We start from the raw sequence: 288,358 nt of genomic DNA, 5'->3' as shown, positions 1-288,358 counted from the left end.
TCTAACTTTTCTAGAGAGAAACCTGACTCCCACAGACCCCCAGCATCTGGGGATGCCCTAATTGCCAAGTGCTTGTCTTGAGCATATCTAATTGCTCTCCTGGGATATTGACATTCTATTGATCCTAATATAATGCCTGCAAGGTACCAGGCAGCATTCTAAGCAGTGATCCAAGCAAAATGTCTCTTAAGTCTCACTTTTTTCAAAACGATAAATCGATTCCAATTTTATATTCTACAAAGTTACATGTTGGTTTTTATGTAAAATAATAATAATAATAATGTTTTCCTTACAAATCTTTGAGAAAAAAGTAATGCTTTAAAAGGAGCATTTGCCCATCCATCACATGGCTTCACACATAACCTCACTGAGATGACCAGACACCCTCCAGGTACCAATACCCTGTTTTGAAGTTACAGGTGATAACACCCCAGGAAGAGGTTTCACAGGCAGATGGCTGAGAGGTGGGAGCGTGAATAAATGCCTGGCTAATGCTTTGCTCTTCTCCCACTTTTCTCTACAAAATCCTTGCCTGGATTAAGGCCCCAAAACATTGTTAGCATTCATTTTTTTTCAGGAAGAAATGGTCCTCATAGCACTTGACAGAACAATTAACACTCAAGGAAACAAGTGACAATACTAACTTTTGACTTTACACTTACAAAGAGACAACTTTCTATATTGGACTAGTTCCAATTGTATTCTGATATTTAATGTAATCCCATTTAAAACTGTAATTTAAAAAGCATGCACCTAGTGTCTCAAATGGGACTAAGTTTCCAAGGGCTTTGGATCCAATCACCAAGATACCAGCAGAAAAGCTGCATTGAACTTCTCTGCTCTATCTGTGGATATGTTCAGAAAAAAATGGGAGGAGCATGAACTGAAGGGCTCTTAACCTCCATGCAATATCCTCCAATTCTCTGAAATGTCATTTCAGACAATAAAGATATCTTTATAGTCACTCTTACCATTTAATCAGTGACAGATATGACTTTGGTAGGTTTCCCCCCCCCCCCTTTCTTTATCCCTATCCTTGCCCCATACTTTGTTTCCATTTACAATAACTATACTCTGGGGTAATTCGTTCATCCATCCAATTCTTTCTGGTTGCTTTTTGTAAAACCCTGCCCTGAGACCAGGGGAATTTTTTGTTGTTGTTTTTGGACTGATTGACAAGAGTGACTTGGGTTTTGATGAGACTGCTAACAAACACAAATAACAGAGGAGCTTCGTTCCAGAAAATAATTTCCCCTCAACATCTCCAGAAACAGGCAATGCAGTCATTTCAAAGTTTAAACAATGGATGGACTTTTGAATTGAGGGAGACACCGAAATCCAAAATGGAAAAACAAAAACATATCACTGGGCGGTTGGCGCTTTCTCATTTGTCACCAGATCTCAAAGTTCATCCTGGCACCAACACAGAGAATTAATGATTTCATCAGCAGCCTAAACAGATGGCAGGCACGAAATGGCTCTAACCTTCTCCGATAATGCTGGAGAATAGCCCCATGGAGTTTAATTTAGCAGGATGGTGGCTGCTATTTCCTCTTGGTCGCCTGCTGCACAGCAAGCCTGTCCAGAGCTCAGAGACCTACTTCTTAAGGTCGAGCAGTACAACGACTCAGGTTAACCCTGGCAGACAAGCAAGGCCTTGAGTTACTAGGGGATCCTTTTTTTGCATGGAATTCTGTTCTAATAAACACTACCCAAACTTTTTATCATAAAGCTCATCATGGCTGCCCATGGTGGGGGATCTCTAACATCTCTTTTGTTGTTATTGTTGTTCATCCTCACCAGAAAATATTTTCCATTGCTTTTCCGAGAGTGGAAGGGAAGGATGGAGGAAAGGAGGAAAGGAAGGTGAGAGGGAGAGAAACATCCCTGTGAAAGAGAAAAACATTTTGATGTGAGAGACACCAGTTGCCCCTCACACATGTCCTAATCAGGAAGCAGGGAGTGAACTCACAACTCAGGTGTGTTGACCAGGAATGGAACCTGAGACCCTTAGGTGTGCAGGATGATGCTCTAACCATTTAGGGACACCAGCCAGGTTTGGGGCACATTTTTCTTGGACAGTGAATGACATTTTTCTGAAAGGCTAGAGGCAAAACGTCAGAGAGGTCTTATATTGCACACTCCCACCTCAAGCTAGCTTATTAAGGGTTACCACTCATGGGAGAACAGACATCACTTCTTAAGTTGATCAGAATCACTGCTCATGCCGTCAGGATCATCTAGGAAACTTGTTGCAACCCTGATACAGGGCTGCAACCTAGAATCTCTGGGGGTAGGACCTGAACATCAGTATTTTTTAAAGTTCAACCTGAGATCCACCCAGCAGGTGTCAGTGGGCAGTCAGGTATGCAAGAAATGCTGCATTTTACATTTAAATACTTCATTTTAACTTTCATTAAAAATTGTTTCAATAAGTTAACTTAATTTCTATTTGGAATCCCACTGCACCGGATTTGTCATTCTCAGACCGCTACCTCTCTATCTATAATACTTCAGTCTCACCAAGCCCCGTGCTAAGATTCTGGGGTTTGCAGGATTAACCCAAAACAGTGAGTAGGCCCCGCCCAGACATCAGGAAACACATGCTGACATGGCAGCCCTGAGTCCAGGGAGGTCCTGAGCCAGGACAGCCTGAAAGTAAAAGATGTTTGAGCCTGGATACCCAGTGTCCTGCAGTCACTGTGTGCTGTGGAGCTGCTCTGTGGCTGGAGGAGGTGGTCTCATGCAGGCCAGCTCCACCCTCTGTGTATAAGGTACTGGCTATCTGCTGAAAGGTATGATGGGCCTCTCACTAAGTCAGACGTTATCATCTACAACTACGCAATCTGCTGGTGAGGCTCAGGGGCCACCAAACTACACATTTTTGTGCTGATCTTTCCACTGTGCTGATTTTTGCTGCATCTGTTAAGTAAGCAATAATTGTCTGATTTACCCAAGAGATAACAGCTCCTGGTCTTACCATCAACTGGTGCCTACCATTGCCACCTGTCAATTCAATGCTGGTGCAAACCTTCTGGAAACCCACTGGATCAAGACTGAAAAGATAAATCCTGCCTTTCTCTTGCACGCAGTAGGTGCTCAATAGTGCTGGCAAAACAAATGACTCTACTCCTAAGGCACCCAGGAGTAAAGGCACCCACTTCCTTTCTCACAAAAGGAAGGTATCCATGTGGCTTGGACAAGGCACCCCACAACAAAACACAGAAACCCAAATGCAGCCAAGGAAAAGGGGGACCTATGATAAAGGCAAATCTCACGGCAACAAAGTACGGAAAGCACAACTGTGCCTCAAAGGTCAACAGCAGCTGCGCTCTCTCCCCCTTGGTCCTTGGGAAGCCTGACTTCATGCTGCTATGTCCCTGCTGTGCTTCTTTCTTCTGCAGACCCCAGTCCTTTGCTCCTTTAGCACATGGCCCACTGGAGTCACCCAAGTGACCTGCGCTTATTTCTAGGAGAAACTTTAAAGGCTCACCTTAGGGGAAGGGGACCCTAACTTACAGTTGGTATAACACCCTCATCTGGGGACACTGACCAGAAACAGGGTCATTAGGACAAATGATAAACACAAGCTCTGCTGAGTGTTGTGATACCCCACAAAATGAGAATCCACACATAAATGTGACTTGTAACACCTTTATTTCAGAATGACTGCAGGATTGAATTTCATAGGTAGACAACGAGTTTATAGCTCCAATCACAACCATACTGAATCAAAAACACTTTATTGTCCTTCACAAAATCTTGGCCTGAGAAATGTTCATTTGCATCTTAATCTATTTAAGTTTCACATCATAAAACTGTACATGTAAAAATATTAGCACGATTGGGGGATAGATTAAAAATCAAGAGAAACCACTTGTAGCAATTTCTCACTCATATTGTTGTCACAGGTCTGACATGGTAGCTGAGGATCAGGAAGTGAGTCAGAAGAAGGTAGGGGAGTTGCTAAAATAATGTCACTAAGTCAATACGGCAATGTTCATTCATGTAATGCCAGAAATGCCTCTCAGAGCCTCCTTCAGAGCCTGCCTACCATTACCTGACATGCGGTAAGAGTTTCATGGTTCCCCAACTCCCACACAGCACAGGAGAGGAAAGTTCCTAGAGGCATGCGGAGTATTGGCAGAGAGAAATGATAAATAACAGTGAGAGGAAAGAAAAACTATCACATCTCCAGAACTCAGAGCAAGACCATTAGGGGCTTTAACAAAGCTAAACAGGACCTGCAAGAATTCAGAACACAAATAATGACCCTGAAAAGACTTCATCACCTTAAGCAGATTCTGGTTTGCAAAAGCAAGGAAGAGTATACTAACTTAGGAAATGGTTCCAATAAAGCCCCAAAGCAACTTGAAGGACAACCTTAAGTTGTGTAGACCATGCACCCCACAATGTCTGATAAATGAGACCTTACTACACATATGCTACTTATATAAAACAAAGATAGCACCGTTTTTTTTAAATCCATATATAACCAAAACCATAAAAGCCACCTCTTCATGGTAAAAGCACCTCAGTCATGTAAAGATAGCTTAACTCAGCTTCTCTGCATACGAACTTTATATTGTGTCCTGAGTGACCAAATGTAATGACTACCAGGCCCAACGGTTGCAAAACCTTCTTAAATGATAAAAGATGCAGAAGCCAAAAACACCTCTGCTAAAGCAGTGTTTCTCAACTGTTCTGGGGAATATGTTTTAAAATATAGAACACCCCCTCCCCCCTTTCTCACCCCCCCCCCCACACACACACACACAGCCCTACTAAAATAGCATGAATCAGAATCACAGGGGGAGGCCCCAGATACCAGCACGTTTGCACCCTACACCCCCGCAAGGGTCTAAGGATTTCTGGGACAAATGGAAGTCTAGGACTCACTGGAGTATGAAGGGGAAGACTATCCAGGTCTGTGAATTAACCTTTTCCCACCCATGTTCCTAAGGTGCCCAATAAGGCTGCATTCCTGGTATTGACATTTCTTAGACTAAACTACGGATTTAAAAAAATTAAATTAAATGTGGGCTTCTAAATATTTCATCACAGGAAAAGGATTCTGACATATAATAAAAATGAACTCTAACAAGCCCTAATAAATTCTGTTAAAAGCATAAGATTTCTTAAGCCGTAGATGTGAGGCCTGCAAGGGATGCCCATAGGAGACAAGAGGAGTGAGGGAAAGTGGCTGATACAAGTCCAGCGAGTTCTGGGGAAATGGAGGGAGATATATCTACTAAAAGCAGGCTCAGAGGAGTGACAGAAGGCAGCTTACACCCAGAATAGGGAGATGCAAATATTCAACACTGGCTGGGATGTTTAGGCTGGTCCTTTATATTCTTGAAGCAGAGTCTGGAAACTACTAGCAAGCATATTTTGTTTGGCCAGCACAGCGTTTTAAACAACTCCGAATTTGTCACCAACATGTAAAAATCAGATTTCTTTTTTTTTTTTTTTTTTCCTTAAGTCTCTCTTTTTCTGGAAGATTGAAAATTGGAAGAAGGAGCCAAACCAGCCACGTGGCAGCACTGTGCTGGAGCCGGGCCACCACTGATCACCTTGCTCCAGGCGCATGCTCGCGGCGTTTCCCCAGTGGCCACCGCCTGCTTCACTCATAGCCGCTGTTGGCAAACTGCAGCTCGCGAGCCACATGCAGCTCTTTGGCCCCTAGAGTATGGCTCTTCCACAAAATAACACGGCCTGAGCAAGTCTATTTTGAAGAAGTGGCATTAGGAGAAGTTTAAGTTTTAAAAAATTGGCTCTCAAAAGAAATTTCAATCGTTGTACTGTTGATATTTGGCTCGGTTGACTAATGAGTTTGCCGACCACTGACTCATCAGATCACCTGCCAGACCTGCTTCAGGCATTTGCACTGGCCACCCTAGCTTCAAGGAATTCAGGCAACAATTCAGCTTCTCTGTGCTTCACTGTTTCCATTTCTTACTACAAAGATCCTTTCCTACTTCAGAGGTGGTAAGAAAAAAATCAGATGTCTGCAAATCATAGTATCCACATCGTAGTGTCCTCATCCTTAGCTGCCCATTGGATTCACCTAGAGAGCTTTAAAAAACAGTGATGCTTGCCCAGAGACTCTGATTTATTGATCGGGGTTATAACCAGGGCATCAGAACTGCACAAAGCTTCCCCGGTGAGACTAATGGACAGCCAAGGTTGAGAACTCCTGTCTTCAAAGGATGCAAGATGTTGAGTATAAAGGGTTAACTTTATTTCACTGTCAGTCTTCAAATACAAATTTCTTGCCTCTCACCTCTGTGATAATTCACATCACATCTTATTTTTGGAAGTGGGCAATTATCACAAAGGCCTACAAAATGCCATTTACAAAATGGAAAAGGAGGTCAAAGTGTGTTCTGGTTTCTACCACTCATTTTCCTTCAAGCACAATTAGAGAACAAAACACTAAGGAAACGAGAAGAAATCATCCTGAGACAAAACTTAGGCAGCACAAATAGTTCAAATACAATAAGATGAGGCTCACAGTGGCAGGCTTGTATAAAAAGAAGAATACAATTGCTTTGAAATTCATCAGTGCATTAAGTAGGAGATATTTCAAATATTAAAAAAATAAAACAATTTCCCTATTACTTTCCACTAATGGACCAATTTTTATGTTAAGATGAATTCCAAATTTTGCCTCTTTTCAAGCGTTCAGTTAGTAGTATCCATTTATAGTTTTGCTTCCAATCATAGAAAATGCAAACTACTGTCATCTAATTTTCAAACAGTAATACTACTTTACATTACATTTGAAAAGGACATTTTCTAAATAGTTTCGTATAATAAGAATGGCTTCTATTTAATAGACTTCTCCTATGTGCCAGGAATGCTAGGCACTTCATATATATGTGATCCAAATTGGTCCAACAACTTCACGAAGTTAATTCTATCATCCCATTTTACAAATTTTAAAAAATTGAGCTTCATAAAGGTTTAAAATTGTGTTCTAGTGAGCTAGTGCATGGTATTGCTTGGAATCAAACCGAGGTCTGTCTCTGACTCCAAAACCCGTACTTTTCACACTAAATGCCTTGTTCAATCATCACAACCCACAGGTAGTAAATAGTAAGATCTGTGTCCAATTATCCTCACTTGCCCAGTGAAAACAGAAAGGTTATGGCTGCTCCACATCTCAGAATGAACTAGTAGGAGCCAAGATTATGCACACATAACCTCCCCATTCTCCATCCAAGGTTTTTTCAGCAAACCAAACCACAGCTCACATGTTACATTATAAAAGTGATAATGATGGCAATTGCATAGTACTCATGGGTCTAAAGCCAATGCTCCAATTTCTGAGAATCTTCATCATAACTATAGATGTGCCTTCACTTCAACTCAGGTCTGGTATATTCCTGTCAGTTCCAGGCCACCTGTGAATAGGTATCAGGTTTGATTCCTTTATTTGTCCTAGAATCCTCTCATGAATCCTATGGGCAATGATACAGATCATATAAAAGCACAAACACCAGTGTCCAAGCCTATCCCTGGCTACCCAAACACATCACCAGGCATCTGCAGGACATCCTCAAGAAGGGCAACATCATCTTCTGTGGGTCTTCCTTTTATTTGCAAAATCGTGAAGAGTCTATGCCATAAAAATCCAGCTAGAAGGACTTATCTCCATGAGTGCCACTATTGAGGCTGGCTCCCAGGGAGGCGTATCATTTCAGGTCCTGGCAGGAAAGTCTCCTCTTCTTCAAGCTGCCGATACTGCATCCTTAAACCTGCATTTCCAAAATTGAGTCTTGGATATGTTGTGTCCGAGAAGTGATTCTTGAGCAAAAGTAGACACAACACAGCTCCCCTGCAAGAGAAAGCAAACAGGCTTTAACACCTCATAAACATGTCTCACCAATCAATACTTACTTGCCCTCTTTTCTCAAACAACTCTTACATGAGTCACTTGAGTTCTATTACTACGGGTAATTTTCGAAGAAATTGCATTTCTGCCTCCTAATGATCTTGGAACAGAGCAAGCATCTCGTTTTATTAAGTCCAACCACCTAAAGGAGCTAGTTCAAAGATATAGTTGAAACTGAGATCTTAATCATTCCAATGTGAAAGAATTCTGCTATGTTATTGAACCTCACCATGCCTGGTCTCCCAACTGCCAGAGGCAAGAACAAATATATGTCATGGCTATTTGTTTTATTCAAAAATGACAGGAAATCAAAAATCTATCCAATGGACATGTCAGCAGCAGCACCACAACCATATTGGTTAGTGAGATTTATGAGCCTCCAGTTTGGCTCTTGAGAAAAATCACCTGCTAAGCTTTCTAACTGCCCAACGCCCACTTGAACACATATGCCAAAGAGTGCTGGGGAGTATCTTCAGGGCTAGGTACCACACACAATGTAGTCATATTTCTATATGAATGTAAATTGTGAACAAAATTTTTCACAAAGAAAGACAAATACCATATGATTTTCTTATATCTAGAATCCAAGAACAAAATAAATGAACAAACAAAACAAAAATAGGCTTGTAAGTTGTGCAAATTTGAAATGTGGCATCATAAAGAAATATTAAGTAACTAGAGGCCCAGTGCATAAAATTCATGCACGGGGTGGGGTGGGGTCCCTCAGCCCAGCCTGTACACTCTCCAATCTAGGACTCCTTGGGGGATGGGGCCTAAACTGCCAGTAGGACATCCCTCTCACAATCTGGGACCACTGGCTCCTAACTGCTCACCTGCCTGCCTTCCTGATCACCCCTAACCATTCTGCCTGCCTGCTTGATTGCCCCTAACCACTCTGCCTGCCTGCCTGATGCCCCTAACTGCTCCCCTACTGACCTGATCACCCTTAACTGCTCTCTCCTGAAGCCTGATAGCTCCTAATCACTCTCCCCTACCAGCCTGATTGCCCATAACCACCTCTGCCTTGGCCCCGCCACCCTGGCTTTGTCAGGAAGACTGTCCAGACGACTTCCGTTCTATCTGGTCTAATTAGCATATTACCCTTTTATTAATATAGATATCTCCTTACCATGTAGAAATATAAAAATAATGTCTCTTTATGTATATTTGTGCAAACCCCACAGAATGTTTTTATTAAAATGTAAAAATTGCAAAAGTCCAAAACTGGTAAATGAAGCACACGGCCACAGCACCATGTTACCTGCCACACAGATGCCTGTACGCCTATGCTACTATGCACCTTGGAACTTTATGAGGAATTTTAATGATTGCTGTAGCTGGTATGTTAACTTCACCGTTGTATTCACTTCAATTTTTTTTATGTCCATTGTATTCACTTCAATTTTTTTTATGTCTTAACAACACGGGTGATGTCAGGAGCTAATGTAGAGAACATAGGCTGTCACATGATTAACTTTGGAAAAGAGGAAAGACGTGATCAAATGCTACGTTTTAAAAAAGGCTAAACCACCACCACAAGGTGACCTGATGCAATTCTGAAATCCCCCTGCTATCTGTTAACCCTGCATTATTTGCCCTAAACTAGAAGGGGCATGTGCTCCTGCAAAAGTGCTCTTTCTTCCATCCTGTGTCTGTGACAGACATTGCTAATCAATCAACACACTCTGACCTGGAGCTTGAGAATTATTTCAAGGCCTCGGAGTCCTTCTCCATAGCATTTCAGGCAGCCATCCCCAATTGATAACTGGTAAATAATCTTTATTTCACTGGCCAGTCAAGATGTCCCTTCCGAAACTCTAAATCCCTCCTTTCCTTGTACTCAGAATAAAATTAAAGCTTCTGCTTAAGCTGAGCTTCAGTCTCTACAAATCTATGCCACCTTATGAGTGGTAATTATGTTGGATTGCGCTGAGTGCAGTTATAACCCAGCACGTAGTACAAAAGTGCTCTGAAAATCAAAGAACCAAGTAAATAAAGATACAGAACAGATAATGAAACACCTGTGAGATCATCCCCTGTGCATACAACCGGGAAATGTACAGCATGAATAGCCCAAGGAGGCAGATGCATAACACCAAGCTTATAAGCATGAACACATGGCTTGAGTATCCAATTCTGGTTTGGCTTTTGGTACTCACTGATGGTTCTTTACTCGGCTGAGGGGGCACCACACTGCTCCTTCAGCAGCGTTTCCATTATTCTAATTCCCTGTAGAGAGAAGGAAGAAAATTCAAAATGCCACATTTCACAGACGAGAGCTTTTACATTGAACACAACCCTCTCCTTCAAGGAATCCAAGTCACGGGCCAATATTCATTTCCAAAACATAGGCTCACAGTCGCGCCATGCATTTTTCTAATCTGTTCACCAATTTCACATACATTATCTCCATGTGTGCTCAGAACTACTCAGGGAAGGAGGGGGTTTAGGATGTCCATTTTAAACATAAGAAGACAGTCCAGAGAAGTTAACTTCTTAAAAGTGGCCCATCTACTATGTGGCATTACCAGAGCTGGAATAATAATGGCAATTGTTACTATTAATTGAATACTCACAAAGGTTCTACATTAATTGCTAAGGTTTTATGTGCATTATCCTGGGTAGTGGGTGCTGGGTGCTCTGAGGACATACACTCAGGCATCCTCCCTCCCTACCATCTGACAGCACTGTCAGCTGCTGATGACACACAGCCACCCTCTCAGCCGAAGGGCTGCCTTCCCTGAGATCAAGTCCCCTCTCCAGGAACAGACCACATCCAGTGACTGGTGGATACAGGGGTCTAAAGGCCTGGCCGTCTTCCCTCAATTCGGGACAACTCTGAGGAGCATCTCATCTCCAGCTCCCCATGGGATCAGCTGAGACCTTCACTGCAACTGTGTCACAGTTCAATGTCACCTGCGGCCTAATCCTGCTTTCCTCACAAGTTGTCCCTAAGGTCCTCTTCAATCACCCTCTGCACCCAGATCTCCATCTCTCAGTGTGTCCTGACAGCTGACCTAGGCCACCTTGTTTAATGCACATAAACTCAGAGCAAGTACCATTCTTACCCCATCTTACTGGTGAGGCAACAGAAACTCAAAGAGGTTTAAGTAATTTGCCCAAGTTACACAGCTATTAAGTACTAGAGCAGGAAAGAATGCAGGCATTCTCCTCTGTAAGTAAAGCAGCAAGCTGTAGGACCAAGGGCACTGCCATCAGTCAGGACACCTGGGTCACTGTCTGCCAATTATTCTCCTGGGCTAGTCACCTTTCCCAAGAAGAAACTTAAACCATAGAGCTCAGGGAATAGCAAAGCTGACTAGATAGTACTATCCACACCCAGATGCTCACAGAAATTCCTAAGAACCCACAAATACAAATACTGATGACAAGTCCTATCCAGACAGACTCAGACACAACTTCCAGTGTAGAGGCCTGGAATCTGCAGATTTATAGAACCTCACGTGGTTCTAAAACACAACGAGTCCATTTACCAGCATTTATAAATGGTAGCTTGACATCACTTCCAAGATCCCTTTCAACTCTTGCTGGTCTGAAAATTGATGAAATTCATGTCTGAAGATACAGTATATGCAACAATCTTATACTTGAGAGCTACTCTCCTTTTAAAAACTTAGCAGGGGGAAGGAGAGGGATGGGGCAGGTGGTAAAACAACCCCTGAAATGAAATTTAATCTCAGACCTGAATTGTTCTCCTTCCTTCTCTCATTCATTTAAGAAATCCAGCCAGCAAATATTTATTGTGCACCTACTATGTGCACTGGCAATAAACGGTGAACAAACAAGACAAAGTCCCTGTATCATCTAGTCTAACAGATTTTCCTCCCCATTTTCCTTTGTTGTTGTTGTTGTTTCAACAAACCCCTGGACAATAATTGAATGTCTTCCTTCTATTTTCAAGAAGATGAAAAACAGACACGTTAATTCTGCTTCAAGCTTCTTTTTGCAGAGTGGTCACCTAAATCAAGACATTATGTCTTTAAAGCCAGAAACGCACACTCCTTCCTTAGGAAGCAAGCTCTGTGAACTCTCCCCATCCGTCTAAATTAGGAACCCACCACTTACAGAGAGGAACACTAATTGACAGAAGTGAAGACTTTGAGGTTTGCCTGGGGAATTGAAAGACGTTATTTATTGAATCAATTATATTCACAGTGAGACAGTTGACTTTCCTTCTCCCTTTTCTTCCCTCTCTCATACCACTTTAATCTTTTTAAGCAGAACAGCTTGAAATAGAAGGTGGAAAATGGGGGCAGAGAGAGAGAGACCTATAAAGTGAATTTTTTTAAAAAAAAGAAAAAGTCCTACCAGTGAGGCCAAACCATTATTTAGTATCTCTGTTTGGTAAAGAAAGACCAAATCAAAGCCCAATCAATACAGTCCTTTCAAATTAGTTCCAATGCTTGAACTCAACCCCCAGGAGATGGGGCTTAAAGGGACTAAATCTGCACCACTTATCACACAATGATGCCTGAAATGCAGAACAAACATTAAGTGGATCCACCTTCACAGACTTGGCTTAAAAGCTTTTTGGACTGACAAACCATGAACCAGCTTCATTTTATTATGTGATGAAGAAAAGGCAGAGGGTGGGTCCCATCATTCAAGTTGTATGCTCTAGAAGAACAAAGCCTGGTACATAGAAGGCATGCAGTAAATGTCTACTGAATGAATGAATCTATCAGTCAACCCATCAATCATCAGCTTACAGATCTACTGCATTAGATAATGAAACGCTCAGAGACAGGGAATAGAAGTGACTTACTTATATTTCTATCCTTACTGTCTAGTGCAGAATCTGGCACACAATAGGTACTCAAAGCTGGTAGATAGTAAAACTAATCAATTGACTGCTTTTGAATGCCAGGTTGATACATTTGAATTTGGAAATTACAGTGTATCTGCCCAGTAGTTACCATTCTTGAAAGTGTGGTTGAAAAGGTCAGGATATGCCATAGGGAATAAAAGAACAAAACAAGGAAAGAATAAAGAATGAAAGGTAAAAATAAAGCAATGATGTGAAAACACTAACAATGAGGTGGGACTTAAAATGAGCCCTGAAGAATCCGGGTCAGTCAGGAGGAGCTTAGAAAGGGGGTCATTTCAAATGCTGAAGTTTACATGATAAGACCACTCATCCTTTTATAAAAAGATTTGCAACAAGTTTACTTAAAAACCTCATTTCCCTTTTGATTCTATTTTTTTCTTTATTGTTGAAAGTATTACAGATGTCCCCTTTGTTTATTTTTCAAATTGATCCCCTCCACTCACATCCACCCATTCTAATATTTTTATTAAGTTGGCTCACATAAAATTGTCTTCAAATCTTTTCATTTATATATGAACTAGAGGCTCAGCACATGATTAAAATTCATTGGCACATTCTGGCAAGCACTGTGCTGAGCACTTTACCTATATTGGCTTATTTTAACCTCCTATCTGCCTTAGAGGATTATTATTAATACTTTTCCTTTTTTTTTTTTTTTTTTTTTGATGAGAACAGAGGCTCGGAGAAATTAAGCACTCAAACAAAAACCATGTGATCACTAAGAAGCAAAACTTTTATTCCATCCAAGGCTCTCAGGATGAAAGTCCAAGATCCAGGATCTTCCAACACTGGGGGACAGAGTTCTCAATGGATGTGAAAATGCCTCTCATAATGGCGACTACATAGCAAGAGCTATTCTTCCCTTCCCTATTGACTATGTTCAAAAGACCTGATATATAAATCAGATTTTAGTCCTCCTGCATGATCCTGAATATGTGAATCAATATTTAATCACATCTACAAATTATTTTAAATACAATACTTCTCAAGTAGGAATATCCTGGCAGAATGTATGACTTCAATATCATTTTCTCAAACCGGCTAATAAACTCTTGAGTAAGATTCATTTTAATTTTGATAAGGAACCTAAAATCTTTAGGTGTAACTGCAGAACATAAAACTAATACAATAATTTAGATGTCTTTGCTTCACATTATAAAGCTTCCTCTCTCCTTATGAATATTTAATCTCAATTTGTAATGGGAAAGAATATACTACCAAATAATAAAATCTAAAAATTGGAGATGACATTATATTATTTTAGTGTAGATAGAAAACTCTCAGCAAAGGATCAAAAGTGGCCTACCTGGTTTACAGAGTTCTCCTGGCATCAAATATCAGAATGAAAGATTACAAAGCCATTTCCATATTGCCAATTTTCACATAAACCCTGACCTGACTGACATGAACAGTTTAATGGCAAACTAAAGAACAAGGTTCCTATCAGTTCCCTTTATGCCACTGATACAGCTTTATTCAACACTTTTGAAGTCTGCTCTCTGCTGATTGATGGGGGCTGGGACTGGAGAGGCCATTCAGATGCATGCCCAGTAAGGTCTGAGTGACCTGGGAAGGTGTCCAGTGCTTGCCCTTCAATCACACCTGCCAGAGAGTCAGTGACCAGGATGGGCATAGCCACTGCAAGAGCTCAAAATCTAACTATATAAACTTCCAAAGTAGGGGCTCTCTCCCAGCACCAGGCCCTCTGGGGACTCCGGCTGTAGGGGGCTGCACTCTCCTGTGCCCTGTGGTGCGCTGCCCTGTTGGGCTGCACACCTGGACTAACAGATTTTAATCTGGCCTCAATGCCGAACCACACCCAGTTATAACACTGGCCATGTTTCTGACACTGCTGAACTCCCAGCTGCCCTTTTTCCAGGACTGGGTTGAGGGTAATAGAACATTGGAACCTGAGAAATATAACTCCACGCAAACAAAACCTTTTCCCACATCCCATCCTCCTGTGAGAGTCTTCAAAAATTCATTTTTCTAAAGACCTCCTTTCCATTTGTATCTTGAAAATCTGGCCCAGTAGTTCCTGCAGCATCAATAATTCCCCCTATTCTGAGAGGTAAGATGAATTGTCTTTAACAAAATAAATAAATCCAACTAATATCCAGATTAAATAGATGCCCAGATAATTCTCCTTTTGTCTTTTATCTCTATCTAACCCCTTTACCCCCCAGATTCATTAATTTGGAAGTCAGTGACCCTCTTTACATGGAGGGCCAGTCCACTGTGTCTTCAAATCAGGTGTTTGAACAAAACAAAATATAATTTCCCAAAAACTCTGTTTTAGTCAAAAACCCATCCCACTAAATCTCAACAATATTGAGGTTAATGATCATTTATCACGGGCTTGCTACCTGCCAGGGGCTTAGCCTACATTATCTCATGTAATCCTCTCACAGTCCTTGAGGTAAGACACTCTTACTCTCACCATTTCCAAGTAAGAAACTGGGCCTCACATGTAACTTGCTCAAGGTCATAGAGCTAGTGAGTGGCCAAACTGGAATTTAAACTGGATTTCTCCCACTCTTTCCTCAGGGACTACTTGCCTCACTACATTTGTTTCTGCGCCTGTAAAATGGGTGGAGAGGAGAGAATAAGCCCACATCCTTGGCAGGGTGGCTCTGAGGATTCGATGAGGCAACCTAAAGCTACTGACACATGACAGGTTTTGGTTAACCATGACGTCCTCTTCTCCCAGTAGCCTGTAATGTGGCTACTGATTTCCGTATGGACCTAGATCTGACTAGGGGCCCCTCACAATGGGACTCTCACCATCAGGCACCCCCATTCTGTTGGCGATCGCTGACGTAGAGGAAATGTCAGCCCCAGCTTGTTCATGTCACCTTGTGCTTGTCCATATTTCACAAAACGTACCTGACATGTTCTTTGCATCACCTCTAAGGGCCGCTAATACCTCTGTTTGACAACCCTGGGCCCAGCTGCATAAATAGGCTTTCTCTGTCTGGGTCACAGGGACAGAGACAGGTTTATGATTGCAGGCCCAGGAAATAACTCATTATGCAGGTCTGCGCTGAGCATGCTGTGTGCCTTATCTTGCTTAATCTCACACCCAACCTGCAAGTCAGTGTCATAAGGAAAATGAGCCTCAGGTATGTTAAGAAACATGATCCAAGGCACCCAGCTAGTAAGCGGAGAATCCAGATTCACACCCGGGCTTCTGTGACTCTGAGCCCTCAACACACCACCTCCTTAAAAAGGCATGTATATAGGGTCTTCATCTCAAATGACAAAAAAAAAAAAAAGGCATATTGCTTTAAGCATTGTCCTTCCTGCCATCCCAGTGTTATGTTCATCTACGTGGGGGTGGTTTTGATTTTATCAATCCACGGGAGGCAGGCTGAGACTGCACTGCTTGTACCTCTTGAATAAAAGCACCTCCCACATCTCCAAATGAATTTCGTTTTCTGTTGATCCCAAGTGAAGCTCCCTCGTGCACACTGGAGAGGCTGGGGGGCAAAGGTGCATGAGAAGCATTTATATTCCAACACAGCATCTGCTGATTAGAATTCCGTGGTCGATTGTCAAATGCCAACCTGGAGCCAACCTAGAGAGCCCTTTACTTCAAAAAAAAAAAAAAATCTTTCGATGCTAAACATGATCATCATCTCTTGGGGAAAGAGCCGGAGGAGGTTGCACTTGGGAGCTGGAGTGCTGACATGAACATCAGAACGTAAATACAATGAGGCGCCTTATTATGCCTTTATTATGCCACATCCTTTAGCTGCCGTCGAGTGGTGAACCTTTAAGTACGTGGCAGGTTCAAGAAGTGAGGCTTTGCAAAAAAAATCCTACACATGTAACATCACAAATTATCCAGAGCAACCAGAATAAAAGCTACATGTAAATGATTTAAAAATCAAGTATCTATATGCAAATAGCAGTCTAAAGATAAAACTCCTGCTCTTTTTAAGATTTAGTCATTTGAAAAGGAGGGGGGGGGGGAAACATCGTAGTGCTTATAGACACAAATGGGAGCTTTTTAAATTCCCAGCCCCATAATACACCGAAAATGGAGTAAAATGGAAATACTGTTTTCCACCTGTATAGGGAAAACCCAGCTCTTTTCTACAGCGTGCTTCTTTCTTCCTTATGAGCCTCCTTTACTAGTCACAAAGAACACTACACCCCTGACATTTCTAGTCACCAAATGTGTGTGTGTAGGGGGGAGAAGGGGGGTGGGGGTGGGGGGACAGTAAGCAAGTCTCTGACACCAACGAGTGTCTGACAAGCTAAATCAATTCTGACACTACCTATCCAGAGATAACATCAGAACCCATAGGTTAAGGGTTCAGTCCACAAGATACTAGGACACACACACACACACACACACACACACACACACACTTCAGACACTAGTCATCAGCCGGGATTGTCACTTGTGCTTCTGACCAACTGGCCATAGATTGGAAGTTCAACAGCCCTCTCCTCAGGTTCAATTAACCTGCGGGAGCAGCTCACAGAACTCAGGGAAACAGTTACATTTACCAATTCACCCAAAGATTTGATAGAGGATTCAGATGCACCACCAGGTGAAGAGATACAAAGGGAGGGTCCCAGACACAGAGTAAAGAGTACTTCAGGGATCCCTTTCTAAGGGAATGATACAAAACCTGAAAGTACGTACAAAGATGACGCGTATGGTCTCACTTGTAATGGTAAAACTTGGAAATAACTTCAATGTGCAATACTAAAGGCACAGTCAAATCAATTATTATAAAACTACTTGATAAAATATGCAGTCATTAAAATGCTGGCTTTGAAGTTTGTGTAGTTACTATGCAAGGCATTTGTAATAAAAAAATTACTTGAAAAATGCTGGCCATGAAATTGTACTTATACTGTAATTCTGAGGGTTTAAATTTTGCATATGAAAGTCTAGAAGGAAATATGCCAATTTGAGTCATAATGGAAAGATAATGATCATTTATGGCGTATTCGCTGTGTGCCAAAGGGATTTTAAGCATTTCTTTACACTATTTCTTTTACTTCTCTATTATTCACATTTCACCTACAAAGATATTGAGTTTGTATGTGCCCTAGGAGGGACAGCCCTAAGATTTAAACTAAGGTTGGACTGACTCCACTAAATATGTGTCAATGCCAAAAATAAGTTTTTGCTTATAACTTCCTTGCATTTTTCACTTTAAATAACAACTGATCGCTGACTGTGTGCCAAGTCCTGCCCTAAGTGTTTTATGCATATCATTCATTTACTCCTCACAAGTACTCCCTGTAATAGTTCCAATACTGTCCTCATTCTACAGATGAGAAAAGTGAGACTCAGATGTTACAGGGCTTGACTCACATCACAGAGCTGATCAGTGCAGAGTATTCTGCAGGTTTCAAGGAGAACTAGGGCAAAAGAACACACCTGGCTCTCTGGGAAATATAATTTTCAACATTTATGTCCAAGTGGTACCTAGTTAAAAACATTTAAAATAAATGTTTAACATTATGTTTAAGGACTGAAAGAGTCTTTGGCGAGGGGCGAAGGGGCGTGAGCAGTTTTTTAATTAAGAAATATTTTGAACATATCAAGAAGTGCAGAGAATAGGAAAACCAATATGCTTGAACAAGTTTAATGTCTTTACAAGTAACAAAAGCTACATCCCCACCGAAGACCACTGATTGAGAAAAGCATTAGCCTTTCAATTCTTCTTACACTGGGTGTCAGCATGAAATGAGTTAACTCCCCAAAAGCCACCGTTTTTCTTTACTAAGGAAATTCAGAGAAAAAATAGGAAAACGGTTTAGCTAGAATCTAAGGAAGAATGCTAGGAAAGGAGTAAGGGGTCAAATCCTAGGCAGTAAAAAGGATTTTAAAAAATGAAACTAACAAAGAAATATCACTCCAGCAAACTGGGTTCATGAGACACAGGACTGCTTTCTCCTTAACAGGCAGACATCCCAACCTCCTCCCCAGCACCTTCCTGGTGCCTCAAGTCCCACAAAAAGTGGGCACAACCAATGAGGCCCTTCAGCAAGAGATGAAACTCCCTAGTAGAGTGGGGAAACAGAATCAGAAGCCACAGAAAGAAGCAGGAAGACTGATCCAGGGGAACAGCTGGACACCTCAGAGAGCTGTAGGAGCACTGAATCCGCATGCTGCAGGGCTTACCACACAACTGAACTTTAACTGGTGGGTGCACCTTTAAGAAATGAAATTGCCTTTGCCATTCAAGTTGCTCTTCCCAGAATTCTGCATAAACCCGATTGGAGATGTCTTCATGACATTTTCCTGGCCTTGTTGGTCAAACTAAGAGCCTTAATTTAGCACAAAGAGCCTCGCTCTATCTAAACACAATCCTACAACAGATTTGATCCACAAAACATCTGTGCCTCCAATGTACTTAGTCCATGCAATCTGCGGGCGCAAGCTCTATTTTTCTGGTATTTCAATGCAGCCTGTGCAGAGCTATTTCAGTTTTCAATTCTGAGCCTGCCTGAGGTGTATATGCGGTACGTGTAGATTTATGGTGGCCACAAATTCCTAGTTTCTCATCGTCTTTGAATTTAGCACAACAGAGAGTGAGAACAGGCTCCGAAAAGTAATAGGTTGGTTGGAAATTTTACCCAGAATAGAGGAGAGAACATGGCCCCCAAACCTCCAAAGATACTCTGTTGGTTATAAGAAGAGAAGAGCAATAGGAAAGCAAGTATCACAACTAAGTATTAGGGAGACAAGGTCATTTTCTCTATGTTGTGACACGTGTCTACTTCAAAGTCATATGTACATCTAATGCTTATGGAGACGAGTCATGCATTTGTCTTATCTCCCCACCCAAGCTTTTTGGAAGAAAGGATTATGTCCTCTAGATCAAGGGGACAAAGTGTACAATGGTTAAGTGGGTTGGCTCTGAGGCCAACCACCTGGAATTCTAGCTTTGTCACTTATTGGCAGCCAATAAATAGACACGTGTCACAACATAGAGTAGGATTTTAAATGAAATTGTTACAACCTTACCATATGCTAACCATCCCCTCATACTAACAAGTATTTTATAAAAGTATATTTCTTCTTTTTAAATAGTTTATTGCCACCTCAAGCCTTGACCCTCTCCTTGTTATGTGAATTATCTCTGAAAGTCTTGAATCCATACTTACCTTAAACTCCTGAATTTTTGTGCAGGATTAAAGACTATTTGTTAGACAAATTTTTTAAATTTTGGTATTTATACATTGGGGGGAAAGAGGGCAGGCTGAAAGAAATCATACAATGTTAGAATGAAAATGATCTCCTCGCTTTACAAAAAATGACAGTGAAGTTCAGGGCAACTAGTCCATGCAACATGGCCATTAGCGTGTAGACAAAGTATGGCCAGAGCCCAGAATCCCTGATTCCTGACTCACTCGCTCCTCATTGCACTGTGTGGAGACAGGAAGTCCTGTCACTACCCAGATAGTGACACTGTGCTCAGGAAACCAGTTCTGTCATTTCTAGTAAGAGCTTAACGTCCCAGTTTTCATCTGGTTTCAGAGGAGACAAAGTCCCTGCATTTTACTTGGCTGATTTAAAGGATTCCAAAAAGCTTTATCACTGAGCAGTCCATTATAACACCCATGAATTCAAATGAGCCACTGGGGGATTTCGGATTCCTAAATCTCATAGTCAAGCTAAAGGCATGGATTTAAATTCAGTGAGAGGAACAGAATACTCAGTTTTACCGAGATGTTTTCACTGCAAAGGCTACATTTCTCGGGACTAAAACTCTAGAGGTAACAGCAGGATGAGCTGAGAAGATGGAGGGGAGAGTGGAATATATTTTTTTAAAAGGACAGGTACTATTATTTAACTGATCTACAAATAAATTGTTAAAAATCAGAACTCTTGGTAATATCCTCACAGCATCTAATGAATAAATATCGAGTAAATCAATCTATTGGAGCACTCAAGAGTGGAATTAAAAAGTATTATCCAGAGAGGTAAATAGAGAGCTGGGAAATCCACCCTCAGGACCTGGAGGGACAGAACATATTTCATCCATTTTTTCAAGTAGTTCAGGCAATGGAGAGAGTCTTAGAAGACATATAATCAGGCAGAAAATAAGTCTCCAGTATTTAATTGGCAGAATCCTCCACTTGTGTTCTTATGTCAAATTGTGACTTTTATTTATTCTTTCAAATGACTTTTCTTTACTCTTTTTCTTTATCTTGGACTTTTGAGGTGTTGAAATATCCACTCTTTTTTAGGATTGTGACAACCATGCACATGTATGGACTAGACGTTCAATTCACAGCAAGGACCTGAGCAGCTCAGGACAACTAGCCCAAGGTAACACAATGAAAAGGGTTAATTTGCATATTCACTCCTGATTGGCTGGTGGTCATCACAAAGGTCTTGTCAATTTGCATCTTTCTCTTTTATTATTGTAGATATATATATATTTTAAGTTTGGAGGAAAACTGGGGTCAAATAACTACTTAATGACAGAAGTATTAACTTCTAATGGCATTCGAGTAGAAATCAGCAGACCAAAGCTAACCATTTCATTTTTTTCTTCACAGCTATCCTGTGAGAGTAAAATAGCCCTGATTTCCTGACAACAAATGGAAATTCTAAGAGGTCAAGAACATCATACAGCAAGAAAACTGGTAATACACACAGTAAGCTCACAGTGGAAGCTATAAATTGGCAGAATTCTTTTGGGAAGAAAATTTGGTGATATGTATCAAAGATCTTAAAAATGTGCTTTAATCTAGGAAGCTACCAGAAATATATACAAGCATTTATAGTCACAGATTTATCATATTATTTATAATAGTGAAAAAATAGAAATCAACAATAGGAACTATTATGAAAATGGAATATTGTGAAGGTATCAAATATCAAAAAGTATGTTTTCAAGGAACATGTAATGAACAGGAAAATGTGCACAATATGTACACAAATGACAAAGTTGGGCTAAATGAAAAAAATGGTCCAACTTTGTTATTAAAAAGATGTACATATACATATATATGCAAATATACATAGATACATAGGTTATACCAAAAAGTCAAAATGTGCATATACTGAGCATTATGACTATAGATTTTTAAAATTTTTTAAAAATAATTTTTAAAAGAAACAATGTAAACTTGACTTATGCTGATTCTATCTAAATTGTCCAAATCAGTACTAATAAGACTATTTACTTATAAAAATATACTTTTTTATCAGAGAACTCTAAATGCTAATAATCTCTGGAGTTCTTCTATGTACCAGGCATGTTTCATGTATGTATCCTCACTTAATCCTTAAAATAACTCTGTGAAGTAGGACTATTATCACTCCATTTTACAGATGAGAATATTGAAAGTACTCGATAGGAAATGTGATACCTGGGATATGCAAAAACCAGATCATGGACCAAGAGGCCCAGCTCTAAAATTTCACATTTAATCTCTATGTTAAATATACAGTCAAAATCTAGTTTCATATTAAATAATCTTTCTAAAGGCATAACATGCTAGGCTTTTAGTTCAGGAGTTGGTATGTGAGTATTAGGATGTCTATAATTAGCTTCAAATTATTTCAGCACATTCAGTATAACACTAAGGTTCATGTGTTTACAGCAGTTAGTCAGTTGCCCTAATGCAGGCTACATACTATGTAGCTATGAATGCTCATTGGCTGTGAGCATTTTAATGAAAAACCTCACTCTCCAGAAACTTAACTTTATCCATGACAACACTAGAGATTTTTATAATTAGCACAAGGAATGTTAAAACTGTGAAATTGTACTGGTAAAATGAGAGGCTTGCTAACCAGCATAATGAATGTTAGAAATGGACTCTCAGTAATTTAATTAGTGTGACTTAAGATGTGGAGATTAGCTTTACATTCTAGAGACATACCCATCCTTGCAAAATCAGGCTGTAAGACTCTATCTAGCAAGCCCTTCACCCTCAAACTTTAGGAATGCCACCCACAATGCCACATGTCTAAATGGTCCTGGGGCCAGCCACTGGGTCAGAAGATTCTGGCTGCCTGAGGCTATCTGTAAAACAGCCTCTGAACCTTGCCTTTGGAATACCTTCAGGTCTAGCTTCAGAGAACAGTTCATGTGGTTTGTGGTCAGAGTACCCAAAAAGACAGACTTAATAGTTAATTTACACAACAGATAAACTATTTTATGTCTACTTGGGAAAAAAATGATTAATGAAATGTCTCTGTGTGTTGCAGCTGAACCTCATCAACCTTCAATGATCAATTCCCAATATGGACCAAAAAAGAACTGAACACCTGTGTATGCAACTTAGCGTACCATTGGCTCAGGTCAGACTGTCAGGCAGTTCTGACATAGTTCCCAGTGATCCCCGCCTCCTCGTACTTATGTCCTTGTATACATATATATACAAGTACGTTCAGGCTCAGGGAGTTATCTTCCACTATTAAAATGGATTTTTGTAAGGCTCAAATAAGCACACACTCCAAGGGAGCATGTTCAGATCTCTTTAGCAACAGCATGTCCAGACCAGACCTTTTTCAAAGACGAAGTTCAAATTGTTTGACTTGCCTGCATTGATTGCTTCAACGACAAATATTTCACCTGCTGTTGCATTCAATCTTTCTCTGCTTCATCCTCCCGATCAACACAAAAAGAATAATGACCAAACTAATAATGGGGCTTTGCCAGGAGAGTGGCTGAAATAACAAATTATTTTATCACACATTGAAAATGCATTTCCCAAACTTAGTGGAGGGGAAAGAAGCAAGCCTCTATGCGAGTGCATAATGAGAGCTGTGCATTTTCCAAGGTTTGTAGTCAGCTCTAATTACTCAGACAACTGGGTGAAAGAAGACCCTTGCATGACAAGGTTGACCCCATTATATATCTTTTTTAAAGTTTGTAACATTTTTTTTCAATTACAGTTGATATTCAATATCATTTTGTATTAGCTTCGGGTGTACAGCACAGTGGTCAGACAATCATATACTACAAAGTGTATTGATGATATTTCTAAAAAATATATATTTTATTGATTTTGTACAGAGAGGAAGGGAGAGAGATAGAGAGTTAGAAACATCGATGAGAGAGAGTCATCGATCAGCTGCCTCTTGCACACCCCCCACTGGGGATATGCCCGCAACCAAGGTACATGCCCTTGACCGGAATCGAACCCGGGTCCCTTCAGTCCCCAAGCCGACGCTCTATCCATTGAGCCAAACTGGTTTTGGCTTGATGATATTTCTAGTGCCCACCTGATACCATACATAGCGATTACAATGTTATTGACTACATTGGGGAGACAAAAAAGAGAATGGTGGCTCTAGCCAGTGGCTCAGTTGGTTGGAGTATCATCCATATAACAGAAAGTTGCAGATTCAATTTCAGGTTGAATCCCCACTCAGGGGTGTGTATAGAAAGCAAGTGATTGATGTTTCTCTTTCACATCTTTCTCTCTCTCTCTCTCTCATCCTCTCTCTCTAAAATCAATAAAAAGACACATCCTTGAGTGACAATTAAAAAAAAACACCATAGAATGATGGTTGCCAGGAGCTTGGAAGAGAAAGGAATGGGAATTTATTTGACTAGAGGCCCAGTGCATGAAAATTCATACACTCAGGGGGTGGGGGGGGGGGGTGTTCCTTCAGCCCATCCTATGCCCTCTTACAGACCAGGAGCCCTGGGGGGATGTCCAACTAATGGCTTAGGCCTGCTCCCCAGTGAGCAACCTGCCCCCCCATCACTCCTCTGCCACCGCTCATTGCCACTGCCCCTTCCCCAATCACTGTCCCCTCCCTTTGCCCACTGGCACCTGCCTTGGTACTGCCCGCTCCTCGCCCCAACCCCTGCCAACTGGTCGTTCCACCATTTGGTCCATTTGCATATTGGGCTTTTATTGTATAGGATGGGTCCAGAGTTCTGGTTAGGATAATGACAAAGTTGTAGAGATGGATGGTGGTGATGGCTGCACAACACCACACTGGACTGTAGACTTAGGAATGATTAAGATGGTGAATTTTATGTCATGTATATTTTACCATAATAAAAAAATTAACATACATTTTAATATCTTTCTTAATATAGAGATATTTTCAAAACAAGAAGCACAACAAATCCATAATCCATTAAAAATTTTTAAAAAAGGATATGTCATTATAGTAAAAATGCCAGAAATGCCAGCCAAACACACCCTCAACAGCATTTAGGCACCTGGAGTCTGGGGCTCTGAACAAGAGGTCACTCTGTAGCCAGCCAAGGGCCTTTGCAAGTAACAACATCATGGCCCCTCACTTCTCTGGTCAATTGTAAGTTCTCCCACTGTGACTGAGCTCCTTGCTGCTGTGGGCTCTGCCCCATCCTTAATGGACACCACACATCTCCTCACACATCTTGCCCCACACAAGTGGCTGGATGCAGAGCCCATGGATATGGCAGAGACATTACATCCCACCTCTACCATCACTGAACAGCTATGGTGTAGTCACCAAGAGCACACTCTGGAGTCAGACAAGCTTTTGCCTGCCTCAGCTGACACCCAAAGTGTTTGTGAAACTAAACTTCTGAGTTTAAAATCTAGTGTGTACGCATATGAATTTAAAAAGTAAAAGCAAAGCAAGACAAAAATGTAATCATAAAAATAAAGAATAAAAAAGAAGCGAGTGAGTAGGATTTTGTTTCTAATTTGTAAGAACGAAGAGAATACCTTATGTATATTTTGACCCTGTTCTTCAATACTGAAAGTTTTCAAGAACTATTTTCACACCTCTCAGTGAGAATGAGGTAAAATCCCCACATGTGGACAACTAAACCTAGGATTAGGGGGGTGAAGCAACTTGTGCTGCATTACAAAGACAGTGGGCTTTGCTGGGCTGGAAGTTCAGAACTGCTTCTATTTGTTGACCTGAGTACGAAGGGGTAATCCCCATTCTCCTACCCATGTATTCACATTCCAAGAGCACAGTGGGGACCGAATCACGTACAAAAGTCAACACTACTGTCCAGAAGGCCCCTGATCAATGGGCCACCTGAGGAGGGAGAAGAGAAATGCAACCAAGTCCCCAGAGGCACAGAAACACACGTGACCTCAGCTTAGAGATCTGTGTCCAGGGCTGGCTTTTAATTTACAAACACAGGGACATAAATACTCTGAGTGTCTGGCTTTGCTCTTTCTGGGGGGGAAAAAAGATATCAGATCCCACCTTTACCACCACTCAACGGCCTTAGGGATAAAGTTCTAAAGTGAAAATAAAGTCACCTGAAACACTCGTGGTGACCTCCGCAAAAGCCACTTATGCAGGCTCAGCAGTGAAGGCTTTATCAGGAAATCAGGCTGACACCGGAAAATATCATCACTTGAATAAAAGGTAAAAGACACTTAGGCATGAGTGGCTCCTACACTTGAAAAGTTAATTAAACGAGGCTTCTAAAAAAAAAAGAAAAAAGAAAAGAAAACTTGGAAAAAGCTGGCAGAAAAGAATATAGTCATACTTCTGAGCATAATGAGTGAGATTACAGAGGAATCACTTGGCTTCCTCACTTTAAAATTGGTGTCCCCTGATTATTTCCAGACAGTAGTCATCAGAAACCAACTGGAACACTACTCATTTCTATGGAAATGTACAGAGCACTGTCCATGGTACTACGTGCTGAAGGGAATTAGAACTAAGGTTAATAAAATCCCCTCTCTGCTATCAAGAGCATGAAATAAACGTACTATGAGGCAGAGACCTGGGGGAGGGCAGATATTCCCCACTCCTCAAAAGCTTGCACTATGCCAGGCCACTTCTGATAAAGTGGAAAAGGTAAAACTTATTTATAAAAGATAGGGATTTAAGTCCAGACTCCACCCCCTGCTAGACCTATGATCTTGAGGAGATCCAGTCAGCCCACACATAACACAGTGCCTAGCACAAAGCAGGTGTTCAATATGCACTTGTAAAGGAAGGAAGCGGGCAAGCAGCCATGCACATATTGGGTGCACTTATCTCTTCAAGACATTTCTCATCAATAAAATGGGAATAATAATGCCTACTTTGTGTATCTCACAGGATCAAAATGTACAACCACTGTATGCCTACTTGGATTAATCAAACATTATTTATTTATCCAAAGCAAGGATTAGCAAACTATAGTCTAAGATAGTCCACACACTAAATCCAGCCCATTACCTGTGTTTGTAGGGTTCATAAGATAAGAAGTCTTTACAAATAAACATTTACAACCAATTTGATAGTAGCAAGAATTAATTTTTTTATTCCAGATCAGCTAAATGTTATATCACCCACAAAAATATTAATTCCATTCTTCTAAAATTATGTTCTTAGTAGAGCTATATTACCAAAAAAGTATACTCAATTACTGTTATTATATTTTTAATAAAATGTGTGCAAATTGGTTTCTCTCTTGTTATAAAACACCTATAAAATAGCTCAATTTTGCCTCTTGGCCCACAAAGTCTAACTTCATCTTTTTCTTTTTTTAAAAAATATACTTTGATTTTTCACAGAGGGGAAGAGATAGTTAGCTAGAAACATCGATGAGAGAGAATCATCGACCATCTGCCTCCTGCACACCACCTACCAAGGATGTGCCCACAACCAATGTACATGCCCTTGACCGGAATCAAACCTGGGACCTCTCAGTCCGCAGACCAACACTCTATCCATTGAGCCAGACCGGTTTCGGCTTCATCTGACTCTTTACAAAAAACAAGTTTGCCACTCCTGACCTAAACAACATCCAAGAAATCAACTCAGGCAGGGACATGACACCGAAATTATTTTTCTCATCAGCCTTATTATTTTTAAGAGTGTACTTTTGTGGAACATGGGGCTTTCTTACAAATGCATATTTTGCAATACAGCAGAAAAATCCACAATAATTTCTAAATGAGCAATGGTCAGATCTTTCAGAAACTCAACTACCCTCATCATGCCCAGGCTGAAACAGGCTAGGCCAGTCTGGACAGAAGCTAATCTGGGCCAGGAGAACACCATAATCTCAGCAGTATTTAAGTGTTTGGTACTGAGTTGTCTATGGATACAACTCAGTACCAAACACTCATTCATCCCTCTCAGTCTTCCAGACTAATGCATCGTGGTTCAGGCTCATTCTTGAACCTAGGCTTGCAAACTAAAGACAAAGGTCCATTATCCGTAATATCTTTGGGTGTCATAACAATAGTCCTCAGACCAGCCAGTAAACCTGTCATAATAGTCCTCAGACCAGCCAGTAACATATGCACAAGTTTTGAGTAAATCCTGGGAATAAATGATTATGCTCATAATTACAATTAAAAATAACAAAATAATATCATAAATAACACACTATAAATAAAATAAATATTAAATAATTCAAAACCACTGCAGAACACCTGCAATAGGCATATGAAGATGCATGAGTTAGACTTTGCTCCAGGCAAGAATACAGGACATATGAATCTCATACGATACCATATTGGATTAAAAACCAAATTGCTCTACTTAAAACAGGTACATAGGAACCTTGAATGCCAAGGTGGCCTCTGAATCACCTTCCTGAAGCCTAAGCTCCCCAGTTTTTGGAGTTTGAAAACCACAGTAATGGACAACAGGGAGCTCCGGATTTCTATGTCTTCTTCATCCCTAATATCAGGGCAAAATTATAGCTTTCTCAAAGGTTTGCAAGGAATAAATAAGTAAAAATTCTTTTTTACAGTGAATAGCAGACAGTAAGCACTCAATAAATATCAGTTATTATCTTATTAAGTAGTTGTCATCATACTGTATATACAATAAATATAATTATTCTTTCTGATTCTTTCTCTTAATTAGACTTTCTTTCTCCATATGACCACATACTCTTCACTGGTATATTTTTAATGTAATGGAGCACAGATAATATTTTAGTTTTACTCTGATTTGTATTTAGATAACTAGAGATCTAGTGCATGGATTTGTGCAACTGGTGGGGTCCCTCAGCCTGGCCTGTGGGGATAGAACTGAAAGCAGCTCTCCCACATCCCCTAAGGGATCCCCAGATTGTGAGAGGGGGCAGGGCAGGCCAAGGGACCCCACCAGTGCATGATCAGGGCCAGGAGAGACCGCAGGAGGGCTCCAAGGCTGAATGAATTAATTTAAATTTTTTATAATCAAAAAGAGTCTACAAAGGAAATAAAGCCAATCTTCCCCAGTCCTAATCAGCCGGACCCCAGCAGCAAGCTAACTTACGGGTCAGAGCGTCTGCCCCTGGTGGTCAGTGCATGTCATAGCGACTGGTCGAATGGTCAAATGGTTGGACACTTAGCATATTAGGCTTCTATTATATAAGATTAGTGAGAGTGATTATTTTGGCATATAGTTGTTTATGAACTGTATTTTTTTTCTTCTTATGTATGTATAGGAGCTTTATTCAAGAGTCCAATGGGAATATCCATGGTTTCTTAGAATTATTAATGTTGGTTCCAAATGTAAACAAGCTTACCTTTTGGGCTCCCTGTCTTAAGAATGTGCTGGCAAAAGTTTCCAAAATGCAGTTGAGAAAGCCAGCCCCTGTGATTGAAATCCTGCCTCTTTGAATGAACTCTGTCCTGCAAAAAATAGAAGTATTTTTTTTATGTTATTCTACATTCAGATATTTAATCCACAGGTATTTCCAAAGCCTAATTACCACTTATAATCATCACAAAATTATATCCACAGCAACTCAATAATTGCCTGTTACAATAAAATATTTCATTAAAGACTTACAGATTATATAACAGAAGCCACAGTCTTATTCAAACTAGAGAATACTTGTTTCAAGTTGCTAGGAGAGTAGATTTTAAAATTTCTCACCATCACCAAAACAAAAGGTAACATTTTGCATTATGCACATATATCAAATAATTACATTGTACATCTTAAATTTACACAATGTTATATGTCAACTACATCTCAATAGGATATTTTAAGAATGTAATTTTGTGGAACATGAGGCTTTTTTACAAATGCATATTTTGCAATACAGCAGAAAAAAACACAATAATTTCTGAATGAGTGATGGTCAGACCTTTCAGAAGCTGAACTACTCTCTTCATGCCCAGGCTGAATGAATTAATTTAAATTTTTTATAATCAAAAAGAGTCTACAAAGGAAATAATTTCCCTACTTAGATTTTTATGGAAAGGAGATAGAAACCATGTCCTCTGTGTGTGTGTGTGTGTGTGTGTGTGTGTGTGTGTCTGCATATATAAGCACATTTACTGACACTAAGAAAAATGTTCAGAGAAAACTATGAATCCAAAAAGCTGTGATTTTAGTAACAATAATTACTAACTTAATTAATTTGACTTTTTCTCCAATCCCGATAGTTATCTAACCATTAATTAGACCTTCTCCCCAATCCTTTTTTTTATCAGTAGACTACATTTAGATCATACAGAAAAACAAAGCCTTCAGAACACTGTCTCCTCTCTCTCTCTCTCTCTCTCTCTCTCTCTCTCTCTCTCTCTCTCTCTCTCTCACACACACACACACACACACACACACACACACACACACAGTTATCCTAGCCAAGCCAATATAAATGGTCTAGGCAAATAGTTATAATCTAGGCAAAGCAGCTTCCACCTCTTAGATTTAAGCCTATTTAAAATGATTTGCTCATGTGACACTAATCTTTCCTGTCTTTATTCCTGATTAGTCAGAGTAGAATTTAACAGTGATTTTAATATTTAAAAATAAAACGTTGTGCAGTCTTACTGTCTTGGGATAGGTGCACTCTTCAGTCCTCAAAGCAATTATAGGTGAGGGATTAATAAAAGTCTCTCTTACATCACATTCTAAGTGATACTTCTTTTCACCCATTTTGGGAGAAGTGCGTGCTCAGAAAAGCATGCTCAGAGTTTTCCCACAAATGGGATAATAACAGGACAGTGAAGCGGGGTCCTGCCCTTGCCATCAACAAGATAAGAGTTTATTCCATTATATTTCAAGATTGCCAGTGAGGAAAATGCTGCAGTTTCCCTAAATAAGTCACTGACAAAGCACATCAGATATTTGCTTCTTACTACACAGAGCTAACCTAAATCCCTCATGTTAGAGAAGCCTCCATGTAAGTTCTTGTGCAACAATATACAGTTTAATTTCAGCCCTTTTTGAGGAAGGAGGAGGAGGTGGTGGAAGAGGAGGAAGTGGAAAAGAAGAAAGAGGAGGAGGAGGAGGAGGAGAAGGAGGAGGAGAAGGATGGATGAATAGATGGATGAATGCACAAACAAACAGACAGCTAAAATATTAACAAGAAAATTTATGGGTGAATTATATATGTTACTTATTTACTTTGTTCTTTTTACTAATTTTCTATAATAAATATGTATTACTTGACAATCACCAAAAATATTGATAATAAGACCCTGATGACCACTTTGATATAAGTCAAAATTATTCTTTAAAGGCTCTGTGCTACCAAGAACCATTTTCAACACAGGAGTATGCTAACTTCTGGCTTCTCCTTCACTTAAAGTTTCCTTAATCACCTGATGGCTTCCCTTTTCCGGCCCTATGTAACCTTAGTTCTTTGTGCCTTTGGCCCTAAGGCTTTCTCCCATGCCTAAGCTTGACCTGTTCTGTTTCCCTCAAGAGACATAGGAGATTCAAGTTTTCTTATACCTGTCTTTTATCTGTTAAGCCTAAAGGAAGGACTGCATCTCCTTTATGATGTAATATACGTGGGTCACACCTACTCTTCAAAAAACTGCATAGTAACAATGTATATTTTCTATCAGATGTTATATAATCTTCTGAGGTTGTTCCTCTTAAATTTGCTCTATCTCTTACTGAGAAAACTATGATAAAAAGAAGCTAAAGAACGTGCCCAAGGTCATATTGACCTGATGTCAGGAAGATTCATTTTCTACCGAAATCTCAAAACTCCAGTCCTGCTCTTACCTCAGTTAATGGCATAAGCATCCTCCTACTCTATGCCCTTAGAAGTCTCAGCAGCATGTTATATGGTTTTCTTTCCAATCAATCCATTCAATCAGTTGACAGGTTGTGTTTGTTTTCTTTCTAACATCTCTCAACAGTCAATGTCATTCTCTCCCTTGTGAATGCCAATGGCTGAGTTTCAACAAATGGACAGCTAAAATATTGACAAGAAAATCTATAGGTGAATTATAGGTTGTATTTATTTACTTTGCTCTTTTTACTAATTTTCTATAATAAATATGTATTACTTGCCAATGTAAATAATAAATAATTTAAATAACTAGAGGCCAAAATATAAATAATTAGAGGCCCAGTGCATGAAATTCATGCACGGGTATGGTCCCTAGGCATGGCCTGCAATCAGGGCCAACTTCCCTGGCTGCCCGCCACCAGACCCACCCCCGCCACCACCCACCCCCGGTTCCCCTTTCACCATCGGGTGATCAGTGCCTGATGGCCAGGGGAAGGGACTGAGAGGTCGGCTGTTCCCACCCACTCTCCACCCCCATCCCCACCACAGGTCACCCTCTGTGTGGGAAGGTGACTGGCAGGGCAGGGGCTTAACATGGTGCTGCCAACGTCCCCCGCCATCCACCCCAGGTTCCCCGTTCGCCTTCAGGAGATCAGAGCCTGCAGGCAGGGGAAAGGGACCAAGAGGTGGTCAGTGCGCCTCATAGTGACTGGTTCAGCAGTCGTTCTGATTGTTCCGCTGTTAGGGTCAATTTGCATATTATACTTATATTATATAGGATGAAGCCCTGATGATCATTTTTATATAAATAAAAATTATTCCTTAAAGGCTCTGTGCTACCAAGAACCATTTTCAACCCAGGAGTATGCTAACTTCTGACTTATCCTTCACTTAAAATCTCCTTAATTACGGTACCTGATGGCTTTCTCTCCTCACGACCACCACACTGCCTCCCAATGTGTCCCTGTCTCCAGCAGGGACTCTACCACCCACACTGCCCAGAGTCAGTGTCCTACACACGCACACTGATGTCATCATTGGCTGTTTACTTAGGCAGAGAATAAAGCCCATGACCTCAGCTAAGACTCATCCATATTGTTGCATGTAGCTATTGTTTATTCATTTTCATTGCTTCATAGTGTTCTACTGTTTGAAAGTTCTTCAAATTATATACCCACTCCACTGAAGATGGACATTTAGAATGGACCCAGTTTGGAGCTATTATCAATGGTGCTATAGTGAAAATATGCATAACGCATCCAGGTACATTATGTGCACAAGAGTCTCTAGGCAGTGGTTCTCAACCTTTCTAATGCCTCGACCCTTTAATACTGTTCCTCATGTTGTGGTGACCCCCAACCATAAAATTACTTTCGTTGCTACTTCATAACTGTAATTTTGCTACTGTTAAGAATCATAATGTAAATATCTGTGTTTTCCGATGGTCTTAGTCGACCCTGCCAGCTAGATGCTTGCTCATCCCTGAGCCCACAGAGTGCAGACAGGTGATCAGGGGCTTTCAAACTGAGCTGCTCATCGGATTTACCTGGAAGACTTTTTGTTTGTTTGTTTTATCCTCATTCAAGGATCTATATTATATTATTGATTTCAGAGAGGGAGAGGGAGAGAGAGATAGAAACATCAATGATGAGAGAAAACTTGATTGGCTGCCTCCTTCACAGCCCCTTCTGGGAATTGAGCCTGCAACCTGGGCATGTGCCCTTGACTGGAATTGAACCTGGGACCCTAAGGCCGAAGCTCTATCTACTAAGCCAAACCAGCTAAGGCTGGAGGACTTTTTAAAGACAGTGATTTCCAGGAGCCAGCCCAAGTCCCCAGGACTAGAATTATCTCCAGGCTTTCCCTCCCCCCTGAGGCCTAAATTAACACACAACTCAAAAAAAAAAAAAACCTACACTAAAGGGTAGGAGGATGAAAAATAAATCCAGAGGCATTCGCTAAAATATTTCCAAAGCTCTTACTTGGAAATGGCACAGAATGCTCTCTTGGCTGAACATCATTGTTTCCAGTTCAATCATCACCATCCTTTGCAATAAAGCAGCTTACTCCATTTTTCAAAGTTAGTACTTTAAGGAATCACCCCATTTTGAACACAGCATTTATATTCACCATTAGTTCCAACAACAACTTGCATTTATCTAGTGCCTTATACCCTCCAAGCGAGGAACATCTCCATTTATTATCTTATTAAACCTCACTCTGTGAGGGAGCTCGGCCAGCTTTACCCTTTAGCCCAGAGCCAAACGCCATGGCAGCATCTAAGCAGCTACATCATTAATAGGTCTCCGTATGAATGGTTCCAGATTCCCTCTACATCGAATCTCCTACCAAATCCTATTGGACTTTCCCAATTGCACTTGCCCCTCCTGCTGGTTTCATCCCTTTTCAGGTCCCTCCCTTCGTGCCCACTTCAGCCCATGAAGAGCACTATCTGTAACTCCTAGAGCAGGTGGTCATTCATCATTCATTCAATAAATGGCCACAGAGTCTCCTCTATGAGCCGAGTACCATGCTAGGTACACACTGAAGGTACAGGTACAGCAGAATGGGAAAACAGAGACCTGTTATGTGAGCACAGACATAAAAAGCAAGCGAGTATCTTTTGGAGAACAGTCTTACTGGGCCAAAAAGAAGGCTCCTGCCCAGATGTCATATTTACACGGAGAAGGCCCCGAAATCCAGGTCAACGTGAGCACAGGGAGTCGTGTTTTGGGACAAATACAGTGATATTTATTCAGGCTACTAGATAATTATACCCTTGTGCTCTTTATTATCAGGATTAGAGATTAGAAATAATACCAAGTGAAGTTAACAGAGCCAGAGTATTTTCATATCACAGTGAAAGCAGGTTTGGCAGTCAACTAAAAAGGCCTGTGCTAAACACATGAAACTTAACAAAATGTCCAACTTAACAAAAACAAATAAAAGATTTCAGAGTAAGAAAAAAATAGATAAACAAAGAAAAATGCCCTAATATTACCCCCTTGAAACATGCACATTTTTTTATCTGTGATTCACCTGATAAAAATTCGAAACTTGGGATATTTTAATCCAGGAGTTGAAACACAAAAATTTCTAAATGTTACCTACCTTATTTGTTAGAATGAAGACTATTCATAGGAGTAACTTCAATTATAAGGGAAATTCGTTGATCTAAGAACAGTTGCTCATCCCATTCATTTAATCTGTGTGCAAAGTTGGACTTTGGCTTGTTTCTTTCACTGTATTTCAGGATAAATGTCTTTGATATTTTATAAAAATTGAATCAATGCCAAAACCGGTTTGGCTCAGTGGATAGAGTGTCGGCCTGTGGACTGAAAGGTCCCAGGTTTGATTCCAGTCAAGGGCATGTACCTTGGTTACTGGCACACAGTAGGGGGTGTGCAGGAGGCAGCTGATAGATGTTTCGCTCATCGATGTTTCTAACTCTCTATCCCTGTCCCTTCCTCTCTGTAAAAAAAAATCAATAAAATATATATATTTTTAAAAATAAAAATTGATTCAACATATCAGATGTGATTAATACATATTCTACTAGGCTGAGCACTTTGAAATCTCAGAAATTGCATCTGTAAGCATCAATGGATAAGCAGAAACTCTTAAGACATGGGAAGGTAAAGACATTGGCATTAAAATGCTCAATGCTGAGTATGGAAGAATGGTCCGCTACTCAAAAGTAAACCCCCCAGCTCCCCAGCATCATAAACATAGGAGTCTCCACTGATGAGAAAGTTTAAATCTTGCTTCTAGATAAGAAAAACCTTACTGCTTATCGCAAAAACCCAAACAGCTATGGTGAAAGAGCAACGCCCAAGAAAATGCTTTTATAAGATGATTATCTTTTAGAATTGCATTACTTGGATAAGGTAAAAAGTCCATTACTAAAGACAGATCAAATGCATACCCATTATATTCCCACATAGTCCAATAAAAACTAACAAAAGAATAAGAAACTAACAGATATCTTTTAAAGAAGGGAAGCAAACCCAAAATCATAAGAAATGAATAAGCTTATCTCAGAATGTAGGGTTTCAGAGGGCAGAAACCATGACTTCGCTTTCTGAGAAATTAAAGCAATGTACTCCATTCTCCACTAGCAAAGGCAAAGCCTCTGTCCTGTCCCACTAATTAAATAGAGCGCATTCCTACAAGAGCTGGATGTCAATTTTTTATTTTTTTTCTTTCTTCTCCCCAATTTGGGACGAGTGTCGAAGGGAAAGCCATGCATTGGCCCAACATCTCTGACTCTGAAAACAGGCAGCTCCTCGGAGCTCCAAGCGTGATGCCCCTGGGTCTATGGCAGCCACAGTCATAGCACGGACCAGGAAGAAAACCAGAACACAGGGGATTTGGTCCCTGCCAAACGCTTGCATTAACTCTGGATGCTTTCCCTCCAGTGCTCAAGTCTCACACTGGACCTAACATGGAAGGATTCCTCCCTCCCATGCCTCTCAGATTGAGGAACTCTTATCCCCGAGAGGGTGTGCTGAAGGAACTCAAAGTCACAACACGGAACACCTTCCTGCAGCCTAATGGGAACAATTATAAACGCTGTTTCTTCAGTAACATAATGCATGCTAAAGATGGGAGTCATGTGGATTTTTAAGATTCTGATAATAGCAACAATAAAGGTAGTAATACTAGACATTAACATTTATCAACTACTCTCATTTGACTGTCACGGCAATCCCCTTCATACTAATGAGGAAACTGAGGCTTAGAGATGTGGGGTAAATTGTGCAAAGGCATATATCATAGTTCAGAGGTGGGATTCTACCCAAGATCTAGCCAGTTACTGTGGCATCGGATGAGAAGTCTAGAGGAGCCAGGTGGGCTGGGTGAATAAAGCAGACTGAGACTGTTAGCCAGCTGAGCCAGGTATACAAGACAAAAGACTCTGAGGCTGCCTTAGTTCCTATTCCATGGAAGGCCCGCTCGTGGACAGAGAGATCCCTGAATTCATTTGCATCAGTAGGTTTCTATTACTTCCAAAGCATGACCAAGACAATGGGCACCAAGGTGAAGAGGGAAAGGGTGTGTAGTACCTCCTCCTTGCTAGTATACTCCAATTATTTTTTCCCGATGCCCCTCCCCTCCCATGCAGTCTTTTGTTTCAAGATATCCCTTTCAATGATTTTCAGACAGAGTGGAAGAGAGGGAGAAGTGGGAAGAAAGAGAGAGAGGGGGAGGGAGGGAGGGAGGGAGGGAGGGAGGGAGGGAGGGAGGGAGGGAGGGAGGGAGAGAGAGAGAGAGAGATGAAACATCAATTGATTGCCTCCCACACATGCCCCAACCGGGGCCAGGGAGCAAACTGCAACCGAGGTGCTTGCCCTTGACTGGGAATCAAACCTCATGACCCTTCAGTCCAGAGGTCAACACTCTAACCACTGAGCCAAACCAGCTAGAATAAGAATAAATTTTATTATATGTAAACAATATCTCAATAAACCTGAGAATTAAAATTTCTCCTTTAGAGAAACATTCACATGGCATTTATGAGGATTATAAGCTTTATCAATATTGCAGTACTGTTTATAATTTTAAAAAAAAATGGAAACCACCAGAACATCTGTCAAAAAGGAAAAAGCAAAATAGAATATAGTGCAATCATAAGGTGGAAGATGATGCAACAGCTCAAAGAAATATATATATTTCTTTGGATAAAGTTTAGAAACATTCTATTATGCAAAAAAGATAAGGGCATAATGTGTCACACAGAATGAAAGCATGTATGTAAAAACAGATATATGAAACTATACTATGCAGGCTTTGTGAGTACACAGGTGAGTACCTAGAGGTATCTCTTAAAAGTCTAGAAAAATGCCGGACTGGTTTGGCTCAGTGTATAGAGCATCGGCCTGCGGACTCAAGGGTCCCAGGTTCTATTCTAGTCAAGGGCATGTACCTTGGTTGCGGGCACAACCCCAGTGGGGGGAAGGGGGGTGCAGGAGGCAGTTGATCAATATTTCTCTCTCATCGATGTTTCTAACTCTCTATCCCTCTTCCTTCCTCTCTGTAAAAAGCCAATAATATATATATATATATATTATTTTTTAAAGTCCAGAAAAATACTCAGCTCAGTGATGACACTCATTGCCTTTGGAGAAGGTAAAAGACAGCAGGATTGAACAGGGTGGCCAGAAAGGAGGTGAGCTCTATCGTTTTCCCTCCACAAGGAAATCTACTCATTAATTACCTGTGTGCTTACAAATCAATAATGTGTCATTTATGTGAGAAGTAAACAGAGGTTATAAGTATGAAATCATAGGTGCTTTTTACTAAATGTATTGGAGTAACACTAGTTAATAAGATTATATAGATTGCAAGTACACATTATAGCTTTTTAATACATGTGCTCATCTGTGCATCCCTGCACCCAACCTACACATACACACACACACACACACACACACACACACACAACACACACACAACACACACACAGAGGTGATCTTACCAATTTGGGTTTTCCATGCTTTCCTGGAAGACAGACTCTTCCTTCATGGATGCATACTGTGTCCATGTAAGGCAGTGACTCTGGATAGCCATGCTTCTTTTCTGGGGATTGAGCCAGGATTCCTCTTCTAACTGGATATCAGGTATCTTTAAAATGCTCACCTGTCCAACAGAGGGGGGACAGCTTTCTCAATTTTGGGAGAGCAGGCTACATAAAGACTGCACCCAGAAGTGCTTTCAGTCTTGGACAATTAAGAGGAGAAATGATCCTAATATGTGGCTGTAAGTCCTTGATAATCAAACATTCTATGACCTTACTAAGTGCTGGTGAGGACGTGCAAATGGCCCGGGATTTATGCAGGCCATTCAGTCCTTGGCCTGATTTCCCTAATGGCTAAGCACTAAGCAAATTATCAGCCTTCTTCGCATAGCCTCTAGGGCTGGTTATGGCCTTAAATCAACAGATTCTAACTGGGCCAACTATGGGCTCATGTGCAGGACAATATCAGGTAAAATATTTTCTTCATTTTAAACTCTGACTACACCTAGAAATGTATTCTTTCCTAGGTGAGGAGACATGGAAGACTGCAAAGACAGAACTGTACAAGTCAGAGGTGTCCTTGAATTATTTAAGAATTGAGATACAACACAAAGTTGAATGCCTTTTTAAATAATAGATTCAAAGTATGTATATAGGTCAAAGGCAGGCAGGGCATGCACTTGGCGGAAAAAGCCAGTAAGAATTTTTGCTGCACAAATTGCAACACATTTTACCCCCTGGAAAATAAAAGAAAGCTCGTTTCCACTGTGTTATCACCTTTCTTCCCACTGAAGAATGTGACAGAAGTGATAGAAGCCACCATTTTTCCTACAGATGGCGCAGCAATGTCATTTCCAAGCTCGTGGGTAGGAGCCCAGCGGGGCTCCACGTCACACACAGAATCGCTCCCAGGCTGAAACAAACGTCTGAGAAATCTTTTAACTGTGAATCAGGATGCTCTCCTCGTATTTCCTAATGATGCCAAAAAGGCTCTTGTCACTAATTTCTCTACAGTTGGAGCAATGTGATTTAAAATCTCCACTTACCTTTTTTCCTAAAAATCACCAGTGTGCTGAAGGAAGAAAACAATTTGCTATCATGAAGATTTCATCACCAACACCATCACTTTACAGAAACATACAGAAAAAGGCTTACGGAGAGCACCGAGAGCATTCCACTCCCTGAAATAAGGGTCTTCACTTCTGAGAGTGAAACAGAAATGGAAGCTTTTACCTCCCCTTCTAAAGATCTGGTAAAACATCTACCGTCTGCTCACCTCTGACCATTCTTACTTAAGAGTCACATCTAACCAGGGACAGATCAGGAAAGATGGTCACTTGATGTCAAATGTCCATGGTGTCTTTAAAATAAGTGCAGACCAGCTCTATGTCCACTAAGAGTCATCCACAAAAGAGAGAGACACAGAGCCAGACAGGAAAACAACTATCTCCAGTGGCATCTGCCAGAACTGAGGTTGGCCTGGCTGGTGTGCCTGGGTTGGTTGGGTGCCATCCCTTGCACTGAAAGGTGGCCGGTTAGATTCCAGGTTGGGGCACATGCCCACGCTTCAGTCTCCATCTCCTGTAGGGAGCGTGCAGCAGGCAGCCAATCGATGTTTTGCTCTCAGGTTGATGTTTCTCTCTCCCTCCCTCTCCGTTCCTTTCTCTATGAAGCCAATAAGAAATCTTTAAAAAAATAAAAATTTAAAAAAAAGCATTACTTCTCATGCCTGACCTCAGGCTGGTTTCTAGGGCACTCCAGGCAGCAGGCCTTCAGGGGGTCATGAAAAGAAGGAGGTAAAACCTGAGGCTGGATAATAACAGATATTTTTTTCTCTGAAGGGCTATGAGGCAGGAGAAAGTTCTGCTTTCCATCAGAAAATGCTCTTTTCATGGCTAGAAAATTCCCCAATGTTACACCAAAGCTGCTAACATTTTGAAATGAATTTACCTTCCTTAAAATTTCTGGAATCACATTCCGACAGATTGCAATCCTCTTTCTATAGATGATCCCTGTTGACACATCTAGAAATAGAAAAATTTTACACTCAAAAGGGTATTTACGGAAATGTATGCTTGTCTACAGTCAATAAAACTTTAAATGTCGATCTCCATTTCCTATCTGTAGAATTCCTTAAAAAACCACATTTAACTCAAAACTTAGGATCTCTGACCACTTTTCTGGGCCAAATCATTCCAAATAGACTTATCTATGACCAAGGAACATGTGTAAACAGCTACTCACAAGTGCACATTCTAATAATTTATTTATTTATTTAATTGATTTTTTTTTTTTTACAGAGAGGAAGAGAGAGGAATAGAGAGTTAGAAACATCGATGAGAGAGAATCATCGATCAGCTGCCTCTTGCACACCCCCTACTGGGGATGTGCCCACAACCAAGGTATATGCCCTTGACCGGAATCGAACCCAGGACCTTTCAGTCCGCAGGCTGACGCTCTATCTATCCACTGAGCCAAACCGGTTTCGGCACAAGTGCACATTCTAAAGTTAAAAAGTCACAAATTGTTCACTGCTGTGAATTACCAATGTCAACACTCCAATGACAATGGCCAGTGAGCCTCCTGCTCAACTCCAACAAAGAGAATGTTTTAACAAAACAAAAACAAAAAACAAAAAAATAAATGAAGAATCTGATTCTACCATCTTCTGCACCAAACATGTTTTCAAACCCAGATTTCTGGCTACAAAATTTAAGCTTACAATTAATTATACCAGGCATACCTTTCTCATAGGGGAGCAGACTCCCCAAGACTGGAACTACTATTTGGAAGGAAGTTTCCAGAATAACAACAGTAATGTAAAACAAACAAACAAAACAAAAAAGAAACCACTGAACAAATGTGAGTTCAGAAAAAGTTAGAGAAAAAGATAAAACTCGGAAATTATAATTAATGTCCCTATTCCACTCTGGAATATGCACATTGTTCTCTCATTTGATCTTCACAACAACCTAAAGGCAGGTTTATTATTTTCTCCTTGAACGGATGAAGAGACTGAGCCTCCAGGAAGTTAGGTTATAGTAACAAAATCAGGACTTGCCAAATAACAAGTTCCTCCCACACTGAGTGCAGGTACCTGAGAAAGTGTGTGTGGGTTTTTTAAATATATTTATAAGAGTTGTGGAAGCGCAGAAAATAACGTCACAAGCAAAAGACAGTTTTCTGTTCACCGAGCACAGAGGCCTCAATGTCATGTAATGAAAAGTAGCATCTCATACGTTTACTCTGAAGGCTCCAAAACATGTCAGACCGGGCACTGGGTGTCTCCAAAGGTTAACACATGGATTGTGCCCATCATTATAGTTCCCTGCAGTGCCCAGGTCTCAAGTTCAAATACCGAGAGAGAAAATGCTTCCACGGGAGATATGAGGGACAGAGAAAAGACTCTTACACTCTAGTCCAGGGTCAGTAAACATTTTATGTAAAGGGCTAGGTGGTAAATAGTTTAGGTTTTGTGAACCTTATAGTCTCTATTGCAAAAATTCAACTCTGGAGTTGTCACCAGGAAGCAGCCATAGATAAGATCTAAACAAACAGGCATGGCTGAGTACCAATAAAACTTTATTGACAACACAGGCCACACAAGCATAATTTATCATCCCTTGCTCTGGTCAATACTGAAACATAGTAAGTACAATTATGGCCCCATAATCGAATCACTTTACAGTCACATCTCACCACATGCTATTAACCATATGCCATCTCTAAAATGATATATGAATATGTTAGATGTTATAATCATGCAAACTTGGACAAGTTTTTTTCTCTCTCTACCTTGGTTGCTTCATTCCTTAAATAGAAGTAACCATAATACCTACCCCATACATTGTTTTGAAGATTAAATAAAAGAAAATGTGGCTGGCACATATTAAGTGCCCAAAAATGTTAGCTGTTATTATTGTCGTCAATGAATTATTAACTGAGAAAGTGGCAAGAGCATAGTAGGCAAGCCTTCTCTTGCTATAAGTACTCAGTGTTCTCTTCTCTCAGTAACTTCAAATATAGAACTACACCTGTTTAAAACATAACAGGCTACACATACACCACAGACACACATCTTTACAAGAATGAGGATCACTTAATGCTCATCACTGAAGTGAGGTAAATTCGGAGAACTTACCTCTTTTTTCCTCCACGGTGTTTACCGAGATGACATTTTTGTCCATGGGGTTGGGATACTAAAAGAAAGCACATAGAGGAGAATTAGCATCCATCTTTCACCAACGTGAATTATTCCGTAGTAACCACAGTTATGCGCGGGAACAGTTAAGCATTAGCTAAGGCTCGCTTTCAATCAAGGGCCTTCATTTTACCACTTCAGCCCGGGTAAGTGAGGGGCTAAACACAGCTGGGCCTGAGTGAACTCTAGGAGAAAGCTTTCTTAGACCCAACCTAGCCCCGGATGTGGAGGGGGAGGTTAGGTGAAGCTAATCAATAACTAATACTAGCAATACTGAACCAGCCTTATTTAATGAAGAGAGTTCTTTGTGCCTGCCGCTGTGCTAAAGGCTTTACCCCCACGGTCTTGTTTCAATCCCTTAGCGGCCTCTTCGTTGTGACTTGGTTCTGGGATATCATTACCCCACTTTTCAGAAATGGAAACTGAATAAATATCAAAGAGCTTAGGGTCACCAGCTAGAGTGTGGGGAGCCAGGAAATTCAACCAGGCCTGACACACAGTGAATTCCTTCACTGCTGTCCTATACCATTGCCTGGCAGCTGGGTTAGCATCACAGGAATATAATCCTAGGAGTAGTCTATGCCAGGTCCTCAATAAAGTTTATTGATTGACTACATTCCCCTGAAGGACAATTTGGATATAATAAGGCTGCTAGCAGCTACCACTTTTGTCCTGGGCAGTGTATATATTTTCAGTTTCATTCTCACACCTAACCCATGGCATACATGCTGTTTTTCCCCCTCTCACAAGTGAGAATTAAGACTTGGATAAAGTAAATAATTTTCTCAAAATCAGCCAGCTAATGAGCACCAAGACTGTAATGTACCCACCGATGCTCTGTTGCCTTCCATGTCCACCTAAATCAGCTACTCAAACCCAACCCTTTCCGTTGCTCAGATGCAAAAAGAGAGACTTAGGGAGCAGCAGTGACTTCCTCAAAGCCATGGGACAGGTAGGCTGCTGACTCAGGCCTGCTGAGCATCCCTTGGACTCTCTTCCCAGAGATTTACTGCTCTATCGTGTGTGATCAAATCGGAAAAGAAAAGTACAGAAGTCTTATCAAAGATATCATAGGTGCTAAAGAGGCTGGGGGGCAAAAAAAGAGGGTCCTCCACTTTACACCTGGCAAACTTGAACTCTAAGTCTTCTGAACCTCAGGAAATAAAAGAGGCAAAACCCAGTGAGTGTGGGTCTCCCCCACCATGCACGGACAGCTGGGTGTGTGAGTGCGTGCGTAAGAGGCTGATTGATTGACTGACTTTGGCTTTATATCAAAAAGGGCCTTCACCTTCACACATTCTTTAAGATACCTGTGGCCCCAAAGGACACTGGATTGGAACAGAGCCTGAGAGAGTGGGAACACAGTCTGTCCCGGCCACTCCTGTAACACTTCCACAGTGTGTGGCGCCAGTGGGCACTCGATAAATATTTGCTGAATGAAGGATTGATTTGGCAGATAAATCTCACTGACCTCAGGGATCAATCTGAAAAATAGACCTTCCTTCTTGTTTGGGAACCAATCTGGGAGAAGTCCTCAGCAGCCTCACGCCTCGTCATGCCCCGTGCCAAAAGCTGTCATTCACACTTCCATCCTGGCAACTACAATCCTGATAACTAATCAGAAACACGGCTTTTTAAACAGTTATTCAATCATTCATTCATCTGTTTTTGCTCTGGGAAGAAAATGCTCAAAATTATGATGACTGCTTTTTTAAAGTTCAGCCTTCTGTATTTCCTGAAGATAATGTCCACTACAAATGGTTGGGTTTAGCTGCTCTGTTCCTTAGTCAGGGGCCTCACCTCACCTACACAGCACCCGTGAAGCAAAGGCAGTATTTAAGATACACGGATGCCCTGAATTGTGTGTGTGTGTGTGTGTGTGTGTGTACTAGAACTTTCACACTAATGTACAATGAGAGTACTTCCTTTACTACAGTACTAGTTTGTTCATAGTTTATCATCAGCACATCCTGACCGAATATTGTACATACAGGGTAAATAGTAGGAAGGTTACTAAACTAAATTATGAAAGAGATTACACATGTAATCACTAGAGAAGAGCAGTGATCAAAGTTTTCAGTCCTTATTACTTCCCTTAGTTATCAGGGAAATTCCTAAAGAGAATAATAAACTCAGAAGCGTAACACTTTTACATAATTCTTATATTTGTTTACTAAGTCAAAAGGTATCAGTTTAAATAATAGTGAAAACTCTATTTATTCTTCATTCAACAGTTTTTTGAGTAACTACCATGCCAGACATTGTTCCAGACACTGAGAATATAGTAATAAAATGAACAAAATTGTAGCCACTTAGAGAGTTCACATGTTACTTGGGGGGACAAATCACACACACACACACACACACACACACACACACACACACACACACATATTAAGAAAATAAATCAGACTAAGAAATGAGAGGGGAATAAAAATTGTGGAAATAGGCCACTGTAAAATAAATAAGGGGTCACCCATTAGAAAATGCTTGTGAATAACAAAAGTAAAATGGACATTTTATTAACCAAACACAAGAGATCCTGAACTATTCATTCCAGTAAAATCACCTGTACGATTCGAGTCATTTTCCTAGGCAGAAACTACTTTTGGAGTTGCATAGTCAGGGGCCTTACGTTTCCAGACAAGAATGGGGAAAAGGCACCAGAGGTTTGTTTACAATAGCTAAATTCCATGACATAAAAGGCAAGTGTTTGAGCGTGTTTAAAAGGATTTACTGTGCTGAGGCTCCCCCTGCCTGGCATTACTTGAAATGATCTGACATCATCTTGTGGTGGAAAAGCCCTAGATTACCTTCTGGAATTCTTATTTACCCAAGTTAGCAAGAACACTGTGAGTGGGGAGCTTAGCCAATGAGCGAAGAGAAAAGGTGATTCCTCTGCAGCTCACGTGCAGAGGCGGGACTATTGGCATGCTGTCTCCCAGTGAGGACAGCCCCCCACCCCATGTGTTATGTCTCCCCTCCGGGCCTGTCCCCAGCCCCAGTGGCTGCCGTGCTGCGGGTGGGCCCCCCGTGTGTGGCATCTCCACTCTGGGCCCATCTGTGCACACAGCCTCCTCCTGAGCCAGACGTGACTGTTACGGCATCCTGGCTAATTTGCAATATTTGCATATTGAAATATATATATATATATATATATATATATATATATATATATATATATATATATATATATTTCATAAAGCCTACCCTTAAGACAGTAAGGAGTTAGTAAAATATCAACTTTGCTAAAAGCAAATAAAAATCAATATACTCCTCACCCCACTCCTCCTCCCAAAAAAGTCAATGACCTCAAAAGCAGTCATTGTTTACCAACTTCCAAATGGCATGATCCAAGAGAGCACAGGAAGCAGCTGAGCTTTCTTTTGGCAAAGACAACTAAAAGAAATCTGGTATATGAACATCCCTGTTAAGCACTAAGGAAATCCTTGCTACCTAGGCTGCTGAAAAGAGACTTGATGTATAGCTACACAAAGAAACCAATCTGGGCTAGGCCAAATCCCCTTTACAAGCTACAGGCAATGGTCTACCTTAAAGGAAAAGCAAAGTTAATTTTATACCAATATCAATGGGGTCATTGATTAATCAAAATTTCAATGATAAAAAACTAACAGGTGAAGTGAATAGATATTTTGAATGACTGTTCATTGGCCTTTCAGGCCAGTAGGATGATGAAGTAGAAAGAACAAAGGGCCAGGAGCTAAGACATGCAGACCACGATGCTGCCATCTGAGAAGCCAGGGTGGGAGACCACCAGATGACCCTGAAAGGCTCTCAGGCTAGAAAGTTAACATGCTACACAAAGGCCAACCACCGTCACATCACCCTCATCCATTCAAAAATGTCCTAGTAATTGGGAATGACATAAAGAATGGAATAGTTTATAATTGGGACACAAAGGAAAATCCTCTTAACTCTACATTAAATGCATTTATAAACCCAATGCATTAAAGATACAACCGAGCCAAAACCGGTTTGGCTCAGTGGATAGAGCGTCAGCCTGCAGACTGAAAGGTCCCGGGTTTAATTCCAGTCAAGGGCATGTACCTCGGTTGCGGACACATCCCCAGTGGGGGGTGTGCAAGAGGCAGCTGATCGATGATCCTCTCTCATCAATGTTTCTAACTCTCTATCCCTCTCTCTTCCTTTCTGTAAAAAAATCAATAAAAATATATATTTAAAAAAAAAAAAAATACAGCCGAAGTCTCCAAAATTACTTGGCCAGTACTCTTCACAGGCGCCATGGCTTGAAAGACTAACGAACTCTCCCACGTCCGAGGAGACTAAGACAGGAAAACTAAATGCAATGTGGGATCCTGGATTGGGCCTTATTCTGGAGAAACAATATTAGTGGACGATGGCAAAAGTCTGCATACGGTCCGTAGATTGGTTAACATTGTATCAATGTTATTTCCATGGTTTTAAAAATTATGCATGGTTTGGTGAAGCTGGGTAAAGAGTGTATTGGAATTCTTTGCTGTTTTTGCAACATTTAATAAGTTAAATTATTTCTAAATTTAAAATTAAGAAATAAGAAAACAAAATTAAAGTGAAGTCACAAAGTGTTGAAACAGAATGAGTTTTAGAATCCAATAAACCTCAATTTAAAGCCCATCTGTGGGAGTCTTGGGCAAATTACATTAATCTCAGTCTGCCTTAGTTTCTTTATTTGTAAAATTAGACAAAAATACCTACCTCAAAAGGTAGTTACACGAATTAAAGAAAATAATTTTATATAAAGTTCAGCATCTGGCATCATGCAGGTCCTCAATGAACAGTAGCTCGTTTTGCTACTAAAGAATGAATCAACATTTTTTTTAACATTTAGTTTCAAGGCTTCAGTCTTTTTGTAATTTTTTTATTTTATTGATTTTTTTACAGAGAGGAAGGGAGAGGGATAGAGAGTTAGAAACATCAATAAGAGAGAAATATCGATTAGCTGCCTCCTGCACACTCCCTACTGGGTATGTGCCCGCAACCAAGGTACATGCCCTTGACCTGAATCGAACCCAAGACCCTTGAGTCCAAAGGCCAATATTCTATACATTGAGCCAAACTGGTTAGGGCAAGGCTTCAGTCTTTATCTTACAATTTACTGTGGTGAGGCATTACTAGTATCCACCTGTAATCCAAATATAGTTAAATGATGGTTAAAACTATGGGAAGATATTTCTTCCTTTCCTACACTAGTGAAACCTCACAAGCTATGCTTTAGCAATTCAGAATTTGTATAAGATACAAGTCTTCCCTGACACATCCCTCCCCACTAGAATTAGCAAAAGCACCACATCAGAGAAGAATAGTAGAGAGAAGATTTTTAAAAAGGCATCAAACTCTAAATATTCTAAAAGTTCTCACAGATTTATAATTAAAATACAAACCTTGACTCCCACTGTACGCCTGTGCTATGTCCCTGAGAAAACGCTTATTGCAGAAAATCAATGCATTTCCCTCTGTCCCCCTTCACAGTGAGCTCCTTGAAGCCAGGGCCATGTTTTACTTTCCTTCTCATCTCCCAGGGCATGCACTCGTTATGGATGTCTATTAGTAGACACATAATGAATGTTTAACTACAAGTACTTTGATAGTTAAAGATCTCCTGTCTTTTGTGCACTGATTAAGCTAAAGCCTCCCTGAAATAAGTTACCAAGTGTACTTTAATGTTCTATAAATGACATTTTAAAAATAAGTCGTGATTCAAATATGCAACTTTATTCATGCTCGCTTTATCCTTTATTACTCCAAGTTAGTAACGATGTATTGCAGATTACTTTTCTAGGCTCTTAATTTTTAGATTCATGAAATAGTGTGATAAATTAAGAGTAGTAGCATTAATTTGTCATAATATATAACAAGTTCTCTTAAAGAACCTACTGTGTGCCAACATTAAGCTATGTATGTGTACGTGCATTATCCAATTTATCTCCCCCAATTCCAGATAAGAGCTTTTATTCTTCTGATTATGCAAACTGAGGCACAGAAAATTGAAATGACTTGCCCAAGCTCACACAACTACAAGCACTCTGGACCCCTATCTGATGTCAGAGCCCATGCTCCTCATGTCTGCACCATTCCCCTCCACATCATGCCTAATCTTCTGGTAGAATTGAGGATAAGAAGGTAAAAGGGAACAAACACTATTATAGTGTGAGCCAAAAGAATAACCACCATTATGTTAAATGAGGCCTTATCATTTGTCACATCATTTATTCTGGAAATGTGGATTCACCCCCAAATATTTCAGGAGCTCTGCAGAGGGAGACGTTCCAGACAACCAGGTGTCAGATTTGCAAGGGGGAAGAGATAGGATCAGAAATGGAAACGTTATTAATTACCCAATCAACTTTCTACTCTAAATGGAAATAGCATTCATAAATCCCCTTTATGAGTTTAAGGGAAAACACTCAAACCATTTTGTGTAGCACATCAGACTGCTGGCTAGAATAAATAAAATCCAGGGTCACTGTTGAAGCAAAGAAATTATTTTAATCTGTCCACAAAGGAAAGGCATGTTACTAAATCCCACACTGACTTGGTCTGAAGTTAGATAAGGCTAAATCCCAGAAGAGTATGTTTCACTCATCCATTCAATAAGGATTTGTTGAGTACCTACTATGTCCCAGGATCTCTTTGGTATACTTGGGATACATCAGGAAAAAATTGCAGAATCCTTGCCCATGAAGTTTACCCTCTATTCACTCTTTTGCCTGTAGCATAAAAAGAAAATAAACCTGATCAACTCTATGATAAGAAAAACTGTCACTTCTGTGGCCTCGTTTGGGAACCAATAAGAAAATCCAGTCAGATGACTTTAAATTTCTGGTATACAAAATGTAAGAAGTATTTGAATCCAGCTCAGGAACGGTAAGCCCATTAAACAGGCCCATGTGGGATTCCAGCAATGAGTGACCTTCCAGACTGCTGTGTTCCTCTGTGCAACTTTGTGTTCACTTGTCATGCAAAGACAGAACACAACATGCACTGTCAAGTGCATTGACACTGTCGGTCATGGACAGCACAGCTCAGCAGCGGATGAATAAGCCATTTCGGGTTTCACAGTATTCCTCCAGGAAGAGTTCATTGAGAAACACCACACACATTTCATGAACAAAGAGGGCTGTGCTGTTTGTTTTCAAGGTGCCACTTAGCTTTGAAAACATGTAGCTAATATTTTGCCTGTGGTACCCAACAGGCAGGTGTAAGAGCAAACATTTCTCAGGTTTTAAAAATAGTAGTATAATATAAACTTGGAAGGCAAGTCCTAACATACCAAAAGCCACAGATCAGGAGACTCTATTTAAAATAGAACTTCCTTGGCGCTGAAGAGGCCTCAAACATACCATTGTGCAAAATCAGATTCAAGGCTTCCCGTAGATCCTCATATGACTGTCCCCTCTGCCAAGAGCTTTCCTTTGAAAACACAAGACGACTAAAAGAGAAGTGTATTTTGCCAAAAAATTATATGTACATAAATATCACTCCGACAACTTTTAGGCTTATAAAAAGCTTATGCTTGTCAAAGTGTTACACATTTGGTCTTCCCACCATCCTGGGAGTGCCAGGCAGGGTACCTGGCACTCACAGATGAGAAATTAAGATGGTAGGTTTGCCTTAGATGGCCGCATGCAGCTCCCTGCACAAGGGCTGCCTGCACTGGGGCTGCTGCCGCCTAGAGGAAGGAGCACCTTTTTGTAATTTGCATAAACAGATCCTTTACTTTCCCCTGGCCCTGTTTCCTATGAGTTTGTGGAATAAAACCCCTAGGTGTTGCCTCTTTCTAATACACACAAGGGCACAGCATAGGCTGGTGCAACTGTTTCCTGAGGCCACCTGAACACTGCTTTTAACAGGGACAGCACAATGACTGAGTCCAGGTCTACTGACTTCCAGTTCATGGCTCTGTGGTAGGCAGCTGGACAGACATGAGCAGAGCAAGGATGATGGGCCAGGAATAGAAGGTCATCAGAGCAGAAAACAAGGATCTCGCCCACCCCTTCCTCCCTCTTCCCCCAAAATCTTTCCATCCCAGCATACTGCTGGTCATATGGGTTAGACCCCCTGGCCTTTCCTACCGCTGGTCATGAGGTCCAGACCTTCCCCTGACCTTTCCGCCCCTGACATGTCGCTAGTCATGAGGGTTAGACCCCCTTAGAGGGGGATGAAGAAGGGGGCCAGAGAACAGCCCTTAAGCATTGAGCCCACAGGACAATGAGGTTCTGACCCGCATCAAAGACATCTAGGCTTTAGCTGTGTTTAGGATCAGGGCCCAGAAAAGCAGCAAAACCAGACAAGCGCACCACAGCTGACCTCAGGACCAGCAGCACTGACAAATGACCCCTGCCTAGAACCAACCAATCAGTGGGACCACAACCCTGAAAAGAAACACCTCGAAAGCTGCTATTAAGATCCTTCCCTGAGACCTCCCCTAAAATCTGACCCTTAAAACCCCTTAGGACAGAGGACCTTTCCCCTCTCCATGCTCCTCCTCTGCCCCCAGACCCTCAGCAACATTAGTACCTTTACCCTTCTCTCTCCTAAGATCCAAGAGTGCCCCTACTTTTGCCTCTGTAACTTGTTTCCTGAGCCCATTGCTTCTACCACTCACTTCTTTTACCTCTGTGACTTTCTCAATAAACTTACTTTTATGGTTTGAGTCTTGGCTGTGAATTCTTTCCTAGCCAGAACTCAAGTACCGAGGTTGCTGAACCAAGGTCCAGTCTGACCTCCCGGGTCTAACCTCACTGATCTAAGGTGTCACTCTCACCACTGCCAACAGCTATAAATAATATAAGATGAAGATTCTCACAGCCATTTGGACTTACTGATGTCTCAAAAATAGTCACACAGCCCTTCCCAGGGATCTGTGAGGATTGCTTTTGAATAGAAATAATGGAAGTGTCATGTTGTCCATAGCATTGACACTGTCCCATCACCAGGCCTTTTCTGCAAATGTTCTCCTTCCTTTTCCCTACCCCTACCTTCCAAAATGTCCTCCTCAGTCTTCATTTACTATGTGCCAGGCAGTTTGCTAAGTATTTTATAAGAATTCTTCTAGGTCCTAACCAAATGCAGATATAGGTGACCTAAGCTTACATCACGTGGCACACAAAAACCTCTCAGCTGAGCTCAGTCAACCATAGAATCATGAGAATCCTATCATTTGTTTAAGCCTCTAAATAACAGGGGTGATTTGTTACACTACAGCAGGTTACTGAATCGCTGTATTCTCTCACCCTATCACACAGCAAAGCCATACCTTTATAGCGGGCACCAAAGGCCCACCCAGATGAATAAACCCTCAGAGAAGACTGTGGACAAAAGGAAACTGAGATAGAGAACAAAGCAGAGTTGATTTTACCCCCTCAGTACAATCAGTTCTCTGTATCCAACCAACCATGGATTGAACATAGTTGGGGGTGGGGCGGGGAGAAAGCACAGGACGTTCCAATAAGCAAAACTTGAATTTGCCATGCAATGAGCACTACGTTGAATCCACACAAAGGAAGTTATGTATAGGCACACCCTACTGTAGCCTATATGCAAACACAGGTTATGGGCAAATGCTACACCATTTTATATATGAGACTTGAGTATCCTTGGATTTTTTGGTATCTGAGGGGGTCCTGAAACCAATCCCAAAGGATACTGAGGGGCGACTATAATCATCTGTGTTCTTCCTGGGTGCAAGCAGCACAGGCTGGCGATCAGGGTTGTGGGTTTTGGATTCAGAAATGTTGAAATCCTGGCTCTCCCACCTGCTAGCTCTGGGAACTTGAAAAGGTGTTTAAACTTCTCCAAACCACAATTTTCCCAGACTGTGAAATGGAAGGCAATCATAATGACCTCCTGAGCTGCTGGGAGAAGTAAACATGATAATGCGTGAAAGCACGTCCTCCCCTCTCCCTTCTCGCCTGGAAATTCCTGTTCTTGCTTCAGCCAGTATTTCACAAATGCCACTCTTTCTAGGAAGCATTTCCTAATGGCCACCAGGATTCAGCAGGCCTCCACGAACTTTCCCTGTATAAATATGCGTCATGAACTGACTCTGTGTTTGTTTTGTTAATCATTTATTAACGTCACTCTCACTGATGAGAAGCCATCAGTTCCACAGAGCCTAGCACACAGAATTTCTAAACATTATTCAATGAAGATGGAGAGAGAAAAGAAAAAATTTAGCCCAGAATCTTGACACGCACCAAGTACTTTAAATGAGCCCAGCATTGTGCTATGTGCTTCTGTAAAAGCATGCACTGCTGAAGCTTATCTTATATAATAAAAGCCTAATATGCAAGTTGACCAAATGGCTATAATGCACACTGGCCACCTGGGAGCAGATGCTCAATGCAGGAGCTGCCCCCAGCCTGCAGGCCCCAGGCCAGCCAAGGTGGTGCCAGTGGAGACGGTGGGTGGAGCCGGCGAGCGGGCAGCACCAGGCAGGCCAATGCGGGTGCCAACAGGGGCCCCCACAACTGCCCTGCTGGTCACCCCTCAGATCAGCCCTGATTGCCAGCCAGGCCTAGGGATCCTACCATGTATGAATTTCATGCACTGGGCCTCTAGTGGTCTAATGAGGGTAAAAGTTATGCGCAGAAGTAACTAACTCTGTGGAAGATGGCCAAAGTGCCCCTCCAGTTCGGACAAGACAGAAATCACTTCCTGATGAGGACAATCCAGAAAGGCTTTCCAAAGAGCAGTGGCATTAGAGAATCCGCCCTCCAAAGTGCCGATCCTAACAACAAAAAAGGGGTGTTTGCTACTTCTCTTTTGGACCCAGAAGCCTAGCCTAAGGCAAAGACCACATCAGGTCACTAATTCAGGCTTCACTGATCATTCCTCCGACTTTTTTTACTGAACAACAGGTGCCATGGACAAGCTGGCATCTCCCCCACCTCCCCAATCAGGCCTCCACGGTGACATCATGCTCACCAGCATCCTACTCACTCCTTTGTGACCTGGGCCCCCAACTTCATAATCTCCTCTAATAAAAGTCAAGTCTTATCACTAAAAAAAAAAAAAAAAAAAAATGGCCACCTTCCTCCCCCGGCATCCCCCTAAGCTTTGCTCCCAAGTAGCATATGGAGCGCAGTGCCTGGCGGCTGTTGCTCAATGCACATTGGTGAAACCTTGCTTAAGAATGTGGAAGCTGAAGGGAAACCTGAGAGATCTGCTCAGTGTTTTAGATGCAGATACTGAGGCCTGCAGAGAAGACGACCTTTGACCGAGGTCAAGTGAACTCACCAAAGGTAAAGCCAGACTAGAATCCACGGCCACACCTCCAGCCCTGGGTGCTTTAGATTTTTCAAAGAAATTTCCCATCATCCTGTTTCAAGAAACCTGGGTCCTCCTCGGAGGAGCCCTTGGGATAAAGAGGGCCACAGTACTGAGGCCAGGGTGCTCCCTGACAGCAGCACAAACAGCAGCAACAGTTTAGAGGCATCGGTCCCTGGAATAAGCACTTTGCATGAATTATCTCACCTGATTCCTCACAACCAACCGCGATACTATTGTCCCCATTTCACAGATTACGAAACTCCTATTGTTTTCCCCATTTCACAGATTATGAAACTAAGGAACGGGCAGGGTAAGCCAACTGCCCTGAGTCCCACAGCTGTTTCATAAAGGAAGGTGGGCAGGCGATGGAAAGAATGCGGAGAAAACTGAGATGATGGCTTCGGTAACCCCTACCCCCTGGCTTTTAAGGGGTCCTCGAAAGACAACAAGTCCTACACAACAGAACTTGGGTTTCCTGTAACTCTCCCCGGGGCCTCCCCCTCGGCAGCAGCAGAGGGTACGTGAGGCCGCACACGGCGCCTTCCCTCCGGCCGGAGGGGGGAGCCTTCGAGGAAACCTCCGCCCGCGCCCAGCTCAGCCGGAGGCAGAACGCAGCTGGGGGGGAGACGGAAGGGGGACCAGAGGGGACGAGGGGGGTAAAGAGGACGAGAGGGGAGCAGAGAGGCCTGGGAGATGGGGGCGCGGGGACGGAAGGGGGAGAGGGCAGCGGCAGAAGCGGGCGGCAGGCGCGCAGGCGGAGGAGGCGCGGGAGGAGAGCCGGGCCCGGACCGGAGCCGCCGGGCGGGTACCTTTCGGAGGAAGCTGGCGACCACCTGCTCGAAGGGGTACTTGTACACCTGGTGCACCTCCACGGTGACCCCCATCCCCGCGCCCCCGCGCCCGCCACGCCTCCGCGAGCGCAGGGCCCCCCAGCTCCACCCGGACTGCAGGCCGCCACACGAGGGCGACCCAGGGGGCGTGGGTTTTTTTCCCTCCTCTTTCAAACTCTGAAACTTTATTGTCCGCCCGGAGAAACAGACAAGCGGTTAGGTCCCCGCCCTCTTCCGCCAGCGTCCTCTGCGGGCCCGGCACGCTCCGGTCCCACGGTCTGCACTTTGCAGTTTCCAGGCCCCGAGCTGCGCGCCAGGCCTCGGAGGCGTGGACTTTGGGTCTTGTTTGTGCCTCTGTGTCATCGTTTGGTCTGGAGCCACAGCTGCGAACTGCTGATGGCGCCCCTGAAAAAGGAATAAACATGGTCAACAGCCATCTCCCGGGCCTAGGAGCTGTAACCAAACCCTCCTTGTGAGCGCAGGGAGACAGGGCCCTGGCAGCTGCTTCCCAGGCTGGACCGTGGGTCTCAAGCTTAGTAGCTGGCTCCAAAAATTCCTGTGCGTCTTAAAAGTTAAACACCACAGAGAAAAAACAACGAGACAGAATTTTTCGTGTTCTTCCCTAGGACGGTGCGCATTGGATGAGAAGGAGCAAGTGATCCATTCATTCAATAAGTTCTTCACCATACTAAGTACTGAACACCTACTGTGCACCAAGCACTATGGTAGCACTGGATTCAGCGGTAAATAAAGCACAGTCAGTAGGAATGGTAAGCCCGGTGACTTAACCAATGAGCCAAATGGGAAAATAAACAGGATAATGGATTAAAGTTGCTGGAGTGGTAGGTAGTACATGATGTTAGCTAGAATGCATAGGGAAGGTCTGTGAGGCGATGGCTTTTACATTTATAATTTGATCATCTCACTTGCCCCTGACACAGGGGCACACTGGTGGCAAAAGCCTCACACTCGGATAAAGCTGGCTGTCCAGTCACCCGCTGCTTCATCCAAGCTGCTGAACAAGGGAGATATACAGCCACTGCTATCAGGCCTCTGTTTTGTTTTGTTAATCTTCACCAGGGTATATTGTTTCCATTGCTTTTCAGAGAGAGTGCAAAGGAGGAAAGGGGGTGGGGGCAGAGAGAGGAGAGAAAGAGAAGGATAGAGAGAGAGAGATGTGAGAGAGACACATCAACTAGTTGCCTCCAGCACACCCATACCACCACCACCACCACCAGGGGCGACCAGGGGTCGGGAGGGAACCTTGACAGAAATTGAACAGGAGACCCTGGAGTGTGCAGGCAGATGCTCTAACCACTTACCCACTCCAGCCAGGACAATCGGGTTTCTTTTGAATTCATACCTTCTAACCTGAAGGGGTCTTTAATGATGCCAGATCAAAACTCTACATTTCTGCCAGGACTGGTTTGGCTCAATGGATAGAGCGTCGGCTTGGGGACTGAAGGGTCCCGGGTTCGATTCCGGTCAAGGGCATGTGCCTTGGTTGCGGGCATATCCCCATTGGGGGGTGTGCAGGAGGCAGCTGATTGATGACTCTCTCTCATCTATGTTTCTAGCTCTCTATCTCTCTCCCTTCCTCTCTGTACAAAATCAATAAAATATATTTCATCCATTTAGTGTGCCACATTCCTCCCATTCTACCCTCCACCACTTCCCTCCCAGCCTTATTCTGGGGTGCATACCTGGCTTCCTTTTTCACTTAGGAAATAGGAAACCTCTCTCTTCCGCATCTACCCACCCATGTGTCCAAATGCCCCGCCTTCTGTGCTGTTCTGGATGAACTATGGGCCCTGAACTGAGGGCCAGTCTCCCCACTTGTCCACTGAATCCAGCGATGAGTTGTTAAATAGTTCACAATCAGCTCTCAAGCCCCGGTTTCTAATGCTTATGACGTCTGTGGTGTGAATGCTCCCACTGTGGCTGATTTCAGACCACCCAGTAAAGTCACTAAACGTGGCATTTGGAAAGTGAGCACAGGACTGCACCATTGTGTGCCATTTCCACCATGTACAGACAACAGACAGAACCACAACAACAGAGACGACAGTCAAAGTGGTGACATAATTAGGAAGGGATGGGTTTTGAATACCTATTACCTTTTAAAATAGAGTTGTTACATTATAAATTTATAAAATTTAGTAATAGCTGTTCTTAACCGGCTGACAGGGTTCAGAACACAGTACCCCGAAATATGGCATCTTGGCATATTGAATATTTTAAGCTGAAGGAGTTTGAGAAAACAGCAGCCATGGAAAGTTCTCACTGACCTTCCCTCTCCCCAGAAGTAGGCCCTGAATCCGGCGTGTGAGGAGTGCCCTCTCTCTACCTGGAGGGAAGGAGCATACCTGTCTCCAGGGGCAGGGTTCATGGGAAGAATTCGAACAAATAGGACTTACCCCATGTCCCCCAGTTCACTAATTTTACCTCATCTTCTCTGTGCTATCATATTGCTACATTTCTCATCAAACCTAGCATAAAAACACCATTTTTACACATCTTTATTTCTTTATGAAGGCTCCCTGTCATATAAACCTTATGGTAAGTAAATGAACATGCTTTTCTCCTGTTTCTATGTCTTTGTCAGTTTAATTTTCAAACCCAGCCAGGAATCCTAAGAGGGACCAGAGAAAAAAATTTTTTTCTCCGCTGCATAGCAACACGACATCACTGGAAGCTCCTTGTCCTCTTTCTTATTAAAGGACATCTTTCTAGGAATATCTCCCCCTCTGTCTTGCCTCATCAGTTTTGCCTCTATTGGATCATTCCAAACAGCACACAAGTATAGCATGATTTCTTCCATCTTAAACACATCCACTCTTAACCACCTCTCTTCCCCCAGCTCTATTCCAGTTCTCTGCTCTGTTTTTGCATCTCAGAAAAGTTGCCTATAACCTCTCGAACTCATGAAGTTTGGGCTCCTGCCACTCCACTGAAACTACTGTTGTCAACATCACCAATTGCTAAATTGCTAAATCCAATAAAGTCATACACCACTAGAAGACAGGGTGTATGTTCTCAGAAATTCATCCGTAAGCAGTTTTGTTGTGCAAACATCGTAGAGTTCACGTACACAATCCTAGATGCGATAACCTACTACAGACCTGGACTATATGGCTTTGCCTCTTGTTCCCAGGCTACCACCAGTATAAAACAACATAAGATTAAAATCAAGCACAAGAAAAACAATGCAATCAAGAGACGTGGTAAACGTGAGATACACAAGGCTACTGCCAGAATTACACAGCATACTGTTTTACAGCAAACTTATTTTATGTAACTGGAAAGCATACACTATAACATAAGAATAAAAAATATAGTCAAGACCTAATGGGTTTGGCTCAGTAGATAGAGCATTGGCCTGCAGACTGAAGGGTCCCAGGTTGGATTCCGATCAAAGGCATGTACCTTGGTGGCAGGCACATCCCCAGTAGGGGGTGTGCAGGAGGCAGCTGCTCAATATTTCTCTCTCATTGATGTTTCTAACTCTATCCCTCTCCCTTCCTCTCTGTAAAAAATCAATAAAATATATATATTTTTAAAAGTGGACTGTTATTTAAAAAAACAAGTATAGTCAATACACAAGCCAGTAACAGTCGATTATTATCATTGTCAAATATTATGTGCCATACATAATTGCATGTTATGCTTTTATAGGACTGACAGTGTAATAGATTTGTTTATATTATACTAGCATCACCACAAACACTGAGCAATGTGTTGTTGTGCTAAGACATTATGATGGTGAAGAATCACTGGGCAATAGGAATTTTTCAGCTCCATTATCATCTATGGGACCACCACTGTAAATGCAGTCCATTGTTGACAGAAATGTTGTTAATGGGCACATGGCTGTAATTAATTCTTAAACCCACCTTACTAACCCTATGGGCAATATGTCTTTGAAATACTGAATGAGGAGGGGGTAGAGATTTAGGGGCCAAAGCCATTACATGTTGAATGTCTGTATAAAGAATTTCTATTATATCACCAACCTCTTCTTATGGTGGGGAGAAGGAGGGGAAGGAGGCAGAGGGATGAGTCTTCCTGAGGAGACAGCAAGGAGTTAAACAGGAAAGAGAATTCACTCGCATGAGTTTAAGGGGTCCCATGCCTGACTGCTACTCTCAGTGTTGGACACTGAGTGTGAAACAGAAACCCCCTGCCAAGCTGGGCCATGTGCCCCTACTCTGCTGTCACCACTGATTTCTTCCAGAATGGGAAGCTGCTAGCCAACTCCTAATTAACTGGCCACAAAATGCCAAGGGTGTGTCCTGCAAGATTAAAGGACCTAGCACCTGTTGGCTCTGCTTGGCCGAGCGACTTTTATAAGGACAAATGCCACTTACTTATTCCAAGGACATCAGGGCACTCTGACGGTGAAAATGTGTTGCATTTTGTGCCCACATTTCCCTGTTTTATAAGGACACCGATCATACTGAATTAACACCCACCCAGTTCTAGTCTCTGAATCCCACAAGTTGCCCTACTTCCTGCATTTCCCCTTGAATTTTCTGAGCTCCTCCAGGTCCTTCCATTGTTTCCCCTTTTGTGCTTAACTTGAGTTGAGTTTTTTATTACTTTCTACTGAGACTCCTACCTAATATGATGTGGAAGAAAACTTTAGCTGTTATGAGTTCATGTGCCAGAGGAAAAAGAAAAAAAGAAAAAGAACCATTTTTTTTGCCAGGTGTTTTATCCATTTCCAAACTAACCCAGCTCCTGAGACCTTTGAAATTTGAGATGCCTTTAACATTTATATTTTCGACTCTCTGTTTTTTCTCATTTTGCCTTGATTGCTTAGAAAGAATTTTATTCATTGTGTTAGCTTAGTAAAATTGCATCATCTGAGGCCAATTCAGCTCACAATATTAGTATAAAAGGGAAAATTTTTCTTCGTAATAGCAGTAGCAATTAATGCATGCATTTTAAAATAATCTATTTCAGATATTTCCTATCTGGAAAGACCAATTTTAAAAGACTGATCTCACACCAGACTGAAGACCAGAAATGAGTGAGAGGCAATTGTGGCCATAATACAAAGACTAATGATAATGAAACCAAAGGCACACAGAGAAAAATTCAAATGGCATGTAAGTTAGAAAGGAAATGGGGTATCATATTCAGCCTCAATGTGAATAAATTTGCCAAGTCTTTTCCCATCCCACATTATTTTTCTAGGGGAAGAAAGTGGGAGCAGAAAGATAATGGAGGGTTGGAATGCATCCAGGGGAAGCAAAGAGAAGAGAAGGGACAAGGAAGGAAGCAACCATGAAGGCATGAGGGCAAAGGAAAGGTAAGTTGAAGCACAAATAACAAACAACAGAACTTAACTTTGCCTTGAATTAGTTATTACATTGTTTTTTCCAAAGGACACTCTGATTGATGAGATCGGATGGAAATGAGAACCTTTCAGTCAATGGCATACCACTCAAGAATAATGATAGCCGTCAAATATTAAGTCCATTCCCAACTTTAAAGGGATTGCTCTCCAAAGGGCTTTATATATATTCAATCTTAGTAACAATCTGAAGTATCAGCATTTAGATTGAATTCTTCATTTAGATAAGTAGTTAAGTACAGGAGAACTGGAGATGATTTAGGGAGATATACCCATAAGGAAATGAAGAATGCAGGATTGGGTAAAGAGATCATCTATCTGTCACAAAATTTGGTCCCAGTTGAGTCAGCCACTCCTAGAAAGCTCTGGTGCTGGTTAACTCCCATTAAGGTTAGGGGATTGGGTGAGGGATTTCCCTTGTAGTGGAGGACACTCCCAGTAACTTTTGCTACAGGGAGCACAGGCTCTGAAGAGGGAATCTGGGTGGAGCACTACCACATCCATTACCACGATTATCCACAGTTTACAGACGAAAAACTAAAGCTTCCAAAGACAATAGAATCCAGTCTCTCCAAATTTTTATCTGCAAAGGTATAAACTAACAGTATATAGTCACTGGAAGAAAATTGGAATGATTTGAAGGCAGAACACATAAGAGTGTCCAGACTAAAGGCACCTGTGTGTTTACAGAAAGAATAAGCCCATCAAAAGAGTACTGATGACTTATGAAAGCAGGAGAAAATAAAATTCAAGAGGTAAACACAGATATTGGAGAAATTACCCCATAAGTAATGTAGGACTTTGAATAATTCTTTCCTCCTTGGGAAAAAAAAAATATATTGTTTTCCCAAAATGGTCACATCAAGATTAACCTAAGTCATCAAGCAACTCCCTAATTTCTGTCTTTGCTCACAGAGCAGGATGATCTTAACAGCAAGAGAATTTCTAAGTGACATGGCAAGGTATAAAGAGGTTCCTACTTTTGCTTTAGCTTCCCAATGGCTCAAGTGATAACATTATGCAGTGGTTGTGTGTACTTGGTTACCCCAAGTCTAAGACATCAACCCTCCCTTAGTTAGAGATGAGCTAAAACAGATGCTGAACATGAAAGTCAAAGGGTTAATTCAAGGGATGTAACAAATATACCTATGTCACATGCATCCTAACATTATCCTTACATGAAACGAGCATAACAGACTTGACTTTTGTAATAGTTATTACTATCTTTGTGCTACCTAGTGACCAGGCCAGTCTAGTTTCTACATGGAAAGAAAGCAGTCCAGAGATGTTCTCAGACTCTCCCTGGATTAACCTATTAAACAATTAAAGAATGGGAAGATCATTCTTAGTCCTCGAAAAATGCATATAGTCCATCAACAGCTGCTTCTCTAACCTCAGAGTTGGAATAAAGAGGAAGCTTAAATTCCAATTTCTGTGAGCACAAATCTTAAAAAACGGACTCATCTGCCACAACATATGATTCAACCAGCCAAAAGATGCCCCAAGACCTGGGAATGAGTGGACGAATATCACAGCTTATAATTACTCAGCAATGGGACTCCAGCAGAAAGAGCCAATCCAGATCTTCCCTCTAGCATTCCTGGGATTGGAGGGAGTCCATGGTCATGTTAACAAGAGAAAAAAACATTAAACAAGGAAAAATTGGTTGTGCTAGTTCCTGGGACAAGCATTTCTAGGACTCTGGAAGTTTAATTAAGGTGAATAAATAATTATTTGCTCGGTCTATTTACTATCCATTCTTTCCATTAGTATGTACTAAACATTTTCTCTGCACCTGGCACAGAATGTATTAGAAAAGAAAGAAAAGATGTGTATCCCTTTTCAAAGGGTAGGCTGGGAATTGTTGGCTGTTTACCCCACTCCCAACTTCAGAGGTGGGCCTTATTGGTCTAGGAGTGATCTTCATTGCCAGTGACTGGCAATAGAATGGGCATCTGACTCTAGTCTGGACATGAAGAGAGGTTTCCTGTTAATTAGCTCCTCCTCGCCTGGATCTGAACAAGGAAGTGTCCCTACATCCAGCTAGCGGACATCCTTAGGGTAGGCAGCCTTGGTTTGACACCATCCCTGTAATGACAGGAGCCAACAGGTGGGGAAATCTGGGCCATCTGTAAACACTATGGGGACCCTGACCAACCACCCCCAAATACCACACAATTTTCATTGCCCCGTACATGAGCTAACAAAGCTACTTTGTAGCTCAGATCAGTTTGAGTTGAATTCTGTTCCTTTCAAGCTAGAGAACCCTGACTGGAAAAGAGCTAACAGTAAATTTAGCTTCCCCTGAAAGGCAGTCTCTAAAATCAAGCCACAGGATGAAATCCTCTGCTGGAATGAGATTGCATGTTTCTTAGAGACTGGGTTTAATATTTCTTTGTGTCTCTGGCACCCACAAACACTAAATGCTGAATCTCTCATACATTCAGATAAGATCATGGATAAAGAAGTTCTCTGATGGAGAATATTGCCATTCAGATAAAAGAATAAAGGAAACAAGGCACTAACACAAGCTCTTCATAATAATAGGTAACATTTCTTGGGCACTTAACATGCGCCAGGTGCTGTTCCTTGTGTGAGTATGTTGAATAATTTGCATGTGCTGACTGGTTTAAGACTCACCACAATCACCAACCAGGTCCTGTTATTAATCCATGGTTTACAGGGGTAAAAGCCGAGGCACTATGTGTTCGCTCAGATAGGTATAAATAAGTTTGCTTGTTTACTAGTAAGATGAAAGTTCTCAATTGTTAAATAACAAGTGACAAATGAAACTAAAACCAAGTCTCCATGCTTCAACCAGTAGGACTTAGCTAAGCCAGTTCATAACAGCACTGGACTTCAGCTAGACAGGATGAGGGGGTGAATAATACAGATTGCTTAGGTATTATGTTTGTTTTTTTTTCACTAACACTTTAATATGCTCTGTTGATTTATAGATTCTTGAAAACTTGTTTTTTCCCCATTTTTCTGCAGTGTAAAGGTTATTGTAGAAGCATTTGATAAAGCCTGTATTAATCCAATCTGTTATCTGCACTGTCTTACTATAAAAGGAATCTACTTGTTAACCTAGATATACCAGGCTGTGTATTTTTAAGCCAAAAACCCAAAATTCTGCTCCACATCTTTATCTGAAAATCATTAAATATCCATAGTGCAGTATTTGCTGTAACTTCTTTCAAAAAATTTTTTTTTGGGGGGAGCCCACCACAAGCTAGGCAGTTTCTAGATAGTAAGGCAATATCAATAAACAAAACAGATGTAGTTACTGCCCTCAAGGAACTCACCTCTTGTGAGGGAAATGCTTATTAACCAAAACAGCACACAGATGAATACAAAATTACATATTTTGCCCTGAAAGAAAAGGAGAGAGCCTGCTTAGAGATGATAAAAGAAGTGTCTAATTCAGTTTGTGTATGTGTCAAAGGAAGCCCTCCTAAGGAAGGGACATCAAACATGGGACCTGAAAGAAAATAATGGATATCTTTTTTTTTTTTTTCTTACCCAGCATCAATTACCATTCTTCTATAACTACAGCCCAAGCCTTCTGGAGAGCATCTACACATCCTTCCCAAACTCACTGCAGTGAACTCTGAAGACATTCCTGCCATCCCTCACAGATATTTACATTATGATTCATTAACAGTAGCAAAATTACAGTTATGAAGTAGCAACAAAAGTAATTTTATGGTTGGGGGTCACCACAACATGAGGAACTGTATTAAAGGGTCGAGGCATTAGAAAGGTTGAGAACCACTGATCTAGGGGCTTTGGTTTATGCCCTAAGTGTTGTGAAGCTATGACCTTGAAATTAAAGGAGGGGGATGACCTATAACCGAGAGATAACTATATCTAGGAATGGATCGCCTTGACATCATTGGAGCTCTAATCTAAGCTGCACTGTATCCACCCATGAACTCTTCAGCTAGGAGTCACAGCACGTTCCTTTCTGGTTAAAGCCAGTGCGGGTGGTAGTCATTAGTTTTAGTCTTTTTTTTTTTTTTTTTTTTCCTGGTTCTGCTCCTTCTGGACATACGGTAGGACTACATTTCCTCACTCCTTTTAGTTAGACATGAGACTGATTTGACCAATAAAATGTGAGCAGGCTTAATGCATGTCACTTCCGGGCAAAAGTCTTTAAGAGCTTATACACAACCCACCATGTTTTCTTTTCCTGCCACAGCCCTCAAATACATTCTATTGTAAATAGTAAAATAGAACTGCATCACCTATACCATGAGATCCTTCCATAAGCATCATGCCCATCTCACCTCTTTCCCTTTCTGCATATCCTTTCATAATAATTATTTCTTTGTATTTTCTTTAGTCTTATCACTCTAATGTGCATCCCTAGACACTATCAGTTAGTCTTCTCCCTTAAAAAACAAAACTAAGATATGGCTCTTAAGTGGAAACTACAATTTGAGCATCAAAGTCACTATCAACATCATCCTCACCACTACTATCCTCATCATGGTTTATAGGGTAAGATGAGTCTTGTGAAAGGCCATAAATTAAATATTATTTAAAAAAGAAAACGCAATATGAAGTCCTCCCAAATGCTCATTGTAATAGAAAGCAATGAAATATAATAAACCATGTTTAGATTTTATTGATTTTAATAATTATCAGGGTTTGATATTTCTTCTCTTAATGTTATATGTTATGAAAGCACAATCATATGCCTATTTCTATCTGTTTAAGGAACATAAATATTGGATACTGTAAGCCCAATTGTCTCAACAAAAGTAAAGGCTAAGAACCGGAAAGACCAGTTGAGTGGGCACCCAGGATAACCAACCAGAGCAAGGGTTCCACAGTGTTTGCCAATAAAATATATTAGCCAGATGACCTACAAAGGAACACAGACTCAACATCTCAACTCCTAGGAGACTAAATCTCAATGCTAAGAAGAAAGATGTAAATTTTTAATGCTAAGAAACCAAATCAATATTTGAGTATGACAGGGTAATTGTTTATATGACATTGGCCAACCTATAACTTGATAAAACAATTTCAGAGGTGGATACTAGGTTGCAAAATTAACCCATTGGCATAAGATAGGGTCTGAAATAGTCTCAATAACTCTACAAATATCATTTAACTAGAGAAAAGCTCATTATAAAAAGGTAGTTTTGGTTGGAATCACCTTGGGAGAAATAAGCAATTCTGAGCAAGAATTAATCAGTCAATAAACCAGGTCCTGCAATCTAGGCTGCTCTGATAAGGTAATCTTTTCTTTAGGATCTGCTAAAAATTTTGTGACCCTAGGAGAATATTAAAAATAATAATACCGAAACCCTGAGGATATATATTATTAAAAAACATAGAAAATCAAGAACAGAAATAAGACATTAAATCCAAGATACTGATGCTTTCGAGTAGATTGAAGTGAAACTATAACAATAAATTTTGTAATCTTTACTTTATATGTATATGAATTAAGGTTTTGAAGAGTTTAAAAGGATCAGCCATTCTAAATACATAAATGGCATTTCGTTTAAGGTTGTTTAAATGATACACTTAATAAATTTGTGATCAATGTCTAAAGGCCTCAAGAAAAATTGGTTTTTAGTTTGGGGTATTTCATTCATGAGCTTAATAAATTGAGCATTAAACAAAGAACTAATGGTTGTGAGTACTCTTGTCCATGGAAAAACCCTTTGGATGTAAAAGGATCTAGCAATAAGGACCTGGCCAGAAGGTAGTCTTACCTGTGTTAGTTATCTAATAGTCTCTAAAATTTAAACAACATGTATTATCTCACAGTTTACCAACCCACAATTGACAGATCAGGGAGGGCTTAGAGGGGTGGTTCCAGCACCAGGTGTCTCACAGGCTGCAATTATGATGTCAGCTGTGGCTAAGTCTCAAGCTCAACTAGGAAAGGAATCCCTTCCAACCTCACTCGTGTGGTTGCTGGCGGATTCAGCTCCTCTCAGGTTGCTGGACTGAAAGCTTCAGTTCCTCCCTGGCTGTTGGCCATCAGCCACCTTCTGTTCCTCGCCATGTGGGCCTCTCCATAAGGCACTGATAACATGGCAGCTGGCGTCATTGGTTAAGCAAGCAAGAAAGGCCAGCAAAAGCGTCATAGCCTTTTATAACTTGATCTCAGAGGTGATATCTCATGTTTGCTTATCCTCTTGTTAGAAGCACGTCCCTAAGTCCAGTTCACATGAAGGCGATGGCACAAGGAGCGAATTCCAGGAGGTGAGCGTCACTGAGAACCATTTAGAAGCTGTCTACCTGGGAACTTTCCCCAAGACCCTAGCCCATAAGACAATAATACACTGAGGGCTCTGTGTGTGCCAACAAATGTTACATCTCTGCAAATATCAAATCACCAAATATTTGAGTCAAATATTCCAACACCTACGCACTGGGCACTGTGGTAGATTCTGGGGATACAATCACAGACTAGGCACACTTCCTGCCCTTAAGGAGCTCATAACTGAATGGAGACCAACAATTAATGGAGATTTAACCACTCCCTTCTCCTCTATGGCACCTACCATTTAATTTTATAAATATTCATATAAATCTCTGGTTTCCTGTGAGACTATCATGTCCCTGAGAGAAGGTAGGATGTTTGTTTCATCTTCTGGCTCCTTGTGTCTTGCACGTGGCCTGGCTCACTGGAGGCCTTCAAAAATATAACATTTTGAACTTAAAAAACAAACATGGAGAGTAATCTATAAGCCATTCATAAATGGTGCGAATTTATGACCCCAATCTTCAGAGAAATAATCATTAATAGGGGAAGTACATAGGAGTTAGCTAAAAGTGACACTAAGGCAGTGGTCGGCAAACTCATTAGTCAACAGAGCCAAATATCAACAATACAATGATTGACATTTCTTTTGAGAGCCAAAATTTTTAAACTTAAACTTCTTCTAATGCCACTTCTTCAAAATAGACTCACCTAGGCCGTGGTATTTTGTGGAAGAGTCACACTCAAAGGACCAAAGAGACGCATGTGGCTCAAGAGCCGCAGTTTGCCAACCAAGGCTCTAAGGAGACTGTACAAAGTGGAATCTCATAGTGTTAAAAAAGATAAACAATGACTCTAGTTTTATAAAAGCCTGATTTAACCACCCCATTCCTACCTCCTTCCCCCAGACCCTTACCCCCAAGCAATGAGGAAGTTCTAATGTATTATGGGTCCAGGTCTTTTCTTCCTGGTCTTTTCTTCTCTGGGTTTTACATGTTCTTTAACACAGGCAGTAATTATATTCCTCTCTCACATAATTGCATGGATGTAGAACTCTCTATAATTACTGTGTTTAATTAGAAAATGAGGAGATCCAACTAATGAGGACAGGTGATAAAAACAACTGCGAACATTTCTTTCAAATTTATCATAAAATCCACTCAGAGTAAGCTCTAGTGAACCACAGAAGTTTCTTATAAATGTCACTGGCATGCATCTCCATGAATATATTAACAGAGCAATTCACATCTGTGCAAGACTTAGAGCAAGGGCAACATCGTCTTTCCTCCAAACTTAAGCTTAATTGATAGCTTTGGTCCATTTAACTCGGAAAGGGAAATTATGGGTAATAAAGATAATGCTTGATGTGGATTTCAAAAACTGAATGTGCAGCTCCCTCTTCAAAAGGGATCTTACCTGGAAGCCAAAATAAAAACAGGAAGAAAAAAAAAAGTAGAGTTGTTCTAAGAGCAAAGGTGTATGAACTCTGTCCTCCTTACCCCTAGATAGGCAGGAGAGGAAGATACAGCCATTTCAAACCACAGTGTCTTCCACAAAGGTGGGGTCTAAGAAAGGAAACCTTTAGCCCCACAGATTTTCAGTGTGTAAAGGAGTAGAGAGGCCTTGAGGCTGAGCCCAGGCAGAAGTAGAGTTCCACCAGAGTAAGAACAGAGGGTAAACTGGGATAGAAAGGTAGGAAAGAAAACAGATACCAGCAGCACGGTTCTAAGTGGCCAGCACAGTCAGCAAAAGAATTCTTGCTAAGTTGTCTCATTACTATCATATACAATAATATGAGCCACCTAAGCATCTCCCCCAGGTCCTGCACAGTTTGTTGCTTTCACTAAGGCCTGGGAAGGCCAGATGTTTTCAAGGACCCCAGGAAGGGCCTGCATGTTTACAGTTTGGAGTGTGTGAGGTGGAATGGAACAATGCACCCTTGGGACTGAGAGATGATCAATACACTGAATTAATTCGACTGTTAAGATGATTGAAGGAGTTAGTGTCAAGTGCATAGAACAGTGTCCTGCACACATTGCAGCGGCTACATACTTGTTAAAACAAATAAATAAGCTAATTATACACCAAAACTGGTTTGGCTTAGTGGATAGAGCGTCGGCCTGTGGACTTAAAGGTCCCAGGTTTGATTCCGGTCAAGGGCATGTGCCTTGGTTGCGGGCACATCTCCAGTAAGGGGTGTGCAAGAGGCAGCTGATCGATGATTCTCATTGATGTCTCTAACACTATCCCTCTCTCTTCCTCTCTGTAAAAATCAATAAAATATATATATATATTTTTTAAATAAATAAGCTAATTATGCAATAGAGCCTTGACTGACCGCTGGCCCAGCCCACCTGGCCAAGCAGAGGCACTGCTTGTCACTGGAGTAAGCGGCAGAGGGGAGCAACAGTGACCTCCCTGGGTTGTAAGGTCAAATTCATATTATGCTGACTAGAGGCCCAAGAGTATAGTCTCATTAATGATAACTACTAAGTGTGTTTCCATCTCTGTATCAGAAGACCCTGCACAAATGCCTGGAACATAGTAGACATCCAGAGAAAATTTGCTCAATGAATAAGTGATTAGGTGTCTTTTGAAAACATGTATTCATTTAAAAATACTTTTGAGTTTTCAAAGGATATAGCATTATTTTAAGCACAGCAACACTATGTTATTTAACCTTCATATTTGTTGCTAGCTCTGAAGGAATTCTTAGTCTTACAAGTACCAGTGGGCCAATCTCGCCCTAAATGTATCCCGATCCTGCCCAAACCACTGACAATGTTTTGTTTCTGTTTTTGTTTTTAAATATACTTTATTGATTTTTTACAGAGAGGAAGGGAGAGAGTAGAGAGCTAGAAATGTCAATGAGAGAAACATCGACCAGCTGCCTCTTGCATACCCCCTACCTGAGATGTACCAGCAACCAAGGTACATGCCCTTGACTGGAATCAAACCCGGGACCTTTCAGTCCACAGACCGACACTCTACCACTGAGCCAAATCAGTTTCGGCTACTGACAATGTTTTTAAGATCACAATCAGGAAGTGGATATTTCAGTGCAAACATTATCTCCATTAATATGCAAAGACCTCAGATATGTTTTGCATACAGTAGGTCAGAAGCAATATTTCTGGGTACAAAGGGCAGTAGGCAGACCCTATGGCTCTACCTTGAAAATATATCCACAATCTGACCACTTTTACTACTCCCACTGAAACCACACTGGCCCGGGCCACCCTAAGCCTTCACCAGGATCCTTGCTGGGCTCCCACCTCCACTTTTGTACCATAGTGTCTTCCCTCACCACAGCAGCCAGAAAGGCTTGTTAAAATGTAGATCATATCCTGACCCTCCTCTGCTCAAAGCATTTGTATCAGTTGGCATCCAATCGGGAAACCAATATTTCAAAGAGAGGGAGTATTTATTATAGGGAGTTGATTACAAACATTAGTAACAGCAGGAAGCCACTCCCCCACTTAGGTTGGAGGAACCAAAGGGAAAATACTGACATGAATCTGCAGTCAGAGCCTCTGTGATGACCACTGTTGGAACCAAGCTGCCTGAGCCAACATTCCCAGCTGCTGCTGCCGCTCATGCAGCTGCCACGTGGGCAAGGCTTCCAGCATTCTCATTGGGAGTGTGTGTGTGTGTGTGTGTGTGTGTGTGTGTGGAGGAGGGGGGTGGAATGAAGACTCTTCTGATTCTGCCAGTACCTTTCAGTGGCAGAAACTAACAGGAAGTCAGCAGGCAAGGGAGTCTGGGAAATGCAGTTTGCAAGTCTCCTGCCCCAGCGGTAGAGGAAGGTACAGAAGGGGTGTGGGGTTGACAGAAGACCCCATCCAGAGAAGCACCTCACTTCCAGTAAAACCCAAGTTTACAATGACCTCCCAGGAAAGCACCCCCTCACCCCAACACATATGCACCTTCTTTCTGCCCCCATTTCCTGCCACCGTCATCTGACTGCGCTCCAGCCACCTGGGCTTCTCTGCAGCCCATCACACCTGCCAGGCCCTCCTTCCTCAGGGTCTAGCATTTGCCATCGCCTGTGCCTGGGCTAATCATACCCTAGATACTTTCACGATTCACTCCCTCATCTCCTGTAGGCCTTTATTTTAAGGATACCTTCTAATGACACCTACTTGAAAACTAATTTAAAACTGCACCCCCTCCTAATTCTCAATCACCTTTATTATTTTAGTTTTCATCAGAGCATTTACCCTTTTCTAACACATTATCATATACCGACATACTTTTATTCTGTATTTTGTATTTTTAGTTGTTCCTCTCTCACTATCTAGATAGATAGATGATAGAGTCAAAACTAGTATTTCCCCCACCAAAAGGTAAGCTCCTTGGGGGTGCTTTTTCCTACTGATATAGTCCCAGTGCTCAACAAATACTTATTGACTGAATAAATAAATGCAATCATTTGTAAATGCATTTTTTATGGGATAAAAAATATTAAAAGCCTGTGGGAAGGAAAGGAAATATTGTTACACTCCATTTGGTGTCCCTTCTACATGCTCTATCATTCCTTGAAATTCCCCTAACGCAAGAACTTGTCATACCACATTGTAATAACATGTTTAGGCATCTGTCTCCGCCACCGAAACTGTAAATCCCATGAGATGCCAAAAGGGTGGTGCCTGCCTGGAAAGCACCACACACCCGGCACCTGGCAATGCCGTCCTGCAGTCCCCTGTGCAGGGCTCAGACAGCATCTGTGGGCCAATGTTCCCACCACAAAGAAAAGACTACACTGACAGGTCTCTCGACATCATTCCTGCCTCTGATGCTCTGGAAAGATGGAAGAGTCAACAGCTGTGAGAAAACAGTCAGGACGTAGCTGAGTGCAGAAGCAAAGAAAGTCAATGACAGTTCTATTCCTCTGGCTAAGCGAGGAAAAGCAAAATGACCATGGCTTTGGAGAATATTTTAATCTTTTTATTAGAAGTGTTTCTAGTGCCTGAAAAGTGCTATATTCCACTGGTGAGTTTTAATAGCTGGATATCACAGGCTAACAAACAAATCTTGAAAAAATTTTATGAAAATCCAAATAACTATCATAGAAAAGCAATGCATCTCAATAGATAACAGATTTTACAGTGTTATTTCAAGGGGACTGGGCTACAAAGTCCATTAACAAAAGCATGTTTCTAATTTTATACCAAGTTGAAGAGGAAAGATTGATCCTTTGTGTGTGTATTCACAGACAGCAGAAAGATAATTGCTAAAAATCGGCCTTGGTTGGTTTCTCTTTTCAAGGCTTTCTGTAGATGCCTAGAAAACATGCAGTCTTCTATGAGGAGCTTGTGGCTATCTTACACTGAAAACAGATTTATTTGGGAATAATTCAGGGAAGAAGTGATATCACTCACAGGTACTCAAGCACCAAATTGATCACAGAAAGCTTTCACTTGGCTTCTATCCTCAGTAGTTAGGAGGTACACAGGCATGTCTGGTCTCATCTTATCCTAAGGAGCACTGCTGTCACCTGCCTGGGGCTCACCCACGCCCATCTCACAGGAGGGACTGGGGGCTTTGAAAGAAATGCCTCCTCCGCCAGCCTATCTTCAGCACAAAGCGTGGACCTGCTGGACCTACCATTTTGTTTTCAGCGGCCTGCTAAGTGCACTGGGGCCATTGGGCATCCCTTCCTTCCGATTAATTAAAATTTCAATTTGACCAATGACACTTTGCGATGCATTCTAAGCAACAGGAATTCAGCTCATCAGAAACCTGCCTTTTTCATTCCCTCCTCACTGCATAAGTTTGCAAAATCACTCCCAGCCAGAAAATGACTTCACCCTGCTGCCTGAAAGGGGCCTTCATTGGTTCACTAGTGCAAGGAGAAAATTGAGCTCAGGCAATGGAAATGCACGCACACATTCCTGGAAGGATCATTTTAGAACCAGTTTCAAAGCCCACTGTAATTCGAAAATGCCTCTGCCACTTAGACCCACATGGAGATATGACTAGCCTTGTGAAATGTCGTCAAGTAACGGAGGAGGGTTGTTGTGTTTTGCCAGCGGTGGAAGCGAGCGCAGCCACTGCGGCTTCTGTGCTGGGAGATGGAGGGTGGGGGCAATTTATTAGAAACAGCGTTAGAGAGGGTGCGATAAAAGCCAACATTCAAAGCCGTGGGCTATTGATTGCAAATCTGGCAGGGCTGCAGGCCGTTCTCGTTGCAGGCAGGGCATCGCAGGGCCCGGTAGGACTCCTTAAATCTGTTGGCCAGCATGGAGAACTTGCTGCCGTGGCACAGAGAACAGGTGGCACTGCCCGAGCCTCGGCAGTGAAAGCAGTTGTCATCTGGTAGCTCCCCTTCCTGCAAGAGATGGTCAGGGTTTAGTAACAGCAGCAGTTCGAGTTGATTGATCACATGCAGGTGAAAACACTGCTGGGCTGGGCAGAGGCTGGCACAGAACAAGAGGAAAATGCTTCCCACAGACGGGATGAGGGGACTGGTCAGAGGCACGGAATAATCACAGCAAGTTTATCAGAGAGGGTTCCCCTGGTGGACATCTCTCGGGCAGCATCCCCTGCCACCACGCCTCACGTCCCAAGACTTGACGCTTTTCATCGCCCTCATCACTATTATCTGACATGCAATTTCTGCATGTTCCATGAGAGCAAAGATGCGGGCTTCCTCATTGCCAAATACTAAGAGTGCGCATTTGGAGCATGACTGGTAAGTGCCAGGCGCTGTTCTAAGAGCATCTGTTCATATACCAATCCATCTAATGCCCCAACAATCCCCTGAGACAGTGTAAGGGTTACCATCCCCATGCTACAGGTAGGAAAATGAGACACAGAAATTCAGTTATTCACCGACTGTCATGCATCTTGAAGAAGAAGAAGAGGCTGTTTTTGATCTGAGACAGCTGAGCACCAGAGTTTATGCTCCTATTAACTACTACAGGGCCCCTCATTGTAGTTGTCTGAAGTAGATGCTCAAGACAGAAGGTTTTGTGAGACTAAGCGAATGAATGAAGTGATGGCACAATCCTTGGAAGCTTAGCTCTGATTTCTTGTGATACTTTCTCCTAATTCTCTTTGAGAACTGTCATAAGGCCCAGGATTCAGAGCTCTGCTCTGGAGTCAGAAGCCTGGGACTGAGGCCTGCCTCTAACATCAAGAATGCACTTTGCATAGTTCTCTTAATCTCTAAATCTCCATTTCTTTCCCTGTGGAATGGGAGTGATAATGCTTATCTCTCTGAGTATGGTAGCTAGAATATCACCTGAGAGAGTACAAGAAATATACCATATTATGTGGCATATTAATGGGTTTTCCATGAGAGTTTGTTCACTTCTAAGCCTTGCTAATAAGTCTCCAGTCCTCCACTCCCACCCTACAGAAAAAGGCCCTTTGTCTACCATTGTGTTATTCTCCTAAAACATCTCAAGAAAATTGGCAATCTTTGGACTCTGTGCAAAGATCATACATAGACCATAACCTTCCAAGAAACAAGGGACAATACCAAATCTATACAGGTGGATTTGGCACCAAATCCTGTTCATTTACCTTCAAATCCATTCAATTTTTTCCACCCCACAGTCACAACCCTAGTCCCACCTCTACCAGCTCCAGCAGGAATTCAGTGTGGATGCCTGCCTCCAGTCTGGTGGCCATTCTCCCCACTAATGCCAATTTTACTAAGTTGCCTGCCATTGTGACTGCCACAGAGCACTCAAGAAACCTTTTAATGAACACTTGCCTCCCAGATAAACTTCAGATTAAAACCAAATTCCTCAGAGGATTTAAATGCTTAGTTATGTTTTTCAACACGCTCCTGTCCTTAAGTCTCTCTCCAGCTGGTCTCCAGGAACCTGTGCCCCTACCAAACCCAGCCACTACCCATGTTCTCAGGTGTCAGTAAGTCTTGTCCACCCAACCTCTGGACAGGAGTCCTGCCCCAAGCACGGCAGGTCTCTCACTGTACTGAGAGCTCCTGGGGACTAGACAGGAAGCTCGCTGTGTGGTCCCTTTCACCATCACTTCCTGCACATCTAGTGTGGAGCCAGGAAAATATCAACTGTTCAGATATTTGCCAAATGAACAAGCAAAACAAAGTTGTCTAGAGAATCCTTCCCTTTCTTAATTCTAGGCACTTCCAACACAGCTGGAGTCCAGTGGGTGGCTCCACCCGGCTAACGGCTTTATTTTATAACCTAATAATAAAAATAATCTCTGAAAAGGGAGGCATTAGTTCTGCAAATAGCTCCGTTGTGCTGCACAGTGCCCAAGGAGGTATTATACTTTACTCATTCTAGAGTTAAGAGAATGGGAGTGTTTTCCAACTGAAGAAAACCTAAATCATGTCTGTGCACCCTTTTGTTAATATTTTATTGATTCTTGCCATACTGATATTAACAATGCAGAAATGTGTTTCCTTCCCTTAAAGTATTCAAAATAAATTTATTTGCCAAAATGTTCTTAAAGCAAATTGCCACAGTCCATTTTTCTGCCAAATCCACTCATTTTAATGTTTTAGACTTGATCCCAGAGAGAGTTTAATGGTACAAGTCAATGTTGTCAAAGTACAGTAAAATCCTAACATATTAGAATGCCAGGCCAAATAGTGAAAGATTAACAAAATGGCCTGGTGAGCTCACTGTAGGGAACAAAACCAAACTATCAATCAAATTTTACCTGATTGTATATTGAGTTTCTTTATTAAAAAAAAAAAAAAAAAAAAAAAAAAAAAAAAAAAAATTCAGAGAGGAAGGAGAGGTAGAGAGAGAGAAAAATATTGATGCGAGAGTCATGGATTAGGTGCCTCCTCCATACCCACACTGGGGATTGAGCCTGTAAACTGTGCATGTGCCCAGACAGAGAATTGAACCATGACCTCCAGGTTCATAGGTCAACACTCAACTACTGAACCACACCAGCTGAGCACTGGAGTTTCTATCCTTAACTCGAATTAGCTCCCTTTCCAACTACTCACCTCAACATATTCATTTAATTATTTAATGATTCAATAAATCAAGTCTCTACTCTTGTCTCATTATTTTTTAAAATTCTTCTCAGAAAACAGTAAGAGGACTTAGAACATGGTTGTACAGCATAGTGCAGGTTATGAAACCAACAAACCTCTCAAACCACCTCCCACCAGCTCGATGACCAAGGAAAGGGGCCTGGGCTTTCACTGCAGGCTCAAAGCTTGTTAGCTCTGAAGAGGGTAACCAACGCCAATCCGGAGGCTGCTTAGCTAAGTGGTTATGATCATGAGATTGGCAGTCAGGTGGACCTGGGTTTGACTACTGACTCTGATGACTTCTGGTAAGTTACTTAACTTCTCTGAGCCTAGCTTCCCCAGTTTCAAAAGGTGATCACCAAAAATATCTACCTCACAGAGTCTTCGTGAGCATGACATGGACTCTGGCATGGAAAGCATTGGGCATGGTGCCAGGCTATCATGGGCCCTCAATAAACTGTAGCTATTATTACTATTATTTGTTTCTTATTATTATTATTTCAAAGGCAAGCCCAGATGAAGCATAAAAGAGCCTAGATGATCTGTGGTTTCAAATCCACTGAACTCAGGGCCAGGTTTCCTTCCTTCCATGTTTCACAGTGGCTCAATTCAATTATCCCTCTCCTTACTCTTAGAGTTATTACAGAGGTGCAGCGTGGCCTGGCATTAGCCTTTCCCTGCCCTTTCATCAATGTCCCCACTGCTTCCCTTGGTTGGGAGGGGCTCTTTGGTGTTCTTTGACCCTTTTTTAGAATAATCTTGTCTGGGCATTTACTGCATGAGGGATTGAGCAAACAAATAGCCATTTAAAACACAGTTTTAAGGACAGGCCAAGTGAAGTATAACCTTTCACAGCAGTTTTGTGCTGCATACCTCTGTGCTCGTTTATGGCATTCCAGCTAAGAAACGTGGCTCTCTCCATACTGAATTGAAAGGCAATTGTCATGTCGAGCCTGTTGTTACTTTTGCATTCAGGGCTGCAGTGGGACCTATATGCTAGCTTTTCTGGCTCTCTTCTGAATATATATGCCCCTACAAGTGGAAATATGGTGTGAAAAAGAATAGAATGGGTGTTACAGTAGGGAGGGAATGCGTTGGATGGCAACATGTGGCTGTCTGCCTACTGCTGTGCCAAGTTCTGAGTAGGGTTATCTAGAGAAGGCAGAGGCAGAACACTTGGTTCCAAATGCCAATCTTCTTTCCACAAACAATTACTATTTATTGAGCACTTATAATATGCCAGGCTCTATCATGGGAGGCAATGGAACTATTGTGTTACACCAATATACAAATAGGCCCTGCCCTCATGGAGACTAAATCTTATGTGTGAGAACAAACATTAACCAAATAAGTATTAGACTGCAATTGTGAGGAGTGTGAACTGCCCTGAGGGGTCCCTTCTTGAGAATTTATCCTCATGGATGACAGGGAGGCCGCTCTGAGGAAGGGATGTCTCCACTCAGATCAGGAGCTGAGGAAAAGGTGTCAGGGAATCTGGAGAATATCTAAGGTCCAGCGAAGTTGCCTCTAGTAAGAAAAAGCAAAGAACACATGATAGGCAGTGTTTCTGGGATGGAGAGAATGAGTAGAGATGTGGTAAGAGATGAGGCTGAAGAGGCCAAGAGTGGCCAGGCACACAGTACTTTCTAGAACAAGTGAGGAGCTTGGGTTTTATCCCAAGTGAAGAGAAGCCATTGAAAGTTTGGGGTGGGGGAAGGGGGATGATGAAGGGATGACACAATCAGATTTGTATTTTAAAAATCTCTCACTGAGTGATCAGATTAGAAAGAGACACGAGAGGTTGTGAGCAGAACTTTTAATAAGAGGCTTTTGATAAAGTCTGGTCTGGTCATGACCCTCTTGTTCCTGTCCCCTAAGCCTCCAAGGTGGGGACATCACTCAGGAGCAAGGAAGCCAACAAGTGGAAGGTGAGAGTGTGCCCCAGAGAAAGCTTCAAGTCCCAAGAGATAGGATGTAAAGAGGAAATATATTCACTTCTGCTGCCACTCAAGCTTTTACTCTCTTAGCTTAATTTCATCAAAATTGCTTTTCCCAACTCACCCCACCTTAAGAACTAGTGAATACTGTCAGTCTTCCACCCCCTTCTTAGCATGTCTGAGCAATGGTTTCCAAGGCTGGGAGCTATTTATATTTTTACCTAAAGGTGACAAGAAGTTAGCTTTAATAATATTTTCAAAATAAATTGTTATCCTAATTTTTAATAAACTAGTTGACAGGTGCCCTCACTAAGACTGGCAGTCACTATAAAAATGTACCCAAGGGACCCTGGAATAAACATGATATAAAGGGACCCCACTTTATGTAAAGAGGCAATGGTGTTCCGGCTCATTCATTCACTTTCCACATTTTGCAGTTTACTTGTGCCTGGCCTAGTGGGTTTACAAATTATACTGTTAGTTTTTACTAAACTCATCTCTACAAAATCTAAGGAACTGCAGCTTTATTAAGTTTCTTCAAGGAAACTGTGGGTTGAGGACCCCAATAATAGAAGCACAAGAGAACCCATAAGAAAAGGGCAGAGCTAATTTTTAGAGCAAGATGTTCTAAGCCACATTGCAAAGTAAAAACAACAGATACCTAATCAGATCTCAAAAGAAGCCATCCAAAAAATTAAAATGAGGAGTGTTTGAAATATGGACTTACCACTATTACCGCTAACAATGTACCATTAAAATGCAATAAAATCCATAACATCTTAAGTATTTAGACATCGTATGTAGTCATATTTGAAAGTTTTACTGAAGCAGTGCACAACCAAGACCATTTGGAGACCACTGCAGTAGGGCCCTCCCGGGGGGACAGTGACCTGCTGACGCACCTGGGGGTACTGGTTGTGGGGGAACGTGTTTTCTGTCTCCGCCAAAGGCCCGTTGTTCTGGTCGCTATCTCCATAGATTTCCTCTTTGGTCATCAGAGCCTCTTCTTCAATCTCCTCTTCCTTCTGGAGAATTTTCCTCATGAAATCTCTCTTGTCCATTGGGGTTCGAATGATTTTCAGGTTATTCGTGTAGATGATTATCTTTCCAAAATCTATAATAGGTGGGGACTAGAGAAATGGAGAATGAGCATGGAACCTCCACCAACAGTCACCAAATAAATACAGGGCTGCAGAACCTGCTCGCTGTCCCAGGAAATAGGACAAGAGGAACTTCTGCTCTTCTGCACTTGTGACCCCATCAGACCACAAATCTCCAGTTCATTCCCTAGTTTGTTTGCTTTCTCTGTAAACCATGGCAACCATCTTCCTTCTTCCTGTTGATGGTAGCCAACCAAAGCTACACTAGTCATAAATCTAGAGTGTTGGACTCTGCAGGGTTAGGGTCCAAAGTGCCTATTCCAACCACATACCAGAGCAGCTGATGTAGGGCCAGGCATAATGAGGGCTTTAAAAACACAAAGGAATGCTTTTTTTTTTTTTTTTTAATGTCACTCAAACTTGTTTCTTTGCATAAGTAATAATAGCATATACAATTTATTGAGCATTTACTGTTGTTATTATGATGTCAGACATTGTGCTAAGCATTTTACAGACATTACCTCATTTCTCCCCTGAACATCCCTATGAGGTAGATCTATGGTTTCCACATTCTGCAGATTAAGGGACCAAGCCTCAGGGGGGTTAAGTGTGTCTCAAGGTCACAAAGTTACTCAGGGTCTTGGCTGGAATTCAAATCCAACTCTGTCTCGCTCTAAATCCAAATTCTTAGCACCTACACTACACCATTCACAATCACTTTCCCAAGATCATTATATTTTTATATATTAACATATTATATATATATATATATATATATATATATATATATATTCTCTTGTAACTTGTTTCTGTTCTTTTTCTATGAAAAATCTTTTTATGTCAATAAATATACTTCAACGGCATCATTTTCAATAGCTCCTGCTCCCTTGCTAGATTTCTCGTGTGCCTTAACCATCTGCTAAGGAATCATCTGGGCAGTAGAGAAGCAGGGGAGTAAATGTTTAGGGGTTACTCAGCTAAGAACACACATTTCTTCCCAGATCTAGGACAGCTTGCAGGGAAACACTGGATCTCAATCCCACTGTTCACCAACTGTGAGATAAAGGAGAGTCATTTGGCTTCCCAGCGCCTCGGTGTGCCCATCTGTAAATGGGCTGCCATCTCGTTGGCATGCACTAACCACCAGAGACCAATTCATTATTAAAACACAGACATGCTTCTACACTGGCTGGTAAGCAGGTGCTGTCCTGAGACTCCTAAGCGCTCTCCTGCTACACCAGCCTCTCTCTAGCCAGTCATATAAAAGTTGACTTAGGACCATGCCCTCAACTCTTCACTGGCTTCTGGGTCTATTAAGCAATTAAATATTTGTACACTCTTCCCTGAGGCTAATTATGTCCTCTTCCAGGGATGGCGGTCCTATAAAGAAGATATAAAACAGGGATTGCAAACGCTAAAGATACCATGCAGAGGGTAGGCACTACTACTGCTGTTGTTATTAAGAACTGTTCCTTTGGTCATTAGCGCATGTGCCATCATGCTACACAACCGCATGCTTCGGTGGGAAATGTTCTGTCCTGCCTTTGCAGATCTGCATCACCCAGTCTGTTAGATGCTCCACTGAAGCACTCTCAATCTGGCTTGGGCCGTGGTCCAATATTCAGGTCCCCTTCCTTGAAACATCCATGGGGCTCTCAATAATTATTCATGAAGCCACAAGCTTCCTACCTGGCCTGGTTTCCCTCCCTCTCTTCTAGGGATCGTGTGGCAGCTTCCATTTCCTACCGCTTGGTGCGTGGGGGGTTCCTGTTTCGCACTCTGGACTATCAGCTTCTGAGCATCAGCAGATAAAGATGGTGGCACTTTTGGAAGGTTCCATTTCCACTTCCAGTAATAGCCCCAGAGGCTCGGTTACGAGGGAGCTTTCTTCGCATCTACGGTTGGTTTCTTTTTTTCCAGGCAAAACTCTCAATATACTGAAAAAACTCTGCAGCCCTCTGGTTCGACCCACCGCCTGCCTCTCAGCTAATCAGTATCTGAGACAGCCAGGACAGTCCATTTATGTTTAATGTATTCCAAAGGTGGACGGTCCCAAGTACCCTAAAGGTGTGTTTAAGTTTCAGGCACCCTGACAGCCAAGCTCTTCCTGGTGTCTAAGGAACGGCTCCGGGTGTAACTAAACTTCACATGATCTGGTTGCATCCGATGGCCTGTGAGGAACACCTGCTCGTACATTATAGGAGGCCGGGATGGAGCCAGGAATTTTATGTTTCCTTCCACAGTGCCCAGAATGGTAATCTATGTGATTGAGCCTCATAAATATCCCGATATCAATGGCAGTGTCTGAGGCTGCTATTCAGTCACCATGACACCTCACCGCTGCTCTGAGTTTAAACACATCACCAGGTAGGAAAAGGGCAATGGGCTCTGGGGGCAGGCAGACCTGAGTTTAAATTGTATTCAAATGTTATTAGACAGCTGTGTGAGATGTACCACTTATTGAGCCCCTATGAACTTCTCTTCTTTTTTTTCCCAATTTGTCAAATTCTTCCTCATAGAATTGTGGTAAGGCTGAATTTATGTATTCTGTACAAAGTGGGTGTTCAGGGGATGTTACTTCTCTTCTTTCCCCTTCCATTTTTTATGGACCTTATAAGCTTTGGCCAGTTTTAATTCCTTAAAATATTTTATTGTTTATAACCACTTTCTCTATCTACCACATAAAATTTTTAAAAGTCTCAATGTTTGTTTCATAAGAACCTGGTCATTATAGCAGTGGTAGGTAACATTTACAGAGCATATATAATGTGCCAGGCACAATGCCAAGGGCTTCTTATCTGTTATCTCTCTTTAATCACAACACTCTTTGGAAGCAGGAAGCAAGTACTTTTATTACCCCCATATCATAGATTATGACGTTGAAGCTCAGCTAGTTTAAGTGGCTTTGCCCAAGCTCACACAGGTAAGTGGGTAGAATGGACATTATGCCCAAGTTAACCGAAATCAGAGCCCTTGTTTATTTAAACATGCACACACACACACGTTATTTTTGATGTGGTAAATAAACATAACATAAAATTTACCCATTTTCACCATTTCTAAGTGAACAGTTCAGTGGCTTTAAGTACTTTCACACTGTGGTGTTAATTATCACCATCATCAATCTCCAGAACTTCTCCTTCGTCCCAAACTGAAACTCTGTACCCGTTAAACAATAACTCCTCCTTCTCTCTCTGCCCTCCCCACCCCCCCCCAACCTCTGACAACCACCACTATCCTTTCTATCTCTATAAATCTGACTACTCATATAAGTGGAATCATATGATTGTCCTTTTGTGACTTATTTCACTTAGCATAATGTCTTCCAATTCCGTCCATGTTGTAGCACGTGTCAGAATTTCCTTCCTTTTTAAAGATTTAATAATATTCCATTGTGTGCGTATATACAACATTTTGACTGTCCATTCACCTATTGATGGACATCTGGGTTGTTTTCACCTTTGGGCAGTTGTGGAAAAAGCTGCTATAAACCTGGGTATACAGATATCTGTTCAAGTTCAAAGCCTCTGTTTTTAATTACTGTGTTTAACTACTACCTAATGTTGCCTCACAGCCAGTATTTACTAGGAGTTATTTTACAATTGGGTTCACTATTGAAAATTCATGACTTCCCAGCTCTCGTTTTCCTTACTTTTCATAAACACCACATTGACAACCTGTTCAGTGGGTGCAGGTGCATAAATCCATCCTAATCCCTCTTACATGGAAAGGCTGGCTAGAATGGGATGTGGCATGTGATCAGGCAACATAGAAAACAAGGATAACTAAACCAGACACGAATCTAACCCTGAACATGGCCTCTAGAATCTGGTGTTTAAATCTACCGTGCTGTGTATGGCTTTATAAACCTATGTCTAATCATACATGAATTTATATGAATGAAAAGTTTGGTATTCTGACTTAAGAAGGTCAACAGTTCAGTACTATCTACTATGGCCTTGTATAAGGTACTGAATAAACTACAGATTTGTAAATTCTAAACCTATATATAAGATTTAGGTAAAATGAGGTACTATAAGTACAAGACAGCTATGAACCTAGGACATAACAAGCATTCAGTAAATGGTACCAATATTATTATCATCGACATTATTAGTAGTGATTTTCTTTGCTAAAAAGGGATATTCCATAGGGAAAAGAGTATGGGGAATCAGAAGACCTGGGTTCTTACTCTGACTCTGCACCTGTGACCATATGGGCTGAGTCCCTTAACAATGTGGCACTCGGTGTTCCTCATCTGCAAAATGGGAGTGGTCACACTTGGCCTTCCTCCTCAAGATTGTCATGAAGACCTAATGCAATAGTACGTGATAGTGCTCTGTGATGCAGAAGCCACTCCAGAAACACGAGGGGCTGTTCCTTCCAGCCCCGTTTCAGACCAAAAAGAAACCAGTACTCTCTTTGATAAATGTGGACATGCCCATAATTACACTCTTATCAGTGCTAGCAAGGCCAATACATTTGTCTGCTATAGATGTAGTGTTTGTTCCCTTAGGAAACTAATAAAAATGATTAGAGAGTAATTATCTGAAATTCACACTTTAAAGAGGAGTATAAATCCTACTCATAAACGCTATTCCTTAATAACCTGTATTTGCTCTTTTTTAAGAAACACATTCATAGTCCCAGTGGCAGAGAGCATATCCACATCTCCTGTGAGATTCTGGAAATCAGTGACTACCTTTCCAGGCTCGTCTAACTTAAAAAGAAAACCATGCCTGGGCTTTTAATTATCCATGCTACTGGAGAAGACCACTGACATTCACAAATAAAATACATGTTTCAAATGAACTATTAGCTCACACTTCTTCCCCTGTGTAACATCTCCTCTGGTTGATTTGCTCTTCACCATCTCTTCCCAGGACTCCACCTACCCAGTGTTCATGCTAATGAGCAATGAAAGGGCAACATACATAAACTAACAGACAGACAGACATTGTTTGAAAGCAGGCAGCACGAGGGAGATGGGGATAAAAAAAACAAGTAATGGAGAAACCACATGCTGAATAACTGCCTGGAGTAAAATGAACACCTCCAAACACTTAGCTCTTCCAGGAAACAAGACGACCAGTTGCTGCATCATTTTCTAAAACAGCGGTCGGGCAACCTGAAAACCACAGCACCTCTATGTAATTTCCTTACTGGGGTAACCCAGCCAAAGACCCCGTGCAATTCTTTTTTCTTACCCTGGATGGAATTTGAATACTATCGTGCTTGTTACAATTTCCAATGACTAATCCACAAGCTTGCTATTGTTTTCCCAGAAATATTATCCTAAGAGGGACTTCCCTATAGCCCTGGCTAGTATAATACAAATTTGAAACGTTCAGGTGCTTCTCTAAACTCACTTTAGTCCTTAACGCTTATACCCCACACACAATACCCACCTTATGGTCATTTGCCTTGAAATCGTTGAAGAAAGGCTGGCTGCCCGCCAACGTGTAGGCATTGCCCTCTCTGAACACACTGATCCTTTGAGCAGTCAGCTTAGGGGAGTAGGACCGGGGCTTGGGGGCTTCCCCAGACCCGTAAACACCATCCATGGGTTCCAGGGACTCTTGGAGAAAACTGTGAGGGTATTCCTCCTTTGGCGATTCTAATTCCTGCCCATCTTCGAAGACCTGCTTCAGCACTCGGCCGCTGTAGGAGGAAGAGATTTTGAATCGGACCTTCCGGGGCTTGCCGTCGCTCTTCTGGTTCAGCTTCTTCTCAGAGTCCTCCATCAGCGGACACGTCCCTCTGTGGTTTCCAGGCCTCAGTGCAGCCAGTGGAACTCGGAGCTCTGAGAAAAAGGCACTTTATTTTCTCTCCTCCTGCACATAATTAATTCAAGTCGCTGCTGGGATATACTCAGTTTACAGCAACGGACACCCACACATTAAATATTGATAGACCCCCATGCAAAGGCAGGCGATTGCGGGTTGATGGAGTGAAGGGAGCATAAGACAAGATTGGGTCCCTTCTGAATCCCAAACTCGCCCAGAAATTCACTCCAACCCTGGCTTTTCCTAACCTGAGTAAGTTTATTGAGACTGAACAAGTGCAAGTTCAATAAGGATCAATAACTCAATGAGTTAGCAAATGTCTTGTTATTCTTAACAACAGCCATGACCTAATAAGCATTTAATAAGTGCCAGAGATTTTTACATACATTAGCTTACTTCGCCCTCACAATAACTCTACAGTATATGTATTACTGTCCCTTATTTACAGAGGGGAAAGTGGGGCTCAGAGCAGTTTCCCCATTTATCTGCTGGATGACAGCTAAGCAAGTAAAGGGCAGGGATTTGAACTCAGTTCTAGCTGACTCCAAAACACCAAGTCAAAGGTTTTCCAGTTGTGTCTCATGGAATCTTAGACAAGAGGGAGCCACGGGTTCTGGACTCTGGGCCTCCTGCCTCTGTGTTAACCAGATAAGTTCCACTTTATGTTTATTTTATATAGGCAGTTTATTGCACATTGATTATACTTCAATCAAGTTTTTCTTTTCTTAAGACAAAATAAAATTTTTCTTTGCAAGCATAGCGCTAGGCACCCCTGCCTACTGCAGACAACACCTGGTAAATGCCCAACATTGTGAGACTATCATTGGAATGACTATTAGAGAAGCATGAAACATGGTTTCCTGCAATCTGGTTTAGGAAACAGACCTAACACATATAAAATAGCCTCCTGCTTAGGGAAAGGAGCAAGCAGCTCACTGCTGACTCCCAGCATAGCTATTCTGGGAAGAAAGTGGCCCCTGAGGGGAAAAGGATGGAAGAAGAAGTATTATAAAGGAAAGGGCCCTTGGGTTGGGTCTGAAAGAATGGGTTGAAGAGCTGGGATGGTTTTGCTAATGATATCATTTACTGTAGTGTTCAAACTGACTTCTCAAACTCCTGTGGCCACTCCTAGGAATTCTATCACCACTCCTTTCATGAGTAGCCCAGTACCTTAGGCCTACGTCAAGTCTCCACGGCTTTTGTTTCCAAAGTTGCAGCCTCCTAATGACTTTCCTACACATCTGCAGGTCCACTCTCCACCCTGAGGCAAGAGCAGGTTCCAAAACACAACTCTGTGAATGTCAGTCTCCTGCATAACAAGTCCTAACCCCTCCTTTCAGTGGGCAAGGTTCCTCAAAACCTAAACCCTACCTTCCTTTCCAGCCTGGTCCTCTTCACTCTTCCAAGTGCCTGGAATTGGAGTTCCGGGCACACGGACAAGCTCATCTGTTTCTCAAAACCACCAGTTTCTGTCTTTTATACAGTACTGACTTCTCACTGGTATGTCAAACTTCCCCTTGAAGTCACAACCTAAATGTCACCACTTCTGGGAAGCCTGCCTCCCTGCCTCAGGGAGCTGACTCTACCACCATCCAGTGCTTGTTGTTTTCTTTACCATCCTTTGTGGTTCCCTCCCCCTACCCGCGACCCACTAGGCTGAGAGCTGCGTAGAGTCAGAAGCTGTCTTTACCATTTCTCTATCCCCAGTGTTTATCAAAGCACCTGATACATAGTAGAAATCAGGTAAGAATTGAATGGATGACTTCTAGGCGAGCGAAATAAAATAAAACTTTTGGAAGAGGAGTTACACATAATTTGTGGACAATAGTGAAGAGGTAAGATCAGAAAGTTGTCAGGAAAAAGATCTATATTTCTACTAAATAGGAGGGGTTTCACTATGATAAAACCCCGGTACAATCAATACAAGAAATGGGTTAAATACACACACACACACACACACACACACACACACACAGAAGCAGCATCTCTTAAAAAAACTAAAAACACAAAGATATGCTCTTCATAACATCAGAAGCAAGGCCAGCCCTGATGTACCAAGAATGCTTTACAGGAGACTGGAACCTGTATCCCTCAGCGCTTAGGACAACCAAGTGGGCCCCAAGGCTCCCCGGCAGTCAGTCACCTGTGATTGCATCAGCTTTACGTGATTATTCCAGTGTAGAGAACAAATATCATTATTTTCTATGTATGCCATGCCATGAAAAAGATTGGGAAGCCCTAAAAAAGAGAATATTTTCTTCTATTCATCCCAGGAACTGGTATGAATAAATGACCAATAATCTATCTTCGTCTGGAAGGATCAGTGAGCTGACTTCCATTCACAGCTACCTGTCAAACAGGCATTTTCAATTGCCCAAGAAATGAAAACCATTAACAAAGGTAGCCTTTCAGAAGAGTAGACTTCAACCAGAGCCTGTGCACTGATGCATTCGCACAATCATGCTCCTGCCACCTTGAAAATTGTTATGTTAAAATTAACTTAGAAATATCGACACAATTGAATTAAACGGGTTCCTGACTATAAAAAAAGAATCATCTAATTATCTGAAGAAAGCAAACACTGGAAATGAGATTTCCAAGTAACATTTGTTCTATAGTTGTTTGTTTGTTTTTAAATATATTTTATTGATTTTTTTACAAAGAGGAAGGGAGAGGGAGAGTTAGAAACATCAATGAGAAAAAAACATAGATCAGCTTTCTCCTGCACACGCCCTAATGGGGATGTGTCCGAAACCAAAATACATGCCCTTGACTGGAATCAAACCTGGGATCCTTGAGTCCACAGGCCAACGCTCTATTCACTGAGCCAAAACTATTTCTAAAGTGTTTTTAGGCCTTGTTCTACAGTTTTATGTTCACAACAGACTCTGAGTGAGCCAGACCAAAATCACGAAAGGTTCTGAAAGAATCATACTTCTTGATAGTTTTTAGATGTTAGTGTTTTCAGAATAGTTCCAAAAGGAGGACATAATTGGTAAATTGAAAGCATTTCTGGTAGTACGATGAAAAGCCTTAAAAATGTTTATTCCTTGAACCTGCATAAATCGGAAGAAATAATGTCAAAACATTGACATTGATTAAAACGGGTGAAAGTGTTAGGGGAAGAAAGAGAACATTGGGGACTAGTTACAATTATAAGAAATATCAATCATGCTTTGTTAATAACTGTGATGGGTCTGTTCTCCTTAGAGAAAGCACATTCTAACCTGGCTAGGAGTTGTACGCCCTGGGACATGGAAGCCAATGTCGGAATGCAGCCCAGCCTCCTGACCCGAGAACTGCATAATGTTATAGAGAGATCTACAACCTCGTGGCTGAAACAATCTAGTCCCTAGTCCCGGAGGCACCTTCTCTTTACAACCCCCAGCCTCTATTGCTTGTAATTTGGTCCCAGGGTGCCCAGAAGAGCTGCTCTCTGACCCCTGCCAGCCCACATAACTTGTAACCTGCAATGCTTATCCTGTCCCTGCTTCCCCATGCCTGTAATTCCTACTTTCCCATATAATCTTTGCCCTTCTACCCAATATAAGCAGCTGGCTTAAAGGGAGAAGCAGAGCAGATTATTATGGATGACCTGCTGCTCTCCCACACTGACAGCATTACTGAAATAAACGCTCATATAGGATTCAATCCTTTCTCTCCTTAATTGGCTGAAGTGGTGACAGGCAGCCCGGACCTCTTGGTTGTCCAGTTACAAAAGATACTGAATTTTTTCTTCTCAGTTTATTATATTTTTAATTGTCTAGGATAAGCTTATCTTACTTTGATAATCAAGAAAAGAATAAATGAAAAAAACTTATCTCTTTCAACCCAATAATTTCTCTTAAGGAGATTTTTCTTTTTCCATTTTAAGAGTTTGAACAAAAATAAATTCCAATTGGGCAGCACCAAACCAGAGGTGGTTAGGAGTGCTCTGTCAGCAGGAGCTGAGAGAGAGACTTTTATGGAGAAAAAGTAAGGAAATTACCGATTGGCTGTAATTTAAAGCCTAGTTGGTTGTTTGTGATGGGTTACTCTTAGCATTTTGATTTTCTAACCATGAAATACCTACAGACCTAAATTTGGGTTTGCAAAAATCAAAACTTTAAGATTTTGGTAGATCACCATGCTGTTAGAGCCACATCAGTTTAATGGCCTCTTTGTTTAAGTAATTTAATAACCTTCCCCCCTTTTTTGGTCATCCTCTCCTACATATGAGATGGTCCAAAATTTTGGTATTAGTGCCACTCTCAGCCACCATTAGAGTGAAAGTGTTCTTGTCTCATTGGGAAATGCGTAGGGTATGATGTCAAATCTGTGGAAAAATTGTTCTTGCTGTTCAACTCATTGTTAAAGTTATTTCTGTTACTCCAAATGCAGTGAGACCACCTGATGTACTGCTGATGGTTGCAAAAAATGCACTTGAGACCTCTGAAAGAATACAGCATACTAGGGAGACTACAGTAACTATTAGGGGGAGAATGCCAAGAGACTTAAGGATACTCCTTAGCCAGGGCCCCCCAGGAACCAAACCAAATAAGCAAATAATTAAAAAAATGTAAAAAAAAAAATTAAAGTGCCTGACACAGTGTCAACCCTGTCCATTTATAAACTTTTATATTACTTGCATCCAGTTAATTTCCTTGTTTTTTGTTTGTTTGTTTTATTAATCTTCCCCCAATGATATTTTCCCATTGATTCTTAGAGAGAATGGAAGAGTGAGGGAAAGAGAGAGAGAAGCATTGATGTGAGAGAAACACAACAATTAGTTGCCTCCTGCACAAGCCCCAACCAGGGCCTGGACTGAGGAGGAAGGAGCCTGCAACCTAGGTATGTGCTCTTGACTTGAATAGAACCTGGGAATCTTTTACCCTAAAGCCAATGTTCTATCCGCTGAGCAAAACTGGCTAGAGCTCCTTGTTCTTAACAATTCTGTTTAGATTACTCATGTAAATTTGTGAAACATTAAACAGCTAACCGTTATTTTAAGTTATTTATTTATTTGTTGACAACTTCAATAACAGAGATATCATGAACTTATTTGACTTTTAATAAACCTGAGTAGAATAAAAGCATTACATTTAAAGCTATTAACTCTAACGACATGCCTATTTTAATTAAACCAACAAGCTTAAACTAGCTTTTATTTACCAACTAGATGCCCAGTGCATAAATTCATGCACCAGTGGGGTCCCTTGGCCTGGCCTGTGGAATCGGGCCAAAACTGACTCTCTGATATCCCCTGAAGGGTCCCAGATTGCAAGTGGGTGCAGTTCAGGCCGAGGGATCCCACCAGTGCACAATCGGAGTTGGGAGGGACGTGAGAGGTTGGTGAGCTGGGGAGAGACCAAGGGAGGGCTCCAGGGTGTTTCTCGCTCAGTCCTGATTGGCCTGACCCAGCAACAAGCTAACCTACTGGTTAGAGCATCTTCCTCTGGTGGTCAGTGCATGTCATAGAGAGTGGTGGAATTGCCTTACCATATCATTAGCATATTATGCTTTGATTGGTTGAATGGCTGACTGGACAACCAGACACTTAGCATATTAGGCTTTTATTATATAGGATGACTTATCCTAGATCACATGAACTTGAAAAACAGTTGGGTTAGTTTACATATTTCTAAGAGTATATTTGATTTATGTACATTGCTTGTTTGTCTTGAAGCCAATTAAATAGAGTTCTTTACAAATTAATTTTGGCAATACCACCTGGAGGTAGAAAATATCACACATCTATAAAATACATACACAGACATCCATAAACATACACACAGGAGCAGAGATCTTACAGCTTTTGTTTTTACACTTTAGCCAAGAGACAGGTGTGCTAACACAGAACTCGTTTATAGAACAACAGTTTTATCCCAATTGCATTTCTGGCAGATAGAACAAGTTAAGACAGCTAAAGCTTCTAGCAACGTTTGTAGGGAAATTTTTTAAGGTTTTTCATTCACCTAATTTTCAAATAGCTTCTTATTGTCTTCTTTTTGTGATCAGAACTATATCCCTGAAGTTTGCATTTCAAGAAATGGCTCTGTGTTCCTAGAGAAGACCAGGTAGAACATTTGCATCTCAAAGGCACAGAGAAAGGATATAACCTCTCCAAGAAGGACTCCCCACCACCACCCCGAAATCCAGGTCTACAGTATTTGCTAGCCTTTGAGATGAATAGAGGAGATTTGGAAATTACTAAAAAGAATAGGTGAGCTCTGGATTCTTTCTAGAGTCAAATTTCTGTTTTTATAAAGACTCGATTTGTAAGCCAAGTGTAATTGCTTTTAATTTCTTGAAAAATTGGGTTGCAGACTGAATGACATCAAGAGGCTGACCCAGCCATCCATCTACAATTGTCCTCAGTTTGCTTCTTTATACCAGGGAGATCTTCAACTAACGGAAATCAAAAAAGGGTCAAAGATATGGTGCTGGAGGGAGACTAGACTATGGGTGGTAAGCACACAATGCAATATTTACATGATATGTTATAGAACTATACATTTTAAACTTATTCTGTGTTATTAACCAATGTCAGCCTAATAAATTTAATTTTTTAAAAACATTTCTATGATCTAGATTTACAGCTGCATTTCTTTAGAATGTTTTAATAAAGCCTTCCATAATGGCTTCAGAATGTTTTTCTTTCCCTCTAGGTACCCAGTTTTATTTTAGCTTAAGGAAGGTTTTAAAAAGAAGCTCCTATCAGGCTCTGAATATCAGCATCCAATGTGACCAACATCTGACCAGAGAGCTACTTGAAAAAAATATTTTTTTTTCCAATATCTTGTTAGGTTTCACCGGGACAAACAGTAAACATTCCTTGCAGTATTGAACAACCCCATAAACACAAAAGGCACCTCCAAAGAGGATCCAGAGCCACTTCCAAAGATAAGCACAAGGAAGAAGGAAAGACTTGGACAATTCCTCTGAGAGCTGCAATAGTAGGTAGGACCCAAGCCTAAAATGGAGTGCAACCCACATTTCTGTCTGTCTGTATTTGGGAAACATCCAACCTGATAGCTGCCAGGCAAAGTACTCAGGTCACAAAAGGAGACAGACGAGAAGACAATAGCTATCCCTGGAAGAGAGGATCGATAACTAATGTTTTTCCTGCCAATCGGAATTTGGAAAGGAAGGGACATGAGATTTCCCCTTCCTCTCTCACCCAAGCACCACCGATGGAGATCTCAGCAAGCTGACTTGGGTGAGAATTCTTGACCTTTGCTGGCTTCTGCCAGTTTTCCCAGGAAACCGTCTGCTAACCCTGGAGAGAGCGGGGTGACCCAGCAGGTCTCACAGTAGCCACCAAACACTGAGGTCTCACACTGGACCCATCCAGTTTAAGTTGGAAACAGTCCAACCTGGGACCCAGTTCAGTTTCTAAGTCAGATCCAATCAAATTCTGACAAAAAGGAATGCTCAAAGAAAGTCTAACAGTTCATAACTCAAAAGTTGCAGCGTAAGATCCAAGGTCTGAGGGGCTTACACACAATCGCCAGTAGCAGCAAGAACACTGACTCAGGGCTCAATGGCACCTACCTCTGGTTGCTAATTGCTCCTGGGGCTGTTTGGGGGCCTCCTGCAGTCCCCTCTGCTGACACCAGAACTGCTAAAAAGATAGAAGAAGGAATGTTAAATATTTTAAGAGTTAATTTGACCAAAAATTGATCAAATCGGGCAGTGCCAAACCAGAAGTGGTTAGGAGCACTCCCAAGGAAATAAGTTTAAATGAAGAAAAATATTTATATAGATAAATATGTTCTCCAGAACATTATTCATAATAGGAAAAACATTGGGGGGGAAAATTTCAATTTTCTACAGTAGAAAATTTATAATGTAAAATACTTCATAGTTATTTTTTAAAGATTCACAAAGAATTTGAAATAATATGCAAAAATATTTATATACAGATTAAGTGGGGAAAGGTATAACACAATTTTTTGGTCCTGTGATTTAGAATTCAATATGTAAAATTGTATAGGAGGAAAAGACTCAAATTTAAATACATTAAGATGTTAACAATGATTCTAAGTAGGTGATTAGTGGTGATTTTTTTTCACACTTTTATATATATTTCTAAATGTCTGAAAATGAGCTAATATTGATTTTAATATTAGAAAACACAGTATTTTTAAAGTAAACTGCACCTAACATTTTTAAAGTACAGATGAATTTATGCAATTTGCTGGAGAAAATCAGATCTTCAAATTTCTACCATTTTTCCTCTGGTTGAATTCAAATAATAAGAAATCATACTTTTTATTAAAAATATTTTTTTTCAGTCCATTTCAATACAGAAAGAAGGGACTTTGACTTAAATCAAACCTAAGGTAGAATCACTTATTCAGGAATGTGCCCTATTGCAGAAAATTTTGATGGGTCATTGAAAGTAGAAATTACTTACACAAGCATGTCAAACTCATGGCCCATGGGCCACATGTAGCCCACAATTAATATTTTTGCAGCCCAGCCAATGTAACAGTATGTAAAAAAAAATTTTAATAAAAATTTCATAACTTAATTTTTACAATATCCTGTTATACATATTTATTAATAAGAACTGCAACGTCCACTAATGACTGATTACTATAATCATGTTGCATTCATTTCCCTTTCGCGCCTTACGTGCAGGCGCACCATTTCTCTCCACTAATACTAGCAGCGAATATTTTAGCAGCCGATTGCCACGTCATTAGTCTTGTACTGACTTGTTTGGTGTGCACAACATGAAATATTTCACTTTTGGAGAAGAAAAATAGGTTTATTTGCATTATGCTTATTAATTTGTGCAGTTATTCAGTGTCTGGTAAATTAATGTTCAAAAAATATTAATTTTTATTAAAGTGTTCTATTATTTTATGTTAACAATTACTCATTGATTTCAGCCCTTTGTATTCAACTTGTCTCCATCGAAATAAATCTCTGTTTCTATGAAAATTGAAGCCTATGTTTTTTTTTTTGAAGCCCACATTAACTTAAACCTTGTTTATTTGGCCCATGTTAGCCTTTGAGTTTGACATGCCTGACTTACATAAACAAAATCACTCAATTTATAAGCTCATTTGGGGGCTCATTACTTTTTAAAAATTGTATCTTTATTGTTGCAAGTATTACAGATGTCTCCCCGTCCCCCATTAATCTCCTCTACCCTACTCCCATCCCTCCCCACATACCATTGTCTGTCCATGGCCTATGCATATATACATATAAATTCATTGGTTAATCTTTTCTTATCCTCCCCCCCTTCCCTCTAAGATACATCAGTCTGTTGCATGATTCAATGTCTCTAGATCTTTTTTTTAAAGCTCTCATCTCATGGACATCTAGCCCAGTGATTAGACTTCGTCTCCCTGATGATGGACAAAGTGACATTCTGTGTGATGCTTCATTTATAGAGGAGGTGTCTGATCAAGACATTCTTGATGATGGAAGGCACTGTTTAAAATTAAACTGGGACAATAGGGAATCAGGAATAAACAATATATTATTGGTGGAGTGTTTTGGCCAAAAATGTTTAATATTCATCTAATTAAGACATTAGATCTAACTTTTACTTTACAGAAAGCACAGGGTACTAGAAGAAAGAGCTAAATAACTCTAAGATGAAATAACCAGATAGATGAACAAAGCCACTATGTAGATATCCTACAAGACAACTCGTCTCACCAAAGGTCAACATCCTGGGGGAAAATGCTGAGACGAGAGGAACATTCTAGCTCTAAAGAGATATAGCCAAATGTAATATATGAACCTTGATTGGTTCCTGGAAAAGTTGACTCTAGAGTATTAGATGCAACTAGAGAATTATTGTTAATTTTCTTAGGCAAAATAATGCTATGTGATTATATGAGAGAATGTCCTTTCAATAGGAGCTACACACTGAAATATTTAAGGTGAGGTGTCATGATGCCTGCAATGTATTATGAAAAAATTATGTATGCATATATAAGAAGTAAAAATTGGAAAATGTTAACAATTCTTGATGGCTGTTTATTATATTCTTCCCCTTTTAACATTTGAAATATTTGTAATAAAAAATGGAAGCAAATAATACATTACAAAAATATTCACTGATATCTAAGTTTGCTTCTCTACATTTTGACTTACACCCTAGTGTATTCTGAATCTTCTTAGAAGTAAGATTTGTATTCTATCCCTTCTGAAGTCATTTACTGGACTTTCTTTTTGTGTGTACTTTGGGATTTGGAAGGTTATATTAGATATGTGTCTTGATGGGAAAAAAAGTGCAATTATTGCAAATTGAATATGAACATTATCTTTTAGTGATCTTTCCACATCTATCATTTCTAATCAGAGTACAGCTTATAAATTAAACATATCCTTTTAATCTGCTCATACATTACTATACAGAGAGAGTGCACATGTGCGTGTGTGTGTGTGTGTGTGTGTGTGTGTGTATTTAAACACCAGTCTGGCATTTCCTTTTAAAATATTGTTATGGCAGAAGAATTATTTTAATTATTGATCATTTGTAGAGAGTTGTGAGAGTTCGTGGGACTTTATGAAAAAAAAACGTGAAGAACAAAATCTAAATTTACCATCCCCCCACCTATTCCACCACCACTCAAAATAGAAATTTACAAGCCAATCGTTTAAGAGACTGTCATATCCCATGTCACCATTTTTTCCCCAAGATCACTTAAGCTCCTTCAGGAGTGGGTTTTCATATGGATCTCGGTGATATGGGACAGTCTGGTGGCTTGTCCAACTTATCTACCCCCCAGGTCACATGACAATGTGATGACAAGTCAGCCCATTCAAAGAGTAGGATCAAGGAGCTCTGACTAGAAGGTAGGACATTTTTTCTTGTGCCATCATTTCCCAAAGTATGACCCACAAATCCTAATAAGTTTGGGAAATGTTGAGTTAAGCTAAGGTAAATTGATTTCTTTGTTGAAGACTTCCCAGAATGTTAAGTATGCTAATGTACTTTGTAAATCTTGACTTGGGGATATACTATTTCCAAAAAGGAGTAGAGGTGACTTACAAAAAAAACTGTTTTTATTGTTGGAATTCTAGTTCATAGGATCAGGGTTCTCAGAAACACAGTCTTGGAGATGCTGTCCTAAGATGCTTGCCTGCTTAAAAGTCCTCCCCACCTCCCACTCACACCTGCTTCATAGTGAAAAACAGCTGCTGCTACTGAGCATTTTCTATATATGAGAAAGGTATTTTACAGATAGGAAGACTGGAAACTGAAGCCTCAGAGATGTTATGTTATCTGCCCAGGGTACCGAAGTCAGTTGTTATCCTTGCCCAGGTTTGAGCCCAAAGTTCATGCTTCTCACCATTAATAATGCTTCACTCACATCATCAATTTGGCCACTTGGGAATAATAGCCAATTCCTTAAAAGTGGGACAGAAAATGCTTTTAATCCATCTAGTCATAATCTAGATCCCATAACAGACTTGTGGATATATGAGGCCTCTCCATGGCTGGGTTGTAACTTAGCTACCAGTGAGGTTGGTTCTCTACGCTCTGCCTCAGAGGAGACCCCACAGATGGCTTTGAAATTTAACCACCTGCATTATCTGTAAATCACTGGAATGGAGAGATAAGCCATCTTCCTTGTACTTTGAAATGCCTTTTCCTCATTGCCTCCGAGCTGAGTTGGCACAAGTCTTTGTATCACAGGCCAAATCTCCCACGTCAGAATGTAAAGGGAAGGTTCCCAGAGGACCCAGCAGAGGGTAAGGGTAGTGGAAAAACATCAACCGTGCCAGGTACCACAGGCCAAAATCTGGGACTCCATTAAATAGTAATCACCTGGGATAATTCTACCATCTCAAAGACCCTGTCCCTGCAGCCCCTGGTGTGCCGGCTAGAGAATAAAAATCTAATTTTTCTAACTCCTCTCACTTCTGACAGAAAGAAAGAAGAGGTCCCAGAGGCTATGAAACTTTGGTCCTGAGTTTTCTCTACTTCAGCACTCTCCAAAAGAAAAAAAAATCCACATATATATTTTTAAATTTTCAGAAACATTTAAAAAGCAAAAAGAATCAAGTGAAATTCATTTTAATAGCATTTAATTCAATCTAGCCAAACCTCTATCATTTCAACATGTAACCCAACATAACAATGGTATTCACATGATATTCTGTATTTCTTTTTGCCTACTCAATCTTCAAACTCCTATTTATCTTTTACACTTAGAGCATCTCAGGTCACTAAACTTTCTATTAGAAATATTTTATCTGCATTCAGATTTCATGAAGTTTATCATTGACAAAGTAGATTCACATACCCGAGTTGTTCCAATCATACTTAAAAGTTTTCCAGTAACTGAATTGAGCATCAGTTTAAAATGCATACGTAAATTAAATCAAAAGTTTAGTTCTTCAGTTGCACTAGCCACATTTCAAGGCTCAGTAGCCACAATGACTTGTGACTACCCTATTAGCACAGCTAGTGAAAAAGTTCTTATTGGTTTAGATAGCACCCCCTACAGGTCATTATGGCTATGTGTGGAAAGAATTATTTTTCAGTACTGTTCTCACAATGAATGAACACCACAGACATTAGTGGTGAAACACCAGGGATGTGGACATTCTGCAACATAAAGGACAGTACAGCACAACAAGAAAAGATCCCACACCTCTGATTCTCCCACAGGTAAAACACATGTTTGTAATTATCTGAGCCTATAATCTGTTTGTTGGTTGGTGGTTGGTGGTTGTTTGGTTGTTTTATTGGTGCAACTAAGGCACTTGTCTTTAGTATACTATACATTGAGGGAGACTGAAAATGCATATAAATTAAGGGAATTTATACTTTTATGTATTCGGAACTCTACCAAGAATTGTCTACCATTCTGGACAATTACTTCATGGCTAAAATGCTGCTGCTGCATCAGACAGCATCTGTAGCTGTTGTGTTCACAGAGATCTTAGACATAGGCACAGCATCTGACTGGCTCATGGTATCTTCTAGGGAAATCACACCCAAACATTTGCTGTTAAAATACTTGTTTTATTATCAATGACTTATCCTTTATTTCTCTTTTTATTAGAGCAAGGATGTTGTATGGTTTTTGAAGTTATATTTGTAGGTGAACTATTTAATCTATTATTCCAGAATAAAGATGTATTATGAAATTGCTGTTACTAAAACCATGCATTGTGTGTGATGGGATGAGAACCATTGCTTCAGAAAGCAGCAAGGCTAGTGCAAGCCGTTGAATACTGCCACCTGCAGGGAAGAGAGAGAACCGAGGCTGCGTCCCACAACTAACTACAATAGAAATGGGCTAAAGACTCCAGAGAACAGGAAAGAGCTGCTTGGATTAAACAAATCTGTACTTTGCACCTCCTAATTTCTGAGCACTGAGCTCGAAGGTAGGGTTACAGCTGTGACACAGACAAGTAGGGCTCTGCACACAAGGAGCTCACAGTCTAGTGTGGGAAAGTCTGTGGGTCTGGGGAGGTGCGGATCAGGTCAAGTGGGCAAGAACAATCAGCTGGTCAGAGACTTTAATGGCAGGCTGGTCAAGCCTCTCTACTAGCAGCTTGTCCAGGTTAGTGGGAAAATGCAACAAGAGTGCTAGATTTTCTGAGCATATATTTAATTATTTTTTTCAAAATGTATACCAACTAAAAAAAAACCTATATAAAAACTTATACAAGCAATAGATGAATATAGGCTTGTATTAACTTGTGGGATAAATTTCTGGGCCACTGTTTCCTCATTTCTAAAATCATCAGTTGACCAAACAAACTCTAAAGTCTCTCTCAGAAATGAACAGCCTATAACGCTCTGGGGTAGAGAGGGGAAGGAAGAGAATGATGCACACAGTGAACATGAAGAATCTGGCCTCCTACCTAGATTTATTGATTTGTCAGAGGCCACAATTGACGCTCAACTGTTGCTCAGGCAGGGAAAGCCATTTTTGCCTGAGGAAACAAAACGTTCTGGGAAATTTCACAAAAATTGCTCTTAAATTGCCAAAAGAGCCACAAATTCAGATCAAGCAGAGCATTACATGAAGCCAGAGGTCTCAGGTGTTGTCTGTAAGTACCTCTCACCTACGAAAATTTTATCAAAGTTCAGAGACATGTCCTGGGTTGCCTGGTTTCAACAACCAAAGGCCAAGAGCATGTGTGACTGGAGCTGAGTTCAGCCTGACTGATTCCAAACCCAGGGAGCAAACTGTGTCCAAACATGGGTCTCTGCCCAGAGTCTCAAGTCCAAAGGAAAAGTCTGGACTGAAGCTATCAATCTTCTCCAAGCCCAAAGGAAGATCACAGGGAGCTCCAGCCTCCTTGAAGACAAGGGTGAGGTTGCTCTTGCTGCTGTAAGTGTCTTCTGTCCTGTCCTCTCCCTCCCATGTGTAACTGTAATTGCTTTCAAGGCCGTGAGCTCAGATGTGTTTTTCTCCAGTCTCAGAGTTGACTCTATATTCTAACAACCTTATCCAAGAAAAGGTATTTGTTTGTTTGTTTGTTTGTTTAAGTTTTTCAACTTTAAAGTTCAGATCAAGAAATCCAAGAAGGAAGGAATGTCCATGATCAAAAACACAAACAAAAACTCACTCACTAGCTACTAAGGTTGCAACCTGAGAAGTCTGGAAATTCCTGGAATGGACACAAGGAGGAGCAACACAGGCACCGAGAGCGAGCTGGGCCACAGGTGGCTGAGGAGGTGTCAATTCAGAATTCTGATGGATTTCAAGATGAATACTGAAATGTTCTGACAATTTTTTTCTGCTTAAAATAGGAACAATGAATATGGAGGAAGGTTTTAAATGTTAATAGAAGCAGTATTAAGAAAGAACATTGAACCTATTGTTTTGCACACAGCTGGATCTACTGAAGGAAATTCAGTGTGTATTTCTGAGGGTTCCTTTCAAAATATGCTTACTTATAATAAGCAAAAACTCCAAGGAGTCACAGTGTAGAGAAAAGACCTAAGGATTGGGGATCAGAAGATCTGGCTTCCAACTCCAGCTCTACAGCAAATCATTGAGGTCCAAATGTCACAATCTAAAATACAGAGTCTATGATCACCCACAGTTGGTAGGAAGTGGAAGAAAGACAATGTGCGTGGTAATGGCAGACCCAGAAGCATGGAGAACTGCCACACACTGGGGCTGGGTCAATGCACCTGCCGGGGCACTGTTCTAGGGCTTGTGCCTCTGGAAGATGTGGGGTAAAAATTAGGGCTTTGGAAGAAGAGCATCTGGATTCAAATCCCAACTCTGGGTCACCCTGAGCAACCTACTTGCCCTCTCTACGCTCAGTGATCTTATCTGCAAAATGGGGATTATAATGTTTCTTGCCTAATTTAGAAAGTTATCAAGTAGGTTAAATAAGGTATTATATATGCAGCACTTAGCATGGCACCCCATATGTAATAAGTACTTGATAGTTGTTAGTATGTATTACTATCATGTGTAGTTCTCATAACAAGGCTGTGAGGCATGTGGTCCTTGTTACTGCTGAGTTATAGCTGTCAATTAGAGTGATTGATAACTTGTCCAAGGTCACACTGCTTGTGCATCATGAGCATCGCTGGTAAGTAATAGTAGTAATAATAGTAAATAGTAAATAGTAAATAGTAAATAGTAAATAATAGTAAAGAATGAGGAAATGTTAATTATTTGTATTTCCCTGTTTGGAAGGGAATGAAGGATCTTTGGGTCGTTTCCTAATGTTGAGCTCATTTCAGGAGCAGGGCTTCCCTCTTCTGGTCCTCAGCTTGAGAGGCTATGAACATCCATCTCTGTGCAGCTACCTCCACCCAGATGGCCACTTTTCACTCCCATTTCCAATTTTCAGAGATGTCTTTCCTGACCACCAAACTAAAACAGTCCCCACCACCCACCCTCATCAGAGGAGCTCCCTATAACATTGCCCTGTTCCATCTTCTTTGCAGAAGTAATTAACTTAATCAGTTGGTTACTGTCTTTCTCTTCCCACTAGAATGTAAGTTCCTTGAGGACAAGGACTCTGGCCTCTGCCCCACTCAATCTCCAATGCCTGGAATAGAGCCTAGCATACAGATGCTCCATACATGGAAGGTGAAGGCCTGAGTACTAACAATTCTCTCTGCCTAGCTGAGCCTTCTGACCATGGCCTCACTTTACTCCTATAGATCTTTTTTAATAGTCTTCTGTCTTAGATATATCCGCAAATGACAGAGGAGTTAGGATAAGTATTCTGGCTCCCCCCATCAATTTCTCTCTCCTGTGCATTTACAAGGCTATCAGGACAGGGCGATCAGACATGATCTTCTCCTCTCCCGGAGGCTGGTGCTAAATTGTAAGGATTAACGAGATTCCCATTGCTCTCACTCATAGGAGAGTAGCATGGCTGAACCAATACTGGGACTCATGTTGTACATCAAAGTTCATTTCATTCCTTTGCAGTTGTACCTACAAGCGAGTCTCTGTCAGTTTTGTTTTAATAACATCATTCCAGAGGGAAAATGACAACTGAGTTCATTACTAAAATAAATCGAAATTACACAAGAGGCGCCCAACTTTATCTTCTGAAACTGGGAAGCTGAACATAAATTAACAAGCATTGAAACACATGCCGTCTCTCGCTGGAAGATGAGTCTCTTGCCCAACACCCCCACACCACAGCTTGACCTTTGTGAATCTAAGTCCACGCTAACCAAGCAAAGAGGGCCTTGTTGCTCAGAGGTTTTCTTTTTTCCTCCTTTCCAATAGCTTCCCCACTGTTCATAAAAGTAATGTAAGTATTAATAATGAAGCAATAATATATCAACTCTATACTCTCCACTGTTGCCATGTTGGTAATACATGTTAACAAGTAACTATACTTCCTACCTACAATCTAATGGGGCAGATAACACAAAACACACATAAATCAATTCACTGTGGATTGTGAAAAGTGCTATGAAGGAGACTCATACAGGGCTGAGGCCAAGGGACTTCCTTTAGATAAAGCAGTTAAGATTTAAGCTAAATTTGAATATAAATGTGTGTATACCTATATATACTCAATATATGCATCCACCTGTCCATCAAAAGCCACATCTCCATTCTGTGGATGAGCAAATCAAGGCTCTAGGATAGGGGTGTCGAACTCAATCAGAGAAGGGGCCAAAATCTAAAATCCAGCCTAAATCGTGGGCCGAATGGTTTACTGAACAGTCATAAACTGTCATTGTGATGGAAACGCAGCAGAGTGCAGTGATGACAGCGCGGTGCGGGCCACATTGCAAGGCCTGGCGGGATGGATTTGGCCCGCGGGCCTTGTGTTTGACACATGTGCTCTAGGAGGTTCCTCAAATTTGCCCTACATTTTTCCTTTTTTTTTTTTTTGTGAGAAGAGGGAAATTTTAAATGGCCTTATACTAGACCAGCTCAAAGAGTCTCATTTAGGGACAACTGCCTCAAAAAAAAAATCATTGTGGATTCACAAAATTATGATTACTCAACCAACAAACATTCACTGAGCTCCTTCTATGTAGCAGGCTCTATGCTGTTCCCTCCAGATGTGTTTCCCGTCCTAGCAAAGTCTATTGGACATCAGAAGAGTTGGTTTTAGAAGCATGCCATGGACCAAGGAAAATCAAGGGATTAACTGCAGACCAGACCTGTTCAGAGGTTTATTACTAACCTGTTGGAGCTAGCAACCTGACATTGAACAGCAGTTCAACTGAGCGTAAAGACTAGGAGTGCCACGCAGGAGATCATATCTGAGACAGGATGGGTGGCCACTCCTCTTCTTGCAGGGGGGGTGGTGGTGGAGGTGGGGGAGAGAAGCTTCTATGGGAGGTGGGGCTTCCAGCATAACTTAATCAGAGGAAACTAAGTTTTGGAGCAACTTCAGCTGTGCCGACACCTAAACAAGCAGCACTCCCTATAGCCTGTCTTTAGTGTCGTATCTCTTCCCTCCTTTTTCCTGGTCATTTCAGTTCATCTAAATGAGGATTCAAAGGTTAGAGAATCCCTTGGTAGGAGATCTTAGACATGAAGATAAAAATCTTGATCCTAGGTAAGAAGATTTAAAAATAATAACAAATGTTATTGAGCTCCTACAATAAGCTCATCAGATGAGATGCACAGCTCCTGGTCAGCATCTCCCCAGCAGCTAAGGTAAAGAGCACAGAGCGATGGCAAGTAGGTGATGCTGGGTTCACGGGATTACCGTTATGCACCCAGCCATCTGTGAAAGACTGGCAAGGCCAAGTCAGCCCTGACCAGCTGGTGTTTTTTGCTTCCTTGTCCAATGCTTCAGTCTGAGAAGCAGTGGTAACTTTTCTTTTTATTTATTATGTTTTTCTTGATTTTAGAGAAAGAGGGGAAGTGAGAAAGAGAGGGAGACAGAGACAGACGGAGGGAAGGAGGGAGGGAGAGAGGAGAGAGAGAGGGAGGGAGGGAGGAAGAGAGAGAGAGAGAGAGAGAGAGAGAGAGAGAGAGAGAGAGAGAGAGAGAGAGAGAGAGAGATATCAATGAGCAAGATCCATAGATTGGTTGTCTCCTGCATACCCCCTATTATGGATCCAGCCATCAACCTGGGCATGTACCCTGACCAGGAATTGGACCAGCGACCTCTTGGTGCACTGGACAACAATGCTCAACCAGATGAGCCACACCAGCCAGGGCAAAGCAGTGGTTACTATTAAATAGTGCCTTGGAGACTGCTTACATTTGGATCTCCAAAGGTGCTTGGTAAAAATAAAAACCCCGAGTCCCTCTTCCAGGCCTCTTGAATCGGGATTTCCAGAATTTGTATTCTAGATAAGTTTCCTAAGTAATCCTGGCCTATCTGAAATCTTAAGAACTGCTATCCTAAGGGCTCCCCACCTGACTTGTAAAGGCCATGGTAAGAGGGAATTGTGGGATAGATGCACATGACTGGGAGGAGGTCTTGCAGGAGTGACAGATGGAGGCAAAGGGCCATTTCCCTCGGCCATTCCTGAGCTCTCCTTATAGGTAGAGAATGGTTGCTCGGTGTGGGTCATCTTAAAACTGTGGATGTTTTGTAAATCCGTCTAGTTACTATTGCTTGGCCTAAACTTTCCTGAGGTTATTGTCCACCTTGATTCTGCAGTGTTTCCCAAAGTGTGGTACACGTACCCTCAGGGGTACGGGAAGAGTTTGGTGGGGGTAAATGTTGCAAAGGAGTTTGGTGGGGATATGCACTGCACTGTGCTTAGCTGCGCCTAATTCTATGTTCTCATGAGTACGAGGGGTATTCAGCATTACGAAAATTATAGAAGGGGTACACACATGTCAAAAGTTTGGGAAACACTGCTCTAGGGCCATGGTCAGCAAACTGCAATTTTCAAGCCACATGCAGCTCTTTGGCCCCTTGAGTGTGGCTCTTCTACAAAATACCATGGCCTGGGCGGGTTTATTTTGAAGTGGCATTAGAAGAAGTTTAAGTTTAAAAAATTTGGCTCTCAATTTCAATCGTTGTACTGTTGATATTTGGCTCTATTGACTAATAAGTTTGCCGACCACTGCTCTAGAGTCTTTGGGTCAGAGATTATTCTCAACACTCTCCAATTTTCACACAGAAGTTTCCAGAACAACCTCAAGCCAGTGAGTCCTGGTTAAGAAGACAGGCTCTAGAAACTAGACACTAGAAGGCTATATGCCTTTGGACACCTCCTTATGCCTCAGTTTCTTTATCCATACAATGGGTTTATTACCAGGACCCAACTCACTCAGATGAGGAGAGGAGCTAATGAGATAATCTGTCCAAAACTCTCAGCACATGCTCAGAACACAGTTGATGCATGATAAACGTTAGTTCAGACAGACAACCAGTCAAAAATACCCATCCCGCTACCCCCCACGCGTAAGTGCCTACAGCATGCCCGGCTGACACAAGAGTCACCAAGGAGGGGGTGAGGGGAAGAGGGAGCTTATTCACAGAGGAGCAGATGATGCTCTACAGAGAACACAAAGAGCTGTGCGTGGCTGTGTGGGAGGCGAGGGCAGAGGAAAGGGGGAGGCTGCTCAGAGCCCCTGCTTACGCTGGCATGGGAGTCATGTGTGACAGCACAGGAAAAGAAAAGAAGGAAAATAACACACTCACAGTGCGCGTGTCTGTCATCCTGGATGAGCAACAGAGATCATAAGAATTCTCAAGACAGGGCTGTCGCTGGATGAAGAATTAAAAAGCTTATTATTAGCGGAAATTGATGCTCTGTGAAACCAGAGCTTTTAGAACAAAGGGGATCCGACTGACATCTTGTGAGGCTGGGGAAGCGTGCTTCATTCGTGATCAGTTACAGGCCTTGGGGTCTTTTGTTTTCTGGTCCCATTTCCATGCCCAGGCCCCAGGTTGAACCCTGGGAAGAGTCTAAGAGCCTTTGAAGGGAGGTGTTGCGGGGAGAGGGGGGAGGATTTCTTGTCACGGAGATGCACATGATCTGTATTTTGAAGTGCTTTATTTGAACTGCTTAGAAAATACTTCAGAGGCAGGTCTGTACAATCTCATCATAAACTCTGCCTTTTTCTCCAAGGTGGCAGTTCAGGAATAGAGAAGGGCATGGACATAGCTACCGGACCTGGATTCAAGCACAGTCCAACTTAAGGTGACTGACTATGTTACCTTGAAGAAATCCCTTAAACCCTTCAAGCCTCAGTTTCTTCACCTATAAAATCTGGTCAAGCTTATGGCTGACCTTATACAGTTGTGAGAAATAAGACAAAGTACAGATGGGGTAGTATAGAGCAAATCCTCTGAGAAAGGGCACTGTTTTCATTGATGGCATTCTTGTCACTATTCCTAAGGTTATGGGAGCAACAGTGGAAACCAACATACAACCATGAAGTTCCCTGGCTTAGGATCACAATCACATTCAGAAAAAAACATAGATCACATGTTTTGACCCTAACCACAACAGGAGCCATCACCAGATTGATTTGGTAAGTTCCCTGTCCTTTTAGAAAATGCAATTATTTTCAGGGCTGGAAATATCAAGGGACATCTCCTGTCAGACAGAACGATACAGTTGTGTCAAGATTGACAAATTCTCCACCGAATTTTCCCACTGCCCCCACCCCACCCCATCACCAGCAACCAATTCCCAAGTTTCCTTTCTTGCCGGGTTATGGCTCAGAAAGGTAAGCAATTCTTATTGTCCTTTCTCATGTTTTCTAGACCCAGGAATGTGTGTTTCCCTGTTCGGGTCACCCCAGAGCTGTGGATTACTTTCAGGATATTTACAAAGGAAAGAGGTGTGAGAATGAGAGTAAGTGTGCTGTATACAGACAAGGACCATTATCCCCTCCTCCCTAAAACAGCAAACAAACAACAACAAACCCCACATGACCTCCCACTCACTCTGAATCCTTCCATAAACCCAAACAGAATCCCCACTCTGTGGCAGGCCCTATGCTGGGAAGAGAAGAGAGCACAGTCCTTGAGCTAGAAGCTCAAGGTGTGGGTGGCAGCTGGAGGTAAAGGACCACTTCAGTGGAGAGAAGAGAGGCTCCTATAGCATCCTCAGGATTGGCCCAATGGCACCTTCTAATCAGATTACTGGGCCAGCCTGCGGGCAGGTAGTGGCCTCCCAGGAAAAACCCCAAATACCTCTCCTCCCTTCACCTGTCTCCATGCCTGTCTTTCATTAGTCTTCATTTTGAAATAAGGGACCATCCCTTGGTTGAATGCCAGTAGTCCCAGGAGACCATTTTATTGGTCTCCTTGGCCTCTGAGCTACTGAGTGTCCCACATCACCTGGGGAGAACAGGTCCTTTTGCTTATGGCTCTAACCTCTGCCCCACAGGGGCTGAGAATCACTTCTTGGAATCAAGCAAGGTCAGACTCTTCATACACCTTCCACTATCCCTGTGTCCCCATTTCCTTCCCAGGCCCCATGCAACAGGCTCATTCCTTCTCTTTCAGTCCAAAGTCAAAAAAAAAACAAATGGAGGAAGTGGAGAATCTAGGCCCCACAACCCAACTGATCATTGCTGGGTGCTTCTGGAAAAGTAACCGCTCAGGGAGGCCATATGTAAGAAGGTCCCAACTCTAGAGTCCCCCATGATAACAATAGCTGTCATGTATTGAGTCCTCACATGCTTACCTAATTAAGCCTCACAAGAACCCTTTGGAATAAGTCCTCTTTCTGCCCTCAGGTTAGACAAGAGAATGGGAGTTAGATAAGAGAATGAGAAGATCACTGGCTGAGGTCTCACTCTCCGTGATAGGAAGTGAGGAGATGGGCCCATCTATCTGATCCCAGAACCTAAACTTTTAATCCTAATGTAACACTGAGTTCCACCCCTGGCTGTGCTCAAAGGGTAACATTTCTTGTGACTCAGTTGCTCTAAAAACAATGCCAATGGTGAGTTTAAGTATTGGGTGGGTGGGTGGGAGAAGGAGAAGGTGTTCATTTTCCATCTGCAATTCAGACTGCAAATTAAGTGACAGAGGTGTCACCGTGCCCCTTATCTTTGTCATCCACCTTCTAAAGAGTCAGGGCCTATGATTTCCTCAGAGGGAAGAGCCATCCTTTAAATCCTTAAAACCCCTGGGGACAATGGGACTTTTACGTCACCAAAGGAGCATCTGGCCTAAGGAAGAGTCTCCTGTCATTTCCCCCAATTTCCCCAAAGGATGCTTTCAACATCGGATAGAGTACTGTGTGGTAGGAGAACGTTCCAGAAATTTGTTTTTTAATTCAGGCATGCTTCAAGAGGGCCAGGCTGATACAACTGTATAGGGACTGAATCTGTCTGGGCCCCTCATTCCTGTGTCTGGGTCACACAGATGTCCTGCAGCAGTAATGACTTGTGGATTTGAACCCCCTAGAACACTGAATTCCTTCTGAGCCTGATTGCCTATATTAGTTCTACATAAATTGAAAATTAAGCAATTATTTGACATAGCCAAAGTAAGAGCCCTAAAGTTAGGATGATAGCCAGGTGGTGGTAACTAATATTTTATCTCTGCCCTGAAAGACAAGGGCACTAGTAGCTCACATCCACCTGGTGTTCCCTGTGTGCCAGGCACTGGGACCACTGCATCAGCCACGACTGGAATTGGTTAGAAATGCAAAATCGCGGGCCCCATCCTAGACTGACTGAAGCAGGACCTCTGAGGATGGACTCCAGCAATCTGTCTGAACAAGCTGTCTAGGTGATGCTGGGGCATTCTCATTGAGAACACTGCCTTCCTTCACGGAGTCCTCACAATGCCTGTGGGAGGTACAGGAACTATGAGGCAATGCTGCTCCCATTTTACAGAGAAGAAATGTAAGTCTCACAAATATTGAGTCACCTGTCCAAAGTGAGGAGCAACCCCAGGATTGGAATGCGGGTCATTCTGCTACCCACATTACTGCTTCTCTTAACATGCGTTTCTTCACTGGTGAAAAGGAAGCCTGAGCTTCAGGGAGACAAATGGCTATTCCCCTGGAAACCAATTAAAGGTAGCTTCAGTCCAGGGTCAAGGAAAGAAATTAACATCTTTTGCACATCAGTTCTGTGCAAGTCACTATACATAAATATCTCATCTCCTTTAATCCTCACCAAAGCCCATGCCAAGTAGACATCCTACAATCTGATCCGATAGGGTAAGCAACTTGTCCAGGCTCTTACAGCTAAGCACACGGCAGAGTAAAATCTGAATTCTCTAAATTCCTCACTGCATTTACACATGTCCTTGTGGCAGGGATGAATGGATAGCAGCAGCAAATGAGGTCACCTGCTCCAGGGGTGAAAAACGACCTTGACAGCAATTGTGGGGCTTTCTTATAGCCTCACCAGTCACCCCAGCTGGCTCCTCCCACCCCACCCTTCTTCTTCTCTCAAAAAGCACCAACTTTCCCCTTTCCCTTGATAAACAGGGAAGTCAAGTTCTTACCAAACTGAACAAGTTCAGTCTCTTCCTATTAACTGAGCATTCATCTACTTTTTCGGGGAAACAAGGCCCTTGTGGGTAATGATACCAGGAAGGGGATGAACTGCCAGTTGGAACCGTAGCAATATTCATTGAGGATTACCATAATGTTATGGATGCCTGTAACCAACTCCCCACACAGAACACAAACACACCCTCGAAACTGGCTTGGAATTTACCAGCAACCTTCCAAACCCCTGGCTTAATTAACTTGCCCGCTGTCTATGGCTTGTCATGAAATATCTCTAAAATCAAGTAATGAAGTATAAAATTTAAAATATGTTTTAATAGTAACTAGAGTTACTCAGCCATCATTTTGAAGAGCTTTTTTAAAACAAGTTGCTGCTTCTTTCCACCTAAAAATACAGTAGCTCCCCTCTTTGTTAATAGAATCAATGGATTATAAAATGAAAACTCTGGATGAAAAACATCTGTTTACACAAATATATAAAACAGCCCCAAAACTCCCTAGCTTAAAACCTGTTGTTGCCCTAGCCGGTTTGGCTCAGTGCATAGAGCATTGGCCTATAGACCAAAGTGTCCCAGGTCCATTTCCAGTCAAGGGCACATACTTTGGTTACAGGCTCCTCCCTGGCCCGAGGTCCTGGTTGAGGCTCATGCAGGAGGCAACCAATTGATGTGTTTTTCTCATGTCGATGTTTCTCTGTGTCTTTCCCTCTCTCTTCCACTGTCAGTAAAAATCAATGGAAAAATATCCTCTGATGAGGATTAACAACAAAAACTGTTGTTAACTCTCAGGCTCTTAGAGGATGGAGCCCAGGAGCCCCTGCCTGCTCTACCACGCACTGATCAGCTGGCTGCCTCCACTCCAACCCCAAGCCTGCCCCTCCCTGCCACACGCACTCAGTGTCCAGGCTCTGCAGAGTACAGACAGTTCCCAGAAAGTCCCAGGTCCTCTCCCGCCTTCATACCTTTCTTTGTACCCGTGTGTCTCTCAGCCTGGAATCCCCCCTCCATTTCTTTACCAGGCTAACTCCTCCTGATCATCCCTCAAAACTCAGCCCAATGCCTCAAAACTCACCTCTTCAGGAAGTCTTCCCTGACTTCTAGTGGGGTTTCCCAAGGCACCGTGTGCTGGCCTCATCATACTCCTTTTCACACTACTTTGTGAGTCTGTTTACTTTGAGTCACTGAACGCACTGAAAGTATCTGTGTCATCAGGGTCTAACACAGGACCAGGCACACAGTAAGCACTCCAAACACCATTGCTGCATGAATGAATAAGTGAATGATGATCACTTATTCATTTTCCCACAAGCTCAGGGTACACCATGGAAATGAGATATATGACAGTTCTCTTCCAACACCCTTAAAATGTTGCTTCCAGTCCCGTTATGGTTCAGTTGGTTGGAGCATCCTCCTGGACACGGAAATCTCATGGGTTCGATTCTCAGTCGGGGCATTACCCAGGTTGCACATGTCATGTTTCACTTTCACATCCATGTTTCTCTCTCTCTCCCTCTCTCTTTCTTCCTCTCACTAAAATCAATAAAAGTACGTCCTCAGGAGAGGATTAAAAAATAATAATAAATTATAATACTGCTTCCTTTCCCCAGGGACTCATGCTCAACATGGCCAGAAATATCTCCAGGCTGCAGAAACCCTGCTCCAAAACATCATCTACATGAGCCCCGTGGTGACCACCACACACACACGGTTCTTGCGATGAGTAACAAAACAACGGAGCTGAGCCCAAATCCTGAAGCCAGTTCCAGTCTGAATGGTCTGGAAACTCACTTGGTTCAGACCTTCCTAGCATCAGGCCAGTGTAAGCAGGTTTTGGTATCTTTTAATTATAAAAGCAGTAGTCAGAAAGCTGGGGGAGGGGAGCTGCTGCATGGTTAGTTCCAGAGTCACCTGAACCCGGAAGATGGGTGGCCCAGCACTCTGCATGCTCCATTCCTCCACACGGAGCCCAAAAGCCGCAGAACCTACCGGCCCGGTGTCGTGTCACAGGGGACCCAGAGCAGCTGGGAGGCGCTTCATGCGGGGCCAGAGCTGCAGGCACTTCCGCCTGTGCAGTGATTTTGGCATTTTGCAGGCCCTGGGCCCGGCCAGCGGTGCCCACACAGAAAATAAAACCACGTGCCCACTTGAAGAGGAAGTTCCGGTTCACTCTGAACTGGAAGGAAATGTTGTAGCCCAAGTACGAGGCAAGGACCCCCACGGGGGACACAAGAACTACAAGTTTGTGACCTCAGGGGATGGGGGCTTTCCCGCTCTGGATAACTCTCAGACACCAGTGCCCAGAAACATTCTGGATAAGTTGCTCAGGGACATGGTCTTGGTCCCATTCCCAGATGGGGGCCAACTTACACATCCTGCTCCCGGTGCAAACTAGGAGCCCCCTGAATCCCCACTGAGGTGCTGGGGGGAGTGAGGTTAAGTGCTAACGCAGGTGGGAGATGCAGAGGCTGTGCTCTGGGTCCCTTTACAGTCTCTCATCTCTCCCCCTCCACATAGCTGCTACAGTTGCAGAGAGAGGGAGGCTGAGGTGACTGCCTTTTACTGGAGCCACCAAGTGTTAACCAGGGCATGACAGTGCCTCCTGGGGTGTAAGGTACGGGAGGGGCGGGTGTGGGACTAGCTCCGTGGAGGGAGGGACAGTGGCTCTGAGCCGAGAAGTTGGGACACACCCGCAGAGACTGATTGTGGATGGTCATGGGCTCCATGGTGAGGTCACCAAGGACAAGAAAGGAGTCCAGTTGCCCCCGTGCCCTCAGGGGCAGATCTGATCACCTTGGCCAAAGGAAGGGATAGTTACCATGCTACGAGGTGTGGCCCTAGGACCTGCAGTGGATCAAGTGGCTCTTGACAATCAAGATTGTCCCCATGTGCCTCAGGGCTCTACTGACCTCAGGTTAGGGGTGTCTCCTCACTGGAGAACAGTGTGGATTTGTATATTTCCAACAGTTACCCACTTTCCTTCACCTGGGACCAATAAAAGGCCTACCTCCAGGATCTGGTCCAGAATGTGGTCACTCACCCTCATTCCTCATGGGTGTAGGCCCCTAACCCCTCACCTTACCTCCACCAATAAGCTGGTACATGCCATGGTCAAGAAAACAACAACCTCAAACATAAACCAGTGTACAGTATAGACACTGTAAGACCATACTCTGATATTGGCCATAATATGATTCTTCAGAGATAGCTATTGCTAGGAGTACTGGTATGCAATGAACCTGCAAGACAAGTCCAATTCATAGATAACCAAATAAAATACATTTTTGAAAATATTTTGATTAGTTACCACAAAATAAAGATCAAAAGATTCCTATAACAGAGATTTTCATAGAGCTTTGAAGGTGACACACAAATAAATAGACTATCACAAAGGAGCATGAAAAATATTGTGATTTACAGCTTTTCTTGGAAAATCCAAAGATCTTCCACCCCATTAGCAATGATGAGCTGAAGCTGAGTGATTGATGCTAGTTGCTTTTATATAGGGTGTTCTCTCAAGGTTGTCATAGTCCCTACATGACCCAGTTACAAAACCAGTCTGGTCCCCACATGCATTTGAGTTTGCAATCATTGATGTCTATCCTTACAAAACCCTTTTATGGGTATTATCACCACTGCCTACAATCTTATCTTTTCCATTATGTCCATGTTAATACATACAACTATAGTTATGTATTCCTCTCTATGACTACATTATGGTATATATGAAACCAATCCCTTTCTGGTGGATATTTAGGTTAGCTTCATTTATCTTCAATTATAAACAATATAACAGTAAAAGCCCTTATATATACTTTGTGTGCATTCCTCTCACAGATTAAATGTGAAACTACTGAGTAAAAGTACTTAAAACGTCATTTAAAATTTCAAAAGACAATACTGGTGTTGGTTTAGAGTTAAAGTCATTTTAGCCCTAACTAAGGGGTAGGAGTGGTTGAGATTGGAGAGTGGCATCAAGAAATGAACTGTCCACTATTTGAGCCCTCTTCTTCAACAACCATACTCCTATCCTCCTAGTCCACCCATAGCTGATTACCACAAAGATAATATTGCAAATGGAAGAGCTAGACCTTGCAAGACAAACATACTTAAGAATTCTAGCTGAAAAATTAACTCAGTCATAAATTTGGTACAAAAACAAAATGAGATAATACTTCTGGTTATATTTATGGGATTCTCCATTTGTTGTTAAAAAACAAAGGAATTTTTATCCAAATATATTGACTAGTCTTTATTTAATTTTTTTGACATTTCTTGTTATTTCATATTCCCTCCCTTTCTCTTCCATAATTTTCTTTCTGTTTCTTATAGATTAATATGATGTTACTGTGTGAAGGCTACTTATGTTTCTAAGGTTTGGGTACTACTGAATAGAACTAAAGTTGAAAATCTGGGATCAAAATTGCAGTAAGGCATTGAGTAAAATAGACTTGTGTTTATATAATAAATACAGCAAATGATTAAGAGTTTAGACTGCTTGGGCTTAAGTCCTCATTTCTCCAGGCACTAGCTGGAGCAAAACATAATCTCTCTAAGCTCTATCTCTTCATCTATTAAGATGAGGGTAATAATAAGTTATAGTTCTTTGCACAGAGTAGGACACAAAATAAAGGTAATTGTTGTTACTTTTTCTAACATAATAGCCAACCCTACCCACTCTTAAAGTTCTACAGGGTGCTGCAATGCCCAAGACCACATAAACATCTGGGCAGCTAGTCTGTGAGTTGATAGTTATAAAATGGCTGAATCAGAATGAGTAAGTCCTTCAGGAAAAGAAGCTAAGAATTGGGCTAAGTTTTAAACTGTACTTTAGATGCAATACTATATATATATATATATATATATATATATATATATATATATATATATACACACACACACACACACATAATATATGCCTAAGCGATTGGCCTACTGGTCAACCAACCAACCAGCCGGTAGTTATGACATGCAATGCCACCAGGAGAAAGATGCTCAACACAGGAGCTGCCAAGCAACAGCAACTTTGCAGAGTGCTCTCTCACACTCAGGGATCACTAGGAGGATGTCGGACTGCCAGTTTTGGCCTCGATCCCTACAGGCCAGGCTAAGGAACCCCACCTGCTGGAGGGACCCCACTCACTCCACAGATGACCTTCAAGCCTCGGTGCTGCCCCAGGAACAGCTGGCCAGGAAGGGACTGTGAAAGGTTGGCTCCAGGGCATGTCCAGCCTGTCTCACCCAGGCCTGCCCAACTGGCCACCTTCTAATCAATGTGCACAAATCCATGCACCAGGTCTCTCGTAGGTAATAAGAGGCCTGGTAGAAGCTTCTCGCTAACCTTTACTGAGCACTTACTCTGTGTCACAGTCTTTAAATAATTTTATAAGCAACTTCTCAGTGTGGGCTCACAATAATCCTATGCAGTAAGTGCTATTACTAGTATTATCCTTCCCATTTTACAGATGAACAAGTACAGATGTTTAATTAACTTGATCTAGGTCACATCCTTATTTGTTAAAATGGCACAGGCCTTCTGAACCCAGACCTTATGTTCTAACCACTACAGTAATTTAGAGACAATGGCAGAAAGAGGTCAATCACAGCTAGGACAAAAAGAATTCAGATATGGCCAACCCATATCCTTCGAGCAACTTCTATGCACTAGACACTGTTCTAAGTGCTACCAATATGTATTAGGAATGGTATTCTTTATGGCAAGCCAAGAAGTACATATTACTGGTACTACTTTTATGGATGGGACTTAGAGGTATTGAGCACCCACGGACATAGCGCTGTTAGTGGTAAAGTAAGTTTCCAAAGTATGTCCACAGATTCCAAGTCCCAAGTTTTCTCCCTAGGAATACAGTAAGAATTCCAACACAAATGAGTTATTCTCATCACTCAGCAAATATTTATCAAGAACTTACTTGTGTCAGGCACCAGTGAACAACACAGACATGGCACAGAGATTATGTGGAGAGAGACACAGTGTATAAGGACAAGTGAATGAATTACATAATTAGCATTAATACAGAGCCCCAAAAATGTTCAATTGATTTGACAAGTTCACTTACAGTTAGTTTTAGGAAAATAATTCTAATTCCTAACAAAAAAAAAAAAAGGAGGAAGACATTTGTTTCTCATGTATTTCACATTATTCTAGAAGACCTACCTATGAAGAGAGACTCCTGGGACTAATCAGGGTATTTAAGGAATTACTGAGTTGTGCAACTTCTCCACCTGTGATCAAAAGTACAAGATTGTGGTTAACAAAGAGCCTAGGCAAATTTTCAGCTTTTGCACAGACTTGCCCTGAGTTTAAGTAATAAGAAGAATTAAGGTTGTATCCTGCTCCTGGTTTTGAATCAAAACATTCACTGATTTCATCAGAAAGGACACAGTAAAGAAAGAGGAGGAAAACCGGTTAGGAGAAAAGTGACTGATCACAGCCCTTTTTTTTTGGAAGGCACAGTACCTTTTACGGATTAACATCTACTTACAGCAGCTTCAGAGCTTTGCAACTTAGTTCTTTCTTCTTAATAGATGTATTTTCAACTGTAATGCATAGGCTATTAGTATTACAGGATATAACTCCACCTTTGTAAATGTTTTATTCAACCTATAATAAGCTATTTTTATCTTTGAAAATTTCTTACACCAATCAGATCTTTATTGTAGAAAAATTCCAAATACATATGAGCAAAATGAAAAAAAAAAAAACTAAATCAACTAATAAGTCTAGGGGTCAGAAATAACTTGCTAAAATTTTGGCAAGCATTTTTCTAGTCTCAACATTACGTATCTATGTATCATTCCTAAATAACCTGGGCTCATATGGCTTGTAAGTTTCTATATTCACTTAATTGTGAATGTCCCTCATGTTATTAAATATGCATCTCCACTATAATTTTTTTCCACTATAATTTTTAATAGTGTATTTAAAACACACACAGGGTGGGGCAAAAGTGGGTTTACAGTTGTAAGTACAAAAAACAGTTTATTCTTATGTTATTATTTATTAATGTACTATTTCCCATATGAACAACTGTAAACCTACTTTTGTCCCATCCTGCATATATCTCACCATTTGTTTACCCACTCCCATATTGTTGGACATTAAGAATTTTTTTACACTTTTCACTATTGTAAGTAATCATATGAGGAACATACTGGGTTGTATATCTATTAATTAGTATAAATTTCTAGGAGTGGTGTTTCAGGGTAGGGATATATAAGGCTTTGACTGTACATATATCTTACTGGTTTCTTTTTCTTTTTACTTATTATTTCAAAATAAATACAGACTCACAAGAAGTTGCAAAAAATGGTACAAAGATGTCCCTTGTACCTATGCCCAATCTTTCCTCAATGATATCATTTATAATGCATTATCCTATATAATAAAAGGGCAATATGCAAATAGACTGAATGGTGGAACAACCTGTCACTATGACACACACTGACCACCAGTGGGCAGATGCGCAACACAGGAGCTGCTCCCTGGTGGTCAGTGCACTCTCACAGTGGGCGCACCTCTTAGCCAGAAGCCAGGCTAATGGCTGGTGCAATGGTGACAGCCTCTCTTGCCTCAGCGGCAGCACTAAGAATATACTACTGCTGGCTTTCCGACATCCCCCAAGAGCTCCCAGACTGTGAAAGGCCAAGGGCGAGGGCCAAGGTGAGGAACTCCCATTCCCAGTGTGCGAATGTTGTGCACTGGGCCTCTAGGATAACTATAATACATTATAAGTAGAAAATTGACAATGGTACAATAACCAGACTACAAACTTTACTTGGGTTTGACCAGCTGAATTATTTTTTAATATTAATAGAATGATAAGATGCACTCTTACTTTTCTACTTTCCCCTCTAGTATTCACTTTAGAACTTCTTTCTTATCTTCTACAGAGGAGGGAACACAACTGCATTTACCAGGCTACTGTCTTTTTTGAAAGAGGAAGAAATGCAAGTAAGAACCTCTCACCGAAACCTCTCCACTGTTTCTAGAGCAGAAAATGGGTTGGTTCTTCCCTCCTTTTGATTCTTCACAAACATCCCAGTTCCTTTGTGAACAGCTTTCCAAAGCCAGGGGTACCCCAAGACAAAATGAAGGACACGGAGCTGCACAATGAGAAAGTTCCTCATTTCTCCTCCACCCCTCTGATTCCATCATGGAGAAAGCCCAGCTTAGGGCTAGCCTTTCATGCCCCTCTAACATTGGCTAACCATACCTTTGTAACAGATTGCTCAGGCCTCAAGTTCAGGTCTAGGCAGGCAGTCGCATTTAACTAGAATTCAATGGCATTTTACTATTTTAATTAAGTATCCATTTACTTTTTGCCTTCAAATTGCAGCAAATTAAACTAGAGTTCCATTTACTAATAGATACAATTTTGTAAGAACACAACTTATTCATTTATAAACCGATTCAAAATCATTGATTAAGTAAGCATTAAGTAAGTGCCTGCCAGTCACTGTGGTAACTATGAAGGACAGAGCAGTGACAAGACACATAAGAGGCTTGTTCTCAGAGTTTACAGTCTGTTTGGGGGGAACCAAGCATTAAATAAATTATTATAACCTAATTACTGAATTATAACTGTGACACCTGTTATGAAGGAGAAGGGTAGGATTATAAACTAGTCATGAGAATCAAGAAAGACTTCCCTGTCCAACCAGTGTGGCTCCATGGTTGAGCGTCGACCTAGGAACCAGGAGGTCACAGTTCAATTCGGGTCAGGGCACATGCCTGGGTTGTGAGTTCGATTCCCAGTGTGGGGCATGCAGGAAGCAGCCTATCAATGATTCTCTCTCATCATCGATATCTCTCTCTCTCTTTCTCTAATCAATAAAAATATTTTTTTTTAAAAAAAGGAAGGCTTTCCCAAGGAAGTGGCATGTAAGCTAAAATTTGCAGGGGAAGGGATGAAGAAAACAAAGGCGTGCTGAGTGGGGTTCCCAGAAGAGAGGAGGAGGAAGAGTATAACTAGAAAGCAGGTTGTACACAGAAAGAAAAGAAAGAAAAACATGCACACATACGCTGTGGCCGAGAAGCATAAACGGCCCTGAGTAAAGACAGCAAGCCAGTGGAACTGGAGTGAGTGGAGGAGTAGCGGGGAGATGAGGGGTAAAGGCAGGAGAGGTGAGCCTGTTAGGTGAGAAGGAGGATCTAGATGTTATCCCATGGTCAATGGGAACCCACAGAAGGGTTTTTGAACAGTGGAACAATAGGATCAGCTTTGCAATTTTTTTTTAAACATAAATCAAGATGCATTTGTAAAAACAAGCAACAGAAGCTCATAAAAGTCACACAGGCATTATTTTTAAAGTACAGTGTGTAATCGCTATGTAACAGGGCAAATGTCAACAGGAGTGTTGATGGGGTGGGAGCAGCGGGGTGGTGGGTCGACCTGGAGTCTGGGAAGACCTTTCTGTTTGTTTCTGAGGACTGCTGCTCATCTGATTTGACGCCAAGGTAGCATTTGGATAAGCCAGGATAAAATCCCCATTCAAAACACGCCCCCTTCTTCAGAAGCTTCAAAAGAAAAGTTCTCAAATTTCCACCAAGAGGAACCTCACATGTGGGTGATGTTGAGGACCACCCACACCGTGTGATCTGAGAAGTGCGGGGAGACCACTCCTGTTCTGTGTGAACTGTCCCCAGCCCCCAGTGCCGCCTAAGATGCTGCCATCATGACTCTGTTTTACTGAATCTTCCTTCAGTTACCAAATACACTAGCACAGAGCAGCCCCCTGATTCCATCCCGCCTTCCTAGGACAGAATGCATTGTATCTGTTTTCTCAGGGATGGGAGGGTTGGAAGCTTTTTCAGACCAGTCACCATGGAGAGCATGGAGGGGCCAGGAGACTGGGCAGGGTCCAGAGAGTGACCGTCAAATGAGCCCAAGTTCCTTTGACATCATCCCTTTGGGGCTGGTGTGATCAGCTGGTGTGCCCGCTACGGACATAGGTATAAAAATGTGTGCATTTACACAGCAAAGGTATATGGATATGCTTAGGGCATGGTCATGACTTTATAACATGGGAAACAAAAAATGGAAAACAGCAAAGGTCCTGGGATTGGACCCACCTGGGTTTAGATCACAAGCTCTGTAACCCTAGGAAAGTCTCAGGACCTACTGTATGGGGCGGTTGGGAGGATGTAGAGATAATCTGTTTAAAGTCTTGGCACTGGTCCATGGCATACAGCAAGTGCCGCACGAAAGTTACTGTTAGGGTGATGCCTGTGCTTGTCCCTGTGCAAGCATACGTGTGCATGTGCATGTAGATGCAGATCTGGATGTCTAAGGAAGTGTGTTTAAGAACAAGAGAGGAAAGGAGGGAGAATGTTGCCCGCCCGTGCCTGCAGCAGTTCAGGCACCAGAGCAGACCTGTCAGGGGTGCGGGGACAGCTCCCAGAGAAAGGAGCTCAGCTTTGCCCAGTAGGAATGAGGAAGGGACAGCAAAGAGCCTCAGCCTGCCAGAGGCTTCCTGGTGAATCTATAAAAGTGGAGGGATGAGATAATGTTGAAGCGCAAAAAAAGCCCTCTATAAAAGGAGATTTTTTTTTTAAAGGAGTTAAAAATGGTCTCAAAAATTGACACGTATCCAAATTAGGCCTCTAATTTGCTCCAACCTGAAGCTCTCCCCTATCTTGAGCTTCATTTATGTTTCCTTTTTCAGAACTGATTTGGAAGAACTTTGAGAATTGTGAACCACCACAATCTGTTCTCAGCCCTCTTGTTCCCCTCTTCAGATTTGCCCAGGGAGTTGTATCTAAGTGCTTGCTGCATCATAAAGATAGGCCATCCTATGTGGAGGGAGAAGACCCAGAAAAAAGCAACACCCAGTCCTTATTCTAGGTTCTGCCCTTAACTCACTGGGCAACTTTAAGGAATCTCTTGATCTCTCTGAGCATAGCTGCTCCATCTGCAAAGGGCGTTGATTGGTCAATTTGGGTGATTATCTTTTGACTTCCTGACATACCAGAGGAGGGTTAGCCCCCTTCAAATATCTCTCCTCCCCTTAAAGATATATGAACATATAACAATGTAGTTAATAGCGCAGACCACCTGCCTCCTGCTAGCTGTGACTCCTGGGACGACTTATTTAATCTGTGTCTTAGTTTTGTCCTTTGTAAAACAGGGTAAAGAAGAGAGTAGTGTATCACTGAATTGTTAAAAGGGTGAAATAAGTTGATAGAAGTGAAATATTTAGAACAGTGCTTGACACAGGTAAGGACTACTCTAGTTTTGAGTAATATTATTATGATTATTTACTTCATTAAATAATTTTGTAATTTTACATGAAATAATGTCATTGATAAATCAAAAAATAAAAGTATAAGCATTCTTTGGGGCTATGAAAATTTTCTAGGGGGTCGGGGGAGAGCTGGGACCACTGCTTTTTCTTTTTTTAAACCTATTGTGCTTTGATTTTTAAAGGATGTGTATGTACTACCACGACACTATTTTTTTTTTAATTTAAAGAGATTGAACAAAAAGATCACCCAAATCCCTCTCAAATTTCTAAGTTCAAGAACTGGCTATGGTGATTAAGGAGCAGTTCTTTTTAGGTGGCCAGCTTATCTTTGTTATCAAAGCTACCATTCCTATGTTTGACCTTTTCAAGAACTTTTATAAAGGTTTAAAATAAGCACAATCACCCTCTCGTGTTTATAACTGAACGTGTTTCCACTTCTTGGTTAGGAGAGAAACTGAGAAAGGTGAAAGCATAAACTGTAAATACTCAGCCTTCTGGGCTGACCTAAACTCTACCCCTTAGAATCTTATCCCAGAAACTGACTCAGTTACATAAGAAAAGAACCTGTAGTTGAGAGTGATCTCAAAGAAAACCCCGCTGCTGGCCGCCCAGCGGTGAAAGGGTTAACTGGGCTGGGAAAGGCGATCCCTTGATATGAGTAAGAGTCAGAGTTGTTAAAGTTTTCAAAGCAGCCGCAGCGCAGCGGCAGTCAGCGTGGCTCCTGGCTCTTGGAGAGAGCAGAGTTGGAGGGAGCCTGACGGAGCAGACCCAGACCGAAGATCAGGATCTGAACTCAGCTGGGGTTACAAGCTCAAGGTGAGTGGCTGCCGCGTACCTCCCCAGCGCTGACATCTTTGGAGAGTTGTCTCAGGAAGGCAAGGCGCCATCTCTCATCCTGGGGTGTCAGGTCTGTTCTGCTTCCTGGAGCGGCCACCCGCCCTTCTGCACAACCTCCCTGCTGCTGCTTTCACCCAGAGGGACAGCTGATCTATTCCCAGGAGGGTTTTCTAAAGGAAACTTTCTGGAACAGGAAGACTACACACACACACACACACACACACACACACACACACACACACCGTATACTCTGGTATTTGCGCAATCCAGAATTGCTATCTGCCTCAGTTGAAACTGAGAACAACTGTCAAAGTAACTAAACAGGCTGCTTGTCTTTATCTTGTGGGAGGAATACTGTCTCTCAGGCTATGGTCTCTGTATTTGAAAGCTGGTCGCTTTTCTTGTACCTTGCTAGAACAAAGCGAAGGGGGAAGATGCACTGTGAAGGTAATATTTCTGCACCTGCATGAGCTTCAGATAAACGTGCACACGTAACCTTAACTTACCTGCATGTGCTGCGGTTGGTAAACTTAACCCTAGGGAGGGAGGACGGGGAGGTAGTATAGTAGCAGCTCCACACAAACTGCATTCTGAGGGCGCTCTGAATGACAGTTGAGCCTGCCGGTCTGGAGGGAGAAAGGACCCCCTTGGAGCCTGGCTGGGAGAGGCGTGGGGAGGCCTCCTCGTAGGCCAGTGCTGTCTCCGTGCTCCCGCCTTGCACACGGGAGGCGATGAGTAAGTTGTCGCTGAGCTGAATGCTCCCTCGGCTCCTCCCGCAGCGGGAGCCGGTCCTGTACCTGCCAGCACTGAATCAGAATGAGTCACTGAAACTTGGGTGCTGGCACAAGTGCTCACACACTGCCTGGTGAGACGCTGCCTCCAAGTAGGTGGGATCTCTCTCCCAGTGCTCACATTTCTCCTCTCTTCCCCTCTCCCTCACACAGGCAGGAGGTGGGACTCGCTCTCGGGAGCTTGCCTTTGCTCCCTTGGCTTGGCTGACCCTACCATGCGGACTCTGGCGCTCCGGGTCGGGACTCGAGTTTTAAAATAAGATGGATGATTTGACGTTACTTGATCTCCTGGAGTGCCCCGTGTGCTTGGAAAAGCTCGATGTTACAGCCAAAGTCCTCCCTTGCCAGCACACCTTCTGCAAACCATGTCTCCAGAGGATCTCCAAGGCCCACAAGGGGCTGCGGTGCCCCGAGTGCCGAACCCTGGTGTTTGGCAGCATCGAGGCGCTGCCCGCCAACCTGCTGCTCGTGCGCCTCCTGGACGGCGTGCGCTCGGGCCCGGGCTCCGGGAGAGGGGGCTCCTTCCGCAGGCCCGGCGTGTTGGCCCTGCAGGACGGCAGGAAGAGCAGGACTCAGCCCAGAGGCCAGCCGGCCAGTCCGTTCCGGCTCGTGCCCAACATCAGAATCCACATGGATGGGGTAAGAGAGATCTTCTTTGTTCCTATCCTGTCCACCTGGAGGTTGCATTTGTGTGTGCCAGCGGTGAGGGTTTATCACTTTCAGTTACGTGTCAAAGGAGGTGCCGCCAGGATTCCCGAGAGAGAAGTTTCTGTGGGCAGGGAAACTCCGACTGAAGTTTGGTGGGGTCCTGACCTATTGAATCCTTCCTGTGATTCTCAGAATTGTGACAGCGTCCCAGTTCCTTGTGCAGACAGTTAGCAGGATAAGGAAAGCCTTCTTGATTATATTTTTGGTCTTTTTCACTTCAGCCCTGAGGCCAACCCGGTGCATGGAAAATGCAGGAAGGACAGGAAAGAGAGGGAAAACAAATCCAACTGCTTGTTGCTTTGGGGGTCTCTGAGAAATTTCCAAACGTCAGGTTCTGTTTGAATGCTGCCCAAACCCATCTCCCTGCCTCAACCCCCACCCAGACAAACAGTGCTGTTATGACAGTGTTCATTCACAATCCACTCAAAGCTATTATGGCTTGTGCGGCCCGGAGGTGGTGCAGGAGGGAGCGTCTGTGTGGGTGGACTGATTGACAGGAAGGCCGGCTGGGGAGTACAATACACAAAAAATGCACATCGGTGGCTGCAGTATAAAAGCAAATGGAGCCAGTAGAGCCATGTAGGATATGGCCCAAGGATGCTTTTGGTGTTTGGACAGCGGGGCCACTCTGTCGAGCGGGGCAAGCACATCCCGGGGACTGTGTGCCACCTGGCGGGGAGCCTTGCTGAGAGAAGCTGTGCGAAGGCACCTCTATCGAGAAGCATGTGGTCTTTGCCAGTCCGGCAGGATAATCTGCACTGTCACCCCAGGAATTGGTGTGCCAGAGTGGACTTGGCAAGCTGCGGCCCGAGTGGCTGGCATACTTAGAAAGTCAAAGCTGCATGCTGTGATGTCTTACCTACAGCGAGCTTTAATACTGGCCACAGAGTCCCAGGACTCCCTGCGGGGAAGAGTAGCTGTAGGAAGGAGTATCTTCCAGATTTCTTCCCAGCTGAGAGCAGGCTTGAGATGTGCATTCAGTTTTCTAAAATATTTCTTGAAACAGCTCACCCCTCCTTTGCTTCCCGGCACCTCCAAGCCCCCGGGCAGTAGGAGAGTGTGGGAGCATTCAGAAGTATGAGCGGGAAGAAGTGGGCACTGGTATGAACTCATCCCTGCAGACTTTCCATCGCCATGGTGCCGGTGTGTGTGAGCCACATTCCAGAAGAGGGCCTGGTACCCTTCTTTGAGACTCCCTCCTAGGCCTCACCATCAGTCAGAATCCACAGGCTGGGGAGAGGCGGGGTGGGGTGGTTTAGAGAGAATCTCATAGAGAATGGGCTCTATCTCCAGCTGCAAATCTCTCTTTGAATTCCCAAGACCCAGCAAGCTCTCCCCTCCCCCATGCTGCTGCAGAGTCGGACTTGCCTCTTGGCAGAGTGTCATTGCTCACTAAGAACGTGTTAGAGACTGAAAGGAGACCAATCCCTTATTGGCGCTGAATGTGTTTGTTCATGTTTTTTGTCTTTTTCCATGTAGTTATATTGCTAAGAAAAGGTAGCAGCAAAAGGATCCACAGCTCCTCCTGGCAGAGGGAGTTGTGGGGATCAGGGCTGGTCCTGCGTAAGAGACAGCCGCTAAGATACTGCATGTCCCTGGAACTCTTTCACAGGGACTTGTAACACCAGAGTAAGGTGCCAGTGACGGCACCTCCCCCGAGTCTCACCAGACCAAGTCCTGTCCGTGAGACTGAAACAAGGAACCAAACCCTTTCAGCAAGGACCTGGCTTCTTAAGGATGCAAGAGGGCAGAGCTGGCAGCCAGCACACCCACCCCTGTTCTTAGTTTTCTTGAGCTCGCCTTTCCTACCTTTGCCACACCTCATCCCTGTAGCCTCTCTCAATGGGGACATGAACAGGCTCATTCCTGCATGTAACGATGGCTGTCATTCTTCAAACTATTCTCCCAAAATACAGCTTTCTTAACTGTAAGTGTGAGAGCAGCCACGCCTCCCTTAGTTTAGAGAATGGAGGATGGTTGAGCTGCCACACTCTTTTCTGAGAGTCAGCAGTGTGGGCTTGCATCCTCACCAAGGAGATTCATCCTCTGGCCTCAGTTTACCCAATCTAGGCTCAACAATGAATGATACTCGCTACCCACCTGCTTCCACATACTCAGGTCACCTTAGAAAACATTTGCTATGGAATGCCTATGCATTACATGAAATGCAAAGCATCGTTTTTATCATTAATTTAAACTTGCTGTGTGTGACTTTGGGCAAGCCACTTAAGTTTGCAGGGTCTCAATTTAAATTTCTGTAAAATAGGAAAATGCATTGTAAACACAGAGAGCTATCCCATTTCCTAACTAATTGGTGTTTACCAAGCACTTGGAGATCCTTAGATGAAAGGCATTTGGAAGATTGTTATCATAGAAAACATTATTATTGACTGTTTATGGTGCCCTGCTGTGCATGAGGCATTCTACAAAACACAGAAGGAGTGACAGCCCAAGCTGGAGAGCATAATAAGTGTTGTTATTGAAGTTGAGTCTATGATGAGTCCAGGCCAGGATGATACTAAGTATAAAGTACTCCTCTACGGGGACATAAATGACCTGTTGTCACAGGGTACCACTTTGTAAAACACCTCTTTCAGAGGGCCTCATGTGAGCCCGGCACTCTGAAGGAGCAAGTTTCACTTCCTGTCTGTGAGCTTTCCAAGCCGGAAGTCTTCCCCACTCACTCGAGTGAACATAGGGTCCTCTAATGAACAAGCTCATCAAGAACTTTTTGTTTGGTGCTCCTGTGCCAGCCAGCATGCGAGGGTGGAACCAGCAGTCGCACTTCAGGGTGCCAGCCGAAGACAGAAAAAATGGCCCATTGTGCCTACCTGTCTAAAACTCTCCCAAGCCTATTGTGTAAAAAGGAAACTTGAGAAATGGCTGTAGGTTTCTACAGCATGCAATTATTTCAGACCAGCAGGTAAGATCAACAGACTCCTGGGAGGCCTGGACTGGCAATCCCACTGGTTCTTATTCCTTCCCAGACTGCCATCAAGCCAAAGGTCCTTTGCAAGCCTTGGAGAAGATTTTGGGCTCCTGAGTAGCTTATCTCTCTTCCTCCTCACTCTGATACCCTTTAATAGTATTTCTGAACTGAGATGGACAATAAGGCGATGAAGCTAAGTGTTAGCAAGCTTAGGTTTGAAGATATCAGTATTCAAATCTTGCTTCTTCTCCTCAATAGTGTAATTCCAGTGAGTCACATAAACCACAGGCCCTCCAATTCTCCATCCGTAAATTGGAGGTAATAGTAATACCTGCTTCAGAGTGTTGATGTGAAAAATAAATGAGATGATTCATGTCACTTAGCTCTCAGCACAGAGACGGCTCAGATTAAGTGCTCAGTAAGTGTTGCGTGCTTTTGTTTTTGAAGTGACTCAACACTTTCCACTCTAAATTACACGCCCTCTTTCACCCCCTAAGTGTTAACGAGGTATCTTCCAGAGATGGTTCTTGGTACCCTGACTTCTGGCTTGTGTTGTCTCCAAATGAGCCGTGGCCATGAATCAGGTGTGTGATGCTTCCTGAAAGTGCTGACTTGGCAGCTCACTTCCAAGACCCTTCAGGAGCTAGGAGTTGATTCTAGGAGGAAACTTACCAACTAACATCACTTGTGCAAACAGCAAGCTCAATGGAACACCATATGCAGGGCAAGACCCTGCTCCCCTTCCCAGCATCACCCATTTCTTCATGAACTTTCTTCTTTCCTTTTCCCTGCTTCCCACTACCTGCAACACAGAGGTTGCCGCCCTGGGTCTGGCAGGGCCGGACTTTCTCCCTGCTTTGTTAAGCAGCATGCCAACCACACACATTCCTGTCTCACTTGCCCTATCTCAGCGAGAACACACCTGCCACCTCCAGCACACAGACCAGGTGCCTGTCGCCCAGAAACTTTTCAGCTGGTGTTGGCAAGCAACTGAGGGGAATAATGAGGTCAGAGAGCACATGAGGGAGTTGGGACTGGTAGAAACCAGAAGGAAACCAGCCCCCATTTCTGAGTCTCAGCTGTTGTGTCCTGCAGCAAAGCTGTGACACAGACAGTGGTTTTTGCTACATTTGCAAAGGGGATGAAACCATCCCAAGCCCCTAAAAACAGCAGGCAGGTGCCACCTGGGTCAGTGAGGACCGGATGGGGCAGATGGAGGGAGACAAAGGCGGGAACTGGGGTTGAGAATTCAGGAGACACAGATGGCTCTCCAGCTTCACACACATTTGCAAACCTTTTGAAAGACCACATGGCCCCATATTGGCTCTGCCCCCAAAATCTCTTGGCATACCTCCTTGCTAATTAAAACTCCCTCCCTTTAATTCCTTACTGTAGTGTTTAAGATTGTGGTCAAATGGAGCTGGGTCCGTGCTGGGATTCAGTTATTTACTAGCTGTGAGGCCTTAGGCAAGTCACTCACCCTCCTTAACCTTCGGTTTCCATTTTTGAATACTGGAAATAACAATAGCGTACATATATCAGAAGGCTATTGTAAGACTACAATGAGATAATGTGTGTAAAAAGCTTAGCACAGGTCCCTGGTACATAATAGATGCTAATAAATGTTAGGAACAGCAAATAACAATAACAATAGAGGAGGAAGTCTGCTGGCATTGGATCTGGAGTTCTTTGCACCCACATATAAGCATGCAGATATCGCCATTAAAATCTTAAGGAAAGGGAAAAGCAAGAGTAAAGGGAGTCCTCAAAAGGACAAAACTGTAGTGATGGGAAATTGTGGTTTTCAGTGGTTGCCAGGGGTTATGTGTTAGTAGAGGATGTGACTCTAAAGGGGCAGCATCAGGGAGACTTGTGGGGTGATGAAACTATTCTTATTTGTGGTGGCAGCTAATTGAATCTACCTATGTGTTAAAATTCATAGAAATATATACCAGAGGGGAAAAGTCCGTTTTACTGCATGTCATATTAAAAATTATTTTTAAAAGGGAGCTCATGTACATTTCCTTTCGTCTCTGCCTGCTTTTCACCTAGCCCACCGATTTCCTTTAGTCTCTGTGGGTATTGGACCAATTCTATTTCTGAGAAGGACTTTGCCATCATTTACACGGTCAGGGTCATCCCTGTACGTGGGCTCCTTTCTGTATTAGCAAGCCATTCTGTTCCCTGCTTCAGCTTCCCCATCAGTTAAAGGTATCCTGCCAAACAGTGGACGAACACAACAGCTCATTCGCCAGGGGATGGCCTAGATCAGTGGTCAGCAAACTCATTCATCAACAGAGCCAAATATCAATAGTACAACGATTGAAATTTCTTTTGAGAGCCAAATTTTTTAAACTTAAACTTCTTCTAACGCCATTTCTTCAAAATAGACTCGTCCAGGCCATGGTATTTTGTGGGAGAGCTACACTCAAGGGGCCAAAGAGCCACATGTGGCTCACCAGCTGCAGTTTGCCGACCGCTGGCCTAGTCAGGCGAGTAGGGCAGAAGGTTCTCCTTACTCAAGCTTAATTATCCACGCTGTGCACCCTAAGGCAGTAGGCAGTGCATGTTTTTTGTGTTGTTTTCACTTCCTCTTATAAAAGGTTGCATGCCACATGTCCCTTCATACTCTAAAGAGATTATGGAATGAGGGAAAGTGCTTGTTTCACCCTTGACTGGAGAAGAGCATCCTCATCCACCCCTTCCAGATGCCATTGCATACTTTTGAGCTTAGCTGGGACCAGCTCAATTACAGCTTTCTTCAGTGTCTTCATCTTCTCTCTTTCTCTCTCATTTTAATTCAAGCTTACACATTAGACCAGTTTTTCATGAGTGTATACTGTACGCTACTAATGAATGTTCCATAGAGCTCCAGAGTCAAGAATAAAACAGACTTAAATATCATTATTTCTTTTTGCTGTAGGACTTTACAGAACTTTTAGCATGACTTGTGAATGTCTAAGTGATAAATTATAATAAAAAATGTTCCCAAATTTCTATGGCAGTGGCACCCCCCCACATTCCCTATTCTTATTAGCATCTTGAGTAATACTAATTGTCCATGAAATAAACTTTGAGAAATGTTGTCTCATACTAATGCAGAGATGGCTGAGCCCCAAAGAGAACCCCTATTGTAGTTACAGATATTGACTCATTCCAAGAGGAGGTTCGGTAAGTTCCTGCCATTAGAAGATATTTTTGTAAAACTGTTTGAAACTCCTTATCACACCTTCTGCAGTATTTATTTAGCTCCCATAAGTAGTTTCTGGCCATAGGCAATGTGGGAATCTACACAGCAAGGTCAAGATTCTCACCTTCCAGTGCTTATGTCTAATGGTAAAAACAGTCAGTCAGTATACATCCATGTATATAAACACACATAGATGTGTGTATATATATATATATATATATATATATATATATATATATATATTTGACTTAAAGATATTATCCATTGTAAGATATATTATTTAGTTATAGCTCTTAAGGGAAAAAAGAAACACTATCATGTTAGATATTCACTGTAAGATACATCCAATTTTAGAAGCAATAAGATATGAAAAAAGAAGTGTCTTACTAAAGAGTACATATTGGCTGATTCCATTTATATAAAATTTTAGAAATAGCAAAACTATAAGCTATAGTGATTTGGGAGGTAATGCAAATGTTTTCTATGATGGTACATAGGTCTGTCTAAATTCATCAAACTGTGCACTTAAAAAGAGTGCATTTTTGTGTGTAAATTGCAACTCAATAAGGTACATTAAAACAAAGAAGTCTTAGACTATAGAAACGATGATCAATGAAAATGTCAGACAGTTTGAGGGAATTTTCTTGGCCAATGAAAAGAAACTTCCTAGGAAAAAAAATAGGTGTTTTAATGGTCAGAAGGACATGGTCAAAGGACAAAGCGGCAGGGTCCATTCTGGACACGTGGTGCCAGGAAAGGCAGGACAGGACCTGTCCAACAGAATGACAGCTGGAAGAGAGAGAGAAGGAGACGGAGAAGAGACTGGTGACTGGAAACTGCTTCAAAACCACCACTAAGATGGCACATGTCAATTACTCTGTAATAGTTTCTCCACAGCTCATTGGTCACATATCATCGCATGGTGCACGGGCTGTATTTGCCTGATGGATGCCATACAGCCAAACAAGGTATTTCTGCTCCACGTGGATGGCTAGATAAGTGAGGAGCAGTCTGCACTTCACTGGCAAACAGTCATTCTTTTCCATCAAAATGGTCAGGTGTCCTGCTAACCCTCACATGCAGGGACACCAGCCAGCAATTCCAAAGTAAGTGGTAAAACACAGGAAAGCAAAGACAACCTCATTCTACATGAGCAGCTTCCTGCAACTTCATTCAGAGTCAGCCCCCAGGGTCACACGACTCCAGATCCCCAGCTCAGAAGCCAGGGCATTCAATGGACTGCACCTAATCACTTGCTCTGTGCTAGACTCTGTCTTGAAAGCTCACACCATCGAAAGCTCATTCCAGAGATGCTCACAGGCTGAGACTCCAGGACTCAAATAGTAGCTGAGTTCATCTCTGAGCTCTCTCATTTCTCCAGTCTTTTTTACAAGCACAAGGAGAACAGGCAAGTTGTCTTATCTCTCAATACTGTGCTTGGAGCACCCAGCCTACAGCTTGGCTCCTATCAGGAGCCTTAAAATATTTTTGGAATGGGTGAATAAATACATTGTACACTTCCTGGCATCACGGAATGACTCCTCCTGATACAGAAAAGATCACTTCCTGAGTCAGGCCATTACAGAGCTGTGTGAGGAGTGTGTTATATTAGGCATAAAGTCATGTGGAGACGGAAATAGTCTAGATGTGGGTTACCCAACCATGTACCTTTTTTTGTGACAAAGAGTACTCTCCTGAAAACTCAGTGGGCAGGTTCAAAACCACTTAGCTCAGGAGTTGCTAACCCTTAGAAGATAGGAAATGGCATTCCATAGATGGCTAACCTTCTGCATCCAACACCACAGATTTCACGTGCTTCTTTAATCTCGGGTGGGAAATTCTTGATCTTGACTTAATTGACACTTAGTCACATGGATACCAGTGACAGAAAGGAAGAGTCTCTAAAAGATTTTGCTGTTAACTTAGGCGCTAAATTGACCTGACCTCCTATATGAAGGGAAGACAGCATTTCAGGTAGGAACGTGGCCCCTATACCTCTCATGCTGCCAAACCTACATCATATCTGTCTATTATAACACACAGCATCTATTTGTCATTTTAGCCTTCTGTTTGTGTACAGTTCAGTGGCATTAAGTACCTGTACATTGTTGTGCAAGTCTCATCACTCTCCATCTCTAGAACTTTTTCACCATCCGGTCCTGGCTCTCTGTATCCATGAAACAATAACCCTACCCCCACCATTGTCCTCGTAGAAAACTTCTTTCTAGATAAGGGGAATCGTGTCTTAGTGTCATGTTTCAAACATGTATTCCAATGTTCTGCTGCTTCTGACCTTAGACTTCCAGGAATCGCAATAAGCAAGATAACACTACGATTCAGAACAAAGGCTCTCCGTCTGTGTGTCCTGGCTGTGTGCTTCCGGGCAAGTTAGAGAGCAGCTCTGGCTATCGTTGCTGTGAAATGAAAAGAGTAAGCTCACCTCCCAGGGTTATGGAGAGGATCTGACGAGGTAATACCTGTGAAGACAGGGTCTGGACAAAGCAAGCTCCTAGTGAAGGTTAACTGTCTGCCTGCACTCACCCAGGTCAGCTAAGCTTTTAAATTCCCAACACACAGACTGGGCAGCTGCTTTACTGCATGCAGACATGGGGGTAAGAGTGACCAGGGCATCATTCAGAGCATAAATCAAGAGCATTCTTGTAAGGTTCTTAGCACAGACCAGGACACTGTCAGCTCAGTGGCAATAAATGTGGCACAACTTTATTTTCATTTTTGGTATCGCATTCTTTCATCAGGCGTGTACAGGATACCTTTCATGTGTAAGGCCCTGTGCTGGGTTCCAAGGAAAAACAAAAGCAAATAATATATGGCCCTTGTCCTCAAAGGGCCCCTGGTCTTTTGGGAGACAGCCACATAGACTAGTAATTATGATGCTCTTGATAAATCTTAAACAAAAATGTACTGTGCGTCAGGCACTGTGTCAAGCATTTTACCTACAGAATCTTGCTTCACTCCTGCAACCCACTGAGATGGGTGCTATTGTTTTCTCTACACATAAGAAGTCTGTGCTCAATAATGTTACAGCTCAAAATGTAAACGTTCCTGTATTTGTGTTTAGGGTAATTATTTGAGGTTGCAATTTTTAAACATGCAGATGATCTGAGTCCTATCATGCAGACACTCACAGAAACCCATGGCCCTGATGTCTGCAAACCTCAGAATGACTGAGAGTCCTGGCATTGTGGTCGTAATGCTGCTAGTTTGGGGAAATGGGCCTTTCAGCCTCCACTCCAAGGCACAACATGGAGAGTCAGGAGAAGAGGTGTGAGAACTTGGATCACTCACTGTTAGCCTTTCCAAACAGGCTAATAGGAAAACTGTTATAAGAGATGGGAGAAATAGGCAGATACCTCCACGGGAGCCTGAAACAAACCACCCCAGAGGAGGGTGTCAGCCAGACTGCCTGCATTAGAGAAGGCGAGAATGAAACCATCCATCTAACAGGGACACTGGCCCACGTGGCTGACGTCCACTCATCCTCAGGTCTCAATGTAGCCTTTGCCTCTCCAGGAAGTCAGTCCTCTGTCCCACTTCCCAAGCCAGGGGCCATAGCTCCTCCTTGAGTTCCCAGAGTCCCCAGTGCTACCCCCTGGCCTTCACAGCACGCATAAGCTCCATGTGGTTAAGGAGGTGTTGTTTCTCCTCTGTACTTGGCATAGTACCTGAGCAGCCAGCATTCAGCAAATGTTTAATTATTGAATGCATCACATCCCCTGTATTGTAAGAAACTGTAATTAATTAAATACAGCAGCTTCATGGCTCAAGAGCTCCTGGTGTCTCTCCTGAGGCAGAGGAAGGGAGACAGACCGGCCATTTTGTCCCCAGGATCCCTTCCAACCCCTGTCCTGTGGACAAGGGTGTTTCTTGACTTAAGGCCAGGTGTGTTAGCAAAGGCATGTACGTGCTCGCAGGGGATTCAGAGGTAATTGGGAGGTGAAAAAAAAAAGAAGTCAAACCAGAATGCAAAACACCACCGGCGGACTGGCATGCCGCAGCCCTCCGAGCAGGTTGCCCTGGTTTTGCAGAATTAAGGACAATATCGGCACACACAGACAAGTATTTTAATTGGTTGCCAAGGCAATGCAGCCGACTCAGTGGCATGGAGCAGGAACAGAACCCTGCAGAGCTGTGTTCAGGAAGGGTGCTCGGCTGTGATATTAACAAGCCACCTGGGTATGAGAAAGACAAGTCTACAGTAAAGCTTGTTGGGGACTTCTGCTTAATAAACAGGCATGGCAGAGCCATAGAGGGACAGAAGGAAAAACTGCCCTTCCTAAGCTGTCTGGAGAAGCAGGAGAGATCGCCTTCTGGATTTCAACTGTCTCTTTGGAGTGGTTCCATGTTTGAAGGAAGAAGGAATAGGGTGATTGAAAGATGGAAGGAGATGGCAGGGTTCTCTTCCTCTTGAAAGATTATAACAAGGATCTAGAATACAGGAGCATGAATTTTAGCAAAAAGAACATTTTCCATCTCCCCCTTATACTTCCCTTTGTATTGGAAAAAAAATTAGCAATTAAACCTTTTTTTGTTTTGTTTTCGTTTCACGAAATTTTGAAACACTGGGATTTTTTCCCCATAATTATAAAACTTTGTGGTTAAGAAATTTGGATTTCCTAATTTCTCCATGCCACTTTGTATCCCAAGGCCTAAAGAATCTTACTTCATCACCTGATGTGTTTGTCCTGGTTGCTTGGACAAGGAGGGAGGGACCAGGAAAGGAAGAAGAGGGAGAAGAGATGGACAGGGTTATTAATCAACACCTTAATAACTACTACCATCACATGGCAACACCATGTGCCAGATACTGGGTCAAATAAGCTAGGTGTTTTTGAATCATCCCAACAACGCTTGGAGGTCCAAGGTATTATCTTACTTGATAGATGAAGAAACTGCTAAGAAGTGGCAGAGCCAAGATTTGAACCAGGTCTACCTGCATCCAGAGTCTGAGCTCTTAACTAGGTCAGTCAGGGTTAAGACATACCCATTGTTCCCTTGGAGCCACATGGAGCCCTGCACCATCTGCTATCACCAGTGAGTTCCCATTGACTCCAATGCCACCCTTCTAATGTTGATACACTTCTGGAGCATGATATAATCCATAGCCATTCCAGCTCCATGTTAATGATAAGGCTACGTCTTAACTAGATACTACCTCATCAGAAATTTAAGGATCTGGTACTAGTGAGTCTAGGTGACTAGACGGATACTGGAGAGAAGGGAAATGGAGTCAGAGAAAAGAGGAGGGTAGGGCAGGGGAAAGGCAGAAAAGGCACATGAAAGATCTAGATGGGCAACAGAAACCAAGAAGGAAGAAGGAGGAAGGGAGGTGAGCTGTTGGGGGAAACAAGTGTGCAAGGGGGACCGGGGAGACATGGCCAGCTCTGATCCAGAACTTGTCTGCTTTTCTTGAAATGTAAACAGAGTCAGGACAAAATAGCTCTGGCTCATTTATTTCAGAAACCTGTCATCTGGATAGGCATCATGGCCCATGAAAGGTGGGGATAATAGAGCCTAAAATTCAGGAAAGTCAGCTTCTAATCCTGTCTTAGCTGAGAATCAACCAGGTGACCCCAACTATAGCTGAGTGTTGAATAAACATTAGCAATTCCTACAGTTAGAGAAAAGGTCCCCAGGTCTCTGAATCTCAGGATTCCATCAACTCAATTTTAAAATTTGTCCTTTTCCTATTTTACAGAATATGCAAATGATACAGAAGTGTTTGCATTTATGTTTTTAAGAATAATATATATAAATTTGAAGGTTTTAGAGAAAAACAGCTACTATTTTTAGCATTTACAAAGGCCTGTGCCAAATACTTTACCTACAAAGTTTATTTAATCCACAGAGCAGTTAAGACTCATCTTATACCTTTTACAGATAAGGAAACTGAGGCTCAGGGGTACTGAGTAGCTTGCCCAAAGTGTCCCGTGTAAACTAACTCAGAGCCCACATTCTTAACCATCATGTTATGCTAGTTCCCAGTAGCTCTGCCTCCCTTATGCAAAGAGGCTACAGAGCACATTCCTCTTTTTGTTTATTGACATAACATTATTAAAATAAACTTCCCTCAAGTCACATTAGCTGTGTAGATCTGGTCACTCCAGAATTGCACTGTATCAACCACATGTGCAGGACTGAGTGACTCTTCTAATTCCTTTGTATTCTAGAATTCACACCTCAAAATGCAGTTTCTAAAGACCCCAGGGAAAGGTCAAGAGACAATCTATACAGAGAGACAGAGAATAAAACTAGGCAGCATTGAAAGAAAATCTTTCAAGTGTAAAGCAAAAGGTCTGAAAAATTTGAGCATGGAATTGGAAGAAGGTGGGTCCAACTTCATGGATATTGTTATCTAGAAGCACTTTCTAATGCAACAATTTGCTCAGTTCCACCCACCATCTTTGTTTTGGTTTTTAATACTTTCAATTATTTCCAAAAAATAGAAAAAGTGGTTGCTGGGTCAAAGGGGATGAATGTTTTTGAGATTCCTAATACATCATATTCATTTACTTTTATCTGTGTTTGCCAGAGCTCTTAGTTGCAAATGATAGAAACCCACCTCAGACTAGCTCAGACCAAAGTGGGAATTTGTTAGTCATAGAAGGGGAAGTTCAGAGTTTGAGTTGGTTTCAGGGCCTCTAAGAACCCATACTGTCCTGTCAGATCATTCTCCTCTGCCTTGACTCCGCTCTTTCTATCTATTGGTGTCACATTCTCCAAATGCAAATGACATTCTCCATAAATTTATTTTTAAATATATTTTTATTGATTTCAGAGAGGAAGGGAGGAGAGAGAGACAGAAATATCAATGATGAGAGAAAACCATTGATTCCCTGCCTCCTACAAGCCCCCTGCTAGGGATCAAGCCTGGAACCCAGGCACATTCCCTTGACCAGAATCAAACCCGGGACCCTACAGTCCACAGGCTGGCACTCTATCCACTGAACCAAACCACTAGAGAGAATTCTCCATAAACTTAATTGGAGAAGGTGTGTGTGTGTGTGTGTGTGTGTGTGTGTGTGTGTGTGTGTCCCAGGTTTCTTAGTCACAAACAACAGAATCCACTGCATAAAAAGATTTAAGAAGAAGCAGGATTAATAAAAAAGGATATTAGGTAGTTCACAGAATTTCTGGGAGAGACAAAACCTGACTTGAAGCCATCTTGACAAGAATAATGTCCCAGATGACTGAGTGCTGACTTCCAGGGTTGACCCTGCTGGGCCCAAACACTGAGGCTTGCCTTGGTCCCCCTATGGCTGCGGTCGGAGGTCAACCTTGATGTAAGCTTCCACCACCTTCCCACAGAGGAGGAAACAAGTCTTTCCTGGTCCCCTCCTTGTGTCACTAACTGCCAACTTGAAGTTCAAGTCAGGTCCCTATCACTGACAACACCTAGATCCCTGGCTGAAAGCAATATTGATAAAGCTGGCGTTTGCAACTTCTTAATATTGAGGCAGTTTCTGCCACCCACCAAAATTCATAAGGTAGGTGAGTTCCTGAACATAGATAGGTGGTTCAGAGGCAGGGCACTCAAATCACAAATATGCACAATGAGAAATACAGCAACAGACAGATAGCTCAGATTTACACTTTCCAGCTCTACAAACCCAGAAAAAAGGAATGTCACACCACCACGTCCAGTGCCTCGCCTTTAGTAAAAATCCAGGAGCTTTGACAAATAAGGCATGATTTCAAATCCTGGCTTCTGTGTAGAACACACAACATATTTACAGTATTTTTAATTCTTAATAAACACTTGAGCTTTGGGGAGGGGTGAAATTAAAGTCCTATGTCCTTATATTTAAAACATTTGCTCCCTGACCTATTGATTAAAGATGGGCAGGTTGACTGGCCTCATTTGAGTTTACCTTCTATAGCTGTCTAACTTTTTTCCAAGGAGGGGAAGGGGACATACTATTTCTGATAAATGGAAAGCTGGCATTTTTACTAGTGGACATCTACTGAAATACAAAATGAGATTCTTATGTAGGAACAATATGGTAACAGGATGTAAAATTGCTATTGTCACTTAAAGATACATTAGCAGGGTCAAAAGTAGAATCAAGAAGAACCCAAAAGACAAGGCAGATGGCAAATACAATCGTCAGTTTCATCAAAAAACAGGGCAGGAAGTTAAAATGCATTCCGCAGGAAATGTGGTAACTGAGAGTAGCAAGCCATCAGTGGAATTTTTATACAGATGCTGCAATTTGCTTTGCTAATACATACTCCTACAGTGAGCACCTCCAACTTTGATTTCTGCAGAGAGAAAAGAAGAGGGGAAATTGATAACAAGTTTGAAGATTGTAGGAATTTTCAGGAGCCACTGCATTCCTACATTATTTATTATTATTATTATTGTTTTGCCTCATGCCAGTTCCGAAGAGTTTGTAGAGGGGAAAACTCCTGAGAGGCAAGTCATCTTCTGTTTTCACTAGTGACAATCTCCCTAATTTGGTGGTAGAATAAAGACATGTTGACTCATTAAAATTTTCTCATTTCTCAGGAAAGTCAATAAAGACATGCTGACTCGTTAGAATTTTCTTATTTCTTGGCAAAGCAGCACCCCTACCTCTTTCTGGCCTGGGGGAAGGGCGAAAGCCAGAGAGAGAAGTAACATTTCAGGTGTGGATGAAATAACACTCATGGCATTCTAGGTGAAGATAAGAAACTATTTCAGGATTCCAAAGAATGAAAGGACTCAAATTCCTAAATTATAAGAAAAGGAAATCGTGGTGAATAATGGTTAAAAGAATTTTGGAGCTTTGATCTAAAAAATAGAAGTCCCGAATGCACTTGGCTATGTGCTAAAATCACAGTGGTTTTATCATGTTAACTGAAGTTGTTGATTGGGGTTATCAGTTCAACAAGAAAGAGAAGTTGGCCAAGCCAGATGTTAACCTGAAGTGTCATTTTTTATTAATACTTAAGATGAACTTAGCCCAGAAAATTCCTCTTGTGTTAGCTGTTTATTAACTCTATGTGTGAGGACTTTTTAGTGGTACTTGGTAAAATTCTTTGTCAAACTGACGTAAGTAAAAAAAAAAAAAAAAAAAAAAAAAAAAAAAAAAAAAAAAAAGTGGGTGGGAGGAGAAAGTGACTAGAGGGTTGGTAATTTCATGGAGATTTAAAAAGGTGATCTTAGGGTGGCAGATGACCTATGGGTTCACAGTCATCTGAATTCTGTATTTCTGTCTCTCAGCTCAACCTTCTGTTGCGTTCTTCATCCTCAGGGAGGTTCTGCGAGAAAAATACTGGCAGTCAAAGCCTACATCATTCTTAAAGCTCTTAATCTTACAGAAATTGAGGGTGTCTTCCATGACAGCTCTGCCAAGGAGACTCCAATTAGCTTACTGTAGGCCCTGTGTGCATCTCTGAGCACTGGCTGCAGGTGGGATTTAAGAAATGCTTCCATTGGTCAGGGCTAAGTCACATGACCATGCCTGAAGCCAGAGGGCAGAGCAGGGTCAGCCCACTTGCACCACTGAGACTGAACATAATTAGTGGGGAATAAAAGACATGTGGTTTGCAAAAGGAGAGATTCTTTGCAGACGGATGTCTCAGTAAGAATGCATTTAAATCATGGGTACATTTTGGAGATTTTTAATTATTTATGCTCAGCAGTTAAAAGCAAATAGAAATCAAAATTCAAAGAACTTCCCAATGCCTGATTATTTCTCTGAATGCTCTGCCTTTCTATCGGACTCTTCACCACCCCACAAATCACTCTATCAAAATTTTGCCCACACTTTTTTTAAAAATATATTTTATTGATTTTTTACAGAGAGGAAGGGAGAGAGAGAGAGAGCTAGAAATGTCGATGAGAGAGAAACATCGACCAGCTGCCCCCTGCACACCCCCTATCGGGGATGTGCTGCAACCAATGTACATGCCTTGACCGGAATCGAACCTGGGACCTTTCAGTCTACAGACCGACGCTCTACCACTGAGCCAAACTGGTTTCGGCTGCCCACACTTTTTAAGGACCTATCCAAATACTGTTATTCTGTTAGTCTCCCTCTGAGACTGTCTCCCTCTTCAGTCCCTGTATCCAAACTCACCTGGCACTTAACTTGTCCTGCCTTTGCAGGTCTTATACATGCATGGTTTTGCCTTATAACTGCTGCCCCCCCCCCTCCACTACCACCACTAATCTAGACCTCAGAAAATAATGAGGCAAGAAAAGGAAAAAGAAAAAAGGCTGTGTAAGCCAGGATGCTCATTGATCCATATTTCTCCCAACATAACATTTATCTTCCTCTATTGATGTGTATTTCTTATCTGTTTCTCTTCAGGATTCAGTTCCTTGAGAACAATGATTTTATGTTATTCAACCATTTCTTTTTTACAGCTTGCACAAAACAAATACTAGATGCATGGATGGTTGGGTGGATGGATGGATGCATGGATGGATGGATGGATGGATGGATGGATGGATGGATGGATAGCTTTATAGCATAGGTTGTAGGTGACATGAACCTCCCCATATCCCAATACGAAAGAGTTCTGAAGAATGAAGGGATTAAGATCAGTCTAGTGAGCAACCAAAAACTTTATAGTGGAAAGTATCAAGACTTCATTGAAAACAAATAGAACACAATGCATTTAAACAATGGCACAAGAGGATCTGGTTTAATATAAGAAAAAACACTTCCTGCCAAGTTGATTAAACACCAAAACCCTCCTGTCATCACTTGCAACTGCTTAAGGTCTGTGAGGACAAGGGAATAGATGAAATGACATCAGGGGACTTTCTGCAACCCTATCCCCTCACCCCAGCACTGAGTCCTTGGAGTTCTCCTTAGTTTTGTTTTGTTTGTGTTTTGGGGGTTTTTTTAATATTTTTTAATTTATTTCAGAGAGGAAGGAATAAGGAGAGAGAGCTAGAAATATCAATTATAAGAGAGTATCATTGATAGGCTGCCTTCTGCACACCCCACACTGGGGACTAATCCACAATCCAGGCATGTGCCCTGATCTGGAATTGAACCATGACCTCCTGGTTCATAGGTTGATCCTCAACCACTGAGCCACACCAGCTGGGCTGTTTGAGGTTTTATTGCTGCCTCTACCTATTACCAGAAAGTGCAAAAACTGCAGTTCCAATTAAGTTCTATTTACAGCAAAAACAAGAGGTGAGCATGTGCTAGAGACCTGCCCTTGTCCATGTTGGCTGTGGATCCTTCTCAGTGATCCCCTTCAGGGTTCCACTTGGTTCTCACAAAAAATACCCTAAGAGAAACACATTTTCTTATATGTTCTGAGAATAAATGAAGCGGCAAACTCATTTCAGAGGCTTTTATTATTTCTAACAAGGCTGTTCAAAAGGCAAAAACTGGAAAAACCCTTATCCAATTGCAATTTTTCTGTTTTCCTCTTAGAAATGGCACTGGCTTTTTTTTTCGGTGGTGCTTCCCTCAGGTTAGATCTGGTTCTGGGGTAGCCATCAAGGAGAGAGTGATACAAGTTCACTTGTTTACCTAAGATATATTAGCCCCATAATAACCAATGATAGTTGATATGCTCTGTTATAAATTATCTTAAATCTATTCTGAGTAGTCATTATTTTGCTATCTAGAGCCATCACCTTCTTGGACTAGGGTGATGGCAGCTTTATCTTAAATCATGAGAAGAAAAAGAAAGTGGAAACTCAATTGTATTCTTTTCAACAAACATTGCCTTTTGCACAAAGAGCATTAGACAGCATTGTGGGGTTTGCAAGTTGAAAAGAACTAAGATCATCAGTGTTTACACTAATTACTCTAAGCATCAGTTCATCCTGTCAACAAACATTTATTTATCAGCTACTTATATGCCAGGCAGATGACTAGGACTAGAGGGGAGGAAATGGTAGAGGCAGTTTCCAATCTTAAGAAGTTTGTAATCTCATCAGAAAAATGATAAATAGTAAAACACAAATATATTACTTTTTAAAAATATATTTGTATTGATTTCAGAGAGAAAGAGAGAGATAGAAATATCAATGATGAGAGAGAATCATTGATTGGCTGCCTCCTGCGTGCCCCCTATTGGGGATTGAGCTCACAACCCAGGCAGGTGCCCTTTCCTGTAATCAAATCCAGGACCCTTCAGTCCACCGACCAATGCTCTATCCACTGAGCCAAATTGGCTAGAGCAGAAATGTATTATTTTAAGGTGTCATAGGAAATGAAAGAAAAAGGCCTTAAAGCTCTGACCTATTCTTGAAGAGGGAGGCATAATTAAAAATGTACTTTCTGAGGAAGTGCAGTATAAGTTGGAATGAGCCAATTAAAGAGTTTGACAAGAGTATTTGAGGCAAAGGAGAATCTTGTGCAAAAGTCCTGAGGTGGGAGAATTAACTATTAGAAGTTGGACCTAATAAATAATGGGAAAGGGGCCACAGGGGAGAAAAAATGGAGGCAGGAACCCAATCAGCTTTTAAGGACGATGGGAAGCCACCAAAAAGTTTTAAATGGGAACGGTATGATCTAGTTTATATTCCTAATGATCATTCTGGCTGCCTTGGTGAGAAGGATTGAGTGAGGGCTAGTGGAAATGGAAGCCTAATAGGAGAGGATGGCAGAGAGAGTTGATGGTGACCGTGGAGAATGAGAAGTGACATATTTGAGATCTATTTTGGAGACTCAATTCCCTCAACACTAAAGTGGAATCAGTAACACTTATTTCATGGCATTGGGAGAATAAAGGAAGACAATGTGTGTGATGAGTTTATAACAATGCTTAACATATTGTAAATGCTCAATAAATGTTAGCTGTTATTGTTTTCATTATTTTCAGACCAAAGGGAGTGATTTGAATAAAAACTCTCTTCTCTAGACAGGGGTTCTAGTGCACAAGAATTAAGATACACATTCTGTATTCAGTACTGAGCCAAATGCTGGGGGAACATAAGAGAAAGATGAGATATAATTCTGGCCCTCAAAACAATCCAAACGCTATGGGTGGAAATGAAGAAGTGATAAGATGGGTAGTCATGAAACAAATAGAAGTAATTACTTTATAAATAAAACCCCTTCAAAGGAATAAGAATGCTTCAGCTTTTATACTGAGGGTGAAAATCTGCAGTTGGAACAATGCTATTGGAACAGAAGTCTTAGTTTGTGCTGAAACTGTTTAAGATTCCTGTTTGGATGACTGTTCAAAATAAAATGAAAAGCTGTAGAAAATGGACTACATACATATTTTTGTTAAAATTATTTACATATGTGTTTATGCATGTGTAAAGGTTTGCTTATGCATAAAAGAAATTTAGAACATTTTTCCAATGAAAATATGGTATGAGCCACACATATGATTTAAAATTTTAGTAGCCGCATTAAATAAAGAGAAAGCTGAAATTAATTTTTAATATTGATATTTAAACCAATTTATCAAAGTTATTTTAACTCGTACTCAATGTAAAAATATTAATGAGATATTTTGCATTCTTTTTTCATACTAGGCCTTTGAAACCCAGTGAGTTATTTTATTTAAAACACATTATAATTAGACTTGCCAGCTAGTGGCTATAGTATTGGATAGTACAAATCCAGAAGCACATATATCAAACTGCAGATGGAGATTGATTTGACCAGGAAATGGGATAGAAGAGAGAACAAAAAAAAAGAGGCTATATTTTTCTCTTATGCCTATAGTGTCTAGATTTTTTAATAGAGAAGATATATTTCTTTTTACTGTTTAACTACATATATTTTTAAAAACTGTTAGGAGCAATATATAAAGTACCTGAATTTGCTTCTCATGTCTAGCCAGATAACCCACCCAGGTTAGAACATCCTTTATAATCTAAGGTGTATAAAAATATACATGCTGCTGCCAAACAGATAAATCAAGCCATCAAGTGTTTATTAAAAATTTATAGTGTGGCCCTAGCCAGTATTGCTCAGTGGAAAGAGCATTGCCTAGGAACTAAGAGTCCCAAGTTTAATTCTGGTCAAGGGCATGTACCTCAGTTACAGGCTTGATCCTGGCCCTGGTGAAGGCAACCAATCAATTTGTCTCTCACATTGATCTTTCTCTGTATGTGTGTGTCTCTCTCTCCCTTCCAATCTCTCTAAAAATCAAGGGGAAAATATCCCAGGTGAGGATTAACAACAAAAAATATACAGTGTGATTTAAAAAAAAAAAATCACAGTGATAGCAAGACCCCACGGAGATTATAAAGAGGCAGGAGGCACAATTCTTGCTTTTCGATTTAGAATTCTACTGAGAGAAAAGAATTGTGGGAAAAAATAGAGAAAAAACTCAAGACTTCTAATGCCATCATCAAGTAGGCAGTGCAGGGTTGACAGTGCAATGGTATTTCAATGGAAGGAGAGTTGGTGGGAAGTGAAAGATAAGGAAAGAAGAGAGAGGACGGAGGAACAAAAGATGCTCACTATAGGCATATTGGACCAGGTGGACTCCAAGTTGCTCTTTGTCACGGATTATGTAACTACGGAGTTGAGAGGGCAAAGCAGATTGGAGTAAAAAGGGATACCATGGGTGTATGGTTCTCAGGATTCTGGAAAACCAGGGTAGCATTGCATATCAAGAGCACATTCTTCCAGAACTCTGAGGTATTCTCTCCCCATCTCCTTATCTGAAAAGTCTCTACTTTTATCAAGAAAGAAGAAATTCAGGTCCCAGAGAAATCTACTCATATTGCCCAATAATAATAATGGCTAATCATGACCAAGCCCTTGCTCGTGTTGGTTTTACCTGCACTAACTTATTTAATCCTCACAAAACCTTTTGGCATGTTTACTATTATCATCCCATTTTAAATACTGAAAACTGAGACTCGGGAACATTAAGTAGCTTTCCTGTCCAGATTTCCTCTGCCACAAAGGGCTGCAGCTGGTATTTGATATCATTTGAACCCAAACCAGTAGTCTTGACCACTATGCCAGCGTTTTTCAACCGCTGTTCCGCAGCACACTAGTGTGCCGCGAGATGTTGCCTGGTGTGCCGTAGGTGCAGACAAGACAAGAATTTTATAATTTTTCACTATTTTGTTTACTTAATATTTCATAATAAAGTAATTATAAAATACTTTCTTTGTGTTTATTTGATTCCTATTCAAGAGAATTACTTTATATATAGTCAATATAGGCACAGAGTTAAATTTTTTAACATTTTCTAATGGTGGTGTGCCTCGTGATTTTTTTCATGAAACAAGTGTGCCTTTGCCCAAAAAAGGTTGAAAAACACTGCACTATGCTATGTCTGATTTCCTTCCTACTGGTATTGCCTGGGCCCCATATACTATCTAGTCAGTATATGAAAAATATTCTTTCAGTATTCCCAATCCCCTAGAAACTACGTGAGTTCAGAGCTTGGAGAAAAAATTTTAAGAGGAAAGTGAACTATATAGATTTGGTATATATCAGAACATGTTCTGATAATTAATGAACATGTGATTTTAATGATATGGTTCCAAATTTGATCTCATTATTCTTAGTTTGATCTCCTCATTATTCTCAAGAGCGTTTGAAAAGAAGGAAGAAAAAAGCAATCTCTTCATGAAACTTTGAGTCATTTTTGAGTCATAAGGCGTATTAATGGGAACTTGGTTCCAAGGATTTCCAAATGTAGTCTCTAGCCTTGAAGCTTCCTTTGCATCGGGCTCGTTCTCTTTGACCTGGGCTCCACTTCTCTTGTAAGAACCTGGAAATCCAGCCCCAAACAACCTATGAATATTACCTGGATGGCTGTGTCTGAACTTGAGAACTCTGCAAGAAGCCGTATTTCTTTCATCTACAAACTGAGCCCTTGGGCTTGGAAACTTTCCTACATCACAAACTGATGAGCAGGCTTTGTTGGTTTGTAAGTAAATGAAGCAAGAAGCCAATAAATAATCAGCTGCTCTACTTCCCTCCAAAACCAGGCCTCAGAAAATTGACTGTTTTAGTTATAGGAGCTAATTGAGGGAAGAGGTGAAGGAACCAACATATACAGGGCTCTTTACATGTGTTATTTCACCTTCACAGTGACTGTCCAAGAGCTTAGAACAGGGAGGTTATTTTTCTAAAGTCTTCTCGCTGGCAAATGGCTCCAACGCCTGTGTTCATTCCTCAGTACTGTACTGTTGGGAGAGGCCAAGAAGAAATATAAACCATTCAGGTCAAGGTAAGAATAAATGAAGTTTGATCATTCTGACAGTCAGTCTACAAGAATTGACCAGGATGCCTACTGTGGCCAGCCATGTGCTAGGTGTTATGGTTTAGAAGAAGAAAATTGCATAATCCTATGCAATAGTCCTATGGTGAAATATGACTATTGTCCAGTGGTGAAGAAGAAAATTGCACAGTCCTTGCTGACTCCAGCAGAATGTGGATAAACAAGGCTATCATTTCTGGAATAGCCAGACTTAGATCAATCCTCAAAGTTAAGACATAAGACAAAGCATGAGGCTTGGAATAATAAAGAAGTAATAACAATAATGATGATAATGGCTAACAATTTTGAGCACTTACCAAGTTTGAGCATTGATATGAGCTATCCCATTTAGCCCCACCACAACTGTATAAGATTGTTATTATCACCCCCATTTTAAAGAGGAGATGAAGCAAGTTCACTCAGCTAGCAGTGGAAAAGCTGGGATGTGAACCCATATCTTTCTTACTTCAAAGAATATACTTCTTGGGATTTTGAACCAGAAAGGTTCTATACTACTCATTATCTGATTACATGTAGCATGCTATTTAACTTAACTTGTATCAGCTCATTTGGAAAATAAATAAATAAGCCTAGTAATAACAAATGAAAGAAAGAGAGAAAGGAGAAAGAAAAGTCATGCTTTTAATTGTAGTAGCTGGAGAGGACAGGACTATTCAGCATCCCATCAGAATAGCAAAGGCCCCATTTCTGCTCTTCAGGACAACTTGGTTTGCTGTCTCCTAACGGGATGAGCACAGAAGCAAAGGCATTAGAAGGATTTGGCCCGCACCACAACTACCACCACTGCTTCCTGTAGACCAGGCTCCAGGGTGCCATTCACAGGGCCATCACTGGTGATTTCCGAGGGCCATAGGAGGGGACATGGACTGGATGTGAACTCCTTCCCTAACCTGAGCACTGCCTCAAGGAGTGAATGTCACAGAAAGCCCACATATATTCTGGGTTCATATATCCCTTGCACCTTGTAGGAGATACAGAGAGTATGTACATGGCATCATGGCAAGTCACTTGGTCTAGTTGTGAGCAGGATTTTAAAGGTAACTGATGCCAAAGAGGAGCCATGGCTGGCAATGTACAATACCCTGATCCTAGCTTAAGCTCCTTGGGGTCAAGACTTTGGCTTGTTTGCTACTTTATTCACAATAGAAGACATACACCTAGGCATGCAAGACACAAGAAGAAACAGGGTATTCATCCTGCCCCTCAGGAACTCATGCTCTGGTGGAGTGAGACAGGCATTTAAGTTGTAATTTAAGGGTTGTGATTGGGGAAGTAAAGGGTCCCATGGAGAGAACACCTAACCATGCTTAGGAGTCAAGAAAAGCTTTCTAGAGTGAATGACATCTCCACTGGGACGTGAAAGATGGGTTAGAGTTAGCCCGTTAAAAAGTATGACAAAGAGGATTCAAAGCAGAGGAACAGCATGTGCAAAGTCTCTGAAACAAGAGAACTTGGAATATCAAAGGAAGAAAGGGAAACAAAAAAGTTGAAAAAGCAGACAGTGGCCTTTAAGCCATGTTAAAGAGTCAGGACTTTATGTTGGGGACAATGGGAGGACTGCTGAAGAGTTCTGAGCAAAAGTGATATGATCATTTAGGAACTGGGCATTTTCAACATTATCTTCCACACCATTTAAGAAAGACAATGGCTTAAAAGCAGTTGAGCTTCTTTCTAAAATAACTCTTTTGAGTCTGTTTCACTCTTTCAAACTATCCATTATATACATAGTAGTTGTTGAAATGTCCAAAAATGAATTCATCTTTTTAGGAAGGATGAGAAGTTTCTGAAATCTTTATTGACACATTAGGAGGAAAGAGATGCTGCTTTTATTGTGCCATAAAAATAACTGCAGCTTTCCTAGGTTTTCCTCCAAAGACACTTAAGCTGTTCGACCCAACTCATTTAGGTCTTAGTTTTTTGTTTATTTGTTTGTTTGTTTGGTTTTGACCTTAAGATAAAATTCTAAATATTTCAACAAGGTCCTGGTGTGGCTCATTGGTTGAGCATCTACCTATAAACCAGGCGGTCACAATTTGATTCTGGTCAGGCTAGACCCCCAATAGGGGGTGTGCAGGAGGCAGCCGATCAATGATTCTCTCTCATCTTGATGTTTCTATCTCTCTCCCTCTTTCTATCTCTCTGAAATCAATAAAAATATTTTTTTTTAAATTTTTTAACTTAAGACTATACAAGGCAGTTATGGAAGTCATGAATAGTGATAAATATAAAGGAATCACTGAAAAAAAGAAGGTGTATTTGTTTTCTATGTAGTGTAACTAATTTCCACAAATTTAGAATCAGAAAGCAATACACCCTTATCTCACAGTGTCAGTGGCTCAGCAGTCAATGCACAATCATGCAAAACCAGCTTGATCCTCTGCTACTAAGGCATCATCGAGGGCAGGGTTCTCATCTGGAGGTTTTGTTGAGAAATGATCCACTTCCAGCCTCCCTGATGTTGTTGTCAGAATTCACTTTGTTGTAGCTGTAGGACTGAGGGCGCAGGCTTCTTGCTGGCTGTGGGCCAAAGGCCACCTACAGACTGTCCTTGGCTCCTTGTCAGATGCACCTCCTAACATGGCCTCTTACTACTGAAAAGCCAACAGGAAGAGAACCTCTAGCAAGACAGTTTTACCTATCGAAAAGGAACACAGCAATGACATCTCACACCTTTGCCATGTCCTGTTGTTTAGAAACAAGTTCCAGGTCTGCCTACATTCAAGGGTCAGGGATTATACAAAGGCATGAACACCTTTGTTCAGATGGGGGATCATGAGACTCACCTTAGTGTGTCAGCCACAGATGGATTGGAAAGGGGAGAAAAAATGAGCAAGAAGAAAAAGAGAAGGTAAATGTGTCTATGTATATATAACATGTACTGAATGCAAAGTACTGTGCCAATTTTCTTTACATGCATTTTATTATTTCGTTGGTAGTTGTTACTATTATTCCAAATTTACAAAAGAGAAAACTAGGATTCAGAGAACTTAAGTTTCTCAAGTTTACAGAGTATAAAAATGTAAAACCAGAATTCATCCTTATTTGTACTAGATTCCATAGCCCGAGTATATAGCTATTATGCTGTATTTTAAGAGAGCAGGGAAGGGGAAAGGAAAGGAGAATAAAGGGAGAAATGAAAGAGAACAGTTTCCAAACGCATGCAAATTTGTTCCTAAAAAAGTTGGCAATCAATAAGGAAACCTGAAATATATTGGATTAATTTCAGCAGGAAGTAGCCAATTAGAAAAGCATAATGTTGAACGGAAGCCAGGGGAACCATAGGCAAGTCTTATGCTTCTGAGCCCTTTCCTGGCCCACCTGAGTTTTTCAGAATCGAGAGCTAAATTCTACAGCCACGCTGTGCCCAGGACCTTGGAAGCACCCAGCTCATCCAGGCAGCATCCTCCATCCATGTTCTGCCAAATTTCTGTAGGGGAGCATCTGGGCCCAGGAGGCTGGGCCAGGGCCTGCACTTGTTTTTCACAGCTCATTTGCAATGTCCCTTTCTATTCCTGGGCACTCCTTTCTTCCCAACTGACACTGGAGCTCAGTTTCCCAATAGCCACTTTAACAAGATGGCTCCAAAAGTGCTGTTTGGCATCAGTCCTCAGAAATTAGAATTTTCCAGCACTTGTTCTAAGAAGGATGGCTGAACATGGCACACCCCGCAGGCCCCTCTTAATGCCTTAAAGGGGCAACTGCAGGCACCATGGGAAGCCTCCTCATGCCGACACAAGATGACTCATAACAGTGCGGGGAGAAGGGTTTAGAAATTGGATCCCTCTTGCACCACTCAGGGCAGGCAGGTTGGCTAGTCCCTGGGCCCACCCTAGCTGCCTGCACTACATATCTGATTTGACAACGCCCTGCAGGAGGCGTTGCCTGGAGGGAGAAATGAGTAAAACCATTGATCCTATGATTCACAGTCAACCCTGCTGGAGTCTAACCAAGCAACAAACTTGTACTGAGTTCAGACTTTCTGCAGAGCACTGGACCCTCAGTGGAGAGTCAAAGAAAACAGAAGACATTGTGTTCTCATGCCTGGCCCTGCCATCTGCAACTGCGGGGCTATAGAAAAATCTCTGCTCTGCACCTCACATTCCTTATCTGAAAGTGGGGATAATAAGATGACCTACTGTACTTTCCTGGGCTGTTATAAAACTGAGTAATTAACCAATAAATGTAACTTACAATAGGCACTCAATACAGAATGAATGGTGTTGATTTTTTAAAAGTTCAAAGTCTGAAGTGAATAGTATCTATAAATACACAACTGTACATGGTAGGTTTTTAGCAAATAATTATAAAATGTTAATTGACCTGTAATATTAAGCAACTTACAACAGAAAAGCCAATCATGTAATGCTTCATAGCGATCATTAATAAAGGCCAGATGCTGCAGAGAAAAAGAGGCCAGTTATCAGATGTGTGATCTTTGGTAGGTTACTTCTCTTCTCTGGGCTTCATATTTCTTTGCTTATAAACTAACAGTAATACCTGCTTCATAGGCTGGTTGGAAGGATTGAATGAGATAATGCATCTACATGCACTTTTAGCCCAGTTCCTAAACCACAGCAAACACTCAGTAAGTGGTGACTTTTATTAATTTATGAACTAGTGGAGTGAAGAAGGAAAAACAAAGAGGGATTTTCTGAAATGCACTTACCTATAAGCTAAAATCACCAACTGTGCTCTAGCCAGTTTGGCTCAGTGGATAGAGCTCAGCCTGCAGACTGAAGGGTACCAGGTTTGATTCCGGTCAAGGACACATGCCTGGGTTGCTGGCTCAATCCCCAGTAGGGGGCATGCAGGAGGCAGCCAATCAATGAGATAGTTAAGTTAGAAAACTAGGTTGGGAAAGTTGTGCTTCAAAAGTAGCAGTCATGTTTTGATCAGGAACATTAATTCAGGGTTTACCTCCTTTTCCTTCATGATTTGATTATCTATATTTAGGAGGCGAGAGACGGTTAGAAGAGAGAGGTGTTTTTTGTTTTTTTAAAAAAGCTCTAACTTCATTAACTGAATTCCACAGAACTGGGTGAGCAATCTCTCAATAATCCTACATCAATACAAGAGAAGTTGTAACTAGTTCACTTAGTATAATTATAGGGCAGCTTTCTGCCAGATTTTAAAGATAGACTTTGAAATATGGTGTGTGTTTTTTCATTTGCCTCCTGCTGTGTGTAGGGAGCGGCTCAGGCTCTTGGGATACTGGCCAGAGCTAAGCAGAGGCCAACTGGAGAGAGGCACCAAACTTTGCTTCTTGTTGTCCTGTGCCTGAACTGCTGAGAGCACAGTTATCTTATCAGAATGCTCTCCAGCAGAAAGCTCAGGGTCTAGAGTCACTATCTAAACTTTCCCATCTATAGATGAGAGGATTGCTAAAGCCATGGACCTGGTAAGATTATGGCAAAATGTACAACACAAAGTTTCAGCTTTTGCATTAGAACAATAGACCCCCAAAGTATGGTCCCAGACCGGCAGAGCCAACATCACTGGGAACTGGTTAGAAATGTAAATTATTGAACCCCACCCAAAAAATGATTAAGAAATTCTGGGAGTGGGGCTCAGAAATCTATGTTCCAACAACAACCCTCCTGATAAATATGAAGCACCCTAAAATTTGAAAACCACTTCTCTAGGGACATGATGTTGAAAAGCATTATCCAACTAGCTTTGTCCAGGAGATGAGTGTTCCAACTTTTAAAGAGAGATTTGCATATGTATATATGCATATAAACCTCCATGAGGTATATCCAAGCATTAAGACCTTACAGGCATCTTCAAACTACGGCCCGCGGGCCACATGCGGCCCGCAGAGGAGTCTGATCCGGCCCACCAGGTTTTTTGGGCAGTGAGTGCAGCCAAGGTGTTACAGTAGGAATTAGTAGTTCATATAGTCCGGCCCTCCAGCTCTCTGAGGGACCGTGATCTGGCCCCCGCTTTAAAAAGTTTGACGGCCCCTACTAGCAGAGCAGCATTAAAATCCAGGCTCGGCCACACAACAGCCATGGGGCCTTGGATAAGTCACTTAACAACTCAGTGTGCTGGTAATGTTCAACAAACAGCTCTAGAGGGAAATGCAGTGCTTGCTGATTCCCATGGTGTAAATACTCACATCCCACCACAGCTAATTTCAGGCTACTAACATCATGGTTGGCCAACTCAAAAAAAAAATTATGAAAATTTAACATTTGTTCTCATAAACCCATGTGACCTACAACCAGCACACCACTGTCTCTAGGACTCAATTTCCTCATCTGCCAAATGGATGCATAATAGTATTTAGACCACATAAGGCTGTAGGAATGTTGGAGTGAGAAAACAATGAGTGGACATTTACTGAGCAATTATATGTTCCAGGCACTTAATATGCATTATCTCATTGAATCCTCATACCCATGAGATAGGTACTATTTTTCCTTCCATTTTATAGAGAAGAAAACTGAGCTGAAGGTACTAGTCCAAGGCCACAAACAGCAAGTGGGAGAATCTGAGTTTGACTCCAGAGCCTGAGAGTGAGAGACATGTGCATAAACCTCTTAGCACAATGTTTGACCAATGGTGCTGCTCAGTAACTGGCAGCTACCATGACAGAAATGAACTTTCTAAAAGCCTCTCCCCGGTGGAAGTGGGGATCAGCAGTTTGGGCTGAATGAAGCTTCTTGTCACAAAAACATTCGTTTTCTTCTGGCAGGAAGTGCCAGTGTCTTAGTCCATTTGGGCTACTATAACATATACCATAGACTGGATGACTTATAAACAACAGAAATTTATTTCTCCCAGTTCTGGAGGCTGGAAGTCCAAGGTTAAGGCACCAGCATGGTCACATTCTGATGAGAGCCCTTGTCCTAGTCCATAGCTAGTGTCTTCTCACAAGATGGAAAGGCCATGGGTCTCTCTGGGGTCTTTTTCAAAAAAGCACCAATTTCATTTGTAAGACCTCCACCCTCATGACCTAAGCACCTCCCTAAGGCCCCACCTAATGACCATCATCTTTGGGGGTTAGTTTCATCATCTGAATTTAAGGGACACACAACATTCAGACCATAGCAGCAGGTTGTCTGATGGGAGAACCAATTGTTAACTACTCATGGAAGAGACAACGTGAGTCTAGCTACTCAAGAGCCACAGATAACACAGCAACTCATGCTCATTTTAGTGGCACTGTAAGCTCCTCCTCTCCCTGGATCAACTTGATGTATATTTTTTCCAAGTTTTATCTGTGTTTCTATACATCCATATACACATACATATATACACATATATGTTGCTTTTATTGGGCCATACTACACATACTTTTTTAAATTTGTGGGGGTTTTTTAACCTAAGAATATATCATGGACATCTTTCTGATGGCAGTCCACACTGATCTATCCATTCTCTTTAGATCTCAACTACTGCATATCATTCGACGGTAGTTACATACCATCATTTATCTAACCAATCCCTGACCAAAGGACTTTTAGGGTATTTCCAGTTCTTCACTATTATAAACAACCCTGCACTTAACAATCTTTTACATAGATGTTTGCATATGTCTGCAAGAGAAATCCTAAAACTAGGATTAGTCAAAAGGAACACATAGTTTAGGTCTTTATCAATGTACCCAAGTTGCCTTCCTAATATGAAATGTTAAACTCCCAACATTTAAGAAGGAAAGTGCCTGTTTGCCCATCTCTCACCAACATTGGAATCCCTCTGATGTTTTTTAAAACGTTGTATTGTGAAATTTTCTAAATATAAATATAGATAATATAATAATGAACCAATGTACCAATCACTTGGATTCCATAATTATTCATATAAGACTAATCTTACTTCATCTATAGCCCACTCATCAAGTCCATATCATCCTCTTAATAGGTACTTTTTAAAAAGATAAGGACTATTTTTTTAACATCACCTCAATACCATTATCACATCTAAAAATTCCTTGATATCATCAAATATTCAGTGTTCAAATTTCCCCAATTGTTTTATAATTTTTTAATAATTGGTTTGTTGAAATCAAGATCCACAAAGTTCCACACATTGCATTTGGTTGGTATGCCTCTTAAGACTTTTTTAATCTCTAGGTTACAAATACACACACACACACACACACACACACACGTCCTCTTTTTTCCCTTGCTATTGCACTTGTCTTATAGTTTCCCATTTTCTGAATTTTTATATCCCTATGGTATCATTTAATGTGTTTTTCAATCTTATAGTAATTCCTGTGATATGTATATATCACAGTCACAGGGATTATGTGTGATATATACATGTATATCTTTAAAAGTTAAAACTCTCATCGCCTAGACAAAACTTGTAGGTTAGATGTAGAGCTATGCTGTCCAATATAGTAGCTACTAGCCACATGTGGCTACTTAACTTCAAATTTAAATTAATTAACAGTAAATGAAATTTAAAATCTGGTTCCTCCCTTGCATCAGCCACCTGGCGAGGGCTCAGTAACCACATGTGGCTACTGGTTGCTTTATTAGGCATTACAGAATAGCACATTTCATCAACATGCAAAGTTTTGTTGGACTAAATGCTTCTAGAGGCATAACTAGGTCCTCCGGTGACTGGTAAATTATTCTTTCTCCTATATGCTCCAGAGCAAAGATGAACACCCTGAAGTTTTATCACTAGGCAGGCTCGGGTAAAGCAAAGGAAGGAACTGGCATACACCAGACTCTGCTCCTGTCTGTTTTAAGTGGCAGCTGCCTGTGTTTACAGAAGATGATTAGATGTTTGTAATAAATGCCTCAGGTATGTTTGAGATTCTGTGGTGCCAAAAGGTCAGCAGATTCCCAGCATGTAAGCAGCCTGGATCCTTTTCTGCCTCCGCAGAGGGAAATTGAGGGAATCAAGGCTAATCCGTAAGGCTTAGTCTTGCAATTATTATAGGACATGTTCTTTCCAGAATATTCCTAAACATTCCTCCTTGCCCAAAGGTTCGGGTGCTTCTGGCTGGAGCCTTCTTCCTGTGTCTCTGTCTTGGCACGCGTGTAATGAGCACATTTCATAGCACACCAAACAGGTTTCTCTGCTTGCTTCTGCGACACTTTGCAAAGCCCAGAGGTGCCGTGGCAAGGCAGGGAAGGTGAGCAGCTGCAACTGACAAGGGAGCGGTCTGGCTCGCTGAGCACCGTGGCAGGACCACCCCAGGTTCCTGAGAAAAGCTCAACCAATCTATGAGGAAGTGGATTCTATGGGGCCCTGAGAGGAGATAGTTCAGAGAACAAAGCGTTCAGTGAATATGAGGTTAGGCGGCCATCATTCAGGAATCCTTTTCTTCTAAAATTACTTATTGGGACAGACACTGTGTTTGCCACTAGGCTCGGTGGTGAGCTGGATAAAAGCATCTGCCCTCGCCAAGTTTATAGTCTGGTAGAGGAGGCAGATCCATGAACAAGCCCCTTCCACACCATTTGACAAATAACTGTGATGGAGGTGCTAGAGAGAGTCATAAATGTACATGGCAGGGATCCCTGACCCTGATGTGGACACTCAAGGACATGATGTTTAAGCTGAGACCTCAAGGACAAGCAACAGTTGGGCAGGAGAGGGAGAGGGTGGAATTCAGAAAGAATATCCTGGGAAGAACTGAAGGAGTGAGCATGACTGAGGCATTGGTAGCACAAGATGATGTTCTGTTTGGCTGCAATGGGCTGTGTGAGAGGAGAATGGCCGGAGTCAAGAGTGGAGAGAGAAGAACAGTGAACCCCAGCTATGTGAGCTGAAGCAAGTCATATCTTCCTGTGCCTCAGTTTCCTCCTCTACCAAATATGCATCGCCATTCTTACCTTGCAGTGCTGTGGTCAAGAGCCCAATGTCAAAACAGATGCAAAAGGATTTTACAACCATGTCGTAAAGTCCCAGCTGTAAGAAAGACAATGGTGCTAGTCTAGGGGCAACCTTTCACCTCTGGAGCGAGTGTCAGTTAGACAGCAAGCTACCTGATAGTGCTGGAACATGAAAGGCAGTAACACACAGGTCTTATGTCTTCCCAACGCCATATTCAGTGACATCAGGCTGGTAATCAAAGTAGGAGTATTTATACCATGGAAACTGACGCAAATCAGAGCCCCGAGCCCTCAGCTGGTTTACCAGCACAACCCTTAGTGAGGACAAGAGTAATAAGAAGAGGAGGAACCCTGGGACAGCAATTACCAAGGAATGTCCACCCACAAGAAAAAAAGATTTTTGAAAGAGTGACTCTATCACATTTTCTTCCCTCTGAAACAAGCCCATCAAGGCCAGGCCTTCGGGAAGAGAGCAGGAGGGCTGCTGCTTCATGCTGACCCACTCTCAGACGTGCAGGAGGAGTGTGACAGCCAGGTCATGGAAATGAGCTGGAGCCTCTCAGATCAACAGCTGCTGAGAGCTGCTTTCTTTGGCTCAAGTGGCCAGCAATAAATTGGATTTCAATGTTCTGAATAGGCAGAAAAAGATATCTCCTTGCTCCCTTCTGCTCCCTTTCCTACCAGCTGGCAATTTTTGTCACTCATCGTGGTGGCCTGCAGTAGAGATTATAGACTTGATGTAGAAGACATGTGGGGGCGGGAGAGTCTTCAATAAAAGGCGTGTCCCAGGCAGGTATGCTTTGGAAAAACTGGGATATGGACAGAGATCCAAGCACATTTTAAATAAGGGATTCTTTTTGTAAAGGATGACCTGGACAAATATTTGTATTTGTGGCTAGTATGCCTGGATACTCTCCAAACTTGGAAAAATAACTATAATAGATGGGCATGTTGGAAACTTTTTTTTTAATTTCTTTATTGATTTCAAAGAGGAAGGGTGAGAGAGAGGGAGAGAAACACCAATAATAAGAGAGAATCATCAATTGGCTGCCTCCTACATGCCCCATTGAGGACCAAGCCCACAACCCAGGCATGTGCCCTGACCAGGAATAGAACCCATGTCCTTTTGGTTCATAGGTAGACGCTCAATCACTGAGCTATGCCAGCTGGGTGGGCATGTTGGAATCTTATGTCAGGAACAGAGATGGCAAAATATCAAAGTTGAAATTATGGCTAAGTAGAATGGTGAGGTTTAATATTGATTCATTCATTTATTCATTCATTCAACCAATACTTATTGAGTGTTTACTAGGTGTTGCTAGAATGTAAGTCCATAAAGGCACACATTGTGTCTGGCTTACTTATTATAGGTGTTTGGCATGTTTTTGTTGAATGAATGAGTGGATTCCATTGCTTTATCAGGTATTAGTAGTTTAGATGAATAATCATAGACCTTGCAGAGTTCAAATCTGGTGAACAGGAAGACAAGTAAACCAGCAATTACAATACAAGGTTATGAGTTCTCTGATAGGAGAAAGATGGAGCCCAATGGCTCACAAAAAAAGAGACCAAATTCAGCCTTCAGGAACAGTAAAGGCTTTCTGAGACAAAGATGCAGAAGACAGAGGCAATGCCAAGGATACTGTCTCCTATCTGGATATAACCTTAAGGGAAGAAAGAACTGTCCACACCTCCTACAATATCTCACATTCCTAAAAGGACTATGGACTCTATCTCAAAGTGAAAAATGATTGCAAAAACCGCTGAGACACTTCTATAGCTTAATCATAGAAGACAGTTTCCATATCTCAGGGACTTCCAGAAGGTTTCCTTAAATTCAAGCTCTCTACTAGAAAATATGACCCTAGTAGGACAGATGACATGTGATCTTTAGCATCTTTCTAGTATACAGACACTCACTCCTAACATGGGGTCCAACTCTATATGCAGGTAAGGTATTTTTTCTCCAAGGTTATATCTGTTCCATTTGGTATAAATAAAAGGAATGATCTGAATTTTTATTTAAAAGAGGCAGGTAAATTGCAGATTTGCAGAAGGTCTTGAGATGAACATCTTGGCTTCAAGGACAGCTAAACTGAGAGAGAAGAGTTCTCACTTCCCAGGCTTGCTGCTTTCAACAAGGGTCATGCAGGGTTTTCCCATGGTACTACCAAATTAAAATGCAAATATGTGTAAATACAGAGAAAGAGAGAGAGAGAGAGAGAGAGAGAGAGAGAGAGAGAGAGAGAGAGAGAGAGAGAAGTCTTAACAATGAAGACTAAGTAATCCATTTGAAATCAAGATGTTGCCAAAACCGGTTTGGCTCAGTGGATAGAGCATCGGTCTGCGGACTGAAAGGTCCCAAGTTTGATTCCAGTCAAGGGTATGTACCTTGGTTGCGGGCACATCTCCAGCAGGGGTTGTGCAGGAGGCAACTGGTCGATGTTTCTCTCTTATCGACGTTTTTAGTTCTCTATCCCTCTTCCTTCCTCTCTGTGGAAAATCAATAAAATATATTAAAAAAAAAAAAAAAAAAGATGTAACTTTTTTGACAATAGAAGACAAGCCCAGCCACCTTAACTTTTATCCTCAAAGTCATTGTCCCCAAGGGTCTGGGAGCATTCACAGCCACTTCATTCCTCACCCCTGTAGTTTGGACTGCTGGTGGCACCTGCACCTCAATTCTAAGGAGAACCACACACACAAAAAGTGGAGAAAATAGTACAATAAGTTGCCTTCTACCCATGACTCAAATTTCAATGATTATCTATATTTTTCCAATTTGGTTCCATTTCAAATTCATCACCTTCATTCCTGTAGTATTGTAAAGATACCCCTGGAGAATTGATCATTCACCTTAACATCCCGTTATCTTTAGAGTTGGAAGGAAAGGTTTAAAAAAATCATCTCTTTGCAGTTGAGGTTCTGTGCTTCACTCAAAGACACAAGTTTCTGTGCATCACATCTCAGGGTCAACTCCAGCACCCAGACCAGATGGCCCCATTATCTGCTGTTTGCCTGGGTCATGTTGTTACTAGTCATTCCTCCTTCAGCTCCAGAAATCTTTACATGGGGATGAAACAGAGCCACAACTTGAGGAAGAAAGCTGTGACCATGTAACTAAAGCTTTATTTTCCTAAGCCAAGGGAAGAGGTGAGGGTGGGAGGGTCATTGACTCATCTTTTCTACTTCTGCATGGTGGATCTGGCTGTTTCTCAAACCATCTGAAAAGAGACTCATGTACCAGATGCCACACCTTTAGCAAAAGCTCACTCTGGAAATGTGGATAATGGAAGGGAGCAAAATTACCTCCTGGGATGAATGTGATAGTTCCTCCCCTTGTCCTTCAAGCTGCCAGTACCTCCAGCCCCTCCTCACAGGTGCCTTGGGCCCTCCTGGGGCAAGCAATGGCAATGGAAATGCTTTGGTTCTCTGGATAATTTCAGTGCTATCTCACTGAACATCTCTGGGACCTGGCACCCAACCCATTTCAAAAGCAACCTCAAGCTATTTGTTAAGAACCAGCATGTGTCAGGAGCCAGGGATATGGCTATGAACATGTCTTGGATTACCTCCTATGATGGGGGAATAAGATCACCCCAAAGCAATCTCAGAGAAATGTTTGTGGGGGGGAATGAAAGCGTGCTAAAGAGGCTGGTGACTCTGAGTTGTTCTTTCTCTGCCCACTGGTGTCAACTCCTGCTTCATTCACTTTTTTCCTGCTATAGGACCCTGCTGGGAGGCAGCAGGAATCAAAGGAAAAAAGTCTGGCATATCCTAGAACTAAGGGAAAGTAGTGCTTAATTCATATTTTATTAAGAGAGGAAGGAAAGAAGGCCATGCTCACTGACTCAAAGTGTCAGGAGGTGGATAAGGAACAGAACTAGAGAGCTATTATGCCCCAGCTCTCTACCTAAGACTGGAAGACAGAGACTGGGGAAAGGAAAAATAAAGGAGAAGTACATGACCAAAATCACAGAACAGAGTAGAGTTTTAGATACAGAGATAGGGCCAATAATAAGATCTTACTTACATTATTTCCCTTCCCAACTCTCAGTATCTCTAACCTCCCTATTCTTTTCTTCCATAAAAGTTACTTGAACTTGTAATTATATATTTATTTATTTATTTATTATAAGTTTGATTTTTCTTTCTTCAAATACACAATGTTTGGCATAGTTAAACAAATTAAATTCAAAAAAAAATTATTGAACGAATGAAAAATAAGTAGGGTTGGGAAAATCAGGCCAGAAGTGTAACAGCAAGCTCCTTACGCTCCTCTTCTCCTTTGGGAAAAATCTCTTAAGTTTCCTTGTTTATTGAAGTGATTTGGCCAAACTTACAAAATCCAGAATGCAAGCCAACATCTTACTTGACTCTAATATCCGTGTTATGTTGCACCTTAGTACCTTCCTGAACAAGTAAAATTCTCTATGAAAAAAGAAACACATTGATGGCCTCATAGACTGTCCTCAAATTTGAATGCCCACATTCAGGGTTTCACATGTAGGAAGATCACAGTAATGCGTGCCTCTGGTGAACTCAAGATCCCAGGCAGCAGATGGTCTGGGCTTGGCCAAGAGCAGCCAGATCTGATTCTGTTGAGTTCTTTCTCCATAGCAGAGAAGGGAAAACGTGCTCAAGGGCCAGCACTTTCTAATATACACTCCATTGTCCCCAACATTACTACTCCAAAAGAGTTATGGGAGGGAAGGAGGTGGGATGGCTCAGCTGGCTAAGCAGAGACTAGGAAGTTAGGATTCAGGACAGTTAGTTGACCCTTAGTCTCGCCAGTAGAGTGAAATCCTGGGGGAAGTCACCTTTACCTTACCCAGCATTCCCAAGGCTTGTTCTGCTAATCCTGCAAAGTGGTCCAGATGCAAATACAAAATCACATCAGCAGAGTAAACCTTCTGAGAAGCCAGTCAGTGCCTTTGTTTAACTCAGTGTTTCCTGAGTTTATGTAAGTATTGCACATTTTTTGAATGTGTGTAGCACCAAATTATTAAAGTTCAGGGCAATCTGAAAAATATAACCAAACTCCTTTTTTTTTTCCAGCTCATACCAATAGATCTGATTTCAAATTATTATCAGTCATATTTATTAATCTTGCATGCATCCTTTTTCTCTATGAATGGTGATTCTTGGATGCTTCTTGATTAATTCACAGATTCACTCATCCATCAAGCATTTATTAAACACTTGTTTATGTTCAGGACTCAGAGATAAAGATAAAATAGGCGCTTCAGACATAAGTCTGGAATTCTCCAACAGAAAATTCATAGCCCAGTGAATGATAACTTGAGCCAAAGGCCAGGATGTTTTTCCTTGGCTCCATTCTGCAGTGATGGGTGATCTCATGACCAGCTCAGGGAAGCAAGCAGTTAGCTCAGCATGTTGGTTTTGGCCTCACCTGATGCCAGGACTAGAGAGAATTGGGCCAACTCCTTTCTAAATGAGTGGGAAGTGTCACTAGAGCATGATGAAGAGCTGGTCACATAGTAACAGGCTGTGTTCTCACCTCCAGCTCACTTTTATACCCTTGTGTGCCTCACTGAGGTGGTTCTGCTTTACCTGGGCTCCCTTCCTCTCACCCAGTTATCAACCACATGCCTCCTTCACTATTTTCCAATGGGAAATAAACTCAGGGCTCTTGCCAGCTAGACCTCCTGCTGTTCTAAAGTCTGATGTTTGAATATTCCATTGTTGCCCAGTTTTGTTGTTTCTGGGTTTTTAATATGTGTTAGTCAGGACTTGTTCCATTTCAAGTGTCAGAAAATAACTTCGAGTAGTTTAAGTCATAAACACCACATTGGGGATATGGTCTCATTTAACTGAGTATCCTTCAAGGACAACTGGATCTAGATATTTAAATTTTATTGGCAAGGCTTCATTTATCCAGTTACCTATCTATTTACCTATCTATCTCACTATATCTCTGGTTCTGCTGCCTTTGGCAGCTATAAGCAGAAAGGTATGTCTAATGGTTGGGAAATATCACCATTGTAGTCCACAGCTCATAACTCAAGGATCATGATCCAAAAGTAAGACTAAGTTCTTGGCATCTATATATCAGACTTCAAAGATGATTTGAATTGACTCTGTTTGGAACACATGCCTGACCTATATTAATCACTGTGCTAGGGGGATTGGGATGCTCTAACTGGCCTGCCTGGACTGCATAACTGTGTATGTGGGGGGGAGGTGGGGGGGGGGAGTTTGAGACCAAAGTGAATGACATACCCATCAGAAGAGCAAAGAAGGGCATGAGTGGGGGGGGATGGGGAGTACTGGGGGATAAGGACACATATGTAATCCTTAATCAATAAAGAAATTATTTTTAAAAGGAAGAGCAAAGAAGGGATGCTTGCCATAGTTTTACTATTAACATTCATTAACTACTCCAACATAATTCTACTATGAGTATCCCCACATGCCCCTGCCTCCTTGTTTCTGGGTTCTATGCATTATCCCTCCCAGAAGCATGGCCCTTGTGGCTTTCAGACCCTACTAAGTTGACACAACAATAGAAAATTACAGGAGCATAGAAATCTTGAGTCTTTTGAATCTCAGAAAAGGAAAGCTTTTTAGGTACATACTAGCTTCCATTGAATTATCTGACTTTCTGGAAAACACAAGAAAGGAAGTGTGATAATGAACTGGCTGTGAGATCTCCACTCCTACTTCCCCCTTCCCTGCTCCTGCCTGCACTTGGGAAAACACTTACGGATGATGAACACTGTTACCAACAAGACAACGGTGATTGCTGATGTGGCACTTGGAGTCATTTTCCCTTGAGAGAACAGCTGAGGACCGGATAGAATCAACCAGCTGAGTCTCTTCAGGTGCTTAACTTTTATGTGAGGGCTCTGGAGCTCAATAATTCATGCTAATGCAGCCAACAGCAAGCAAATTATGTTCACACTCTGTTCCGATTTTGATTACAAAACAGAGCCCCCAGTGAGTTTTAGGATGGAAATACACACTTAGGTGACTTCAGCTGGATGAAGAGCCAGGCTGCTTTGAGGTCAAATCATCCTAAGTCAGTCTCGGGGCTGCCATACACAAGTTGTGTGACCTTGTGTTATAACATCAAAGACCTCACAACCTCTGCTTCTTCAATAATAAAATGGGGTGTTCCATCTACTTCATTGGGTTTTGAAATCATATGATTGGGATAATATATGCAAAGTGCATTTAAGCAAATGCCAGAAATTTTTCTGTGGCTTGCCAGAACAACGATAATTGTTCATGTCCTTCCCCTTTTCAGATTCTCTTCCTCCCCTTCCCTTCCTCCTCCTTCATAGTGTGGAAGCAATGTATGGGTATGAATGTAGAACTGAGAATACAGGAGAGGGGTTGTCCAGAATGAAGAGAAAGAAGATGAAAAGAGCCTTTGTGTTAAAAATAGAAATTGTAAATTTTCACAATACTTACTTATATTGAGGGGAGGTTGAGAAAAGATGATGGGTTTGGGAGGGCAGAGTAAATACACTAATGATAGCCATTTTACAAAGTTCAATGAGATAATCTATAAGTTAAAAAAAAAAAAAAGCATTTTTCTTTTGGATATCACCATGGCCCTGTAAATACCCAGAAATCAGAATCATTTGCAGGAAATACCCCAAGTTCATACTGTGAGGTTTTACAGGCCTGAATATACGTAGTGTTTCATTACACTGGGGCATTTATGCACTCAAGTGGTCCAGTGGCTTGGGAATATATGACTACTACTGGTCATGTGGAGCAAAAATAATGTATAAGTTTAAATCAATGGAAAAGGTATCAACCATCAACAAAAAGAAACAATTATGAATTAACATCCTAAGCAAAGAAAGTACCACAGTTGGCACTTGGTGTCAGAAAACTGGAGATTAAGTATGTTTGACAACACATGTTGTAATGTTATGGGCTCTCTCCAACTCCCACTGGACAGTCCACCCAACAAAACCATTGGCACTATCTCAGGGTTTCAGAGTCAATGCATCTTCGAAGAGGTTTAAACATTTAGTGTAATTTTAGTTTTATATACATGCTCAGTAGTCATTAAAATGTGTCCAAAAAGTTGGTTGCATAGTTTGCCAATCCTACTCAGCTTGGCTTATTTCCTTCCCATATTTTTCTCCCATGTCTTTCACTTCTCATCCCTGAGTTTTATTTATTTTATTTTTTTATTATCCAATTACAACAGGCAATGCAATCAATTTGTTGTAGAAAAGTTAGAAAACACAGCAAGCACTTAGGGAAATAATTTTTTTAGTACCAGTATTCAAAAATCTCACCACTTAGAAATAACCCCTCTTAAAATGTGGGTGGATAGCCATGTAGCATTTAGCATTTTCCCCAGGTAAAAAAAAAGATATATATGTATTTATAATGAATGTTTAGTCTACAGAACTGTTTTAACCTCTTCTGTTATACTTAACAGTATATTCTGAGTATCTCAATGTTATTAATTATAGATCAACATCATCAATTTTAATAACTGTAGGGTATTCCATTGTATGGGTGCATCATAATTTATTCAGTCAATTCCATTTATCCTTGGCCCTGTAAACCTCCTAGTACGCACATCTTTGATGCTGGTTTGCTGAGGATGAGCTGTGTTCCTGTGGTTTCCTACCCGCTTTGGGTTCCTCTTACTGTACCCAGGGACCAGCAGGAAAGCATACTCTACCATCCATCAGCAAGGTGCTGCTGCTCGGTCCTGGCTCTACCCCTAACCTGCTTGAAGTTCCTTTTCAAATGAACATTGCAGACCGGAAGGTCCCTGAAGAACAGAATGAATGTTTTCTTACATCCCCTTACAAAAGCAAGGCTGCCCCAGGAGAGAGGATTGTTCACCCCAGTGCTGGCAAAGCACAAAGGAAAGCACAATCCCTGGTGACACTGACAAGCTTTCCCTTAAACCTACCTAATTAGAACTTTCAGTTTGTCAAACTGACTTCCAGGAGACCAGAGTGAGGTCATTTCTGTGTGGAGAAACCATTTCAATTAGGGGAAAGAAGGCATTTGACTGAAATAATTATTTAGACAGACAACAGAATGATGATTCTTTAGGTACATTTTAAATATTGATGGTTGATTTCTGACTAAGGATGTGTCCGTTATACTTCCAAGAGATGCAAACACTGGTAAGGGTTAGTTTCTAGAGAAGGCTGAAGACCAGTTCCACTGCATCACCCTCATGTAACACTCACTTTCTGTCTTGGGGATTTTTCAGCCCAGTTTTCCTCCCATTGATACTGAGAACTCTGTAGAACTGATATCATCTGTCCTCCATGATAGGTGATGATAATAAGGGAGATCATTTATTGAGCATATACTAGGTACAAAGCTACAAAGCCATAAGCTAAAACTATTATGAATATCACTTATTCCTCACAACTCCCTAACGAGGTGGGTATCCTACTGTCACCTCATTTTATAAATGAATGAGGTTTAAGAAAAGAGTAAATAGCTTGAGCATGGTCACACAAGGGGGAAGAGGTGGAGCCAGAATTCACAGTCCGTGTCCAGACCCCCGGAGTCACTGACTCACTCAAGTGCGTGTAGCTGTGGAGTTAAATCCAAAACCCTATCCCTGCATAGTGGTTAAGAACAGGAGCTCTAAACTCAGGTGGCCCGAGTTCAGATCCCACATCTTCCATTTCCCAACTGCGTCACTCCAGGCAAGTTATTCAACTACTCTGCGCCTCAGTCACCCTACTTAGAAATGGGCATGATTAGAGTGTCCATCTCAAAGATATGGTCCACAGGTCATCTAATTCTACCATATACTAGTAATTCTACATACAAGTCACCACCTAACTCTACTCATTCATAACAACCTCCTTTGTGGTAAACATTGCATTCAGTGTTTACAGACCCACAAGATGATCTGTATTTAGCACTTAGAGTACATTGGGAGGGTTTTGTAGTTAATTATTAATATGATTCATTCTGTTCCTCCAGCCTCTAAGCCAAGTACATGTTTTATTGGCAGGTGCCTCGAGCAAAGGCCTTATGCAACTACCGAGGACAGAATCCCGGTGACCTGAGGTTTAATAAGGGAGATGTCATCCTCCTTCGGAGACAGGTGGACGAGAACTGGTACCAGGGGGAGATCAATGGAATCAGTGGGTTCTTCCCGGTTAGCTCTGTGGAGGTCATCAAGCAGCTGCCCCAGCCACCCCCACTTTGCCGGGCCCTCTACAACTTCGACCTACGAAATAAGGACAAGAGTGACAACCAGGACTGCCTGACCTTCCTCAAGGTAAGATTCTGAGCAGCCACCAATGTCACAAGTGACCATGGAGACACTGTGCAGAACCTGGAGTTGTTTGCTTAATATTTGGTTATATTTTTAAATTCTATTAAGTGTGTATATCTATGTATATATGTACGTATACACACATACGTGCTTGTATATGCAATGTGTGTGTATAATTCAAACTACATAGACATGAAGTCACTAGAGAAATCTATTAATAGCAGTTTGATAGAAATCCTTACGCCTTTTCTATTGCAATTATGAGAATAAACATTTACACATTCACTCATTCATTCATTCATTCATTCTACAATCACTTTGAACACTTATTTTTTTTACTTTTTAAAAATATATATTTTTACTGATTTCAGAGAGAGGAATGGGGAGGGAGATAGAAACACCAATGACGAGAATCATGAATTGGCTGCCTCCTGCATGCCCCCTACTGAGGATCCAGCTCACAATCCCAGCATGTGAGCACCTATTCTTTTCAGGCGCTGGGGATACAGCATGAACAAGTCCCAGTCCCTGCAGAACAGTGGGAGGAACAGACATGTGGACAAAAAATCACAAACACAATTTGATAGCGTGCTTACAAAACTACAATTATTACCTCTTTATCATGTATCTGTAAGGCTATTCTTACCAACCAAGTTCTCACCACCTAATTCTTCTCATTTACAACCATCTATTTTGTTGTAAATGTTACATTCAAGACACTCCAAACACACACCATAGCATAATTATGCCTTTAAACATAGCAAACCTCTTATAAGCCCTGGCCAGTTTGGCTCAGTGGATAAAGCGTCAGCCTACAGACCGAAGGGTCCCGGGTTCCATTCCGGTCAAGGGCACATGCCTGGGTCACAGGCTCGATTCCCACTAGCGGGTGTGCAGGAAGTGGTTGACCCATGATTCTTCTTTATCGATGATGTTTCTATCTGTCTCCCTCCCTCTCCCTTCTTCTCTGAAATCTATAAAAATATTTTTTTAAATATGTCTATCATTAAAAAAAAAAAAAACTTTCACAATATATACTTTCCAAGGACATCAGTCACCCTAAAAATGTTTTGCCTGCATTCTTCTACTAAACTTGTCTAGACTACTTTAATTCTATGTGTTTAGTATTTCTTATTCCTTCAAATTTCATCTAGAAACCATAGTTGGGATGGCTTTTATTCTTTGCTGCTTATGATAAATCACATATAGGAAGTGGCACTGTCACACTGGCTCGGGAAAGGTCTGTTTTGTAGGACATTTTTATTCCACCACTGCCAGAGACAAGATTTACTTCAGATCCCCTCCTACTAGATAACCTCACTGCCCTCCACTTTTTGAAATACTGATCATTCTTGTCTTGGCACTTCCAAGCGAGTCCCCGAAGGAAGGTCATTCTGTGGCCCAAACTGCACAGGCCATATTTCATCTACAGTCAGGGGAAGGACAGTTCAATTCCACAGGCCTTTTCTCAGTGTTCACTCTGTGCCAGGCACCAGACACTGCTCTGGGGACGCAGCTGGAGGAAGACATAGGCAGGGAGCATCCTCTGCTTGGGGTTTTTGGGGTTTGTTTTTGCCCCTCTCTGGGACACTTAATCTACCAGCTCATTCATTCAGTAGGCCCATTCACGTGCCAAACTGTCCACTGAGAACTAAGTGATGAGTCACTGTTCCTACCATCACAGACCCAGCAGACTAGTGAAGAAACAGACACATAAATGGTAAATTATGACAAGGAACCAAAAGAGAAAAATTGGATTCATTCTGGAAGGGTATGGGAGGTGAAACTGCACTAGGAAATGGCATGTTCTTTCTGAATTCAGTATATCCAAATTAAACATGGACTCAGCATGATCTTTCCCTATGCTTTCTATCTCATTAAATTGTACAATTTTTTTCACACATTCATTTATTTATGAATTCATTCATTCAAGAAATATTTCCCCCATGGCCGATGCTGCTCAATGGTTAGTGTGTTATGCCACACACCAAAGGGTCACAGGTTCAATTCCCAGTCAAGGACACGTGCCTGCCTGGGTTGCAAGTCTGATCTCCTCCCCTGGTCAGAGAATATGCAGGAGACAACCAATCGATGTCTCTCTCACATCAATGTCTCTCTCTCTCTCCCCTTCCCTCCCATCACCTTCCACTCAAAAATCAATAGAAAAAAAATATCCTCTGGTGAGAATTAACAAAAAACAACAACAAGAAGGAAATATTTATTGGATGACTCCTGAAGAGAGGCCACTGTATTAGGCTCTGGGACATGGAAATGAACAAAATAGACCCAGGCTCTGAGCACACAGAGTTTATGATCTAATGGGGTAGATAAGCATTAAAGAAATACTAACCTCTAAATATGTATTGCAAAGTGTAATAAGGACAGAAAAGTTAAGATATAATGCAGTAAATTAACTTAGATTTAGTTTTATTTAAATTACCCAGGGTAATTTAAAAAGAACATGCCATTTCCTAGTGCATGGGTCAGAAGGTCAAAGAGATCAGCGGGTGACTATTCAGGTGTAGATTGATGTAAGGTATGGATGTGGAAAGATGTCCCCGACATGGTATTAAGTAAAAAATCAATGTGTCCTACATTTGTATGAAGTGCAAAAGGAGGCAGAATGAACAGGCATGCTAGGAGTCAGAAGAGTGGTTACCTCTTGCTAGGTGATAGGAAGGGTACAAAGGAATCTTCTATATACTGGCCATGTTTATAACTCTTGATCTGGATGGTGTTCCATGGATATAGTTAATGTAAAAACTCATCAAGCTTCACATATAAAATTTATTTACTTTATTATATTAACTTGTGTATGTTTTTGGAACAGATTTTAAGAATAAGTATGCTTTTTAAAATATATTTTTATTGACTTCAGAGAGGAAGGGAGAGGGAGAGTGAGATAGAAACATCAATGATGAGAGAGAATCATTGATGGGCTGCCTCCCACATGCCCCTACTGAGGATTGAGCCCATAACCTGGTCATGTGCCTCAGCAGGGAATCAAACCATGACCTCCTGGTTCACAGGTCGACGTTCAACCTCTGAGCCACACAGGCTGGCCTAAAAATTAGTATGTTTATATGTACATGTATATATGTGTTCTCTTCATAGAAAAGAATCTGGGAAAAAAGGTGTTAACTAAGGTGCTAACAGTTGTCATATCTATATTGTGATAGAATTTTTTTCTTTGTTTTGCTTATCTGTATTTTCAGATGTTTCTACGTATAACCTTTTATAATAAAAAAAAGTCTACATATAAACTTTTATAGTAAAAAAAAATTGAGTTAAAAGTCACTTTAAATTTGATACACTGAATACTGATAGGTTCTGAAAAATCTTCAAAATCGGAATGAAATTCATTCTTCCTTTTGCTAAGATCGTCTGTCTCCCTATGGCTTTCATCTTGATTTCCTCATCAGATTAATTTAAATGAGAAGACCAGATTCTGCTGGTGATTTAAAATCAGAAACATTTCTAAGTTTTCCTATTGGAGTCCACTGATCCTCCAAATTATTCCTAATTCTCTTGTGTCTTGGTGATCCAAATCCAGCCCTTTATGGAAAAAGATCATCTAGCAGAAGAATGTTGTAAACAAATCATGAAAGAACTCCATGCCTTGTACCTCATACCATCTGGGGCTCCAAACTGATGTCCACTGAGAGCTTTCCCCGCCTGAAAACAGGACACTGACCATGAGACATTTTCTCTTTCAGGATGATATCATCACTGTGATCAGTCGAGTGGATGAGAACTGGGCAGAAGGGAAGTTAGGAGACAAAATCGGCATCTTCCCAATCTTATTTGTTGAGGTATGTGAGCAGCAAGTATACATCTGATTAAGCTTCTAGAAAGGTGCATGTAGCACAGTGATTCCTGAGAGCAATTTCCATTTGATCTGAGGCGTATTCAGAAGTAACTACAGTCTCTCTCTAAGAAAAGATGCCAGATGATAATATCCAGTTCTGGCAAGAGTAAGGGGCAATGGGCCTTTTTATTCTGCTGATAGGAATGTAAATTGGTGTCATCTCTCATATTCAAACTCTAATTCATATCAAGAATGTTAAAAATGTACATCTCCTTTGAATCAGCAGTTTCACATTAGAGAGTTATGATATGGTAATATTAAAATAAGTATGCAGAGATACATGTATAAAATGTGCAAAAATGTTCACCATAGTATTGTGTGAAATAGTAAAAAAAAATACACACACAGAAATAATCTAAAAACATAATAATCTAAAAAGAAACAATTAGAATTTTGTTTTTTAAAATAATGGTGATGAAAATAAATACTTATTAAAAATAATATTAGAGAAGCATATTCAGTATCATGGAGTATTTAGAATTATGGGGAAATGTTTATGATTTATTGTTAAATAAAATAAAGTTTAATGGATATAGTGTTCTAGAGATCTATTTTACAACCATATACTTACACTACTGAACTGTACACTTAGAAATGGTTCATCTGATAAATTTGATGTTATATGTTTTCTGCCAATAAAAAGAAACAAATTGAACTATATAAAACTAGCTTTCCAAATATATGTGTATCCATTAATGGATAAAGAACTAAAAGGAAATGTACTAAAATATCACCAAATGGTAAGATTCTAGATTATTTCAATTTTTTTCCTGCTGGCTTGTATTTTGTAAATCTTCTGAAATGATACATATTGCTTCTTTGTTTTTTAAAGAGGAAAGAACACAAGCAAGGATATTTACTTTCTAACCTCTGTAATCTTCAGCCTCACCTGAGCTTGTAGCAGGTCATTGCAAATTTAAAGGAGAAGATTCAGTGATTAACTGCATTTATTGGATGCTTGCCCTGCATAAAGCAGTAAAAGTGCCCTGGCCGGTAGCTCAGTGGTTAGAATGTTGGCCCTTGTACCAAAGGGTTGCAGGTTTGATCCCTGGCCCCCCAATGGGAGTGAGTGTGGGAGATGGGAGGCAACCAATCAATGTGTCTCTCTCACATCAATGTTTCTCTTTCCCTCTTTTTTTCTCTCCTCTCTCCCTCTCTCGCTCTCTCACTCTCCTCCCCCTTCCCTCCCTCTGTTCTCTCTTCTGCTCTAAAAGATCAATGGATCAGATGCTCAAACCTCAGAAGGTGGGGTAAGGGGGAGAGAGCAACCAAAGGACCTGTATGCATGCATATAAACATCACCAATGGACACAGACACCAGGGGGGTGAGGGCATGAATGGGGTGGGGGGGTTGAGGGGATAAGGACACATATGTAATACCTTAATAAAATAAAATTTAAAAGATCCTCAGGTGAGGATTAACCAAAAACAAAATGAAGTAAAATAAAGCAGTAAAAGTCAGCAGTGGGGAGCTATGAAAGAAGTAAAAGGCATGCTCCCTGACCTCTAGGAGAGTGGGATGAAGACAGAACAGAGGCAGAACTGGAGAGAAGAACCAATTCTTTCATTCATAAGAGTCAAAGCAGGTTCTGAAGGAAATGGTGCATCCAGAATACTGCACAGGTCTCATGGTTCTCTGCACCCCCTCTACGGTGTCAGTGTTGAAGGGATGAAAAGTGGAAAGGAGGGAGGAAGAAGGGTCCAGACAGGCTGGTCTTCTATCTCTAATAAAGTCTCATTCCCAACGCTTTTTCCCCTGCTGAGGCCCCAACCAGATACACCTACCCAATTCTAGTTGTTTAAATTTCACTCATTTTACAAGACTCAGCTAGAAACCCACTTTCTCCATAAAATTTCAGCAACTAGTTGAACATTCATTTATCTCTTCCCTGAACACCTAATGGGTATATTCTTGTACTTCACAGGCCAGCCTACACTCCCTTAAAAAAAATTCATAACAAAGTGAGTGAACGGGAAAGAATTCAGGAGGTTGTCAGAGTAACCAGGGGGAAAAAAAAAAAAAAAAAAAAGCTGGAGAACAAACCTTTCAGTGTGACTCCATCCTAATATTCAATCATTCAACTAGTTTTTAACTGAGGGCCAGCTGTATCAGGTCCTGTGTGAAATTCTAAAGACACAAGATAGACATGGGTCCCTACTTTCAGAATGTAAAGTCAGACATTAATCAAACAATTATAACTGTGATGAATGACACAAAGAATCATTTAAAGAGAGAGGGAGGGAGGGGGAAAATAGAGCAGTTAGGACCTACTGCATAACTCAGTTAGAAGATGACTATAGTTCTGACCAATAGATTGGGGACAAGTGGAAGATTCAAGGACCTTTTTGAAGGTAGATTCTCTGGATTAGGAGTTGACAGAAGCAGGGAATAGGGGAAAGGAAGTGGTTAAGGATCATGCCCCCGCCGAAACCGGTTTGGCTCAGTGGATAGAGCGTAGGCCTGCGGACTGAAGGGTCCCAGGTTCAATTCTGGTCAGGGGTATGTACTTTGGTTGCATTGCGGGCACATCCCCAGTAGGGGTTGTGCAAGAGGCAGCTGATCGATGTCTCTCTCTCATCGATGTTTCTAATTCTTTATCCCTCTACCTTCCTCTCTGTAAAAAAATCAATAAAAATATTAAAAAAAAAAAAAAAAAAAAGATTATGCCCCCTTTCTGATTTGTGTCCCTAGGTTGGTGGTGGAGCCATTTGCGTAGTCAAGCAGCATTTGCTGAAGAGGAACAATTATGTTGATTGGGAGACAGAGGTTGAGATTCTAGGAACAGAGATGAGCTACAACTAATGTGTAGCTGTACACATAGGCAGGGCTGAAGTTTTTGAGGATGAGAGCTCGCATGGCCCCTGCATTATCTCAAAAAGCTTCTTCATAGTTGGGGCTAGGGGAGAGGCACCAATGATCAGATATTTCCCACCTCTGATATCCTTTCCCACCCACCCACCCAAAAGAAAAAAAAACTACATTTAATGATTATTCATTTGGATATTCTCCCCACCACTTCACCTCTGAAACGGGTGATTACAAGAATCCTCAAGATTGTCATCAAGCTAGCCATTGCTTCCTTTGTTCTAATTGCTGGGAGGGGAATAAGATAATCAAGTGGTTGCTCTGCTCTGGGAACCTGGTTTTCAAAAAAGACTTGAAACCTACATGGAGCTTTCTAAATTCTGACTTCTGTCATTTCATTAAGACTAGTACTTGCTGAGGACTCTTTAAATAAGTTCTGCATTACCACTGCCATGCAAAGCGGTTGGAAGGAAGGAACGCTTTCTTATGAGAGTGACATGGAGTATGTGTGTTTTGTTCTTGTTTTTTGCATAAACAGGATCTTTCTTGTTAATGTAGCATTGGATTCATTGAATTGCACCTGGATAAAATGGTGGCAAAACAAATACTGAGCTCACATCCATTCTTGTCAGAACTTCTCCACTAGGGCCTGCCTGGGTTATGTGAATCTTGCTCAGCTCCATGAACCTCAAGGATGTTGTTTCAAAGGAGTGGATGCATATTTAAGAGATGTGCAGACCTTCCCCACCTGAGCCATTAATCACATTGGCAGAGAACAGGGCAAACCAAGAGTCACAGAGGCCCTTTCTCAGTGCTGCTGATGGTGTGTCTCACCTGGGACAGAACAATTGGGTGGAAGCAGGAAAACATTCACTTCATTGTAACTGTGAATGACCCTGAGTAATTACTCATTCAAAGAATGTATATTGTCCTCTTTCTGGATGAACAATGGAGGGATAGGTGCTCTGGGGAATGAAGGACATTGTCCCTAATCCAGAAGGCTGTCAGAACTTGCCTAAACAGTTTCAGTAAATTCCTAAATGGTCTCCCTCCTTCTAGTCTATAATAAAACCTTTTTATGGATTTATTTTTATTTGCAGACAATAAAATTTATTTTTTTGGTGTCCATTCTACAGTATTCAGAATAACACACCACCATCAAGATCTAGAGTGGTTCCAATGCTCCCAAAAATAGGTGATGCTGCCCCTTTGTAGTCAGCTTCTTCCCTGATTCCCACCACGTGGCTAACACTGATTTGTTTTCTGTTCCTATAGTCTTCTTTTTCTAGAACGTCATAGAAATGGAATCAAACAGATGTGGCCTTTTGAGTCTGGCTTCTTTCACTTAGCACAATGCATCTGAGATTCGTTCATGGTGTTTGCATGTAGCAAGTAGTTCACCTTTTTCATTATTGAATCATATTCCATTGGACGGATGTGCCAGAATTTGTTTATTCATCCACCAGTTGAAAACCATTGTGTTTGTTTCCCTTTGTTGGCAACTGTGATTAAAGCTTCTATAAACATTTGCATGTCATTTTTAGAGTGAGCATAAGTTTTCATTTCTCTCCGGTAATTATCTAGGAGTGGGATTGCTGGGTTGAATGCTCTAAGTATGTGTTTAACTTTGTAAGAAACTCTCAAAGTATAGCAGGAAATTCCAAAAGCATAAATCAGATCATGTCACTCCTTTACCTAAATTCTTTCAAAGGCTTTCTTACACTTAAAACAGGAAGCTTCCCAGGCCCTTTGAGATCCAGCCTGTCTCTGTGGTCTCCTCCACCACCTGCTTCTCACTTGCTCTGTTCCAGCCTTCTCTCTTTCTTTCTTGTCTTGCTCTCAAACAGGCTGAGCTTGCCACCACCTTCCTACCACACCTCCCTCTTCTTTCTCCCTCTCCCGCCCCCCTGCCACCTCTTCAAGACCTTTCCACTAATTTATAATCCCTCTGCCTGGCCTGTTCCTACCCCCATCTTCACATGGCTGGTTCCTTCTTGCCATCTGTGTCTCTGCTTAAATGTCGCCCTCTCAGCAGCTTTCCCTGGCTCCTTCCTCCCTCTCCTCCCCCCCGCCCCCCGAATCTAAAGGAGCCTCCTCCTCCAGCCACTATCACAACAGAACATTATTACTAACAGACATTTTCTTGTTTGCTTTGTTTCATGCTGGCTTTGCCATTTGTAAGTCACCTTTTCTGGGCCTCAGCTTTCTTATCTTTAAAGTGGATATTATAATACTTCCTCCCCTACTTGATTCTTTCTTTCACAACATTACAAGTTTCCTGAACCATAAACTACATCTGCTTTAAACTTTTCTCTCTTGATTATTTTAATCACCTGCACATTGTCACTGAAAAGTTCTTAGGTGGGCATATTCCCTTTTACCTCTATAGTTGAATTTCTAAATTATAATGAGATGGACCAGATGTAGTTTCTTTCAGAGGGCAACTGGTGACAGTAATAATGATGCATATTTAAGTACTTGTTCTGGAAAGTTTTATTCACACAGACCCCCATTTTGTCAGCATATTTCAGGTTTCTGGAAGAAATGAATTCATGTGGGCCCTTGGTGGGCAAGGTATTCAAAATGTAATGCAGTCAGTGGTTGTGCTAGAACTAGTTGGCACTAGACTGCAAGAGCTGGTTGTTCTATTTTCAGGAATTTTGCTAGCCAGTTGTTGAACCATTGGTAGATATTTACACCACAGAAATAGGTAGACTCTGCAAATCAGGAATGGCGAGTGAGGTGGTGGCATCTGAACTGGCTTCAGACTCGCCTGGGTAAGACTTAGTTGCTCATATTAGACCAGGAAGACTAACTTCTCACCAAACCTTTTTGTCTTCTCAGCCAAACCTCACGGCAAGACACCTGCTAGAAAAGAACAAAGGCCGCCAGCCGTCCCGCACAAAAAGCCTGTCCCTGGTGTCCTCCTCCTCCAGAGGCAAAGCCACCAACACGCCCAGCCTCCGAAGGGGCCCTGGGTCCAGGAGGAAGGGGCCCGGGCAGCTCTCCATCACGACAGCCTTGAACACCCTCAACAGGATGGTCCATTCTCCCTCGGAGCGCCACATGGTGGAGATCAGCACCCCAATGCTTATCAGCTCTAGCAACCCCTCTGTGATCGGCCAGCACGTGGAGAAAGCAGATGTTCTTCCCGGTTCCTTGGGACAGGTAGGAAGCAGACCCCTGGGATAGGGGCACCTTGGAGTTGGTCAAGTGATTCACACCATGTCACAAGCAAAATTGGATGTTTACTACCAGCTAAGCACTCATAACGCATAATAATAACTGTTTTGTGTGTCAGAGTTGTGATCTATCTGGTCCTTGAAACAGCCTGTGAATTAGGTATGATTAGTATTATCCCCACTTTACAGGTGAGAAGACCGAGGCTTAGGGGAGTTTCATGATTTGTCAAATTCTCACAGATGCTTTGCTTTCTCATGTTAAGAGTCTTAACATGATCCCTTTCCCCTTGAGAATTTCCCTTTAAGGAGATAATGGCACCCATTTTTCAGATGGGGTCCTGGCATCACAATTTGAAATTTACTGGTCCATCCTCCAGAAAGGTACTGGGCATCATGTGGAAAAGAAGAAAAAGAATTTATGAGTCATTGGGTGTTTGGGGGGCTGGCTACATAATTTTCAGGACCCAGTGAAAAATGCTAATGCAGCTCCCTTGCTTGGAAATTAAGAATTTCAAGATGGCAACAGCAGAGTATTAAACAAGTGGAGGGCCCTTCTGAGCACTGAGCCTTGTGTGACTACACATGTTCCACACCCCTGAAGCCAGGCCTGGGTGCTTTCATAGGGAGCATCTAATGAGATACTGTATGTAAAGTGTTTAGCACAATGCCAGGCACATACTAAGCTCCCAATAAGCATTGCCTCTTAATACTGTTCTTAATAAGCCTGGTCACTGAGTTGCCAGCTGAAGGGAAAGAAACCAGGGTGACTATGCACTCCGGAGCAGAAGTACCTCTAACAGCATGTGGCTCTTCAGGCTGAAGGGTACTTGAGCACGTGAAGGGTTGGAGGTATGAGGCAACGTAATTAAGAACTGCATGTTGGGTATTCTGCTGAAAACACTCTTTGGAACCATGCAGGTGGCAACTTGAGAGGACAAACCTCAACTTGCGTGATGCATTTTTTTTAAAGCTGTAAATCTTGTTTTTAAACATGAATCTCTACCTTGGGATTAAATGGCTTAATTGGACTCTAATCCCTTTTTAACAAGACAGGGAGGAGGAGAAAGTCAAGGACTCCTGAAAGACCTGAGTGCTGGTCTAACAGGAAAACAATCACCTTTTATAATACTTCAGATCTTACACCGCTGTCTGGATCGCCAAGAGGCTGGCTGTCCCTGTACCTCTGCGCGCGCGCACGCGCGCACACACACACACACACACACACACACACACACACTTCCCTCCAGATACACTATCCTCCAACTAAAAACATCACACATAAGGCTCCCATTCTACACACACATTCCACACACATTGTTACAAGTATATACACGCTTTGCGCCCAAAGTTCTCCCTCCAATACACACACACATACACACACACACACACACACACACACACACACACACTTCCCTCCAGATACACTATCCTCCAACTAAAAACATCACACATAAGGCTCCCATTCTACACACACATTCCACACACATTGTTACAAGTATATACACGCTTTGCGCCCAAAGTTCTCCCTCCAATACACACACACATACACACACACACACACACACACACACACAAATGGGGGGCCTATTGACTCACAATTAAGCTGAAGAGTGACAAATTTTTCTGAAACTATTCTTTATATATAGACAGATATATAAAGTACCGCCCACATTCAGTGGATTCAGCTAGCTGATTCAGCTGTAAGTTGGCTTCTCAAATGATTTAGCCAAATCACTTTCTATGTGTCATTTTAATTCTCCTTCCTGCTCATTTACCTCATCTACAGAGAGGGTGGACAGGAGCAGAGAATCCTAATGGAATTCAAAACAAGTATTTCTTCCTAGTTTTCACAAACAGTGAGAATTCCAAAATGTGGCATATGCATATACTATTCCCAGGAAACCCCTGCACGGTTTTAATAGTGTATGTGTGTGTGTGTGTTTTTTTATTCAGAAGACTGTGGATTATAAGTATATCTACATTTTTGCCCAGTGTTATCATGAGCAAAGGTTTGTGGAACAAATAAATGCTGTTCCTCCAGGAATTTATTTTTGATGCATTTACCTGTCATGATCCTCTCTGTACCCCAAAGCCCTGTATGCCTACCATTCCTCCATGGCAGCTCTGCCTTCCCCTCCCCTGCAGAATTAATCTCGCTCCCCTGTGGCCACAGTGCATGGGTCTCACTCTGGTTCTTTGTACTATAAATATCATGTATAATCTTACCACCTTGCTCACTAGTTTGAAAACTTAAGGGCCAGGATGGTGTTTTGTTCATTTATGTTGCTGTTGACTTTCCGAAGCCCCAGTAAAGGTTTCCAATAACATATTTTGCCTCAAAAATCAAAAAAACAAAGCAGCAGCCTATGACTTTCTTAAACAATTACCAATCCCTTTCCCCTCTTATAATTATCCAGAAAACCAGAGCTAAGACAGAGAAGGAAAGGCTGCAGAAGTCAGTGTAAGGAATGCAATTCCCTGCCCCTCCCAGCTCTGCCCCTCCTCTGTCCCACTCCAGGATGCTAATGAGAAGTCCCAGCATCCCCCTGGGCTCTTGGGAGAATGAGCTGACATGCACCTTGGGGAATTCTGAAGTCTATAAAGCTGACTCCTTTCGATCCTATATTTGAAATATTCTGAATAAAGTGATTTCTTTATTCACTTTATTCGAGTTCAAGGAGCTTGAACCATTAAGTCCAGGTCCTGTTCCAGGTGTCCCTTTGTCTTCATCTTTCAGAGGAATCTCCCAACCCAACTTCCCAGTACTCAGGAGTGCCATGAGAGATGGCTTCTACTTAGTATTAAGATAATTTTTTCCCTTGGACACACTCACAGTCTAATTTATGGTTAAGATGTTTAGCTAATCCTCCTAAGGTAATCCATAGAAATAAATTTATACCGAGAAGTGGATTTATTAGGTCATATAGTAACCCTATAGTTAACTGTTTCAAGAACTGCCAACTAGTTTCCAAAGTGATGGCACCATGTTGCATTCCTATCAGCAGTGTGTGACGGCTCCAGTTTCTCCACATCTTCACCAACATTTATTACCTGCCCTTTTAGGGTAGGCATCCTAGTGGGGATGAAGTGGTATCCATTGTGGTTTTGGTTTTCAGTTCCTTGATGGCAATGACGTTAAGGAGCTATTTCTGTGTTTATTGGACATGTGTTCTTTGGAGAAGTGTCTATTAATATCCTTCGCCCATTTCTTAGTTGGCTTAGTTACCTTCCTCTTCTTGAGTCGTGTTCTTTTTCTTTTTCTTTTTAATATATTTTATTTATTTTGTACAGAGAGGAAGAAAGAGGGATAGAGAGTTAGAAACATCGATAAGAGAGAGTCATCGATCAGCTGCCTTTTGCACACCCCCTACTGGGGATATGCCTGCAACCAAGGTACATGCCCTTGACCCGAATCGAACGCGGGACCTTTCAGTCCCCAAGCCGATGCTCTATCCATTGAGCCAAACCGGTTTCAGCAAGTCGTGTTCTTTATGCATTCTAGCTGCAAGTCTCTAATCAGATACATAATGTGAAAATGTTTTCTTAATCTATGGATTACCTTTTCACTTTCTTGGTGGTGTCCTTTGAAGCCCAAAATGTTTTAACTATGATGATATCCAATTTACCCACTCTTTTCTTTGTTGCTTGTATTTCCGTGTAAGAGTTTTATAGTAATAAAACCTTTAGTTGTAGGATGCAGTTGGAGTTAATTTTTGCACATGTCATGAAGTAGGGGGTCCACATACCTTCGTTTATAGATAAAAGAATACCTCTCATTTTGCATTAAAATTGTTCAGATCCAGGTGTTGTCAGCCTTCTCCATCCATTATAAGGCTCCCCATCAGCATTTCACCTAATGATTTGAGGTTTTATTCATGAACACATTTCATTTGGGATTGAAAATGGTGACATTCTAAATCTATCATTCTTCCTGCAATTCTTCTATGAGATTGACTACTACTTTTTGAGAGCCAATAATGTGTAAGATGCTATCTTGTGAGTTTAATCTAAATTATTTCATAATAATCTCAAAGCATGCACGTCATAGGCCCTCATCACATACTGGGTAACCAAAGTTCATACTTCAAACACTATATACTCTCATTCATTCCCTCTCTCTCTCTCTCTCTCTCTCTCTCTCTCTCTCTATATATATATATATATATATATATATATATATATATATATATATGTCTTTCTCTCTCTCATTCTCCCTCTTGTTTGCTCCTGGGTGTTCCCAGAGACAGGGCTCATTTCTTACCACCTTCTGGCCTGGCATGTTTGACATCACTGAACTGCTACCCATTTTTCCACTGGCCACTGCCAGCTGGGCTAATCTTTCCCTGCCTGCTGGTGCCAGTCTCCTTGTTTACATCCTTATCACTGCCCTCAGGCTGGCCTTGGCGTCCTGGTCCCTTTGGCCATGTGCTCACCCTCCCACCCCTCCTGAGGTCTGGTTCCCACACCTGGGCTCCGGCCAGGAGAAAGGCTGGGGAAGAAAATGAGAAGAAAAGGCTTGCGGGCTCATGCGGAGATGGGCAATGGCTTTATTTTTCCAAACTTAGGTTTATGTACTGGTTCTGTGTTCTGGTGTTCAGATGAGAAAGGAGGCACAAATCACAACATGGAGGACTTCATGAGGCGCAAGGAGAAATCTCTCCTAGCACACAGATTCTAGGAAACCAAATACTGAAAGTGCTGAAGGAACCAATAGGATACTCTTCTTGTTGGGTTTTGCTTTGCTTTTTGCTTTTCCCCATAGAGAACGGCAGCTTAGTAGAAATAAAAAGGCTTTGAGTCAGGCAAAGCTTCCTGCCATGGTTTTCCCACCTAATTACTGACATTGAGCCTCAGTGTTCTCCTCTGCCACATGAGTAGGTCTAGCCACGACCCAGGAAGCTGTAGCCATCGCTTGGACCTCTTTTCCTCCAAGCAGAGCCTTCGAGTGTTTCATCATGAGTGTGATTGAAGGGAATCCCTGACTTAGGGCAGGGAATGAGCCAAGCATCTTCCAAAATCTACATGACCCTTTCTATCTGAATCCCCTAAGGCCGTGGTTAGCAAACTTCGGCTCGAGAGCCACAAGTGACTCTCTGGCCCCTTGAGTGTGGCTCTTACACAAAATACCACAGCCTGGCCGAGTCCATTTTAAAGAAATGGTGTTGGAAGAAGTTTAAGTTTTAAAAATCTGTCTCTCAAAAGAAATTTTAATTGTTGTACTGTTGATATTTGGCTCTGTTGACTAATGAGTTTGCCGACCACTGCCCTAAGGTGTATTTTTCACAAACTACTAGCAGATATGGAGGTGATCTTGTCTCATTTTATATGGGGGGGGGAGGGGCTGACACGAAAAGCTATTTCCATAACAGACTCAAGGTCTCCCCCAAAAAAATAAATGAACTAGTTGCAATTTCAGATAGAACTAAATGTCCCTGTGTCATGTAATGCCTCATCCTGGAGCCACGTAGTCCCAGTGGTGATAGTCATTATTAGCACAAGACTGGAGCCCTCACCACCTGAGGTTCCATCCAGTCACAGGTTAGGCCTAGAGAATCTGATCCGCCTCCTACCCGCTAACTGCATTACGCCTCTCCAGGCCCCCGATGCCTGATTTTCCAGGTGGAATGATAAATTGAGCTGGCAGAGTGTCCTGCTGCTTAATTTGTTAACAGCACACTCTGAAGACAGAGAGCAACAGAAAGAGCCATTCCTATTATTTGGTTAATCCTGGTCAGTGTAGAATTGCCTCCTTCTGCTCAAGCACACATTCCCACAAGGGACCTGCTTTTTTTGTCTACTGCCAATCTTCCTCAGCCCCAGCAGGTGTCGGAGTCCTCTGAGGCAGAGAGCTTTTCAGCAGCGTTTCTCAGCACAGGCAGGAGAGTGAGAAAATATGAGATTTGGGGTCGGCCAACTCTCCCCCTGCCTCTTGCTAAGCAGTAAGGATAACACTGGGCATGTTACATAATCTCTCTGGGCCTCAGTTTTCCATCTGTAAAACGGAGCTGATAGTCACAATTTCTTTAACTCCACAAGATTGCTTGTGAAGATAAAACAAGGCAAAGCTCGTCCATGAGATCACAGCCAGGGTTTGTCAGTGGTAAGTAGCTCAATAGCCGTTCACTCTGTCATTAACGTTGGGTCAAACCAGGAAGCTATAACTACCCGCCCCCCACCACGACCCCAGGGCTGGCATGTGCAAACAGGCCTTGCTGAGAATGACATTCCTCTGCCCCTCACTTCAGATGGATGATGTGTGGGAGCCTGCCTTTCAGTGCAAGGCTTCCAAAAGCCCCTTCACTTCCTCGATAGGCAGTGAATTCTGGAAGGAAGGAAGGAAGGAAGGAAGGAAGGAAGGAAGGAAGGAAGGAAGGAAGGAAGGGAGGGAGGGAGGGAGGGAGGGAGGGAGGGAGGGAGGGAGGGAGGGAGGGAGGCTTTTAGCTTGTATCTGGGGGGCCTTGGGGCATCTGCTTTTACTCAGTTCAGACCCTGAGCTGTAATCCCTAGCCCCAGTTCCCCTTGTTCCAAAGTCACACCAGAAAACGCCAGTCCTCCTGGTGCCCGTGACACCTGCTATGCCCACTCCCCAGCCCTGCCCAAGCTCCTGGGGTCCTCTGGGGCACAGCTTTTCTGATTTCTGGTGACCGAAGCAGATTCAGTAATTAGCCCTGCTGTTCAGTGTGCTTCCTTGATTCAGCATTTCTCCACAGAGAGGTTAAGCTTTACATCATCATTTTGCCCAATTAATCCTGGCAGGTGAGCTGCTCCGGAGACCCAGCCCTGCCTGGGTGAGAGAGGGAGTGGCCCAGCCTGAACCTCAAACACTTTAGCTCAGACTTTATAGCTCTGGGAGGCAGAAGCAGGGGTAATTGGTATCCAAGGTCACTGGGACCTGCAAAACTCTCTCTCACAGAATTCAGCAAGAAGGAAAAAACAAGAGGAGCAAAATAAACAAGGAGGGCAAGAAAAGAGGTGTGTTCAGGGCAGCAGTCGGGGACAAGGAGGGTGGTGCAGAGAAACACGGGGGCACGGACCTTCCTTAATGGCACAGGGAACATGGCCCTGTGGCTCAACCTTGCCAGGCCTCAGTTTCCTCATTTAAAATGGGGCAACTGCATCTGGACAGGCCCAGGATCTAAAATGCAATGATTCTCTGTCGTCCTAGCTGGCGCTCGCTATACTGGGCTAGGGATGCATCTGGTTTTATTCAGCGAATAAGCTACTGTGTGTGCCCTACGCCTTCTCAGGGCACGAGCTGCCCAACAGGTCTTCTCCGCCGGCCTTCTCCACGGGGGCTGCTACGGAGGGCACCAAGCGGGCATGTTCTTAACAGATTGTTCCTGGGGAGCGCGGGCCCCTAGCACAACCCTTTGTTAATGCTTCAGGAATTTTATTTTGGGTGAGTAACAATGTTCTTCAAGAAGAAAAGGAAAGACAAGTTTTTAAGGAAATGGACCAGTTTGTTGTTGTTTTTTTCATAGGAAAAGAATGTTTATCGTAGATCAAAGCACAGGCTTTGGGAGATACGATATCCAGCCTTCTCCTTCTCTTCCCACCCCAAACAATCAAGCCCTGGTGGGAAATTGCACAATGAGATGCATAACAAATCCTGCTCACATATGCAAAGAATATTGCAAACACCCGTGTGCCTGTTTCCAGACACTTAGCTAGGGAAGGCATGCTTTCTCATGGCTGAAAGGGGTAAGGGAGAGGGGACACTCTGAGGACACAGAGGGTAAAGTCAGAAACTCTAACAAAGCATTCCCACCCCTTGAGCTCGGCTGAAAAGGCCCCACTGAGCTCTTGCACCTTTATCTGCTGCCTTTGCCTGGGCCTTGGCCGCTGCCTTCCTGGGCCTGTTTGAAGCACCATGTGCCTACCAAGTGCCTGTCTTCCATCCATACAACAATGATTTACTGAGTCCCTACAAATATTTACTAGCTGACGCTTTAAGGATAGAGTACCTGGTGCCCCCTGGCCCCTCCAGGATTAATCCCAGCTGAGCCTGACATGGAGGAACGTTTAGGAACAGTTAGCTAAATGTGTGAGTGAAGAAGAGAGTAAACCCCAGTGAATGTAGGTGTAAGTGTACATGGGTCAATAGACATAAACAAGAGGCTAAAGAATGTGTGAGTTAAGTAATTGAAAGGTTTGATGAATGAAAGAAGATATAAACAAGGATGAATGAGGGGATTCTTATAAGGGTGAGGAATAAAGAAATAAGGATGTATGTGATGGACAGAGTGGGGTCTCTACAAATGTCACATAACAGGGATAAAGGGCGTCACTGCCGCGCTCTGCTAACCTCATCATTTTGCCTTGCTTGCTCAAAATCCCCTGCCAGCCGTGGGGATTTTGAGCTTAATCCATGCCCTCCCTTGCTGAGGGTGTGCCCATGCGTTCAGGCTTTAGCATCTGGGGCTTCTGTCAGAAGGACAAAAACACCTGTGCCCTGGGCTGGATGCCAGGCAGCTCTGCCTCCGAGACTGGCCTCCCATATATGGAAATAAGCCTGCCTGCAGCTGATGTCCTCAGCCCCACGCCGTCCCTGCGCTATGGGTGCATAGGACCTATTTCTAAAGCTGAGTGCCCCACAAAGGCATCTTTCCAGTGCAAAGGGTGGAGAACAGGTCGGTCATGGCCAAGGTCATCCTGTCGAGAATCAACAACATCCTATCTACCCCAGGTCACTCCAGCTACCCTGTTTCCTTTATAATGCATATCTGACTCCTCTGTTTCCTAGCTTTCAGTTTTGTCTGTGATTATTGTTTTGCCTGCTCACTAGGATATAAGCTCCACATAGAAATCTCAATAAATATTTGTTAAAAATGGGTGAAGCATAGTCTGGAAAACAAGTCATAAAAACCCACCACTTGAACTAGCTACCAAGACATGATTCCCTCCCCCGACGGTGGGCCTGACCTGACTCTGCCACCAGACTCCACATCTCCCCTCTGGGAGCTCGGAGGGTTAGATGAGGCTATCTTCAAGGCCCTTTCCAGCTCTCTCATTCTAGGGTTCTAAAGCCAAGGGAAGGGGCTTCAAGTTTTCAAGATTCACATAGTGAACCCGAACCTGAGTCCCTGGGTATTTTATGGAGACAGCCATTTACGCTGGCCTGTGCCAGGGTGAAGTGATGCTGGGTGTGGTGACACTTCTGTTCTGACTGACAGCCACCTGAGCATCATGTGTGACTATGCAAAGGCTGCCATACCTCTCCCTTGGGCTTTGCCAAACCACTGCTCAGAGCCAACACCCACCCAGCTGCCTACGCCTTAGGAAAGCCATAGAAGTGTGCCATAACACCCCCATGATGGAAATGACTGGGGAGTAAATCCCTTCTCAGACATCTCGGCAGGGTTCCCAGAAACTAGGCAAACTCCTCCTGGCCAAGTCCAGCACATGAGCTAGAGTGGACCTGTCTGAGGGGTCCGGCCCTCAGGGACTCCTGCAAAACCCACCCAACTCTGTCTGCACATCCATGCTTCTTAATTCAGGAAATAGCTGTCAGTCGCCCTCTCTCCACCATAACAGGCTGCTTTCCAAGGATGTAGGTCCTGTGGTCTCTATCAGAGATGGGTAGAACGTGGGAATTTCTAGAGGTTCAGAGACTGCTCATTTTTGGGGTGCTCCTGTCCTGAAACTGTGAGGGAAGGACCCCAGTGTAGGATGGATGGCAGGTTTCTCACACCGTCTGCTCTGTGCCAGTGAGCAGTGGCCTTTGTCACCAACCCCGGGGACCTCGCCAGGAGCCAGGACCTAGCAGATGTGCAACAAGCATCTTCTCTGAATAAATACCACGAGGGACCCACAGCAGATTTAACAGGAACTTTGCTTGTTTAAATGCTATGGCCTTTAATGAAGCGTGGTAAGAGGATTTAATTATCGTTGTGGCCAAGCAGTTACTTCTTCGAGTGGACTGTTATGGCGAGGAGGACAAGGTTATAATTAAGGTTTTGGTGTTGCAAAAACCACTAACAAGCCTCACCCCTTCAGACTCTTCTTTGGTGCTAAAATCCTGCCTCGAAGGCAGAGGCCTTTGGGCTTGGGAAAACATGAGGTAGAAAACAGAACAGGGGGTGACAGGGCTGGGGACAATCTACCCACCAACCCAAGGACCCGGCTTAGGGAACAGGATTTTGGTTTGAGGAGAAGGTTGCATTTTCAGCCTTTTTCCCAAGAAGCCAAACTATATAGAGTTTCAGCCCTCGCCCTTCACTGGAAGCTTCAGTGCATGAGAATATCCCCGTCCAGTGTCAGGAAAGAGATTCCTGGATACATGTCCCCCACAAATAGGGTCACGGGCCCTACCTAAAGGGAATCTGCCTCGTTTCCTCACCCATCTGCCTTGTCTGTCTCCCACCTCACAGCAGTAGCAATGGTGACTGTTTATTGGTACTTCATAGAGGCAGACATTGTACAAAGTACTTTGCATGCATGTTCAGACTGAATTCTCACAAAATCCTATGAGGTAGCTACTATTACTGCCCCCTTTTATAGATGAGGACACAAAGCTCAGAGGAAGTAAGTCTGAGACTCACACAGCCAGTAGGTTTCAGTGTCAAAACTCAAACTCAGTTCATATGGCCCCCGAAGTCCATTCTCTTAGCAATGGCTGCAGAGAGTCTCAAGGAGGTACAGAAATCCATCTGATCAGTGAGTGTCCCCACGGGGTTCTCAAAGGGCTTGAACTGACAGTATGGGGACCCACTCCCGCTAGGGTTTTCCAAGCCTCTATGTGGATGTCCAAGCACCACCTTTGCTCCCCAACAGAGGCCAAAAGGCAAATATATAAATCAGGAATCTATCTTCAGCAAACTGAGTTTATGAAAAAACATTTTATATTTGGTAAATAGGTCTTGACAACCTTTCAGAATAGTATTCTACCATTAAAGAAATTGAATCAGTAATTTAAGATCTTCCCACACAGAAAACCCTAGATACAGACAGTTACATGAGTAAGTTTTTTCACACTTTCAGGAAGGGGATACTTTCGCTCTTCACAAGCGTTTCCAAAGAAAAGGGAAAAAATAAAACATTCCAAATTTATTCATGAAGCTAAGGTATTATTAATATCAAAGTCAGGAAACCAACAACGTAAGGGAAAAAATGAGTTCTACCTCACTCATAAACAGCTGCAAAAAACCTTCTGTGTCTATTGGCAAACCAAACCCAGGAACATATGGAAATAAAATACATTAAGTTGGTATTTTCCCAAGGAAAGTTGGTTTAATATTACAAGATTGATTGGTGTAACTTATTATATTAATAGATTAGGAGAAAAACCAAGTGATCTTTTCAATAGATATAGAAAAATGATAAAATTCTATAGCCATTCATTATATTTCTTAAAAGCTTAGCAAACTAGAAATAAAAGGGAACTTCCTTAATGCAATAAATGAAATCTACATAAAATCAACAGCAAATGATGAAATGTTGAAGTCATTCCCCTTTAAGAGTAACAAAAAGAACAGAATGCCTGTGTGTTTCTGCACAACACTGTCCCTCCGAGAGTGCTGGCCAGTGCCGTAGAGCAGGCAAAATAAATAAAAGGTCAAGTATTTGAAAGAGAGAAATATAGCTTCCATTATTTGTAGATGATATTATTCTCTCAATAAGGAACTAAAAAAAAAAAACTGGAAAAGTGTATTAGGAATAACTATGAGCTTAGCATGGTTATTGGACACAAATCAATACAGGAAAGCGAATTGTATAATAATTAGAAAAATATTTTTTAAATACTATTTACAACAGCAATTAAATTCTTTAAGTCCCTTAAAATAAATTCTGCAAGAGACATGTAAGTCTTTTATGGATAACATTTGCCAAACCTTGTTTAACAGCATTTTTAAAAAGACCTAAAATACATAAAGAATTATGTCATGCTCTTGGATTGGAAGACTTACTATTTCAAAGATATTGATTCTCCCCAAGTTTATCTATAAAATCAAATACCAGTTGATTGTAAGTCAAAAGGTACTTCAAAATTTTAAATGGAAGAACAAAAAGCCATCAGCTAAGATATTTCTAAAGAAGATGATTAGGAATTTGGCATGGGGGAGGAGTGGGATCTGCCCTATCAGATATCAGGTTTTATTGATAAAGCTATAGTATTAAGAAGGCATGGATTTAGCATATGGCTTCTATTAAACGAACAGAACATACTGGAGAACCCAGAAATAGACACAGCCTGGAGACTGGATTCATGACAGCGTGCGCTTTGCAGGTCAAAAGGAAGGATAAACTATGGTGCTGGGCTAACTGTGTATCCATGTGCAAAAAAAGATGAAATTGGATTCCCCTTGTCAAAAATCAATGCTAGCTGCATCAAACACTTAAATGTGAAAGGCAAAACTATAAAGCTTTTAGAAGACAGTGTAGAAGTACATCTTTATGACCTTGAGATAAAAAAAAATTATGTTCAAGATTCCTGCAAGGGAATATATTATAAATTTTACTATTAAAAAGAACTTCTGTTCATCAAAGGATACTACATAGTAAAAATACAAGCGACAGATAATTCATATTCAAAATATTAAAACTAAAAAAAAAAATATTAGGCTCCACAACTTAATAAAAAAATAATAAATAACCCAGGAGAAGGGAAAAATAGAAGTTTCATATAAGAAACAGGGAGCCAAATCTATGACAGAAGATTTGACTTTGGGTGGTGGGTACACAATGCAATATGTAGATGATATATCATAGAATTATACACTTGAAACCTTTATAATTTTATTAATCAATGTCACCTCAATAAATTTAATTTTAAAAAAAGAAACAGGAATGACATAAACATTTGAAAGGAAACTCAAGCTCATTAATACCCGGATGAATTCTTTTGAAACCACAATAAGATATCATTTCACACCCACCACAGGCAAGTATTAGAAAGCTAGGCATTACCACATGCTGGGGAGGTTGTGGGGTAATGGGAATTGTCATTTGCTGTTGGCAGATGTGTAAATTGTTTCAGCCACGCTGGGGAAAGTTTGTTATTACCTAATAAAACTGAGCAGGCTCATACCCTGTAGCCCATCAATTCCACCTGTAGCTGTGTATCCTGGGGGGAAAGTCTTGTACATGTGCACAGGGGACAGACACAAGAATGTTCATAGCAACATCATTCATAACACCCCCCAAAACAAACATCGCCCAAATGACATGCAAATGATGGAATGGTTAAATTATGGCATATGCATATAATGAAATATGAGACAGCAGTGAAAATTGGCCACAAAAACTTAGTGTTGAGCAAAAGATGCAAGTTACAGAAGAATACACACGATATGAATCGGTTCATAATGTGTTTAAAAACTAGCAAACCTGGTCTGGCTGGTGCGGCTCAGTTGGTTGAGTGTTGTCCTGTACACTGAATGGTTGCTGGTTTGATTCCAGGTCAGGGCACACACTTGGTAGCAGGATTGATCTCTGGTACAGGGTATGCAGGAAGCAGCTGATCAGTGTTTTTCCTCCCTTCCTCTCTCTCTAAAAATCAATTAAAGATAACAACAATTTTTTTAAGTCTATTTTGAAACTAGCAAACCTAAACAACATTGTTTGGAGATGCATTCCAAAGTGGTAAAAATCTACATAGAAAAGCCCTGACCATGTTGCTCAGTGGTTAAGCATAGTTCTATGCACTGAAAGTTCACTGGTTCAATTACAGGTCAAGGCACATGCCAGGGTTGCCAACTTGATCCTGAGTGGGGGTCACAAGCCAATCGATGTTTCTCTCTCACATCCATGTTTTTCTCTCTCCCCTCTCTTTCTTGCTCTCTAAAAATCAATGAAAACATTTTTTAATTACACAGAAAAGCATTGGAATGATTACCACAAATTTCAGTATTACATTTACCCTGGGTTAGGTTCTGGGGGTGAAGAGAGGGTCTGATTGTAGAGGAACATGCAGAAGAGCTCTAAGGACATTCCATTCCTATTTTCCCTCTACTTCTTAAGTTGGATGGTACATACACAGGTGTTAGTTTTGTTACTCTTTAAATGATACATAAAGTGATATATGCTTATGTGGATGCATAATGTATTTATCGTTTAACATTTTTAATTACAAAGGAAGTCACAGAGCATGGTGGGGGCTGGGAGGAGGGCAAAGGCCAGGAGCGAACGGGAAGAGGAGGAAGATGAGGTGTGAAGAGGAAAGCAGGAGCCAGGTCACAGAGAATAGCCTAGGCTTTGAGGACTACCTGGCAGATATAAATTTAATCGTCTTCAGAGCTCAGACCATGTCCACTCTCAGGGACATTGTCTACTCTTGGGACCTCTGTTCTGCCAGGGAATGGAGCAGAGACACAAACAAAAACAAATTAACATTCCACCTGCTATCAGATCTATTTCGTATGACAAGGGACACTTGACAGGGACAGTGGTCATCATGAACACAGTGTATCCAGGAGCATAGAAACAGAACACTGAATTTGGCTGGATGCTCTGTTTTCCTGTGATGTACAAACTTGCCTCATACATATAACCTCTTAACCACATTGAGGTCAGAAATGATAAGTGTTGTCCGTGGCTTCCTACAGAAAGGGTTCCAAGCCTATGTTCCTTGCTTCTGGTGTCAACTTGACCCACCCATTTGCTGGCTACCTCCAGAAAATCAGGTAATCTTTTTATCCCAGTTTCCTCACCTGTAAAAATGGGGATAATAACAGTGAGGCCTGGGAACAGTAAGTTAGCTTTAGAATTGTAGAGTCTGAGAGTGAAATTCCTCTTGACAACCAAGGCAAGTGTCTCCTGGCACGACGGCACCCAGAGCACCTTGAACTTTTCCCTCCCAACATGCACTGCGCTTATATAATTATGGGTTTAATTGCCTCCCCCATGCACTTGGTGAGTACCACATGGGGAAGGAGGGGCCTTGTGTGTTTTGCTCATTGCATTAACCCCAGTGCTTAGGGCCAAATAAGGTTCACACATTGCAATTCCTGCATGTGGCTCTTAAGTCTCTTGATCTACAGAGGAAAGAGTTTTTAATTTTATAAAAACAAATGGTCAACTCCAGATTATCCACAGTGGTGGGTACAGAAGCTACCAAATAATCTTCTATTTCTAAAATGCAACTCATCTCCCAACCCTGAAGGAAGACTATGTAGGTTAAGGCCCCTGTTAGCTGCTGGGGATCCTGAGATGCAGGACCACAATGGGCCCCTCTGGAATGGGCCACACTCTATGAGGAAACAGTCACCCCGTGCCCACCAAGGCATGAGCCCTGGAGGAAATAGCTTCATGCCACAGTAGGGCTAGGAGGGGGACATTTTGAAAATCTGAGGACATCTTCCTCCAGAAGAGAGGGGTGGGGCTGCTTATTCCCCTCTCCCACTAAACTCTGGGATCCTGCTCTCAGGCCAAGGCCTTGCAGAGCCGCTGCATAAAAAGAAGTGCTTCATCCACACCATCCACACACTATATGCAGCAGCTAACCTCCTCGCAGATCCAAATAAGTCATGTTCGTTGAGCACTTACATGTGCTAAACTTAAGCTTACATGGGTTGTGCTATTTCATCCAGATAACAACTCTAGGAGAGAGATGCCAGGTGAGGAAATGGAAGATCCCCAGAATGCCATCACTTGCCCAAGATCACACATCCTGGTAAACACTAGAGCCACATGCCTCAGCATGAAGCTAGATCTCCTGTCCAGGCCCAGAGAGGGAGCCGCATTCTCCATGCCTGGTTGCTGCTGGGAGAGGTGCTGGGGCCAGCGGAATGTTGTAACAATGCTGTGCCAGGCTCCATGCCACCTTCCTCCCTCATTCAACACCTCAAGACCTGAAAACACCCAGAGGCCACACAGCTGTGGATGCTTCTGTTTCTGATAAAGACTTTTCTAAATGAGTCATATCCTTCAAAAGGAAGAAAAAATGTTTTTAGATTGTAGCAGAAATACCCTCAAATCTACACCCACTCTCTAATCTGCTCACATCCCCAAGCCCTGTGCCAGGAAGTACCCGTTGCTGGAGGACCTCACATCTGGCCTCAGACCTCTAGGGCCTGGGGACTTGAGGTCACAGTTGACAGGGAACCGCTCACTAGGCTCTCTCACTCAGGAGGGCTGGGCCTCCATCTTCGATGCCAGGGGCAGTAACAGACCTGCCTCCTCAGAAGCTGGCCTTCGACCTATGTGGTTGTCTTCATTTCCCAAACAGGGCCTTCATTTCTGTCTGCTTCCGTCTTCCTCTTTCCCTGCCTTTGCCTATCTTCCTCTCTTTTCCTGGCACTCCAATCAGACATTCACCCATTCATTCGTGAATTCAGTTTGGGCTCTGCCTTGGCAATCCTTTTTCACCACCCCTGGCTCTTGGCAATCTTTCATCTGTTTTCTGTCACTATAGTTTTGGCTTTTTAGGAATGTCATATAAATGGCATTATAGAACATGTAGTCCTGGATGTCCTGCTTCTTTTATTTAGGATGATGTTAAGAGTCACGTATGTCATTGCATGTATTGCTGAGGCATATGCCACTGTCGTTAAACTACAATTGTTTGTTCAACCACCAGTTGCTTGGCATTTGGGTTGTTTCCAGTTTCTGTCTGAAATGAATAGAGCCACTGTGAACATTCATGTACAAGTCCTTGTATGGACATGCTTTCATTTCTCTTTGATAAAGACTTGTGAGTAGGATTGCTGAGTAGCATGATAAATGTATATTAAGCTTTATTTTTTTTTTTAAATGGCCAACCTATTTTCCAGGGTGGTGGCACCATTTTACATTCCTACAAGCAGTATATGAGTTCTCATTGCTCCACATGCTCACTAACACTTGGTATGGTCCATCAGTATCATCTTAGCCAATCTCTTAGGTTTATAGTGGTATCACATAGTGGTTTTACTTGCATTTTTGTATAATTATTGATGCTGATCATCTTTTATGTACTTATTGGCCATTTTATATATCTTGTTTTTGCTCTTTTCTTATTGTATTGTCATTTTTTTTTTAATGAGTGGTCAGAATTTTTCTCATCTTTTTCAAATTTTCCCTTTATTCTCCCTTCTCTCTTCAATCCCTCTGAACTCTTCTTTTTCTCTCATTAAGCCTCTGTCTGTGCCTCTGTCTCTTCCCCACTCTCAGAGTCAACCACTATTTCCCCCTCTCTCCCTCCTCTTCCTCCACTTCCTCCACTCATGTTCTCCCTTCCCCTCCAAGACACCTCAAAATCTGAGACTCTGACCTCCCTTACTGTTCTATATTAGAAAGAATTCCATCACAAGCCCACCAATTTCAGTCCTGGCCTGATACCATGTAACAAATAGGCCCTCTCCAGGAAGGCCTAGAGAAAAAAAGAGAGCGAGCCCAGTGCAGTGGAGGAGATGGCTTTGCATTCTGGCAACTCCCTCCTCCCTAAAGGTTAAGAGTGTTTATGGATGGAAGGACTTTTTACGCAAACATAACATTGGAAAGTCGTGGGTGCTAAGTGAAGTTCATGCTGCTTAATCAGTGCTTCAACAGTCTCTGCAAACATAAGATTAGTTATTCGCATAACAAGGCTCCCCTGGCCCAGCTCCCAAGCCCTGCAGGGATTTACCTTACCCAGTCACTGGGAAGGATCTGCCCAGCCCAGAGCCAAAACCTTTTCATCTCTGTTTGAGGGAACCAGTGTGACAATATTTTATTGCCAAGATCAGAACACTTGACGAAGTGTTAGCCTCAGATGTGTGACCATGGAATGGAATGTGGTTTTTTTTAAAGACTTTTATTGAGATAGAATTCACATACCATACAATCCAACTTTCTAAAGCATACAAGTCAGTGGCTTTTATGTATATCCACAGATATTTGCAACCATTACTACTGCAATCTTACATCTCATCACAGTAAAGAGAAACCTTGTGCCCTTTAACTCTCACACCCATTAACTATCACCCCCATGTCTACCTCTGTCCCCCAGTCTCTAAAAACCTCTAATCTATGTTCTAGTTCCATAGACTTGCCTATTCTAGATGTTTCATGTAAATGGAACCATGTAATGTAGTATTTTTGCATCTGGCTTCTTTTAGCAAAATGTTTTCAGGACTTAACCATGTTCTAGCCTGTATCAATAATTTATTTTTATGGCTGAGTAATATTTCATTGCATGGATATACCACATTTTGTATATCTGTTTGTCAGTCTATGGACATTTGGGTTTATTGCCATCTTTTGACTATTATGAATAATGCTGCTGTAACATCTGTGTACAAATTATTTGTGTGACCTTGGGTATGTACTGGGACTGGACTTACTAGGTAATATGGTAATTCTATGTTTAATCATTTGAGGAACTGCCAGACTTTAACATTCCCATCAGCACTGTATAAGAGTTTCAGTTTCTCTACATTACCACCAACACTGGTTATTACATGACTAGGATGGTTTCTGATCCTATGACTGAATTTTAACAATTTCACAATCACATACGTTTACACAACCATCAACACTATAGTCATACATGCCTGCATACAGCTCTAAAGTTCGTACACAACTACACAGAATCCAAGATAGATACTTATAGTCATATATAAAACCATACATACATATAATCACACATGGCATATGTGCATATCAATTTATAGACCCACATATATGAACATAATTAGACATATAATAGATCAATGCCATCACACATCCACATACAACTGTCATGGATTCTGAACAAACATACTCACTTGCACAGAGAGCCGGAGACAGATGCACTCAGTGAGGCATTCACATGTGCCCAAACACTCAGACTCAGCAGTAGCCTTCAAAACCAGAGTCCCAAAAGGGCACACATACATAATGACCATCACTTATGGGTAGGTAACTGAGACAGATTGAATGGCATGGAGATGGACGAGGTTTCATTAGTCCTTGGTAGGAAAACTTTTTCATTCACTTGTTCTTTAAGCCACAACAATATATTGAGCACATAAGAAATATAGTGATGAATAAGACTCAGTCCCTGCCTCATGGAACTTAGAGCCTAGTGGAGGGATAGTTGGTAAATAAGGAAATGATCACAGTCTGTGATATGTGCCAAGAAGGAACTAGGCAAGGTAGCCGGTTAGATAACAGGCAAGGTCCCAGGAGAGTAGACAGTTTCCAGGAGCTTATACCTTTGTTGCTCCCTCTTTTGTCCTGGAAAAAAAAATGTGAAAAGGGTTCAGATTCACCTTCCATAAGTCATTAGGTAAGCTGGGAGGCAGGGATGAGGGGGCGATCGAGGCGACCTGGTTTTACATTTTGTTTCATACTAGTTAGGTGACCTTTCCTTCTCTCAGTTCCTTATCCAAAAATGGGAATAACAGTACCTTTAATAAAGGTGGCCTTTGCCTGTAGAGCACTTCAAAGTGCCTGGCAAGTGCTAAGTTCTCTATCAATATTAGCCATTGTATCATATTCTGAGAGCAGGTTTTCATAGAGAGAAGGGAGTGCATGCCCTGGGAGATGGGTGGGGAGGGGCCAGCAGGGACTGATCCAGGAGTCTGGCAGTGCCCTGTTGACTGTAAACCCAACTGGTCTTCATTCTCGGTCTTACCTGAATAATCTTGGAATGCAGCCTTGGCAAGCCACCTCCCCATCCCCCACCTCCCCAGGACATAAACCAATGTAATCCCACCCTGCTCTTCCCACAAACCACAGACACTGCCCATGATGGGTAGTGCCGGGCACAACTCTTGATTTCCAGCTGCATCAGGCCTTTCTGGAGCAGCTCTGCTGTGGGCCTGGCTTGTGTCACTCTCTGACTCAGCATGGCTGTCTTTTCTGTCTGTGTAGGTCAGCATGTATCACGCCACTCCTGCCTCCCCAGGACATTCCATGGCCATCGTCAGTCTGCCTGGCTCCCAGCAGCACCTCTCAGCTAACATGTGAGTAAAATGATCAGCCCTCCACCCGGTCCTGGTGCAGAGGGGTCATCTTAGCCATTCCTCTGCCATTGAGCACTCCGAAGCCTTCCCATCCAGAGAGACAATGGCTTCCCTTCCTTTAAAATCACCAATGGAAATAATGGTGAAAAGTACAAATTAGGCACATCATCCTAGCTCATTATTTCACAAAGTAGAAAGAGACTAGAAGGTTATATACCAGAACAATGCTGGGAAATTGTGTACTGAGCAATTTCTACTGTCTTTCTTTAGATTCATGTTGGGTTATAAATAGATGTTGCTTTAGTAATCAGTTAAAAAAAAATGTACATTTTCTAGGCGGAAGAACTTGCAAATGAGAACTCTCCACCCATCTAATAAAACCTCCCAGTGTCTCACAGTCCTTAGAATCTAGAAGGACTTGTTAAGGTCTAGCCTGAGGGCCATACACCAGTAGCCCCTAAAGCTGGCATGCCAAGTGAGTTATTTTCTAATGCCTTTAGTCAGCAGGTATTCTCATTCCACGGCCTCACTATTTCCCAGTGTCTTCATCCCCGACTCATACCTGGATGTGACCCACCCGACTCTTGTGTGGAGTTCACCGTGGAAAATCCCTGCTCTAACCTGAGGGCGTTTTCAGCATAGTAAGCCCATTCCCCTCCATCCCACTGTGCAGCCAGCATTCCGCTGTGTGCCAAAGAACTAGAGCTAACCCTGCCCATCCCCAGCCCAGTGCCCACTTCCCTGCCTACGTTAAGCTATCTCCTGGGGGCAAACAGGTTTCTATTTTCAGGAGAGGGAGTGGATGGAGGCTTCCAGCCGTCCTCACATTTCCCTGAGCCTGCTGGCTGCACGTATGTTCTTGGGCAACCCTCTAAGCAGACTGAGAAAGCAGCCTGGGTAGATCCATCACGTCTGGGGCTGAGACCCGCTGCCACTAATTTCTGGTCACCAGCTCCTATCTCCACTTGTAGGCCAGTGTCCCGTTGTCAAAATGCTGGTGTAGCTTAAACTAGTGACTTGCAGTTGTGTGACATTCTGTGAAGGTGGGGGGACATGGAGAGGGCAGGGATCGGGCCCCTCAGCTATTTCAACCAGCTTCTCTGTTATCTTTATCTGCCTTACATACTGAGGTTTCAGTTTTGCAAGGTAGCTATCGCTAACCACTGGGATGAAGGTTCCATCTCCCTTCACCCTTCGCCACTCCCCTGCCCTCCCCTAGAGGTGTACCCCTTTGTCCTTCACCAGTGCCCTGTGTCCCCTCAGGTTTGTAGCCCTGCACTCCTACTCCGCCCACGGACCTGATGAGCTGGACCTGCAGAAGGGAGAAGGCATCAGGGTCCTGGGGAAGTACCAGGACGGCTGGCTCAAGGGCGTCTCCTTGGTCACCGGGCGAGTGGGCATCTTCCCCAACAACTACGTCATCCCCATTTTCAGGTATGTTCCCTCCAACCCCAGGTACCCGGGGGAGGTGTCTTCTAGACCGGGGCCATTTGGAGATGGTTGAATTATTGAACAACTCAATGCTCTTACCGAGTGGGAAACAAGAAACAGCTTTTACCCTAACATTTTAATTGTAAAAACTTGTCTATAGTTAAAATAGTTGTTTTAAAAAAAAAAAATACATATTGTTGTTATTGATTTCAGAGAGGAAGAGAGAGGGTGAGAGAGATAGAAACATCAATGAAGAGAGAGAATCATTGATCGGCTGCCTCATGCACGCCCCACACTGAGGATAGAACCTAGGCATGTGCCCTGACCAAGAATCAAACCGTGACCTGATTCATAAGTCAACACTCAATTATTGAGCCATACCAGCTGGGCATTAGTTGTCTTTTTTATAGTTCTCCAGTTTACAAGCACTTTTGCATTTTTTAACTCATTAGCTATGCCCAGGAACTCTTTAAGGTACATATTCTTTTACAAATGAGAAAACTGATGTACAGAGTTAAGCAACCTGCCCAGGATCTAGATTTCAGATTTTCTGTACAAATGCCAAAAATCCCACTTCACATCCTCCACCTCAACACTCCATCTAGTGGCAGGATGGGGCAATGTGATGGCTGGATGACCACCCAGAGGACCTCGGGAACCTTCCCAGAAGTTGGGCCATGAGCAGAGTTTCTGTGAATTCAGACTACTCCCTGTCCATCCACACTCCAGGTTACCCTGCAGGTTTCAACCTTTGTCATCTCTGCCATACCTATTGATTTCCCTGGCCCACAGTTTGTCTAGCCACTTCCCACCACAACCTCAATGCACACAAACTCCCAAGCTACCCACGCCTCCTGCTACCTGTACCCTCACCAGCTCAGGCAAAGCCAAGGCAGTGAGGCCATCACCACACCAAATGCAGTCTTTATGACATGCCAGAGAATCATAAGTAAAGTGATTATCTCAGGGTATGCTCTGGGGATCACTCCTGGAGTCAATAGTTTGGGGGGGACCTTCATAGAGGTGAGGCACTGAGTCTGGAGGAGGGCAGCAAGGATGGTAAGCAGACAAAATCACATCAGAGAAGAAACCGATAGCAAGGGCTACTGTGTAAGAGGTACTAAGAAGGGTCAGCGGTGCCATCATAGACTGTGTCCACCAGGAAACAGACTTATTCCACGAGGGGGCAGTGAACCAGTGGGAGGTTATGGTTCGAGGAAAGGCTGCCTATCAGGCTAGCAGGTGAGATGGAGGACCCCCTTTCTAGGAAGAGTGCAGGCAAAGTCTGGGTTCCCATAGTCCAGGCTTGTATAAAAAAGATTGGCAGGAAGTTGGGGTAGAAGACCTTAGTTATCCTTCAAAGGAAGGTTCTTGGAATTTGTTAGAAAGTAGCAAAATCTCCAAAAGCAAACTAAGGGTGTCTATAACTGATGCTTTAATTCATTTATTCAACCAGTATTTATTGAGCACTGACCAGTGACATGTGTTGGTCACCTTTCTAGACACCGGAGAAAACACCAGTGAACAAAATACACCAAATCCCTGCCCACAGGAGATTATATACCAGTGGAACAGACAGATCCAAAAACAAGATGTATAAGAATATGTTAATGCTAAGGGCTAAGAAGAAAAATAAATCAGGAAAGGGGAACAGAATTTGTCTTTGTGTGGCGGGGGTGGCGGGGGGTGATTAAGAGTCTAATAGGTTGGTCAGGGATAGCCTTACTGAGAAGAAGGAGGAATGAGGAAAGGAGGAGGGGAGCCTTGTGGATCACCAAAGGAAGTATATTCCAGGCCAAAGGAACAGCAAATTCCTGAACAAAGGCCCTAGGGGAGGAAGGCATCTGACGAGAAGGCCAACAGGCCTGGGTTAAATCCAGTGAGGGTAGATTAGTAGGAGATGAGGTAAGAATGGTAACAGGGGGTCAGATCATAGAGCATTTTCTAGGTCATAATGAATTTGACTTTAACCCTATTGCAGGGGTTTGGGCAGAAGAATGACATGATCTAGCGTAAGTTTGAACTGGAATTCCTCCTCTAGTTGCTGACTTTAGAATAAACTGTTGAGACAAAAAGCTCAAAGCAGAAAGACTAAGGGAATATTATCATAAACCAGGGGAGAGTGATGGTGAATTGAACCGGGTGTGAGCCATGGAGGGAGGGAGATGTGATTGGATTCTGGCTATTCCCCAGATTTTCTGACAGATCCAATTTCAGGTGTGAAAGAATAGAGGATTTGAGGTGAGTCCAAGTCCTGTGCCTTGAGTCACTGTAGGATGGAGTTGCCTTTTTTTGCTGTGGAGGTGAAAATCGGAACAGGTTTTGGGGGACGGAGGGGAAGCGAATGCTTTGTTTGCAGCAGATTAAGTCTCAATGTCTGTTAGTAATCCTCATAAAGATGTGGTTACGTATGCAAGTCTAGCATTTAAGGAAGAAGTCCAGGCTTGAGGTGGCATTGAAAGCCCTAACTCTAGATGAAATCACCCTGGTAAGATCAGGTATAGTGGAGAGAAGGGCAGTGAGCCTGGAGCTGAAATCTTCCAGGAATGAGAGGAGAGACCTGAGGAGAAATGATGACTGCAACAAGATGGGAGGGTCTGATAATATGTCAGTGCTTGGAGATACAGAGGGTGGGGGAATGGTCTAGAAGTGATACTGAGGAGCTAGGAGGACACCTACCCTAACTCGTGAATAGTTTCTTCTGTGGGCTCTAACATGAATTCTCTAGGACTGTGGTCCGCAAACTGCGGCTTGCGAGCCACATGTGGCTCTTTGGCCCTTGAGTGTGGCTCTTCCACAAAATTCCACAGCCTGGGAGAGTCTATTTTTAAGAAGTGGCATTAAAAGAAGTTTAAGTTTAGCTGAAATCGGTTTGGCTCAGTGGATAGAGCGTCGGTCTGCAGACTGAAAGGTCCCAGGTTCGATTCTGGTCAAGGGCATGTACATTGGTTGCGGGCACATCCCCAGTGGGGGGTGTGCAGGAGGCAGCTGGTCGGTGTTTCTCTCTCATCAATGTTTCTGGCTTTCTATCTCTCTCCCTTCCTCTCTGTAAAAAATCAATAAAAAATATATCTTTAAAAGAAAAAGAAGTTTAAGTTTAAAAATTTTGGCTCTCAAAAGAAATTTCAATCGTTGTACTGTTGATATTGGGCTCTGTTGGCTAATGAGTTTGCCGACCACTGCTCTAGGGCCATGTGTGTACTACCAGGGCATTTGCTTAGGCACTAGGCCTTAGCATAGTCTTGGTTATGCCATGGAAGAACTGACAGAATAAGAGTGACCATGCCCGGTCAGTGTGGCTCAGTGGTTGAGCTTTGACCCATGAACCAGGAGGTCATGCCTGGTCAGTGTGGCTCAGTGGTTGAGCTTTGACCCATGAACCAGGAGGTCATAGTTTGATTCCCCGTCAGGGCACATGCCTGGGTTTCATACTCGACCTCCAGTAGGGGTTGTGCAATAGGCAGCTGATCAATGATTTTTCTTTCATCATTAATGTTTCTCCCTCTCTCTCCTTCTCCCTTCCTCTCTGAAATCAATTTAAAAAAAACAAAACATACTTTAAAAAAAAAAAAAAAAAGAGTAACCATATAATTTATCATCCAAAATAGGACACTTTTAAGAGAAGAGAGGGACACTCTTTTTTTTTTTATCTTTATCATTGAGAGTATAACAGATATTCCTCTTTTTTTCCCCCCATTAATCCCCTTCACCTGGTCCCCGCCACTCCCACTCTATAGTCTGTGTCCATAGAAAATGCTTACATGCATATAAGATCTTTGTTTAATCTCTTCCTGGCCACCTACCCTCTTTCCCTCTGAGAATCATCAGCCTGTTCTATTTCCATGCTTCTGATTCTATTTTATTCACTAGTTTATTCTCTTCATTAGATTACTTATTCATTTATTTTTAGATTCATTTGTTGATAGATATGGATTTACTGCTATTTTATGGTTCATATTTTTTATCTTTTCCTTCTTCTTCCGAGAGACACTCTTAATACAGCAGGTGTAAAGAGACTCTCCTGGAAAAATTGGTCGCCCTAACTCGAATACACATAGAATTCCATTCAAGTGTGTTTCAGAGCTTCAGCTACTCTCTCTCTCCTCCCTGGCTGTTCTCCTGTGTGGCCTCGGGCACATCAAGAGCATCTAGACTCATGCCCTTCAATGTGGCTCCATTTCAGTCATGGATAGAATCTCAACACTAGACTGCCACCCAGTCCATCTCCCCACTCCAGCTCACAGTCATCTGATCATTCTCCTGTACTGAGGTGCTACCTATGTTGACGGGTGGTTTTGCTTCTAGGGAGCCTGCATTTCCAAGAAAAGTCCCTGCCACAGTACATCCTCCTAAGGAGACAGAGGGTCAGTGCTCTCTGTGTGGACATGTTTTCCTATAGCCCCCCTGACACAGAGGAAATTCCTGTCCCCACTCATCTTGGACGTGGATGACATTTGTTCATTTGTCTGTCTGGGGGCAGCTCACCCTTATTCTTATCCACCCTTTCCACTGTGAGAAGTTTAGTCCCTCCCCCTCCTTAGGGCTGAATGATGCTGTCTTTGTCAGCCGGGTTTCTGCTACTTTAAACAGGTTGTGTTGGAATTGAGTGAGTTGGACACTTGTGTTCCTGCTCTTTGGTTCTGTGTGTGTGAAGTTCCCTCACCCCCACTGTTTTCTGTTTGCAGTGGTGGCTCTGCACAGGCACCAGCCCCCCTTGCTGGGTGGTGCCCTCTTTTACCAACAGGCAGGGCTCAAAGGTGTGAGGTGCACCCTGACCATTTGAACCATGGCTCTCATTAGCACCATCCCCTTACGGACTGAGCCAGCCAGTTTGAGGACCAACTATGCATAGACCAGAGATGACCAAATGCCAGGGTTTGGGTTAAAGATTCACCAAGTGAGCCTTCATCACCAAGAGAGGGAAAGGCTGCTGTGCCACGTAGAGCTCCAGCCCTCTGTGCGAGGAGGTGTGCACAGTGTAGTGTGGGTTCTTCCTGATGGGCAGCCCACTCCCCTGCACTGATCGCGTCACTAGGGACCAGAGGCAGGTTGATGGCTATGGACAAAGTCCCCTGGCTGCAGGCATCAGCTCCTGGCGCATCGGGCTGCATATGTGTCTTGGGCAGGATTGGCTACATTACAGACAAGGAACCAGGCTTGGAGAAGCCTGCCTAGTCACTCATTCAGCGAGTTGGTGTGGTGAGATTTGAACCCAGACTTATCTATGAGAGAGAGAGAGAGAGAGAGAGAGAGAGAGAGAGAGAGAGAGAGAGAGGGAGAAAGAGAGAAAGGGAGAAGGGAGAAACATCAATGTGAGAGTATAAGATCTATCAACTGCCTCCTTGGGCAGGATTGGCTACATTCATCTTTGTACAACATTATTAAACTACATATTACTTTTAAACAAAATGAGAGAAAAGGAGGAAATTACCCAAAGAGAAACCTGGAAGCACTGACAGGCAGAAAACTAGGAGGGAGGAGGGCATCTCTGTGCCGGGGGCCATGGTCAAGTCAGCTATTCCCAGGTAATTAGCCGAGGTTATTTCATCAGCAGAGTGACAAGGTGATGGATGGGCTGCTTAGGCAAGGCTGTGCTGTTGGGGGAGGATTGGCACAAGGGCAAGAAGGGCATGTAGATTGACAGCCATTCCCCACGGGGTTCGGGGACCTGTGGGCTGGGGACAACGGAGGAGGAGTTGCTTGCTGTTTTACAAAATGTGAATACTAGCATTAAAAACCAGACCCTGAGGCTGAAGAATTAGTGTCTCACGGTGGCACATGTAGGGCCACCATTGCTTTACTCAGTTTCTCTCAAGCAGGATGCAGGCTTTCCTTGCTACCAAATGATGAATGCTCTAACTAGCCCCAAGGTAGCCTATGCAGTGGTGAGAGCGCAGGTCATGTCACTCAGTGGTAGAGTAGTAGTTGCTGGGACAAGTACCTCTAAATCTCTCTTTTTTTTTTTTTTTTTTTTTTCATCTATAAAATAGCAGCACTCATAGTAACCTGCCTCAAAGGGCTCTTGTGAAGAATCCATGAGATCATGTGAGCAAAGCCCTTGGCTATTGCCTGGCATACAGTAAGAGCTCAATATGCGTTAGCCAGAATGACTGGCATCAGGGCTAAAAGCATCATGGCAGCCATTCAGCAAACATCCTATATAATAAAGATGTAATATGCAAATGGTCGTTATGCCATGAAGCATAAGGACAGACCTTGTAATGACTGGATTATAGATCAACAGGAGGGTGGGGCAGCGAGCTACAAGTGTGAGACAGAGAGCTACAGGAGGGGGCAGGGCAGCAAGCTATTGGGGGGGGGGGGCGCAAAGGGTGATGGGAGCTACAGGAGGGCGGGGCAGTGGTTGGAGAGCTACTGGAGGGTGGCAGTGAGCTACTGGTGAGCACTGGTGCACAGATTCGTGTGCAGGGCTACTAGTTTTTTCACAATTAAGGTCTGCAAAGACACGTAAGTCATATAAAATCTCTGCCTTCAGAGAGTTAGAATCGAGTGGATAAGCCCCTGAATGGACAAAGCCAGGTGACCACGTAAACGACCCTTATGAGAGCCTCTGCCTCCCTCAGCTCCCACAGTCAGCAAGTGTAGGATGAGGCTAGGTTGTTAAGCCCATGTTGTTGACAAAAAGCGTATTTATGGGTAGAAAGAGGGTAAAGCAGAACCACATCAGGGGAGCTGGTAGGTTTTTTAAATAGGGCTCTTGACTGACCATTTGCTTTCTCTGTTTCTTTTTAAAACAATTTCCACACCCAGAAAGACATCTAGTTTTCCAGACTCCCGGAGCCCTGGTCTCTACGCCACATGGACATTGTCGACCTCCTCTGTGTCCTCCCAAGGCAGCATTTCAGAAGGTGATCCCCGACAAAGCCGCCCCTTCAAGTCCGTCTTTGTGCCCACGGCCATAGTCAACCCCGTGCGGAGCACAGCCAGCCTGGGCACTTCAGGACAGAGCACTCTCCGGAAAGGGCGGAGCAGTATGAGAAAGAGTAAGTGGTGGCAGAGAGGTATGTGCCTAGAGCTAAGTGGCTGGTGGGGTGGAGTATTAACCAAGGTGGACAGAGTGCTTCCTGAAAAAAAACAAAAACAAAAAAAAAAACAAGGATCTTGGCTTTAAAACAAGTATCTGTGGAGGGTTTTTTGTTTTGTTTTGTTTTGTTGTTTTTGGGTTTTTTTGTGATTTCCAAATACTGAGCTGTCCTATTGGATGAAGACTGATCGACTCAAGGTCACTGCCCTCCGGTCACTTCCTACATGCATGTTGACTGACTGGGATGATGGCAGCCCTGAGTGCCAACCTGTAATTAGAACACAGCCAAGGTGGATGCTGGCTTTCATTAAGAGGGAACAGCCAGCCCTAACTGGTTTGGCTCAGTAGATAGAGCGTCGGCCTTTGGACTGAAAGATCCCAGGTTTGATTCCATCAAGGGCAGGTATCTTGGTTGCGGGCACATCCCCAGGGGGAAGTGTGCAGGAGGCAGCTGATCGATGTTTCTCTCCCATCGATGTTTCTAATCCCTCTCCCTTCCTCTCTGTAAAAAAATCAATAAAATATATATTATTTTTTAAAAAGGGGGGGGGGGGGAGAGACAACCAAAGCACTTGCTGGAGCAGTGCTTCTCAAATTATGTTCCAGGGAACCCCTCAGGGGTGTCAGAAGGAAAAGAAAGTTAAGAAGGCAAGGCTAAGAGCCACTGAATTCCATTTTGTTATTTAACTAATCTCTGCATGAGGTTAGAGAAAAAAAGAATTATATTGTATTGTACAAAATTAAGTCTTTTTCATATCCTTAACCTCCAGTCTCAAGTTCTCTTCTATGTATTTCTGTACCTTGTCATCATGCTCACTGCACTGTCCTGCACCTTGCTTTTATTTTCACCCATATAACAGCCACCTGCACACATGGCAGTGATATAGAGCTTTCCTCTTAAAAGCCATGTTTTTATCTCCTAACACACTGACCTTCTACACAAGGCCTCCTTTTCAGGGGTTTTATAAAGTATTTGAAACCCATTGTCCTACAAAACAGCAAGATTCTGTTATTTATTTATACACCTTCCTAGAAAGTGACAATGAGCCAAGCTAAGTAAACTGGATTCATTCTGTGCTCTTTGATTTGAGCTGGACTCTGCATCTTAAAAAAAATAATAATAATTCAGTGTGAAGATGCAATAAGACTGAATAGTCAGCCGAAACCGGTTTGGCTCAATGGATAGAGCATCGGCTTGGGGACTGAAAGGTCCTGGGTTCAATTCCGGTCAAGGGCATGTACCTTGGTTGCGGGCATATCCCCAGTAGGGGGTGTGCAAGAGGCAGCTGATCGATGACTCTCTCTTGTCGATGTTTCTAACTCTCTGTCTCTCCCCCTTCCTCTCTGTACAAAATTAATAAAATATATTTTTTTTTTAAAGACTGAATAGTCAGAGCAAAACAGTGAGACAATATGCCACTCAGGAAAATGTCCCAGAAACTTCATATCTTAGCTCCCCCACTCCCAGTGCTTTCATCTGGTCACCTGCTGGACCTCAGTGCCACCACACCTGCCTCTCAGTTCCACTGACTGCCCTCCCTGGTTCTCCCTCCAGTACCTCCACCTTATCCACACCCTTACACACACACATACACGCGCACACACACACACACACACACACACACACACACACTAATTAATCCCACCATAACAGCCTTGGGCCAGTTACTGACTTCTTCAGTCTTCAGTTCTCTCATTTCTAAAATGGAAATAAAAACAATACCAACCTCGTCAGTGTTATTGTATGGATTTAATAAAATAATCCACATAAGATGGATGGCACAGCGCCTGGCCTGTGATAAGCTCTCAAGAAATTCTATTTTATAGTATTACTAGAGGCCTGATGCACAAAATTCACACATGGGTAGGGTCCACAGGTCTGGCCAGCCATCGGGGCCAATCTGTGGCGCAACTGGCAGGGCAATCAGGGGGCCCCCACTGGCACCCGCCTTGGCTGGCCTGGGGTCTGCGGGCTGGGGGCAGCTCCTGCATTGAGTGTCTGCCCCCTGTTGGTTAGTGCACATCATAGCGACTGGCCGTTCTGCTGGCCATTCCACCATCCAGTCTATTTGCATATTAGGCTTTTATTATATAGGATTATTTTATTGGTCTCATCACTGCTACTGCCACTAAGCAGAGTCTCTCTGCTCCATCCGGAGCCTGTGCTCATGGAGTCTCAGCCTGGATCACTTACAGAAGCAGGCAGTGCATCCCACCAGCTCTCCCTCCTTTCAGGGGCTCGCTCTTTGCCTTTGCCCACATCTTGGTTAACTCGGAGTTCTGACTATTTGCATTGTACTCACGTGCAATGAGAAAGCATTAGCTCTCTTGGAAGTTAGGAACCAACAAAATAAATAGGTAAAGCATAAAACCAATTTTTTACACGTTTCCGGGAGCCCGAGGCCACGTCTGCTCTGACTTTGCCAGATCCAGGAGGCTCTCTCTCTCTCTCCCCTTCTGGAGGTGAAGCTGGTCAAGCTCTCAGTCTCCCCGAAGCGAAGAGAAATGACAGCAGAAATGACCTCACAGGGCTGACCGTGGCAAAATAAATGTCGTTTTGGAAAGGTCAGACTTGTAAATAGTGACTGGATTGCTCACAGCGGCTGAGAAGGCCAAAAGTGAGTGGCAAGCATTCTGCTTTTCATGTTCACGTCTGGCTTGACAGAGTCACAGCGCAGAACAAGGCCTCAGCGCGGCCCCCTTTACTGGACACAAATGACCCACCCACGCCACCTGTGCCTCTCAGTGCTGGAGACCCTTATGGAGAAATGGCCACAATGCTTCTCAGGGGGGTCTCTCCCACCTGCCCCCCGAGTGCCATGAGCTCCTGATTATTCCCCAGTAACCTACAGGAATAATCAGGAGCTCATGTCTCCAGGGCATGTGAGCAGAATAGCTTTTTAATGAGAGGGAATCACCTCTGTTAACAAAGAGAAAAGAGCTTAGGGAAGGGGCAAAACCAAACTCCTGGACCTTGCATTTTTTTATTATTTTTATTTTTATTTTTATTAGCTTCTGAGAGGAAGGGAGAAAGACAGAGCCATCAATGATGAGAGAGACTCATTGATTGGTGGCCTCCTGCTTGTCCCACATTTGGAAATCAGCCAGCAACCTGGGCATGTGCCCTGACCAGGAATCGAACTGAAACCTCCTGCTTCATAGGTCAACACTCAAACACTAAGTCACACCAGCTGGGAGGACCTCGCTATCCTTTGCCCACAAATGATGTGTAACAATCATGGGCCATTTATTAAGTCCCAGGCACGGCCCTAACACTTTGAACACATCATAAAACACAATTATCTCGCCAGCCCTATGGGGCACTGCTATTAGTTCCGGTTTACAAATGAGGGGGCTGAGGGCATGGAGCTGTCCCAGGCTCCCTGGGAGATCTGATTCCAGTGTCAGGGGCTCTGCCAGGCTCAGCCACACACACCTCCCTCTGGAGTCACCTTTCCAGATTTGCTTCCATCTGGTGCCACATCCGCCTGCACACCCTCTCATTCAGTATCCCCCCACCCACCCTGAAGCCCAGCTAAAAGCAATCCCACCACCAGGGAGCTAAAGCTTTTGTTAGCATATTCTGCAAGTAGCTGGCAGGAATCCCCTCCCCTCCTATCCTCCCTCTCTTCCTCCCTCTCAGTTGACACTTGTGTTTCTCAGTTTCTCTTCTCATTTTCTCTCATTCTCTGGCTTTTGTTTCCTCTTTGGTCTGCACACCTCTGTTGAAACTGTCTCTAGGTCTACCTTCTTCACTTTCCATCTTAAAGGTCTGGAGGGAGAGAGTAGGAGTGAGAATGTGTGTGTGTGTGTGTGTGTGTGAGAGAGAGAGAGAGAGAGAGAGAGAGAGAGAGAGAGAGAGAGAGAGAGAGAGACAGAGAAATATGAAGAGAGAGAGAGAGAAGAGTAACATACCTTCAGACACCCGCCCCCAACATTCAGCTAGCTGGTTATTTGCTGTCAGCATCAGCAAACAGCACTAAAAAAAGAACAAGGTCACCTTGGAAAGACCCTGAGAGAATGTCCGTGCGGTCAGATTGAGAAAGCACTTAACTATTCTGGGATATCAGGACACACTGCTCAACCAGCCCCAACCCAGCCTGCTGCCCCACCCCCGACCCCGTCCCTCCTCCCCCCACCCCCACCCCTTTGCTGATATCTCTGTCATGTGACTCCCCAGATGGATCCCTGCAGAGACCCATCCCGTCAGGGATCCCCACCCTTGTGGTGGGCTCCCTCAGACGCAGCCCCACCATGGTCGTCCGGCCTCAGCAGTTCCAGTTCCACCAGCCACAGGCGGTCTCCTCCTCACCCTTGATGGTGGTGGCGGAGATGGGACCCAAGCCGGCTCCCCCGGGGGAGCCTGCCCTCACGTGCATCAGCAGAGGCAGTGAGACCAGGATCCACTCGACTGCCAGCTCCATCATCATGGAAGGCAAGGAAATCCCCATCAAGAGTGAGCCTCCCCTCAAACCGCCTGCGTCTGCCCCGCCATCCATCCTGGTGAAGCCAGAGAACTCCAGAAACAGCAGCGAAAAGGTAGGTGTGAACTGACCTTGGGGGGCATGGCTCTTCAGACCCCCAGCATGGCTCAGGGTCCCAGCTCCTGAGATTTTAGTCTTAGTGGACGAGAAGTCAAAATGACTGCCTCTGAAGAGCCCTTCCACGCAGCCCCCTCTGCATCCTCACATCTCCTCTGAATATTTCAAACACTTCTTTCAAGGCACAAGATGGCTTGGGGGAAAACATGGCTTAGGCATCAGAGAAATCTGGATTTGAATTCCAGCTCTGCTGCTACTTACTAGCTGGTGACTTTGGCCCAAACACTTCCCCTTTCTGAGACTTTTTTTTTTTTTTTGTAATCTGTAGAATGGTGGCAGTAAGCATACTAGTAACAGCCTCATAGGGCTGGGGTGGAGATTAAGTGAGTAAAGATGTGTATAGCACTTACAGAGGGCTTGACACAGAATTGTTCATGTCATACTCAATTATGACAACTGTCACCATGACCTCTGTGGCAGAGGTCAAACCTGTTCCTTTCTACTTCAGGGCTTTTCCCACTAGCAGACGGAAGAGATTTTGTTACTGTCCTTGAAGCAGGAGGGATGGAGGGAGGAGGATGCGGACATGAAGAAGTTAGGCAATGCTTATTAGTTTTTAGTTTCTTGACTATCACAGCATCGCCGCCACTGTCTATTCCCCCGGAACTGGAAAGGTGATGTGGCTCCTTCTTGTCACACACTTACTGCTGCTAATGGCCTGGCGGGGACCGTGCTAATTGCTTCACGTGTTCTATCTCATTGCATCCTAACAACAGCCCTCTAAAGAAGCAGTGTTATCACTGTCATCCTCCTTTTAACATGAGGACGTGGAGGTTTAAGGAGTTAGGGTACATTACCCAAAGGCACACGGCAGATGCACAAGTGTCTGCTGAGGAATCCGGAACTATCGATAATACAGAAACTCATGCTCCTGACACTGAGTTTGTAGAAAACAGAGTTTGGGAAAAGTTGGTGCTGACCAATGGAAATGTCAGAAAGTGGGGGTTTTTCCTGAATCTAGTTTTCAAGTAAGTCAGAATCTTCCAGGCCCCAACTGCCCATCTTCCCCGCCCCCCCCCCCCTCCACCCCACCTCCAAGCTGTTAGATACAGCCTTCAAACTGCAAGCGTCCAGCAAGTACCCAGACCTCTGCTAGACATGGTCCCGGTCTAGTGCCATGGTTGGCAAACTGCGGCTCGCAAGCCACATGTGGCCCCTTGATTGTGGCTCTTCCACAAAATACCACTACCTGAGTGAGTCTATTTGAAGAAGTGGTGTTAGAAGAAGTTTAAGTTTAAAAAATGTGGCTCTCAAAAGAAATTTCAATCGTTATACTGTTGATATTTGTCTCTGTTAACTAATGAGTTTGCCAACCACTGGTAGTGTAAAGAAACGTGGATTCTTGGTGGGGGACACCAGGATCAAATTTCCTGGAGAAAAAGAAATCATTCCCGAGCAGTAGGCAGAACACACTATTCAGCCCTGAGACAGGGACTGACCAAAGCTAATCCTGTGGGCACCAGGCAGGTGGGTAACAGGCCAGGAGAGATGGAAGGAAGGAGAGGCAGGCTTGTGCAAACAGGAGACACGCCTCCCTATGGAGAGAGACTGCTAATCAGTTGTTGCCAAAATGGGGCTCAGGCCCAGCTGCCGGGTCTCTGATTTTTAAAGAGACGTACAAAAGATTGATTTCGATATGTGATCTCCCAACTTCCTACGGCTCTCAAACATTCTGCAGGCTGAACTCAGCTCACAGGTGTCCAGTGTGCAAACGACTCTGAGGACTTCTCAGCCTGGGGGCTCTCTAGCTGGAATCAGCAGGGTGGCCTCAGGAAGGGGGCGCCTTGAGTTAGACCTCTATGGTAGGCGGAAAGGAGAGAGGGAAGGGGAACTGACACTTCCTAGAATAGACCAGCCCCTCTGGCCTCGGGCCCTTGCTCAGTCAGGCCCACCAGATTTCTTCTAGATAATTCCTAATGGATCTTCAGTTCTCAACTGAACCAGCTCTGCCTCTAGGAAGCCTTTCCTGAATACCTGCCTTTTTGCTTTAGTTTCATACTCATCTGCATTGAGCATCTATATGTCCCCCATCCTGGCGATTGTGGTTATTTTTGTCAAAGACAACTGTGTTCACTCTTGGTTCGCAGCTCCTCGCAGAGTACCCAATGCATAGTAGATGCACGCCGTTCTTGAATGAACACGTAAATGAGGCTGTGAGGCAGGCCCCGTGTGGAGAATCAGCATAGACCCGGTCCCAGGGATAATACCATGCCTCCCACCTCACCTTCGTCCCTTTGTTCCTCTTCCTCTCACAGCAAGTCAAGACCGTGAGATTTCAGAATTATAGCCCTCCTCCCACCAAACACAGCACCTCCGGGAAGCCTGAACATCCCGCCACCCACAAGGGGTCCCAGCCCGAAGCCGCCCCCTCGGGCCCCGAGATGACCATCCTATTCGCCCACCGCAGCGGCTGCCATTCCGGGCAGCAGACCGACCCCCGAAGGAAGTCGGCTTTCAGCAAGACCGTGCCCCCGGTGTCCACCGCCTCCGCCACACAGACCACGTTTCCTAGCAAATGAATCTACGGGTGGCTTTTCCTAGGCCCCAAAGAGGTGAATTGCATTTAAATACAGTCTGCCTCCACTGAGGGTGTCCTGCCATTCTTTGGGTGCTCGAGCCTGGGTCCTTGGTCTGCCCATGTTATCTCTGGGAAAGGGGCGGTGGGGGCGGGGACTCCTGTCCTGGGTGGGAGGGGAGATTGGGCCTTCCCAAAGAATGACCCTACACAGCAAGGCCCACTGCTCAGACCAAAGAGTGGGAGACCATCCTGCCCGCCCTGCCCCCAGCCTGGTGTGTGTGTGCTCTTGCCTGTGTTCTGTGTGGAATCGGTGTGGTGTCCAGAAAGGGCCTTTGCTCAGGAGTGGGCCGTGGTGGTGGGAGTGTTGGCGTTGCTCCTTTGACCTAGTATCAAATGCTTATCCCGCTGCAAGGTTTTCAATCCATTTCCCACGTGCCATCTTACACGAGAGAGCAACAGGGAGCAGGCAGCTGTGGATGTGGTGCCGTGTGGTACTATGGACAAGCCATCCAGCCATAGGCTGACCTTCCCAGGAAGGCACAGCGAGCTTCCAAATCGCTTGTAGGCAGAGGGCTTTGGGTTTAGGCAGATACTCTGTTTGTGTTGCAATGCTCTTTAGCTCCTTTAACTCCTTCTCCTCGGGGGAAGACGAGCTGTCTCACGCAGGCGTCTTCAAACTGCGGCCCGCAGAGGAGTCTGATCCGGCCCGCCAGGTTTTTTGGGCAGTGAGCGCAGCCGAGGTGTTACAGTAGGAATTAGTAGTTCATATAGTCCGGCCCTCCAGCTCTCTGAGGGACCGTGATCTGGCCCCCACTTTAAAAAGTTTGAGGACCCCTGAAAAGGATAAGGCATCTGTATTGGTGGGAAGATGCCAGCCCATGGCTCGGGTGGGGGCACATCGTAGAGGAAAGCCGCTATCAAAGGGACTACGCCAAGGGTGGGGAACGTCTGGCCCGAGGGCGGTTTAAGGCCCGAGAAATCATTTGGTCTGGCCCTGCCGAGGCATTAGGGGTGAGTTAATTAAATGTTTGACCAAATATAGCAGGCTGAATTTTAAGTTGATCATTTTGTATAGCCCGAGAATGATGTCATAAATATCCAAATGGCCCTTGGCAGAAAAAAAAAAAGGTCTCCTACCCCTGAACTAGACAAAGGATGTTGGAGAGGAAAAGGAGAAGGAAGGGGAGGAAAATCCTGGAGAGAGAGAGACAGCAGGGAAATGATGAGAGAGAAAGAGAGGATTGGGGGAAAGCATCAGGAAAGAATTTCAAAGAGGAGAGATTGGCCTTGACATTCCTGACAAGCGAAGAAGAAGGGCAAGTCTGCACAACTAGGTGACCCCACTAGGAAGGGGCTGACGTAAGCGGGACACCCAGGCAGCCTTGTCAATGGCAGGAGGGCGTCCCAGAGGCTAAGGCAGCGCTGTCAGACCCCGCCTGTTCTCAGGAAACGTCACATTCACTGCATTCCCATCAATGCGGGCACTTTAATGCACCAATGCCATTCGCTGCTAATGCAGGGTGCCCTTAACAAAAGGCAGGTCTGCTTACAACATCCCCCTTCTTGAAGAATCCCCACTTCTTCAAGGTCTGGGTATAAAAACACATACTTTACACATCCACCCACACACTTGACAAAGTGAATCGTCCACAGACTTTTCCAGCTCCTAATAAGACAAAAACAAAACCATAATCCCATCGAGGAATCGTGCACATGTGTCAGACCTGGATCAGACCCATGTCTACCCCACAGAACCAGCATCCCAATTCCACGCCTCACTGAATGACCCATGTGAAAAATGGGAGAAAGACACAAGGACAGGGAGACATGGGATGATAGGAGTTCCTACAACTCATCTTTATAAAAAATAAATAAAAATAAATAAATAAATAAAAAATCACCCAGATAAGTTTAGCAATCTACTCTACACCCAGAGTGGCAAGTATAGGGCATGACCAGCCAACTCAGTAGCAATGGATCCAGATCATTTTTAACCATTGGGGCTGACAAGCAGGTTGTTTGGATGTAACAGATGCAATTCATGCTTCCCAAGTGAAACCATATTCTTCCCATTGTCCTCTCGCTCTCTAGGGCTACTTCTCTGAAAACTAAACAGCTCCAAAGGCTGGCCATCCCCACTCCACCTGCCCTCTTCACCATGCCCAGCCTCAAACCAAATCCCATCTCTGTGGAGTCAAATGGGGTTTTGAAAGAGGCAAGAGGGTGTTATTTCCAAGTAAAAGTTCAACTCACCGGTGCCTCCAATCATTTATCCCGTCAACACGTTTCAGACATTGCCTATGTGCCCAGCACAGCAATGATTCCCAACTACCTTATGAGCAGGTGTAACTGTCCCCCCTATAGAGCCCAGGACACCGAGGCTGAAGAGCACCCACAGGCAGTGGCAGAGCGAGACTGATAGCTGCCCACACCCCCGAGTTCAAGCTACCTCCCTTCCCCTCCCACTTGGGACCCTGCCACATGAACCCAGGATGCTGGTGGCAGACCGCGGGAGGCAGCAGGGCGCTGTGGTGGCAGGTGTTGCACACAGACTGGGTTCAAGTTCGCATATACCACCTCCTGGCAGTGTGATGTTGGGCAAGTCACCTAACCTCTCTGGGCCTTGCTTGCTTACATAGAGAGGATAACCGTGCAGCTTCAGTGGGCTGTTGTGAGGACTAACTGAGATGGAACTATGACGTGCCTTAAGCCGTGCTGGCAAACATGTAACAAATGTTAGACGTGAATTTTTTTTGAGGAAAGAAGCCATGGAGGAAGACTTCCAGGTGAGGAAGTCTAAAATACGGGCGCGCCCAGAGCTGTGGTGTTAAAAGACCAGCGTGGCCTAGTCATGGAGGTTATAGCACAATCTTATAGCACAGCCATGGGTCTTGGAGGACAAGTAAGAGTCAGACGGAGAAAGGGGAGGAGGAAGGCTGTCCCAGGCAGGGGGAAAGCACCTGGAGACTGAGTGTAAATGGAGCGATCCAGGCACGTTCTTTTACACTTAGAGAACCCACCCCTCTGTGGAACATTCCAGGGATCCTGGGCAGAACCCCAGCGCCTTTCGTCTGAGCCAAACATTTCCTCCCGTAACAGTTCTATCCGCCCCCCCCCCCACTCTTTCCTTCCCTCTCCCCCTTCTCCCCCCCTAAACTCTAAGTCTCTAGCCAGGGCGCCCCTCGACCTGTGACGGACCTGGCACCTCTGTGCCAGGCAAGCTGCCCAGGGCAGGCTCTGAGGTTCGAACTTGAGGACATGGATTCCTTAAGGGGCATCCACACCCAAACTTAGGGCTGGTCTCCTCCCTCCTCTGGTGGGACCAGCACAACCCTCTGCCCGCCACTGGCCCGAAGAGCAATGCCCTCCCTACCTGTGACGCTGAGACGCAGGACACGGCTCGCTGCCTTCCAACGTCTCTTGAAAATTCAGGATCACACCAGGCCTGCCCTCCTGAGCGGCAGCAATCTGGGGCCTGGGCCAGGCCCAAGGCTGCTTCAGCCAAATGGACCTGCCGGGCTGGCGTGGGCACGTGACCTGCCCCTGACTTGCCCACGTTCCCCTACACACCGTGTGCTAGGCTTCACCTCCAAGTGCTTACAAACCCCTGACCCTCAGAGCTGGATCCTTAGAGAGCAGCTGGCCCAGGGCACGTGAGGGAGCATGATGGGCTGCACGTGGACCTCGGAGAGTGGGCCCCAGTCGTTTCGAGGTGGGAACCCGCATCTGTGTGGTGAACAGGCTCCTGGTGATTCTTGTGCACACGGAGTGTGAGAACTGAGCCAGCCTGTCTCGCGCTTTCTAGCAGAGCTGACATTCAGCAGGAGTGTGGCCACACTGGCTGTTAACACTGAAAGGGGCCTGTACTGATGGGTAAACCGTGGCTGCTCTGAGCTCCCCAAGGCCCCTCCCACTCCTGTACCCTCGCCCTTCCTCCAAGCCCTCCCCATCACTCTCACCTTCCAGCAGCGAAGGGATGAAGGCCAGGTGCAGCTGAGACCCAGGCAATGAAACCCGCCTGTGTTCTGATTGGCTAGTGCCTATCCACCCGGTTAAATATCTGGCTATCACCCTGTTGTAAAGAATAAGGCCCTGAGAGTCACTCAGGGACTGGGAAGCTTCTGTGGAGCCCAGCATCCTTCCTGTCCCCCACCCCTGCCACTGTCCAGCCCTTGGCAGTCACCATCAGGCCCCTGCTCGCCAGTCTGTTTCTCGGCCGGTACTTTCACAGGCATGAGCAAAGTCCTTAGCTTCTCAGCTCCTCTGGCATCCATTTGGCAGGCACAGGAGTCATTTGTTCCAATGCAATGAGCAGGCATCCATCCCCATCGTCTCACCCACCTCTGTCCACACAGGCCAGCCCCACAGCCTCTGCCCACCCCCCCTTCCCAGGAAGAGGGCAGGGTGGCAAAGTCCCAGCAAGGCTCTCCAGGTGGGAGCAAGTGCTTAGCAAGCTGGGCCCTCCCGGGCCAGCAGCCACTGCCACTGATGCTTCTCCTTTTTCTTCCTTGAGAGTAGAGACCCCAGTTCTCCTTTGGCTAAGAGGAGCGAGTGTTTGCACTTGCAGCAGCCTCTCGGGGGACCAGGAAAGACAGTCGCTTGGGGAATGTGTTTGTCAGGCAGGACCAAACCCAGAGGAGTTAATTCCAAAGATCTTTGTAGCAGGTTGGAGTCACTGAGCATCCATCTTGCCAGGACGTTTTGCTTGAAATAGAACAATGTTAAATGATCAAGCCATCTGTTTGCCCGGTCATCGTGTTGTGTCCTAGACCAGAACAGAAACAAAATGTCCTAGGAAGCCCTTCTGCCTCCTGGCCTCCACTTTGACAAATAGAATGTAGCTGAGGTGGGATCAAGGTGACGGGGGTTGGGGGACATGAAGGAGTATTACAGATTCATTCATACATACATATATCTATTCATTCCACAGCAGGCATCCATCACCCACGCTGGGCCAGGCTCTGTGGGAGCCAGGATAGGTAAAATACACATGGCCCTCAAAGAGAGTGGATTCTCATTACTTTTTTCTGGATTTGGGATCCCTTTCTGCTTTTCTCCCTTTTTAAATGAACCATTATACATATGTATATGATACAGGATCATAAAACGAACAACTATACACCTACCACCTAGCTTTAAAAATAATAATAATACCTGCTATACCCCTTTTCCTTTCCTCCCCTCCTCCTCACTTTGCTCCCAGACACTGTCCTGAGCTCCATGCCTATCTTCTCTTGTAAATTCTCCTCATGTGCACCATAGGGGATCCTCAGTGCAATTCACAGTGGTGCTCAGCAAACACTAGTCAAAGCAAATGTTGCCATTTGAGGCGTTTACATGTCCCACCTGAGTGTCCAGACGCTCCTCTGGCTTCCATCACTGGGCGTCTGAGCCTTTGATTCATTGCTGGGAGTTGAGATTTTGAAACACAGGCATGTCTGGTTTTGAGAAGTTCTAGTTTAGAGGGATTTGTACAAGAATTCTCCCAAGCACGGCTGTTTGAGAGATCTTGCTGCTCCTGAGTAAAGAAGGTGTGGGTTGGAGCTGTGCCCAAATGGCTTGAGTACAGGGCTCTCTGAGCAGCTTCCCTCAGGGCCCTGCCTGGCACCTCTGGGGAGCTGACTGCAGAAACCAGAGCTGCTCCTCAGAATCTGAAACTAGAACAGATCTTTCTGCTGATGATGATAAATTCTCTTAGGAGCCTTGTGAAGGATGCAGGGAAATATCTCTTTCTGTCCCCAGACTACAGATAAAAAAACTGAGACTCAGAATGTCCTGATGCCTTGCTTAAAGTCACATAGTACTTTGAGATGGAAGGGAGACTTAAAAAAAATGTTTCTCTAACCCTTCATTCAGCAATGATTGCCACTACTTTCTGAGCACCTACTATGTGCCAAGCACTTTACATGCGTTATGCCATCAAATCCCACCCAACCCAGTGAGGGGAGGTTCTGCTGTTATCCCATTGTAGAGTTAGGATGAAGGCTCAGAGCTCAAGTGACCTGTCCAAGGCAACAAGGACTAGAACCCAGGACTCTATGCCCAACTGTAATGTTATCTCACCATGTGCCTCTTGTTCCATGGCAACTACAAGCACACAACAAGGTTGAATTGGGAGAGGATAGACAAACAGGCGTGTAATGCTGAGATCACAAGCATGAAAATGTAGACAGGGATGGAGTAGGAGGTTTAACTCAAGAGGGTCAAGCCCTCCAGAAAAGCTACAAGGGTCTTGTCATCCAAGAAGCCGGGGTGGGAAGGAAGGTAGCAGAACACTCTATGCAGAGAAACTCCAAAAAGCAAATCCATCCCTGCTGCAAGGGCAGCCAGACTCAGCCGGGCAAATTGAAAAAGAACTGAGGCTCACAATGTGGTTCTGGATCATTGATGTCAAAATGCAATGATCGTCGTGCATTCCCTAGGCCTCTCCTTCTTCATGAGTCGATTTCTGGCTTTGCCTGTCCTCGAAAAGCAGAACGGGATATGATTTCCAAAATGACCCCCACTTTCATCTTCTCTGTGGGAACAAGAGGGCTCGAGAGCTGACGCTGTCCAGTATCCCATGCTGGTATTTATCCGGAGTTCAAAGGCAATTGCCTTTGGGGGTAAACACATGCCCACAGATGCAAGCTAATTATGCAAATAAGGTCACTACTGGGTGGATAGGAGTGGCAGCCTGGTAAGGACTAAAAGGATGCCAGCCAAGACCCAGGGACAGAAGCAAAAGGCACTTGCAAAGGCCGTCTTGTGTATCCTCAGTTAATGCTGTTGGAGTAAGTGCTAGTGTGACCCACTGACTTGGTAAAGGCATTTGCAATGTCAGAGTTTGACTGTTGTAGTCTGTGTCCTGGAGGCCAGAGCCACCCTCATGTTGTTTCCATGGGCCATGAGAGGAGAGTGAGAGCCGTTTCCACTCAGGAGACCCTCACATTAAGCAAAAGCAAGCTTGAGTCAAACTGTAAGGAGACAGTGAAAATACCTGGAGGACCAGAGAGGAAGTCAAATAAATATCAACTTCAAAGAGCTATACCCAGATTCCTGCTCCTCCTCCTCCCCCTCACTCTGCCTCCCCCAAGTTCCTTGGGGAGAGCAGTTTCCATTGCTGTCTAGGAGAGCCAGAGATTGCACTGCATGAACAGGACATGTCAGTCACAGCTCCAGAGCGCTGGCAGCAGCCTCCAGGACAAGGAGCAGAGCCATCAGTCAGAGGGGCCATACTGTTTGAAAGGGAAGGCTAATTTTAGATATCAGAACCACAGTTCCAGAAACTCCATTTGAGCATTCTATTTATGAGTGGAATTCTTTTATAAGCTCAAGTTGTTTTTAGATATTGGCAAATTTGAGAGCTTAGACCTTCATCATGGAGACCTCCGACAGAGGACTAGATTTTAAAGCATCAGTCAAAAAGAATTTGGGGGGTAGCTATACCAGGAGGGGGTAGCTCAATTCCCAGTCCACTGGAATTTTAAAAGATAGGGAGAAGCAATCTGTATATATACTAGTAAAAACCTAAGCAACCGAACAACCAAACGATGGGTTGACTGGTTGCTATGACACCCGCTGACCAACAGGGGACAGATGCTTAATGTAGGACCTGCCCCCTGATGGTCAGTGCACTCCCACAGCCAACCACCCCTGGCCAGCCAACCTCCTGCAGCTGGCCAACCAACCTCCCAGGGCCCCACCCCCCAGCCAGCTGGCCCCCATCAGTTCGGCCCCTCCCTCCTGCCAGCCAACCTCCCACGGCCCCTTCCCTTGGTCAGCTGGCTCTGATGGCCTTGATTGGAACTGGGTGAGATGGCCCAAATCAGCCCAGTCACCACAAGGCCAAGGAACCCCACCTATGCACGAATTCATGCACCATGGGATACCTGGGCATGGCCTACAGGCATCAACCAAAACCAGCAGTCCAACATCCCCTGAGGGATGTAGCAGTGCACAAAGTGGCAGGCTGCCAAGGAGGAGCCCAAGCCCAAAGCGGGCACCGCGCTGCTCCCACTCATCCTAGCCCTGCTGCACCTGTAGCCACCACTCGGTAGGCTTGCCGTCACTCCACTGCAGGCACTGCCTCAGCTGTGCTCACCAGCCATGTGCCCGGCCTCTGACACCAATGGGTCAGCTGACTGGCACTCCTGCTATGGAAGCACACTGACCACCTGCATTGAGCATCTGGCCCTGGTGATCAGTGAGCATCATAATGACTGGTCAACCATTAGTCGACCCATGGCTTAGGCTTTCATATATATAGACTAGAGGCCTGATGCATGAAATTCGTGGAAGGGGCTAGGCCCTCACAGTCCCGGCTTCATTCGGAAGGATGTCCAGAAGATCATTCGGCTATCTGGTCTAATTAGCATATTACACTTTTATTATTTTAGATAGCTAGGAGACTGGGTTTTGGAACCAAATCATTTGGGGGTTTTGTCCCAGCTTTGTCACTAGTTACATTTCCTTTGTCCAATGACTAAAGAAACTTGGAAAGGTTACAATACTTCCCTGAATCTGTTTTGTGTAACATGGAGATTAGAATCTCCACCTCATTGTGTTCTCGGGATGGTTAAAGGAGATCATGCATGTACAGACCTGATCGTGGCCTTGGGTACAATGAAGTGTCCAATGAGTGGTAGCTACTACCAATGAATGGATATGGAGGCACAACTCAAAAACAGAGCGAGGCTGCACTGTGCAGGCAGAAGTGAGAGTGGGAGCAACGAGGAGGTTTCCGTTGCCAGGAGAGCTTCATTGAGGAGAAACGGGTTCTGAAAGATGGTCGGTGGCAGGGAGAAATGTTATGTGGGTTCTGGAACCACATGTCCCTGAGTTCAAATCCTGGCTCCACCACTTATTGGCTGTGTGACTGTGGAGCAAGTTAACTAACCTCTCTGAGATTTTCTTTCCTCGCCTGCAGAGTGGAAAGTGATCAGTCCTTCATAGGGGTTGGGAAGATGAGGGGAGATAGGTAGGCCAGATGCTTGTGAACAAGAGGGGCCCTAGAAGTGGTGGCAGTTGGAGGAAGAGTGTGACAAAGGCTTGAAAGCAGGCGAGCAAGAGAAATGCCAACTCCGGGGACAGAATGTTAAGAGCTGCTGTTCATTCGATGTGTATTAAGTGCCAAGTAGAGGGGGGTTACAAGAGCACTGCGAGTCAGGTGACTTCGCGGTGTCACCAAGGCGAGTCATGTAACCTCCCCAGGCCGTAGTTCCCTCCCTTGTAAAATTCAGGTACTAACTGTGCTCTCCCTGAGGGCTGGGTGGGGGTCAGAGGCGATACCGTGCATGAAGCAATTAGCATAGGGCCCGGCACATAGAAAACACTCTGTACCCCCAGTTATCATTATTATTTACATGCACATTTCCTCCTTGGATCCTCACACCAGCCCCACGAGTCAAGTGTCGTCCCCCCCTATTTATAGACCAAGCAGCTGGAGCTCCAAGACCAAATCGCCTGCCTGAGGCCACAGTGAGGAACCAGTGGGGCAGCTCTGAACTCGCAGCTTCTTCACGCTCCTTGGCTTTCAGATAAGCTGGTACCCGGGCTGCGGCAAAAGGACAACTATTTTTAAATGTGTCTTATGCCAAAACCCTCACGTGTCTTTTCTCTCCTGGCTGTCCCCACCGTGACCTCGCCCCCTCATCGGTTGGAGATGGAAAGTTTAGGGATGTCTGTGCCCCTGGATGCCACCATGAGCACACGGGTACCGCCCTCTGGGGGACTTACAGCTTCACAAGGTTGACCAGGCTTTGGAAACGTCCATTCTGATTTGCAAACAGGTCTGACCCAGGCAGGCTTCCAGCTGGCTGATGAGTTCAATAACAACCCTCCTCCTTGGTGCCAATTAACAGAAATTAAAGGTCCCTGGCACACTTTGTAATTCAGAAAGTGCACATTCCGGTTCCTCAGACCCCTGCCGGACATGTCACCATGACCAAGAGGCTCCAGGCCCACATGCTGCCTCTCACTCCATCTCCATTTAAAAGTCACAGACTCTTCCTCCTGCACAGAAATCAATGTCGTCTCATTCATTTTCATTACACAAATATTGACTGACCATCTACTGTGTACCAGGCTTTGTTCCATACAGTTGGAGTACCTCAGTGAACAATGCAAGTAGGGTCTCTGCCTCCGTGAAGGGGGGTGAATGATGAGCAAACACACAGAATTATTTCTATGTGACATGTGTCAAGGAAACAAGATGATGGGACGGAGAATGGCTGAGGGGTATGAGCTATGAGAGAGGGTGGCCAGGAAAGGTTTCTCCAAGGAGGTGACCGTTGAGCTGAGATTTGAAAGCTAAGAGAAAACTAGACATCCAGTGTGGTGAGGCAGATAGGACTGAGCTCAACATGTTGAGGAAATTCATTCATTAATCAGACATTTTTGATCATACAATAAATATGTGCTGAACGACCAAGTGGACAATGGATGAGTCTGCTTCTTCCTGCCAGAAGGGCCTTCATAAGGAGGATGAACTTGGGGGTGATGGCACAGCATTTTTTCCAGCACACACCCCCCCACACCCCCCCCCCCCCCCCGCCCCCCAGCTCTGAAACAAGGGGCCTAGCTCATACACTGGCATCCGGGGCTGCAAGAGCTTAAGAACTCACCTTCTTCCGAAGAAATTGGCCCTCCTGGCACTTTAAAACAATGGCTGCACAGCCAGTCAGAGCAATTTGTCTTCTTTTCTTTTTTTCTAAGCAAGTCAAAATGGTTGTTTGGAATTGTGCAGACAAGACAGGAAATGTCATCTCATTTGTTGTTATTAGGATATATTTATTGAATTTCCATGCCATTATTCATTCAAGTTATCAGTTATTGTCTCTCTCCCTGTCCCTCCCTCCCTCCTTCTCCTTTTCCTCCTGCTTCTCTACATGCCTTTCTCTCTGGCCCAGCAGTTAAGATCCCAGGCTATAGAATCGGAACACTTCATTTGTACTTCCAGTGTGACTTGCTGTGTGACTTTGGGAAAGTCACCTCACCTCTCTGAATCTCAATTTTTTTTTCATCTACAAATTGGGATTAAAAAATAAAGTCCATCCCACAACAACTACATAAATAAATACTATAGTGAGCTATCATTATCCTCCTGTTTAGGTTAGGATGTAAGATTTTAAGAACTCAATTCAGGAAACTGAGACTTCGATTTTTAAGACAAAAGAAACAAGCAATGAGTGTGGCAATGTGTCAGTTGGATGATCTGTATCCACCTGAAGGGTTTCCCATTGAGATAATCAAGAAGCAGGATCACAATAAATAACCTTCAAGATGTCTTTTCATTTATAATAACAGTTGAAGTTCTTGAGCCAGCAATTACAGACCCCTGCTATGGGCCACGCACTGTTCTATTGCTTTCCTTACATTGACTGATTAAAAAACCTCACCACAGCCCTAACGGTTTGGTTCAGTGGATAGAGCATCGACCTGTGGACTGAAAGGTCACAGGTTCAATTCCGGTCAAGGGCATGTACCCTGGGTTGTGGCACATCCCCAGTGGGAGGTGTGCAGGAGGCAGCTGTTCAGTGTTTCTCTCTATCCCTCTCCCTTACTCTTTGTAAAAAAACAATCAATTATATATATATATTTTTTTTTTTTTTTTTTTTTTTTTTTTTTAATCTCACAGCAACCTTACAAAGTAAATATTGTTACTATCCCCAGGTTACCAATAGGGAAACCAAGACCTAGAGTGATTAAATAATTTCTAATCTACAGGGTCACGTAGGCAGGCATTAGACTTTGGAAACAAAACCAGGCAATCTGGCTCGGGTCTGCGCTGCTAACCGCTTGCCACCTCGCTCACACTGGGAGCAAGCTTTCTTGCTGACATCAGAGTTTTCTACTCCAAGTTTTCTGCTTGTCCTCGGCATGCTCAATAAACAAAGAATTATTACCTGCCTAATCCCCAAGCCCCGCCTGTAGACACAGCACTAACAAGGGCTGCTGCCCAGCCCTGCGCAATGCCGGCTGTAGGTGACTTCCGCCTCCCCGTTGATGGGGTTTTCGGTGCCTATTAAAATGTCAGTCGATCTTGGAATTGAAGTTCTTTCTACATCATTTAGCACAACCTGGAAGGTCAAATCAATGTGCAGCCAGCCTTCGCTTGGCAGTTACCTCCTTATTACTTCCCTGCCCCTGCACTCGCTCAGAAATGCTACCTCACTATAAATGTAGTTAAAGGAGCAGACAAACCACCACCTCTCCCCAGGGATCCAGGGGCAGTGATCTCGAAAAACCTGGCCTTCAGGCTCAGAGGGACAGTATCTCGGCTATGGATGCCAGGCCTGGTCCACAGAGCAAAGAGGGCCCGTCCCCGGGCCCACAGGCTGAGCCATGTCCAGAGGCAGCTGCCCAGCATCCCCCGCTTAGGCCCAGGGAAAGAAGCAGGCTCCGTCTAACACAGCGCCTTCCCCTGTGAGGACTGAAAGGCGCCAATAGCAGGAGGAAACTCCTGCCCCCATTAGGTGGTGCACGGGGAGGACAGCATAGCTCCAGATCTGTGAGTTCTTTTTTTTTTTTTTCTTTACTGATTAAGGTATTACACATGGGTCCTTATCCCGCCATTGCCCCCACTCCACCTCACCCCAAACCCGTTCATGCCCTCATCCCCCTGGTGTCTGAGTCCATTGGTTAGGCGTATATGCATGCAAACAAGTCCTTTGGTTGATCCCTCCCCTTACCCCCACCTTCCCCTACCTTCCCTCTGAGGTTTGAGCATCTGATCAATGTTTCTCTGTCTCTGGATCTGTTCTTGTTCATCAGCTTATGTTGTTCATTATAATCCACAAATGAGTGAGATCATGTGTGACTTCTTGGCGTGGGGGGACTTTGACGGGGGAGTCCTGGCGCGTGGCATTTGAGGCTTCGGGAGCTCAGTTTTGAGCCAGATGTGGCTGCCTGCTTGAAAGCTCGGGCTCCTTCAGTGCTCAGTGTTTCTGGAGCCACAGAACACTGTTCTGCTGTTGGAGAGTGGGAGTTCGGGTAAGACTCCCCAAAATTAGCGGCTCCCATAAACTTGGTCGGCAAGATCTGACTGTCCCGTGCCACCCCGCCAAGAATGAGGCTGTGATCGTCATCAAAGTTTCCCAAGGAGAAAACTGGCCAGTTAGATCAACAGGAGCCCTAGGTGAGAAAAGAAATCAGGCCTCAGGTGAAAGAAATTGGGCAGAAGATGGGAAACTCCTTCTCTCACTCATCTCCTGTTTTGCTGGGTTTTCAGGAGAACTCCCTTGCAGACAAACTCTGAGGCTGGGTCTTTAGAAGGCAAGTCTTTCTGTTATTGGACCCATTTCCCATCATCCTTTTGGCTTTCTCCTGTCCCCTTCAGCGTGGTCAGCTGGGACTTGATCTGCACTGAGAGGGTAGAGGGCCCAGCACTGGCAGCCGAGTGGCAGGGAGCCGCCCGCTCCTGTGATGCACATTCAAACGACCTGCACTCACCTGGACAGGGCCCCCAGGTGCTGGCTGCACTTCCTGGTGGCCATTCTTAGCCTCAGGAGGAGAAAAGGGGCCAAGGGCTGCCTGGGAGGGCAGACATTAGTTATACATGAGGGTTGCTAGAAATGCAGGCCGAGCTTGGTCATCAGAATAGAATTTTCGAGGCCTCAGAGAAATCCTGGTGGCTTTTGGATTTTAACTTTTTATTTTTGAAAGAATTTCAGACATAAAAATGTTGCTAAAATAGTGCAAAGAAGTCCTGTATGCCCTTCAGCGAGGTTCCCTAGAGATGAACAGTTTGCTGTTTTGCTTCTCTCTCTCTTATATAGACATATAAAAATGTTAAAGGACTATGCCTTCCCGGGATGCATGCACACACAAGAGATTCTGAAATCCTTTTCCCCTTCACAGACCCTGCCTTGGTAATCTTCCCGGAGGAGCTAGCAACAACGGGGACACTGACGAGAACCAACGATCTGATTGGATGGAAACTGCTCAATGGAGAGTTTGTGGACCGTGTGATATTGCTTGGACATCGGGGATAGTACAGGAGTACCAATAGGCTGGCCTCCAAGACAGAGGGTAACGGTGGGCCTGGGGAGAGAAAAACAAGCAGGTCGTGTGCTGTCTCAGGTTACACCAGACATTCTGTTGTCCAAGTCAAACTTGATCTTGCCAGTGTCTCACCTCAGCACGACCTGACAAATGAATGCCCTCAGCTCTGCGGCTGGCCTGGCTCAGCGCGGATTTAGAGCAGCACAGGGGGAACGTAATGTCCTGCCTGCGGGATTTCGGGCCGGAGAGGCCAATGCTTCTACAGTGTTCCCGTCCTTCACCCCTCAACTGCCGCCCGAGCTCCTGTCTCCCTCTGCCACATCCCCATCTTCCCATTCCAGTTCCATCCTGTACACACACACACACACACACACACACACACAATGAACATCCTGACCAGGGAAACAGAACTTGGCACTTAAAGAAACTCAGACAAGAAAAATCCATGATGTTGTGAGAGAGATGCCACAGACTGCAATGCTCACAGAGACGCTATTTCAAGTCTAAAGATATAGAAATGCATTATTTTGGGTTCAGAAGTAAGTCACCTTCAAGGGCAAGTCATTAGAAGATAGTCTACCCCGGGTTTTATAATTGTAATCATAGCTCTGGCCAGTGTGGCTCAGCAGTTAGAGTGTTGCACCAGGGTTGTGGGTTTCATTCCCAGTCAAGGGCACGTACCTGGCTGGGTTGCAGGTTTGATTGCCAGCCCCAGTGGAGGCCATGGGGGAGGCAACCAATGGATGTGTCTCTCTTACATCAGTGTTTCTCTCTCTCTCTCTCTCTCTCTCTCTCTCTCTCTCTCTCTCTCTCTCTCTCTCTCTCTCTCTCTCTCCCATTTTCCTCTCTCCCCTCCCCCCCTTCCACTCTCTGTAAAAATCAATGGGAAAAATATCCTTGGGTGAGGATTAACAAAACAAAAAAAATAGGCAATTTCAAATTGTCTGTGCTAACACAGATAAATGCAACTCACAAATACCCCGGGACTCGTTGAGCCATACCCTTTCATCTTCTCCCTAAAGACGTCAGTAAGGATTTCGTTTTTAAAAGCACAACGTGCTTTGATTGCCAAAGACCATGACAGGAAGGCAGCATCACTGGGATATGTTGGCTGTTTTAAAGTTCAGCATCATCACTTGGCACCGAAGCATCCTGTCTGCCATGCAGGCCTGCCCGTAAGCAGCAGCAAACAGCGGCCCAGCCGTGAGCAGAGTAAGGATTGCATTGTGCGGGTACAGAAATGTTTCTTCTGCGTGAAGCTGGCACCCGTCCCCTCACAGCATGAGGAACTTACCCACACCCTTCTCTCAGCTCACCTTGGGGGCAGCAAGAAGCCCCAAAGCATTGGCTGTATCTGCCCAGTGGTGAGTGAGAAAGCAGGCAGGGTAACTCGGTGATGACATCTCACATGTGGTCGATGATGGGGCTGCCAACTGTCAGCCAGCCCTTCTCTCTGAACCCCTGGGACTAAAAGGCCGGTCCCATGTCCTCCAGGGTGAATCCAGGTTTTCTAGACTCAGCAGCAATGAGGACAGCGATGCTGCCTTCAGATTCTTCCAAGAGGCCTGGAAGCCTACCTAGAAACGGGTTTCCACGACTCTGTTCTCCGGGGTAAAGCCAGAACGTCGGCATTGCAAGGGATTTTGCTTTGATGGGTGATGTAGCGAAAGGTTAAGCAGAGGCACGCTGCCTCCACATGAGCAAGTTCTGTAACCCGAGGGAGACCGTGCAACTTCTAATCCCCAGAGCCATGAGCCCCCGCTGGCTGATGCTGCCTTGCCTCCCAGGCCCTGGGGCAGGCTCTCACAGCGGCTTCTCCCTCTCCTCCTCAGAGCAGCTGGAAACCACCACCCTCCCTTCCACACCGGCTGCGTGTTACGTCTCGGGAACTTCCTAGAGTTTAGGATGGAAAGTCTCCCTTGCCCCTGTGTCATCAATCAACCAAATATTTTCTTCAAAACACAAAATGAAGACTCTGATTTCTTCCCATCCAAACCCAGAAGCTTAAGAAAAGCTCCCCCATATCCTTAAAGTTTTCACCTCCGGGCTATCAGTTCCAGGATTATAGCTTCCCAATAGTTAGGAGTGAAAAGGTGGTGGAGGTGCTGGGGCAGCAGGCAAGGATGCATTATCATGATTAGAAGGAGGGCAGCCCAGGACCTGGCCGGTGTGGTTCAGGTGGATGGTCAGGGCACATGCCCAGGTTTCCGGTTCCATCCCCCGTCAGAATGTGTGTGGAAGCAGCTGATCAATGTTACTCCCTCACATCGATGTTTCTCTCTCTCTCTCTCTCTCTCTCTCTCTCTCTCTCTCTCTCTCTCTCTCTCTCTCTCTCTCTCCTTCCCTCCCTTCCATTCTTTCTAAAGTTGATAAAAACATATTTAAGAAATAGAATGAGGTCAGCGCAAAGGTTTACCCTGGAATAGTGTGCTAACCATGAAGTCTGAGTTTCGTCTTTGGGAATTGTTGCTTCTTACTTCTATGCATTGGGTCGGGGGGAGAAGGTGTTGTTTAGGGGGAAGGAGGAAAGGGGTAAAAATTTGCTCCTCCATGGGAATATAAGCAGAAAAGCTATAAACTTCGTGGCTCTGCTTCTTTTTTTGTAAGTACAGTGTTTTTAATAGACCAAAAGAGAACCTTTGTGAGGAAATCTGTGTGCGAATAATGTTTATAAAAAGAGTATATAATATGCTAGTGATTGTGGACTATTGTATAAATAAGCCTTAGATAATAAAATATATAAACATATAAATCATTTTGTAGGGTAGTGGCCATGTAAGGACTCGCACTTGTCACCTCTTGGTCCTAAACAGAGGCCCGGGCTGACAGCTCAGCTCCTGTAGGAGCCGCTGGGCAGCCGGGAGGGTGGGCGGGCTGGTCCGCTTGGTTCTGGTTCTGTGATGTGCCCTTTGCCGGATGACTGTGCCCTGCCTGCTGCGTTGTTTACCCACACGGAGTCCCCAGAGACCCGTTCCACACTTTGCATCTTGGAAAATCACATGGAACTTTCTAGCGAGAAGAAAGACCCACAGAACATGCCTTCCCTGTTGGGTACCTCTCCGCGATGGACCACTGGCAGCTAGCTGCAAGTCTGAGGAAATGGGAGGTGTAACGTCAGCCTCGTCTCACGCTTCAGTATCTGGTGTTGGGCATCTTTTTTCTGGGGAAGGAGCCACATGCTTTGTTAAGTCCTTTTCCCCTTGGACTTAGTCTGTTGTGGAGGAAACCAGAGGTTGGCCCTAACACCCCCTTTCCCCTCACCCCACCTCTGCTCCAGGCCTCCGCTCCGGCAGCAGGTTTTAAAGAACTGTCCATGTGCTCTGTGACTTGGGGACCGACTCAGTGCTTCTAGAGCCCCGGGTGTCCGTTGTTAGGGTTTGCTCTAAGGAAGTGTGAAGTTTGCTTTTACCACCCAGGCCCATCTGAAGAAGGGAAGCGGGGACGGCGGGGGCTCCGCTCACACCCCCCACAGCCGCCGAGAGGAGTGAGATGCCCTCTGCTCTCCACGCGGGAGGGCGCGGTCCTGTGCGCGCGGAGAGGTTGCCCAAGTCTCCTTCGCCAGAGACACATGTTGGTCCCCGCTGTACGCTTGCGAAGCCGGTGTGTGCTTTCGTAGGAAACAATAAAACAGCTTAATTTCACTTAACAGAGCTGCGCTCAGGCCCGGTTTTTTTAGGAGCTGGCTGGGAGAGGGGAGTGCTTCGTCATAAACGCCAGCACGGAGCATTTCATTTTCCCAAAGGGTTTTGGTTCCTGGCAGCCCTCTGGACATCCAGGAGGGAGGGCTGGAAGGAGAGGAATCACTCCGTGGGAGGGGAAATGCTTCGTTTCGGTGGGGATGGCGGGGAGCAGGGGCGGTGACAGGCACTTCCTCTAACCAGGCAGTCACCTCCGCAGAGCAAGCCCACAGGGGCCAGCAGGCCTCCTGGCTAGAAGCCTCTGCTTGCTTAGTGCAAAGGTGAGGAGAGCCACCTCCAAAGCCTGGCTGCCCATCCCTTGGCAGCTGTGTGGCCTTGGACACGTCACCTACCCTCCCTATGGTTCAGGTTCCTCTTCCAGAGAATGAAGATATAACGGCCCCTACCTGAGGGATGTTGGAGAATAAACATCTGAAGACAAGCAGAATGCTTTGAACGGTGCTTGGCAAGTACTCAACAGCATTCGTGTTTGACCACCACAATATTTGCCATATCCACCAAGCATTCTTTTTTTTTTTTTACTTTAAAAAAAAGTTTTTAATTAAATTTATAGCGGTGACACAGGGTCATAAAATTATATAGGTTGCAAGTGTACAATTCTATAATACATCCTGTATTATATTATTATTTACTTAATATCCTTTCTTTAATTGGCTCCATTTTAATTTAAAATTTAATTAAAACTTCATATCGCCGCTGCAGAGGGAAAAGCAGTTGAATGTGCCAGGAATACAAGGGAGCTGCTGAACAGCTCACGCCCTGAGTCCCTGCTGCTTGTCAGGCTCTGTGTTCACTCTTAGAACCCTCCTAGCCTTTGAGGTTAGAACCATCACCTTACAGATGAGGAAACTGAGGCACAAAGAGATGAGATCATTTGCCTCCAGGGACACACTTAGGACAGGAAGCAGCCAGTTCAGGCCTCTGAAGCCAGGCTCCCCAGCACGGTTCTGTGCAGCAAAAGCAAGAGCACTACATTCACAGTAGAGGGCAGGCGCATTATCTTCCTGGGCTGTTGCAACGTGTACCACCATGCAGACACTCTCTCTGGGGTCTTGGGCTAGAAGTCCAAAGTCAAGAGGTTGGCTGGGCGAGTTCCCCCCAAGCCCCGCCTCTTCCAGCTTCGGGTAGCCCCAGGTGGAGCTTGGCTGTGACAGCATCACTCTATCTCTGCCCCACGGTCCTGGCTGCAATCCTTCTGTCTCTAAGTCTCTCTTCTCCTCTTGCTAAGACAGTATCATATTGGATTAGGGTCCACCCTAATGGCCTCATCTTAATGATGTCTACTTATTTCCAAATAAGGCCCCATTCACAGATACCAGGGGTTGACGTCAATGTATCTTTGGGGAAGGCACACAATTCAACTCAACCCAGAGCAGTTGCCTAACCAGGGGTGCACCTGGGCTGAGGACCCGCCAGTTCCAGGGAGGTGTTCAGGATGGGCCACAACCAAGATGCGGTCGGAATGAAGGAGTCGGGATAATGCTTCTGTATTTCCATGACGTTGTGTGCCCAGCCCAGGTGCTAACAAAAATGAACCACCTCCTGCCCAGCACTGGTGCTTTGGGGAAGGGGGCTTGGCATAAGGAAGCCGTATAGCAATTCTCCCGGCTTCCCAGACAGCCTCGGGAAAGGAGGGCAGTGGGAAGATGATGAAAAATGCAGCCTTCCGAAACTCCGGGCTCAGCAAGCCTAGACAAACAGTCTTCACTGGGGGGAGGTGGAAAGCAGCAGCGGCAGTCAAGACAGCACAGCAGGGGGAATCGTTTATTTTCATCTATTTCCGTGAAAACTTAACAAGAAGAATGATCTCTCTACTAAGAGGGTTTTGAGAGGAGGGCAAGGGGGAGGGAGGAGGAGTGTCTTGCTTTCTTTGTCAAGCCAAGGTGTCCTTCGTTGAAGGGGCCGCTGAGATTTCGTAGAGTTGGGAGGTCCTCATCTTGAGCTCCCGGGCCACCTGACAGATGGACAGAGGCCAGCAGCAGTGCACGGCCAGCCAGTCCTCACACAGCGTGCCCTGCGGGGAGACCTGGTGTCTGTCCTGGTGCAACTACACGGGCTCAGTCATCACCCAGGGTCTTACAGCGCTACCTGTGCAACCACACAGGCTCAGTCATCACCCAGCGACCTACAGCGCTACCTGTGCAATCACACAGGCTCAGTCATCACCCAGGGACCTCACAGCACTACCTGTGCAATCACACATGCTCAGTCATCACCCAGGGACCTCACAGCACTATCTGTGCAATCACACAGGCTCAGTCATCCCCCAGAGACCTCACAGCGCTACCTGTGCTACCACACAGGCTCAGTCATCACCCAGCGACCTCACAGCGCTGCCTGTGCAATCACACATGCTCAGTCATCACCCAGGGACCTCACAGCGCTGCCTGTGCAATCACACAGGCTCAGTCATCACCCAGGGACCTCACAGCGCTGCCTGTGCAATCACACAGGCTCAGTCATCACCCAGCGACCTCACAGCGTTACCTATGCTACCACACAGGCTCAGTCATCGCCCAGGGACCTCACAGCGCTACCTGTGCTACCACACAGGCTCCGTCATCACCCAGGGACCTCACAGCGCTGCCTGTGCAATCACACAGGCTCAGTCATCCCCCAGAGACCTCACAGAGCTACCTGTGCTACCACACAGGCTCAGTCATCACTCAGGGCCTCTACAATCCTACCTGGTGGCCCATCCCGTGCACAGCTTCCAAGGACCACTGAAGCCCCCAAGTCAGCACACAGGGACCCAGCTCCACTGGCTTTCCCAAGTCCCAAGCCGCTCACTGCTAATCAGTCCTTGCAATTAAACGCCTGCTCTTTGGGCTTTGATACAGGCTTCATATTTGAAACCACTGCTTTCTCTGCCAGCATCTTTTTTCTTCCCCTTAGGACTTAATATTTATAATTATTTTATTTATTTATTTGAGATGGGTGATAAGTCCACATGGTCCCACAGTAAGAAGGGGTAGGAAATAAAAAGTAAATACCCTTCTATAGGTGTCCCCAGACACTGTTACCTGTCCAGGGGAGGCAGTGTTAGAGTCTGTTACCTACACTCCCAAATGAATTCTGTCTACATGGTACATACATAGATAGTGTTTTATGTAAATAATTGCAAACTGCTATGCTGGGCTCTCTTTTTCACTTGAAAACATCTCTTAGAGACCATTTCATATGAATATATAGAGACGCTCTTTTTTTAACTCTCCACACCTTCATCTGTATGCTGCCTGTCCTCACTCCCACACTGTAACTCAGTCTCTGCTGCGCAGGAAGTGAATTCTGCATGTGCCATACAGACTACCTTTTAAGTCAGATCAGCCCTAATCTATCTTCCAAAGCTGATGCAGTTCTACCTGCAGTGTTCTCCTGATGCAACAAGGGGAGCAGGTCTGGCCCCTGATCGGTTACCTGCATGGGAGTAAGTCCCCCTCGGACATACCCTACACGGGTTGGAAAAGCATCGAGGTCCCCACACAGACCCAGGTTCGCACATACATCCAAACACACTTACCCATATTTTATGTCTCTCTCTGGTGCCAACTCTCAGTGCAAAGGTGGACCCAGGTAACAACGGCCAACAAAAGCACTCTCCGTAATGCCTGGCGATGTCACACTCGAGACACATGGGACAAAACAGACCACAGAAACCTGTCAATAACCACACAAAAGCAAGGCCATGCTCAGATGCGATCAGAGAAAGTTTCCACCTCAGAGAGCATTTACCACCCTGTGCCATCAATTTAACGCTGTGCCCTTCTCCCTGCAATCAGGGGGAGGAAGAGCCAATTCTCAAAACGCAGTGTATGAAAATCGCCCTGACTGAGGCCTGTCAAAACTGTCTCCCTTTGTTAAACACTGACAAAGCTGAACCTGATACAGCTCTGTTAGCGGCCACTGCAGTAATTGTTTTTCCCTGTCAAGAGAAAGCATTAAATAATGTTTTCCAGTTGAATCACAACTGTCACCTCTATTATGTTTATCTACCTGATTTCAATATTTAAAATAGACACTGTGTATGATATAAGTGGGGGTGGAAGCTCATCACTGGTCCATTGATCCTGCCGGCTCCTTATCAAGACTTTAATTCTATTTCCCAGGTAAGGAGGTTGCTAGTTGAGTGGGGCCACTGACATCTGCCAGTTTGAATCAGTAAACTAATAGAAGCATGGTTCTTTGAACGTCAACTGGGAACAGTTTTGCCATTTATTCATTCATCTTTAACCACTGATCCTGTTTTCTACACATTCTGCATGAACCACCTACCATAGAAGTTCTGTCTTAAACAGGTTTGGGTCACAGACCCTTTTGAGAATATGAACTTGCTCCTCGAGGGAAAAGAAAAATATCTGCACCATGACATGCACAATTGTGCATTCAATTCCACAGGGTTCAGGATCCATTGAAAGCTAGCAACAGGCCTCAGGTTAAGAATCCCTGAGGTACAGTTAAGATGTGACATCATCTCACATCCGGAAAGATGACAAACTTGGTGAATACAGGTAATTAGGACTATGAAACAGAAAGAAAGCTAAACATAACCTTTAAAATTTTTTCAACAAATATATCATTGAGGCATACCTTATATACAAGAAAGGGCACAGATCATAAACGTTCAGTTAGATGAGTTTGACAACCATATTCTACCAAGTAACCGAACATGTAGGACGTGCCCTCACCCTGGAGTTCCTTCGTGCCTCTTCCCAGACGATCCCATCTCCCTGCACCCTCCCCCTACCTCAACTCCAGAGGCCACCACTATCCTGATTTCTCTTCCCAAAGGTAACTTTCACCTCTTCTTGGACTTCATGTAAGTGGAATGGTGTATACTTTTATAATTAACTTCTTCAACATCTTGTTTCTTGAGATTCATCAGTATTGTTATGTGAATCTGTAGTTTATTCTTTTTATTGTTGAACCAGAGACCTGATGCACGAAATTCATGCAAGGGCCTTGGCCCCAGCCTCTGCCGCCTCTTCTCCGGCCCCTCCTACTTACTCACTCTCACCCCCTCTACGGCTTTGATTGGAAGGAAGGACATCCAGAAGGATGTCCAGTCTAATTAGCATATTATGCTTTTATTATTATAGATAGTATTCCAACGTATAAATATTCTACAAGTTATTTATCCATTTTCCCATTAATTATTCCAACTTTTGCTATTATGAATAAGTACTATTAACATGCATATACAAATATTTAGTGGGCATTCTACTTGGGTGGGTCCCTGGAAGTAGAATTGCTTGGATCAAGGGGTAGATTTATGTTTAACTTCTACAAGAAACTAACAAATGCAGTGTTCTCCCAAGTTTTTGTGCCATTTAACACTCCCACCCACAATGTATGAGAATTCGTTGTTCTGCTTCCTCACCAACATTTGTCAGTCTTTTATTTTAGCCATTATAATGAGTGTGAAATGGTAGTGATCACAGCCTTTTGATGCTGAGATACCATATCACTAGTGCACTAAAACTTCCTATCAAAGGCCCTTCTCAGCCTACCTGTCCCTCCCTACCCTACCCTAATCCCATCCCAACAGCAAGAAGTGCAAAGTCCCTCTCCCAAATTCAGTCTGCGGACTGAAGGGTCCCGGGTTCGATTCCGGTCAAGGGCATGTACCTTGGTTGTGGGCACATCCCCAGTAGGGGGTGTGCAAAAGGCAGCTAATCGATGATTCTGTCTCATCAATGTTTCTAACTCTCTATCCCTCTCTCTTTCTCCCTGTGAAAAATCAATAAAATATATATTAAAAAAAAAAAAAAGAATGCAATGAAAGATCAATTAAGTACCAACAGTTAAATCTCTAGGACCTGCCGAAACCGGTTTGGCTTAGTGGTAGAGGGTCGGTCTGCGGACTGAGGGGTCCCGGGTTCGACTCTGGTCGGGGGCATGTACGTTGGTTGTGGGTACATCCCCAGTGGGGGGTGTGCAGGAGGCACTGGTCGATGTTTCTCTCTCATCAATGTTTCTAGCTCTCTGACTCTCTCCCTTCCTCTCTGTAAAAATCAATAAAATATATTTAAATAAATAAATAAATCTCTAGGACCTATTTGAGTTAAAAAGAAACACCACCACAATTGTGTAATATGCTACTTAGAGCGTAAACCACATACACTTTGTTTAGAGAGAGATGCTTAGGCTCACAAGGGATGTGAACCAGAAACCCCACCTGTCCTCTTCTGTAAGCGCCCACCCCACTGCCTGCGTGGCCCTGGCCTGTCCTCGGAGATGGGCTCCACCCCCAGGCATGGGATGTGGCTCCTTATTCATCACTCCAGTTCCTAGAGGAGCCCAGATCACAAGCCTACACAAACTAGAGGGTGGGGCCCAGAGGTGAGTGGAGGAGAGGTGGGCGGGAACTGCAGACCTTTGTTACCAATAGGAAGATCCACCCGACAGTGAGTCACTCCCAGGCGGAGAGCCACGTGGCAGCCAGCACTCAGCACGGTTCAGAATGGCACATGTGAGGGCACCGTTTACAACAGTTAGCCCACAGGTGAGGCACGCACACGCACAATGACAGCAGTGTGAGGAGAGTCACAGAGCATTGGTTTGTTTAGCAAAATGTCTGGAAAACACACGTAGGGCCACAGTGGGAGTTTTTGAATAAATTATGCTGCATTCATGCCATGGAATCTATGCAGCAATTTAAGTGATTCACTCCAAAGGTGCTGACAGGGTCTAATCACCTGGAGGTACATTGTGAAAACAAATGTGCCAAACAGTGTGTTTACAGTTCTGTGTGTGTGTGACTTCTATACACACACATACAGCAAAAAAAAACCTGGAAGGGTAGATACCAAAACAGTAGCCATGGTGATCTCTGGCACAGAGAGTATAGGATGTTGCTTCTTCCTCATGTAGTCGTTTGTATTTTTCTTTTTTACGATGATTATAAGATACTTATCCTTCAAAAGGGAAGCCCAAACACACACACACACACACACACACACACACACACACACACAAACACACACACACTCACTCACACATGCACACTCCAAGAAAAATTCAGTGGTCGAATTGCTCCCTAAGGCAAGAGCATCAGGTCCAGTTAGACACTGAGGAGGGCCAGAATGTCCTGAGGTAAAAATAGAGGCCCTGAGCTTTGAACCTCAGTCCCCCTGGAGGACAGTGTTGTTGGTCCTCGTGAACCGCTGTCTGCAAAGTTTAATCAAGGCGGCTCCTTTTGTAATGTTTCCTCTTATTATAAGAGTATGGCCCATTCCTCATAGAAATACCGGAGAGAGAAAGAGAAACAAAAATAAAATAAAAATGATTCACTGGCCTACCGTCTGGAGCCACTGGCTGTAAACATTTGTATTTGAATCCTTCCAGATATATTTCTTAAGGATCCCTCCCCTGCCAAAATGGTGTCGAAGGTGCATAGTTTTGCAATCTGCTTCTTTAACTTAAAAATAGATCCCAAGCATCGTTCCATCCCATTAGATGCTATTCTCCATCATGACTTCTCGTGGCTGTCTAATCACTCATCGTGTGATGCCCTCACTGAATATTGAGTCGTCCAGATTGTTGCTATAATAGCCAATGCTGCAGAGCTTCGTGCCGCTGCAAAATCTCTGCTCGTGATTTACTTCCTCAGACTAAATGCCTGAAAAATGTAATTACTGGGTCAAAAGCTATGCATCGCTTAAGGTTCTTTTTACATGTATTACTAAGCCATCCACTGGAAAGGTTGTACCAATTTACACTCCCACAGATGACGGAGCCCATTTCGTGAGTCTCTGCCAACAGTGTGCTTTGCCCTTTAAAAAAAAAAAATCATTAAGTCACCACTTAGCCTATGAAAGCATCCACGTCTCCGAAAGGCAAGGTTTTCCCTGCCAAGAAGCACATTTGAGTCACTAGAGGATTAGTCCAGTTATTCTAGACCATTTAATTTCTGCCCTTGCCCCTGATGCTACTTTCCCACCCACTGATGTCCTAGGAGAGAAAATGGTAAAGGAGAACTTAAGTGAGGAGGAAACATACAGATCCGCTTGTCTCTGCAGACGCTGAAGAGGCCGGTGCTCCAGTCCCCGCCGGTCCGGACAACAGTGGTGACCAAGGTCCGGCCTCTGGCTCCCCGTACTGGCTGCTTCACCACGGCCTGGGCTGGCGCGTGGCTCCTGGCGGGTCAAGGATGGCGATTAATTAGGACACAAAGACGGCTCCTCCAAAGGATGACCATGAAGCCAATACAGAGCCACCAAGAGGGGACACGGGCCCAGGGATGGCATGCCCAAGCCGACCTCACCATCGCCTCCCTCCTCCTCCTTCAGGCCTTCTCAGGCCTTTTGTCCCACTGCTATTAATGGCAGTATTAGTCCAGGTCCTGTCCCTCACCCTCATCGTCCAGTCCAGTGGTTGGCAAACTGCGGCTCATGAGCCACGTGTGGCTCTTTGGCCCCTGAAGTGTGGCTCTTCCACAAAATACCACGTGCGGGCGTGCACATACTGTGTGATTGAAACTTCGTGGCCTATGCCCAGAAGTCGGTTTTCGGCTCTCAAAAGAAAGTTCAGTCGTTGTACTGTTGATATTCGGCTCTTTTGACTAATGAGTTTGCCCACCACTGACCCAGTCTACTTCCTCAGGGTTTCTCAGTTCACAAACTCGGAAGCAAGAGGCCTCCGCTCAGATCCCAGCATGCCATTGTCTAGAACAGGAGGCAGGCTGGAAGGGAAGAGGATGCTTGTGGCCTAGGCAGTGAGGCAGCCGGGGGCAGACAGCTGACTGTGCTGGGGCAGGGAGGCCAGGGCTGGGAGCTGCCCGTCTAGATGTGGAAAGCAGGGCCCTTTCACTAGCCATTGGGCAGCACAGGCAATGCTGAGGGGCCTACCAAGCTTTCCAAGAGCCTCCAAAAGTGAGACCTGGGAAAAAGTACTGGCTCCAGAACAGAAAAGCTGCAAAACAGAAATCAGCTAATGCTCCATTAATCACAAAAACCTGGCACTGTGTCACTCTCACTCGTTGTCAAATTCAGAATTCACAAATACTTCATTACATTTGGAAACAACTTACAATTCTTTCATTAAAAAAAAAAAATCCCAAGTATGTAGGACTGCTGAGAAGCAGCAGCCAATCATAAATGACTCGCAGCCAAATAATTTCAAAAGCAAAATCATAAAAATAGTTTTTTGCTTACTGCAAAAAAAAAAACAACAGAGAGCTATAACGTATGGTATGGAACCATTTGACTATGTTTGTTATTATGTGGGTGAGCACCTTTTTGCTCTGGACTGATTCGTGTCCCCCAAATTCATGTCGAAGCTGACCCCCAACATGACTGTATTTGTCAGGAGGGCTTTTCGGGGGCAGTGAAGGTTAAATGGGGCATGGGGTGGGGTCTGGTCCAATAAGATTGCTGACCGTGGAAGAGCAGGAAAGGCCATCCATATATGCACACAGGGAGAAGGCTGCAGCCAGAAAGAGTCCCCACCACAACCCGACGCTGCACGCCCAGACTCCAGAACGGTGAGAAAATAAACTTCCGTTCTGCAAGCCACCCAGCCCGTGACATTTCACTATGACAGCCCACACTAAGAAACGTGTGCGGGCTTCAAACCGGCCCTGAAAAATAACTACCTTTACACCACTTTATGTCCTGCTTCCATGTGAGCTCCAAGGTCGGGCACACGCGCCTCTCTGGTGGCCCCAGAATCCAGCGTGCTCCCCGAACCAGGTGGGTGCATGTGTTTGTTGAATTGGGTCAAATCGAATCGAACTGAATTCACACGTCTCTCCCATTATGTTTGCATCCTCCTCAAATAGAGCTACCAGTGAGGTGGCCTTCGCTGTGTCCCAGCCTCCAGGCAGGCAGGGCTCTGGGGTGTGAGCTGGTGAAGCATCAGAGCAGCCTGCAGCTTCCAGACCCGCCCCCCACTGGCCCGGGCGCACCTCCCCCTGTGCTGACGCCCTCAAGGTGGCGCTTCCCACAGGAGGCCAAGAGCTTCCAATTACCTCCAAGGTTCAGGAGTTTCTTAGCTCCGAGCCCCTGGATTCCATCTTCCCCTGAAATAAACCATCGACAGCCTGCAGCCGGCCTCTGCCTCACTCGGCATTCCGTGAGCAGCACCTTTCCTTACAGGGAGGCAGCCTGTCTCCTCTCTGTTCCAAACCACATAACCAAGAGGACAGCTTTTCCTTCGTGAAAATAAAAGTTGGGTTTTAGGGGGTGTTTTACCTAATTTTGAACTCCAAGAAATACAATACTGAGATTCTTTCCTTTATACCCAGATTCTTTCGTGAATTTTGTATTAAGACATTTGAGTTAACAAGCACTGGCTAAAACATTCCAGTTCAAGGTTATATATAACTCCAGTGTCATAATGAACATAACAAGCATAGCCCTGGCTGGGTGGCTGGGTTGGTTTTGAGCATCATCCTGTGCACCGGAAGGTTATGAGTTCAATGCCTGGTCACGGCACATACCTAGGTTGCAAGTTCAATCCCCGGTCAGGGAGCGTATGGGAGGCAACAGATCAATGTTTCTCTCTCTCTTCTCCTTTCTCACTTTCTAAACAAATCAATAAAAACACATCCTCAGGAGAAAGAACGAGCACAGATACCCTTCACTGAGCACTTTCTGTGAACAAGGCATTGGTAGCTCCTTTAAGAACTGAATAATTATCCAGGGGCCGCCACAGGGATCAAACTGAAGTAGCTACTGCAGCTTCCTGCACACTGTTAGCTCTATTGTCCCAGAGAACGTTCCACTACCACCAGGTCTCAGACGGTGGAAAGACCCGGCAGTCTTCAGAAATAGTTCCACTTGGTCAGGCTTCAACGTTTTTGAAGAGGGACACCCTTCCACCCAAGCCAGCCCTTCTCTTTTCTCGAGCCACACGAGGCCAGAAGGAACTAATCAGGTGCCCCCGCTTGAACTACACACGGGAAGTGATAGCAACTCTTTCTTCCCATGCCCAGTGTTTCCCCTGGCTCCTTGTACGAGATTGATTTGATCAGCCAAACCTAAGAGCAGAAGCTGAGGAGAGGGGGGTAAGAAAAGGAGGGGAAGCGCCCAACCCCTACCTCCAGTTGGAAATTAAATGTTCATCTTCAGATGACAAGAGGGAGAACGACAGAGGAGAGTGCACACTGAGAAAGCACACATCCTCGGAAAACCTGGAGAAGTCACTTCCAAACCAGTTCATAGTTCTCTGGTCACGGGGCAATCCTTTCCCTGGACAATAAGCAGGGTCAGTCCAAAGGGGAACAGCTCTTCTAAGGAATGTTGCCTTGACATTCTGGAACCTGAGGTCACAGCCACCAAAGGACAGACGTGTTATTATTTAAAGACAGGCACACGCCTAACTGAAGCATGTTCGTCTTACTCATCTGAAGAGAGATGCTGTTCAAGATGTAGTGTAAGTTAAAAAAAATAAAATAAAAAAGATAAAAATAAAAACCAGCATGGCTGGCACGGCTCAGTGGTTGAGCATTGACCCATGAACCAGGAGGTCACAGTTTGATTCCTATCAGGGCATATGTCTGGATTGCACACTCGGTCCCCAATAGGAGTGCAGGAGTTGGCCGATTCTCTCTCATCATTGATGTTTCTATCTCTCCCTGTCCCTTATCTCTGAAATCAATTGATTTCAGCAGCTTTAAGACATGAAGTTACACATGCTCTCATTCCCACTCAAAAATTTGCTGTGATTCTCCAGAGGATTAAATCCAACTTTTCATTTGCCCCTGAAATCCAAGAATCTTTATAATAAAGTCCAATTTACTTACCCATTTCTAACTTTTCCCTTCATTCCTCCAAGATAAGCATTCCATTTCTGGCGTCATCTCCCACGCAAGCCACACACGTGTTTTCACCTGCAAGCCCCTATCCTCACCCAGATCCAAAGGCTAGGAATGTGGCCCTGTTCTGCGTCACTGCCCTCCAGTCCTACTTACCCTTCACGTCCCACCTCATCCGAGAAGTCTTCCCTGCCTCTGGCCCACACACTTCCCCTCCTCGGATTGAAGAGCCCTGACCATAGCTCGTGGTCAAGTCTGCTCCTGCGTGCAGGTGTGCCTCCCTGTCCAGTAATGTGCTGCAGTGGGCTAGAAGGCAGGCCAGGGCTCTCATGCAGCTCTGCTCGAGGGTACTACTGGGAGACCTTGGCAGGTCCCTCTGCATCCTTAGCCTTGGTTTTTCAGTGGCCTCTTTGCTAATCCTTCAGCACACCAGCTACATGCTCCTGCCTCACCGGCTTTACACCTGCTGTCCCCTCTGCCCATGTGCATTCACCATGGACCTACAAAGGCCCATGTCTAGCAGTTTAGTCTTAAAATGCACTCCACAAACACAAAATCACACCTAACCACAAAGTTACTCTCCATATCATTCTGTGCAGATCCTATAAAACATCAAAATCTCAGAAACAACCTAAGAACCCAACCATAGGAGACTGCGTGAATAAATTGATACACATAATAAATTAATGTTTCACAAGTGGGGAGGAGAGGAGAGCAGAAGGAGAAAGAACATCTCCATGAACTAAAGTGGGAAAATGTCCAGGTTATATTTTCAACTTAAAAAAAGCAAGATGTAAAATAATTATAAACATGCCACTTTTTGTATGAGAAAGGAGAAATTAAAGCACACACAAATATTGGCTTATTTTCAGAAAAAAGAAACACAGGAAAGATAATTCAGAAACCAATGAAAATGGCTAGCTAAAGAGGGTCAGAATGTGGTGGAAGAGAGTAAAATTCTCTGGATGAACACAGTTTGACTTTCAAACTGTGTACATTTTCACATATTCAAAAAGTAAATAAAAAGAAACACACAAACTAAGAAATTGAATAAAAATAGAAACAAATGACTAACTCGATACTAAAACCTCAAATAAAGAATTCATTCAAGTAACATTTGAACACAGTGTTGGACTTTGTTTTAACAAGGAAAAAAAAAAAAAAAAAAAAAAATATATATATATATATATATATATATATATATATATATATATAAAAAGAAAATAAAGCTACCAAAGGTTAAAGTAAAAAGATGGTCAAAGATATTCCACATGAACACTAACCCAATAGAAACAAGGGTTATTATGTTGATGTCAGGCAAAGTAGCCTTTAGGCAAAACATATTTCTAAAAATATAGAAATACTTCCTAATTAGAAAAAGTTTATTTTACCAAGAAGAACAACAAAATCTGAATTTATATGTGCCTAGTAACACAGTATAAAAATATAAAACAAAAATTATCTGAACTAGAAGGAAAAATAACTAAATTCATGGTCATGAGAGATTTTAATTTTCGTATACCTCTAAAAAAAAAGTCAACTGAAAACAGTGCGATATGGAGTTGAACAGTTCTGTCTGCAACTATAACCTAAGGCGCATAGTCAGAAATAGACGTTCTTTTTAAACTCACATGGAACATGTATAAAAACTGGAACATATTGCCTGGAAGCTTAACTTTTTAGGAGGCAGCATTAGGCAGGCTGTGGTTTGCTGGCATTGTGTTATTCCTTGACTGGGTGGTGATTATAGAGTTTTGCTTTGTTGATAAATAGTTTTGCTGTTGTTCATTTTGTGTGTGTATTCTACATGTTTTGTGTACTATGCATCTTATTGCTCACTGTTTGTGTGTATGCATTACAATTCACAGTTTAAAAAGAGTTAAAATCCCTTAGGAAGGAAGGAGTCTCCTAAAAATACAATTAGCCCAACGCAACCTGTTTTTCCTCCAGCATTTCAATGGCTGTATTTTTAGTGGAGCGCCAGATGACATAATGGCTTACGCTTAGAGGCTTCCGTGCACAACACCTATGTGCCTTTCCACACAAAAGCATATTCAGCCCAGCAAGATGCTCATTCTGAGAGGCACGCAGGAACTGAAGCTGAGGGAACTGAGCACCCATGGATCCCAACTCACATTTAATCCAAGGCAGCCAAGGTTCAAGGCTTATTTTGGTAGTAATGCAAGCACAGCTACTCACAATAGTAAAATTACTTTCTTTCTCCCCACCGCCCCCCCAAAAACCCAGTTCAGTTGTCTTCAGTTAAACGTAGTGGCTTGTTTAGGCACCAGGAAAACCTACTTTGATGTGGGGAATAACTTGGGCTACGCAGATTGAGGGAGCAGCAAAAAGACCTAAAGGAGGGCAAACCACAAAGCAGCTGCCCCAAAGGAACCGATACCAATGACGTGACTGTAACCTACAGAAAGCTTAAGCCATACACCCTGGGTAGTTATTATCATTATTCATCACTAGCACTTACTGAGCTCACCATCATCTCAGGGGCATTACGGAAAGCTTACCACGTGCCAGTCACTATCCTATATATATATATGATTTTCCCAGATGGTTATCATCTCAACATCTCTCAATAAGCCCAGAAAGTAGGTATATTATTAGTTCTGTTCTATAGATGGAGACACAAGCTAAGGAATTGGCCGATGTTGCCCACGTGGCAAATGGAAGGCATGGGAATCTAACCGAGCCAGTTGACTTTGGCACAGGTCATCTTACCTGCCATGCTACAGTGCCTGCCCACAGGGAGGAGGATTTGCACGTGATCTCTAAGGGCTCTGTCAGCTCTAACACTCTACCATTTGCTTTAATGACAAAGCACTCAATGAGGCCCAGAAATCTCAGACTGCACACAGCAAAATAACCAAGCTCAATAAAATCTCCACGTGACCCGGAAGTTAGCATACAGCTCCTTAGGTTACCAAAACTGGTCTTTCCCATATCGAACCCTTCAAGAAATGGAAATGTTTCTCTCCCCTGCCAATCAATACGTAATCTTCCTCATTATGAAGACAGATGGCACAGACAATATCGAAAGGCATTACAGCAATATTAAAAAAAAAAGCAAATTTGCAATACAGTTGATATGGCCTTTAAACACAATTGGACCCAAGACAATTTGATTAATGCAATTTTATGGGGGGAGGAGATCCCCCTTTAAAAAGTGCCTAAATTTAGTGTAGCTGAAATAAACTGTTTATAAACCATTAACATTAGCCTTGGAAAACATTATTGGTGGTAAACTGAACATATTAAAGCTAAAAATTTCTTATAAGACCTTTTTGTTCTTTACACAGAATACTTAGTGATCGCAGTCAGGTCAAAATATTCTTATTTGTTCTTTTAAATAATCATCAGAGTCCCTTTCTTTAAAAAACAAAACTAGCTAAACCTATTTTTTTTTTTTTCTTTAAAGAAGAAACTGCTAACTCCATAATGGATATAATATAAAAAGTTGTCAAATATTCCTTAGCCTTTATAAGTATAAAACACATCTCACAAAAGAAGTATGCTGACACTTTTGTGTTAATGTGAAAGACTAGAAGCATCTTGGAATTAGGAATAATTTGTGTGGTGTTTTTTGTTTTTTGTTTTAAGTATAATATAAACTATTTCTCTTAGAAGTCTCAAGAAGGAAAAAAAAAAATTTATTAGGTCCAGGAATCCAAAATGAGTTGGTATAATAATGATTACATGCAGAATTTGATGGGTAGAAATGAAATCTGTTTAGGTCCAGCCTACGGGTCTCACAGCCCATTTGTAGGCACAAAGTAGAAGTATCCCCAGAGACCAGGGCCAATCTGCCATCTGTGTGGGTTTAGTGAACCAGGTAGACCAATGTGTCACCAATATGTGCCCGCAGCCCGTTCTCAGTAAGATGGACGTCCTTGCTCACGACGTCCACGTGGAAGACAGCATGCTCAGAAATAGGCGTCTTCCCAGTCAGCTCTTTTCCCAGGACGGGAACTCGCCTCGGCCCCAACACTGGATCATCGAATCTCATCAGCTTCACTTTGGAAAGATCTACAGCAAAAAAACATTTAATTACAGTCACTGACTCAAACTCATGCCCTGAATCTGATAATTCCCATTTTTCACATGCTATATCTAAAACATCAGATTATTAAGTAGGACCCCAATCTCAGAAAGCAAAGCTAAATCTAACAAAACTTTAAACTCTGCTAGCTTTTACCCAGATCAAAGATTGTCAGCTTCTGTTCATACATGCTCTGGAATTATAAACGCTAATTTTGAGCATTATCCTATAGGGTCTCTCAAATCACTTTTTATATGCTCCAATTGACTGTCCTTCAGGATATCAAAAAGTCTAAAACATTTCTCTTTTTTGTCTTGCTTCCTCAAATAGATTAAAACTGTAAGCATTGTTGGGTTTGTTTTTTAGAAGGTAGCTTTGGAAAAAAAGAATTACCATTCTAATACGTAGCATTACCAGTTTCTGGCTTTGCTCAAAGGATGAAAGCGCTTGTATTCACAAGCTGAGACCAGGAGGGAAAGGAAAGCGGGGGAAGGGCAGAGCCTAGAAGTCTAGGCCTCTGGTGAGCTCCACGCCCCCCCTGCTGGAGATTCCTGACCTGCTCTGTGCAAGCTGATAGGGTGGCTCCTGGCCAAGAAAGCAATGTCCCTCGACCAGCTTTATGAGCCCGTAATCCTGCCAACAATTAAATCCAAAATTATTTTACTTATTTCAGCAATTCTGAGACTTCCCAACACCAAACAGTTTTGTTTAATATGGTGAAAAACAGCCTGACTGACTGCAAGTGGTGATTCTAGGTTTACATCTCAAAGTGAGGCACGGCTAGTTGTGTACAACCATCCACAGGAACAGAAGATATTTTCCAAAGTACTTCCCACCCTCTCTGAAGCAGGGTGCTGGGTGGTCCGTGAGCTCCACTCCCAGTTATGTTGCCATGAGAGTATGATGCTTAGTAAGAGAGGGATAAGAGATAAAAGCAGATACTAACGCAGCTGGCGGCTACGCCAGGAGTACAAGTTATCCAGGCACTCTCTTCTCCTTGGGAAACAAAGACTGAAGGACTGTGGGTTTAGAGAGGAGGGATCTTGGGGCTTATAGAGCAATTACCTGCAACCACCACGGAGGCAAAACCTGCCTGCGAGTCTCTGCAGAGGCCATATAATCTATTGCCTGATGCAGCACAAGCCTGAGAGTTAAAGTGGGAAAGGAGCAGACACAGCCTGCATGACAGCCCTGGTCTAATTGGGCAAGGGGGGGGGGGGGGGGGGGGGGGTGTTAAATGGCTCTTGCAATTCAACATGCACATCAGTGATGCCAAATTGTTTTGCTAGGGAAGCAGGGACTAGTTCTGCCTGCAGATTTTATGTGCAACCACTTTTACTGCAGATCTGCTTGTGTGTGTGTGTGTGTGTGTGTGTGTCCTTGAAAAATAGACCTCCCTCATTATTCCAAGTAAAATTCTGAATCAAACTATTTCAAAGAAGCCTTAGTACTCAATCAGGCTTCTAAGTAACAACACACACTTGCTTTGATGTTTCGCCATGTAGTTCATTACTGCCATTAAGTCTTGGAGCGTTCTTAGTGGTTTTACTATCTTTTCTTATCCCAGACCTGGTGGAAATTGTTGAAATCTGAGTCTGCAACTACACAAGATTTAAGGCACTCAGAGCAGCGATGAGAGCAATTGAAAGTCCGTAGGGATTGATAATGTGAGATGGAGCCTTCACCTCCAAGTTATTAGTTCATATGTGGCACGGGCTGCGAGTGATTTAAAGTCATTATCATCAAACAGCTGCTCAGTGGTCTTTGTGGCGTAAAATGATGGTTTCAGGCCAGCTCCTTCTGGACCTGGATCACAACCACCCTCAACACAATTGGCACTAATGTGCTGGTCACTGCAGCGGACAGAGAAGTGCTATTGAACTGCACTCCTTTCCCATCGCAGCTACTCAGCTTATAGGCAACATAAAACAGAGAATAAAGCCGCAGAATGGCTTCCTATATATCCACACTTCACACTTTCCTTTTGTGCTATCAGCTCTAAGGATGGTGCTGTCATTCTACAGGTCCCGGTTTAAGAGGGAAGAAGGTAGATGCCAGTAACCACATGGAGGAACCTTGAAGACACTGTGCTATGTGAAATAAGCCGGACAGAAAAGACAAATTTTGTATGATTCTACTTCTTTAAGGTACCAAAACAGTCAGACATTAAAGGCAGAAAGTAGAGAGCAGTGGTTACCAGGGACGAGAGGGAGGTAGAATTATGGGGTGTTATTAATTAGTGGGTACAGGGTCTCAGCTTAGGATGATGGAAAAAGCTCTGTCTTAGGAATGGATAGTGCAAAGTTGCACCACAATGTGGATGTATTTAATGGCACTGAACTGGCCAATTAAAATGACTAAAACGGTCAATTTTATTTGTATAATTTACCACAATTTTAAAATAATGTCTCAAAACAATAAAATCTCTAGCCCTGACATACTGCTGATACACAGTGGGACCAGGATTCGAGTTTCCCTCCTGCTAGACACTCCTTCCCCTCACCCTAACAGATTTAAATTTCACACTCATTCAAACATTTTCTTCATAAACTCATTCCTGATGACCACAGTTGGGAATAATCTCACTCTTTTCTGTGCTGTGAGTTATCTATACCTCCCTTACTCACTCAGCAGTTTCTCCTTACACTAGGATCATGTATGCCAATAGCTTAGTCCCCTTTCCTTCACTAGATGCAGTGTCTAAGGAACAGTGCATTATGGACTCCCAAACCCGAGTGCACTCATTAGAGTCTCCAAATACACACTTACTGCCACATACACCACACATGACAGTCAATCAAGAAATGTCCCCACGCCCTAGCCGGTGTGGCTGGGTTGGTTGGGTGTCATCCCAAGCACTGAAAGGTTGCCAGCTCAATTCCCGGTTTGGGTACATGCCCGGGTTTCGGGCTCAATTCCCTGCAGGGGCATGTGGGAGGCAGCCAATAGATGTTTTGCTCTCACATTGATGGTTCTCTCTCTCCCTCTCCTTTTCTCTTTCTCTAGAAATCAATAAAAACGTATTTTTTTTAAATGTCCACACAAGCTGAACATGACTTCAAGAGAACAAAAAATAACATGGTAGAATGAGTTCCAAAGGGCCATTTTAAGTCTTTTATGTTAATGGCATACTATTGGCCTGAATATAGTTCCATAAATTAGGTCATTGTCTAGGATTTATAAATCTTTTCAGAAACTTACACTCATGGAATATGAACCAATCAACCCTTAATTGCCATCAAGAAGAAAAGAGAGAGATAATGCAAAATTATCTAGACATTAATTTGTCTTCATAACTAGGAAGAAAAATACAGAGACATAATGACTCCCTTTGGACTGTGCTCAGTCTAAGACCTGGCTCGACCCACAGGTTGAGAACCACTAGCAGGGTCACCTAAGACCACTGGAAAACACAGATATTTACATTATGATTCATTAACAGTAGCAAAACTGCAGTTATGAAGTAGCAATGAAAATAATTTTATGGCCAAAACCGGTTTGGCTCAAAGGTCCCGGGTTCGATTCCGGTCAAGGGCATGTACCTTGGTTGTGGGCACATCCCCGGCAGGGGGTGTGTAAGAGGCAGCTGGTTGATGTTTCTCTCTCATCGACATTTCTAGCTCTCTATCTCTCTCCCTTCCTCTCTGTAAAAAATCAATAAAATATATTTTTTAAAAAATAATAATAATAATAATTTTATGGTTGGGGGTCACCACAACATGAAGAACTATATTAAAGGGTCTCGGCAGTAGAAAGGTTGAGAACCACTGGTTTAGACTATAAAGGACGTGTCTTTAATTCTAAAAACCTCTGAGAGAAGAAATTGCTTGTTACAATTTTAGAGACAGAAGGAGTCTTAGAAAAATATGTAATCTAGTATCCTCACTTTAACTAAAAGCTCAGTTTAGAGCTTACGTGACATATTCAAGTCATCAAGCTACCTCGTCCCAACGTCCCAAAGAGAATACAGGTCTCCTGATTCTGGGTCCCACAACATTACACAGCTGTCCCTGAGCAAGCCACGTACTTTTCTTTCTCCCATCCCCCTAAAATTCATCAAATCCACAAGCTCCTACCAAATGTACAGGGCCACCATTTACCTTTGATTCCTCGGTCCACTTTCATTAAGCGCCTGATGATAGAATCGCGGGTATCTCCTTGCCTGATATCAATTTTGGTTGAGAAGTGGCCATTGGATGGCTGGGGATTCACTATAAAAACTGACACACCAGGCTTAGGAAAATAAAGAGAAAATGATCATTACAGGGAATCAAACTTGAATACTGCTGAGCGAAGAGGGATCTCTGCTACATTTTTAATGCCCAATAAAAGACAGATTTAATTCTGGTATCTAAAACCTTGACAAAGGAATACACAAACAACAGGGTAGTGGTTGCCAGAGGGAAGGGGGTAGGGACGAAGGGAATCCTAATATATGATGACAGAAGATTTGACTTTGGGTGGTGAGCCCACGGTGCAATTTACAGATCTTGTAATATAGAAACCCACAGCTGAAACCTATACATTCCTGTTGACCAATGTGACCCCAATAAATTTAATAAAAAATGAAAAAGCCTCACATTTCAATTTTAGTATTTTTTAAAAATAAAAACTAGGTGTTGCTAGCTAATGTGGCTCAGTGGTTGAGAGTCAACCTATGAACCAGGAGGTCACGGTTCGATTTCTATCTGGGCACATGACCGAGTTGTGGACTCATCCCCAATGGGGCCTGTGCAGGAGGCAGCCGATAGATGATTCTCTCTCATCATTGATGCTTCTCTCTATCCCTCTCCCTTCCTCTCTCTTTAAAATCAGTAAAAACATATTTTAAAAAAATAAAATAAAAACCAGGTTTTCAAAATCATGTTTCTATTTTTTAAATCCACAAATAACATCTGGTGCCATCCATTAGAGTAGAGTAAGAAAAAGTGAGTATTGCACCAACCAGGGAATTAAAAGATCTCAAATCCACCCCCACTTCTAACAAACTACGAAGCCTGGTCCAAACCAATCACTTTCCTTCTCTGGACCTCTCTTCCTTCATCTTTAAAATGATGGGTTTAGATGTAATGATCTCTAAGGTCTCTTCAAGCTCTAAAATACAATGCTTTGGTGAGATTCTTGCAACTTACTTCTATTCTGAAAACATTAAGTGGTTTCCCAGGACAGCATTCTTCCCTGACTTTATCTTCTGCTTCAGAGGCACACTTCACATCTATGCGTTCTAGCTAAATAGAGGAGGAAAATGGAAGCCATTAGTATCACTTAATATGATTGAAATTAATCATCACCTCATTTCACCAAAGAACAAAACTAGGTTCTCCACTTAACATGAAATGGTCTGTGCAATTTTATTTCCATAAACATTAAATGAGATCTGTAATCAATTACTTAAACTCTGATCTTAGCTGTGTCATAGTACTGTTATTTACATGGTGATGGGTCAACATTTTCTATGATGAAATCTGAAATTTACCTGAAAAATCAGCATAAAAGGCTGAACTTAAATAAAGTTAAGAAATTTAGCATTTGAGAATAGAAGCCTTCTAGGTAAATAAATAAACTCAAAAATGTAACATATTGCATATGCCTGAAAATAAGATGACCCTTAATGTGTCCCCACTTCCCAAAGTTCTAAGTTTTTTTTACCTCCATGAATATATATGAATATTTAAAACTATCCTTAAAAGATATCTATTAGTATTTGTTAATTTGTTAACTTATTTATAATTGCATAATATATAATGCTTATTTAAAAGCAACTATCTTTCATTCTAATATTTCATAAAACAATTTTATTGACTCTAAACTTGTTTTTTGTTTTGTTTTTTTTACTTTAGTCTCCATTATCACTACCTAGATTCTTCTAACAATTTTTCTATAGCAGATTATCTTTCCTTCTGTCTAAGTTGTCTGAGAGACAACATTTTTAGAATTGACATATGAAGCTATGACTGGGGCAGTATGGTGGGACAGAGAGAAGATGTGAAAGCTATTGGTAATGTTCTAGTTCTTGAGTTGGTAGTAGATTCATGGGAGTGTAAAAACAAGAGATGTAATGTAGACACAGGGAAGGTAGTAGATAGTTCCACAACAACTTTGTATGGTGACAGATGGTTACTAGACCTATCCTAGTGATCATTTCATAACGTATATAAACGTCAACTATGTCGTACACCTGAAACTAATATAAAATGTCACTTACTTTAATAAAAAGAGCTTTACATTCCAGAATGGAAATTTAAAAATTTAAATCTGAAAATTTGACCAATAATAATATATCATGAACCAAGAATTCTAACTAAGCCAATTCTGTAAGTCTAAAGTCTAAAAATAAGGGATAGAGGAGGGGAGGGAGAGAAGAAGCAATTCAGAGTACTCCCTAATATGAGCAATTTTGAAAGTATTTGAATATAAGTTCTAAACTCACTTTTTAAAAGATAATTTGTATTTGTGTGTGAGGGGGGAATCCAGGTATATATAGCTAGTATTTTATGTGTAGAAAAATTGATAAGTGAATAAGACAACAGGTCATTTTTTCTTTCTACAACTTCTATACCCATTCATTCTCTTCCTTCCCCCAAAAAATTCTGACTGATATATTTGGCAAAGTCAGTAAACACAGAAGATGAAGTTTATAAAAGGTCTATTATAAAACAAAAGAACTGGATATGTTTACATGGCTAATTAGTTATTATACTCCCTAGCTCCTCTTACCTCAAGGGAATTGGTCAGGTAGACTATATTCTCCATAAGCACTGCCTGCTCATCGAATTCTAATTGCAAATCCAGAACACGAGGTCCCACCTTCTCCAGATTTTCCTAACAGCCAAAATGGTTTTGAAAAACAAAAGCACATTAACAATACATTGAAAAGAATATATTTCCTTCAAAGCAATCATTCTTCTCTCAATTGATAAAATTTTCAAATTTGAACAGTTAAAGCAAAGGTCTTGGACTCATAGCTTTGCTTATCTATGTCTGTTTGTTAATGAAATTACTAGCTCAGAATAATTATCATTTTAAATATGAAAAGATGAAAGCAGTAATGAAATGACTGGAAGGATAAGGTTTTCAGATTCATAAAGTAAATATGATTTTATCATAGTTTATTTAATTTAATATGCAAGCCAAAAGACTGCTTAGACAAAGAATCAAACAAATGTGTGAAACTATCCCTTCTGGTAACAAAAATAAGTTAATTATTAATAATAATAAAGTTTTTCAAGATAACAAATATTTAAAGCTATTTCACAAAATAGTAAATTAATAATAAATTCCCTAACATATTCCTGCAAATTTTAAAATAAAATGTAAAAAGTTATACTATAAGGATACTCAGGTAATGCTGTGACATATAAAAAAGAATTCATTTTCTTGAACATGAAATAAAATATTTTGCCAACTCAAAATATAACAAACAAACAAACCACAAAAAAAAAAAAAAACCAAGTTCATATGCACAAGCATAGCTAACTGCTTCCAATAGGGCGCACTTACATGAAAGTGACTAGCATGATTCCTAGTATTAACTATTTTCATTTGCCATCTACTAGTATGTCTGTTTCTTTTCTCATGGAAAAACAAATGCTTAAAAGTTATTTTCTTACTACCAGAGTTATTAAACATTTTTAAACACCAATAGCATGCCTGGCAAATCCCCCAAAATATATTACTATTCAAATAGTCTAGCACTGGTTTTTCAAAAAGCCAACTCTTGAATCTAAAATCTTATTACTAGTTTTCAAATCAGTTTCTCTGAATTTTGTTAATGCACATTTTTGCAACCAACAATGTAAGGATAGTTTGTTGAATCCATATATTGACAATGGATCTGGCAATCTGATCAATGGGACCACTGACTAAGGAGCATACCAGTAGACATATAACTTGATTGGTATAGATCATCCCAGAATTCTAAATTCTCAGACTTGAAATGCCATAAGATTCAGAGAGTTAATTTTGCTCTAGGAGAATTAAAAGGCTCTCCTAAGAATACAATCTACTCCAATGTAGGACAAGCTGAGAGTCTGAGTCTCCATCAAGCAGGCATCTGAAGCCTAGGTGATTTGAAAATTAATCTAAAGTATAAGAATTACCACTATGTGCCCAGCAGGATGGAAGATACTGATTTATATATTTTTTTAAATGACTGAGCCTACTTCTTGACAGGTAGTATTCAAGTGTACTAAAACTATTACTTCATTGACTCCTCACATCACTCTTAAAAGGTAGGTTCTATTAATTTCCTCACATTATAAATGAAAAACTTTGTGACCCAAAGAATTGAAGTAATATATGCAAGGCCTCAAAACTAAGAAGTCAGAGGCAAACAGGGTTTGGACCAAGATTTGCCTGGCCCCAGAGTCTGAGATCTGAAGCAACATACAGCCTTCTTTCCATTTCTCTTTGTCAAGCAATCCAAAAAATCAGCTATGTATATGGAGAAAACTAAGAGTCTAACCCAATGATCCCTAATGGAGGAGCTGAAAGGGAGAATGCTGATTTTGCCTGCAGGAGACATTTAGCAATGTCTGAAGACATCTTTGGTTGTCACAGTTGAGGGGGATAAAAGGGAGGATCTTCCGGCATCTAGTGGGAAGAAACCAAGGATACTGCTAAACTCTATAGTGTACAGGATAGCATCCCATAACAAATAACTACCTGGCCCAAAATACCCATAGAATCATTGTTAAGAAACACTGCTTTCAACACTATAAACAACATTTATCCAGTTACCCTAAACCTGTAGAAATGCAGGATCCTGGTTTCAGTAATAGGATCTAGAAAAACACCCTAATATACATCAGAAGAATATGCTTCCTCCCCGAACTGAAAAGAAGGGAAGGTAGAACATGAAGAGAATCATTTAGAGCAGCAATTCTAAGCCACTTCTCCTCCACCAGACATATTTTCACATACTCAGCAATTCCACAGGTAAAGCCCACACCCGGTTGTTCATTTCCCATAACCTCTGATTGAGAAGTGCTATTTCATGGGTGGGTAGGACGTAATCAACCAAAGACCTTGTATGCATCTATGCATAACCCATGGATCTAGACAACAGGGTCCTAAAGGCCCGGGGGAAGAAATGTAAGGGGGACTAGAGAGGGCCAATGGGAGAAAATGAAGGGCATATATAACATTTCCAACAATAAAGAATTATTTTTTTAAATAAAATTAAATTTAATAAATAAATAAAAGAGAAGTGCTGTATCAGCAGACACTTTGGGGAGACTTCCCCCTCCTTCTACTGGCCTATCTAACCATTACTCATGTGGTCTTAGCTCTACAAGCCCACAGCTTACCTTAATCATGGCAACAAATGGCATCACTTTCTTCATATATTTCTTCAATTCTGGCAAGTTGCCTAGTTCGGTAGCAAGGATTTTGTTATCAGGCAATTTTCCATTATTGTTCTAGAAAAATAAAAAGAGTTGGAGAAGAAAGTAGAGAAAAATATTTTAAAGATGATGGAGGACTGATGTGCCTGTAGGAAGTTGGGCGGACACAGAATGACCTCCACCAGTCGGTGGAGAACAGGAAGAGGGTGCAGCCCTAGCATCAAGAGGAAGGGAAAGGTGAAGGACAGCACAGGAGGGAGTCTCCTATCCCTCTAAACTCAGGTACACTGTGGTGAATATTATCTATTTTCTGACAATAATGGCGCCTCCAGGATTATAACACTAGATCTTATCTGGTGAGAAAACAAATGGTCCTATAAACTTCTAGAAGTACTTCATTAGTTCTATCAAAATGAAAATTCCACACAAGTATCCTACAGATTTATAATCTGCTTTTGACCATTTTGTTACACATCAGCACAATCAGGCACAAAAGAATCCCAAGCTATGGACCTGTTAAAAAGAAGGATTATTTCTATCCACTCAAAACCAAATGCCTGTATCATATATCACTAATATGCGTAAGTCCCAAATGTGCTTTGTGAATTTAAATTCACTTCTGCAAACACCAGCTGTCCCCTTTAATAGAGTGAGAAAGCAAGCTGCCTTTTCAGAGTTTGGGGTGACTCATTTTCTCCTTATTGCAAAAACACAGTATCAAAGCCAAGGGCTGGGAACAAATGTAAATAAAAAGTAACATATCGTAAGATTTCCAATAAGCCATTTACTTTCATTTCTAACCTTTACTAAGTAAGGTACATGGGGGAAAAATTTTTCTCTCTACTTGTCAGTGTGTTGCTTTGAAATACAATAAAAGAAAAACAAGAGAATAGGAAACACTCCTTTTCCTTAAGTCACGAAAAGGTGCCACATTCAACATAAGTATGTTCTTCTTGATTACAAACTAGCATTCTTTGGGTTCTTTTGGATGAAAACAAAAATTTTAAAGGAAGCTAATCTTTCCAAATACCAAGTTTTCATTTGGAAACTATACAATAACTAGTAATGAATACTATGTAAAAATAGAACTTCTAAAAGAAAAATAGCATGCGTTTATTTTTAAAACCAGGGACATTGCATACTATATTTAGTTCTCCTACTGCTTCCTTGAAAATGTTGGTATGAATATTCAATCCATCGAGGCACAGTTTCACTTCACTACCTCCAAACTCCAAAAGTAGTGTTTACTCTTATATGTAAGTCAAAATCTGCAAGCAGATACTAGAAGCTACCTTCTATTTCTATTACAGACAAATGGGAAAATAGTTCTCCATAAAATCACGTTCACAAAGAATAAAAAAAACTTCCTCTTCTCTTTCCATCAAATTTTGCTAACATAAAAGTTTCTCTATGTAATTCTTAATTAACTATAAAAATTATTGAGGCAAAATTCTAAGAAAGGTCTATAAAATCAAAACCAGGGATTTTCCTTCATGCTACCGGTATCACTTTATGCTTTGGCCATAATCTCTATTCTCTATTTGCTCTCTCTCTCTCTCTTTTTAAGTGCACCTTCATGGTTTGTGTCTAAGTTTAAAGAACTAAGTTTAAATACTGAATCTCCTTTCAATAGAGCTATCATACATAATAGCTACTTAACTGACGGAGACGAAAACAACACCAGCTCTCCATTTCTATGGGTAATTATTAACCTGAACATTTTCTTTTAAATTGTTCAAGAACCAAGCTACGAGTTTTTCAAACATAATAAGGTTAAAGTTTCATGCATCTCAGCATTTTTGCTTCATAATTTTAATCACACGTATAAAAAAGTCCTAGCGTCTTTAATTACATGCAACTAGATTCAATCTTCAAAAATGATGAGAAACAGCAGCTTCTCCCCTGGCATCCATTTAGAAGTCACCAAAGACAACAAAGGACGCTCCGTGACTAGAGGTAACGACACTGAGCTGCCGGTCTTCCCTCTCCCGGACACTGTCAACATCCTAAAGGCCACACAGGGAGGACACCGCAGGGTGGGGGCAGTCTGCTGGGAGCCTCACTTGGAAGTGTTGGCGCAGAACTGACAGGGTGGTGTGTTGCCAGGATGGGTAGTTCTTCGCCACATAGATGGTGCAATGGGAAGGCTTCTGAGGTGGTTGCTTGTCCGTCTTCTACAGAGTAAAAGAAAAGGAAAAAACCATGTAGTCACTTCCGTATAAACCCACAATGAAAAGAACCCTCCCCCAGGATACACCACGACTGCCTTGAACATTAAAAAAGACACATAATGCAGAACTGCATTAGCAATGAAGACAGCCCTACACACTTTAATGAAAGTTGCCTTAATTTTCATTACTGTTAAATATTAATTGACCAATAAGGTTTTAGGAATGACCTTAAAAAAATTTTTTTAAAAAGGCCCTAACTGGTTTGGCTCAGTGGATAGAGCATTGGCCTGTGGATTAAAAGGTCCCAGGTTTGCCGGGACCGGTTTGGCTCAATGGATAGAGCGTTGGCTTGGGGACTGAAGGGTCCCGGGTTCGATTCCGGTCAAAGGGCATGTACCTTGGTTGCAGGCACATCCCCAGTAGAGGGTGTGTAGGAGGCAGCTGATCAATGATCCTCTCTCATTAATGTTTCCAACCCTCTGTCCCTCTCTCTTCCTCTCTGTAAAAAATCAATAAAATATATATTTTTAAAAAATACTTCACCTTCCCTTTAGCTGGCATCATGTAATTCTTCAGTCGCAGTCTAAGGTCATGTGCGACCTCCATGAGATACTGTGAGGAACGTATCAAGACATCATCCACAGGTCCCACGACAGGCCACGAAGCACGCATAATTGAGTCAGGCTTTTAAGTAAAAGCAGAAAGGCCCAGGAAGATTAGACAACATGACTATTTTATGATTCTTGATTACGATTTCAGACCAAAGCTACCATCTGCAATGATGCGCTTCAAGTTCCAACCCTGACTCCACACAGCCTCTGACCTAATGTTCCCGAATTCAAGCTGTGAAGTCTTACTCTACATTCTTAATTAGCATCCATTTGTACAAGCATATTAATATAATACCCACACACATATGCTCACTTTCAAAGAAAATTATGTAATGCTAATTTGCCTAAATTTAATCATTATTGTATAAATCATGTACGCTCTCAGTTTTTATCCTATTAATACATCCAGTGTCGAAAGTATGGCTATGTGGTATATACACCATAAGCACATTTTTACATTATTTGTGCAGTGAAAAATGCAAAAGAGCCTGGCTAATAAGGTTGGAAAGGAGTTATTAAACCAGCCAACCTGTTTATCTGCAAGCCAGGGAGAAATAATTGAATTTATCTTCATAGAAAAAATGCTAATATAATATCCCTGAATATGCAGCCCTATGTATGCCAGGAATTTTATATAAAACAAGAATATTTATGCAAATATACACTTCTCTCTTTGTTTATAGGCAGTTCATAACATTTATATCTTTCTCAATATTTTTACCTCTTTAACAGTTGGAAAGACAGTATTAGTTAGACATGTACTTAAATATATACCTGAATATATTTAAATGTGTTATAACATTTCCTAACAGGAATTAGGTGAGAAGCCATATGCATATAGTCAATGTTTATAAAATATATAAGCTATGCATATAAACAAAGGCACACACATGATATTGTCTAAACAGAAGGCAGCTTCAATTAATCTGTTGTAATGATGATGATGATGAATGTAGCATTATTCTTAAATTATTTATTTTCAGTCTTTTTCTCTTAAGTAACAACATTACCCCAAGATTTATTTCATGAGACAAAAATCAAAACTGGCCACAACATCTTAAATGCTTAAATATACCTTTCCCAGGAGTGTCCAGATGTGCTCACACAAATGTGGACAGAATGGAGCCAAGAGAAGAGTCTGAACTTCAATGAATCGGAACACAAGGTCTCTGTGCATCCCTTCAATGGCCAATTCACGGTATTTATCTTTCGCGGCCTATAAAATTTTAAATTATTTACCATTTCTCTCCCCATACTTCTTTAGAATAAAAGTAAAGAAAAAAATCAGTATCTCTCATAACAGCCGATCAATGTTCTCTCATTGATGTTTATATCTCTCTAACCCTCTTCCTTCCTGTCTCACTAAAAAAAAAATCAATAAAAACATTTTTAAATAAATTTTTTAATAAAAACTGCTTGGTGATAACTTAGGCATTTTTAAGTTTTTAGTCTTTTAAAATTCCATAGTGAATTTTTGTAAAGATATTACTTTAAAAATTTGCAAGGAAATGTATATCAATCCTTATCCAAAGGATACTGCAGGTTTATGTGTCACAAGAAAAGGTGTTTGAAAAGACATTCTGTAACAGACATTAAAGCTGAACAATTTAAACTGTGTACTAAGGGCAAATGCTCGGCATCTAGAAAAGATATTATCAAAAAAGGCTATACATACAACATACTGCTAAGCTCAGCACTTATCTTTATTTAACCACATCTTTGAAAAACAAGTTACAGAAATCCCAATGTGATATTTAACAAAATGGATTTTGAATAAAGCTACATTTCCACTTTACGCACTTGAACTGCCAGACTTGAGGAAATACTGACATCTTGTGGAAAGCCTCAGAAAATACTGGTTTTCAAACTACTAGTAAAAGCAGTTACAATTGTCTTTATTTTTCTTTTATTTTTTTATGCCTTTATTTTTTATCAACTTAGAAATGTTTTTCTAGAAAGAATTATGGATTTTTACATTTAATCTCTTTATTAATGCTCATAGCTCAACTAGAAACAGAATTACTTATGTTAAATGAATACAACAGAAAAAATATTAAAGAAAACTAGTTACAATCACAATTTATTGAAGAATTTTTAAATTTCTTAACAAAATTTTCAGTCTCCACTTTAGATGAGTTGTTATCATACAGCAGGAGGAAAAAACACATAATATAGACACAGATATTTTTATAGCTATTTTAAAAATGAACAGCCTACCTGCAACTCAAAAAACCCTGTTTTCAAAGCTTCTTTAAACATCATCTTTTCATAGTTTTGATCTGTTTTTATAATTCCTGCATTCATTTCACTATTGAATAGGAAAAAAAAAGGTTACTGGGTGTGAAGGGATCAAAAACTGCTGTTTATACACAGTAAAATGAGAACAAAGCCCGAAACATTTAAAACCGCTTAACCAAAAGACCATTTTCATGGTCCTTAAAGACTGCCTATTGTCCCTCCCTATTATTTGTATATTAGAGGCCCAGTGCATGAAATTTCTGCACTGGGGTTGCAGGGGGAGTGTCCCCTCTGCCCTGCCTGCGCCCTCTTGCAGTCCAGGAGCTCTCGGGCTCCTTAGCATGAGCCCAGCTTCTGGCTGAGTAGCACTCCCGCTGTGGGAGCGCACTGACCACCAGGGGGCAGCTCCTGTGTTGAACGCCTCCCCCTAGTGGTCAGTGCATGTCATAGTGACTGGTTGACCTGTCAACTGTCTGCTCCCTGGTGGTCAGTGCACATCATAGCAAGCAGTTGAGTGGCCTTAGCATATCATTAGCATATTACATTTTGGTTGAACAGATAACTAGACACTTAGCATATTAGGCTTTTATTATATAGGATGCACCTTTAAGGACATATTGTCACCTAACATTGCTTAGAGCTACTGCTTATGAAAGCAGTTAGCCATGCCCTTATTTAAAAATTTCTTGATACCTGGCTGGTGTGGTTCAGTGGTTGAGCATTGACCCATGTACCAAAAGAACATGGTTTGATTCCTAGCCAGGGTACATACCCAGGTTACAGGCTTAATCCCCAGTGGTGGTTATGTAGGAAGCAGCTGATCAATGTTCTCTCATTAATATTTCTATCTATCCTCTTCCTTCCTCTCTCTCTCTAAAATAAAAAGAAATCAATAAAAACATTCTTAAATAAATTTTTTAAAATATATTTTATTTATTTTTTACAGAGAGGAAGAGAGAGGGACAGAGAATCAGAAACATCGACGAGAGAGTCATCGATCAGCTACCTCTTGCACACCACCTACTGGGGATGGGCCCGCAACCAAGGTAGATGCCCTTAACCGGAATCAAACCTGGGACCTTTCAGTCCGCAGGCTGATGCTCTATCCACTGAGCCAAACCGGTTTCGGCTTAAATAAATTTTTTTAAATATATTTTATTGATTTTTTTACAGAGTGGAAGGGATAGGGATAGAGAGCTAGAAACATCGACCAGCTGCCTCCTGCACACCCCCACCGGGGATGTGCCTGCAACCAAGGTACATGTCCTTGACAAGAATCGAACCCGGGACCTTTCAGTCTGCAGACCAATGCTCTATCCACTGAGCCAAACAGATTTTGGCTTAAAGAAATTTTTTAAAATAAAAATTTCTTGATGATAACTAGGTAATGAAACCCAAAATGAAATATGAAAACAACTTACCTAAAGTTGTAATCAAGTTTAATTGTTGCATTCTAAACAACTGACATTGGATATTTTGGAATAATTTTCTCATGCTACTGCAGGCCTTTCATAATATGGCCTAATCTGGCCCAACTTGGTTCACCTCCTACTTTTGCCTTCAACCTACTTTACTTCAAATATAGACCATATCTTTCCAGGGCTTTCTCTTTTCCTTGCAAAAATCCTGTTTGTTTTTTAAGGAACCCAGAATGCACACACCATCTGAATTCCCTCAATCCCTATTATTACACTTCTAATTGGAGGGACAAGTGTTTTTCTCTCTTGCTAGACAACAAGAAGGACTGAGTCTTATCCATCTTTGTAAGACCAGTACTTAGGATGGTCCCTGAGACACAGATGTTGATAAATGTCTTTTGAAGGAAAAATGAAAATGATATTTCTCCATTTCTTTTCATCTACTTTTCCTTGAACCATTCTGCACTACTTTGATGCAAGAGAGCATGATAAAATGGTTATGAGGATGGGCTTTGGAAAAAGACAGAAGCAAATTCACATCCCAAGTTTGAAATGACTAGCTTTAAGGCATGTAATGAAATAATTTTTCTAAGCTTCAATTTCTTTATAAAATAGAGCTAAAAATACCTTTATTATATAAGGTTGCTGTGAGGCTAAAATCGGATAATGGATTCAAAGTAATTAGCATTGTACCTGGCACAAGTAAGCTTTCAATGAATAGTAGCTATTATTATCATCTACATTTATTTTAGGGTGGAAAAAGAAAACTTAAAAATGCACCAGGACTAAGTAACTCTAACGAACAAAAGTGGCTGGAAGCCACAGGTTACCTGGCAAAAACTCTATCATTGAAGGTGCTGGCTGGACCACTTCTGAGGCTGTCCCAGTTGGCAACCATTTCTTTCACCCACTCCACCCAGGTGTACAGACGGAGAATACCTGCATCTGCCATGGCTTCCACAAAGTTAGCATCTTCCACAGTGTCACCAGCATCAGCCAGAGCCAAGCGCATTCCTGGACAGAGGGGAAAAAACAATCGCTGATGTTAAACTGTGGTTCCTCAATATCAATTATGCATCCAGCTGGTATACTACGAAGCGTGCACATAAATTAAGAGCTAGCCAAATCTTTAAAGGACTGCCACAGATCAACAGCAAAACAAAAATCACCAAAAGTAGATGTTAAGATATCTGCACCATCTGTATTAATTTGCATACACTTAGCATCAATATGCTTTTCTTCTCAGGAATGTTGAGTTAATGAGATAAAGTGGTCTTCAATGAGGCAAAGGAAAAATTTAATAAACTAGGAATAGATATCCCTATCAACATCTCAGTCTCATTTAGAGATAGCGAAGTATTACAATATTTTAATGCATGAAAACACACATTGATGCTTCATGTGTACAAATACATATTTAATTCCTAGTCCTCAGAGTAGATTCTTCCAAGTTTTCTACTAACAAAATTTTACTTTCCAACAAAATCTTCCATTCTAAAATACTGGGGGGGGGAAAGCCATCAATAAGAGCCTAATTACATAAGATTTAGGACATCCTTGCCATGGAAAGCATGGGGCTGCTAAAAAGAGTGAGGAGCGCTGACCAGTTTGGCTCAGTGGATAGAGCGTCAGCCTGCGGACAGAAGGGTCCCAGATTTGATTCCAGTCAAGGGCATGTACCTTTGTTGCGGGCACATCCCCCAGTAGGAGGTGTGCAGGAGGCAGCTGATCAATGTTTCTCATTGATGTTTCTAACTCTCTATCCCTCTCCCTTCTTCTCTGTAAAAAAATCAATATTTTTTTTTTAAATGAGTGAGAAAACTATGAACTGTGTTATGAAGACATTTCTTTCTTTAAACCTCATGAATCAATCACTGTTAACTTCAGGTTTTTTTCTGCAGCTTCCTCACCTCTCTCAGGTTTCATAGAACTAAAAAGAGTTGGGTCTTAGGCTTTGGCTAGAGGCAGCGGTCGGCAAACCACGGCCACTGTCTTATACTACCCTTTACCTCTTTGCACACTATATGTCACAATTGCCTAATCCTCTCAGCTTCCAACTACATGGTAACATTTAGTCTAGTCAAGTGGTCAGCAAACTCATTAGTCAACAGAGCCCTGTTGACTAATGAGTTTGCAGACCACTGGCTTACTTAAGGGAATGTTGTGGCTGGTTTGAGCTTCTATCCAGACCACTAAAACTTTCATATCAACAATAAAGCTGTTTTGCTTTCTTATTATTACTGTGTGCACTGGAGGAATGCTTTTAATTTCCTTCAATAACTTTTCCTTTCACAACTTGGCTACCTGAGGAAAGAGGTCTAGCTCTCAGCCTATCTCAGCTTTCAACATGCTTTGCTTATGAAGCTTAATCATTTCTAGCTTTTGTTTTAAAGTGAGAGACATGCGACTATTGCTTCCACCTGAACAATTAGAGGCCATGGAGGGTTATTAATTGGCCTAATTTCAATATCATTGTGTCTTAGCAATTCTTATGTTTTAAACATTACAACGCTTGTATATAAAGAAACCATGAATACTTTTTAATATATCTTTATTGATTTCAGAGAGGAAAGGAGAGGGAAAGAGAGATAGAAATATCAATGATGAGAGAGAATCAATTGATTGGCTGCCTCCTGCACGTCCCCCACTGGGGATCGAGCCCACAACCCAGGCATATGCCCTTGACCAGAATCGAACCTGGGACCCGTCAGTCCACAGGCTGACACTCTATCCACTGAGCCAAACCAGCTAGGGCTCATGAATACTTTTTTAAAGTATTGGGAAGAGCAAAAGAAAAAAGGCAATAAGATTAAAACAAATTTTAAATTGCCTTGTGTAATCTGAGGAGAATCGAATTCTATGCAACAGCAATGATAAAAAAAAAAAAAAGTATGCTCACCATCAGCTGAAAATTTGTCAATAGCTTGGGTCAAAGTGAGAAAGTTGCCTGTGGATTTTGACATCTGGAATAGAAAGCCAGTAAGCAAGCATTAGCAGGATTGTACATAAATGAAACAGACATGACCAACCAAATCACATTATATAGGTTGGCCACGATCAGATAAAGACAACAAGGATTAGAAAGATAGAAGGAAAAGATACCCTAAACTAATTTTACAGAGGTGAGTGACTTTTACAGTCAATAGTGACTTCTATGGGTATTTCAGCTGGTGAGTGAGAGCTGGGACAGGATCTCCAGGCTGAGGCTCAGTCCACATTAGACCCTAGTATTACTTTGTGCACAAGGAATTATCCCACTATAACTCTGGAACACTTCAGGTGATATAGAGAAGAGCTCTATATTAACTAGTCCTTCAAAAATAAATGGACTAGCTCATGAGGCCAGAGTTATTAGGGTTTTAGGAACTTCAGTGACTAGGGTCATGATAACTGATTGTTCAAATTGTGCTCTGCCTGAGGACAGCACATCTAAGGAGCACTGTGCCCAACTCAGCAATCTTTATTTTTAATTTCTTATGTCTTAATCATAACTTTGCTGATATCAAAGAGAGGTGATTATTATATCAATGTTCCACCTCATGGCAATAAAATATCATGTACCAATAAAATCAGCACAGTATACAACACAACAATGTTGAAACCAAAGAAAATGTCATGTTATAACAAACTCCAAAATTCTAACATTCTAATTTAACAGCTAGTCACAGCATAAAATAAAATACAAAAACCACCAAGCTATTGTTTCAACTTAAGTGAGAAAGATACTCTAAGGTCTTTACAGTTACTGTGTTTGTCTGCCTCTGTCTCTCTCTCTCTGCTCCAGTCACAATTCATGTTACCTTTTGTGAAAATAAATACTGTACAAGTGTTCTAATAGGTAGGTTCCCTCCCCTCAATTAATACTACCTACTCTACACATTTTACTTTTCAAATATTTTTTATTTGTTTTTAGAAAGGAAGAGAGAGGCAGAGACACATCGATGTGAGAGCAACACATTGATAGGCTGCCTCTTACAGGAACCTACCAGAGATTGAGCCCGCAACCTGGGCATGTGCCCTGACCGGGACTTGAACAGCAACCTTTTGATGTACAGGATGACATCCAACCAACTGAACCATACCAGCCAGGGCCACACACTCAATTTTAAAGATAAAACTTTAATTTATGCTGGCAGTCCTAAACTTTTTAAATGTAAGACTTCTAAGCATCTGATTTTCATATTCTTTATCTCTTTAATTTTAAAAAGGTACAACTTCCTAAATTAGAACAGCTTTTTGCAGAATTTTTAACTCTCAATGAGCCTTACCTTCTCAGAGTTGAGGAGAAGATGTCCATTTGCTCTCACAGCCACAGGCCATTTGTCACTTTATAGGTAAATGTTTAAAGAGAGAAAATAAAACTTAAAGATTGTGGTTTAGGCTTAAAATGTTGAGATAAATGTTAAAAGATTAACAAAAGTTTGCTAACACAAATGTACAAGGATATTTACTAAGCTCTGTTTATAATAGGAAACAAATGAAAACAATGAAAGTGTCTATTAGCAAAAGACTGGTTATAAAATTATGGTACAAGCATACAGTGAATTACTATGTATGTACTTAAAAAACACAGGCAGGGCTATATAAAAACACAAGTCAGAAATAGTGTCTACAACACTGCATCTTTGTATAAATTAAAATATAAGTAAGTATAGATATATATAATGCTAATGTACTTGGCAAATCTATATCCTGCATAACTTCTTATATATTTGAAGCCATAAGACACTCATGTCAATAAGCAATAAATTTAGTCCATATCCTTTTTAGCACTCACCTTTGTTCTGGCCACATAGCCACATGATTATAAAGATAATAAGAAAGATGATTTGGAACAAGATCCTTGCCAGAGACTCTAAGATCCACAGGATACCAGAACTCAAACTCATGTTTTAGCTGATCTAATTTTTCCTTTGGGATCTGAGTCTTAGGAAATGGAGCTTCCTTGAAGAAAACATAATCCCAAACTTCCTTCGTCATCTGCTGTGGTCTGTATTTAAAACAGAACGAACAAACAAACAATAAAACATACGTAATTTTTTAAAAAGAATCAGTATTTCAATCTAACCAGGAATTAGGAATCTCTTAATGTAGTTGAGAGTAACAAATGAGTACAATAGACTCCAATAAAAATGAAGGATGGATAAAAATAAAGTGGAGGGGCTATTGATTACTTTTCTCAATTCAATAGAGAAAAACAAAACAAAAACAGCATTGCAAAATTCCGCTAAATGAATTCCTTTTAAAAAAAAAAAAAATGTATGGCTTTGATTTTTTTAGAGAGAGTGGAAGGGAGGGGGAGAGAAAGAGAAACACTGATGTGAGAAACATCGATAGGTTGCCTCCCACACACACCTCCAATCCGGGTATGTGTCCTAACCAGAATCAAACCAGTGACCTTTCGGTGTACAGGATGATGTTCAACCAACTGGAGGGCTGTTAAATGAATTCTTATGAAAACTAAATACTAAAAAAGAACCTCCCATTCTTGAATCAAAAGATGGTATATTTTGCTGACAAACTAGATTTCTTTCCCTGATCCATTTACCAACCTGATGCCCAGTGGAGACTCTGCCTGTCCACGCAAGTTACCCCCCTGCAACAGGTGTGCCACCGTGTAAAATGCCATGTAAATAGTGGAATCGGAGAGTGATTCAATCAACCACTGCTCATCCCAAGGCAGGCGGGTACCTACAAGATAAAAAGAAGAAAACTAATGCATGAGGGACCGAAGAGACACTTCACCTATAAATCCACATTTTAAGAATAGTTCTACAAGACTTACAAAGGTGCTTATAAAGGAACTTCTTAAATTTACTCAGATAATTAATAAAAACAAAATGGTAAATAAAGAACAAACTGGGTTAGGAGGTAGGAGACCCCCATCTTGGTTTCCCTCATCCTCTAACTGAAAGCTCTCACTTCCAATTCAGAAAAACACTAGAAAAGAGGGAATGAGGAAAAAGTGTTCATTTGCTGAAGTCATTCAAACAGAAAAATCTGAAGTTTGCTTACCTAAACCATAAGTTCTTGAGCAAGCATGCTCTTGTAGCCAGCCTAAGGTAGCCTCAAAATTCCTCCTGGTCTCCTCCCCGAATCTGAAGAGTAAAAAGTACAGTGTCTCCCTTCACCTTCACTGGCTTCCATGCTTCTCATCTCCTTTCCCTTCCCGCCTCACTTTCTCCCATCTTACGTTTCCAGGTTCTTCAAGCACTGGGATGTCTGCTTTTTCCAATTCTCTTCCCCATAATCCAAGTACCTGGGAGAATACACATTGATTAGGAAAAAGTAAAAGTCTAAAGAGGAAGGAGAGTGACTGGAGGAAACTTCTTGCTATGCGAGAGACTAACCATTGGTCACACAGGGCCACGACGCATTCATCCGAAGACCTGGACATAACTTGTTTCTCTGGTTCCATGTAGATAAATGCATCTCCCTAAATAAAAGTAAATAAAAATATTTCAGATATCATGTCAAGTCAATCTCTATTCCTCAAAGATAAAACAACTTTTTTGAAAAATGCTTTTTCATTTTATCTTCTTTCTTCCCAGGGTCAGTTGTCTGCCTTATTTTCTATATACTTGCTTTTGTATTTTTATTTTGTTCTGTTTTTTCCACTATGTAACCTTCTTCAGTGCCTTCATCCTACAGGCAGAGGCCAGGCAGTGGTTCAAGGCCAGTATGCTTTGGTAGCCATGGGGCACTACGAGAGAACCGGGGGATGGACCTGCCATAAATCCAAACCCATGCACATAACACTTGCTTTTGTCTAATGGATCATCTTTCCCTAGGTAGAATATCCTTCTTCAGTGGCAAAATCAAAGAAGTGTAATCGTTTTTAAGACTATGGTTTGGAGATTAGGCTGCCCGTGACATCTTTTTATCCTTGTTATAATAATGTAAATAGAGAATTAAATACAAGAAACTTTTTAAAACTTTTTAAAACATGCCCAAAAGTTAAAAATAGAAAATACTGTTCCTAAAGACTTATAGTATCATAAAAAATTCCCACTAGAAAACTGGCCATGAATTTTATTTTTTCCAAATATAAGTTACAACAAAAATAAAAATGTGGGGAAGGAGGAAAGTGACAAATAAAGCCCTACAGAAAGAATTATAACAGCTAGTATCTCAGATGGCCTATTAAAGTTCTCTGCATGTGCTTTGCACGAAACCAACTTCAGAACACTACTCACTAACATTACAGGTGGGAAGTTCAACTTAAATGAACTGCGAAGTAGGTCTCCTATATTCTGCCACAAAACAATACGCTATCTTTAATAAAGCTTAAGGTTCTACTTCAGACTCCCTGCTAATTAACCCTGCAAAGTCTGTCTTTTAACTAAAATATTTCTCCTAAAACAGCCCTGAGAGGATAGCCTTTCACATACAATGTCAATCATCTTTTTCTGAATAGCCTTCTTTACGTCTTGGACCTTCTGTCCTTTAAATCCATCCACCAGCATGACCTAAAAGGATGAGAGTGAAGAAAGAAACACATAGAAAATAATTAAAATTTGCTCTGAGTTCCTTCCCCCGACCAAACTTTTTCTTAACTAAGTTTACTTCCACCCACCAAACCAAGGTATTTTTAGGGTGAAACTTACCACATTTATAACCATAACTTTTTACTTTGGCCTACTTTGGACAACTAGTATGTATAACACATTTGTTTTCTTTTAGTATAACTAGGATAGCTGTCCTGAGCCTGGTTAGGAAGAACCCCTCACTTCCTCTCCACTTCTCAGGCTGCTGTGTGGAGAGAACTCCACTGCACTAACTCACCTCATTCCTCAAGGCTTTGCCAGAGGGAACTGAGCAGAGTCAGCTCAGCACCACTTAGGCTTCTCCTTCCAAATCCACCTGTTGCCAACCAGCTTTCTCCTTTGCTTAGCCATGTGATAAACTGAGCTAAGAGGAAGCCTACTGCTTTTTACTTAGTGGGGAAATTTAATTCTAGGGTGAAGTATTAGTTTGCCATTGCTGTCACAGCTCTAAGCCACCATCCCCTTTCCAGCTGAAACTGACTTCCCTCTCCCTGACTCCTGAGTCTCTCTCAGTTTCTGAGTGAAAGACACAAGTTCTTTTTTGACCTTCCAATCCTCTAACATTACCAAAATGCTTCATATCTATTTAATTCATCATTATGAAATGATACTTCTTCATCTTCACGATGCAATGGTTAAAAGCACAGTCCTAAAGCCAAGCTGCCTAGTTTGAATCTCAGTTCTGTCACTTGCTGGCTAACTGGCAGATCTTGGGCAAATTATTTAATGTCTTAGTGCCTTAATGTTCTTATCTGTAAAATGGGGAAAATAATGCCTACTTCTTTAGTTTATTTTGAGTTTTAAATAAGTTAATTTGTAAGTGCTGGCTTTTATCACCATCCAAAATGTGTAAGTTGCTTAAAAGACATATAACCAATTCTTGGTTATCTAGAAAAGTGACAGTAAAGGTAAAACAAATTCTCATTTATGTCCTTAAATATTTTCACTTTAGCTATGTATGGTGCCACATTGAGTACCAGACTTATCAGGGTGGTCACTTTATAACATATAACTGTCTAACTACTCCACCATATTATACACCTGAAACTAATATATTGCATGTAACTGTAATTGGAAAAAAAAAACTTTAAATCTTCATTTTAAGCTCAAGCAACTAACAGCTTAGCTGAACATTCACTTTCTCTAATCTAGTCTTCTTTCCATGGAGATGCAGTAAGTCACATTAGCATTTGCACAGTTAAGGAAAAAGAGGTTCGTTCATTCTGCTGTGCTCCCCTGGCATTCAGTAGTCATTAACAAGTAAGCTAATGAACTGAATAAAATTGCTTTATATATATATATATATATATATATATATATATATATTTCTTAATTTAAAGAGTCAAAGAAGGGAACATGTATTATCCATGTAATAAACCTTTGGAGTTTAGTGCATAATAATATGAACAAACTTTAATATCTTCTCAAGAAATTCATTCATCAAGAGATTTTTACAGGATACAAAAACGTAATTTCTATAAAATTATTACTCCCTCACAAAAGATTAAAAAAGGGTTGAAATAGAAGAATCTCTTATTAATCTCATATTAACCTGTCATAGGTCAGTATATGGCTGAAACTATATTGAATTTTTATACATATTTTTTAAATGATTAAGAAGAAAATCACAGAGCATGCAGTAAATCAAATAAAACAATAAAAAATTATTACTTACACCATCATAAAACCCTTTTAGATATAATTTCTCCTTTGCTTCTGCAAGCTTTTCTCGGTCATTCTGGCTCTGAACTTTCAACTCATCACAAATGGTTACAGCAGAAAGATTTCCAAAACCTGGGATTTCAATGACTGGCACCTGCAAAAACAACAATGTCAGGAACCTACTCATCCTGAATGCACACAAAACAGTCCTATTGGGCCACAGGCTTTTTGCCTCCACTGTCAGTAATCACAGTGACTAACCAAGATCGAGACGTGCAGCAACCCCACATTGTCCCTCCCTTTCATGTACACCGTCCCCAGCTCTCATCCCTCCACTGCCATCCAATTAACTAAATAATTAACATTGCAACTAGCAAAACTGTGAATTTTTGGAGGGTCTTGTTTTTATTCTATCTTTAAAAGAAAAAAAATTATAAGAAAATTAACCATCACTCTGCTACACCCACAAGCCACGCCCACCAGCCCATCAGAGTGAGTATGCAAATTAATCCCAACCAAGATGGCTGCAGCCACAGAGAGCAGGAGGGAGGCTTGGATTTCCCTGGCAATGGAGGAAGCCAAGCTTTCCACACACCCTAGCAAGCCCAAGTCTCCATTCAAGGCTACACCGGGATTGGGTCTAAATGGGCAGTCAGACATCCCTCGAGAGGTCCCAGATTGGAGAGAGTGCAGGCTGGGATGAGGAACATCCCTGCCACACCCTCTCCCCCCCTGCCGTGCACAAATTTTGTGCACCGGGCCTCTAGTTTTCTAATAAATCTTCGGGATTTGTCATGAAAATTACTTGCTAGTAATTTAAATGCTTTTTCTTCTATAGGCACTAATGTAAAAACATAAACATTTATGAGTAATATGGCAAAATGTTGTCCTCAGAAGCCTAGAAATTGCCCAAACTAGCAAAATAAGCTACTATAAAATCGGTGATGCTAAAAAGCCATTTGTTTGCTAGGTGCTAATAGTTATTGTTAGTTTTTCTCTCACTCTTACCTGCCACAGCAGACATCAAGTTAAAATAAACTCTCAAGTAAACCCCTTATTTCCATACTCCATTAATTAATTTTGTTACAAAAAAAAGTTGTCAGCTCTTTTTTTTCTCTGATAAAGATATGGATATGAATATACAGAATAATCTATGTACTCACTGGCTCAAATGGCAAGACCATGTCATCTCTAATTCCATACTTTGCTCGTAAAGCCTACAAAAAAATTTTAAAGTTTACATTAATGATCAATATTTTATTAGTATAATAATTGAGAAAAGAAACCTCTAAACATTTTTTGAGCTAGTATTTCTTCTCCTTTCCATAAGAGCAATTTTTTTTTTTTATCTTTACCACATATCTCAAGAAAGGATCTATGACTTTTAAAAACTCAACAGTTTAAGTTACAATGAATGGCTTAAATTATGAAACCGTACAGCCAAAAGTAAAAACTGACACACGCACACACACACACACCACTTAAAATGAGGTTCATATTCTAGGTTGCAATGAAAATGTGACTATCAGGAAAGTTTTCAAAAGTTTAATGAAATCCGCCAAAACCGGTTTGGCTCAGTGGTAGAGCATCGGTCTTCAGACTGAAAGGTCCCAGGTTTGGTTCCGGTCAAGGGCATGCGCCTTGGTTGCGGGCACATCCCCGATGGGGGGTGTGCAAGAGGCAGATGGTCGATGTTTCTCTCTCATCGCCGTTTCTAGCTCTCTATCTCTCTCCCTTCTTCTCTGTAAAATATCAATAAAATATTTAGAAAAAGAAAAAGTTTAATGAAATCCACATCAACCAATTAAAAAGAAAAATTTCATATGATCATATCAACAAATGGAAAATAAGCATTTGACCAAAATCCAGCACCCATTCATGATATAAACTCTCAGTAAACTAGAATAAAGAGTGCTTGGTCAGCTTCAGAAAGACGATAAAAACCTACAACTGTCCAACTGTCCAACTGGCGAAGTTGAGCATTGACCTATGACCAAGAGGTCACAGTTCAATTCCTGGTCAGGGCACATGCCTGGGATGCAGGCTCAATTGCCAATGTAGAGCATGCAGGAGGCAGCCAATCAATGATTCTCTCTCATCATTGATTTTCTATCTCTCTCTCCTTCTTCCTTCCTCTGAAATCAATAAAAATATATCTTAAAAATTTTTAATAACGGAAAAACCTACAGCTACCAACATGATGAGAAACTCAAAACTTTCCCACTAATATTAAGTAAATGCAAGGATGTTCCCTCTCACCACTCCTTTTTTTTATTGTTGATTACAGATGTCCTCCCTCCCCCTCCCTGCAGCGCCCCCTACCCAGTCCAAAGGTTTATTGCACATATAATACATGTTCCCTTCTTTTGCTCTTTAAAATAAGTTCAAATTTTTAAAAAGCATTTTTACTCAGTTTATTAACTTACTTGCTCATGACTACTAAATGCCAGGTGATCTGAACGAACCTCTTTTTCCTTAACTGTGCATACGTTAATGACTTTTAAGCGACTTAAACATTTTAGATGGTAATAAAAGCCAGCACTTATATCATATAGTACTTACAAATTAACTTATTTAAAACTCAAAATAATCTAAAGAAGTAGGCATTATTTTCCCCATTTTACAGATAAGAAAATTGAGGCACTAAGATATTAAGTAATTTGCCCAAGATCTGCCAGTTAGCCAGCAAGTGACAGAACTGAGATTCAAACTAGGCAGGTTGGCTCTAGGAGGAAGAGAGATGAATAGGAAAAGTACAGAGAACTTTTAAGGAGTGAAAATGTTTGGTATGATATTATAATGATGGATATTTTTTAATTACTGTATACATTTGTCCAAACCCACAGAATGTATAACACCAAGATTAAACCCTAAGGTACACTGTAGTCTTTGAGTGACTATGATGTGGTTCATCTCAGTAAAAAAAAAGCACCTTTCTGGTGAGTGATGTTGAAAATAGGAAAGCTAAGCATGTGCTGGCAGGGGAGCGGGGGGAATAATAAGGAAAAAATCACTGTACCTTCCTCTCACTTTTATTATATTATAAACCTAAAACTGCTCTAAAAAAGTAAAGTCTTTAAAAAAATATACTATGATACATTATATTCAATACTCAAACCACAAGAAAATATATAAACATCAGGAAATTTAGGAAATATTATAGGTTAGAGATTGTAGTTCAAAGTGACATGCAATAGCTTTTTAGCCTAATCTCATGGAGTAGTTCAGCGGTACCTAACCAATTAGATGAAGAAGGGAAAACAAGAATGGGAAACTCGGCCGAGACCGGTTTGGCTCAATGGATAGAGCGTCGGCTTGGGGACTGAAAGGTCCCGGGTTCGATTCCGGTCAAGGGCATGTACCTTGGTTGCGGGCATATCCCCAGTAGGGAGTGTGCAAGAGGCAGCAAATCGATGACTCTCTCTCATCGATGTTTCTAACTCTCTCTCTCTCTCCCTTCCTCTCTGTGCAAAATCAATAAAATATATATTTTTAAAAAAAAAAGAATGGGAAACTCGGACACTCACCTGCTTTTTTTTCAAGTCTCTGAAGGCAGCAAAATCATCAGGGGAGTCTGAAGGAACACTCGTGACCACACCAGTGCCTTACAAAACAAAGCACAGAACTGATTAATACAGCCAGATATGATTACCATAGTATTTCTGTGCTTTGATTACCATAGTATTTCTGTGCTTTGCTTACCAGAGTATTTCTATACAGAAATAAACTCTTTACCTTTATCCTCCTTTATGGTGAGCATCGGAAGAACATAGATCACCTTGTAAGATGTCAAAGGTGCAGAAAGTGATGCACCAAGAATTTCCTGTGTAAGAAAAAGATGAGCATAAAAGGTGGAGAAATTTAACCAAAAAAATTAAAAACAATGCTACTATGTTAAGCCCAAGAAGCTAGTAATCAAAAATATATGAAATAAAACAAAACATTCTTTTTTACCAACTAGACCAAAAATAACTATAAGTGCTGATTAAAGTTGTAAGGAAATTAGTACATTGACACAGTGTTTTTGACATTGCACTCCTTGAGGAAAGCAACATAGGAATCCATAGCAGGAGCCACAAAAATGTTCACACAACTTAGACCCAGTGATCCAATCCTATGAATTTATCTTATAGTTTAAAAAAAAAAATTGTTTTTCTCTGGGAAGTCTGCCCAATGTTGTATTAACCTGGGAACAAATAAAACTTTAAATCATAGAAGAATTATTTAATTAAATATAAGACCTCACAAAGCTAGAATATTGTATATCCATTTTAAATAATGAGAAGACAATTTGAATTTAAAAGATATATTTAGTTTTTCTTTTTTTTTTAAATCAGAAAATTCAACAAGATTGGACCCATAGTCTCATACACAATAAATGGCTTGTAGCTGCTTGTTTAGCTAAGGAATGAACTTTTCAATTCCACACAGTTCCCACCCATCCCACTTTATTCACAGAGATAAGCTGATTTTACAGAATTTACAGTGATGAAGGTTGAAAGCTATTTTTTAATGTATACCACCCATTTTCCTCACTCCAGAATCTGCTCAAATTAACATGGAAAGAAGTTGCATTAGAGTTAAAAATTTGTGTGGTTAATACTATTCCCAAAAACTGCTCAGACAGAACTCCAACATCAGATACTAATGAGATATAAGCACTGCTTGGCACAGAAAAATACAGGAAACAATTCAAATATCCATTACAGAGAATGGTTAACTATCCTGTGGTACAGCCAAGCAGGAATATCTTTGCAGGAGAGGGGTGAGCACTGACTCTGAAATGGACACCAGAGAACTTTCTGGAAAACTAGAATGTTTTATATTTCAATTTGGGCAATCCTTACAGGAGTGTATGAAAATGCACCAAAAAAATACACACGATTTGCCGAGACCGGTTTGGCTCAATGGATAGAGCGTCGGCTTGGGGACTGAAGGGTCCCGGGTTCGATTCCGGTCAAGGGCATGTACCTTGGTTGCGGGCATATCTCCAGTAGGGGGTGTGCAAGAGGCAGCTGATCGATGACTCTCTCTCATCAATGTTTCTAACTTTCTATCTCTCTCCCTTCCTCTCTGTACAAAATCAATAAAATATATTTTAAAAATATATATATATATACATATATTTATTAAAAAATACACATGATTTACATATTTGATGATATCTATGCTTCAATTAAAAAGTTTTTTTAAATACTTTTTTCTCGAGCTTCACCGTTGACATTTTTCCTCTAAATTCATGCACTGAAATAAACAGTCTGCTACCCAACTTACCTCTCCCATTAATTCCTTAACAACAGGCACCACGCCAGTGTCTTTGGTAAAGCCCTGGAATGACATATTCCTGGCAGCTCTTTGGGTGCAAATGAATATATCACCATTCGCCGTCTCAAACCCAATATACTTCATATCAGGGCGAACCCAACAGTTTGTCTGTCCAAACATGGTCTCAGGTCTGAGAGTAGCAGCTACCAAAAAGATATTTTTCCCTTTCAGGCCACTAAGGAAAAAAAAAGAAAAAAAAAAGACGCATTAAAGAAGAAAAAAATAGTTGTGGATTTTATCACAAGTATCTGATATTCAAAAAGCTGAAATAGCCAAAACTAGTTTGGCTCAGTGGATAGAGCATCCGCCTGTGGACTGAAAGTTCCCAGGTTCGATTCTGGTCAAGGGCATGTACCTTGGTTGCAGGCACATCCCCAGTGGGGGGTGTGCAGGAGGCAACTGATCAATGTTTCTTACTCTCTATCTCTCTTCCTTCCTCTCTGTAAAAAAATCAATAAAATATTTTAAAAAAAAAAAAAAAAGCTGAAACAATAACTCTTTAGCAAACCTACCTTAATTTGGATGGGTATGGTTCAAGCACTTTCAACTTGATTAAAGTATATTCCTGAGGTCCAACACCCTAAACAAATAAAACAAAAACGGAGGGGGAAAAAAGACTTGAATTACACATACTAATCTATGTGAGAGATCTGCCTTAAATTTCTAAGATCAGTTCTTACATTGTTAAACTAATTCTTTTCAGCCCTGGCCAGGTAGCTCAGCTGGTCAGGGTGCCATCCCAATATGCCAAAGTTGCGGGTTCAATCCCTGGTCAGGGCACAATAAAAGAATCAAACAATGTGGGTGTTACCAGGTTCACTGAAAGGTTGCCAGTTGATGCCTGGAGGGGGAATGCAGGAGGCAGCCAAATGATGTTTCTCTCTCTCTCTCTCCCCCTCCCTTTCTTTCTCTCTAAGTCAATTACAAAAATCTTTAAGAAAAAAAAAAAAGAATCAACCAAAGAATGCATAAATAAGTAGGAAAACAATTCAATCTCTCTCTCTCCCTTCCTCTCACAAAAACCAATCAATAATTTTTTTTTAAAATAGACAATCCTTACTTCCAATGAAGAGACTGCCAGTGGTGTGACTGACCATATCCACATGGAAGTCTGATGTGTAAGAAGTGAGCTGGGGGACCTTCTATGCCACACAGAACTGCTAAAGAAGACCCAGACTCAACTAAGTGAGGATGTTTTGCTGAGAGCTCCCTTGAGAGGGAAGGACAGAAAAAAAAAATTTTTTTAAAAGTGGCTTAAGAGTAAACAATTAAAACAATTTTTGCCAAAATAAGAATTATAAGACAGCAATGCCACAGAGCAGTCATCACAGACATACACTGGACCAGGGGTCAGGTGATGTATATTCAAAAACTAGTGTGTGCACTTACTAACGGCTTGACCCAAGAGTCACAATCTCTTTGAGCCTCATACTGAAGGACACATAAGATAATGGATGGAAAAATGCTTTGAAAATTATAATATGCTATTAAAATTTTGGATATTAAAAAAAATTAAAAATTAAAAATTAAAAAATTAAAAAATTTAGGATGTTGCTTCCATTGACTATATTAAATCTTATTACTATAAGACTTAATATAGTCAATAAACAGGGCCTTCTAAAGTCTCTCAAATCTTTCAAAATCCTGATCAACTCTCACTCCCATCAGACAAGTAACATCATAATTAAAGGCTGATTTTGAAAAGCAGTCGCCATCTGGTGGTCTGCGGACCACTGGTGGTCAGTGAGGTTCAAAAGGTAGGCGACTGCTGCACCAGACTATAAATGTGTTCAAGAGTGGTAATAAACAATGACACACTCATCGGGATTCCTAAGTTCGGATCCTGGCATTGTTGGTTTACTATGCCAAGGCTTAAACCACTTACCCTTGTTTCACTCAAATATTACAAAAAATGCTATTAATGTATCCTACAGACATGTAGAGTGAACTGATGTCATGAATGACTAGAAGTACTCTGGATATAAGCAAGGGCGCACACAGTCAAAGCAAATGTAAATGGAATCTGTGTACATCAATCAGCCACGTATCTCATTACCTTTCCCCATGCTCTCATTTCAGAGCAGAGCATTCTCCAGGCAGTGCTTCTCAAAACATTCGCATGCATATGAATCACACTGCCTGTTAAAAGACAGATTCCTAGGCCCACCCCCAGAGTTTGTAATTTAGCAATTTTGGGGTGAGGCTCAACATTCTTTTTCTATCATAGCCATGGCAGCTGGTCCAGGACCACTCTTGGAGTAGCAAGGTCCTAGACAAGATTCAGGGACCTAGAATGCCATTCTAATTCCCTCTTCACAGCCACCAGAGTATCACAACTATAGACCTCAGCACTGGAATAGTTATTTTTTAGGTTTCTGATCTATTTCTTAAACTCTATGACCATATGAAAAATTATTAGCGATAGCTATATCACAAATAAATACCTCTCCAGTTTGTCTGTCATGATCCATACAAGGCTGTCCATCTTTTGGAGAATAAATGGTATACCTAAAAAATAAGCAAGTGACAAATATTGCTAAAAGATACAAGTTTTAGCCTAAATATCTAGTGTTGCTCCAACAATATTTCTTCTAAACTTCTAACTGAGCAAATGTCTACATCTATTATTTATGCTTTTATGGTAGTTCTATTGTCAATCTAGTTATTTAATGAAAGATCTCTGCCTTCATCACATATAAATGCACTTATAAAATGCAAATAGTTTTTAATTTACTCACATAATCAAGGAAGAATCTTAAACAATTTATAGAACAAAAGAATAAATTAAAACACAAATGCAATTATTATTTTTCTGTTTGGCTGGGAATACAAAGCAGAATCTTTTGTGAGATCATAAAAGCTAAGACTCCCATCGTCCCTGGTTCGAGTTGTCATAAATACTAAGCGGCTCAAAGAAATTTAAGACACTGGCAAGACAAAAACAAACCATAGGATACAAGAGAGCCAAAAAAAACATAAAGAAGCAAAGGTAATAGAAAAAGTGGGCTATGGGCACCGCATTACAATGCAAGATTTTTGCTTTTTTATACTGAGGGACAGCAAACTCACCGTTTCCCAAATTTAATTTTGTTTCTTTCTCTTAATGTTAAAAACTGCCACCTGACAAACGAATCATAGTAAGGATTAACATCAGTGGTGATGAAGGAACGACGCCAGTCTATCTACAGAAGGAGAAAGGAAAAGGTAATTTTTGAGAGTTCGGTCTCTATGAATGAGAATTCCTATGAATCAATTATTTACTCTTCTACTCTGTTTTCCAACTAAGAATTATATTAAATTTTTAAAAAATTGTTTAAGTTCCACCTATTAAATATATATCACAATTATTACATCAATTTTTGTTTAATATGTGTACTTTTAAACACATATGTTTATACATTAAAGATCCAAGAATTGTAATAAATTAAAAAGAAACACCTGTAGGGTTCCTAAATATTAAAATTAAACTTTGGCTCCTTCATATTCTTTTTTCTTTCTTTCTTTCTTTTTTTTTTTTTTTATTGATTTTGTACAGAGAGGAAGGGAGAGAGATAGTTAGAAACATCAATGAGAGAGAGTCATCGATCAGCTGCCTCTTGCACACCCCCTACTGGGGATATGCCCGCAACCAAGGTACATGCCCTTGACCGGAATCGAACTCGGGACCCTTCAGTCCCCAAGCCAATGCTCTATCCATTGAGCCAAACCGGTCTCGGCTCCTTCATATTCTTTCAATAGAATTCCTTTCTGTTAAATCCTAACATATTGATATGCATTCCAATATAGCAAGTATTAAAGTACTTCATTGCTCGCATAGAGGCCCATTAGGTAGGTTCTAAATTGACAATAAGAGTACTGATTCATGAGAGGAATTTAGGTGAAACACATTCTAAATTATGAGGTAGTCCAAATCTCATGTAACTACATAAATATAAACGTGTTCTTCTTATTTTCTTCAGCTACGGAGATGATAGGCATACCTTCAAACCCATCCTCTTCAGATCTTGAACAGCCAGTGGTGGGAAATAATCAAGCCAATGTTCTGCTTCAGAAAATTTGCCTATTTCTTCATCAGCCAGACCGAGAGATTTCATAATGCTCCACTGGTATTTAGAAGATCCAGCTTTAGCAGCAGCTTTACTCTGAAAATAACCAGCAAAAACACATTCCATCAAAGAACAATCAACAACTTATTAATAAATTCTAGGATCAAATTATCATTTAGTAATTTTTTTTAAATATATTTTATTGACTTTTTACAGAGAGGAAGAGAAAGAGATAGAGAGCTAGAAACGTCAATGAGAGAGAAACATCGACCAGCTGCCTCCTGCACCCCCCTACCGGGGATGCGCCTGCAACCAAGTACATGCCCTTGACCGGAATCGAACCTGGGACCTTTCAGTCCGCAAACCGACACTCTACCGCTGAGCCAAACCGGTTTCGGCTAGTAATTTTTTTTAATTGCAAAACAATGCTGTTGATATGCCGGAATACTGAAGGATTTAGATGTACTAGTTTGATACTCACCAGGACTCTGACACTACGGAAATCTACCAAATGGGTGGAACTACAAAGAACTATCATCATAAAGATAAGATGTCAACACCAGCTTTCTCTATTTCCCTTTCCCAATACCACATGCATCTTTTTTAGTTATGATAGCTTAGATCATACTCACAAGAGTTTACTCATTTTCCAATCTTTACCAATATTAAAAAGGCAACAAAAAGCCAGGGGTTGGAAATAGGCAAAGAAGTTAAACTATAAAAAGGCAGGAGGAGCTGAAACCGGTTTGGCTCAGTGGTAGTGCGTCGGTCTGCGGACTGAAAGGTCCGGGGTTCGATTCCAGTCAAGGGCATGTACCTTGGTTGTGGGCACATCCCCGGTGGGGGGTGTGCAAGAGGCAGCTGGTCGACATTTCTCTCTCATCGACGTTTCTAGCTCTCTCTCTCTCTTCCTCTCTGTAAAAAATCAATAAAATATATTAAGAAAAAAAAAAAAGGCAGGAGGAGGAATTGGGAGGAGATGGAACTACTCTGAATGGTATGACAGTGGTAGGAATAGAGCTCCATCCATCTGTCAAAACCAACACAACTATAAAGCACAAAGAGTGAGGTTTTTTTTTAAATGTCCATCTTTAAAATTATTTTATCATGCCCTTTAATTAGTAAAAAGTTCATTTTAATTCCTAATATTCAGTCTCCACATGGCTTTTCTTTTATATCCTTAGTTAAAGGACTTCTGTTCATCAAGTCTAAAGGATGCTCTCAAGGGTGGTGGATAAATAATTTAGTTATAATTTTGATGTGGTCATGGAGGACGCAAGCATAGCATTTACCTACTCCACCATCTTGACCAGAAATCCAAGAGTGAATTAAAAAAAAAAAATCAGAATGTTGGAGGAACCCAGGATGGAATGCAGATTTTAACAAACATATTTAATCCTATATAATAAAAGAGTAATATGCAAATTGACCACCACTCCAACACATAAGATGGCCAACCCTATGTGGTCAAATATGGCTGTCCCCATGTGGACACAAGATGACCACAAGATGGTCAGCAGGAGAGGACAGTTGGGGGGTGGAGCGGGAGACCAGGCCTACAGAGGAGGATAGTTGTGGGGAACCAGGCCTGCAGGGGAGAGCAGCTGGGTATATAGAACCAGGCCTGCAGGGGAGGGAAGTTAGGGGCAACCAGGCCAGCAAGGGAGGGCAGTTAGGGGTAATCAGGCGGGCAGGAGAGCAGTTAGGGATTTATAAGGCTGGCAGGGGAGTGGTTAGGGGGTGATCAGGCTGGCAGGAAGAAGTGATTAGGGGCAATCAGGCAGGCAGGCTAGCAGTTGGAAGCCAACAGTCCTGGATTGTGAGAGGGATGTCCCAGATTTGGAGAGGGTGCAGGATGGACTGAGGGACACACACATACACCCCACCCCATGCATGAATTTCATGCACTGGGCCTCTAGTTACATTATAAATGTATGACATAACCACTCAAAGGGGAATGGGAAAAAGAGGAGCTATAAAGTAACTTTGAAAAACAGTGTATTGCCCTAGCTAGTGTTGCTCAATGGTTGGAGCATCAGCCCTAGTACTTGGGTCTTGGGTTCCATTCCCAGTCAAGGGCATCTATCTGGGTTACAGGTTCAATTCCCAGCCTGAGTCAGGGCAGTATACAACTAATAATGTGCCTCTTTCACATCAATGTCAATACGCCTCTCTCTCTCTCCCTTTCTTCCTCCCTCCCTCCTTCTCTACTTCTCTCCCTTTCACTCTCTAAAAATCAATAGAAAAAATATCCTCAAAAGAGGATTAACCAAAAAAAATTTTTTTTAATATATTTTATTGATTTTTTTACAGAGAAGAGAGAGGGATAGAGAGTTAGAAACATCAATGAGAGAGAGACATCAATCAGCTGCCTCCTGCACACCCCCTACTGGGGATGTGCCCACAACCAAGGTACATGCTCTTGACCGAATTGAACCTGGGACCCTTCAGTCCACAGGCCAACGCTCTATCCACTGAGCCAAACTGGTTTCGGCTAACCAAAAAATTTTTATTTTTAATTTTAAAAAAAGAAAAACTGTATTATCTAAAAGACAAAAAGAACTATATACAAACACTGCCCTTTAGTTAGTAAAATTATTTCTCACAGGATTATAGGTTAGCAATTCTAAAACTAGTGGTACACTTCTGCAAATAATGCGTCACTGCTGGAGAAAAAGGTCACACAAAAGAAAAGGGAGAATAGAATGAGTCCCATGTGCTATAATGGAGCCAGGGTTTCATGAACTTTCTAAAAATACACATACTGGGCTAGTACTTGGAATGAACATATAAATCAGATAAACATCAATATAAAACTTCAACCAAAATAATATCATCAACCACCAAACCTTTTTTCCTTTAGCTTTATCCTTAAATATTGCATCTTCTGTTTTAGCATTGACTTCTTCCTCTTCCTCTTCTTCATCTGGAAAATCCGGGGGGCAACCATAGAGCTCTATTTCTCTTTTCAACTTATCAGCACAGGCCTAAGCAAACACAACATAAGAGACAGTGAAGTTCAGAACTCAAGATAGAAATAATCTGGAGGGTTTTCTTTTATGGTCCTCTAAAATTGACTCTAACATTTTTTTGCTATATACAATATATATATACATATATATATATATAGTGTGTGTATATATATATATATATAAAATATATAAACATAGATATGGATATATACATAATTACAGAAAACCCAAATGATATAAAATTTCCCAATTCATAAATTAGTATTACTTCATTTACTCAGCAAGCATTTATTTAACACCTAGATTACTTAATGTAGTATAATACTGCATGTTAGGCATTCGAAGTACAAGGATATATAAGATATAATGTGTAATTATTTTGAATAACAACATGACTAATATAGCATTTCTCAATTTAATGATTGTCATATATACTCTATTAGTTATCATCCCAGCAGGTATGAAGTTAGAAAAGAGACAAAGAGATTAAGTGATTTATCCAAACTTCTAAAGCTACTAAGCTGCAAAACTAACACATAAATCTGGGCTTCCCACCCCAGTTCTCCTCAATTACACCATAAGGAGTTCAGTGTCAAAAACAATGACACCAGGTAGATAGGGTCAAAGTTACAAAAAATTACAAGCATAGAATTGTGAATTTTAAAAAGGGAATTCACTCTTTTATGTGGAAGAATTTTAGTTAATAAATGAAAAAAGAATGGGTTATTGAGGACTGGATATTAAAAGGCTCTCAAAGCATTACTTGTCCCCTCACCCACAGATACCTTATAATTAAAAAAGGGGAGCCGAAACCGGTTTGGCTCAGTGGATAGAGGGTCAGGTCTGCGGACTAAAGGGTCCCAGATTCGATTCCGGTCAAGGGCATGTACATTGGCTGCAGGCACATCCCCAGTGTGGGGTGTGCAGGAGGCAGCTGGTTGATGTTTCTCTCTCATAGATGTTTCTAGCTCTCTACCTCTCCCTTCCTCTCTGTAAAAAAAAAAAATCAATAAAATATATATTAAAAAAAAATTTTAAATTTAAAAAAGGGGGGGAAGTTATCTTTAGGATGAAGAAATCTGACAGGCATTAACTTAATGTCAATAAAATGGGACAAACTGCCTTTTGATATGATACAGTGGAAAGTTTATACCTCATCAATGTAGTATTCGGGTCAAAATATTTAACCCAAATCTAATCAAAAAGCAACAATAAAAATAAAATTAAAAAATTCGCCCTGGCTGGTTTGGCTCAGTGGATAGAGCATCAGTCTGAGGACTGAAGGGTTCCTGGTTCGATTCCAATCAAGGGCATATACCCAGGTTGTGGGCTCAATCCCCAGTAGGGGGCGTTACAGGAGGCAACTGATCAATGATTCTCTCTCATCACTGATATTTGTATCTCTCTGTCCCTCTCCTTTCCTCTCTGAAATCAATAAAAATATATTTAATAAAAATTTTTAGAAAGAAAAGAAAATGGTAAGACTTACAACTACAGCCCTAGCCAGTTTGGCTCAGTGGGCTGAGTGTTGGCCTGTGGACTCAAAGGTCCCGGGTTTGATTCTGGTCAAGGGCACATGCCCAGGTTGCTGGCTTGAACCCCCAGTAGGGGGATGTAAGGAGGCAGCCAATCAATGAGTGTCTCTCATCATTGATGTTTCTATCTCTCCCTCCTTCTCCCTTCTTCTCTGAAATAAAAAATATTTAAAGAAAAAAAACACAAAAAAACTTGGCAACTATAAGTAAAGGCTGTACAGGTGTTCACTGTACTATCCTTTCAGTTTTTCTGAAGGTTTGATGTTTTTCAAAATAAAGGTTGAAGAATAAAAAATTTTAAAAAGCCTGAATTAAACTTTCCAACCCTAGTACGTTTGGGAATCCTTTCAAATCTAGTTTTCTGGCCTATTCTTTACTGAGAATTATTTCTAGTAAAAACTTATGACAAATTAAGAATTTGAAAAAATTATCAAAATAGGATAGAAGTGTCTATTACATTATGCCAACATCCTATACGTGTCATGAATACTCAAAACACTGTGCATTTTACTTGGTAGTAGTTATTATATAATTTAAAACAGAAATATGAGTATATAGGACAAACAATATCAGAAATTACTTAGAAATCACAAACCTTAATGTGTGCCCTTTATTTAAGGACCTCTTGAACTATTTTTTTATGTAATTTTCACTATAATAAATTAATTTCAAAAAAAAAACACTGTAATATAGCAATATTTTTTAATCCCTTTTAAACTAGATATTTCTATTTGCTCTAAGCCAAAAAGGGTAGAAACCAATCCCAAGAGCAGTCTTACCTTAATAGGCATTCCAGTACAGTGTAAACCAAAGGGGAACAGACAAATTTTTCCTTTCAATCTCTGATACCCTACTGCAAACTATAGGAAGAAAATTAAATTTAAATTACAAATTTAAATGCGAGGTGAACAGAAAATGGTGACTTTTCACAAAGAGCATCGGTTCAGTTTTTCTCTTCACATCCTCCTTTAACACCAGCTAAACGGTATAATCATTACAAAGTTCTAACCCACTTTTGGGTCTTTTCACCAACCTAGAAATTACTTGTGAACATACAGACCTAGACCACTGCACACATAATATGTGAAAATTAAATATAACAATTAAGTTATGTAAATATAAAAAATATGCTTAAAATTAAGGAAGTCTAAGTTCCCTAACCAGGAAATAAATTCTATAAATATCATTTTCTTCAAATTGGTAGTTATTAATTAAATTATATTAAACAGCAGAAGCTTTACCTCACATTTGGATAAAGAAAATGTGTGTCCCAAATGAAGGCGCCCATTCATGTATGGATATGGGAAGGTGACGAAGTACTTGCCCTTGCTGCAAAAAATCATAAAAAAGGAAATTCAGACAGGAAAATGTTAGATTCCTTTTACAATGAAGGAGTATGGTGAAGGGAATGCTTGCTATAATTAATTTGTTCAAACTTTAGTTATTTAAAATTAAATTTACAAACCCCCAAGTTAAAAGCTCCCTGAAATTAAAACTTACTTTTGAAAGAATAAAACATTTGTAGGTGTCTATTAAGAAATAAATATATTGCCAAAACCGGTTTGGCTCAGTGGTAGAGCGTCGGTCTGCGGACTGAAAGGTCCCAGGTTCGATTCCGGTCAAGGGCATGTACCTTGGTTGCGGGCACATCCCCAGTAGGGAGTGTGCAAGAGGCAGCTGGTCGATGTTTCTCTCTCATCGACATTTCTAGCTCTCTATCCCTCTCTTCTCCTCTCTGTAAAAAATCAATAAAAAAATATATTAAAAAAAAAAAAAAGAAAAGAAAAGAAATAAATATACTGCCCTGGCCAGGTAGCTCAGTTGGTTAGGGCGTTATCCGATGCACCAAGGTTTCAGGTTGGATCCCCGGTCAGGGCAAATCTAAGAATCAACCCATGAATGCATAACTAAGTGGAACAACGAATCAATGTTTCTCTTTTTCTCTCCTCTTTCAAATAATTTTTCAGAGAAATAAATATACTTGTAGACTTAACATAAGCTAAAAAGCTTTATAAAGCTAAAAATACTAAAATATTAAATGTTTTAAGACTTACGGATCTGAATAAATTTAATGTTTTACTGATTAAGTTTGTTTTTTACAAGATATATAAAGCAATTCAAAGTCCTCAGATAAAATAAAACATCCTCAGTATTGCATTATGTGTTGTAAACTCATGTAAAAAGCACCTTTTAAAACTAACATTTATTATGTTATATTCTTTTTTCTAATCAAGTGATATCTGACATAAATAAGTTATGAAGCACAATAAAATGAACACCTATAAACCACCAGCCAACTTTTGAATCCACGGAAGCTACTATGTGTTCCTCCCCACATCTCACTGGAAATAACCATTATCTTGAAATTTACTTTTTCACTCCCTTGTTTTTAAATAGTTTGTACCTAAGTGTGTATCTAAGTCTGTGCCCTTAAACTTTGTATTATTTAGTTTCCTTCATGTTTTTGAAGTTTGTGCCTAAGTCTGTGCCCTTAAACAACATAACATTTAGTTTCCCTAGTGAACTTTGTAAAAATGGTGTATTTTATATAGACTTCTGCAATTTGCTTTTTTTTACTCAATGTGATGTCTAAGTTCCTTCAGCATTGCTGCATGTAGCTGTAATTCAATTTTCTTTCACTTTGTCAGTTCACTTTGGATTACTTTAATTACCTTAAAGTTGGCCAAAATCCTAGAACCAAATAGAAACTTCAAATTATCCTATCTAATAAGAGGAACATGCAAATTGACTGTCACTCCAACACACAGCATGGCTGGCCCATATTTGTGGTCAAAGATGGCCACCACAAGATGGCCAGCAGGGGAGGGCAGTTGGGAGGGACCAGTCCTGCAAGGGAGGGCAGTTAGGGGCAATCGGCCTAGCACAGAAGCAGTTAGGCATCAATCAGGCTAGCAGGGGAGTGGTTCGGGGTGATCAGGCTGGCAGGCAGAAGCGGTTAGGGGCAATCAGGAAGGCAGGCCGGCGAGCAGTTGGGAGCCAGCAGTCCTGGATTGTGAGAGGGATGTCCCAGATTTGGAGAGGATCCAGGCTGGGCTGAGGGACACACGCCCCCATGCACAAATTTTGTGCCCCGGGCCTCTAGTAAAGAATAACACCAGAGATTTCATATTATATCAAACTCTTTTTCTCAAAAAAAAAAAAAAAAAAAAATTGCCCGGCTAGCATGGCTTAGTGGTTGAGCATCAACCTATGAACCAGGAGGTTACAGTTTGATTCCTGGTTAGGGCACATGCCTGGGTTGCAATCTCAGTGCCCAGTGAAAGACATGCAGGAGGCAGCCAATTGATGATTCTCATCATTAATGTTTCTCTCTCTCTCTTTCCCTTTCCCTTACTCTCTGAAACCCATAAAAATATATTTTTTTAAAAATTCTTATAGAGTATAGCTTAATAAAAAGGAGGATAGACTTTGGAATCACAAAGTCCTAAAAAGAAGTCCAGGCCTGAAATTGAGATGCATCTTATAGTTGACATATATATTTACTGTAATACTATTTGGGGACAGTTATTTTATTTTTGTTTTTCCTCAATAGCACATCATTATCTAGGGTTTGTCTTATTATCAGTGATTAACATCAAGGCAGTCCAGTATTTATGAAATAAGATCTTCTAATACAGAAACTTTCAAAATTACATTTTGCATCTGTGAAGATAATTATCACTACAATATGAACCTCTCTAATAGAAGGATTTCCTTTTACTCGTCAGCAAAGATTAGACTTCAAAACATCCCTTTGGTTTGAATATGAAAAGCTAGTTTTTGAAATACTCTTCATGTAGAAAAAATCCTTTAAGGAAGAAGATCCTAATTTTAAATGCAGGAAATGGAAGTCATCTTCTTCAGGCCATCTCGGACATTCTAAATACACTCTGTATATTAAACTCATTGTTTCCCACAGAGCAGTTTCTGTACGATAGAGCCAACTGGTTTCAAAATGCAATGTGCAGAACTTCACCAACTATTACTCACCTGGTCTGCTTCTCTGAATTAGAGGCATTGACCTCATATACTTTCTCGGTATCCCATTTCTGTTGGATTTCTTTCTCAATCTTCTTCAAAAAGTCCACTTTGGCTGTCCCTTTTCTTTCCTATTAGACACAAAAGAGATAGAATAACCCACTCTGTACTTCAACAGGCTTCCTTTAAAAAAAAAAAAAAAAAAAAAATGGCCGAAACCAGTTTGGCTCAGTGGATAGAGCGTCGGCCTGTGGACTGAAAGGTCCCGGGTTCGATTCCAGACAAGGGCATGTACCTTGGTTGCAGGCACATCCCCAGTAGGGGGTGTGCAAGAGGCAGCTGATCGATGATTCTCTGTCATCAATGTTTCTAACTCTCTATCCCTCTCTCTTCCTCTTTGTAAAAAATCAATAAATATATATATTTTTTTTAAAAAATGGGTTCACACAGAACTGAGCTGTTTACTGAGAGATCAATTTTTCCATGGTTATCTTCAAACTTAAATGAACTAGATAGAAAATTAGGATTAATATGACCTGTATACCTCAAACCTCAAGGGAATGGTTAAAGAATTACTCAAAAGGCTTTGAAATACTTTTTGAAAATTAGACTCTATAACGTAACACTGTTGTCAAATGTTCCTATTTATAAAATATATAAATACAGGGGTTGGCAAAAGTAGGCTTACAGTTGTTCATGTGGAAAATTATACACTAATCCTAATAAAGGGGTCATATGCAAATTAACCATCACTCCATCACAAAGATGGCGGCACCCCTAGCCACAAGAAGGCGGCACCCAGTCCCCTCAGCCTCACTGGAGTCCCCCAGTCCTGTGGGGGCTGCGGTTGAGAGCTAGCAACATGACCTCAGATCCTTTGGGCCCCTTCTTACTGCAAAACCCTCTTAACAAGTAGCCTGCCTCCAGTCTCCCTATTCCAGTATATGCTAACCCTGTCGTCCATTCTAATATACAAAAACCCCCATTTAGAAATGAGCTGTGGCAGGGCCTGGCCAGTGCACTCAGTTGGGTAGAGTCCCATCCAGATATGCCAAGGTTGTGGGTTGGATCCCCAGTCAGGGCACATACAAAATGAGTGAAACAAGTTGATCTCTCTTCCTCTCCCTCTAAAATCAATTTTTAAAAACATTTTTACATGAGCTATGGCAGAGACAGCAGGTAGCCTATGCAGTACATGTTCCTTCCCTTTCTTGCTCAGCAACAAAAACCCAGTCTTATGCAGGGTGTGGCAGCAGAAGCGGTTAAGTGTTCTCTGCTGGTTAAATGGTTAAGTGTCCTTTCCAGATGATTTCGAAGTTAGATTGAGCTATTAAGAGTTAGCTATACAGGCTGTTTTAAGGCCCGGGTGGAAGTGACTTACTTTCTTCTCTCCAAAACACTTTTGCCAGAACCTCGCCACATATTGGTTTGCTCAGACTCTGAAGGCAACTCCTCTGAGACTGCCGGTGTAATAAAGCTGTGTAACTCCATTTCTCTAAGCATCGCTTAGTTTGCTTCGGTCTTCTACAACAGTACTACAGATTTATGTGATCCTATTTAACCTACCCACTGATGCACTTTATCTCACGCCCCCTATTCTATTCAGGAGTACCAATTATCTCTCTTATGCATCAATTTTTCTTTCAACGGGATAATTCTCATGAGCATAGAAGCACTGAATACTTTCTCCTGTCTTTAAAACAAAGCCCTCTTTTAACCTTCATCTATTTCCACTTTCCTTTATAGACCTCCTCAAGAATTGTCCATTCTCATTATCTCCAGACCCTCTCTTGACATTCTCTCCAGACCCTCTCTGGAACCCACTCTTCAAGCAACAACCTTCAAGGTCTTATTATGACCTACATCAACCCACTGATAAGCCTAGCCCCCACACAAACACACATTCATCATCATCATCATCACCAATCATCTTCCCTGGATCACTGTCTTTTAGACATACAATCCTCCTTGCTTTTTACTCTCATGGTTGCCTCTGCCTGGAAATCTTTTCCTGGACACATATAGTTGCCTGGCTTGCTCCTTATTTCCTTTTGGCCACAACGCCACCTTCTCAACAAAACCTTTCTTGGTCAACTTTCTAAAATTGCAACCCTACCCCACCCCATACTCCCTAGTCCCGCTTCCAGCTCTAGTTTTTTCTTTAGCACTTATCAACACCTGACATATTACATCATATGTTTTAGCATGTAGCCCACACACATAAGCAACATGAATGCAGTCATTTTTGTGTTTACCGGGACGCGCTCAATTTTTTGTCGAAAGGAGGAATCAATGTTACAATACTCTCTCCAAATCGGTTTTAGAAAGTTAGATGGAGTAATATACATGACATTAAATAGTCTGTAAAGTTAAAGACATCAGTTCCTGGCTCATCAGCTAACAAGAAAAGTCACATCCTCACAACAGCCACGCCTTAAGCTTTGAGGGCAAGTCCTCCCCTTTCTTTAAAATAAAGGATTTTTCCCGGCAGGACAGCGGCTGCCACATGGAGCCTCTGGTTTTTGCAAAACACACAGATCAGCCGGTTCTATTGTAATTGCCCAGCCGAGCTGACTCTCTTCCCACAAAAACTCACCGCCATGGCGCTGCCCAGCCGACAGTGCAAACCCACGACCTCGGCGATCACCCTCAAAGGAGTAGTTACAACCTTTCAACCTTCCAACCTCCCTATCGGTACACCCAAGCCGCTCAAGACACTGAAGCACACACTTCACGCTTGCTGAGGCAATCACCAGCTCACTATTAACTACCACCGGGTGCATCTTGTAGCCTGCCGGGAATTGTAGTTCCAAAGCTCTTAAATTCCAAGTCCAGCAGGCACTTGTTGACTACAATTCCCAGGAAACAACGGGATACCGGAAGTTGACTCGATAGACCACTCAGAGGTGACACTGGTAGTGATGTCACGTACTCGTTGAACTACAAAGTCCATAATGCAGTTCGGAATCTCGGACGGCTGCCAGCGCGCCCTGAGATAAAGTCCCCAGCCTTCAACCTCTCCACCCCGCAGAGCTGGCAGGGTGTCTGTCAAGATGCCAGGATGCAAAGTTTATTCATCTTTCAGTGACAGGTGCTA

At 42.4% G+C, this 288,358-nt stretch overlaps 5 protein-coding genes, 1 long non-coding RNA gene and 1 other non-coding gene across 27 annotated transcripts; 1 reads left to right on the top strand and 6 right to left on the bottom strand.

Annotated features, from left to right (window-relative positions):
* Positions 1-3,640: 3,640 nt before the first annotated feature.
* On the bottom strand, positions 3,641-5,631 carry LOC118711885. Its single transcript, XR_004985856.2, has 2 exons — positions 4,778-5,631; positions 3,641-4,744 (listed from the first exon to the last, which is right to left on the bottom strand). It is a non-coding gene; the product is annotated as an uncharacterized LOC118711885 (long non-coding RNA).
* A 588-nt stretch (positions 5,632-6,219) lies between these two features.
* PRELID2 (PRELI domain containing 2) lies at positions 6,220-54,617 on the bottom strand. 2 transcript variants are annotated; one of them, XM_036425363.2, is made up of 7 exons: positions 54,444-54,617; positions 42,283-42,340; positions 40,092-40,165; positions 38,103-38,263; positions 29,171-29,276; positions 10,057-10,126; positions 6,220-7,840 (listed from the first exon to the last, which is right to left on the bottom strand). In XM_036425363.2, exons 1-6 carry the CDS (start codon positions 54,516-54,518, stop codon positions 10,067-10,069), a joined length of 534 nt encoding a protein of 177 aa, XP_036281256.1. In that variant the 5' UTR covers positions 54,519-54,617; the 3' UTR covers positions 6,220-7,840; positions 10,057-10,066. The 2 variants fall into 2 exon arrangements, with proteins under 2 accessions (XP_036281256.1, XP_045432436.1); XM_045576480.1 differs by lacking the exon at positions 54,444-54,617 and adding an exon at positions 47,745-47,765.
* A 16,367-nt stretch (positions 54,618-70,984) lies between these two features.
* Positions 70,985-120,713, bottom strand: GRXCR2 (glutaredoxin and cysteine rich domain containing 2). Its single transcript, XM_036425361.2, has 4 exons — positions 120,284-120,713; positions 83,484-83,878; positions 77,878-78,105; positions 70,985-72,383 (listed from the first exon to the last, which is right to left on the bottom strand). The coding sequence occupies exons 2-4, from the start codon at positions 83,817-83,819 to the stop codon at positions 72,201-72,203; spliced, it is 747 nt and encodes a 248-aa protein (XP_036281254.1). The 5' UTR covers positions 83,820-83,878; positions 120,284-120,713; the 3' UTR covers positions 70,985-72,200.
* On the top strand, positions 119,611-223,424 carry SH3RF2 (SH3 domain containing ring finger 2). Of its 20 annotated transcripts, none has more exons than XM_045576470.1 (12): positions 119,611-119,756; positions 120,722-121,207; positions 162,033-162,263; positions 163,366-163,635; positions 167,349-167,444; positions 173,151-173,474; positions 193,241-193,332; positions 194,596-194,766; positions 201,535-201,785; positions 205,989-206,347; positions 208,665-208,961; positions 222,767-223,424. In XM_045576470.1, the coding sequence occupies exons 2-11, from the start codon at positions 120,830-120,832 to the stop codon at positions 208,926-208,928; spliced, it is 2,436 nt and encodes an 811-aa protein (XP_045432426.1). In that variant the 5' UTR covers positions 119,611-119,756; positions 120,722-120,829; the 3' UTR covers positions 208,929-208,961; positions 222,767-223,424. The 20 variants fall into 20 exon arrangements, with proteins under 20 accessions (XP_045432426.1, XP_045432428.1, XP_045432425.1 ...); XM_045576472.1 differs by having other exon boundaries at positions 194,578-194,766; positions 201,535-201,632; XM_045576469.1 differs by having other exon boundaries at positions 194,578-194,766; positions 201,535-201,767.
* A 4,646-nt stretch (positions 223,425-228,070) lies between these two features.
* PLAC8L1 (PLAC8 like 1) lies at positions 228,071-237,797 on the bottom strand. Its single transcript, XM_036425362.2, has 4 exons — positions 237,647-237,797; positions 234,607-234,743; positions 230,129-230,265; positions 228,071-228,622 (listed from the first exon to the last, which is right to left on the bottom strand). The coding sequence occupies exons 1-4, from the start codon at positions 237,766-237,768 to the stop codon at positions 228,482-228,484; spliced, it is 537 nt and encodes a 178-aa protein (XP_036281255.1). The 5' UTR covers positions 237,769-237,797; the 3' UTR covers positions 228,071-228,481.
* A 4,198-nt stretch (positions 237,798-241,995) lies between these two features.
* On the bottom strand, positions 241,996-288,029 carry LARS1 (leucyl-tRNA synthetase 1). Its single transcript, XM_036425313.2, has 32 exons — positions 287,858-288,029; positions 285,274-285,392; positions 282,525-282,612; positions 282,063-282,143; positions 279,626-279,763; positions 276,711-276,872; positions 275,800-275,912; positions 275,175-275,238; positions 273,243-273,310; positions 272,680-272,905; positions 271,141-271,228; positions 270,933-271,009; positions 268,569-268,622; positions 267,419-267,559; positions 265,588-265,665; positions 264,547-264,632; positions 264,390-264,455; positions 264,212-264,294; positions 263,749-263,887; positions 262,974-263,186; positions 262,465-262,522; positions 261,096-261,159; positions 259,027-259,210; positions 256,758-256,848; positions 255,616-255,756; positions 254,473-254,613; positions 253,822-253,932; positions 251,723-251,833; positions 249,132-249,236; positions 247,547-247,642; positions 246,515-246,647; positions 241,996-242,401 (listed from the first exon to the last, which is right to left on the bottom strand). Exons 1-32 carry the CDS (start codon positions 287,861-287,863, stop codon positions 242,196-242,198), a joined length of 3,531 nt encoding a protein of 1,176 aa, XP_036281206.1. The 5' UTR covers positions 287,864-288,029; the 3' UTR covers positions 241,996-242,195.
* On the bottom strand, positions 264,812-264,946 carry LOC118711955. The gene has a single exon (XR_004985903.1). It is a non-coding gene; the product is annotated as a small nucleolar RNA SNORA42/SNORA80 family (small nucleolar RNA).
* Positions 288,030-288,358: the final 329 nt, after the last annotated feature.

This window comes from Pipistrellus kuhlii, unplaced genomic scaffold (assembly GCF_014108245.1).
Source record: "Pipistrellus kuhlii isolate mPipKuh1 unplaced genomic scaffold, mPipKuh1.p scaffold_m20_p_8, whole genome shotgun sequence".
In the NCBI taxonomy this organism is placed as follows: Eukaryota; Metazoa; Chordata; class Mammalia; order Chiroptera; family Vespertilionidae; genus Pipistrellus; species Pipistrellus kuhlii.
This window is presented reverse-complemented; position numbering and strand designations above follow the sequence as displayed.

Coding starts and splice junctions, on each gene's coding strand:
- PRELID2 (XM_036425363.2), bottom strand. CDS start 54,518: ATGGGGGTCACCGTGGAGGTGCACCAGGTGTACAAGTACCCCTTCGAG. Junction 42,341..54,443: donor TCGCCAGCTTCCTCCGAAAG/GTACCCGCCCGG, acceptor GCTTTCTTTTAG/TATCCCAACCCCATGGACAA. Junction 10,127..29,170: donor TAAGACAGGGAGCCCAAAAG/GTAAGCTTGTTT, acceptor TTCTCTCTACAG/GGAATTAGAATAATGGAAAC.
- GRXCR2 (XM_036425361.2), bottom strand. CDS start 83,819: ATGGAGGACTCTGAGAAGAAGCTGAACCAGAAGAGCGACGGCAAGCCC. Junction 78,106..83,483: donor TCAAGGCAAATGACCATAAG/GTGGGTATTGTG, acceptor CCATTTCTCTAG/TCCCCACCTATTATAGATTT. Junction 72,384..77,877: donor CCCACAACCAGTACCCCCAG/GTGCGTCAGCAG, acceptor CATCTCTTGCAG/GAAGGGGAGCTACCAGATGA.
- SH3RF2 (XM_045576463.1), top strand. CDS start 120,830: ATGGATGATTTGACGTTACTTGATCTCCTGGAGTGCCCCGTGTGCTTG. Junction 194,767..201,534: donor TACGTCATCCCCATTTTCAG/GTATGTTCCCTC, acceptor TTCCACACCCAG/AAAGACATCTAGTTTTCCAG. Junction 201,786..205,988: donor GAGTAAGTGGTGGCAGAGAG/GTATGTGCCTAG, acceptor GTGACTCCCCAG/ATGGATCCCTGCAGAGACCC.
- PLAC8L1 (XM_036425362.2), bottom strand. CDS start 237,768: ATGAACTGGTTTGGAAGTGACTTCTCCAGGTTTTCCGAGGATGTGTGC. Junction 234,744..237,646: donor CATTTAATTTCCAACTGGAG/GTAGGGGTTGGG, acceptor TTGACCCGCCAG/GAGCCACGCGCCAGCCCAGG. Junction 228,623..230,128: donor GAGAGAGACATAAAATATGG/GTAAGTGTGTTT, acceptor GTCTCCCCGCAG/GGCACGCTGTGTGAGGACTG.
- LARS1 (XM_036425313.2), bottom strand. Junction 273,311..275,174: donor ATGACAGACAAACTGGAGAG/GTATTTATTTGT, acceptor TTATTTGTTTAG/GGTGTTGGACCTCAGGAATA. Junction 246,648..247,546: donor TTAATGTTTTCAGAATAGAA/GTAAGTTGCAAG, acceptor TATTTTCCTAAG/CCTGGTGTGTCAGTTTTTAT.